This window comes from Mchenga conophoros, linkage group LG18, assembly GCF_057382185.1.
Source record: "Mchenga conophoros isolate Kocher_MC1m ecotype Shallow Benthic linkage group LG18, M_conophoros_male_GT1.1, whole genome shotgun sequence".
NCBI classification, from domain to species: domain Eukaryota; kingdom Metazoa; phylum Chordata; class Actinopteri; order Cichliformes; family Cichlidae; genus Mchenga; species Mchenga conophoros.
Genome location: NC_140543.1, coordinates 34,346,168 through 34,603,724, shown reverse-complemented (window position 1 = coordinate 34,603,724; position 257,557 = coordinate 34,346,168). Strand labels below are relative to the sequence as shown.

Below are 257,557 nucleotides of genomic sequence, written 5' to 3'. Positions count from 1 at the left end.
TCTAGCTTTGCTACTCTAAGTAGTTGCGCATCCTCACGGTGACACCCCAGGAAGTGAAAGGAAGCTTCTAACGTTGTTTCCTTCCACTTAACACTTTGTTTTGAAACATGATTTAATTTCATTTTCATTGCTCACCCCTGCTGCCAACCCAACCACAACCTGATGTCATTAACGCCACAGGACATAATTTCTTGTATTGTCCTTTTAGTTCGAGTAGTGTAAAAAAACAATGTTCCTTTCCTTCACATTCTCCTAATTCCTGAAATTATAGCCAAGGCTGTCTCAGCAGCTGCCTTTAACTAGCTAGGCTACAGTCCCTGCAGCTTACTCACTTTGACTGATGTTTTTAGTTCTTATGAGTCTTCCATGATGTTTTCTCCATAAATAATTAAACCCTTTGTGGTACAAGCCTGATCAAATGTAATGTAAGAGATGTAAGTCACTGTAAGTTATAGTTTGCTTGTCAATTCATCAGATTTGTTTGAGAAGAAGTTTCACTGTGTGATCAATTTCTAATGTACAGCTATCCTCTATCTACACACACACGTCTATCTTTGTGCTGCTGTCCATGACTGCAACTACAGTGGTCTATCTAATATTCACACACATTCATATTCTGATAGATGCATTGGAGAGTAATGTGGGCATAGCAGGTTGCGTAAAGATGAGCGAGTTCGGTGTGGAAGAACTTGCACAGTGAGAAGAATGAGCGCTCATCTCAACCCGACAGACCACCTTTGGTATGAATGTGGGCCTGGCCTTCTTGTCTGATCTCAGTTAGAAACACTTCTAAAAGAATGGACAAAAATTCCCACACACTCCTAAACCTTGTGGAAAGCTTTCCCAGAAGAGTAGAAACTGTTATAGCAGCAAGGGTGGCCCGCCATCATATTAAACCCTATGGATTAAGAATGGGATGTCACTCAAGTTCATATGTGTGTGAAGGCAGATGAGTGAATACTTTTGTGTTTTATCTGAGATGTTAACAATTTAAACATAACCATATTTTTAAAAAGGGGGTTTTATATACCCATTTGATAAATACTTGTAAGTAGGGCTGGGTATCGTCACTGATTTCTAGAATCGATTTGATTCCGATTCACAAGGTCCCGATTCGATACATTTGTTCAGAAGCCTATTGAGCGGCAGAAATGAGGCTTTCTTGTTGGAAGTAAGTAAAAGGAAAACACAGCGGCCCACAGGCTGTAAACAACGGTAGACTTGTGCGTAACAAGCAAGCGAATAATGCAGAAAACAGATTTGTAGACGGGAAACTGTTCTTGAAGTACAGAGAGAGAGAGAGAGCTCTGTATGAAGTGTGATTTTATCCTGGTGGAAGCAAAACAGGAAAAGTCAGAGGGAATTCATGACGATGTTTGCGTGAAGCGTAGTTTGGATCTTCTTTTGCTGCTGGTTCAGTCAATATTGGAGAGAGATAAAACCTGCAGCTTCAGAATCAGCGCAAAGAGGACGTAAACACAAAGCGCGGAGCCGCCGACGGATCAGAATCAGCTCGCGTTTTGTGTTTACGTCTCAGTGCAGAATCCGTGTTCCTGCTCTCCTTCACTGTTTTAACTGTTTGGTGGTTGTTGAAATTTTCTGAGGTTTAACCTGAGGACAAAATAAATTTATATTAAAAAATCGATTCAGGATTTTAATGAATCGATATCAGGTTATTAGGGGCGGGTTTTTATAATCGATTTATCGATTAAAATCGATTCTGGCCTGGATAACGTAAAATCGATTCATTAAAATCCTGAATCGATTTTTTTATATAAATTTCTTTTGCCCGAAATGCCAGAATCTCTGGTGAAACCTCTCAAAATTTCAACAACCACCAAACAGCTAAGACAGTAAATGAGAGCAGGTACACGGCTATGGCGTTATTTTTGTGCCACTATTCTGAGTGCACGTAAAAAAAAATTGAGCGCACGTAAAAAAAAATTGCAGGTGCAAGTGTTGCATTTTGAGGAGAAATTTATTTTGAGCTTACAAAAGCTGAATTTGAGTGAACAAAATTCATTGCTGCGTGCAAAAAACGTATTTCAGTGTTTGCGCTTATCCATATACACACACAATAGCACCCCCTCTCGCTCAGTTTTTTCATTTGCGCTTGCTCGCAATGTGTTGCTTGCGCTCACAACAACATTCTCTGCTTCGTACGCTCAACTCTCTGTACACCGTTATAAGTGTGCCACAAAACCAACCAATCACAGACTTGGTTTCAAAAATTCTGATTGGCTCTTACGGTCTCCAATCAGCTGGCTAGCTACTGCTTTCCGGAAACACTGTCCGAAATGTAGCTAAATCCAGCTAAAATCTCTTAAACCCCAATTTGCGGATAATATCTTTAATCATTTTATTTTAAAATATATTATTTTTTAAGACTATTGTTGGTGTAGTAGAATGTAGTTGCATCATACAACCATGCCAACTGACTAATTTTTCCAAATTATACTTGAGTAGCTCTCTTTTATGTCGTCGAATACTGAATAGCAGCACGAAAAGAGCATGTCCCGGCCACATGTAAGTAATATAAAATCATTTTGTTAATTATTATTCGCTTGATAACTGACGTTAGCTAATTTGCAAACTATGCAAACTTGAAAAATGATGTACCTCATGTAGTTTGTTTTATGGGTTGTTTATTTTTGTCTGAGATACATCATTTCATTGTACTTGTCCATGTTCCTTGCTGCTTTTAACAGGACATACTGAGACAGCAAATGATGCATAGACTCCTCTCTAAACTGGAAGCTGCTTTAAACCAACAACCACTAAATCTGGATTATTTGGAGTTCTTGACTCGTCATGAGCTTGTTCTGTTTGAATCTTTCTCTCAGCAAATAGGCGGTCTGTCAGAGATTACAGAGGCTCTACAAAACGTTCATCATCTGGTTCAGTGTGAAATTAACATCAGCTCTGTGGCCATTATTGAACTGGAAACAGAAGTTGGTCTGGGACCTGGCCACCCCAAAATCGTACTAGAGAGAGAAAGACTCAAGAATTTGTTGGACATTCAGCTGCCAGTCAGCTGCATTGCTAAATGTCTTGGTGTTTCAAGAAGAACAATCTACAGGAGGATGCAAGAATTTGACTTGTCTGTGAGAGGAACATACAGCACAATGAATGACCAAGAGCTGGACAACATCATATCGGCTATCAAAAATCAGATGCCAAATGCTGGCTATCGAATGGTTCAAGGACATTTGGTTTCTATGGGTCTCCGTGTTCAGTGGTGGAGAATGATGGCCTCCATGCATCGAGTTGATGCTGTAGGGATCTTCAAACGGATCACAGAACTAGGCTGTGTTGTGCGAAGAAGCTACTCGGTGCGAGGCCCTCTCTCCCTGGTCCACATAGACACAAATCACAAGCTAATAAGGTAAAATACCCACTTATATAGCTCTAACACAAGTTGGGCAGAAAGATGCACGTTATACTTTAAATCTGCTTTAATCAACCTTATCTGATAGGTCTTTCAGTGTATTTATAATATTTTAAAAAGCACTTGATAGAGTAATATTAAGTAAAAGGAATACAGGATGTGTAACAAAACCAGCAATATTGTTAATTGTAAATTTTCTTGAGCAATTATTTACACTTTGTATATCGATATTTTCCATGATAACAAGCCTATCAACACATAATATGTTAAGTGCTCCAGAAAACTTAAAAAAAATCATGACAAGAGAACTAAAATATTTAGTCTCATTGAACTTATAAACATATAAAAATGTTGGTATTATTTTCAGCACACCTGACAAGTGTCCAGTTTAAGTCAGTGGCAAGTGTGCATACTGAAAAATTTATTTTCAATGTCTTACATGTTCTGCAAATCAAGCCTTAGTGAGATTGTTTTCCCTCTGAAACAGGTACAATGTTGTGATCTTTGGTGGAGTGGATGGCTACTCAAGGAAGGTAAAAGTGTAACTGTTATGTAGAATATTTGGTAGTTTTGAAATGAGAGCTTTATTAGGTTGTTTTTTTATGAACATCAATTATTCAGCAAGCCAACATAGTGGACGATTTGCAATTATTATTTTTTTAAATTTCTAATCAGTTCTTTACCAAAAAAGGTTAAACTAAAAGGCCATTTTCATTTTTTGATAAGTACTACCAATATTGATGTATAGACTACTCAAGCTTTGAATTATGGTTATGAACATAGAACCGTACAATATTCCTTGAACACTTATTATGAAACTGCATTATTAACTGAAAAACTATACATGATCTGAAACCAGATCTTTAATTTTCCATTTGTTTTTACTGCAGGTCCTGTACTTGGATGCAGCAACTAACAACAGGGCAAAAACTGCATTCTCATTTTTCCTGAGATCAGCCCAGCTTCACGGCTTGCCATCAAGGTTTTATGCCCTGATTTAATTTATATGCTAGCAACAAGTATCATTAAAGAAAACTTTAAAAATTCCTTAAAAATGTATTTTTATCATAGGGTTAGGGCAGATCAAGGAGTAGAAAACCTGGACATTGCACATTTCATGTTTGCCACAAGAGGAACAGGGAGAGCGAGTTTCATATCTGGAAAGAGTGTCCACAATCAGAGGTTAGTCTTTTGATGTTTTTTATATTATTATTGACTGCATGGGTAGATTGTTGTAGCAGTTCTGATATTGATTTGAAGCATGAAATACCTGAAATCCAAATTCAAATGTATTTACAGAGTAGAACGACTTTGGCGTGATGTCTGGATTGCAGTCACTAGCAAGTACCATGATATTCTTCACTCACTCGAGGAGGATGGCCTGCTTGACATTTCAGATGTCATTCATCTTTTTGGTGTCCACTACATCTTTGTCCCTCGACTCCGAGCAGATCTTGTCACCTTTGTTGGAGGATGGAATAATCATCCCCTCAGGACAGAAGGTGGTCTCACTCCTGAACAGCTCTGGTGTATGGGACATCTACAAGAGCTGGACGAGGGCGAGAGACTTGAGGTACCAGCTCATAATCTGATTTTTTTTTATTTTTTTTATTTAAATGTTGAATTTCAAAATTTTAGTTAGCAGTTAACTCTGCTCTTCTGAAATTAACAAATTAAAACACTTGCAGCACATCTGGGAGATGCTTCTGGTGATTTTATACATTCTTGCTTATCAATTACCACTAATCTAAATTACAGTAAGAAGAACATGAAAACAAAGGCATTCTTTTTAAATTGTTGTATTTTAATGGAAAAAACGCTTACACAAAATAACATTCCTCCCAAAAGTACCTATTCTGGAATAATGACCATTATATATGTTTGTGGATTTGAAGGAGCTTCGGGATCCAGGCATTGACTGGGAGAGTGCTGTACTGCAAGAAGAATCTAACAGCACAGTTGTGGTTCCTGAAGTTGAATGCCCACTGGATGAGGAAACCCTGGAGGGGCTTCAGAGAACTATTAATCCCTTGGAACATTCTGAGTCACACGGTCGTGACCTGTACATACAATTCTTGCTACAGGTGTCAAACCAACAGTGACACTTAACATGGACGTGAAAGTCAACGTTCTTTTAAGTTCTCAAATACTGGATTTCTTTGCTAAAACATTCAGATTACAAGTAGACAAGCAAACAAAGCACTTGCTTATTATCTATCAACGTAGGACCCTACACAAAGTTTTGAAGTCTTGTCATTTTCATGAAACGGCTACGAACATCTTAACAGCTAATGTTTACAAACATTTTTACTCATTTAGTTTCCAAATTACAAGACAACAATGTGTTAAACTCTGTGGAATCCACCACCATATTTAACTGCTGCACTCATTATGGTTTTAAACACTGTGTAAGTGTCCAGATGCTGCACTGGAAAAGTCACAGTACAAGTGCATGCACTCACAACTGGGTAACAAATGGAGTGATCTCCCAGCCGCTCCTTACATTCATGGTCAAACTTGCATGTTATTTTGAAATGTCTCTTTTCATCAGGAAGGATGGGAACATGGGACTGGCCGGTCATCCACTGGAGCACATGGTGGACAGCAAGAGACTCTGATTTTTCACCACCTGCACCGCCTGTGTTTCCATCTGTGATGTTTGAAAATGTTTCTGAAGTCTTTTCTAAATAAAAAGCAATCTGGATTACAATGTTTTAAATTAACAACTAAGAATACTTTCTAGTGCCCTGCATGTTAAAGCAAAAATATTTAACAGATGCATACGGTATATATACAATACTATAGGTATATACAGCTAATACTATATAGTACCTGATACTTCAATCTCCTGCAAGAAATCTTGCAAAAAATTTATGATCTTCCTCTCAGTTCTCTCCCTAGATGTCCCTTTTTCACTGAAATGTGGTTGGCAGCTCATCATAATGAAATCAGCATCTGGCTGTAAATAAGGAAATAAAGTAGATTATATTATAGATATATTGTTCATTCAAAACTAATAAATAAATACAGGATAACTACAGTACAGATAAGTGGACTGTGTTTGGATCAGACTGAAGCTGCTATGTTAATACTTACTTTGAGGATTTTCCCAGGAACAAACAAACTGTGGCAAGCTTCAGGATTTACAGCCATCAGGTTCACAAGACCATACAGTTCCATGCCCTTTCGGAGCTGCTGTAGCATTGGAATCAGTCTTGTTGTAGAGTGTAAGACAATAGCACTTAAAAATAAAAATAAAAAAACAAAAAAACAAAATGAAAAACTAGTTGGGGGGGGGGGGGTTAATGATCTCTCTGATTTTTTCTCCCTTACCGGATCATGCTTTCCTTACTATCCATCTTTATCTGGTTTGTGTATCCACAGCTGACAATTTCATCAGCCCACATCATCAGAGACTGTATGTCTGCTGCATCTTCAACCTGGAAATGTATAATGTGAAAGAGGAAATACAGAAGGTTAAAAGTGTTTAAAAACACCATACTCATAATATATCATGTGCCAGAGCTAAACCAGGTGCTCACTTTGCGGATGAGCAGGGAAGATTCCACATCTGCAACATCCTCCTTAGACAGACAGCTGAAATCAACCTCTCCTGAGCAGAGGAAATTGTAGCACCATTCTTTGAAAAAGGCAGGAGATGGGCCTCCTTGGGCGAGGCTGACTGCAATTATTTCACCAACAGTTCTGTGTAGACAAATGATTATAATTCATTTTCAGGTAACATTTACAAAAATATCGGATGCGTATTAAATGTAATACACAAAGCTCGTATGTAACCAACCTGAAGTTTTCATTATCAAGATCGGTCAGAGAATACTTGGGGTTTTTGCCCTTGTTCTCAAGTCCTTCAAAGAATCTGCTTTCAATACCTGAAATCATGTCTTTCATACAAAAAATATCCGCATTTTTAAGTTATCCATTATTTATTCACACTAGGACAAAACAGGTAATAGGCAACTCACCACTCAAAAACTCTTTCCTAAGTGCTCCTGTATCCACGCCTGCCTCTCCAATGAAAACCACCCTAAGAACACTGGTGGGAGATGCAGCTTTTTTTCTCTGCCACTGGAGAATGCCTCTGTCTGGAAGGTCTTCTCTGTCCACACACAACTTAAATTCTGTTGTGGTGTCGACTTGTTGTTCAAGGCAACGCAATACATCTTCCACGCTTAACAAAAACAGGGTAGAAAACATCCTAAGCTCTCAAAGAAAAATAATCATCTTTAGATTAAAAGAGGCTACCACATTAAACGTGATTAGAAATTATTGCAGCATGTTCTGTGCAACAACCTTTAACAATAATTTAAAGTAGTGTGATCATAAAATGTTTTATATGAAATTAAACCCAGGTATTGTGTAAAAGATCTTACACATAATTTTAACAAATGGTTCTGCATAATAGTGTGTATATGAATTATAATAGAGCAAAAAGTACCTGTCTGTTGTGCATACTGAAGTTTGAGCTGGTGTCCCTGTAGTTTGGTCATTTTCTTCAGGCACCATGCATTGAAAGCTGATGACAAAACAAAGTTTAAAAAAAAAAAAAATAAAAATACATATGTTTGCGTGGACTGTTACTGATTAACATTTTTTCATAAACAGCTGAAAAAAGATTACCTATCCCCACACAGACTCGCATGGACTGTGATCTCATCTTCAGGAAAATCCTTAGTGCATATTGGACAAATAACCTACAATTCCAAAAATGGGTACATGTTAGGCATAGTGGGAAAAAGATCATTACCGATACAAAATTCATTGTAGTTACTATGGTTTTTAGTAATGTGCTAGGTTTACCTTGCATTTGCTTTTCACAATGCATAACTCCGATTCCTGCTGAATCAAAAAACAGTAATTGTGATACTATATTATTTAATCAAAATTGCTCATTTTGATTTCATCAAAATTGTCTCACCTCATCATCAGTCTCATCAGGAGAGAATTTTCCTTTGCACGTATTGATGTGTACTGCAAGCATCTGCAGAGGCATAACTTCATTACACTGGTAACATATCTTCTTTGGCATCTTTGAAAAGTGCTGTGAGTCGGGAGGTAGAGGAGATGTGTCTAATGTTTCCTGAAGAGGTACTATGTAAAAAGTGGATTTGCCACCTCCTGACACAGCTTTCAGTGTTTTGACAGAATATCCTTCTGTTTCAGGTGGAATTACAGTGAGCTTTCGTCGACCACTGCCACCTTTATTGACAGAAAAATAGCATAAACAATCAAGCAGCAAAAGTATCAACTACATAATCATAATGCAGTATGAGCACGCAAGAATGCCAAAAAAATACATAAAAACTGAATTAACAACAAACCTGTTGCCTTATGTAAGAGCCATCCTCCACAAAGATATTCCATTTTTGGAAAGGTTTCTTCCAGAAGTCTAGAAATCTTAGTTAAAAACACCGTTAAGCAGAATGGAACACTAAATGGACTGTGGCATATGATTCAGGCTAAATGCGTCTGCCAATGACTGATTTTAATACTGACTACACAAACTTACCTCTGCATGGTCACCATCTTCTGGAAGAGACACTGTTTGTCTCCCCATGCCAGCTTGTAGGAGTTCAAGCTCCTCAGCTGGCAAAGGTGTGTAGGATGTGTTTTTTGACAGCAAATAAAAACTGAGGCCTGTGGTCTTACTGCCTGCCTTAACAAGCTGCTTAGTAGATGTTAAACATCTCTTTTTACCACGGCTCAAGTGTGATTTGAAATATCCTGGAAATGATCTGTGGGATGAAAATGCATGAGTTTAAAAAATGCAGTGTTGCACAACATAAGGGTTATTGTTTAATAAAGTTATTAAATATGACATCAGTCCTTAATAGCACATTTTAATTTAAAAATCAATGTTGATAAATCCACAAACCAAATAACTTTAACAGAAAAGATTGCAAAAAGTTAAAATAAAAAAAACACACAAAAAAAGCAAAAACCTTGTCATCTCTTGCTGGATAGTCAGATTTCTAGGCTCCGGCTGCCCACTCTCTGTTGGCCTCCCTGAAGGATTTGTGGATATGTTGTTAAGCAGCAAAGACACCAGATTTCTTACTGCTGACTCAACTGCACCATTACCCTAAAAAACATGATTAGGATACACTGCCTCAGTAAGACAACTACGCTGGTAATTACCCATAAGGCTAGCTTAAACTCTACAGCTGCATCTGTAACTACAATTTCACAGCATATTAAACAGAAAGGACAGCAAATTACTAAATTCACACAAAAAAAATTAAACTCACCTGATACTGTGGTGTAGTATTATTGGAGCCATTGTTTGATTCTGCCATCTCTTCTTTAGCTGCAGAGTAAATCAAAAATCCCTCTATCTGCAAGAAGCGAGGCTGAGTGGACAGTGTTTCCGGTGTCCGGACAGCAGTAGCTAGCGAGCTGATTGGAGACCGTAAGAGCCAATCAGAATTTTTGAAACCAAGTCTGTGATTGGTTGGTTTTGTGGCACACTTATAACGGTGTACAGAGAGTTGAGCGTACGAAGCAGAGAATGTTGTGAGCGCAAGCAACACATTGCGAGCAAGCGCAAATGAAAAAACTGAGCGAGAGGGGGTGCTATTGTGTGTGTATATGGATAAGCGCAAACACTGAAATACGTTTTTTGCACGCAGCAATGAATTTTGTTCACTCAAATTCAGCTTTTGTAAGCTCAAAATAAATTTCTCCTCAAAATGCAACACTTGCACCTGCAATTTTTTTTTACGTGCGCTCAATTTTTTTTTACGTGCACTCAGAATAGTGGCACAAAAATAACGCCATACACGGCTTCTGCACAAAGACGTAAACACAAAGCGCGACCCGCGGATCAGAATCAGTGAGATGTCGCCTTTCTCACAGTCGGGGCTGAAAGCCGACAGCTCGCTGATTCTGATGCGTCGGCGGCTCCGCGCTTTGTGTTTACGTCCTTTTTGCGCTGATTCTAAAGCTGTTAGTTTGTTCTCTCTCCAAACAATATTGACGAACCAGCAGCAAAAGAAGATCCAAACTACGCTTCACATAAACATCGTCATGAATTCACTCAGACTTTTGCTGTTTTGCTTCCACCGCGATGCACAGCTCTCTCTCTCTCTGTACTTCAACAACAGTTTCCCGTCTAAAAATCTGTTTTCTTCATTATTCGCTTGCTTGTTACGCACAAGTCTACTGTTGTTTACAGCGCTGTGGGGTTTGTTTGTTTTTTCGTTTTACATACTTGCGAAAAGAAAACCTCATTTCTGCTGTTCAATATTGAACAAATTTAAACTTTTTAAAATTATGCAAAATGCAAAACGCCGTGTCTCTAATCAAACCGCTGTAACTTCAGAGGTAATGTTCATATGTTGATTAATGGTTTTCTTTCGTTTTTGATGTACTGCAGAATATTTTTTATAAAATCCCAGAACAGGAAAATCACCTTCATGTTTAAATGTGTTTTATCTTCAGCGACTTTGACACAAAGGCCTCTGCTGTGACGCTCACACCTTTGATAAAGTCTTGCGTGTGTCAGCTTCCTTTTTATAGATACAAAAATATGTAAATGTGCTGATCTGAATTATAATATTTCTGACTGTCAAAATTTCCCAGATTCAAATCGAATTGAATCAAATCGAATCGAATTAAATCGTGGATCGAATCGATTTGGGACCTTGTGAATCGGAATTGAATCGATTCTAGAAATCAGTGACGATAACCAGCCCTACACGTTATCCAAGCTAGAATCGATTTTAATCGATAAATAGATCATCCAAACCCAGCCCTACTTGTAAGTGTTACAGTTGTTTTGTTTTATGTGGATTCAAACACACAATTATGAGTATGTCAAAATTAGATATCTTTTTATTCTCAATCTTAATCTGCTGCTAAAACTATTACAATGCTGTTGTTGTAGCGACTACCAGCTACTAGAAAACTGATGCGTTGCATTAGTGGGTTATTTATCACCAGGAACATTAAATTAGTACAATTAATTTCACTTTGATCTGCCAAAGTCGTCTCCACATCCCGCTCCGCTTTTACATGTGCAAAAACAAAGAGCATTTCTCATCACGTGTCAGCATTTTCACATTCTGTACATCTGGGTAAGTATGTCAGGACATGCCATATACATAGTTACAGTTATGTATATGATATTATAAAAGCCTACTACATACTACTTGCCTAAGGACTGGAGAAACATGTGTCAGTCTTCTGGAGTCTACATTAAGACAGAAATGAGCACTGAGCGCAGAGAGTAAGTGTTGCTGTTTTACCCTCCATCCTTGGGGGTGCTCGCTCGCAGCGTCCTCCGACACTCCACAATAAACCGCATCATTGCTGCAGCAGCAGTGTTACTGGCCGAGCGTCAGCCCAGCCTCCTCACTCCTTGACTGAGCGGTCACTCCTGCGTCAGCAGCAGACACTGACAAGGAAATAAACAGGATTTCCTGTCCGACCTTTCAAAATAAGACCAGGCCGTGACAAACCTGCGCTGGATTTTGGACTCGATAAAACAGCACTGAAGTGTAAAGTTGGCGTTTGGCTGTTATGACTGTCCTCCGCCCACCTGTTGTACTGAGTCCAGTTCATGCTTTCTGACCCTGACCCACAGCTGTGGAGAGAAACGTCTCTCATATGAGAATTTTTCTTTAGTCTTGTTGGGTCCACAGAAGTCTCCACGGTGGTTTAAGCAGTGGCGGAGCGGGGTGGCTTACTGGGCTCAAGCCCAGGTTGTTTTTTCAGTCTTTTGGAGTGTCATTTTTTCAGTTAGATGCCTGGTTGACAGCTGTATAAAACAAAAACTACACACAATATTCGAAGCGCATGTTGTTCAGTATATTTCTACGCAAAACAAGAGGAATTTCAACCCACAGCAGTACATTCACAGTTGAAACCAGATATTTACATACACTTTATGGAAAACACAAGAACATTTTTTTTACTGTACAACATCAATTTAGAGTAAACTTGTTTTGTTTTAGATAAATATTGAAATATCTTTTGAATTAGTTAAATGTCAGAATAAAGAGAGACAGAACTTCTATTTTAATCATCAAATGTAGGAGCACATGTACACTAAGTTTATTGTTAATTAATAAGAAAACTCCAGACGATTCCATTCTGAGCTGAAGAAGCTTCTGATAGGTTAGTAGAGTCCATGTGAGTAAATTGGTGGCACAGCTGTGGATGCATATAAGGCAAAACACAGAGGCTGTTTCTGTGACATGGGAACATCAAGAGATGTCAACAAAACACCAGGAACAGAACTGTGGAGCTTCATAAGTGTGGCTCAGTTTGAATACAATTTGGTGCCGTTTACAATTAAGAAATACAGACAGTTTCTCTCTTTACTCTTAAAGTTAACAAATGTGTTTTTTATATTTATCAATCTAAAAAAATAAACATTTAGTCTGATTTGATGTTACAATTAAAAAAGTGTTTGTGTTTTTATCTGAAGAGTTTGTAAATATCTGGTTTCAACTGTATATTTGATGATGTTGGTGTTTGGCTTGATTGTCAGCACAAAGAGGGAGAGAGATGAGAATGATTCTCCAAAAGTTGATTCTGTTCATCTGGACGCAGCGTTTTGTGGGAGAAACATTTCGTCACTCATCCAGTGACGTCTTCAGTCTCAGCTGACTGCAGGTTTCAATCTTATAAACAGTACATTTGCATAATGACTGAAAGCAGCCCACTGAAGGAGCAATGGGCGGGAGGTCAGTTCCTTAATCTTAATTATCCAAGAGATGAGAAATTGCATAATTATGGGTTGCCTCTGGGTTTAAGAGCAACTTTTGTGTCTCACTGACACAGGATCAACAATGATGTCAAGCGAACTGTCATTTCCATCGCTCTCACACTGCAGGCCTACTTGTTGTTCCTAGAGTATTTAAAAGCAGAATGGGAGGCAGAGCCTTCGGCTTTCAGACCCCTCTTCTGTGGAACCAGCTTCCAGTTTGGATTCAGCAGACGGACACACTCTTCGCTTTTTAGGCTTAAAACTATTCCTTTCCATAAAGCATATAGTTAGGGGTGGATCAGGTGACCCCGAATCCTCCTGTAGTTGCAATAGGTGTAGGCTGCTGGAGGATTCCCATGATGCACTGAGTATTTCTTCTTCACTCACCTGTGTTTATAGACCTCTCTGCATTTAATCATTAGTTATTATCAATCTCTGGCTCTCTTCCACAATGTGTCTTTTGTGCTGTCTTCCTCTCCTCACCCATCTGCCATCTGCCGCAACCAACCGCCCCGCCCCTCCCCGAGTCTGGTGGGGTTTCTTCCTGTTAAAAGGGAGTTTTTCCTTCCCACTGTTGCCAAAGTGCTTGCTCATAGGGGGTCATATGATTGTTGGGTTTTTCTCTGTGTGTATTATTGTAGGGTCTACCTTACAATGTAAAGCACCTTGAGGTGACTGTTGTTGTGATGTGGCGCTGTGTAAATAAAATTGAATTGAATCTAGCAAAATTTATTTTAAAGCTGACATTAAATTTTCTGATACATTTTTCTTCCTCTGGCTCACCTACACCACAGTTGTGCATAGTTGTGTGGGGCGATCGTGGCTCAAGAGTTGGGAGTTCGCCTTGTAATCGGAAGGTTGCCGGTTTGAGCCCCGGCTTGGACAGTCTCGGTCGTTGTGTCCTTGGGCAAGACACTTCACCTGTTGCCTACTGGTGGTGGTCAGAGGGCCTGGTGGCGCCAGTGTCCGGCAGCCTCGCCTCTGTCAATGTAGCTGCCATCACCTGTGTGTGAATGTGTGTGTGAATGGGTGGATGACTGGATGTGTAAAGTGCTTTGGGGTCCTTAGGGACTAGTAAAGCACTATATAAATACAGGCCATTTACCATAGTTTAAAATCAAATGAGCAAAATTGTCCTTTATTCCACAGAAAATGATGGACAATTTTTCTCAAATTGAATGCAGCAAAAGTATAAACTCAGTAAAAATAATCCTTGATAGTTGATGTGAAATTGTGTGTCTGTTTGTCTTAGTTACCAATTTATTTTGATGGTATTGAGTTTAATTTGCGCGTCTTGATAATCCCGATTTGTCCCATTGTGTGTTCCTCGGTGTCCCAGTCTCACCTTCCCCTGTCTGAGGAATTGGCTCGGTTTGATCCCAGTATACCTTTTTTGCTTTCTTCTGACCACTACTCATGCTAGGGTCTTCATCTGGGTTGGATTTTCTCCAGGGCAGGGCCAGACTGACTACTTACTTATCTATTGCTATTACGCACTGCGTCATCTCGCAGCATGACTATTATGTAATTGCTTCTTTGTCTTCTTCTCTTTTACTGGCAGTTGGCAACCCATTTAATTAGAGCAAGTAGTCGTCGTCCCCTAGTGGAGGAGGATGTAATTGTTCTCCCTGGTGGAACCAGATAATCTTCCACGGTTGGGAAACACTGTTAGGTCACTCAGAGTGGCTCTTGGGTGGTTGCACTGCCTTATTCACCTTTCACATCTTTTCTGTTCTCCTTCTGCACTCAGCGTTATGTGTGCTCTGCCTTCAGTGCTGCATTTTACCACATAAACATACATCCATCCCAAACACACATACACACACCAATATACAGCCATACAAGATACACACACACAAAACTTTAGTGAACATTCAACACTTCACCAGTCAGTTTAAACATGAACATACTGAGGTTTGTCACATGGAATATATGTGTGGATGGTTGCAGGGAATAGAATCTTAAAATTACTAATCGATTTAATAACTTACAGGCAGATGTTGCTTTTCTGCAGTGCACTAATGTCCAAAACATCTGTACACACAAGTCTCACGTTCTCAGCTGGTTACAACTCAAAACAAAGAGGCGTAGCCATATTAATTAACAGAAAAAGAGTCACACCAACAATTAGAACAAGAATTAAAGAACAAGAGTTAAAAAAAAATGAATGGGCACTGTATTTAGATAACAATGACCATGTGTTCTATAGGAAACAGGAAAGGCAAAATAAAATCTTGCTCTTCACGTAAGAGAAAAAAGGAAAAAATGGTTTAGAAAATCTATTGGAAATAGAACAAAAAATGTAATCAAAGTCCTTGTCATAAGACAACAAAAATAAAAATCACTCCATTTATAACACATCCTGATAAGACAGGTTTTAGATACTCAGCTAATAATATAGACTAATAAATATAACAGACTTTTGCTCTATCAGCAAATTAGAAACCACAGTTGTCTCTTTAGATGCGGGCATTTGACCAAGTAAATTGAAAGTCTTCATAAGCAGTTCAACATTAATTTGTATTTGGTTCATTTATCAGACTGGATCAACACTAAACCTGCAGGTGGTTTAGTGTTGTCTTAGAGTTTCATGTAGAAACTGCATTTTGTGTTTACTCATGTTATCTTTTTGTATTATTTTAATTTGTTTGATGATCTGAAACCTTTAAGTCATACAAAAAAAAAAAAAAAAAGAAATCAGGAAGATGTGAACACTTTGTCACAAACTGTAAAGTCTCAGTTTTCTCAGACAGCACCTTCTTCCTGTATTTCCTTTTGTTGCTCCTGCCTCGGACACATTTGGCTAATGAGTGGACTAAACAGTCTCACGTGCTTTGTAGTGAAGCAGTTTGGTTTGCTGGGAGTTTACTTGGATTTTTCTCTGTGTGAAAACAAACTGAACCATGGGACAAATTTGGAAAAATCAATCGGAGAAGGACTCTGTAGAATAATAAATGGTATTGAAAGTAGTTGTACATAATGTTATGTCTGTGAGATGGATATGAGCAATTTTTTCTGTAATGGTTAAAATTTTATTTGTGAAGAAATTCAGGAAGTCTTTACTAGTTAAATTTAAAGTAATGCTTCACTCAACAGTGCTATGAGCTGTTGGAAGTCTGGCTACAGTGCTGAAGAATCAGTGATAATAATAAAATGTTCTAGCTGTAAGAGGGCTTTTAAGAGAACAACAAATTATTTTTCCAGGCTAAATGATGATCTTTGAAATCATCAAGATGCCATTTCCAATCCAGCTTATGCATCATCTGCTTTAAGTCTGAATTTGAGGATTACACAGAATTTCTTTAGAGGAGCTACAGTCTCCAGCGTCATACACAGTGAAGATTATTAACAAGATAATTGATCTCAATAATCGAGGTGCCTTCAGGTAGCTGCTCTGCACTATGATGGCCTATGGCAGTGAAAAAGACAACAGTGGATGAACTATATTCTTAAATTTAGTGACAGCACTTTCAGAAAGACACGTACTGTAATGAAATCTATTCCCCACTGTTGTGTAATCCATTATTGTGATTTTAAATGTTGTTAGGAAATGAGAGGGGATTTCAGGGAATGTTGTCAAACGTTCAGTTTCTATGCTATGTGTCAAACCAAGATCTCCAGCGATATTAAAGTGGTGGGTGGCTTTTTCACATTTTGATAGAAGCCAGTTGAGTCTGATAATAGATTAACATTGAAGCTGCCATTTTCATTATCTACATGGATGTCACAATTATCCAGAATAATTATTTTATCTGAGGTGGGCATTAAATCAGATAAAAAGTCTGAGAAATTTAGACAGAAAGAGTAAGGCCCAGATGGATGAAGAACAAACAAACTGTTTGAGTTTTCAGTTGACGAGGTTCAGAATTATTATCAAACAATTGTGTTTGCTTTTTAAATCATAATGCAACATGAACTTCTCAAAAACCAGTTGATCTTCAAAAGATACCTCACCACTGGTTCAAAAATATAAACCAAAAGATAAATATACATACATACCACTCACTTTTTGTGGGCTCCTTGGTCATATGACCAAGGAGTGCTGCTCCACTCTTACCAGCAGAGGGAGCTCATCGATTGGCTATAATAGACTCACAGAATGAAGAACTGCTGTTACTTGGTAAACATTTGTAAAAGGATACAAAGTTCATGCTAGAGTGAGCTTTTTCAATATACTACTGTGCAGTATGCAGGGTTTTTTTTTTAATGAAAAAAACGAAGTCTTTAAATATAGAAGCTGTATAGTAATCAGTAACAGAAAAAGAAACCTCCATCAAAAACAAAACAAAGAAAGTTGTTAGCTTTATTTTCATTACATATTTAGTTTTTGGTCGTTTTGCAATTTAAACAGTATTTGTTTTTGACCGCTGGTTGGAGAATAAATATTAACAATATATAATGTATATCCTCATTATGAAACAAGGTACATTAAAGGTAAATTTGAATTTTGATTTTAAGTTTGAGACAACACAAATACATACTTTATTAATTAACATCTTCTTTGCATTTAATAGTTTATTACATATAGCAGTATAGGTCCAGCATTTTATGTTCACTCTAACTTTTAACTTGCCCTTCTTAGATCATAAAAACGTCATATTAGGAAGTTTTGTCGTTAGTAACATTTTAACTGTGTAATGGAAGTGTGTACAAATGTTTCTCTCTGTCTCCCTCTCACACACAGACACCTCCTCCCCTCCCAGACACACACACACACACACACACACACACACACACACACACAGACCTCCTCCCCTCCCGCAGCTCAGAGTTGTCTGTTGATATGTGTCATTGATCCTCCATTCATTCCTAGACCAGCCCAGCTGTCACTCACTTCCACGTCAGTGCATCTCCAACGGCTGCGCAGTGTCACAGCAAGTGATGATTTAAGCTCAGTTATGCACTTTGCACACTCACTGATACAAATGATCCAGGATAAAAACTACTGACCCTGAATCTGCTCCTGTTGGGACACTTGGTTGCAGAAAAGGAGGTAGACAGGACAACAAGGGTGAAAGAAGGTACGGGTGTGAGTTGAGGAAGGAGCAATGAAGTGGTGGTGAGGGTCGGGGCCAAAGGGGGAAAAAGATAGCAGTGTGGATTTGCAGGATTAAAAAGCGAGATAGAAAAAGAAACAAACACGGGGTGAGGTGGTTAATGATAAAGAAGGAAAGAACCAGAGGAAGAAGGGAGAAAGAAGAAGGTAAGAAATCAATGTAGAAAAGCTAACAGAATGTGTGAGAATCATCATCCGTCAGACGGTGCAGCTCTGTTCTCAGACACACAGATTTAGGTTCTGATTAATTAAAAAATGAAAAAAAAAATAGGAGCATATTGTTTAGCCCCCAGGGCAGACTCATACAGTAGAGAAGCTACGCCAGAGGACGCGGGGGTGGGGTCACATCTCCAGCCACCAACAGAGACATCCAATAGAGACTCGAGGGGCTGGGATTATGTAGCTCAATCAGACTCTGGCAGATTATGTCTCAGCAAAACAGACTCCACTGTGGAGGGAGATTAATAACTATTTCCAAATAGTTTTGTTGGGTGAAAACAATCAGCTTTGTGATGAGGTACAGGCATTAAATGGCACACAGATGTAAAAGCGACGGTACTGGAAGATAAATCTGCCCTGTAAATCCCCTTAGATCCATTGGTTTCAATATGTTTTGGAGGTTAGATTGTAATTGGCTTGACTTTACTAATCCAAAAAATATTAACAGAAAGCTTTCAGCACCCAATTAGAATGGCTGAAAATATGTCTGTGGGGTATAATTAGAAGTCCTAACACTATCATGAACCTTAATCCAAGCTGAACTGACCAAATGATGAGATTATTCCTAATGCATAGATTAAAAAAAACATTGTATGGCATTAATAAAATAATTGCTGAATTAATAACAATACTGTATTGTTGCCACTTTGACAGTATCAGCTGTGAAGTTCATTATATGAAGAAAAGAAAAAATTTTTAACTGATTTTTTTTTAAATTTTGAAATGAATGAGCTATCAAGAAAATAATCCAAAAATAGCCGGTGAATTACCATTAACTAATTAATGACTAATAAAGCATGTAACTGACAGAAAAATATGAATTTAAAATTTTGTATTAGGAAAATGTTTTTGGACTTAAAAAGCTTGTAAAAATCAAAATTAACATAACAAATACAATGTTCATTTAAAAGATAAAACTTGATGCACTGAGTAAAAAAAGACACAAAAATGACAGGAAAAAATAGACTGCAATTTTAAGGGGATTTGTTATGAAAGTGTTCCCTACTAAAATGGTGAAAAATGGTGTATATATAAATAAATAAATATTAATTTTTGTATATAACATTATACTTATTATATAACAAGTATTAGTAAACTGTTAAAAGGTATAAGGACAATGGTGTTTCATATGTTTATTACATTTCTTTTAAAATTATTGACCAAAATTGGTAAAATTACAAAAATGTAAAAATAAATTTAAAAAAATGCACATTATATACATATCCACAAGTTATTTAATAAGTCTGAAAAACAAATGTTAAATATCTCTATAATTATAGTATTTTCAATCAAATACAATCCTTATCATTCAAAATCGTTTAAATATAAATCCTTTGTAAATGAAGCTTGTAACACCTTGTAACACCTTAAGTCCTTATTATTTTATTAGGTTTTATAATATGAAAAGATCAATAAGAAGTGAAAGAGTCAAATCAGGAACCATTCTTCAACCTCTAAAATTTTGCATGTTTCCTTTTTTAAAAAGAAACAAAGTTTAACTCTGAAATCAACAAAGATGTGGAAAGGAAACCGACTTTACACAGAAAAACCATTGTGGATTATGGGACACTTCCACGGGTTGGGGTTAGAGTTTTAGATCTTTTGGAAAAGACTTATCAACAAGTCAGCAAGAAGCTAAAAATGTGGGGAGAAATAGTTTGACTCAGGTAAAGAGAACACATAGACATAACATGACCAAACCCATTTGAGCCTAAATAGTAACACATGAAAGCCCGGCCTGTTTGCTGTATTAATCACCAGGTGATGTCGCATAATAAGAGATGTGGTGTCGATAAGTTGCGGTCTTCATACTTCGGCATCTAGCCAGTGATACAGAAGAAGAGCGAACATGAAGGGAGTAACATTTTGCGGCAGGTAATTTTAAATTCAGTGTTCTTAGTAGTGTTTAGTAGTGCAGTGTTTCCTCTAAACTGCGCGCGTGCGCAATTGCGCACTGCTTGCATGGTCTCTGCTCACAGAAAATCTGCGTTGCATGCAAAAAAAAAACAACCTCACCTGCATTGAAATTAAAATTAATACTTTGGGGTTAGAACGATGCCACCTTATCCTGTAGTCCAGCCAATGATGCGATTCACATTCGCATATACGCAGCTAATCAACGTCGTTGACAGGCTACACAGCGTCCTTATGTGCCCACACCGGTGTTTTAGCGAGCAAAGCTGCGTGGCTGATGTGGAGGAGTTCCTGCTTTGTGAATTCTTTCATCCTCTCCATGCACCTTGGAAGCAGGTGAAGTTGTGCCAGAAATTTTTTTTTGCTGTGATGTGGAGTGAAGCCACGTTAATGACAACGTGGACAACCATTGGAGATGTGAGCAGGACAGACGGAACAACTGACAGAAAAAGTGTGGACTTTATACCAGTTTTTAAATTGTGTTGATCGGCCACGTAAAACCAGAGTTATGATAAAAATATCTGCAATGTTTGGTTTTCTTCCTGAATACTGTCGTTGTTTATATTTACTGCGGGAAGAAACGGTAAAAACGGCGTTTTATAAGGAAAACGCTCGAAAAAATCCCCAGCCTTTCCTATTGGTCGAAAAATGTACAATGTCGACCAATCAGAAAATGATATGGCAACATGGCATGTAGTTGTTTAGGAAGGGGGGAAGTTTTAGGAGTGACGGCGTGTTTTGAGATGTGAGAGATTTGTGAGGTTTAGCGCAAATCTCGTGTAGTTAGTGTGTAGTTAGTGTGTAGTGTAGTCAATAGTTTTGTTGTGTGTCAGAACAATGAGGCGACTGCTGAGTGTTACAGGTGTTACAGCAGTGATACATCTGCTGCTGTCAGGCCTGCAGGTATCAGGCTGTTGTTCTCCTTCATCTCATAGTGGACAGAAATTATTTTTTGGAGCGGCACAAATAATTTGTGTGGCATCAGATTAGATGCAGAACAGCTGATTGTTCTGTAAATAGTTTGAAATGTTTGTTTAAAAAACGCCTTGGCTGCATTTTTAGGTAAACAGCTGCAAAACTTTGTTGTTTGCATAACTCGTTTACTTTTTTTTGAAGAAGTGACTATATAATTAATTGCCCAACATTGGTCAGTATATCCTGTATTTTGCAGACAGAGAGTTACAGACTCTCTCCCAGACCACAGACTCATAATATAAGTCAGAGCTTTATTTAAAAAAAACAACAACAAAAAAACAAGAAAGTTGTGTTTTCAAAATTGGAGTTCAAGTTATTTTTACTTCCAATAGTGTTAACATGCCACACAGGTCATGATTTGAGGTCAAGATTCTTTTTAATTTTCACTGTACGTGGGCTAAAGCAGGTAATTAAAAGTAGTCTAACAGAAATGTAAACGCTGTAATTTGATTATTTTAATAAACATGTAACTTGGATGCTGGCGTGACCACAGTGCACACGTCTGCTGTTGCTCACAGTGGTCCAAGGGACGCTCAGGGAGTTTGTGTGTTCGCTCAGACACATGAAACATTAGAGGGAACATTGTTTATCAGCTCAGCAAACATCAGCAAACACACAAACTGTGTGCAGTTTGTCGCACAGTGTGTTGCTAGCTAAAGGTCAAGCTGCTGTATTTTACAGGGAGAGAAAAATGCAAGATAACTTCACTCAGAGATGGAGAAAGATAAGAAAGACAGGCCAGGAGAGGAAGAACAGAGTTAAATTCAAAGGTAAGGACTGTTCAGTGACAACTGATAAAAGCTTACATGTTCAAAGCCCTTTTGAATCAAATTTTGGCTTTGAACGTGTGACACTATGTTTTTTTCATATTGTGAAACATTCAGCAAAACAAACAGAGGCAGACTATGTTATTCTAGGTTGCATAAAAATACAGCAAGTTAGTGCAGGATAAACAGGTTAGCTTGCTGTACTGTGATGGATCTAAAGTAAAGAACAGTGTGTGGTAGATTTTTCATGCTGTCTTTGTACTAGACTGAATAAAGTTGGTATGAAGGTGGAATTCAGTGAATGAAGTTTCATCAGTTTCATTTCAAACTTATCTCATCTTGATGTAACCATGAAGCCACAGCCACTGTGCACCTGTCAGTGTAGAGGACGGAAATCAGCCAGGACAATTCATAAATCATCATATCTTATTGAATTCAGTTGTGTAAACCCACAAAGAGCAGTAAACCTCAGTAGCACAGGTCAGCTGATCACAGACTGAATTAAGAAAATCTACTAGGCCACTCAATAGTTATTATCTTTAGTTGTGATTCTTTTTCCCTCGCTGAGCCACTACAACTGATTTCAGGGTTCCTCCACCTGCTGAGTCCCACTTAAACCCCTGACTTTACTTATTTTTGTCTTTAAAATGTAGGCAACAGAAAATAGAGCTATCTTTCCTTCTTTTGTCTCCGGTCATGTTCTAGTTAACTGGTTCAAGCTGAGTATAATTAGAATTAAATATTAGACTACAATAAAGTTTGTATTCCTATCTACTAATATTATTTTGTTATTACTTGAATATAGCACAATGTTCACTTCGTCTTACACAAAAATATCTGGTAGAAACCTTCTTTAAGGACTTATTTTACTTTCTCACTTTGAGTACATTTTAGAGCAGGTACTTTTTATGTTTTACTTGAGTAAAGAAGTTGATTCAGTACTTTAAGGATCCAGGTGAAAATTTGGTTAAAGTTAATGTAGTTGTAATTATAGAGTTTAGGTTATTCCCTCAGCGTTCCACCTGTGGGGCCCTTTAGTGTTGGAAAGTTCTTGCCTGTTGCAAATGATTGTTACTGTTTTATTTTGGTAGTCATTTGTTTCTTGTTTTATTGCATTTAGTGTTGCTTATGTTGTCTCATTGTCTTGAATAGTTTCAGCTGTCTCTGTTCCTCACTTATGTCTATTTCTCCTTGTCTTTTTTTAGCTCATTTGTTAACCTCTAGTTGTGTACTAGAAAGATTTATAGACAGTCATTTCTGCTCAAATTCACACTCTTCCCAAAGCATAGACTGGGGAGGTGGCCAAGACAGAGATAGGGAGAACGTGCAGACTACACACAGAAAAGTCCCAAATGACAAGGAAGTTCAACCCAGGACTTTTATAGTGTTAACTTATATAGAATTGTCCCCTCAAAGGATCTTAGATAAGGTGGTGTCATGCACCAGCTAAGGGTTAAGTTTCTTTTTAGTCAGTTCACACTTTACTGTTTGTTTTCTGCCAAAATACCGACATGTAGAAACTTAACTTTTATGTTTATGTTTGGTGTGGTTACAGAAATATTATGGTCTGTTTTAAAGGGACTGTGGAAATTACTTACTCTATTTCTTTAATCGTCTGTCATCCTTATGTATATGTGTGTATTTATTTTGTATTTTTGGTGTGTATGAATTGTAAATTGTTATCCAGTCTATACTGATTTGAACTAATATTTGTTTCAGTCAGGACTCCAGAAAAAAGTCGGAATCTCAAGAGCCCAATGTTCCTACTATATAAAAGTAAATTGAGGTTCGAATTTAAAACAAATGGAAAGAGGTTACACAGATTTAAGGAACACCATTTTAATGAAACAACAGCACGTCTAACATAGAAATCCACATATAGCCGTTGCTCTCAATTAACTCAAAAACCAGACAGAATAATATGACAAATGAGAAAATTCAGAAAACAAGTAATATGAACTTGTAGTTAACAAGGTTTGATAAAAATGTACTTACCTTGACCTTTTCTATGTGGAAAACTTAAAAAATGATTAGTCTGGGCCCAGCTTAAAAAAATGTAATAATCATAATAATAGATTTGGGAATTAGAGTTTTTGCTGTCCAGAAAAACTGGCTTTTTTTTCAAAGGTCCATTGGATTGGATTACTCTGATTCAGATACAGACTTTTCAAGATTACCAAATCTGAGACAACAAAAGGCCAAATATTACAATCTAAGCTATGTGAGGAATAACTTGTAGAAATGCATGGGGTCAGTTTAAGTTTTCATTTGAAAATATACATCCCTTTTTGTCATTTCCTTTTAAACTGTCATCAAAAGACTAGTTTTTGATTACTGACAGTTGTGTATATGTTTTGAGTCATTATGTGACCCACCATGCTGCTGAGAGTGTTTATGAGTGTTTCTTGTCAGCAGACTGGTGTGGCTGTGAGTTGTGGAATAGAGGTTCAGACTTGGAGCATGAGTGACACCCTGAATGTGCATTCCACTTGATTTGCTCAGAGATTCAATTCACTGATGGTTGTCCTTTCATCCTGTTAGCTTCAGATTCCAATAACTGGCTCTGTAAATGCATGGGCCCCATATCAGGGCTGGCCCCTGCTGGGAGGGCATATGGGTTGCTTTGTTGGCAGGAAGGGAGTGTGTGTGCAGGGTCCACCAATCACTGCCCTCGCCTGGGGAGTTAAACAAATTGATTGGCAGGCTAATGGCAGCCAGTTCCAGACACTGTGGTCCTCATTCATTCCTCATTCATTCAACACAGAGCTCAGAAAATGCTGCAGAGAACAGGGTGAAAGGCTAGGCTTGAGGCGGACTCAGAGAAATCATAATGGGGCATTAGTTCAGTCTTCAAACATACACACCAATAGTTGTTACAAAACACAGCACAGCCTCAAATCTCCAAACGTATTCGCAGTCTGTAGTGGATGTTGGAAAGTAGGAGTCGGCTGGGTTTCTGGAACCTGGAAGTATAGTTTTGTATTTTCCTATTCTTTAGTAGAGGAATTCACTGAGTCCTGTTTAATTTACCTGGCATATTCTTCCTCATAAATGAAAACCTTTACATTTAATATCAATTGCATTTATTACTGCGGGGCATTTTTATTGCTAATCAGTGGTGTATAAACACATGAAGAAAAGACATCATGGGAAACCCCCAGCAGCCTTGACCTATTGCACCATAAGTAAATGAAGCATCTCTAACTATATGCTTGGTCAAAGACATTAAGCCAACTGTTGTTGTGATTTGGCGCTAAACGAATAAAACTGAATTGAACTGAAATAGCAAAGTTTGAAGTCTAATCTTAAAAGATGGTGTCTGTCTCCCATTCTACTTAACTTCACTGAAAGTGGTGACATCAATCCCAGAGCTCCGGTTCAGTGATATCTACATCACTCTGTATCGTGTCGGGAATCCCTCCCCTTACACTGCTGCCAGGATAAAAGCTTATATATATATCTATAGATCTATATATATAGATGCGCACAGATTACCACAGTGGTCCCAGTGTTAATCGGAGCGTTTGGTGCAGTGACCCCCAAGCTACATCAGTGGTCCTAGTATATGCAGCAGTTGTTATCTGCTGAAACCAAGGTTAATGGCTCTGTGCCCACATGGATTAAGCAGGCTGGCAATTAGCCAGGGCCACTGAGCCAGCAAGATGCTAATACATAAGGCAACTACTATAACTGGCTAACCAAGCATAGCGGACAACACAACCACATAGACCCATATGCACCGAAGTCCAGATGCTAAGCACTAATTCCCGAGTGATTGTTTTATATGTTTTGTTGAGGCTGTTTATGATGCCCTGTCTTGTCTCTGACTGTGTGCAGTTACCATTTACACACATAGCTTCATGAAGTGTGACTTCTGACACTGGCTGAACTGAATTTTGCTCCCCTGCCTGTATTTCCTTTTCTTTGAGTTTCACTGTGTCATTTTGCCACCCTGAATGAAAGAAAGTGTTATGAAGGCCTGTGTTGAGTCTGCTTTAATGAAAAGCTCCTGGACTCATTCCAGTAGGGGAAGAAAAGCTCTTTTTCAGTTTTCAAGAAAAGTGGAAACGTCTTCTACTCAGTGTCTTTCAGATTGAATATAAGCAAGCCAAACATAAGCACATTTTCATCACTCCAGAGATTATTGGACAAATGTGACTGTAACAAATTTAATAGGAAGAGGAGCCAAATGCAGGACAGCAGTAGGAAGAATAAAAGTCCAAAATCCAAATCTTTGATCGGAATGACAGGCAGATTGTACATGGAAATGAAACAGTGTAGCAAACAATCTACATGAGGATCAAGCAAAAGCAGTGCCATGTATAAAAGTCCAGTGGTCATAAACAAGGATATAAATATGAACAGCAAAAGAATAACAAGCAGCAGGAGTGTAATAAGTTAATGGCCTCTAGATCACGAGTCTAAAGTGGAAATAAAGAGAAATTCATAACCCTGTGTGTGTGTGCACATGCGTGTGTATTCTCAACTGCCAATACTGGCCTTGACAGCAGGCACCAGTATGAGGCACATTATCCACCCCAACAAACAGGCCCTCTGAATTATACTCATTCTAATGTACTGCCCTGAGCTTTTTATTATTCATATTAGGTGGAGCTGAAGGCAAAAAGTTGTTCTTTTCTTTCTCCCACAATGGAGCTCATATTTGCTACACAGCTGGAGAGTCATGCCTTTTGTGGGCTATATTAAAAGAATAGATGGGGTGCATTTGGGTATAGGTCTTTGTGTGTGCTTGAAGCAAATGCCAGTGTGCCACTTACAGCATCAGCGGTAAACTTTTTAACTTTTTGGAAGGACCAGAAGCATTTGCTGCAAAAAAAAAAAAGTTCCTTGGTGAAGGAGATGAACGAGTAAGTTGAAATTACTACTTACACAAAAGTAAAGTCAGACCCCTCAGAAAATAACAGCCCACACAGACTTTGCCAGCCGTATGTGTGAACAACAGCAAGGACATTAAATTAAAATTCAAAGCATTGTAATGGTTCCGGTCATTTAAGTGACTCAAAGCGCACGGTCAATGATCCCAGACAGGCTGGTCTGAGTTTTTAAGAAAGAGGAAATAGATTCACATGGATGTGCAGCCAAAAATATTCTACTGCGGCTGTGTGATGCTATCACATCAATATGGACCAAGGTCTCTGAGGAATGTTTCCAAAACTTTATTGAATCTGTTTCATGAAGAATTAAGGCAACAGCGGTCCAACCGAATGTGTGTGAGACCTTCATAACAATAGTCCACATAAGAATCACTGTAGGAAGCCATCAACAAGCTTCTAGTAAATAGACTTTTTCTTAGATAGCACTTTCAAAATGCCTCATTCACCAAGAGAGTCGTATACACTGATGGTGGTACATTATTAAGGAGATGATTGACCTCTTTGGGAGTAGAGTTTAGGTTCCTGCTCTGTACTGTGTTGGCACATAGTATTGAAGAGAGTGAATGAATTATATCCTTAAATTTAGTTACAGCACTTTAGAATGATATCTGCTGTAATTAAATCCATCATTTTACTTTTACATTTTTAATTCCTTCTTCACTGAGTTCCTTGTACTTTCTCATGTTGCTGAGTATTGGACAATTCAGTGATGCGCTCTCCTTTTTACGCTGGAAAAGAGAACCTGTCAGCTGCAGTGAGTCAGAGGTGTATAAACACATAGTGAGTGAAAAAGGTAGCTGAAGAAGAAACACAGTGCATCATGAACCCCAGGAGCTTAGAATCAGGGTTGGATCAGGTCCAGCCCTAACTATAAACTTAATCAAAAAGGAAAGTTTAAAGTCTAATTTTAAAATTAGAGATAGTGTCTGTCTTCCAAATCCAAACTGGGTGCTGGTTCCAAGAACAGGGGCCTGAAAACTGAAGGCTCTGCCTCCCACCCTTCTTTTAAATACTCTAGGAACAACAAGTAGGCCTGCAGAGCGAGAGCGAAGTGCTCTAATAGGGTGATATGGTACTACAAGGTCATTAAGATAAGATGGGGCCTGATTATTTAAGACCTTGTATGTGAGGAGCAGGATTTTGAATTCAATTCTGGATTTAACAGGAAGCCAAAACAGGAGAAATCTGCTCTCTTTCTAGTCCCTGTCAGGACTCTTGCTGCAGCATTTTGGATTAACTGAAGGCTTTTCAGGGAGTTTTTAGGACTTCCTGATAATAATGAAAGAAGTAATAATGAACTAGTTTCACTCTGATACAGCATGTTTCTAACTTTAGAGATGTTGCACAAATGGAAGAAAGCAGTCTTACATATTTTTTTAATATGTGCATTGAAGGACATGTCCTGGTCAAAAATGACTCCAAGGTTCCTCACAGTGTTACTGGAGGCCAAGGTAATGCCATCCAGAGGAAGAATCTGCTTAGATACCATATTTCTAAGATTTTCAGGGCCGAGTACAATAACCTCAGTTTTATCTGAATTAAGAAGCAGAAAGTTAGCGGCCATCCAGGTCTTTATGTCTTTAAGACATTCCTGCAGTTTAACTAAAAACATGCATAATGTAAACAGAATTGGTCCTAGCACTGAGCCGTGTCAAATCCTAATTGAGAGAGCAGATCAAACCAGAGTGTCTCTACACCATACAGCTGCCTGTAAATGCAGGACACAGTTCAGTTGCATTTCTATACCAAATCACAATAACAGTCACCTCAAGGTGGTTTATATTGTAAGGTAAAGATCCTACAATCACATGACCTATGAGCAAGGACATGATAGGATAGCAGGAAGACAAATTTCATTTTGAACAGCAGGCAGAACCAGGCTCAGGGAGGGACGGCCATCGGGGACAATGGCAGCAATGTCACTGCTGAGACAAATGGAAGATTTCTAATAAGTTTCAAAAACAGTAATATAGTAACGTTTTAGCATAACGTTTCCAACGGTTGCAGTTCCAAGAAAATGACAATATGGATGAATATATGTGCACGTCACCTGTAATTTTCAAGTATTACATTTTCCATTATTAAATATCAGACATGAATGCTGATATAGGAGGGAAATAGTATACTACTTTAAATTATGCAGTCATGGCATAATTTGAGTTACTCTGAACAATGGCAGTTAAAAGTCTATATTTCAATCACAACTTGACGTCTTTATTAAATGAACTCTCCAAATACTTATGTGCAGAGAGCAGAACATTACAGGAAGGACTACACCTTTATTAATCACATTTAAAAAAAGATTAAAAGTCCCAGGACTGTGTACTTTCTGCAGTGACAGATCAGAACATGAAATGGGTGCAAATGTTTTTTCAAGGGATTCCAATGCTATTTAATTATTTAACTGTTTTTTCTCTAGCTTCATGTAGTGACTGCCTGCTTGTATTTGTATGTTCATGTACAAATACATATTGAGGGAAGCAAAGTACTTGGGGTAGACTTCAAACACCCAGCAGTATTTGGCAACACTTGTATATTTGAACACTGTCAGACAGCGAGTGGGAGCTCTCTGAGAGAAGACAAACAGTATACAGGTGGATTCACAGCTTTCAAGGGCTTCTTTATCTAGCACAAATGTTTGCTACCATTCACCATGCTTATGTAACTTGGATAGCCACCTCAAGGGCTCCAGGCAAAATGCTAATATACATAATATACTGTCGGTGATTGATGTGTTGTTCACTTCAGCGGCAGGGATTAATTTAATTTCAGTTCAATTAAATTGTATTTATATAGTGCCATATCACCGCAACAGTGTGCTTTATATTGTAAGGTAAATACAATAATACATTATCCCCTTTAATGTTTTTTTTCCCAGACTGACCAAGGACGTGTTAGGATAAAAGTTGATGACTGTGTGACATGTATGAATTCATGTCGTTATTCATCCAAATGTTGGGGGATTTGTTAGCAAGTGTGATCAAGTTAAAACTGATGTTTCCACGTTTGTAAAATTATTTCTCAGAGTGAAGCAAATGCAGCCCTGTTGCATGCTGTTAAAACACAATATATGGGAATCATAAGATGACTTAACAAGAAAAAGAGACACGCTGTAGGGACCATGGGGTCTGTAGGTTTTGCCTGATCAAGGAAAAGGAACCAAACCTAACGTGAAATTATAGAAAAGTAACAGAGAGAGAAGACAATGACACATATGGCTTTTTGGCCTAATTTAAACCGTTTGGAGCATCACGTTCCCCATGGGATCTAGCCAAATCTATGGTTTAGCAGTAAGTTCTGGTGCATGACACTCTCGCTAAGGATGTACAGGCAAGATTATTATTATTATTATTACTTCTTTTGTATTGCTCATTGTTGCTGTGGGTAATGCAGCTAAAGTGTAATTACCTTCTAGAATAAAAACGTGGAATGTGCCAACATTGCTGTTCAGTCATTCAACCTTGAAATGCATTGAAGATATTTTGGCTGTCGTGCTTTAATCAAAAAATTAAATTTTCCGGAAATGTTTTCCAGTGTTCTGATGGTGTTCTCTCTCAGCTAGCAGCAGTGATTTGGGAAGTTAGCAGGTTCACTGTGAAATGAAATGCTGTGGTCAGTGTGTTAATTTCATGTAATGTAAAACTTGCTAGCAGATTTGACTGGGCTAAACTTTGTTAGCATTTCATTATAGTTGTCATCAAAGGCATTAAATTCCCAGCTTCAGTGCAGACTCTGTTAGCCTAACTTAGAAGTGCTGGATGCAAATACGCATTTGAACTTTGAACTGAGTGGTCTAAAAGTCAGAACCTGAAGAGCCGTCAGAAATATGAACAGACTTCACAGTTCGAAAGTGGAACATCAAAAAACGAAGTCCCCCTCCCTCTCTCAGATTAACAGGAACAGACTAACATGATTGACAGGAGGATATATAGTCTCCACACTGTGATAACTCATATGGAAAAGATAGATATAAATCTTATAAAGTTTTCTGTCTTGAAACTTGTATGAAAAGCATACAAGAGTGAAAAATTATATAAATGAAACTTGTATGTTTTGGATACTTCCTAAAACAATATATGAAAGTAATGAGAAAGTGGCCACTTTCATGAGTAAATCATATAAGCCTGATATGATTCACTATATGAAGTAGGCCACATCTGATGCAAGTCTTTTATAAGTTTTTTCTATTTCTTTTCCATGTGGGAAACTGCAGTCACAGCAGTACAATCGCTGTGGTAACTAGTGCCAGTTTAGCATACAATTACTGCAGTTTTAAGAGGTTACAATTTTGAATCATTAACATTTTATTGATATTGCAGGTTGTCCTCAGTTTTTGCTATACTGTACCTTGGCTGACAAATAATGGGAAACAAAGACTTCAAGAGCATATGGCAACATTTTACAGTGGCCATACTTTAGATTGGATGGGGTAAACTTGTCTCATTCACTTATATTTGTACAACCTTTCACCAAAGACAATAGATGCCAATAGATCTGAGGTGGTGTGTTACTGTAAACCAACAGGTGAGTTATGGAGACATACTAAATGGCTTTATTGGATGTTATCAGCTTTTCCCAAGGCAATACAAATCCAGTTAATCATTAACACACTTGCAAACTAGGAATGGTTGAAACACATGGTGAGCGGTAGTTTTATGAGTCCCCAGCAAGCCAACATGAAATAATGATAATGAGTTAAAAGTAAGATGATGATGATTCTGCCAGAACTGACATGCAATTTATCTGTTTATTTTTATTTCATTTTCTTTTAAGAATAAGAATGATGTTATAAGAATTATGACAAATCAGGTATATGTATATTTATTTACAACTATGTATGTGTGTCTGCACAGATGCATGCCAGGTGTTAGGTCTGCCTTGTTTTGTTTTCCAGGTGGCGTCCTTCATAGAGCACTCTTTGGTATGGTGTCCACTCTGAGGACGTGCACCAAGTCAATTGCCAATTGCTTTGACTAAATTCTCTGCAACTGCCGTATTTGCATATTTATAACTAAATATGTGCTGCAGTCTAGAGTTTAAAGTTTAGACAACTAAATGGTAAAGGTCAGATTACATTTACATTAGATGAGAGAGTGACTTGTTGGGGACATGTTGAGTATGGTCAAACCCAGGAATGCGTTTCTGGCAAAAACACTGTGGCTACATAGTAAGTGCAGATTTTTGAAGTTGGTGTTTTTGACAGTATTAATATCTTTATTGGTTTGTGTAAACCACAAGTTTTCTGCCCTGCCAGTTAATTCATCCTGGACATTTTATTCTGATTTCTAAGGCCTCTGACTCTGTTACATGAAGAACATTGTCCGAAGTTTAATTAATAACAACTTGAAAATCGTCTTCTTTGAGGTATTAAGGTGTTAAATATGAACTAAATTTAAGGAACACTAGTAATTAGGTTTTAAATTGTTTCACATATTCCTGATCCATGTATATTTGTGGGTGACCGTGGCTCAGGGGGTTGGGAATCGCATCTGTAACCGGAAGGTCGCCGGTTCGATCCCCGGGCTCTTTGTCCTGGTCGTTGTGTCCCTGGGCAAGACACTTTACCCTACTTGCCTGCTGGTGTTGGCCAGAGAGGCCGATGGCGCGATATGGCAGCCTTGCTTCTGTCAGTCTGCCCCAGGGCAGCTGTGGCTACAACTGTAGCTGCCTCCCCCAGTGTGTGAATGTGAGAGTGAATGAATAGTGGTATTGTAAAGCGCTTTGGGTGCCTTGAAAAGCGCTATATAAATCCAATCCATTATTATTATTTTACCCATCCTGTGCACCAGAATTTGCCACTTCAAACTGGAGATAAATAACACAGGTCTGCAAAAAAGCTGCGTGGGATATTTTTGGTAAATGTTATGGTTTTTAGTGTGCTGAAAAAAATGATCTCCATTTCCCTCCATCACGTATAGTTTTTTTTTTCAAAACATGAAGAGTTTTAGATTAAAACAGTGATGAAAAAAAAAAACAATATTTTATTACAACTATGCAAAATTTTTCTGAAATCCCTTACCTTTCGCTGTGAACAAAATAAACCTGCCGGGACACGATCATCTGAGCTCTGTGCACTGCCAAACCCACCATACCCTCCCTCTACTACTGGCCCCCCTCAATTCCTCGCATTTTCTATTTGTATTTCTCTTGAGTCTCACTCTTAGAAATATTAAATTAATTTAAGAAATCATGACTGGATGTGTTTTTTTGACTCAAGTTTAGAATACCAGGAAACCAAAAAAAGGGAAAAAATCCGATGCAGCTTTTTGGCTGCAGACCTGTGTTATCTGAACTTCAGGAGCGGGACCACGCCTCCAAACACGCCTCCTCCGGTGCTCATCTATATATGACCCTCCCATTTCTACAAGATGTTCGTTCTCGTTTTTGTGCTCCACCCTCCCTGCCCTTTTTCAGTTCTTTCACTCCGTCACTTCTCATTAGTGCATGGGGATCTGCCTGGCCCAGGAGCCGCCACCAGCCCCCTCCGAGGCCTTCCCCAAACTGCAGCTCAATTCACGTTTAAGCCATTCGCCTTTATCTACTAAAAACTGCTGCGCTTGAGAAAACCCAGTAATTACAGCTCATCTAGATGAGGATAAACAGAAGAGAATGGATGGATGGTTAATGCAATTCAAAAAAATGTTTTTTTAAAATAATTCAGTTGCATCAATCACTTTTTTCCCATTTCTGTTGAGCAAAAGTTGTTAATTGTTATGTTGGCATTAGTCATAGACATTTGGTAACTGAAATATCTTCAACACCATCTCAGTAAGAATGGTGTTGAATTGCAAAGCTGCAAAAGAATAAAAGAAACCCCCAAACAACTTGCTGATTGATGTTTACTGATAACCAATAATTATAAAAGTCTAAAATAGACCGATTTACAGACTGGTGAGGAGTAAGGCAACATGTGGCCATGTGTACATGTAAGGTGACTTGGGGAGTTGATTTTAAAACATTACCACAGGCTGCGGCTTCAAGTACCTTTGGGGTCATTTTTATCACTTACCTTGTAGGACACGTGTACATTTATTTAATTTCTGCAGAGAAACAAGAAAAAGGCATGTTTTCCTATAGTCAGTGTTGCTAATAGGTCCTCATAGAGGATAATATGATTGTTGGGATTTTCCTTGGATTTTCTAATATCACTTCTCCAGTATGAGAATTTGTATAATTATTTATTTATATGATAAATATAAATATTCCCAAAGCTTAACACCTGGAAGCTTTATGATCCTATTTTGACTGATGTGGAATAATCTGGTACCAGTGTGCTGATTTAATCTTTAATAAAGCAAAACTTTTCATGGTTTCTGCAGTTACTCAAATTGCCTCCTGTTAAGTGTAAACAGGCATTAATTAGTTCCTATGAGATTTTCCCTGTGAGAAATGTTCATCTAACTGTTGTTAATTCTATGAGTGACCGTGTTTGCTGAACTGCTGATTCATAGCACCTCCTCAGAGGCACCTTTAACCTTCCTGCCTTCTTGGGACCTTTTTGTGCCACTGCTATGTGTTAAATGGCTGCCATTTCCACTGTGTTCAGTGGAATATACAACCCGTTCTCACTCCCAAAGCGTAACATTTTACGCTAGGTGACAAATCGTCACCATATTACGTTTTCGGCTACCCACCACGTTCCTAAATGACGACCTCGGAAAAAGAGGAAATATGAGAACCGTCTGGACTGAACCTACACATGTTCGCTCTTTTTCTTCAAATCGCTTAGAAACACGCTATTTAACATCATTAAAGTCCTGGTTAAGGTCAGGAATAAGGTTATGGTCAGGGCTAGGGATAAGGTTAGGTTTAGGGCTGGAATACAGGGCTGGAACGTCTACTACCGCGGGAGCGTCATTGCACTGGATTCCAGCCATAACCCGCCGCGTACCATAAGAACGCCGAAGGTCTCCTTTCGCGTTCCTCAGGAACGCCGTGGGACGTGACAAAACGTCGACATGTTACGCCTCGGGAGTGAGAACGCTCTGGAATATAACCAAACTTGCCACAGGATAGTTTTTACCTGTCAATGTTAATATTCCAGTGTGAATTCCTTAAATCAGCCTAAAATGGCTGAGCAGCAGAAATCCCCACACCCATCACCCTGGGGACCATTTTCTGCCCATTGACTTCCATTATAAACGCTATTTTTCAACCCCAAATTATCATCATATGATTTTATTTTTTCTTCTTTTCTTGGATGTCAATGAAGACTCAGGGCCTTGAAGTTTTAATTTTTAAATTGCAAAAAAAATGCAAAAAAAATAATGGCAGGTCAAAATGTATGTTGGTGCCAATCTTTGGTCCATCTAAAGGCCTACTTATAATGACAATCACATATTACTTCAACTGGTTTTTTGTGGAAATATTTAGTTTCGTTTTTTGGTTTTTGGGGCTTATAACACAGGGCGCTCATGTAATAACACTGGGATTTGAAGGGTTAAAACAACGAAAATATAATTAAAACTTTACATGAATATTTCAGGGAGAAGTAGTTTTACAAGGTTGGCTAATTTAAAGTGGAATAAAATATGGATATATGGTCTTTTTATGGCGTGGCTGAGAATGGTCCCTAGGGTGATGGGTGTGAGTTTTTTAAAGGATGGCAGGAGGGTTAAGAAAACCTGAACAAAAGCAACCTATTTCAGGAGTCTTAGCGTGATTGTGAAACATAAGTGAATATATAAGAGCGAGAACACTTTATAGTCTAAACCTCAGTTAATCTAAGTTGAATTTGGTAGTTGGTATTGAACCAGCACAATACTAAAGCTGGGTCCACATTGGAAGTGACACATGATTTGAGGCCTGATGCTGAGTAGCTTGTGGACATGCCAGGCTTTGGTTGCCGAGATGACCTTCTGACATACAGTTAGGTCAATAAATATTTGAACAGAGATAACTTTTTTCTCATTTTGGTTCTGTACATCATTTTAAATGAAACAGCTCACGTGCTTAAAAGTGCAGACCTCTGCTTTAATTCAGTGGGTTTAACACAAAGCTTGCATTAAATTGTCAGGAACTAAAGCATTTATCTCTCCATTTCAGGGGCTCAAAAGTAATTGGACAAATTAAATAACTAAAAATAAAATGTTCATTTCTAATACTGGGATGAAAACCCTTTGCTGACAATGACAGCCTGAAGTCATGAACTCATGGACATGAGCGGATGCTGAGTTTCCTCCTGACTCTCCCAGGCCTTTACTGCAGCAGCTTTCAGTTGCTGTTTGTTTGTAGGCCTGTCTGTCTTCAACACGTGAAATGCTCAGTTGGGTTAAGATCAGGTGACTGACTTGTCATTCAAGAATATTCCACTTCTTTGCTTTAATAAACTCCTGGGTTGCTTTGGCTGTATGTTTTGGGTCATTGTCCATCTGTATTATGAAACTTTGCCCAATCAGTTTGACTGCATGTAGCTTGATCTGAGCAGACAGTTTGTTTCTGAACACGTCAGAATTCACGGGGCTGCTTCTGTCCTGTGTCTCAGTGCCACTGGCAGCCATGCACATCCAGGCCATTACATTGCCTCCACTGTGTTTTACAGATGATGTGGTCTGTTTTGGATCATGAGCTGTTCCACGCCTTCTCATACTTTTTTCATGCCAGCCTTCTGGTAGAGGTTGATCTTGGTTTCATCTGTCCAAAGAATGTTTTTCCAGAACTGAGCTGGCTTTTATTGATGTGTGTGTTTTTTCTTTTTCTTTTTTTTTTTTAGCAAAGTCCAATCTAGCTTTTCTATTCTTGAACCTTATGAGTGGCTCGTACCTTGCAGTTAACACTCTTTCTTGCAGTCTTCTCTTTACGGTAAAATGGTAAATGGACTGGTTCTTATATAGCGCTTTTCTACTCTGAGACTTTACACAAGCACTTGTTTCTATGCTTTCTATCTAACATTCAAACAAACTGTAGATTTTGCTAATATCTTAACAATTTCTTGGATGTTTGTTTCTGTTTTTGCAGCTTGTTTCACCTGCACAGAGAGCTCCTTTGACTGCATGTTGTCTGGTCACAGCAAAATCCTCCAAATGCAAGCACCACATTTCAAATCCACTCCAGACCTTTTATCTGCTTTATCTCTTATGTGATAACAGAGGAACTGCCCACACCTGCCCATGAAACAGCCTTTGAGTCAACTGTCCAATTACTTTTGGTCCCTTTAAAAAGAGGGTGGCAAATGTTAAGGAGCTCAAACTGCCAAACTCTTCATCCAATTTAAATGTGGATTCCCTCAAATAAAAGCTGAGAGTCTACACATTATGTCCACGTCCATTATAGAACTATAATTGGAATATGTTTCAGCAAACAGGTTAAGAAACTAAACTTGTGTCAGTGTCCTAATATATAGATCTAACTGTATTAACAGGTCATATGTCAGTCGCTTCAGTCACTTGCCTGGAAATTGATAACAGCTTATCTTGGATCCTCCCCTCTTCATGTAACCAGCAATAATGTCACTTGTATTCTCTTGAAGTCACTAAATATGATCTCTAGTCACCATGAATCACTTCCAGTGGGTAAATGGACTGGTTCTTATATAACTCTGTCTGAGCACTCAAAGCGCTATAAACAACTAATTCATTCACCCAATCACTTCTTCTAAGCATCCATCCACACTCCGACGGATGCATCGGAGAGCAACATGGGGTTAGTATCTTGCCCAAGGGTATTTGGCATGCAGACTGGAGCAGCCTGCGATCTAACCACCAACCTTCTGGTTAGTGGCTGACCTGCTCTGCCACCTGAGCTACAGCCACCCCGTGTATGCACATTAACAGGTAATTTACCAACCATGCAGGTTCCTGCTTAGCAGGATCAGCTGGCATCTCTAAAGCAAGAAAAAAATTGTTACTCAGGATTATAAAGGAATTCTGTTATTTCCACATTATTTTTTGGACAATTAGAATTTTTCCTCAGCATGGAATTGTGAAAACACAATGACCTTTCTGTGTATGTATTCAAATTCTTAGATGAGCTGGATTACTGTAGCATGCCTAATATGACATGCGCTCTGCACCTACCTACAGGTATAGCTACTGAGCATTTGTTAGATGTAATGTGTTAATGTGGTGTTCCCAAAGTAGAGCTGACCATAGCAGGTACACAGAGTGCTAGAGTTACCTGTATTAGGTCATTTATTAGGAATGAAATGCAATTTGTTAAAACTAATAATCATAAAGAAGAGCAACAAAAAATACATTGCTGAGATAACGATACAACAACAGGAAGAAAGGTTATAGAAATGTAACAGGTATAGAGTAGCTTGTAAAATAAAATGATCAAAGAAAGCCACTTCCTGTTTTTCACTTGTCACTTGTTTGCCACCATAAAAAAGAACCCCCCCCCCCCCCCCCCCCCCCACCAGTATATTAGATACACAGAACAAAAGAGGGTAGTGTTCAACACGTAGGCTACAAAATAAAAGCCTTGGCTTAACCCTAGACCTAATGAAATTATTTTAATTAATTATTAATTATGAAAATGAAAACATCACACATAGCAAAGTTCCACCTTTCACTAGGTGCAGGAACCTGAGCAGGTGCAGTCTGCTAGTTCTGGTCTAATCTCAGAGCTGTATTTCCACAGAGTATTCTGTTACACTTTTGTGTCCACTCTTAATGATGGGCCTCTCAGACCCTTTGCATGAACAGATACATCTTCAGGCTAGCCACTAAAACTTTTACAAGAATGAACCCTAACCTTTCCTTGAGTTCAAATAGAAACCTCCTTTTTGAATCTCAAGTAGCTCTTTCCTAATGCACAGTCTTAAAGATCTCTGTAATGACCTTCTGAAGAACAATACAGGCTTGGGTCCTAAGAAGTGGTCAATCTGTGCAAGCCTCAAAACACAGCTTTGTGAGAACTGCAGCACACAGCTGGATGTGAATACTGTTTTCTGGCCAATGCTAAAAGAAGATCGGGTACAAGATTGGCATTATGTGTTGCATCTAGTGATAAAGGCAGATCATTTAAATGTGGATGTTAAAATAAAATAATTCAGAAATAAAATACAAGATTACAATGACTTAAGTGAGCTTCAAGTAAAATATGATAAGCTGAGCTTTAAATGTGCTGTTTTAATTGTACAATACTGAGAGACCATGAGAAACAGAAACAGTAGCAAGTAAAAGCTTACGCATCTTTAAGAATGTTCATTTTAACAATGTAACTGCTTGTCATGTGGGTTTCAAAGGACAAACATTTCTGGTGTGGACCTGTCAGTGGGTGAGAGGTAGGGGAAGACCCTGGATAGGCTGTCAGTGTGTCACAACAAATAAAGTGACGCTTTATTTAGAAATATTTGTCGTGTTATAACACACATACAGTTAGCTGATACAATTTTACTCTTACTTTGGTGCAAGAAAATGACTGAAAACCAAACACTAGGACCTCTTGTTGGTCTCTGGACAGTTATCAGCTGTGCTCACTTCATATTTTGCTACTTGCACATGCTAAGATGATATGGTGGAGGAAGCATATTTCCCCTGGTGTATAATCTAGGTACAATGATCAACAGACAAAGTAGATGGGTTGGGATGATTTTGTGTGGGAAGTTTTGTGTCCCACAAAAAAGGCCTATAATACTTCACTCAGAAACAAACAAAATTTGGCTCACAAGTGTTATGAGACCCCTCTTATTTTCTTTTCCCACTTTGTAAACCTATCCTAAACACATTTTGGTGATATTAACAATGGAAAAATTCTGCATTCATAAATAATTCTGAGAGTTTTTGCCCACTGTGTAGTTATTTTTATGGTATGACATTTATGATAATATGGATGTTGAGAAGAATTACATTTAGGAGTTATGTTAGAATAGTATGCTGAATATATTCAGCTTAGCCTAGCCAAGTCTTGGCTAGGCTAAGCTGGTTCTGCTGGAGGTTTCTTCCTGTTAAAAGGGAGTTTTTCCTTCCCACTGTTGCCAAAGTGCTGCTCGTGGGGGGTTTGCACTGTGTGCAAACAAGCATGTTGCCTACATTATTTCATCTGTAAAGACCAGCTGTCTCCTCGTAATTTTGATATGAACTGGGACAGAAATATGTCCATTTCATATAGTTTCTATTAGGAGTATTTCACCTGGACTTTCTTTTATCACTAAAGGGTGCCAAGTTCAGGGTAAAGCAGAGAAATATGTTGAGTCAAGTATTATCGTGTTACCACTGGGGCCCATGACAGGAACGTCTATCAGTCCTTAAATGCTGGATCAACAACACCTTGCAGCTTCTGACCACAGCATGACTGCTATCAGAAGGAGAGGAAACAGACAGGGATTACACACATGCAGCTCCTGCCATGATTGATTTTAGTTAATATGCAACTGCAGGCTCAGCACAGAGTTAACAATAAAGTGCATTCATCAGTGTTTCCAAAGTAACATTCATTTAAAATATCAGCAATGTAGATGTATGCCTGAATATCTTAGAGCCTCAGCACAGCGTTTAAGCACCTGTGGTGGTGCATACACAGTTTTGTACACACATTATTCACTATTACAGTCAGTGCTGATATGCATAAAAAGTGTTTTTATAATTCAAAGGAAGCAACACAGAAGCTGCCATGTAAGAAGAAATAAGGAAATGTACATGACATGAGAAGGTATGTCACCTTTTGTTTGTTGAGATCGTTAACAGAAACATTAACAGGCAGGAACGGAGGCTGCAGCCTGATTTCTCATCAGTTTGTGACCTGTTGAAGTTCGGGGTCTGGCTGCTGGGCATGGGGTCAGCATTACTCAGCTTTCACTCTGGCTTCTTGGCTAGCTTAGCATTAGCATGCTGTCCGTTCAATGAGCCGCAGCGGCATTAGTAGCATAATCCAGCTGTTATGTAAAAAGTAGCGTTCACGCCAGCGTCCTCTCAGTCCAGAAGTGCTTGTCTCTTATGAGACAAGAGATAGTTTGTAGTGTGTTTTTACCTTTTGCCTACCCTTAACAGATTTCGACTATACAATTTTCAATTCAATTCAATTCAATTTTATTTATATAGCGCCAAATCACAACAAAAGTCGCCTCAAGGCGCTTCATAGATACAGAGAAAACCCCAACAATCATATGACCCTCTATGAGCAGCACTTTGGCGACAGTGGGAAGGAAAAACTTCCTTTTAACAGGAAGAAACCTCCGGCAGAACCAGGCTCAGGCAGGGGCGGCCATCTGCTGCAACCGGTTGGGGTGAGAGAAGGAAGACAGGATAAAGACATGCTGTGGAAGAGAGACAGAGACAAGTCTATTAACAGATAGTGAGTGAGAAAGGTGACTGGGTTGGAAAAACTCAATGCATCATGGGAATTCCCGGCAGCCTACTACCAGTATTTAACTTTGTTCTTCATGTATCCTGCCGTTGGATCCTCAGTTTCAGTGTCTATGACATTAGGTAGGTATAATTACAGATGTACAAACGCATACATGCTTAAATGCATGATAGGGTAATCATGTCTGTGTAGGTTCTCAGTCATCCGGATCATGTTAGTCTAAGGAGCTTAGAAAGAAAAGTCGTGAGTTATTATCAGCAGATGTTTTGGGTGAACCTTCAACTTCCATTTCAAAACCTTTCAGCAAACACAATTTCTGATCATAATAGACATTTGTAATATCTGCAAAAACTTGTGGTGTTTTCAAGAGGAAACATGTGAAGCCAACTGTGAACTTGACCTTGTGAATGAAACGTTTGTTTTTTTTGCTCTACCCTAGAGACCATGCATATCCGCAGATGCACTTTGCATTACCAGTTTCTTGTCTACTGCAGTCTGTCAACATGCTGCTCTCACACATATAACAAGACTACAGTTTCATTTTCTACAGAACACATTTGAAATGTTTGTGTGCATTATTATTTAAACAAATAATAATGTGAGCACCTTTAATGGTGCTTTTAAAGGTGCTCTGATCTACAGGGTGAGCCATTTATATGGATACACCGTAATAACATGGGAATGGTTGGTGATATTAAAGTCCTGTTTGTGGCACATTAGTATATGTGAGGGGGCAAACTCCTCAAGATGGGTGGTGACCATGGTGGCCATTTACAAGTCGGCCATCTTGGATACAACTTTTGTTTTTTCAATAGGAAGAGGGCCATGTGACACATCAAACTTATTGGTAATGTCACAAGAAAAACGATGGTGTGCTTGGTTTCAACGTAACTTGAAACAGTTGATGAAGAACAGCTCCACTTTGACTTATTTTTTAACTCTTGTGGACAGTATGATTGTGGTGGGGCGTGGTCTGCGGGGCCGTGCGGACGCACCTGCACGGCATCCGCAATCACGCCCGCCGTGTTAAAACACGGGGACTCAGGGGTTGGTGGTGGTGTGGTGTGACGTGAATCAAATAAAGTTGGCTCTGAACGTCGCTCCGTGGTCCCGCCGTGCCTTATTCATGCCACAATGATCAAATTGTGAGTTTTTATAGTCCCACTCTGAATGAATTAAAGTGTCCACAGCAGGCTCCGAAACGAAAATGTTCAGACCTAATATCTGATTCTTCTCTAGGCCTTGACTCACATGTCAAATCTTTGTCTCGTTCCTGTTTCTTTCATTTGAGGAACTTTTCTAAACTGACATATGGTCTACTTAGCTGAACTGGAAAAATTTTCCTATGCATGTGTGTCATCACATTTAGATTATTGCAATGCCCTGTCAACCAGCTTGGACGAATCATCACTTTCTTGCCTCCAAGCTATACAAAATGCAACAGCCAGACTACTAACATGGTCTAGCTAACGAGCTCACATTACTCCTATTTTATATTCTTTACATTGGCTCCCAATAGAATTTAGAATTTGTTTAAAAATTCTTGTTTTAACAAATGCCCAGGCCCCATATTATTTATCCCAGCTTCTTACAAAATACACTGCTGCTCATTGTCTCTGCTCACAGACTGTTGTTGCAGTTTGAGACTACAACAACTGGTCAAGATCACTAGGATTTGAAGTAATCTGAGACTTTTAATAGATGTACTTATGGTATCAATTTCAAAGACCTAGGTGACTTTCTTCTTGCCCGGTGATCAATCACTGGGCAAGGTCAGAATGATCACCTTATCGTTCTTCACTCAAAATGCGCTCAATGCCGAGTTCACATTTATCATTTTACAGGCAGTATTATATGAAATTGTGATAGATTGTGAACCCACTAAGCAATGTCACTGATGTTTCTCACAAGAGTAATATGGAGCAGTAAATCTTTGATATTGGAGGTCCATGGGTAATTGTCACTTCCTTATAACAAACTTTATGCTTGAAATAATCAGATATAATTGAATCAGTTTTATTCATTTATTTATTTTTTAAATAAAATCTGAAGTAAGAATAACTGAAAATCAATTGAAATGAATGCACAAATTTAAATGTAAGATTTGAGAAGTCCAGTAACCTTTATAATTTAACTAAATATTTATGTTGAAACAACAAGTTATATTTTATAGTGCACAAGTAAGCCCATAGTCTGAGAGCGGCGTGCTCATTAGGGTAACATTATGAGATCTTTAAGACAAGATGGGGCCTGAATATTCAAGACCTTGCATGCAAGGAGAAGGATTTTAAGTTGTTGAACACAAACACCTTCATGGTATTGTTGCATACTCTCATTAGTCAGGTTTCTCTGATTTTGGAGCACATCTGGTTTGTGTCAGGGGAAATGCCTTTAAAACAGTTTGACACAATTGTAACATCTAGATCAGGATCTGTTCTTTTAAATTATTACTTACATGAATTTTAACAGTCCATGGATCAGTATGGATATACTACAGTAATTCTCTTTCTCTTTCTTTTATTAATGGCGATGCCTGAGTCACTGCTTTCCACTTGAATTTCACTACAGTGCTGTAGATGCTTCACTATAGAGTCAGCAGCTAGTGTATAGTGGAGGCTCTGCCGCTGTAGCAGTTGGTGTGCCATTAGCATTTCTCTCCATGAACAGCCTCCACTTGAAGATCTTGTCCTAGTTCCATGACTAATCCACAGCTATTCATAGCACAGATGCTGTGTAGGCAAAGACATCCAGGATATTGTAGGAGACTGGTCAGTTACCATTGAAAGGCTGTTGAATCCTACGTCGCATCAGTTGAAGTGTGAAGAAAGTGCTTAGGCACAGAAAAAAAGAACACTTGTATGAATGTGTGAGTGATTCATAAAAAAAATAAAATTAAAATTAAAAAAAAAAAAAAAAATGCTGTGAGTGCTCAGATGAGTGCGAATGTCAGTGTGTTCTCAGTTTTTGTTTCATGCTTGAACGTCCTGTCCCCCACACCCACACCACCACTTTTGTCCAAGGGAGGGCAGGCAGTCCAATTTTTCTGCTTATGTTTGGTGCTCTGCACACTTCTTCATTACAGAAAAGAAATAACTTGATCAGAAATGCCCCCTTATGGTGTTTCATGGGCTAAGCAGTGGGTTTGTAACTGAATGGGCAGATGATGCTGTTCTATTGTCATTGACAAACACCTACACATGCACTGCCTCTTTAAGCACATCGGGGACAGAGAAGGTCTGTCACTTCATCTTTCCTTTACTTCAACTTCTCTTTTTTGGCCTCTCAAACTGAGACATTCACTCTGATAAGCTTCTCTCAGCCACACCAAATACTTAGCAACAGAAAAACGCCCACTAACACTCCTGACCGTGGCTAATGTGACACTCAAAGCTGCTATTCATTCACTCACTAAGAAACACATACACACACCCACGATCACACTTCCGTGGATGCACAAGTATATACAAATGGAGTCACACACAGTTAAGACCCCAGTGGCAGCCAAAGCCTTTTAAACACATGCTTTCAGTATAATTGAAAAAGGAAGAGGAAGATTATGGGAATCCATCCCATACCCTGACTCTTTACTGGGACATTACTCATTGATGAGTGGATGTTTGATTAGTCGATAGCATGTTGAGACAGTTCTTAGCTCTGTGTATTCACTCCAATTCTATGAATAATAACCTTACTCTCACATAAAGCTTTCATGCAAGTCCCGAAAGCATGATGTGACTATGTATGCATTGATACGTCATGTTCATTGGGTCATTACTGCCAACTTCCCTTTATATCATTTTTTTTAACATTGTTCTTGAAGTAACTCTTTTTTTCTTTTCATACTTTTGCTGTGTAAAAACCACAGGAAAAGAATCTTGTTACAGTCTTTGTACAGTGGCCATCCATAATATTCTCATTCTGCTAACAGTGCTACAGTTCATAAATGGTAAATGGTTCTTTTCTACTATAATCCCAGGGGGCCTGTCATCCAAGTATTAACTAGGCCCAGCCCTGCTTAGTGTCTGAGATCAGACGAGATCATGCTCAGGGTGGTATCAAAACAAATCTAGAACTATAGTTATTCAAAGATGAGTAACACTGCATTATAGAAAGATAATTAAGAGCAGACAAAAATTGTACTGTGCAGTAAAAGCAGTTTGTTCTAGTATATAAAGCAAATAAAAGTACAACAAGCTCTGAGGAGCTCTGGTCCTGAGTCAGCATTCATTACTCCATCTAATAATGCAAATCATTTTATAAACCCGAATCAAAGTGCAGACATAAGTGTACACATTAGTTTTTGACTCCCTCACTGAACTAACACAGCCTCGACATGTTTGTGCTCTCTGTTCATATTGCCTTCATATTAAATACTTTCGGCTTTTTAAAGAACTTATTTTAACATTGCACTCAACAACAAACAAATCCTCCCTAACAGAAAAAGTACCTTGAAGGGCCAAATTACATTACATTTCTTCACGTCCGTATACGGGCCTGAAGTAGGGGAAGAAATCGTTTGTATATATTTATCTGTTTCACAGTGAAATCACTGGATTATCTAGAATACTCCACCTTTGTCCTTGAGTATTCGTCTTTTAACAGTCAAAATCAAAACTATTGATTTGTCATACAATCACATTCACTCTACCACAAGCGACTTCTCAGAACACAGCTGTCAGCTACACACCTGTGAAGCACATATAAACACATAAACCATTACCAAAGGTGCCCATCTGCTAGATCCAGCTGCAAGAAGTTTCTCAGAGACTCCGTTCTCCACGATACCAGACTCATGAGTCACAAGCAAACTGTAATATAATGGGTGCCTTCACTCGTCAGTATGCAAAATAATAATAACCCTCTGCGCCTGTGTGACAGTGCACCAGCTACGCTGGTGGATAGCTTCAGTCCTAATGGTCATTACAGCCCCATCGATGTGACTGCTGGCATATTGAAAGCTGGGTAAATCGGCTGTTCCGGGGTTGACCTCTGCTGCCCTGACCTTCATCTGCTCTTCTGACCACAAGCTTTAAATCAGCCACCACAACCCATTCACAATACTGGCTGAAGGTTCAGAAGAATAGGCAGCAAGCCCATTGGTAATACAGGCCCATGGGGCATCAGAAAGGACAGCACTAGCCAGGTCAACCTTGGCTCTTTGTAGAAGCTGTAGCTAAAAGCACAGCAAGCATTAAAACACAAATGCTGCTATTCTATGGGTGGAGGCTAAGAAAGGCAGAAAACACAATAGATTTAAAGAACATACAGGGTAACGCCTCCTTAATCAGGAAGTAGACTGAACATGTTGTGAATGACGTCTTTACATGGTCAGATGTGATGTATTCACTTAAGTTAAATACTCAGGGATCATTAGGCTTTATTCAAAATCATGTTTGCACTGTTTGACTTTTGAATGACTAAATACTTAAAGGTTATGATAAATAAATTTACACTTCAATGGAAGGCATGCCATTTGGAGGGTTTTTCCCCACAAAGGTTTTGAAAATTCTCTTATGAGGTGCAGGCCAATATCAGTGTTGACAGACACGGACAAAGCTGTGTCCTGCCTATTTGTCAATCCGCTGCACATAGGCACATTTCTACAAATGGACTTGTTAGATGTTTCCACTCCAGTGGGTTGTCTGAAAAAGTTTATTTCTGCAGTGTGCTACAAGCTATGCTGAAAGTGACATGGGATTGGACCTTAGGATCAACATCACCACATTTATTCTCTACAGTGACGCTCACTGTATATTTCCATGTTGCTTCAGATTCTCTTCAAACAAACAAACAAATCGGTCATTGTAATCAGTGCAGTAGCTGCAGCAAAGTAAGCCAAAATAGTAGTGTTGGTATTCACCAAAACAAATACTTCATTAAAAATCTCATCCTTTAGTTTGTAATTGCCTTAAAAAGTAAACGGGAGCTTTTGTTTTTTTATGGCTGCTTTTAGCGGTGCGTGCATCAAATGCTTCCATCTCGTTAGAAACTGCTGCCATCAGCTCAATAAGATCATTTGGAAGAATTTTAACATGATTTATTCGAGATAGAGAAATTTATTTATTTGGCAATTAGACCTCGATGACCCATTGTGGCAGAACACAATGGCATTATTGATAGGATTTAGGTTTGGCCCCTCCAGAAGTGTAGACAGTGGTGTGGGTGAAGATGAAGACCGAGACTTAGATTGAGCTTGGACTGAGGTGTCTGTCTGTGGGAGTCTGAAAGGGAGAATGATGAAGAGCACAGATTTAAACAAGAGGGGGGGGGGGGGGGTGATTGGACTAGACAGTATTGAGATTGACAGCGTGGACACCCAGACCCCCGGTGGTTGTATCCTAATGTAGCCGCCTCATATTGGATAGAGAATGGACTATGTGGAATGAAGCTGTCACATGCCACACTGAAGGATAGTGTTGGGTAAGCTTAATCATGACCAATAATTAATAAACGGGCAAACGGGTCGGTGGATGATGCAGTGAACATGGGGCTGCATTACATCCTGCAACACCTCGACCACCCGGGAACTTATACCAGGGTCCTGTTTGTGGACTTCAGCTTTTAACACCATCGTGCCTGAACTTCTCTCCTCCAAACTCTCCCAGCTCAGTGTGTCACCAGCTACCTGCCAGTGGATCACCAGCTTCCTGACAGACAGGAAGCAGCAAGTGAGGCTGGGGGAGATCACCTCTGAAACCTGGTCCCTCAGTATTGGTGCCCCTCAAGGATGTGTCCTCTCACCACTACTGTTCTCCCTCTACACTAACGACTGCACCTCCAAGAACTCGCCTGTTAAACTCCTAAAGTTTGCAGATGACACCACTGTCATTGGCCTCATTCAGGATGGTGATGAGTCTGCATACCGGCAGGAAGTTGAGCGGCTGGTACTCTGGTGCAGTCAGCACAATCTGGAGCTGAACATGCTTAAGACTGTAGAGATGACAGTGGACTTCAGGAGACATCCCTCAACACTGCTCCCCCTCACCATATCAGACAGCCTGGTATTAACTGTGGAGATCTTCAAGTTCCTGGGTACCACCATCTCCCAGGACCTGAAGTGGGAGACCAACATCTCCTCCATCCTCAAAAAGACCCAGCAGAGGATGTACTTCCTGAGACAACTGTGGAAGTACAGTCTTCCACAGGAGCTGCTGATCCAGTTCTAACCTGCAGTCATTGAGTCTGTCCTGTGCTCCTCCATCACAGTCTGGTGTGGTGCAGCCACTAAACAGGACAGGAGCAGACTGCAGCGGACTGTACGGGCAGCAGAAAGGATCATCAGCGCTCCCCTGCCCTCCATCCAGGACCTGTACCTCCCAAAAACCAGGGAGGTTCAGGGCAGGGAAAACCATCACAGACCCCTCACACCCTGGACACAGACTTTTTGACCTGCTGCCCTCTGGCAGACAGTATAGAAGGCTGCAGACCAGGACCACCCGACATAGGAACAGTTTCTTTCCCCTCGCCAGCTCCCTCCTAAACGGTTGAACTATCACACTGCTCCCACTGCCAGACTGCAACTGCACCTTATGTACATTCTGTAGTATTCATTCACTTATGTCATCATGTATTTTATGTGTATAAGATTTAGATTATTTCAGTTGGTTTATACGTGTGCATGTGTACGTGTATATATATATATATATACATTACACACACACACACACACACACACACACACACATATCAGAATCAGAATCAGAATACTTTATTGATCCCTGGGGGAAATTATTTTTTGTTACAGTGCTCCATTTTAAACCAACATTAAGACAAGACAGACAATACGCTAACTAAGAATAGTACAATATATACATATATATACATACATACATACATAAGTCACTCATAAATAAATAGTTGGAAAAGAAACATGTGTAGTTGTAGCAGCAAACAGTGTGTTAAGTGGATGCGTTGTACAGGGAGATGGCCACAGGCAGGAATGATTTCCTGTGTCGTTCAGTGGTGCTTTTCGGTAATCTCAGTCTCTCACTGAACGAGCTCCTGTGACTGACCAACATGTCATGGAGTGGGTGGGAGGTGTTATCCAACATTGTCTTTATCTTGGACAACATCCGCCTCTCCGACACCACCTTGAGGGAGTCCAGCTCCATCCCCACAACATTGCTGGCCTTACGGATCAGTTTATTAAGTCTGTTGGCATCTGCGACCCTCAGCCTGCTCCCCCAGCATGCAACAGCATAGAGGATCGCACTGGCCACAACAGACTCATAGAAAATCCTCAGCATTTTCTGGCAGATGTTGAAGGACCTCAGTCGCCTCAAAAAATAGAGACGACTCTGGCCCTTCCTGTAAAGTGCTGTGGTGTTTTTAGCCCAGTCCAGATATATATATATGTAGGGAGAGAGAGAGAGAGAGAGAGAGAGAGAGAGACGTGTGTGTGTGTGTGTGTGTGTGTGTGTGTGTGTGTGTGTGTGTGTGTGTGTGTGTGTGTGTGTGTGTGTGTGTGTGTGCATTGTGTTTGTTTACATATTGTTGTGATTTACATTGCTGTGCTTGAGAGTCACCATCTACCGGAACTAAATTCCTTGTATGTGTTTGCGCACATACATGGCCAAGAAATGCGATTCTGATTCTGATTCTGATTCTGATAGACATTCAATTCTCCAGCAGTGGCTGTACTGTACCACACGCATGTCCACACTTCTATGCAAACAGGTTTCTTCCACTTTCTTTTCACTGCAGGACATTTTGATATAAACAGATTTGCCAGGTGCAGGTTCCATTAAGCCCTACTCATCTCATCCAGCTTTTCACTCAGCCAATGAATATTCATACTACCGGCACCACACTGATTCACTTAAGCTTTCATTTGTCTTCTTGGCCACACAGAACAATGCATTCACACTGACTGCATGCAGCCACACAAAACATGTATGCATTGAGATTATTTCTTCTGCCTGGATTTCTCTGCAGTCATTCAGAAAGAGAAACACTGGAATCATGTTCTCTTTTTGTGGACACTTTCTACTCTGGTCCCAGTGCAAGGTTCTCCAACCACAACATTAAACAGTTCCTTATTTCCTGTATACTGGTGTGAAATATTCCAAAGTTGTTGTATTTTATTTCTAAAGGAATGTTCATACAGTTACTATGAGCTCAGATTTCAGACTGCTCTGGCCACAGACAGTTTTTAACACTAAGCATAGCACATTGGATGAGTCATTGCTGCTATGTTTGCTGTGCCAAATTTGATATAGTTGCTGTTATTTTCTGAGTTGGAGGTTTGATTAGACTGTTGTAATAAGGCCTCCTGGAGGTCATTCTGTTGCTCTGGCAGTGCTGATCCTGTTCCTACTTTGCAAAATGAGGACTTTCTACGGCCTTGTCCGGCTCTCCTAGTATTACTGGTTTTCTCCTGGAATCTCTTCCATGTTCTTGAGACACATCAAACCTTGTGGCAATGGCAGGTATTGCTGTGGCATCCCTGGGGGGTTGACCTACCTGTGCAACCTCTGTATGGTCCAAGAATCACCTTATGCTACGATTAGTGACAGTGACCCTAGCCCAAGGGTGTCAAACTGCAGTCCTCATGACCAGATCACTATCCCAGAATTTTAAACATTTTGCTATAATTTTTGAGCAGTGTTTATTTTCTGTTTGTTTCTGTTTGTTTCTGCTTTTCTTGGGCTTGTGAACTGAGAAACAAGCAAAGTTCATCACTATATCCTCCTGATACTCACACTGACTTGTTAACTTAGTTAACTGCAATAATCTGCACGCCTGATATTGACTTAGTGATAATTGGTTTGTGGGCTTAATGAGTTAGCTTACATGACTCAGGCAGATAAATGTTTAAGCCCACCCCCCACCGGTCAATATGGAAGTTAACACCTTAAACCTAGCTATCCGATGCACAGAAGCCAGCTGATTAATTGGAGCAGATTAGATTATTATCTGTTATCAAGACTCTTAAAAATGTCTACAAGAAGATCCTGTGTGAAGAGACAGCCCCAGAGGAAGCCTGGGGAATCATTTTTCCTGTGCAGTGTTGTGGAGCAATTCATTACGACACACCATATATAGGTTTATCCCAAGGGCGTAGATTTGGCATGGACAGAAGGGACATGTCCCCACCAATATCCAGCGATTATTGAATTGTCCCCACCAATAATTTGATCTCTTTGAGTAAAGAAAAACCAACCCAAGTTCAATTACGTTCTCTACTGGAGTCCTACCTCATGTGACAAATATGGCCAATGTGATTGGCTGAGCCTTTCAGGGAGCCCTGTTTAGTTTTAGCAGCAACAAGCCTGCGCTGTGAGGACCAGGGCCCTGTTTCAGGAAGCCGGTTTGGAAAACTCAGAGTGAAAAACGACACTCACGGTTGAGTAACCCCGAACTGTCCAACTCGGAATATTCCGTTTCAGAAAGGCTGATAACAATTAGTTCAGTCAACGCGGAGTTGCTTTAACCCCAAGTGAAGCGCGCGGACGAGGATACATAAAGCCCTGATAAGCGGAGCACAGATTAAGCGAGTCACCATGGAGACGGAGGGAAAGAAGGCGCGGTCAATGTATTTCACAGCGCTTGAGGCCGAAATTCTGATGGCAGCATATGCCGATAACATGCAAATTCCGCGGAAAAAAGTAACACAGCCACAGCTGCAAAAGCATGCATGGCAAAACATAGCCGACAGAGTCAATGCGTGAGTGTTAATATAAACATTGATCGAGGGATTTCCACCCATTTAACACGTTATTTTATCATATGTTATTTTATTTGTTATTTTATACATTTTATTTTGTGATGTGATGTGAGCGCAGGTGCAACCCAACAGGCCCCAAACGTGCCTGGAAGCAAGTAAAAATGAAATATAAAAATATAGTCCAAACAGGTAAGGTGTAATTGTATTATGAGCCATAGTGCTTGGTCTGTTTGTCCGATGTAAATCAATTGCAGTTAGAGGCTACATTAATTTTCTTTCTGTAAGCACTTATTGAAATTATCTGAGCACATTACAAGTACATATTTGCTTACTCTGTATGCTCAAATGTGGCCCGTTATAGCCAACAGAAAAAAAGCGGAGGCCCGAAAAACAGGTGGGGGTCCTCCACCACCACCACTCACAGAGGCTGAGCAGTTGGCCCTCAGCCAAAACAGTGGGCGCCCTGTGGCCGAAGGCATCTCTGCGGGGACATCCTCTGAGTCAATAACCCCGCAAGACACAAGTGCCTACATAAGGGGTAAATTCAAAATAATACATGATGTGCATACATCCTTTCTTCACAGTCACCTTTGCAGTGCTACTCATTCATTTGATAAACTCTTTACCATAATGGATTATTTTGTAGTGAAGTTATTTTCCTACTGATTTTGCCTTCCCTCAGTCTTGGTTGTCTTTGAGAGCATAATGACAATGAAGTGTAAGGTGCTTGGTATGTTTGTTAATTGCCATTTGGTCCCTTGTAAGTTATAAGTGACCTGTATAAACCTCATATTCTATCAGTTGATGGTGATGGTGTACTGCATCTGGTGCAGCCTCCTGTTGAGCCAGACCAACATGCAGTTGTGAGTAATACTCCACAGATTATATGAGTTTACAGTAGAACAGCAATGTTGTTTATTTCTTTACTACAGGAAAATAATGAAGAAACATTGACAGCTGTTACAGAGGAGGAAGCAACAGAGACACTTTATGAGGTTTACATCTTTTAATACTTTGTGTACAGGAAATACAGGTGACCAATAAAGCCAGTTGAACAAAAAATCTGTTTATTCTTCTTTCAACATGTTGAGGTGATGGGTCAAAGGAAATGATTGTGACATATGGTGTCTCTGACTGCGCTTCCATCTTGTATGTCCGTGGGAGGGTCAGGATGTTCATGGTTTGGATCACTGCTGATGTTTGGTTCAGAAGGACAGTGTTCTCCTCTAATTGTGGCAATGTTGTGAAGAATCACACATGCCACAATAATGTCACATGCCCTTTCTGGGGTGACCCTGAGTCTTTGCAGGCACTGGAACCGGGCCTTAAGCATTCCGATAGTCATTTCAATTCTGGCTCTTGTCCTGCAATTAGCCAGATTATATCGCTGCTGTGGGCCCGGTTCAGGGTCAGGGTAAGGGGTAAGCAAATAGGGTAAACATGGATACCCCCTATCACCAAGCAAGTAGCCAGTGAACTCTCCTAAGACAGAAGGGTACACTTCAGTTCAAATGTCCCTGAAGCAATTGGTCTTTATATATTTTAAAGTATTCTCAACTCACCATGTCCAAATTTTGTGCTCAGTGTACATTCACGGAATATTTGTGAGTCATGGACAGAGCCTGGCCACTTGGCTTCCACATTTGTGATAATGTTGGCAGCATCACATATGATCTTCACAGTGCAGAGAACACAAATTAGCATCCATTACTATAATGAAATAATTTGTTAGTTTGACATGCTACAGGGAACTATGTACCTGTACATTAATGCTGTGGAAAGACTTCCTGTTCACATAGTCTCCTTCATTTACTGAAGGAGCAATGATTGGAATGTGAGTGCCATCTGTACAGCCAATCACGCCTGGGAACCCTGAAAATAAATGTACAATTTAAGTAGTAGTTCAAGTATCACCACATCATAAATTAAGTTTTGGTCATCCTGATACCTGCAATTTTGTGGCATCCCTCTTTGATAAATCTTGTGGGTCTATGACCGGGGAACACCACAAACGGGTACAGGAGACGTTTCAGTGCAACTGTAACATTCCTGACTGCCCGACAGACGGTAGCCTTGGAAACGTGCTCAGCGTCACCAATATTATACAGAAAGCTCCCGTTTGCAAAAAACCGAAGTGCAATACAAATAATATGCAATGAACTGAGAGCATGTCCGCGATGTGTCACATGCGTAATATATGGCCTGAGGATGTTATCCAAATAACTTATAGATTGTGCTGAGAAACGGTAACGTTCACACAGAAAATCATCAGGAAATGATAAAATGTCCAAACGCGCTCTGATCACTCTCTCCCGGCGGAGAGCTCTGCGGAGAATTTGGGCTTCACGATCTACTGGCTCTTCAAGGAAGTGGCACGCCATGTCCGACACTTCCTACAGTCAGGTTTCCGACAAAGGGGCGGAGACAGTCAGGGTTAGTTGTAGTAAACCTGCTAGGGGGCAGGTTAGCTTCACGGAGTGTGTCGTCATAGTGACTAACTGAGGCTTCATCTGAACTCGCTTTGTGAAACCGAAAACCCAGAGTTTTCGTTAACTCAGGGTATACTTACTCAGTTTTTCCACTAAACCGGCTTCCTGAAACAGGGCCCTGCAGGGAAGAGAGGAGGATGGCAGCAAAAAGGAAGAACCTGGATATAAGAAGGTATTTTTCAAAGAAGCCTGTAAGTCACTTAAAGCCAAGCTCACTCATAAAATGTGTCCGTCATTACAGGCTATGCCAGGCTTTGACCCACGTCAGTCTAAAATTGTATGCAACCATGAATAACGTGTTTTGGAAACTAACTGCTCAACAGGCAGCACTATTAGTTCTCTCAGTCTCTGAGCATCGTTTCTAATTTTGATTGAAGCTGTCAGAGAAAACGCCAGCCCAAAAAGTGTGTACTCAGACACACAAGACAAGTTGATTTTTTAAATGTATTTATTGAACCAATTTGTGAAAAATGTTTTTGATTTATCTGTCCCACATTACGGATCCTGATCCAGTGATTGTAGGGTCTTAACTTACAATAAAAAGTACCTCGAGGCAACTGTTGTTGTCATTTGGTGCTATTTAAATAAAACTGAATCAAATTGAACTGTTTTGGGGATATTCATGTTGAAGTATTTCTCAGATATCAATGTCTGAAAAAGCGTGCTGGAAGTGGGTCAACAGGCTTTTTTTCCCCCTCGGCTGCTCCCATTAGGGGTTGCCACAGCACATCTTATGCCTGAACCTCACACCAACCCTCAGCATGTCCTCCTTCACTTTATCCATTAATCTTCACTAAGGTCTTCCTCTTCTCCTCCTGCCTGGCAGCACTCTAATGTTCTACATTCATCCTGTCCTCAAAGTGCACCTCTCATCTTCTCAGCAGCTCTGCGGTGCATCTTTTCCAGCTCATTTTCTCTGCCTACTCATATACAAGTCAATAAAAACCAGTCTCTCCTTGCTCAGTGTCCAGCCTTACCTACAACTCATTATAAGCCTTTTTGTTTGGTCACTCATTTTCACACCTAGCCTTTCAGTACTCCTGTCTCCTTTATTCAGCGATCCCACTTTTTCTTGTCATCACTGGAATATTCTCTACTTCCTCGTTCCGCCACCACCCTTGTCATCCTTCCTCTGTCTAGAGTAGGGGTGTCAAACTTATTTTACATTATGGGCCACATACAGCCCACTGTGATCTTGAGTAGCCACTGAAACTCCTCTTTCTGTCAGTGTAAAGAAGTTACATTTTAACTGTTTTTATACATGATTTCTGTAGCAGAAACTGAAAAACAGAAACTTTTCTGCCATTTCATTGTTTATGGCTTAGTTACCTAGTGTTTTATGAACGGCCATAAGGAGGTTTTTATCATTAGGAAAAGCTGTAAAACTTATGAAAATACCGTTAAAAGTCCAAAGTTTCTGCTTGTGCTTATTTGTGGTGAGCAGCAGATCAAACACGTTAACAATTATAAATGGCTTCAAACACACATTCAGGCCTGTGAGGCTCATTTAGACACTGAGCCGTGGCTCTGTGACACATGCAGACATTTCTGCATCACTGACATTATATATAGTTTATTTTATGTAATATTCAATACTGATGTACAATTTAGCCTTTTTCAAGAAAATAATTCTTTATTCAGTGTTTTCATAAAAGTGTTTTTTTTAAGCATTTGCTACTGCTAGGGAGAATAAACACGAGGTTTATAACCTGAACAAGTTTGAAACCTTTTGTCCTTGACGTTGGAACTCTCTCTATTTAGGCATCTGTCACTCAAGCCTGTCCCGCCTGCAACTTGTTCAAAATGCAGCTGCAAGACTGTTGACGGGTACCAGAAAGAGAGAGAGTATTACTCCGATACACATTGGCTACCAGTTAAATATAGAATTGATTTTGAGGTTTTATTATTTGTTTTTAAAGCTCTCTAGATTACATTTCAGATCTCCTTAGCCTGCACTTACCCACTCGAACTCTGCGCTCCTCCAGTCAGATGCTTTTAGTTCCACGCTCCCAGTTCAAATCTAAAGGTGACAGGGCTTTCTCCATTGCCGCCCCGAGACTCTGGAACAGTCTTCCCCTTTTTATAAAATCCTCCTCAACCTTGGAACTCTTCAAATCGAATCTGAAGGCCTTTCAAATTTTCCAAGGCTTTCGGAGCTCTCTGACACCTCTTTTATTCTGTTTTAGCTATTCTGGTCTCATTGGATGATGTTTGCATGTGTATACTTATACACGTATTTTATGTTCACATATGTGTGCTTGTGTGTGAATGTGTACACTTTTGTATATGTATGTGCATGTTTGCATGTACACAGATTTTTTTACAAACATATGGATGTCTTACAATGTTTTCTATAATGTTTTCATCTTATCTATTTTAATTCTTTTTATTATATTATCCCTCTGTTCAGCACTTTGGCCGACACTTGATGTCTTTTAAATGTGCTGTATAAATAAAGATGACTTGACTCCCTGAACTCTGTGCAACAATCTTCCTGCTTTAGTTTCCATCCTTGCCTCTACCTTCACTTGCTACCTCTTTCTGTGTTTTTAGTGTAAGTGTGAAAATGTTTTGCACTAACCCTTGATTCTAGGCACAAGCACAGACATTGAAAAAACAAACTGCTCAGCATATAGCAAGCCATCTATCACTGTATTTGTTCTGCCTGTGAACAAAGCTGTGTGACTCTGCATGTTTGCTCTACTTGCAGGGCTGCAGTCAAGTCGAAGTCAAGAGGAGCATGCTAGAGGGCAATCACCATTGAGAAAGCAACTGGCCTCCAGCTTTTAATGACCTAAAAGATGTGACCCATTGGGCTTGCTGCCCACAACTTTACCCACCCCCTCCACATACACACCACCTCCACCACCAGTTTTAGGTCACCTCTCATTACCCCAGTCCATATACGCAGGGAGTCACACGCTCACCCACAATGACCCAACCATGTGGTCCTAGGCCAGCTCCAGCCAGGTCTCAATCTTTCCTTCCCCCTCCCTTCTCAGCTCATAGATCACTGCTGACACATCAGTAATTGAGCTGGAATAGATAAGAGCCAGCAGACAAGACTCCAAGGTCCTGACACTGCTGAAAAGCTGAAAAGCCAAGAACAAACATTCAAACATTGTATGTATGTTTCCAGAAAAAGGTCCACTTTACTCTGCTGCTGCTTGTCTTCCTGTTCTTCTATCATTCAGTCTGTTTAATCCCTGACAGGACTTTGGTCTGAGCCACGGCTGATATCACTGTAGTACAAGTACAGGCATGTGTAAAAGACATATAGGCCTGGATGTTTCCTACTTCTAAATTCAGGTAAAGCTGATGTTGTTGTAATCTAAACTCATGTTTGCTTTAGTCGGCATCACCTTGGCCTCCAGCAAGACTTTGAGCAACGTTGCTGTCTCAGAGTGATGATTTCAAACATTTATTGCATTATTATCAGATTGCTCCAAACACTCCCTAAAAATCTACCAGCTGACCCAGGAGCATGAGTGACCCTAAACTGCTCGGGGGGGGGGCTTCCACTTTTCATTCCAAGAGCATTTATACACCGCATACTGTATTTAATTAATCAGTCAATCAGTTATTAAACTCCGTCTTTTTTCCATTGTGTTTTCTGTCCTGTCTCTCTTCTCTCTTCTTTTCCCCTCATTCCCAACCAATCACAGCAGATGGCCCCGCCCCTCCCCGAGCCTGGTTCTGCAGGAGGTTTCTTCCTGTTAAAAGGGAGTTTTTCCTTCCCACTGTCACCATAGGTGCTTTTTTTAATGTTAGGGTTCCTCTCTATTATTGTAACGTCTTTAACTTACAATAATAAAGCACCTTGAGGCAACAGGTGTTGTGAATAGGCGCTATATAAATCAAATTAAATTAAATGTAATCATATCTACAGTGGTGGTACTCCAGTGAAACAGCTAAGACACAGCACTTCACTGCTGTGTGATTACAACTTTATTTTGAGGCTCTTTTTTTTAACTTATGACAATCTTGTTTAAGCCAAAATTGATTTCTATTTTTGCATGTAGTCATCAGTTTGGACAGAGGGGCACAGCAGAAAAAGTGCCTTTTATGCCAAATTGTTAAATGAAAGACTCAGACTGCTTAAGAAATGCATCTTTGAACAAGTTGTTTGAGAACAGGTTGTTCAAACCACTCACTAAATTATGTTTAAAAGTTTTGATTTATATGTGGCAAACAATTAAGATGTAAAATGAATAAAAACGGGACCAAGTGCTGAAAATGGTAAGGTTAACATAGTAACACTCAAAAGAGGTAAAGGTCATTCATTTTCAAATCTGCACAGGCCTTCTTCCTCTCGACCACCTTGTTATGATTGCTGTGAAACTTTAGTTTGATATATCAAAGACTTTTCAAATATATCGTTTTCTGAAAACTGATCTGTCCACTCACCTTCAGGACCCACACATTAAAATCTGTAGCAATGTTTGAATATGAATGTCTCAGAAACTAAACTACTAAAATTAAAAGCTTGAGCCTTTGTTAACATCACAATTATTCAGGATCTGTAACTTGGGACATATACATTAATAAAAAAGTTAGTACTGGGGAGGAAATGTATGAAAAGAATTTGAAAACTGTCACCTAAAGTCGGATATTTGAGCACACACTAATAAAAACTTAACATTGCTAAAGATAACTTGTGACAACTTCTCAATGGTTTCTAGTTGAATTTCACAATACTATAAAAGACTATAAAAATCTAATTCTTAGTCACAAAAAATAATTTGTGACAATGTTCATGCTCGATTGAGCAAAGAATAAGAAGTTCTCATATATTCCATTTGTGCATTTTCAAAAAAATTAGACATATCCTGTCTCAGAGTAGTGCTGAAAAACTAACATGGATTTATTACTAATAAATGTATTACTAGGCTCGACTATTGCAATTCATTGCTATCAGCTTGTCCCAAAAACTCCCTGAAAAGCCTTTAGCTTATCTCTTTGAGCCTGGTTCTGCAGTTTCTTCCTGTTAAAAAGTAGTTTTTCATTCCCAGTGTTGCCAAATGCTTGCTCAAAAGGGCTCATTTGATTGTTAGGGTTTTCTCTCCACCTTACAATATGAAGCACCTTGTGATGACTGCTGTTGTGGTTTGGTGCTATATAAATGAAATTGAATTGAAAAATGTTTTTTGTCTAGTTCAAGCTCAAGTAACTCAAACTATAAGTGGAAACACCAAAAATCTGCAATTTCTTTGTTTAACTAGTGATTCGACCACAGAGGCAGCTTGAGCGCACTTCGAACCTGAGATGTTTTTTTCATGTATGACATTTTATTAGCAGATCAGTTAAAGGAAAACTTTGTAACATATTAATACATCTTGAACAAAGTATCCTAGATTTTACCATAGTTATAACCAATATATGTTATCACTGCCATATGAATGTGTTTTCCCATCAGGAGTTTCAGTTTAAAAGCAAGTAAGTCTTAAAGAGAATCAGGATTTAAATAAAAAGAGAGAACACGTTGTTAGCAGGACGTACAAGCGTGATAAATTTCCATTCGTCTTTTGTCAGTGAATACGTCTGGGCCCATATGCTGGACTACAAAGCTATGTGAAAGCAGCGTTTAAAAAGCCAGGCCTACCGCATTAAAGCCCATAACAATCTCTGTTCATGGTAAGTTATCACTCTCAATTAATCACCACCCACAATAGGATTTCTGATGTGTTCAAGCCCCCTGAAAGCTGCAGGTCAAGCTGAGGGCAGACTGGCTCTCAGTTCCCCTTTCTCCATCTCCTTTCACTTTATCACATCTCTGAAGCGCCTATACATTTTTTTTATTCTTCAAGCTCTCTGAAAGAATGACAGATTCAAGCATCACACAATCCAAAACAAACACAGAGGGATAGATGTAGGTGTGTAGATCTGGGAGCAAGAGCCTGTGTAGTCTGACTCACTGACTGACTGACTGACGAACTGGCCGGCTCACTAAGAGCCTTTCTGCCTGATTAAAACCCCTCCCTGGTCATTCTGCTGGGGCTGTGTTAGCCCATGAATGGTATTGCATTGTTAAATCTCTCCCTGTTCCTGCACTGCTGAAAGGGTTTAACCAATGGTTTAGATTCAGTTACACGGTGTTGGTTCAAAGTGTCCTCCTCCCACTGCTTTGGACTATATGGTTTCCTAGGCTGACCTGTTTAGACGCCTCCGTGGAAATGTCATGTTGCCCCTCCCATGGGTTGAACCCAACATTCGCTTTGATAGGTAACAAAAAAATCACTTGTGATGGGGTTGAACCAATGGGTTTTGTTTTTTTTTAAGTAAAACGAATTGTGGTTAAGTGGAACAGCATGGTCTTGGAGTTGTAAGATGAGCACTGATGGGGCATTCACTAAAAAGTTTTGTATTAAGAATAACACTGCACAATAAATCTACAGGGCGTTCACTAGAAGCTACCCTGTGCTGCAAAAACAAGGCCATTTTCTATATATTAACATTGTTTTCTTAGAACAGCAAAAAACTATTTGACCTACGTTTCAAAAATCACAAATGTGGTGGAGTTAAAAGTGGATCTATAGAGATTAACTTTGCAATACAAACAGCAAAATAGATGATGTGACATTTAAGAAGTAAAATGGAGAAACACAAGAATGCAAATTATGTGAAGAAGAGATATTTTATGTTGCACAAGTTGGGAAGTTAGACCAGTTCTTTCAGTCAGACATCAAAGAACTGGCTGTTTGCTGTTTGCTACGAGTACAGCAGAAGGCACTTTTACTCATTCATTGCAATAGATGTTTTCAGCTCAACTGGAGTGGAAAAACAATGTTAATCAACCCGGAAGTCAATGAAAGCTCAATGAATAGTTTAAGGACACAGTGGGAGCCTTGGGACTGCTGAACAGCACAGTGCTTGTTACTCTAGATGATGGTGAAATCAATTTGCTTTGCTTGGTAAAGCTGAGAGAAGATGATGGTGACGTGGTGATGATGAGTTGCCTTTTGCTTCAGAATGTTGTCCATTAGCAGGCCATCATTTTTTTTGGCATCCAAAGAATTTTGGAAAGGATGAACTCTGATTTTTGGAAACCCCTAAAGTGAATATTTGTTTTTTTCTGTTACGTATCATATCATGAACAAAGTGCAGTGAGGATAATGAGAAAGAGTTCTCCCTAGTTTGAAAAGTTTCCAGCATGAGGTTTAAGATAAGGAGTGACATCAAAAGGAAAATTCCATGTTCGCTCACAGCCCTGCACTAGCTGACTGATTGAACGATTTGGAAACAAGCCTAGTAAAACACACGTTTCTCATTTCTAAATAAGTAGTGAAGGTCCCCAGAACTGCAAATACAACTCTACATGGCGCATTGTTTCATGCTAACTAAGACCATTGCATATATGCTCGGTGTGGTGGCCTGTGGGTCATAGCATGCTAAATTCTTCAAGAGAGATAACCAGTGTAAACAAAGCAAATATGTACCTGAAATCTTTATGAATTGCAATAATTTAATAGAAAAAAAGAATTAAAGTGTTTTAAATGTGCGAGACGTTCCTGAAATGTAAATCATAGTCGTTTGTGCGATTGAATGACTATTGTTTGAACATCCTTCCAAAACATTGTGTCACAGTGAGCAAAATATTGCTAAATGGAAAATTGTGTTAATGTCTGTAATGTTTCTTGGCCATCAGTTCGATGTCTGTGACACTGGGCTGGACACTGCCTGAGCTATCTAGCAAAGATCAGCTTGTTAACAATAATTTAGGCTATAAGAAAACAAAAGCACAAGTTAAATGTCACAATCCTTAACATTTTCTTAGGGATTGTCCTCACAGTATTTGAGCTTTATTGTTGTTTAAAGTCTATCAAGTGCAACTAAACTGGTTCAGCTCAGAGGCAGACAACAACAGGCAGTGATGGGCACACTGTGCAGTTACACTCATCTGTACATTCGAACCAGATTAGAATAGAAAAGCTGATCCAGTAAAGCCGAGAGTATTGTGTTTAATACATGGGTTTGTGGGACCCCTACTTAGTATAATTGTTCCTGAAAAGCCTGACGTATACAGTCAGATGTAGCAGAATTTATGCAAATCAATGCTCATACATGCAAACTGATATTTCATTTATTTATTTATTTTTTATCGGTCAGAAGGTTCAGTAAACATCCCAGTTTCAAAGAAACATTTCATGGTTCAGGCTTCACTTGGTTAAAAGTAAATACTTCTATAATTGGATATAAGCTCAATGGGCCTGGAGACCCTCTGCTAAGTGACAGCGCAACTGTCAAGACACACAAATAACTATAAAAAACACCACTTTTGTTATTGTGCCTTAAAGTACGTAGAAATTTCAAGCAGGAACTCACTGTGCGGAAAATATTTCATCAAAACAGAAATCCAAACCTAGACCTAGGCACAAAACGCCTTTCAGGCCAGTTCACATTTTCCATCAGTCACCTCCTGCGCTAGAATAGGACAAGCCTATAATCAATTAGTAGTTTTCTCTTCATGTGTCTGTCAATTAGCCCGGCCAGAGATCAGTGATATGACTGCTTTATTAGCCGAGTCTGCTGTCCTCATCCTTTCCTTACTTACGACTAGTAACCTAATAACAACACTTTAACATGACATTGATTGGACAGATGCAGAAAAAAACCACCTTGTCAACATAATTTAAAAAATATGCCCCCTCATTTTACTGCTACCTGTGGATTCTAATGTCAAGAAAAGCCTTAAATGGAGTGTCATAGAGTTTAGTTCAGCAGTAAAGGAAAATGCTAATCAGCACCAAACAAAGTAGAAATGATCTTTAGTCACACAGTCTGAGAAGTTAACATTTGTAAGACTTCAGTGCACTCAACGTCTTTGGGTGTTTTTCAGAGCAAGTCAGTTGCCAAAAGCAATGTGAACATGTTACCCGGGGCAACCACTGTGGTTGGTTTGTGTTATTTAAGCTATTTGGTTTCCTGTGTTTGTCAGCACTTTGCAGTGTTGGTTGCAGCATTTTCTGTGCGTTTATGAGTCATATAATCACTTGAAATTTTTACACAACAAATAACCATTAGAAAATGATAAAATTATATTTTTATTAATATTAAATTATAATAATGATAAATTAAAGTTAATTGGCTCGAGGTCTTGCATCTGTGAAAATCAGACTGAAACTTACTCGAGTAGCAGTAAAAAAAAAGAACATTTACACTTACACAGCTCAGTGTTAATGGAAGAAGTAGTGCGTCCTTAATGTGTCAAACAATAACTGGATGTGTTTTCTAGATTTTTCTTACACAGTTTGTGTGGAAAAGCGCTTGCGCTTGCATTTCCCTGTTTCTGCAAGATCACCTTCATAGTGAAATGAAGATGAAAATGACTGAGAAGGTTCTGTGAAGTTAACGTGCTGTGACTTTTACAACTGTTTAAATACTTCAATTGATTTTTTTTAAAAAGAAGCTAAAATGCCTGAATTTGTTAAAAGCTGTGATGTCCTGCAACAAGCACATTGTAAAATAAATAAATAAATAAAAACAAGGTGTAAGCAGATTTACATTAAGAACATTTCTTCTGGTAGCTCCGTGAAGGAAATTCGTGGCAACTCCAACACTTTTACTGTTCTGATATCAGAATCTGAATCGTGTATTAATCCCAGGGGAACAGTGTAAAAACGAACTCTGTACAATAACAAGTAAAAGACAAAGAACAGTAAATAGCAGTAGTAATAATATCCACGTGTATCGTCCAGGCGGCTCTCACACACCAAGTAGTCTCCATGGATACTGACTTTAGGTATATTTTACAGCCTGCTGGAGCAGCTCAGGAGGGTTTCCTACTTCATGGCTGGCTCTCTTTTCAAAGCCATACTCTTTTGGTCTGCAAGAACAACACATATAATGTTGGCGCTGGGGCTTTCTGTAAAAGTAATTGGTTTCATTGGAAAGTGGATAAATAGCTGTGGCTGGTTGTGGAGGGCGTCCTGCCGAGTTTGACCGCTCCTGGGTTAATCGCAGTCCTCTGAGGCTGGAAGCTGTCCCAGTCGGCACTGGCCACCAGCCACCGAAGATCTGACTTACATCATAGCTGGGTTCAGCTGCAGGCAAACGAAAAAGAAAATGTCTGATGACTACATTTAAACCCATTGATGATGACAAAGTTTTTTATTGCCTCACATAGGGTTCGGGAAACATATTCTTGGTGCACTTTTACTTTAATATTTCTACTTTTTAACTTGCACAGCGCAGAAGTTCATTTTCCTTTATAACCGGAGAAACTTCTTTCACATTACTCTTTGCAGTTTGAGTCAGTGATTCTTGGAATTGATTACGAGACAATAAAACACAGGATTAGTGCGGTGAATACATATATATATTTCCATAGGTTTTGTGCAGCCTCTGATTACATCAATGTACACTTTGAGATATGAGTCTGGTTTCTGTACTCCGTGAACGGCACAGCGCAGCACAGCACAAGACTGGGGGATTTTGGGGTTGTTGTTGTTGTTGTTGTTGTTGTTTTGTTTTGTTTTTTTTACAAAAAACAACCAAACTGTAACCTAGCTGTTTTGATATAATTTTCTCTTTTTCGCTGATAACTCTGCAGATCATTTAGAGACTAAAAAACTTAGTTACCTCACACTCTCAGTTATGGGTATTTACAGTGTTGATGCTTTTATTTCACCTCTTCAGCTTATCCAAGTATTCAAAAATCACCGGTACTACACTTTCACCCCCACTGCTTCCCCTTTTCATACAGAAAGAAATGCGGAAAGAATATCTGAATGTGTCCGTCGACGCCAGAGCAATGCCACTTGACAAGCTGTGGATGAAACTGATTTTTTTTTAATCACCACTACCAATACTTTACCTCCAGTCTTTCCAATCCGACCAAAAATAAGCTGCCATTTCAGCACCATAAACTCATTATTTTCTGCATGCAGGCTTTTGTTTTTGATTGATTTGACGTTCGCATAATGCTGACTTTCTCCATCCCATCGGCTGACTGAAACGGCCTTTTTGTGCCACTTGACTTTCTCTCTCACACACAGCTGCATTTGTCTTGCAAATCCATCCCCGCTGCGTCGCGTTCAGGCGAGGAAAAGAGAGCAGTCGGACATCAGTGAAGTTCAAGCCAGCGAACAAGCGGAGAGGCTGTTCCATAGCAGCAGCTTTTGTCGATATCAAAACGGAGAGCTGGTGAAAAATGATGCATGCTTTTGCACCTCTGAATCCTGGCAACTGACAGAGTAAGGGATGGGGTGGAGGGTCCGGGGTATAAAAACTAAAAGAAAAAAACCTTCCCTGGAGGCTGAAAGTGAACAAAGAATCTCGGACTAAACGGGTTGAGTGTCCTCTAGCGCGCGACGGGGATCAGCAGCTCAGAATGTAGGAGATGGATGGAGACGCACACGTATAAACGGCCATGACTGAAATTAGCATATTTGTAATTTATCACTTTTTGTTGAGTTATTCGGGGATTTTTTAAGAAAAAAAAATGATAATTTACGATCATTTGTCAGCTCATGTAGGCTGAGCAATTACAGCTTTTCCTCTGGACATCACACAGCCTCCAGCATCCCAACTGAATTCGAAGACTTTTAGATTTCTCCGAAAACGCAAGAAGTTGGTGCCTTCTTGTCCGTTTATAAGTTTCGATTCATCGTCGCCATGACATTTTCTTCCAAGTCAGTCCAGTCTGCTTCATTTCCATATCTTTTCAAAGGAGCTTCCTTGTGAATAGACTGTAATATTTCATGATGGGGCACGCAAAAGCTGTGCACAATGCCGCTCATATCCACTTTGCTTTCAGGAGCAACAAAGATCATAGCAAGACGTCTTTATGGCTAATTCAGTCAAAGGCGCATCTCCCGTCCTCCGGCGCGGAGGTCAGGCCGCCGTGTTCCGTCCACCAGGGGGGTTTTCAGAGGCCAGAGACGGCCAGCTGGCTCCATCACGCGCGCGCGCGCGCGCGCGCACACACACACACACACATTTATTTATTTATTTATTTATTGACTGGACGACAAATGCCCATAAAACCAAACAAGATCGAGTTTTATTGACAGCTGACATTTTGAGTGATATTTCCCCCGAGCAGGAGGTGAAATAGTGATAAGTAAATTAATGAATAAATGTCTCGTTTTCAACAAATGCGTGTATCATATGGAGATACCCACAGCTCCCATCAAAATGCAAAAAAAAAATTAACACGCGCTTTGCTTCAGATTAGACACGTGAGTTTGTAGAACATAAAAATTCAAGCAAAGGGTCACTTTAAAAACTCTTCCTAAAATGTGTACATTGTGTCTCTTCGGTTGGTGACTGCATTCCAAGTACGTTGTGTGATGCATCGTCTTACGAAAGACACCTGAAATCACACCGAGGTCAATATCAGCTGCCTCCACCAGGCGGATCGCTACAGTTTATTATTCAGATACTTCTCGTAAATATTTTCATGGACTTACATGAGCATTGTCCTTTTCGGCTGAGCAGTAAACGCACCATTGCGCAGTAAAACCAAACAGCAAAGGTACCCTTTTACGCACGAACCCGACGAAACCAACTGCAGGGTTAATACCTAAAGTGTGAGTTAAACGGGACGTTCGCAAGGAGGTTTTTGGATTCGAGTTTATTTAGTTACAGCTTCTAACTGGAATTGGCGGCTCATTGTACAGCGCCATCTAATGCACTACTCTGACAAATACAGTTTATCACAGGCGGCTGCTAAAGTGCCATTTCTGTGTGACTCGTCTTATTTGACTCTAGCGCTGTAAGACAGTTGAAATTACTCCGCTCGTTTCAGCTCCAGTCTCTGCGTGTACTGTTAGTAATATTCATGCGCCAAAATAACACTTCGACCCCTTTAAATTCTCCACTCTGCGGTCAAAAATGGAAAATAATTTTTCTTAAATGTACACCAGGCGCCGCCACAAAGAAATACAGTCCAGAGGTAATAATTTATCCACTCGGTCTTCTGTATTTGCCACCCTGCTTTCTCAATTGGGAAAGCTGTTCGTGCGCCCCGGAGCCACTTGTTGCCAGCGCATAAAGTTAGAGCTTTTGAGAAGTTAAATATCCAGGAAGGAACACAAGTTAGTATCTCAAGGGCTTTACGGGGACAAAAGACCAGCGCCTTAGCACCATATGCTTAATGGCTACAGCCGTCTAGCCTTTATTAAAGGCAAAAAGTGGTCCTTTAAAAGTTGGAAAGGCTCCTTTATTTGAGTTAGATGGAGCACTTGCGCACAAAACCAGAAGCGCGCATTGCCATTGACTCGGCCCCTTTCTCTTTCTTTCAGGACTCTGAAGCGGCCACCGTCATCGCCCGTTTCACTCCAACATAAGCTTTTCATCACCAGGCTTTGTTCTCGGTGAAAGTAATGCTGCGAATCAAAGACATGACAATATTTTCCATCAGCTTGGAGACCCTGGACAAGAGCCCTCGAGCTCTGGCAAAAATCAGGGCCGGTTATTCATCCTGTCATTCCGCACCTGTGGTCCTGCATTCAAAGTATACAAACCTGTCCCTATTAACATTAATTATTCACAAACAACACAAAGGCTGAAATAGAGCAGGTTGAAGTCTGTTTATGGCTCCTAGATGTTTTATTCCTCTGAAGATGTGCCCAAAGCTTTTTTCTTCCCCTCTCTTGCAACCAAGTGTCCGTCTCTCTTTCAGTCTTGAGTAGCCCTACAGTTTGGATTTTACAATCGCAGCATCTGCTTAATCTCGGGGGATGAAAATATGACACAAAACATAGCTAATCGAGGATTTGTTACATCCCGGTAATGAGTGATCGAAGCGAGAAACAATGGTGCGGGACTATGACAGCCGCATGATTCAGGCCCACTTGGTTTACTCTCTTGTGGGGAAAGCACCAGGTGATGGTAAGAAAATCGTCGGACGAGTAGAGAACGCAGCTCTTTTCTCTCCATAGAAAAAATAGAAGACATAAATTTAATTGGCTTATCAAGGCGCGGCGACCAGGCCTCGCTGTTAATTGACTGCGGGTGCACAAAACAAACGCAGGGATGTGTTTGGCTCGTCCGGCCCGCGCTGCGCTTTTAGCCCAGTGTCACGTCATTGAACTTGTGCTTTATTATTGCAAAACGTCATGCTTTACAGTGGCCATATTGTATCGTGGACAAAGGGCGATGGAACATTAAAGACGTGGAAAACGGTGCCAACGCCGTCTCGAACAGTGCAAGGGCCTCTCTTTTTGCTTGTTTTAAAGCAGCTGCTGTTCAGGGACTAGCAAGGAGGAAATCAAAAGAGACAAAGTTTCAGCTACCAGGTGCATCCTCGGAGAAAACGGCGCAGACAAGTCTCTGCCAGCGTGACAAAGAAAGCCTCATAAAAGATGCCATTTAGACCGAAAGGTCACGTCTGAAAAGAAGAAGCACCGGAGAACGATCTCAGCTACCTCCCCTCATCTCCGCATTCAGAGCCGAGCCAGCACAAATCCACTGAGCACCTTTGACTTACCTTGCGCGCTGATCGGCCACCTTGGCGAATCTATACCAGTGGAAAAGCTCCACAGCCGGCACTCTGATGCCATGCTGAAAGCACAAAAGCTCATAATCCGGTGTATTAGAATGAGTCCTGGGGCTTCATTCCCCGAGCGAGATAATCTGCAGATCAAGCCGATCTGTGGTTCTTCTTTGGCGCTCACATGCGGGTTCAAACCGGATGTGAAAAAAATACAGCGTATTGGACCCACTACTCTGTGTCGGTCGGTGCTGGTAAACTAAAGCTCCGCACTGGTGTCTTTTTAAAACGGCGCCATAAACTGGCAGCAGACTTCTTTATTAATTGTTAATTCACTTTCAACCTTCGGTGCCATGAAATAAATATTCAAAGTCACCCGTGCGTAACAGTGCAAGTGTCCGATGCATGAAACCATTGCATGATCTTAGCAGACGCAAAGCCAGGAGGATAACGGCTCACTCATAAATGTCCTGGCGAAAACAGTGCTCTGTAGCATTGTGCCATCTATTACAGCAGAGACTGTGTTCATTAGAATTACCCTGCAAACCTTCAACAATCCACTTACAGATGCAAAGAAAACGAGCTATCAAATCATAACTAAAAGTATGAGTTAGCGTACAATAGAAATATGGATCTGTTGTTTATGGCGACCTATCTCAGCAGTGATGAACACGTTCAAAAGTTTTAGTGAACCGTCTTTGCAGCTTTATGGCTTTCGTCCCAGAAAATCAGATTTTTGTGACTGATTTAAATGTTGGAACTCTGGAAAGCATCTGGTTATTTTCTGAATTCTGTGCTATTCTTAGAAATCAGTTTGTCAGACAGCTCGCTTCTACCTCGGACGACTCGCACTCGTTTGTACTGCAGCAGGATGTAAGAGCGCGCCGCGTGCCTGCGCTCAGTCTGCAGATCCTTTCTCAACCAAATCGCTATCTGTGGCTCAGAAAGTTCAGGCCTGCGCAGAACTAAAGGAAATCAAACTTTCCGCGCCAAGCCTGTAGTCGGAATGACAAGATAGCTGGGAGGATTTAAGCCTGGCCGCGACCGCACCAAACGACGCTGAGACGCGCTTTGCGTTGCGACACTAAAAAGCGCGAGTGCGACACTACAACGTCTGAACGGACCTGCAGCTCTTTCCAAGGAGGTGAACTTGCATCAACTCTCTAACATTTGACTTTCTAATGGCTGCAGCAGGATTACATGCTGCTGTCGGAGGCACAGAGGAAGTGGAAAATCGGCTAAACAGAGGCTGAGAGAAACAACGTAACTGTCATTAAAAGAGGAAAAACGAAGGAAAGACGAGTTGTGCAGCTGAAGAAGAAACAAGCATACCTGCTCTGCTGCAGGTGCAGCGGGTCCTCCTCAGCCTGTGTGCGGCAGCTTTTAGCCACTCGTGCTTCATATATACGCCAGCGTGTCGGCAGAGGGGGCGGCCGCAGAGAAGGCCGTGGGGACACATGTTCCTGGGATGCCGCTACCACGGGAAAATCTGTCCCGACAGCACCTGGCAGCACAGAGAGTATTGACTGCTTTCCCACCATACTGTTGCACGCCCGCGTGCGCTTTAAACACCTTCAGCTGTCTGTGGGTGTACAGTGCGCCTCATTAGCATTCATTTGCATATTTATGTCACAGCATTAGAGCGCTTTCTTCTTTCATTCACTCAATCACACTTTCAGGTCAAAGCGCGTCAGCTTCCAGCGGCCACTGCGCAATTCCACGGCAAGGAGGATGCTCCCCTCACCCATTCATCGACTAACACGCATGTGTGTATTTTAAAGATGTGTTATTGTTATCTGAGAGTTCCGAATTCACGGTGATTTTTAAAATCTGACGATAAAAAGTTTGGGCAAACAAGCAATAAAACTGCGACTGGTTGGATTGTTAACTGGTTCAAGAACGGACACATTTGTGCTGCTCTCTACAAAACACATCGTTAGTGTGATAATCCAAAGGCACAGCTCACAGAGCTCACACTTATGCGCAGCAAGCCGTTTTCAGTAAGACTGGCGCTAAACATTTACATTCAATAGTTTCATCTTCTGTGAACACAGAAATGTTTAACGCACACAGCAATAATAATAATAATAATAATAATAATAATAATAATAATAATAATAATAATAATAACAATAATAATAATAACAATAATAATAATAATAATAATAATAATAATAATAATAATAATAATAATAACAATAATAATAATAACAATAATAATAATAATAATAATAATAATAATAGTCTTCTTATCAGTTGGTTCTTTTATTTGAAGAGAGCATATAAATAGAAATCATTGTGGACCGATATAAAAATACATTTTGTCTTACAGTACATTTAAATTAAAACATATATTATCACCTGTGAAACAAAATAAATACATGATTGCCAGCTGCTTGAATTACAAAAATAAAATTATCAACATGATAAAACTATGTACAGCACTGAGGCCAGTATGTAAAACTGTAAAATCAGCTCACATGCTGCTCCTTTTCACATTAACAGACAATAGCGTGATACACTTTACAGTCGTCACATTTCCATGGCGCAAGGCTTGTGCTGCTGTTCAGGCCACCAGGTTGAAGGGAGGCTCGTTTTCGATGTCTGTGAGGCCCGGTTTACTGTGCAGTTTTCGGGGGTCCTCCGGTGTCCAGACTTTTGCTGTACGGATGATGTTCTGCTCCCGGAGCTGCTTTTCATCCGACCAAGACAGCGAGTGACCGGCCAGCGGAGGCAGGCCGTAGTCGGGGTCGCTTGGCGAGGGGGACCCTGGAGGGGGAAAAGCAAAAATTAATAAAATTTTCACAATTGTTTATTTTAATTTCCGCACCACTTTTTTGGCTTTGTTTTATTTTGCTTTTTTCGCACCATGACACCATAAATCTGACTCTGACGATTGTCTGATTCAAATTAGATGCGCCCACGAGTCTCTTATTACGCATAAAGGCAGGCTTGGTTCCATTACGACCACTGTAAAAACAAAGGCGCACTCACTTGTTCCTCTGTGGCAGATGATTACTTTCTTGGGCTGCGCGTGCATGTCGCTGCTGGAGTTTCTAATAGGAAGGTCAGACTGCACGAGCTCAGCCAGGAAGTTGATGTAGCCGATGGCCAGCCGCAGAGTGTCCACTTTAGAGAGTCTCTTCTCGTAGGGCAGAGTGGGGATGTGGGAGCGTAGGCCCTCGAACGCGTCATTGATGGACTGCATCCTCCGCCGCTCCCTGACGTTGGCCGCCTGCCTCAGCTGCTGCATCTCCATCTCAGACCTCATCCGCCTCCTGCGCTTCAGCAACGGCCCGCCGTGATGGCCCATCCGAGGAGACAGCTCCGGCGTGCTGTCTGCGCAGCCGTAGGAGAAGACGGAGGACGAAGAGGAGAAGGACAGGTTGCCGATGTCGTAGTCTCCATCGTGAGGCGGTGCTCTGCCGCTGCCGTCTTTGCTGTAATAGTCTTGAAAATTACCCGAGAGGAAGTCCACTTCGTCATCCAGAAAGTCATCCGTCTCCAAGTGTCCATCTCGAGAGGACTGGTCGGTGAAAAACTCGTCATCGTCGAAATAAGGAGGGGAGGAGAAAGAGTCGAGTCCAGAGAAAGGGTCCAGCACCCCATCCATGTTTGTTTTCTTCCTGCTGTTACTGCGGAAACAATCACACCCGTCTTTCCTTTGACACTGTGCTCGCGCTCTGCACTAGCTGAACTTTTAGCTGAAGAACAGGCACGCGAGGGTTCTTTATAGCGACATCCATAGTCGCGTGCCGTTTGCCAGGCGGGCCAACCAATCACAGCTCGGTCCGTGAGGCGCACCTCGAGATAGTCCCCCAAACCACGCCCCTTGTCCCCGCTGTCCGAGCTTGCTCTGACGTCTTAACTGAGCTCCACCAGCTGGACCGTGCTCAACAGCCCCACGCTGTCACCTGTGCACGACAAAGAACGTTTATACAGTGCAACGAAATCTTTTTTTTGGCACATGTTCCATGAACACTCCATTTGCTACAACATGTTTCATAAAATGCGCAAATTGACATCTTAAACCCGTCACAATTAAGCAGTTACAGAGAGAGGTGTCTCCATTCCTTAATTTGTTTGTTCGTTGTCTAATTAAAGAATCACAATTAGCAAAAATAAAAAATAAAATAAATAAAAACAAGTATTAGAAGATGATGAGCAACAGTCTGTACAATCCAACATTCATGAGCTCCGTGACTGGTTACTGTGCAACAGGCGCGCGCTGTGGTAACGCCACGAATGACAAAAAGATATCTAAATTATTATTATTATTATTATTATTATTATTATTATTATTATTATTATTATTATTATTATCCATCAATCAGTTTTTTTCCACTAACCTTATCAGGGTCGTGGGGAGGGTGGGGGGTAACCCCTGTACAGGTGGCCAGTCTATTGCAAGGCTAACACAGAGAAACAAACAACCTATTGTTGTTGTTGTTGTTGTTGTTGTTACAGTCACAATTTCCTTTTCTTAACAGTCAGTTTCAATTGAATGAATTTCACTTAAATTTCAATTAAAACAGACAGGCAGGCAGCGTATCACAGGCAGCACGCGACAGCGATGATAATCATAATAATATCTTTTTTCCGTCACGCTCCATTTATGGCCCCAGCTGAAAGTCACTTTTAGTCTTCCTTTTTGGACGGAGCTGCAGGGAGACGGTCACACACGCTTGGCTTGTACTTGGTGAGCTTTTTCACAAATGGAACTCTGGCAGGTTTCAGTCGCTTTTCTATTCCCGCTCTAACAATGAGGGGAAACCGTGCGCGCGCGAGTGCGGCTGTGTCATTTATCCAACAGTAAGTGGGCAGCGCTGCCGCAGTAAATAAGTGCACCAGCAGAGCGGTCGATGCGCCACTTGTGCCAGCCAGTGCGGGTTTGACTGGGAGGACTGGTTGACAAATAAAAGCACAGTGGTGGGCCCCGGAGCGCGCGCCTCATTGACACACGCGACAAATGAGCGCACCCCGGTGTACCGAAGAAGACTGCCCGCCGGTCTGTAAATGCGCGTCTATTCACGCCATTCACTGCAAACACTGACTTTGTTCTGCGGACAGAAGGGACCTTCTGCAGGCAGGCTACGTGCGCGCGCACTGCGTGTGTGGACATCGGCGGAGAGATGGAAAGCCGCGGCCGTGGGAAGAAGGCCACTTGCGTCCTCATCGCCTTCAATGCAACACGTCGCGTTGTAAATGAGACTGTGTTGCTGTCTGCGTGATGAAGCTGTGGGCCCGACACTTCCGCACGCGCATCCTCTAAAGTCGTCTGCAGGACGCGCGCGCTCGCTTCTGGACTGAACGTGGGCCTGCTGAGCCGAAAGCCGCACAGCTCCTTTACGCGAAGTCTGTTTGTGAAAATGTGTGAACAAACGAAGACCTGCAACCAGGCATTCCGGCTGTTCTCTAAGCACAACTTTCATCTTTCTTCATTTAGCTGGATCCTGTGTGGAAATCCACGTGACGAGCGTGGATTGACTGCAGTTAGATATGAAATCGAAACGAAATTTCTACTTTGTGCTTTAAGGCTGTTGACGTTGGCGAGTTTCGGCTTCTGGAATTTGCTTGTGTCTCGCTAGCAAAGAAAAAACAGTCCTCCCTCTCGGACACCCCACGATTACCACTTTGTCAGTAAGACAACAGTGCCTGTGTGTTTGCACTGACATACTACAAAAGCGTGTGTGTGCGTGTGTGTTTGTGTGTGTGTGTGTGTGTCACCCCTCCCATTGCTGAAAACCAAATGATGAACCGTGCAGGTTTTTAACGCGCCGTGACCGCGCGCTCCACGCAACGTCATTGATAAACGCAGAGTGGCTCTGAACGGGCCGACCTGCGCGAGCGCAGCAAGTGTTCAAGTTCCCATGCGGTCCCTCGGTCTGCAGCATGCAGCAGACTGGACGGTGCATTAAAAACCGGCCACACCGATCACGATGTGCATGCGAGGAGTAGTGGGTGTACAAAAAAAAAAAAAAAAAAAAAAAAAAACGCGCACCTGCTCGTGACGTAAACCTAACAGAATCTAAAATAGAAACCAAATTAAATATATGACTCGCCTGCTTTTCTAGCGTTTACATCTGATTATTATGAGTCAAACTTCTTTATTATTATTAAACGTCCTTTAAGTCAGCTTAAATAAAAACAGCATTAAAAACGGATTTCTAGCCTTAAAAATATGAAAAATGAATAAACGGTTAACTCTCTATTTATTCATCATTATTATTGTTATATTTGGGGGGGGGGGGGGGTATTGTTGTTTTCTAATTTTATTTTCTAACACTTTTAAGTTTCCAAGACAGACACAATTTAGGACATGACAGGAAATCATTCGTTATTAAGAGGAATCACTTTCAGCTGGATCCATTCATACATCACATGATTTCATCCATTCTGTGAGTATCAGCTGTCAGGAAATAATTTCAATCATTGTTACATTAAAAAAATGACAATCTTAAAATAATTTTGTTTTAAGTAATAAAAAAATTGTAATTATAATTTTAATAATTTTTCAAGTTAAATTATATCAGGCCTAATCAAACTCATCCTCTGAGTCTCTTGTCAGACGGTACATGTGTTGCCCTAGTCTTGGTGCCGCAGTGCCAATGAGCAGCGTTCTGAAGGTGAAAAAGAAATCCAGAAAGTGAGCTGTGGCAGATGAATGTGTGGAGCTAATCCTGCCGCACAATGATTCAGTGCTTAATCCTTGTAATCTCTTCCTACAGGGGATTATCCATCTGGATGACTAAAGCAAATTAATGGGATTTACTGAGCAGTAATTTAACAACTTGATCAGTATCTTCAACCATCAGTGACCTTTGCTTTAGTACCCACTTGAAGGCAACTGCTTTCATCTCTCCCTGGCTTACTCGATTTGGAAATCTATTTTGTTTGGAGTTATTACCTCATCAAAATCATTTGTTTCAAATATAAAACTCAATTAGCTTTCAGAGTATATTAATCTCAATGTGACATTTAGATGTTTTTGAAACATCATTCATGGGACATGGGCGATGTCCTCTGCAACATGTTAGAGGATTTTAGTATTTTTAAAGCGGTTAAGCATTTATACAAGCTGATACTGACAGTAAGTTGTTTGGCTAAATATCTGTTTAACAGAAGATTAAAGTTTGAGTAAAATATTAACCCATGACTTGGCATTTGATCAAGAAATGCAGAGACCACAATGTGTGTGTTCTAATAAACAGAAAGTTTAAGTGAACATTGTCAGTGCACCACTTTTCAAATACAACTATACACCAATTTATAACATTTGTTTTGTATTATTGAAGGTTTTTCTACTGCAAGAATTTGGACTTCTAACCTTTCAAAGCAATGAGAAATGGACTGCTCCTTATAAACACATCCCATCCACACAAGCACCTGTAATATACATCTAAGTGCTTTTTTATTTATTACTGAATGTGAGATCATCAAACAAATTTTAGCCTTCGTCAAAGATAAGCCAAGTATGCACTTTATAAATGATTTTGTTTTTTAAGAGGTAAAAAATAGTTATCCAAACATCTAATTGTGTGTGGAAAAAGTCATTGCCATAAAGACAAAAGTGTGACGAATATGTGAAAAGAAAGAAAAAATATTGTAAGGAAGAGGGCAAATACTTTTTCAGCACTGAGCACTGTGTGGCGTGGATCTAGAAGAACCTTTGCTTCATTCGTCTTTGAAAAATAAATTCAATTTCAGTTGAGATGTACTTATTTGTTCATGCAGTCCTTCTCACACAGGTGAAATCAGCAAGAAACCTGTAGCTATTACAAAGTATGAGAAGTAATTGAATCCAGAGAGTAACTTACTGAAATGATAGGACAGTCAGTCAAAGGTGGGATAGGCTATACACCCCCCCCCCCCCCCCCCCCAACCCTGACAAGAAGAAGTGAGGATGGCTGGAATAGAAAAGTCAGATTTCTTCGTGCTCAATGAGATACTGTATTAATTGGCATTTATGGTAAAATCAGTTTTAAGTCATTTGACCAAACATCTTTCAGAGAGGACAGTGAAAAAGAAAAGCTATGTGAAGCAGCAGCATTCTTACACATCTGCAAACCAAACACATGTTACAGTCTATGATGCATCCTTATTACCGCCATTCTGTCTCTCTTTCCATCCCACAGGCTCAAGCATACATATATGTGCACAGTGATAAAAGCAGGTCACAGGGTATCAGCATGTGAGCTGCTGCATAAGCACCAAGGAGGCCTGAGAGTCTCGCCACATGTAATCAGAATGGAAGTAGTGCATGGACAGACAACTCTAAAATAATAATAACCTAACATTGCCATGTGAGCAGCACTTGGCAAGAGTGGGAAGGAAAATCTCCTTTTTAACAGGAAGAAACCTCCAATACAACCATTCCCAGGGAGAGACAGCCATCTGCTGCAACTGGTTGGGGGTGAGGGGAATAAGCAGACAAAGAGACAAAGGAGAGGAGGGAGGACAAACGATAGGAGAAATTGAATGACATTAGTGGGGTATAAACACATGGGAAAGTATTTTTCCAGGCTAAATGGGGACCTGATGAGGTATTGCAGAGCCGTTTCATCTCCAGTTTATGAGCTTTAAGGCATATGTATATGAGTTACACCAAGAAGTCAAGCATCTCTGGTTTGATGTTTTCTATTTGGATGTCACAGTATTAACAAGACTTCAATGCGTCTGAAGTCACAGATAAAGTGCCAGTGAAAGTTTGCAAACCCTAGAAAGTCATTTTTCCCAGCTCCAGCCATTACACCACTGCCTTTATCTTGGCAGGATCTGCTCACAACTGACCTTTATCCATGATCTATCAGAGGAAAGAGACTGAACATAGAACTAATTTCTTGCCTCTTACATAATTCAAGACTGGGGGGAAGTGGACCTCATGCTCTAAAACAGACCTAAAGAAGAGGATATCATCAAGGTACCCAAACATTCAAAAAAATTCATAAAGTACTTCTCCATCAAGGCCCTTGCAGGCATCACCAGGCTGTACAGATGGCTCGTGGGTAATAGAGCCCCAGGCAGAAAGTCAATGCCACAGTCATAAAAACTGTATGGCTGAAGAGAGAGGGCTAAATCCTTGAATACTTCAGCAAGGTCAGGGACAGAGGTTAGATTAGGCAGCTCAGCAGGGGAGGACTGAGTTATAGCCAATTCTTTTGGCCACAAACTCCAGCCAGATATCCTGCCCTTCAACAAGTCTATGTTGGGATTGTGTGTATTCAACCAAAGGAACCGAAGGACCAGGGGAGTGTTGGGTGCATCGAACAAAAACAGACTATTTTTCCTGGACGCCTGGTGCCATTCAAGGTGGAAACTTGCAGGGATTCTGAGAGGGGGATAAGAGAAATGCTGAGCTCTTTAACCAATGATCGATCATGTTTTGTTCTGAGTCAATAGGTTCTTGACAAGAGTGAGTGTGAGCGCTTACAATGAGTTTAGCTGAACACATAAGTTGTGCTAGGAAGATATTACTTATCTTGCCTACCAATATTCCTCCAGTTACTGGCGGGCAAAAGATCACGCCTGCCAGGTACAGGAGTAAACAAAGTGTCCTTACCACAGGATAGACACTCATCAGAGACCATCCACCTCCTCCTCGCAGTAGGTGAGCGGTGAGCCCGACCAAGCTGCATTGGTTGTTCTTCACAATCCTAAGGCTCATTTCTTCTGGGACTGGAAGAGGTGGACAGACAACGATAGCACTTAAAGAAGGAAGAGTAGGCAGATTACGATACTTTATGTGACTGATTTTAACATAAATTCTATTTCAGCTAGTTGCTGAAAAGTGGAGCTCTGGAGAGAAATGTGACAGTATAAGAGTCAGTTTGAAGCTCAGGTAGGACTGGCTGTACCAAAGGCAGCAATCTAAAGGTGACCTCCATATTTGGAACAATTTGTCTGAGTGGATACCAGTCAGTGTTTTGAATTACATCTCCAGCTTTGTTTGATTCAATCATAACTCAAATGTATCTTTATTGTTTGGGCTTTAATTTTTGGCTTTATGTTTGACTTTATCCTTTTAATGGTCAAACCTAATAAAAGTTATTATGATTATGATTGGGATTATTATTATGTGAGTATTATTAGATCCCTTTTCTTAAACCTAACCAAGTTGCTTTTTAACTGTGATTAACGGTGCCATTTCCACTGCTGCAAATACCTTCCTAGAACACTACATACCTCCTTTACGGTCACTTAGATTAAACAACTTATCATGATTCAAAGTAAAATTTACTTTGGAACTTAATTGAGTAGCATCAAACAAATCTGGGGTGGCCCTGTTTGTTTTGCTTGACCAAATGACTAAACATGACATTGCTTTTGTAATGAAAGTTCAAGTCTGTGTTTAAGTATACACTGTCTCGCTTCCAGACAATATCAAGTGCATGGCAACTTTATTATAATCCAAAAAAGTCCTTCAGGGTGGGGTTGCGGGGGGTGGGGTGGGGTGGGGTATTCATCTACTGTAGCTCTAATTGATTTGGGCATTAATCTGATGTTAGAGGCAGACTAATATGTCAGGAGACTGGAGAGAGAGTACAAGTCTGCCTGGAGGCTGTTGATGACGACAAGAAGGATTGGAGAAGATTAAAAAAGATTTCTGAGTGTTATTCAGAAACAACTGGGCTGAATGGTTTGTGTGTTTGTCTGTCAAAGCAGCCTTCCAGGCTCAGTCCTACTTCTAAATGCACACGTGAAGACATTAAAGATATATTAATGACATTATTTATTTATTTATTTATTGAGAAAATTGCAGGTTTCCAGGGTAATTTCCCTGTAACGCCACATGTTTAAAAATTGTACCATTAAATGCACACATTGCATTTAATGTAAATAGCATACAGAAGGCAAAAGCACACCTTAATCATTTTTCTTTAAATCAATGCTTTAAATGCAGAGAAATGCAAACGATGCATATCTGATTAACTTGATATAACTAATTGTTACAATACATGGATGTCATATTCTTTAATATCTAAACAAATAGATACATTTCGATATCTGCAACATTTAGTGCAGCCTGCACTTTGTACAAATACAGAGCTCAACATATGCGTTTGTATTCTATCATTTCTGTAACCCATGTACTCCCAATGGACACGAGGTGTAGTGTTTGCTGTGTTGTGCTAATCCCTCTGGAGGACAGTCAGGGTAACGCTGCAGCAGAGCGGAGTTATTTAACACTCAGTGGTCTACTGCCATCATGTGGTTACTGGGGAAAACGCAATTCCAGTATGCAGGCTGATGGCTGCATTTTCTCTCCCTTGTCTCACCAAATATGTACTGATGCCCAACAGTGTGACAGTGTGTGGCAATAACATCTCCTATGTTCATGTAAATCTGCAACCAGAAAGTTAGATTATTTTGAAACATGCATAAATGCAGGAAGTAGTTTAAAATTAAAAAATGATCAGGATTATTAACCTGCTACAAATGGTATGACGTTTTGTTTCCAATTGAAACCTGCAGCCAGTGTTCATTTGTTAGAAATATGGCTCTGCTTAGAATCTCAGGGCACCTGGGTGTACATGCCACACGGAGGACTGACCAGCACTGTGACAGTGGTACAGCGAGGCGCATAGCAACAGGAACTAAGTCAAGTCAGATTATTTTTTGGAACATAGAACTTTCTCAATTTAGACATTAATATCAAAACACAAACAGGAAAATCAAAAATGAGCATGCCAGGAGAAAATGGACAGATGAAGCTGAATATGCATCACAGATGAATATTAATCCAACACATGACATCTCTGGTTTCAAATTACTCCTGAACAATAAAGGGTTGAACAACCAAAACTGGTTCACAGGTATCCTTAACGTTCTTATATATATCAGGCATTAGGACATGTTGCCTAGCAACGTCCTACTAACACCTAAAATGAGCTCTTTGTACTTTGCACTTACAATACCTTATAGTTTGTTTTATCATTTTCACTGATGGTGTACAGACCCTGCTTCCAGGTCCAAGCTCTTACTGCATTCATTAATGTGTTGTAATGCGTGATCTGTGGTACCAGCACCCCAATACACACTCAAAAAAAGGAAATTGGGTGGTTGTTACATTTACAAAAGTCTAACTTGTTATTTGAACAAAACACTTTCATGTTTCTATGGTGAACATAATGAACTCATGTGGGATCTGCATGAAATTCAACAACTTCATTTGTTCTTGTTAAGATGACATGATACAATCTAGTAACAGTGGTTACAGTGGCCTGGACAAAACTGACAAGATCACATGAGATTTCAAACCACAGGAAAATCATTGGAGTTCTAAGAGGCAGACAACCACACACACACCGCGTGTCTGCTACTGCTATTAATTGTGGTTTAACATGTCAAGGACAACACGTAAAGAAAATTCTGCATCAAGGCTTACCATATGGAAAAGAAATAGTAAAAACTTATATGTGATCATGAAAGTGGCCACTTTCTCATTACTTTCATACATTGTTTTAGTAAGTATCCAAAACATACAAGTTTCATTATATAATTTTTCAAGGGATCTTATATCTGTTTTCACTCTTGTATGCTTTTCATACAAGTTTCACACAAGACAGATACAAACTTTATTCCATATGGGTTGAAATCATAGCTTTCCTAATTTTGTTCAGGTGGGCTCGACAACTCGGTGGCGCGGCGGTTTGCACTGTTACCTCACACTCAGAAGAGTCTGGGTTCAAATCCACAATGCAGCTAGTTTATAGTAGGTTCTCTCTGGGTATTGTGGTTTCCTTCCACAGTTAAAAGTCATACAGTTGTTAGAGTTAGGTTCATCTGTGATTCAAAACTGCCCATAAGTGTGAATGCAAGTTAAATGGTTGTTTGTCTCTCTGTGATAGACCTGCAACCTGTCCAGGGTGTACCCTGTCTCTTATCACATCTGGCACAGGCCTCCCAACCCCGATAAAGATAAGAAGATGGATGGAGCAGAAGTTTTTGTAAATCCATTAACCTTTTATGCTGACCAGACTCTAGACTTTGTTGAACGTTATGCAATATGAAGATAACATATAATGTTTAAGTGACCAAGTAGTATTGGGGTAAAAGTTACTGAATAGTGTTGGAATAAAATGAAAAGAAATTGTGAAGGACTAAAATATTCCAAGAGCTCAAATTACTTCATTAGTCATGTTTTATCAACAAAAATGCACAGGTTTATTAAATCGTTTAAGTTGCTGCAAAAGCAAAACATCTGTGTGCAACTAATGTCCACTATTGAATTAAATCCAACATGTTTTTTTAGTGCAGGAAATTGGGAATGGCTCCCTGGTTAAAAAATCTATTGAACCTACTCTGAGCTAATGTTGACTTTGTTCTGATCTTTGTGACGCAAAGGATTGAGCACAACCTAATCTGAAGATGCACTTATCCCTGTGTCCCTTGCTGACAATAATAGTCCAACAGGAAAGCAGCATCCCTTGGAAATCCAGTCCCCCAGGAAAACAATGGAAAGCCAAATCCTCTTGAATCTATAAGGTAACACGGCAAAAACCAGGAGAAAAAACAAAATTACAAAGAAAATATTTGCAAATTCACAGTTTGGGCAGTGGTTGATCTTCTCAACTGCTCATCTCACAGAAGACATCCCCCCCCCCCCGCTTCCGAGATAACATCTGGCCTCATAACTCCTGTGATATCAAATCAATGTTGTTTACATTTAGTCACCTGATGTCCAGCCACACCTTACCATCCTCTCTCTATCTACTCAACTTTTCCACAAACATGATTTAAAATGAAGGTTAAACTTCACTACTTCACTTCATTACATTTTCTTCTTTTTTATGTTGTACTTTGTTATGACCTAATCATTCAACCACATATGAAGGTACTTCACTTTGTGCATCATTCAGTTTATGCATTGTCACCTTTAGATTTATCAGTAGGTCAAGTGTCACATGAACAAAGGCCAGACTCTCAGTGAGACAATCGTTAATATATTTTCTTATTCCTTATGTTGATTAAACTCCACCTGATTATATTTAAGAAATTAAGCACGACCAACTATCAGCAAAATCACATGTTGATTATAATTCTGTGTCTAACAAGTACAAAACACAGTTTCTCTCATTCAGAATCATGTACAATGATGGGTTGGTGATACATTTCTTATCTTTCCACCTCTCTTGGCAAATGCTTTGGATCTTGTTTCATTTATTACAACAAAGCCTTAAAAGTAAACAGTGGTCATTGTCAGCCTCTCTGGCTTTTTATTGACACATCTGTAGTGCATCTTTAAGTTCAGTTTTTCAGACCTTACAATATAACTACAGGTCATTGGCTCAGGGTTCACCAGACACCAAATACATGAATGGTTCAGGAAAAACTCACTATCGGGCTAGCAACGACTTCAGTGGGTAGATGAAGCTGAGGATCAGGAATTTTTCATACAAGCCATGCAGTAGCATATTAATGACTAACCTAGCGGCTTCTCTTCATTGGCTCCCTGTTAAATCCAGAATCCTATTTTCCACCCCCATCAAAATCACTTGAATCAGCAGAGTTCAAACATCATAACAAAGAGTGTCGATGAGGTGATGAAAACTCAGCTCCCAGTTTCAGTTCAGGAGACAGACATCCGTTAGGCTGAAAATGTTCCTTTTTGACAGAGTGTATAGTTGGGGCTGGATTGGATGACCTTGAATTGTCCCTTAGTTATGCTGCAAAAGGTGTAGACTGCTGATGATGCATTCAGTGTCTCTTCTTCACTCACCCTTTTTATTCATTATCAAAATCTAAGTCAGCTTTATTGTCAAAGACCATATGTGCAGTCATACACAGGAACTGGAAACCGCAATGCTCCCATGGCCCTCAGTGTACACTAAGACAATATAAAGATAAACAGATAAAAATAAAATAAATCAGGAGATCAGGAGAGATCTTCTGAGATGTGCACACACAGGGAGTTGGTGCGGCTTGCCCTCTCCACAGCAGCACCATTGATGGTTAGTGGAGCATACATGGTGTGAGCTCTCCTGAAGTCTATGATGATCTCCTTAGTCTTCTCCACATACAGGTTGTTGTTGCTGCACCACTCCGCCTGACTTCGCTCCTGTAGTAGGTCTCATCGTTGTTGCTGATGTGACCTACCACAGTTGTGTTGTCTGCAAATTAGATGAAGAGGTTGGAGCTGTGTGATGGTGTGCAGTCGTGGGTTAGCAGGGTGAAGAGAGGTGACCTCAACACACATCCTTGGGGAGCCCCTGTATTCAGTGCTCTTGTGCTGGAGGTGTTGCTGCTGACCCGTACTGCCTGCTGTCTTCCTGTCAGGAAAACCAGCAGCCAGCGAGGTGCTGATCCCCAGCAGATCCAGTTTATGTCTGAGTTGCTGGGGAATGATCATGTTGAATGCTGAGCTGAAGTCTATGAACAGCATTCTAAGGTATGAGCCTCTAGTGTCCAGATGAGGCTGAGTGAAGGGCAGTTGAAATGTCATCATTGGTCGAGCGGTTTGACCGGTATGCAAACTGAAGTGGATCCAGGTTGGGGGCAAGAGATGTTTTGATTTGATGCATGGCTAACCGTTCAAAGCCCTTCATAATGATGGGGGTGAGTGTGACCGGACGTTAGTCAAGAAAGCAGGGGGGAGATGACTTCTTCGGTACAGGAATGATGGTGGAGGCTCTGAGGCATGTGGGGACAACAGTCTGGCTCAGTGATGTATTAAAGATGTCCGTGAAGACATCTGTGAGTTCTGCAGCACAGTCCCTTGGTGCTCATCCAGGGATGTTATCAGGACCTGGGGCTTTGTATGTATTGATCTTGGCAAGGGATCTCCACACACTGTCTGGGGATAGTGTCACCACCCGGTCATTATGGGGAGTCTTCAAAGCGAGTGAAGAATTTGTTTAGCTCATCCGGTAAAGAGGTGGAACTGACAGCGGTCTGCAGTGTGCGCTTGTAGTCTGTGATGGTTCGTATTCCTTGCCACAGCCTCTGAGTATCTCTGCTGTCACTAAAGCTTTGAGAAATCCTCCTGGAGTACTGACAAGAAAAAGACACTATACCACACTGCATACAGTCATTATTTATTATTAATCTCTGGATCTCTTCTACAGAATGTCTTTTTCCCGTCTTCACCTCACCCAGTTATGGCAGATGGCCCCGCCCCTACCTGAGCCTGGTTCTGCCGGAGGCATCTTCCTGTTAAAAGCGAGTTTTTCCTTCCTACCGTTGCCAATGTGCTTGCTCAAAAGGGGTCATGTGACTGGTGGTGCTTTGTCTATTGTGTGGGGTCTTTTCCTTAGAATATAAAGTGCCTTGAGGCAACTCTGTTGTTGTGATTTGGCGCTGTATGAATAAAATTCAATTGAACTGAACAAAATTAAGTTGTATTCACTGTGTGTGTGTGAATTATGTCTTATGTCTTCGCTAATAAAGCAGGCTGGATCACCTGTGGAGATACTTTACTAATAAAGCTCACTGGGCTTGATTTTCCAGTCCTCTGATGTCTACGAAAGATATCAACACAACCATGATGATGATTTGTTGTAAATAGAGATCAGTCATGGAAGAGTCAATAGTTATTTTATTATGGGCTGATCAATAGTTATGGACATATAATCATCTCTCTACAATACAACATAAGATCATAAGAGCATGACAGACCACTTCAACAGAATTTCATATTTTAGAAAATCAATAAATAAGATCATAAATAAACCAAATACATGTTTTCAACTTAGATATAGATTCGTAAGTACTAATATTGTGTCTGCATGCGTTATGAAACACCCTTATCATTTTCTGTACAAACACCAGAAATCGGTTGCAGGGATAAGTAGAGAGTTAATTTACAGAATGACCCAATGAGGCTACCAGACCGTACAGAGGGAAGGCCCAACATAGAAAACAAGAGACTCAGGAAGCACTTTATAGAGACCTTGCATCCAATGTATCTTCGACATGGTTTTATATATATACAAATGATACACATCCAAATTTCGAATGCACACACACACACACACACACACACACACACACACACACACACACACACACACAGACTGTGATTAACAGATCAACATGTCTGGGAGACCCTGATTTTAAAAATGACCTGTTCTTTCCCGTTCCTTCCTGAGGAAAAACGCAGAGAATCAGGGAGCTCAAATCCGCCACTGGTTGGAGTTGCAGAGATGTTCAGCATCAGTATATCTAAAGTTGAATGAATGTCCAGAACTATTAAAAAACTAAAAAGATACATAAAACAGAAATTGCTAAATCTTTATTTCTTTTCCCATTTAATTCTATATTCTGCTACTTGGCCACACTGTATAGAGAAAAAAATTCAATGACAATCAACTCTTTAAACTCTTTTAAAAATAAAGGTATTTTCAATTTCTTTAGTAAAATTCAACTAAATATTTACAGAATAGGAGTCATCAGTCCTATTTGATTCTAATCTGACTTTTCAGGTCACTCGGTCCTGCTCCTACCACCTGAGGAATATCACTTTCTTTACATTTATGATTCATGGGTTTATTTCATTCTTTTAACAAACCAGAATTATTATATCTGAGGGTTTTTTCTAATTAACGTTTATTTCATTCTAACTTAGTTCCCAGTTTGTCTTAATTGCTTGAAAATATTTGGGTTTATTGTTTCTATTTGTCTGGGTCTTAATTTTAGTCTTCCTAATTATTATTGTATGCCAGGCACATATCAGAAACAAGATTTTAGAAAATCAAAATAGGTGTTACAATAAAAACACAGAGAATTTTTAAAGTGGTGACTCACTCTTATAGAGTCTTAGCAAACACATCCATCAAAGTCTCATCAGGCAAGCTGTGATATCATTTGACCAAACTAACAAATATTAATACTTCTGTATTATTTATTCCATTTTAGTTCATTCATTTTTTTGCAGATCTATTTTCAGTTTTTAGTACGTTAAATATAAAACCCTTAACCAGATATCAACCACAAATCAATAAATAGATTCTAAACTGTTCAGAATGTCTGGCTCCACAATGCATTTTGGAACTGCTGTGCATACAAACCAGAGTGCAGCGAGCGCTCCTCACCAGCAACCAGGGAGCTGCTCCCACTTCACGCTTAAAGACAATTTGCTGCACTCCTCAGTTGTAGAATGACCTGCCTGAGCAACTCCAGCACGCTTTCTTTCCTGTTAGAGAATCATTAAAATCATTGGATCTTCTTGTGAATTTTAATATATAGCTTTGACCTGCTAATTTGCACTGCTCTCGAGTGGTTGTCATTATTGAAATTAACTTGTACTGCCAGTGAGTTAGTGCAATGTTAGCAAATCAGTCACAGAACATTCTCCTCTTGTTTGTCATGTCTGTTTGTCACAGATACAACAAAACAGAGATATTTTCTTTACATTTTCTCTGGCAGCCCTGATCTTCCACAGCTCTTTAACATTTTTGTTTTTATCACTTTTAATAATCTTAGTTTAGCTTTTATTTAGCAGTCATTTCTGCATGTCCAACCAACACTTTAATTTGAGAAACGTGCAAATTTTAATACAGGACATTAAAAATGTATGTCTCCCTGCTTCCTGCTCACATTTGTGTCATGTTGTCCGCACTCAACACGTCTCCCCAAACTCACAGACAGTAAGCTTGCTACTGGAATACAAAAGAAATGATTCTGTAAATGCAAAAACCAAAAATCCAAAGCATATTCAATCTGCAGTGGTATGGCCCTTTCATCTTGATAAGAAAGGTGTTTTACGCTGAATATGGCTCACTGTCATTATCATTAAAACACAGAGGTAATCAAATCCTGTACAAAATTACGTTCCTTCACCACACACGCTAACACACACACCTCATCATTACAAAAGAAGAAAATAATACAGAATACTTTCATTAACAACACTTCATCATTATTATCTTAGAATCATCTGCAGAATTCTCTGAATCCTACTGATGATTTCCAGATTGTTGAAGAAATGAATGGCAGTTTGTTAATAGATACATGTTGGTATACATAGCAGTTGTAGTAGTATAAATGTCATTATCACAGTTTAACAACATGAAGTGGCTCAGAGAGAATCAGCTTGGCCCTAAACATTTTCCTTTGTCACTGATGAAGCAGCTTCTTAGCCAAGAAGTCAAATCTAAGACCCAGATGAAATTGGAATGTCTTCTCATTTTAGTACCCAGGTCAAAATGTCTCATTATGTGTAAGCAGTAACAGGCAGCAACTTCACGTCAGTACTGAGTTATTTCTGTTGAAGGAGAAGTCTGCAAAAATGTGATCAGCCCAAACATACTGAACTTAATAAGCTTCAATCTGGTTTTTCTGGGTACTCCAAGACTTTGGCACACTGACATATTTTAATTCCAAAGAGACAAAATCAGAATCAAAGCAACGTGGATTCAAACCTTTACCCATTAGTATCAGACAGTGTCTCTTTGTTAACACCACCAAACGATGTGTTTTTAACGAGCCCAAACTACGATAAACCTGATGACATCATCAGGGTTATGATGCATTTCACCAAACTTTAAGAAAAGTATTCATAAGGTGCAATTACACACAAAGTCTCTGTAATCAGGCAAACTGAAATGCATTTGGCAAAACCCATTAGATGGAATTCAACCGCTGACTGTGAATTCTCTCCCGAAGCTTCCAGACGTAGAAGACAAATTTATTGAGCGCAGCTGGAACCATCTGTTTCAAATATCTGATGTAAAGATAGCAAATTTAAAAAAGGGCATAGAGGGCTTCATGATAAGGTGTGAAAATATGTTTCTTTCTCTTGATTCCAACTATTGTCTGTACTTTTCCTCATCCTGTTGGCTAACAAGGGCTAATATTTGAGTTGCTAATGCAGCTGAATTCACAAGTACTTTCACTTTGCATATGGTGCAAATGCCCCATTGAACTCAACTTGGGGCACCAAAAGGTGAGCAAACAGCTTTTCATGAATGAAGTAGCTGCTAGCTGCTTCTGAGAGTTTCATGACAGAATCAAATGGCTTACCACCTCTCTTCAACCCTCAAATTACAAACTTCTATTTTAGTTTTGCAACTATAATCCAACAAGAATATTTTACATTGTAGATTATTAACCAACCGAATCATAATTTCTGCTTCTGGCATGAATTTGTTGTGTTTTGTAGTCAGAATCACATGCAATAAAGTTTACTTTATGGCCTGGTAACACAAGCTAGAGCGTTAACATCCCACACAAGATCACTGGCTGTCAAATTTTTCTATTAGTCATACACTTGAACTTTGTTTTCACTCACTGTTTGACCAGGCACTAAACCTACTTAGCTACTTGGCTATTTTAGGAAAAGATAATAGTTGTGGTTAAAATAAAATATATATGGCTATCACTGGATGGCTACTGAAAACTAAATTTTGAGCCCCTTCTGTCCAAAAACATATGATACGTTTTTGAACAGCTCAGGTAAGCTTATATCAATGTCATTATTGGTTTTAACCCAAATAAATTTCAGTATTTTACCTCAGTGAATGTAAACAAATGTAAAGGGTGATCAGCTGAACACTTTTAGTGCATAACTACTGTGGCTTTACTTCAGCTTCAAATCATGGCAAGGTCATCTGTTACAGTTGAGGTTAGAAGTTTGCATAAACTCCTCATGGGCATAAATGTAATGGAAATTTTGAGCTTTTCATGATCACAATTCTTTCTTTTTTCTACTGTTCTTTCTTTTCCGGAATTATTTTAGAAAACTAAAAAAAGAATTGAGTGCACAAGTTTGAATTTATTTTGATTTTTTTGTTTTCTCTAATCCAGACAGGGTCATGGTACTGATTGGAAGGTTGGTGGTTCAATCCCTGGCTACTCCAGTCTCATGTCTAAGCATCCTTGGGCAGGATGCTGTCTGATGCTGTCTAATGTGTGTATGAATGTAACATAGAAATCACTTGTATGTAGACGTAGATGATGTGGTAAGTTGTATAAAGTGCTTTAAGTGTTCAAGTAGAGTAGAAAAGTGCTAAGAACCCGTCCACTTACATATCAACTTCTCATTAGTGATCATGTCTGACAGTGGTAGTTGTTCTTTGAAGCATAAACATTATTTTCCAGCACCTACTGGATTGATGAATAGTTAGAGCAATGGTAAAGTCTAAGGAACTCAGTGAAGATCTAAGGAGAATTATAAATTTATACAAGTTGGAAAATCTGTTAAAACTATTTCTAAACCACTACAGTTTCCAAATCATCAGTTCAAACAACTGTACACGAGTACAAGTTATTCAGATGTGTTACCACCTTCACCCTCAAATGAGAGGAAATTACTCAGGATGTTCAGGAACAACCCAGGAACCACTCAGGCTCAAGCCTGGCATGAGCTGTAAACTGCTGGAACACCAGCGTCACTGTCCATGGTAAAGTGTGTTTTAAATAGCTGGGGATCAAAGGCTACTGACCAAGCAAAAAGTCTACTCTCCAAAATTGAAACCTTCAAGCTTGACTGAAATTTGCAGTTGCCCAAATGGAAAACCTTCTGGTGAACGTGGCCAGGGAGACATTAGCTGAGCAATCTGGCCACAATAACGAGAGCTATGCTTGGAGGAGTAAAGGTGATGCTTGCAGCGTTAATAACACTGTACCAGCTGTTAAGCATGGTGGTGGCAGCATCATGCTGCCAGTGGTACATTGCACAAAGTGGATGGAATAATGGAGGACAACCTCCAAACCTCAACTTCAACTCGAACCAACAGCTAGATGGGTGAAAAAAAGACAATGATCCCAAACACAAATCAAAACTTTTTGGAATAGATAAAGCAGGAAAACATTAAGATTCTGGAATGGTCTTCCCAAATCCCTGGACTCGAACCCTACTGTAAATGTGTGGACTAACTGATTAACTCATTTAAATGAACTTTTCCAATTCTGCCAAGAGCAGTACTCAAACATCATCAAACATTGTTTATGAGTACCAAAAGCATCTGGTCGAGGTGCAGCTTGCTAAGGGGACATTTAACCAAATAACACGTAGGAGTACGCGTTTGAGGTTGCATGTATAATTTTGACCCTGTGTGGATGAAAGAAAATCCAAAATAAACTCAAACTTGTTTTTTAAGTCCATTAAAGATGTATGTGGCACGGGCCACCCTGGAAAAAGAACAGTTAAAAGAAATGAGTAAAAGCCCCAAATTACTGTGATATTCATGCCCATGATGAGTGTCAGTAAACGTCTGACCACAACTGTATGTACTGTATCTCTCTCAGCACCATCAATGCACTCTGCCCAACACTGTTTCAGTACCTGGTAAAAGACAAATCACCTTGAAAGCCAACAAGGAGAAACAAACTAAAGTCAAACCAAAGAAAGGGAGGATTTGCAAACCTGTGCACCGGTGGTGATACAAACACTTTTATGACACACTGCTGCCTTTCTGACAGTATGAGCACTTAATAATTCATGTGAAGGCTTTCTGCTTACACAAGAAGCATTAAAATAAATTCTGTTTATTTATAAGTTGGTTTTTTTGTTGTTGTTTTGGTCAGCACAGCATTGAACTGCAGAGACAGAGCAACCATGTCAGACAGGCTTGAAACTACTCAAATATGGAAAAGCTCCAGTGAAGTTGTCTGAAGGCTTGTGTTAGCAGTGTCTCTGTCTCTGTTTGTCCACTGAAGGATGTCCAAACTATAAAATTGTATTGAAATTTGCAAAATAACAGAGATCTTCTTAAACCATTTCAGTCATTTTTAAGAGGGTTCATCTAGAGGAAGGAAATACTAGTTGATAATTATGTGGAGATGGAGAGGAAGATGAACAATCGTGATCACGGCATTCTCCAGAGGGGGGAGTGATACGCTGTTTTATACGACACCAGTCTGCAGTGTTCATTCAGCCACAAGACCAAAGAAATTGCCTGTGAGCACTCATGTGTTCATTATGTATGAGTGGCATGTGAAGTGTTTTCATGTCACACAAGATTATTATTACTTCTGTGTGTTTATGTAAGATTGTCCATCACTTCTGTGCAGTACTCATTTGTACAAGTTAAAAAGGCATTTAAAAGACACCTGTATGATCTGACCAAATCTGTTCAGCTGATAACCCCAAACAATTAAAAGAATGAACGTTTGGATTTCATAGCGTCACCATTCAGCGGTGCAGATTTCAGGGATCTGACCCCATGCCTTCCCGTCTCCTGTGTGGGATCTACAGAGGCTACAAAAACACAAGTAAAAAACATAAAAGGTGCTAGAATGAGTTTTTCTGTCCCTGGTTACTATTGCAATGCAACATGGCAACAAACAGCATAACCACAGTTACTTCACCCACTGGATTTTGGGCTACCCTTATGAAACCAATCACCACCTTTGTTACTTTGGAGTCAGGAGTGATCGTATTTGAGCAAGTGTCTGTGTGAGGCCTAATATGAACTACCTGATTCAGCAAGTCCTTTCAAAAGTGATAAAATTAGCTAATATACCATGATAACTTTTGGAGAAATTTATTTAAGGGATTTAATGAGAGGAGTTGACACATTTTGAACACGAGTCTAGTGGAGCTAAAGATTAGGTTGGCTGATTTCATTTTTGTGACCTGGAAAGCACAGCCACTCATTTATAGACAGTGCATGAACGTGCTATACCCCGTGGAAGAAGACCTGCTTCCTCTGTAGATATGTAAACTTGTTAAGTCAAACTCGTGTTATGGTTCAACACCTGATTATGAGATAGATCCCACCTGTGAAACTCCAGTCAGGAGAGTGTTCCCTACTATACACTCACTCTGTGAAAACTGATGAATATAAACTGAAATTTTAAAACCAATTTTGGGGTGTCTGCCATGTAGCTGCTGTAAAGAATGTTTAAACATGACCGAGTTTGGACCATGTGGACCATGAGTTTGGATCCAGAGGAAGCATGGTTACATTTACAGGTAACTAAATCAGTCAGGAGACAGGTGAGCATTGGGAAAGGGCACATGTTCCATCAATGTTCCAGCTCTATTTATCCTCAGAGTGCATTGTGCATAATGAAATAATATATCCAGATGCGTCTAAACCCTTTTCCTTTGTGTGGACAACCATACATTTGTTGTGTTCTGTGTGAATGGTGTGTACTGCGTGTCAACCCTGTGTGGCTCTGGCAGTGTCCTCATAGCCTTGTCTGAGCCTCAGGGATGTAGATCTCGATGCTGTCAGCGCTCTCTGTAGCTGAGTTTTGTCGTACAGATGCTGCTCTCTTGGCGGCCATCAGGCGCTTCCTGGCCTCCTGCCGCTGTTTCTCTGAGCTTTCCAGTGAGCGGTCTCTGGCCAGAGGGGGGTGATGATGGGGCCCCTTGGGTGGCTTTTTTGGCACTGGAGGTGGGAGCCGCCTCTCCTGGGAGGGGGATGGTAGGAGGGAAGGGCAGAACATTTCAGGAAAAAGACATACTTATTTGTGTGTGCGTGCGTGCGCGTGCGCGCGCGCGCGTGCGTGCGTGCGTGTGTGTGTGTGTGTGCGTGCGCGTGCGTGCGTGCGTTCGTGCGTGCGTGTGTGTGTGTATGCTAATGTATGCCTAGGAATGAGAATGAGTTAAGATGACTTCCATTCTGTAGAATTCTGCATGAGTCACCCACTGATTATCAGAATCTTTCCATTTTCTCTTTCAAATAAGGTTTTTTGGTTGCTGTGTAACAATCTATATGCTTGAAGACAGCTGAAGTCATACCTCTGACAGAGACATGTATTTGTCTGAACAAACAAGGCTTTGGCATGATTGTAAGCTAGATATGTTCAAGTGAGAAAGGGTCCTTTTGTCTGTGTGCATGCATCTTTCCTATCTATCATGTGGCAAGGACTGCTCCTGCACATATGACATTTTCTTTATTTCCTTGCAGGACTGATATAGCTCCAATTTATTCAATATTTAGATTCCACTCTATGGCACCATAAATGTCCTGAAATAATTATTTTATAGCTCTGTGCTTCAGTCTTTTCTCTTCATTTTTACACTTCCTGCTGATCCCAGCTATTAAAATGCGAGTACCGTCTCATTTTAATTGCTAAAAATATGAACTGAAGGCGGGCTTGAAAACAAAAATTTCGACAATTTTGCTAAAATTATTGCTGCTCTTTAAGCTAGCTAAATTACAAAAATCATATAATTGAAATGATACAATTAATGATGGCAAAGGCAAAAAACGTTCCCTTTTTGAACGTGGTCGGGTTGTTGAACTGCATAAGCAGTGAGGTGGGACGCAGTAAGACAGTCATTTGGACTTTCTTAAATGATCCTGGTGGCTAAAAAGTCAAGTGGAAGACCCCAAAAAATGTCTCAGCACTGAGCCAGACAATATAATTGGCTGTCCATCAAGGCATTGGACGATCCTCGACCCAAATTAAGGCCGTTACTGGTGCAGCCCCATAACCATCAGACTGCATTTGAGACTGAAGGGCTTCAAAAACAAAACAAGGCCTCGTCTCCCTGAACGCCACACAACTGACCCTTTGCACCAAACATGGGACACTGAAAGGTGGAGGAAAGTTTTATTCTCTGATGAGAAAAAACGTAACCTTGATGGTCCTGATGGTTTCCAACGTTACTGGGACGACAAGCAGATCCCACCTGAGATGTTTTCTACACGCCACAGTGGACGGGGGTGCCATAATGGTCTGGGGTGCTTTTCCTTCAGTGGAGCAATGGAGTTCAGGGGTGCAGGGGCGTCAAACGGCCACTGGCTATGTCCAGATGTTGCAGAGCATCCCTCATGACTGAGGGCCCTCGTCTGTGTGGTAACAACTGGGTTTTTCAAAAGGACAGTGCTACAGTGCACAATCCCCGCTGGACAAGGGACTTCTTCCAGGAGAATAATATCACCCTGCATGTTCCCCTGATCTAAATCCAATTGAGAACAGTAGATGCCCTTCGTGCGGCCGTCTTCACCACTCACTTCATGGAAAAGCTTGCATCAAGCATGCCGCAACAAATTTCCAAGTGCTCAACAATAACGGTGGAGCTACTCATTACAGAGTTCATGTTTGGAACTTTGATTTCTGTTTGGGGGGGGGGGGCTTACAGGTTTTTTGGAGGTGTGGGCCTAACCTTTTGATCAGCTGTAAAACAGCCTGTTCCAGTTTTAGTGTTGTTTTCAATAAATTGCAGGCTCAAAAAATGTTTTGCTCCCATTTCTTCTTGTTGCATGTTGAAGCTCTACTTGGAACCTTGTTAAGATCCAACCATGCAAAATATGATTTTTGGCCATTTCTTAAGTGGTCTTAAACTTTTGATCGGGACTGTACTAACTAAATGGAAAGATATGCAAATAAAAATCTGCTATTGATTGAAGTAACAGAAGAATGAGAAGACTTGCTGTGTACATTGGAAATAAAATATTTGAATTATACTTCAATCATAAAGGGTTAGCCTGAGCTTCATTTCCTTATAAATGCACCTACTGTGAACTGGTGTGTAGCAGTTTGATGTCCTGTAAAATGTTTTAGCCACACAACAAACAAAGCAAAAAGCCACAGACAGGAAGGTGGCTGTAAGTGAAAGAAGGAAGCAAGAGCAGAGAGCAGCATGGATAGATGGATGGAAAGACAGACATGATGAATCCTAGGAGGCCCACAGGGGTCAAGGCCTTGTGCTGTTGGCATTGCTCTTATGTTGACTGATGTTTGCAAGCACCTTCACTGTCAATACACACACAAAAAAACACACACAAGAAAGAAAAAGACAACAATGAGAGCAAATTAAAAAGCCAGTTAATATTCACAATGATGCTGAACATCTGCAACATTTACAGATCCACTCACACGTATGCACAGGCAACAGTATCTGTATAACCACAGAAACCTCAGCTGTCATTCACATTAATGATAAAAGTTTTTTTCTTGTTCTTTTTTTTCAAGTGGGGAAGGGGGCAAAATTGTCAGATGCTTTTGTTTTTTGTGACTTTTGTTAGGACACCCTGCCAACTTTACATGGATAGAGATTTTAAGCCAAAACATGATTTTTTTTCCTGACATTTTCTCAGTTTTTGTAAACAAGGAAAATCAAAACATGATACCAGAGTGATTGCAAAAATAATTCCACACCTACACTCTTTGGTGAAAGTACAGTAATTATGCTGTTATTGTTATTTAGATAATCTCTACACAGAAAAACCCTTACACAACCTGTGAACCTTAAGGGATGTTCCAAAGTAGGTCACCATCCAAAGTAATGAGTAGACGCTCCTATTTCCCCTACTGCTGCCTTCACTGAGTCTGACACTCAAAGACTGTGTTCATTTTATTCTGCTAACAGTGAAACATTAGTGTAGGCTCACCTTACATCTGAGTTAAAGGTGTGAGAGTGTCAGCATAACTTATAACTTCATGACTGGTATGAATGCAATTTGCAATTTGTACACTGGCTGTTTAATGTGTAGGTTCCAGGTTGGACTCTCTGTTGCCTTCAGAATTGCCTCAATTCTTCATGGCATAGATTCAACAAGTTGCCGGAAACATTCCTCACGATATGTGGGTCCCATTCTACCACATCCTATATTAGATTGAGATCTGGTGACTGAGAAGGCCATTTGAGAATACATTCAAATCACCTTTCGTCCACATTCCGATGCTCAGCAGGACATCTTGACCATGTTGACATGTCTACATGAACTGAGCTGCTCCTATGTGATTATCCGGTTAGATATTTGCAAGGAGTTGAACAAGTATACCTAATAAATTGGTTGGTAAACATATATGAAATAAATGGACTGGTTTCTTTTGTTACTCACGATCAAACATATTAATATGTCATACAATTAACATCAGTGGATGCACGTCTGAGAGGGGCTTAAGAACACACATGAATAAGGACCTTAAAATGAACAGTTTGTGTAATAGTAACTGTTAAAAAAGGCAAAGTGCTTTCAGTTTGCAATCTTGTAAACCCTGGACAGATTAAATCAAGTATAAGAAACAGATCCTGGTTGTCACACTGAATATTTTTTCATTTTTATCTGACTGTGTTTGCTCATGTTCAGTATTTAAGCCTTCCAACAACTTTGCAGGCACATTTATGTCACTAAGCAGTCTGACATCATCACACTCAGACCCCTGTGAGTTCAACAGTTAGATGCTTAAAACAAACAGATCCAGCAACATTTAACTTTTTGGATCTTCAACAATCATCATGACTTTTTTACAGAACATGACAATAACAAGGACTGTACTATCATAGAGCCAGATGGTTTTTTCTGATTACAGTCCTGGGGGAGACAGTTGTTTTAGTGTTGCTTACTTTTCTCTGATGTCAACACAGTGAACCAAGTTTTTATATTATTTTTATTTTTTTAAATCATTAAGTCGGACATGAAGTCTGACAGAGTCACATGAGGTTTGCTTTAGGCTGTAACAGAGCCACGTCACTAGAAGGTTATCTGTAGCTTTCAGTCATTTGAGAGTTATGGAAAACTGCTTGCTCTAAGATTCTGTGCTGTCATGACTCAAACCTTTATTTTCAATATTTACACTTAGCTTAAGGTTAATTATTTTAATTAAATGCAGGTACCATGTCAAGTCTAGTGTATTGTGTATATATCAACTGAACTTGTGTAAAACTGACTTAAATAGTATTTAAATATATAAATAAATATAATAAATGCATTATTATTATTATTATTATTAATATTATAAGTCAAAATCATGATGTGTAGCCACACATATTAGTTTTAGGAATGTTTTGAGCAGGAATCTTTGACCTCTAATGTGTCAGCAGTGAATGCTTAAAAAGGTTTGAAGGAACCGACAGAGGTCATCTTTTGGCAAGTAATGCAGTGAAAGAGCTGGATCAGCAATCATGTAGCCAATGGATGATGGAAGTTGTGAATGTACCTTTCTGTCTGGGGGATCCAAGGGCCGCCAGTTGTTGGCTCTGAGCTGGTGAAGCTCATCAAATTTGAGGCTTATGTTCTCGATTGACAACTGAAGCATATCCCAAAAACCGGCCAGATCTGAGGCTACTGGACGAGGGTGGGCTTTGGGGTTCTATGACAGTAGATAAGCAGGAAGAATAGAAAAAAAACAATAAAATGAATAAAAAGTTGTTATACACACTCTCATGTTAAACTTTGTATATATAGTATCTCAAAAAACTTGTCTGTGAATTCTGTCTGTGTATTGTAAATATTCTCATTCTTTTCTATTCTTACTCTATTTCTATTCAAGTACAACACTCCTGTACTTATTCTTAGTTAATCTTATTTCTGTATGGTTGTTTAAATGTATATTTGAATTTTTTCATTTTCATTTTATTATTTTTACACACATTTGATCCAGGAGGACAATATTTCGTCCCACCGCATACTTGAGCGTATATATTGTTGGGCTGACAATAAAACACTACTTGACTTGACTTGAAATAGTAAAAGATACTGGTATGCAGTTATAGAAATATATGATGACATTTTGTATGATAAGCTTGGCATTAATTACCATTTGCCATTACTAATATTTTATTACATTCAGTTGATCAGTCAATCAAATATTCACTGTATAATCAAAGTAAAGGTTTTTTCTTCAGTAAATGAAACAATTTAAAAGGTTAAACATTAGAAAACACAAGAAAAATATTGGAAAATTTGAAATTAAAAAGCTCATTAAAAGGAAAAGGAAGAAATGAAATTTAAAAAAAAATTTTTTTTAGTTAGGCTTAAGTCTGCTACACAGAAACAAAACGCTTTCCACTGCTTCAGACTCACCAGGTTCTCCTCACACAGCTCCCTGAACTGCTCAAACTTCTGGGACATCAGAAGCTGAGCACTTCCCATAGCACTTCTCATCTTCTCTAGGACTATAAGCACAGACACAGAGCTTAGAAAGAGACTCTTCTACATATTGATCTGTTCTTAACATGCACATACTACAACATCACTGATTGGCAACTAACAAATTTGTTTAAGCCTCAGGAGCTTTTCTGAGAGCTTGACATTTGAACCTACTCTGATTGTGGGTGTAACCCTGTCCCATTAAATGCCATTGCTCTTGATGCTCAATTTTATGACTGTTTGAATTTGTTTTACATACCAGAGCTGACTACCTGGTCACACACAATCCTGAGGACTATATTATTATTTACAGTAGTGTAAAATTAGAATATCTTGGAACCATTCTTATTTTTCTGATTTTAAAGCAGAAAAGTAAACTGTCACATAAACTACATTCATTACACACAAAGTACAATATAGTCATTGCATCAATGGCTAACAATAACTATAATAAATATAATATATATACAATATATTTACACTACCAGTCAAAAGTTTTGGAATACTTTTCCAATTTTTTTCTTGTAAATTATGCAGTTTAGCGTCTAATTGCACTCTGAAATGAAAGCAAATCACAAATAAGCAATTGGAGTTAAAAATAATCATGGAATCAATTTATAGATCAAAGTGTATTCTAAACTTTTGACTCATCAAAGTAGCCTCCTTTAGTAGATATAACAGCTGTACACACCCGTGGCATTCTTTCTACAACAGAAATCAGATATTCTTCAGAAAGTTCTTCCCATATCTGCTGCAGAAGTTCCCATAAATGTGGACCTTGTAGGTTGCTTTGCTTTCACACTTCTGTTCATCCCAAATCAGCTCGATGGGGTTTAAGTCCGGAGACTGAGACACTCCGTGTTTTCAAGCTTACCATCTTCTTTTTTCCTGAGGTAGCTCTGGCATAGCTTGGACTTATGTTTTGGTCCTTATCTTGTTGTAGGATGAACCCCTGACCAACTATAGGTGCATACCAGAGGGTCCTGCATGGGCCTGCAGAATGCTGTGGTAGCTGTTTTGGTTCAGGGAGCCTCTCACTCTGTACAAGCTGCTGACCCTGGATCCAGCAAACAGCCCCAGACCATCCCACTTCCCCCTCCATGTTTGACAGTTGATGCCACACGCTGTTGAACCATCCTTTCACCTCCTTGTAGGCGTACAAAAATCCTGCGTGGTGAACCGAAGATTTCAAATTTTGCTTCATCACTCCGTAATCCAGTCTTCAGTAGTGTAATGGCGGTGTTTCATGGCCCAGGCACGTCTCTTTGTCTTATTCTGATGTCTTAGCGATGGTTTTCTTGCTGCAACTCGTCCTGTTAAACCTGCAGCTCGGATCCTTCTCTTCACAGTTGAAACTGAGACTTGCTTATTACGAACACTATTAAGCTGTTATTAAGCAACCTCAGTCCACCTCTTGTGAATCTCTCTCAAGTAATTGACACTTTTCTTGGCAATCTTCCTAAGGCTGCAGATGTCTCTATTACTTGTGCACCATTTGCTAGCAGACTTTTCCCTTCCATTAGTATGCTTCCATACAGCACTTTGTTAACAACCAATCTTTTCAGCAGTGACCTTCTGCAGCTTTAGGACCCAATATACTCGCTATATTGGTCATGTTACCATTTATCGAGCACTGAGGGCAAAAGTACTTTTCCAGAAAGCCTAATCTTATCAAACTGTTTCACACTCTGTGCGCTATATAAATAAGATTTAATTGAACTGATATATCATCACAATGGAGGTAATACACTGTATTTATAGTATTTCAGTAGCAGTTGACTCAAACGCAACTTATTGAATGAGATTCTAGGAAACAATCAAATTTATATGTTGCCTCCTAAACCTCTGGAAGAGGATTCAAGCATTAGGAAAGCACACACACACGAAGGATGGGGTCTGAGAGAGATTTTTTGACATGAAGAACAACAACAACACACACACACAAAGACGTACTGTCCTCAGGCAGGTCATTCTCCCGCTGGTCGAGTTCCATCTGTCGACACCAGCCTTCCATGCGGTCGGTTTCAGCCTGCAGCAGCTTCAGAAACCACCGTCCGTCTCTCTGGCAAACTGATCTCTGCACCACCTGCCATTTAAATAATGAAACTCACTACAGAAAACTGTATACTGTACTTTCTACAGGGTTGATAAGTTAGTTGTAATTCACGTCACAAGAATTTAGCCTTGGCCATGAGGACACTCCTGAAACCCAAGCTGCCCCCATCTGTATGTGCACGATAGAGAAAGTGCTGTTTTATTGTGCTATGTTAAATAAATATATAACATATAAAATCAGAGAAAGTGCATCTACATACATACACAAATAAATACGCAAACAATAATAATTTCCCACTTGCCCAGTTTGGGGGTCACTCCCTCAAGTGCTAAGATTACCACGGGGACTCCAGTTGCCTTGACCCGCCACATCTTCTCTAGCGTTTCTCTCTGCCCTTAGTATTTGGTAGCGAGCTTCTCAGGATCCTTCTTCCTAATGCTATCACTTAGTATAGATACAACTATCACTATGGCCATCTTCCTCTGCTTGTCCACTACCACTATGTCAGATGGCTAATCCATCACCAGTTTGTCCATCCGTATCTAGAAGTCCCACAGGACTCGGTCATTCTCAACCACCCTGGGGGACGTCTCCCATTTTTGCCTCAGGACTTCCAGGTCATACTCGACACAGATGTTTCTGTATAATATCCAAGCCACGTGGTTATGGTGTTACATGTATGCCTTGCCTGCTAGAATCTTGCCGTTATGTGCTGGATTGTGTCAGGGTCTTTGCACAGCTAGCACCTAGGGTCTTGCCTGGTGTGGCAGACCCCAGCCTCTACACTTATAGGTTGTTGCTGTTTTACCAGGGTGTCTGCTGTCTTTTAGTCCAGCTTTGTCCAGGAATTAGTAGGATATTTTATATCAACCACTTCTACCTGCTGGTGGTACATGCCATGCAGGGACCCATTGATGGATTCTTATCTTAATAAAGGTTATCTTAATTCAATTCAATTTTATTTATAAAGTGCCAAATCACAACAACAGTCGCCTCAATGCGCTTTACATTGTAAGGTAGACCCTACAATAATACATACAGAGAAAAACCCAACAATCATATGACCCCCTATGATCACGCACTTTGGCGACAGTGGGGAGGAAACATTTTATTAACAACAAGAAACATCCAGCAGAACCAGGCACAGGGAGGGGCGGGGCCATCTGCCAATCAAGTTTAAAGTTTCAAAACTCTAATTTGCAGCAGTCTCCTTAGATTGAAACAGCACCACTGTGAGTCAGTCTGAGCCAGAAAATACTGAAGTTTAATAAAAATAATACTTTTATCGATCTGTGTGTTAAATCAACAGATTAAACATGAATAAATTATTCATTCTATTCAATCTAAAAGACTCAAATTAGGCTTAAAACGTTCCTTTTTGATAAAGCATAGAGTTATGGTGCAATAGGTGTAGTCTGCTCAGGGTTTCCCATGATGCACTGAGTATTTCTTATTTGCTCAACTTTTTTCACTCACTATGTGTTTGCACACAATTCTGTGTTTAATCATTAGTTATTATTAATCTCTTGCTCTCTTCCACAGCATGTCTTTGTCCTGTCTTCCTCCCCTGATGCCATAGAGAAAGAAAAAGATTTATCAAAGGAGCTATGGGAGAAGATAACTTGAACTTTATAAAACAGGAAAAGGACGTAAAAAGGTATCCAGACAATTGTAGTGTTCAAACTCTAATTAAGAAGTAGAATTATGGTGAAACCAAGCCACGGACAGGTACACCAACAAAAGCTTCAGCCAAAACTGCCAGAAAATTGCAAAGAAAAACCCACAAATAACCACAGCGGACATACAGGACTCGCTGAAAAAAAAAAAAGAGGGGCACTTGAAGAACAATGGGCTACATGGTCCCCAGATGAAAACCACAACTGCACTAATGCCCCAAAGCAGCCTATTTACAATATGCTAAATAACTCGGAAGCAAGCCTCATTACCGGGATGGATTACTTACATTGGGGATTTGGGGATGTATGAGCTACACAGGCACAGGGAACCTGTCCAAAATTGATTTCAAGATTAATCCAGCATGTTATCAGAAAATACTGGAGGAAAATTTGCACTCCTCAGCCCGCAAGCTGTCAATGGGATGCACATGTACACAGCAAATTCAAAAGTGTTAAATGTTTTGGTGTTAATAGTCTTCTTGCAAAAGTAGAGTTAATTTTACTCTAAGCAGAGTCACATTCTTTTAATGTAACTCTGAGGTGTAAAATGATAGTAGTTAAAATCGAGTGTTAAAAATGAGTGTTTCTCTGTCAAATCTGGAGGTGTTACAATGGAAACATTAACTCTTGACCTCTTAACTCTGAACTCCTACAGGGGCTATGACACCAATAGAGTAAATTCACAGACTCCGCCCCCAGCACGGCTCCAATCGAAGCTGAAGTGAAGCCGTTTCAGAACATTTTGCTCTACATATTTGAGTTGTTTGCCATGCTTGGTAAGTCATTTTTTCAAAGATTGTTTCAATTATTATTATGAGCTTTTACTTCTGTGGCTCTTTGGAGTTGAGACAAAGCTGTGTGAAAGGCATTAGCCATGTTGCTCGGTGATAGCATAATATTCTGTTTTAGCTAGCTGAAAGGTATTGTTTGCGGGCAAATACCACAGCCTTGAAAAAAAGCTTGCATGTGAATTTTCAGTCAAATCTTTGGTCAAATACACCTAAAACAATGTCTAGAATGTGAAATGTTGGTATAATGGTGCTGCTTGAAGCCTGAAAACGATCGCCCATAATAAAAAAAAACGAGCAAACAGCAGTAGCAGACGTCCTGACTGGATTCTACGTTAGCATAGATCCCTCCAGAGTTTTGTGCGCACGGTTTAGGTAAAAATGAAAAAGTTTTACATTTAGTTCAGTATTACCTGGCTCAAAGAGGATTCCTTTTTTTTACTGTGCTGCAATTGTTTACTGGATTATTTGTGCCATTAATTAGTGTCAACTAATTTTTATTCGATCTCCGCACAGGATATGCTTGTGAAGATGGAATATGGGGGAGAGCAGAAGTGCGTTGAAGTTCCACAAAGGGATGAATGAAGGACATGCATATTGTATTGAAGAAATAAGTGTTGAGAATGCTGTTATTTGCATTTACCAGCTCACCTATGTCAGACCTTTTGATAAACAAAATTCTAATGAAAGTGAGAACATGTATACTGTTACATCTTTCAGAAAATGTTTTGAAATTGTGGTGCACAGTTCAGAATAAATGTTTTTCAAAAACCATTGCATCTTTTTAGTAAATGTTTATTTCCAAAAGAAATTTCTAGAAGTTCAGAACAGTAAAATTCCCGCTTTTTAGAATGAATTAGAAGATAACTCTTAAGTAGTTAAACTAAAATACTCTTTGAGAGTTAATATATAAACTCTTAACACCAAGTGTTAAATTATCAACTCCAGACAGATTTGGTGTTTAACACTAAATCAGAGTTAACGTACCAACTCTCCAAAAAGAGTTAAATTAACACTCTCTGGTGTGGACCCATATAGACACTTTAATAGTGTTGAAATCAAATCCGACAGTGTTAATTTGGACATGCTGGATTTGCTGTGTACATTCCAACATGACAATAATCCAAAACACAAGACTAAATCCACCTTAAATTCTTACAGGATAAAAAGTAAATATTCTAGAGTTGCCATCCCAGTCTCCTGATTACAATGTCATTGAGCCACTTTTGGGATATCTCAAACATGTAGGTCATGTAAGACAGCCCAAGGATTTACAGGACCTGGAGGCATTTTGCCAAGAAGAATGGACAGCTTTACCATCTGCGAAAATAAAATGCATCATCCACAACAACCACAAAATACTTCAAGCAGTCATTGAAGTTAAAGGAGGCAATACACACTATTAAGAACTAGGGTATGTAAACTTTTGATCAGGGTCATTGGGGTAGTTGGGTAGTTTTTTTGACAATGGTGTCATCCAACCACTAACCATTAGTGAAAGAAAAGCTTTTGTATTAGCATCCATATTCTCTAGAGGAGGGGTCGGCAACCCTGGGCACGTGTGCCAGCTAAGGGTTAACTGATGGCACGACAATAGCTGGATTGGCCATCGGGCATACCGGTGGCCAGTCCATTGTTCAGTTGTTTGGTGGTGACTATGGCTTCCACAGAGGCAGCAGGTGGATGAGGGAAAGTGGAGGCAGGAGGAGGAGAGACCCGAGGCGGCCGCCGGTCCGAGTGTCAGGTGAACTGACGTTATCGTCTCGTATTCAGAGAAAATATTACGCGTTTCATGTTGAGGTGAAAAAGAACAGTTTGTCCCGGACTTCAGCTACAATGAAAAAGACACCAAGCTGGAGTTACTCTGTGTTTATGCTGCACAGCTGCCTCTTCTTCTCTCATTCTCTCTCCCTCTCTCTCCTGTTGCTACTTTAATCATGAAACTGATCAATGATCAGCTGATCGGCTTTTCTCTCTTGTTTATTTATCGCCCACTTTGCTCCAGAAAGAGGAAACCAGCGGATGTCGCGCTAAACAACAGCAGCACGTTTAAGCTTGATCAGCTGTTGTTAGAATTTATTTAATATTACTTTCTAGTATCAGCTGATGTTTGCTGGAGCCAAAGCTGTAAAGCTGCTGGTCATGATGTCGGTTTGGATATGTGGTGAGAGGGAAACATGAAGATGAAACCAGGAGACGTCCTTACTGAATCATCAGAGCTGAACAGGTGATGGAGAAACAGGTTTACCTTTTAGGTGACATGAATGAGTTGAAGGGAAGTTATAAACTGTTTCTGAGAGACAAATAACACCAGGATCCTTTTCTAAGCAGCTGACAGCTGGTAACTGTGCAGGGGCGGGTCTAGCAAAGTGTTGCCAGGGGGGGCAGGTAGGGCATTAACAGGGAAAGGGGGGCACAAAGAAATACTTTCTTATTTTCATTTAAAATGTCTCGCTTTTATTAAATAATTATCTGAAGCTTACAACCAAAGTTTTTATTAGATGTAAAATGTATAGAAATCATACATAGACCAACAAGACTGTACATCACTGTCACAACAGGGTTTGTTTTCATTCAAAGGGTTCGTGGCTTTTCCTGTAATACCTGGTGGGCCGGTCTCTAGTCAAAATCCCCGGGCCGATGTTTTGTCCCAGTCCAGCCCTCGGCACAACAGGTGTATTAGGTGTATGGACCAATGTTTTCTTTTTTAATCAAATCAAAAAGCTTTAATGAGCAGCTGGATTTGTCTCGCATTAACTGGTTGGACACAGAGGACATCGAAATGCAGCTGATTGAACTGAAAAGCTCGACTCTGTGGGGGCCAAAGTTTGCAGAACTACGAAAGCAGCTGGAATCCACAGCTGTGCGTGTTCATGGAGCTGCATGTTCATCACTACCTGACAAGGTTAACTGTCTTCAGAACATTGCAGAGGCTTTATTGACAGTATTTGGCTCTACATGTCTGTGTGAGCAGATTTTCTCTCACATGAGTCCTCAGGTCGCCGTCTGAATGCTGGACACTCGGAGACCTGTGTCTCTGAGTGGGAGACCAGAGATCACATTAACATGTGTGTCTCTGTATTAACAAACATGCCATATTGGCCCAGTTTATTTTTCTTATCATTGTTGTGAGGAGGCCATAAACATAAAAAAACATAAAAAGTCTTTTTTTTTTCAAAATAGCTGATAACTATTCGCTGATAGCTGCCAACATCTGCCAACAAATATAATTCTATTCTAAGTTTTTCTATATATTGTGTAACTGTTAATATACAGCGTTATTACATCTATTGCTAATGCAATCATATGGCACATTGACTTCTGAGGGAATTTTAGATGGCACTCATCATCAGAAAGGTTGCCGACCCCTGATCTAGAAAATAGGCAAAACTTATGAGCGCAACTGTAAATGTAATGTAAAACTAAAGTTAACCAAATAGTATCACTGAATATTCTCCCACATACCTCCAGTATAGCAGAACTGTTGAAACTGACATCAAGTTGGTCATCTGTTACACTGTCTATCCATGGGTCTGGAGGGGGAAGGATGGATGGGTCAAAGCCCACATCCTCATAGTCATCAGAGGCACAGGCATGGTAGTGGTTCCCTGAGCCCTGGATGCTGACGGTGGAAGTGGTGGCATCGCGGGAATATTGCCGAGGGATGGCACGAGATGACAGTATTTCCATGTCAGTGTCCGGGGAGTTTATAGGTGTGTCTAGTAGGTCTGGCATGTCCAGATCTGCCTGGATGGAATAATGAGTACAGAAATCAGTGGATTTGTGAGCAGTGCAGGTCTGTTATACCTGTTTGCATTTGTTGCTAAATGATGTTCACCCTCATTTAGAGATGAAGTGAAGGGGCCATAAAAAAAAAATCAACTGACTTCCTCAGAAACAGATGATGTTTTTTACAAGTGTAATATGTTTAATGAGTATAACGGAGTAGGCCCAAATTTGGTTATTTTTATTAGTTTTTTGGCTTTTTTTACTTTACTTTTGAGGAAATTTTCAAATGAAAAGACGATTTCTACTCGATTAAAACTGCAACCAAATACCACCGCAATCTCAAGCCAAAATTGATCTTTTTAAAGCTCAACATTTGTTCTTAAGTAGCTTTGAGCATCAATAATCAGTGTAGCATCATGTGCTATGTCATAGTTTCAATACCAAAACTGCACCAACCGAATGTCTGTCATGTCAACTAACAGAAAAAAGCACTGATGCCCTCAATAATTAATTATTTTATGACATTTCATCTTAAAAAAAACCAAAACTGCATTTTGGATAAACTTTTAAAGAACGATATCACCATTTGAGTTCGGTGCCTATATTCTTGTTTTACATTTTGTTGCCAGGCTCATCTTCAAGCTGTGATTGATTGATTGTTTGAAGGTTGAGCGCCTTCAAATATTGCACAAATACAAGAAAGCAGTCCTACATATGTGTTTATTATATGCACTGAAGGGAATGTACTGGTCAAAAATTACTCCGAAATTCCTCACAGTGTTTCTGGAGGGCAAGGTAACGCCATCCTGCGAGTATCCAGAAAGTAAGAAACGAAAGAAAGGGTTTTGTTTGGGTATTCCTCGACTACAAGGACTTCAGTAAAAGACTGTTATCCTTTGAATACTAATAGATAAAAAAAGGCTCTCAGAGTAGGTAATCCAGCACAAAAAATGTAGCATTCATAAAGCTCCATAATTGGCTGCAAGTGAATACTATGCGAATTAAACTGTAAATATATATATTTTCTGATTATAACAGAAATAGTGACAAACAAACAAAAGACATGTGCCTTTTTAAATGTAAATATCTCATAAGCTAAGAGGCATCATTGATCTCAAGCAAACTGCCAACTCTTGGACCATGTTCTTGTTCAGTATAGTATTTCTCATGTTTTTAAAATATGGGTGTTTTGTTAAAATATAGCCAGTGCATTTCTTTTACCTTGCAGCTCTGGTGCAGGTTTTTCTTTAGCACTGCTTTAAACTCAAAGCGACCAGTGTGTCTCAAGGAAGCTGCAAGCATTATTTTGTATGGGTGCAGTCGGTACCAAAACTTACCTGCACAGCTGCTGTCACACTATTGGAGCGCTGGAACCGACGATACCTGAGCATCAGAGGGGGAAAAAAGAATAAATACTAGAATAAAATTTCTGCCCTCTGCTTTCAGAGAACATACGTCTTCACATACACATCTTTAAAATGTTGTAAGTTTACATTTGCACTAGTCTATTCTTTTTCCATCTAACAATTACTACTTTTTTGTTTGGAGATTTGAGGTTCCCTGTGACTCTAGGATGTCAGTTGTGAGAAGAGGTGTAAAATGAATACTACCAGAGGTTATAAAAGATTTTCTAAATGCATTAGTGCCATCTGAGCTTAACTGTTCAGTGCTCCAATAAAAGAAATAAAAAAGTTGCAAGTAGCGCAAAATAAGGATGAAGTAGCTGCTTGTAAATTAGATGCATCATAATCTGGGCTGGCTTACAGTTTGACACTGTCAGTTTTGCTAAATCAACAGTCTTTCTCCACCATCATGACAGAAAAAGTTATGCTTTTCCAAACTGTTTAGATACAGCTGAATGTTTGTATCTTGGTCACATCCAACCTGGAGACCCTGAAGCAGATAACACATGCTTAAATGGTCTTAAGGGGTATCAAACTAGCACATTAAATGGCTACAAATACACAACCCATGTCCACTAGTAGATGGGATGTTAGGATGTTGAAAACCTGGATTATGAAGGATTCTTCCAGACTCAAAAGACAGAGGATGAATGAATGAAATAACTTGTGTAAGTACTGCTTCCCTTGCTTGCACTCTCAGAGGAAAAGCACACAGAAAAAAACATGCTGGAGAAAACAAAAGAGAACATTTAAAACAGTCAACTGTTTGAAATGTGCTTCCCAGTAATAGCTTCAAAGAAATGTATAAATGACAAAAGAAGTAGAAAAGAGGGCTATTGTGTTATTGTGTTTAGATACATTAGGCTAAATCCAACAAAAAAAGTCTCACCCTCTGTCATCTTCCACTTGCACACCTACAGAGGTGAACTTGGAGGGGTCCTCTGGATCCGGAACATCCTCTGGTCCGTCAACCTAGAGGAGGCAAAAAGAGCAAAACTAAAAATAATCACAACAATAAGCTTCATAAAAATGAATATGCATTTCTTTATGTAAAGGAGACCCAAGACAGATTACAGATTAATAGCAGATCTAGAATTTTTAGAAAAATAGTAATAATCATTGTAACAAAGAGGTGAAACAGACCCCTACTTTGTGTGAAGCTTGTTAAATATTCTCTATCCAGCAGGGTAACATGTGGTTCTTAGCAGAAATGAAAACACAGATAAACAAGCTCCACATAATTTATAAGTAACTGAAGCTCAATATTTCGTTGACCGTGATCTCACGTATACCTGGATGCCTATGGAGAGACATTTTCCCTTCCTGAACGCATCTTTCCTATAATCATCCCGGTGGTCTTCAACTACTTGCCCCCTGCTCAGGATTGAGGGGATGGTGGTGTTGACTGTCATGGTGCTATTGTTGACATGCTGACTGGCTGGTCCGTGGACCTATGCAAGAATATTGAGAACACTGTAAATACAATATTCAGTAAGACAATAAAAATACAGTGTATTCTAGCTGAAATTGGAAAATATTTGTGGGTGTTTATTACGACGATGCTTACAGTAAAAACTAAAGCACTAAAGCACTGACCTGAGCATTAGCAGCCTCTATGGCAGCTGTCAAGGCCTTCATACTGTCAATGCTTTCTGTGGAGTTACTGAGCCCTGATTGGATGGTCATGTCACCTCTAGGTCCCTCTTCTTCCATGTAGGCATCCTGGTTAGTTTTAGAATACACAGTCATTTTAAGACAAGTTATATCACACACCTTCATCCATCCATCCATGAATAAAACCATGAATGAGCTGATGAACATTACCTGATGCTGCTGAAGTGAAGCAGAGTAAAGTTACAGAGGTCTTATTAGAGACACAGTTAAGCATTTTGCAATTTGGTAGAATTTGTAAAAGTTTAAATTTCTTCGGTATTGAACAGCAGAAATTAGGCATTCTTGTTGGAGGTCATTTTGGGGGGAAAAAACAGCAGCCAACAGCACCATACACAACAGTAGACTGGTGCTTAATAAGCAGGCGAATAATGCAGAAAACAGAGATTTGAGATGGTCAACTGTTCTTGAAGTACAAGAAGCTGGTGGTGGAAGCGAAACGGCAAAAGTTTTTAAAAGCGCAGTTTTTATATTCTTTTGTGCTGGTCCAGTGAATTTTGGTCAGAGAGTGACAAAACCTGCAAAATCTGTGAGATGTCGCCCTTTAGCACCCGACGTGCCCGTGTACACGCCGTTGGGTGAACGGGGTGACCGTGCTCTGTGTTTACATCTTTTTAGTGGAATCCGTTACCTGCTCGCATTTGCTGTTTTAGCTGTTTGGCAGTTGTTGAAATAGTTTTGTAAGCTTTAGCCTGAGATTCTGGCGTTTCTGGCAAAATACATTTATATTTAAAAAATTATTCAGGATTTAATGAATTGAAATTGCTTTATTCAAACTAAAATCGATTTGAACCAGGAAAATCCATTTTTTATACCCATCCCCAATCCTGGTACCCCATGCACTTATGGACATCCTTATGTTCGAACATGGTCTTCGTTATGGACAAACTGCACAAAAGACCAGTAATAAAACACCACCAAGATTCAGATTAGTTCTCTCAATCACACCACTCCACATCTCGCTGTTGTTGCCCATGTGAGCGTTGAAGTCTCCCAGTAGCACAAGGGAGTCACCATCAGAGGGGATACTCCCAAGAGCATCCCAATGTACCCACAAAGGCCAAGTCCAGTCTGGAACAGAGTCCAGCCCTTGTCCAGGAAACTAGTTTCAGAGCCCAAGCCATGTGTTAAGCTAAACCTGACTATATCTAGCTGGTATCGCTCAACCTCATGCACTAGCACATGCTCCTTTCCCACCAGTGAGGTGACATTCCATGTACCAATAGCCAGCCTTGATTGTTGGGGATTGGACTGCAGGGCCTCCTTCATTACATGAAGTTCATCGATCATCAAATTATTTATCTGTTATTGGGAACAGGTTCTTAGTATTTGTGCCTCTGTGCATCACCACAGTGAATTTTAAACAAGACCCTTAGCTTTAACTCAGGGGATTTACCAAAAGTATTGTATTAACAGATTAGAAACTACATTCCCCTATTTTCAGATACCCGAAAATAATTGGACAAGCATGTTCAAGTGAGACCTACTCCCTCATTAGTTTATAACCAATTCAGAAGATAAGAGATCTGGAAATGATTGCACTCAATAGCAATCATTTATGTGCAGGAACTCTCAACATGAGGTTCATGCACATAAAGGAGGCCATCACTAGGCTGAAAAAACAAAATAAACCTATCAGAGAGATACCACAAAGTTTAGGAATGTATAAATCAGGGGTGTCAGATGGTCTGCTGGAACAAGTAATGCACTGCCCAACTCTGTAACCAGGATGACCAGATTATCCAGAAAACATCTAAAAGTGCAGTTCTGTAAAAATAAAATCTTTAGACAGATGAAACTCATGAACAACTCATTGATTCAGTTCTATTTCTATTGGGTCAATTCACAGCAACAGTCGCCTCAAGTCATAAGCTAAAGAAGATAACATCATATGACATGAAGATGTATGTCTGCCAGTGGAACTGAATAAATAGTGTATATTGATGAATTATGTGACTGCTGAGCAGGGGTATAGTCAGATTTAGACTAATGGTACAAAACGGATTGGATGATTTTTCACAGTGGAAATTAATAATGACCCTCAAAGCAAAGAAACAGAATATTCTTCAGTGACAAATCAGTCATCTGATCTCAACCAAAGAGGACAAAACTGAAGGCAGACGAGACCCACAACAAGCAACAACTGAAGGTCACTGCACAAAGGTCTGGCAGAGCATCTCAAGGAAAAAAATACAGCACATGATGATATCCATGGGATCTAGACTTCAGGGAGTCAATGACCTGAAAGGACTTTCATCCAAATATTAAAATTAATTCCTATGTTTTAAATTGTGTTGAAAATGATGGACTGCGTATAAAAACAGTTAATGCAGGTTTTTTCTTTTTTTTACTAAATTCCAAATTATGGACGAAACTGCACAAGACCTAGTGTGAATGCAAGCACTATTACTCAGGAAACAATGAAAGTACGTATGCTTCCTTTATGTTGCTATGAATGACACCTCCATGGTACACATAAGGATGTAACCACACAAAGAGCAGATTAATATGATGGACAAATTCTTTGTGCAGTACCTGTGCAGACTCTGTGCTGCTCTGGGCTGTAATGGAGATGTATGGCTTGGAGGCTGTGGAGCAGGTTGAAGTTCTGGGTGGCACTGGAGGAGGAGTTTTCTTGTAAGTGGTGATGCAAGATGAAACTAAAGGAACAAGAAAGAAGAAAAGAAAACGGGAAGATGAGGAGACAGGATATGTTATAAATTAGTTTGATATACAAATACTGCACCAGAATGACAAGATTTGAGGTAACTATGCCTACAACCAAAGTTGTATTTTTACATTTGTACCCAGATACAATACCCACAGAAGATAACTGATCACATTTTCGATACCAGAAAACCTACATCATCTTTAAGGACATCTTTTATTTATTTAATTCTAAAAATGGATGTGGATATATCAGAACTATGACACAATATTAAGCCACATTTTCACAAAAGTGAAAGCTATTTTTTATGATGCTGAAAGGTGCAAGTTCAATAATGCAACGAAAAACTATAATCCTATATACTCGGAAGTAAAAATTAAAAGAAAAATGAAAGAACAAAGCCGGTGTAGCCAACTGAAAGTGGCTGGGGTAGATGAATATAAAACCTAAGGACATGTTGTGGACTTGTGGACAGGAACATGTGTCCTTATAACTGTGTGAAACAGATTTGTTTAAGTGATGTATAAATAAGCCTCTGCTTTATTACACGTTCCACACAATGGATTTAATGTCACAGGTTCAATGCTGGGTGACAAAACAACAGACAGGTAGACAGTTTCGCAAGGGTACTGATCTAGAGCTATCAGTTTAGTTTTTAATTAAATATAAATAGTGTGCAGGGAGATATGCATTGTGAATAGGCCTCCAAAATATGTAATTGACCAATAATTATGTAATCACAAGGGATAATTAAATGACCAGTCATCTTAAGTTAGTTTATGTAAGAACAACGTTTCCTTAAAAACATGCAGTGGTAGATATTTATGCTTGACACACACTAGGGGAGCAGTTAGGGTGGGGGCACAACAGTCTAATCCCCAGCTACTGAAACTAGGTTTTAGAACATAGAACACCATTTCATACTGTGTTATACCTATTCTAGTTATAACTGAGAAAATATTGCCTTAGTATATTTTAGCCAGAATTATCAGACTCTTCCATCACAGTAGATGGTAAATGGACTGGTTCTTATATAGGAATTTTCTACTCTATTTGAGCAATCGAAGGGCTTTACACAACTTGCCTCTTTTTTTCTATGCAAGTGCTTTCTATCTAACATTTGCATGGATTCATACTCCAATGGATGCATCAGTGAGCAACTTGGGGTTAGTATCATGCCCAAGGCTATTTGGCATGCATACTGGATTGTCTGTAGAAGACGATCAAATCAACTTCCGGTTAGTAGGTGACTTGCTCTACCACCTGAGCTACAGCCACCCCAATAAGATCTCACACTTGTAAGTTGGTGGAATAGGTCTTGGAAATAAAAATATAATGATAAAATACAATCAGCTGTAAGTTTAACCAATAGAACAAATAAGAAAATATCATGTATAAAATGATTCTTACTCTTACTGATAGTCTGACCATGGAGGCTAGGTATGTGTGTCTGTATGTGTGTGGGTGTGTGTTGTAGTGGCAGATTTCCATACTCTATGCATTGATCACATGTTTGAACAATATCACTTTAGTAATAGTAAAATCACTTTGTCTCAAAGTTATAGATATGTAGGATGTTATCACAAGTGGGCCTTGTGCTGATTACACTTTCACAGTGGGGCCATTGTATGTAGGTTAGAGACATCCAGGTGCCACATGTAAGGGAGGTGACGGGTGGTTGTAAATTTCCCTTTTGGAGGAAGGGTTTGAGGATGAGCTGAACTGGGAGGTATAGAGCTACGTGATGTGCTGTGGAATTTCCTTTGTCTGAGTTTGGTCAGGTCGTATTTAAGAGTTCAGGGCGGTGCCCATCTTTAGAGACCTTTTGGTGTGTTACCTGAGTGTTTTCTCATGTTCATGTGAAAATAAGGTAATGATACATGCAACTGAAGTAAGATTGCATAAACTGAATAAAACAGAAGGATATACACATGTGACTGAAAGTTCAAATGTGATGGAATTACTGAAAAGTCATGCTAAGAATAACATGGAAAAGAAGATGTTATACAGTCATTTTAAAGTTTGTTTTAAATTGTGTATGTAGAAAAGTCAGAAAGAAAGAGGATGATAAGTCGTGATATCTTCTGATGTCATCTCAGAAGATGTTACATCCAGAGAGAGAGGAGAAAGGATGACCTGGTACAAAAGTGTTGCGCAGAAGAAATAAGCTGCTCTTCCCTTAAGTGAAAATACATTGATGTTGGTTTTTTTTTTGCACTAATAAAGTTGTGGAGTTGTAAAGTATTTTGTCTAGTGTCAATTATATCATCAGTTATATCATTATCGCAAATTTTCAAATGTATATCGTGACAAATATTTTTGGTCATATCGCCCTGCTCTAACTGTGACTACTGGAACAAGAAGGCATAGGTGGGCAAGAGATAAAATCAGGGCACTGTCGGAATGTCACTACACAAGTAACACCAGCGGAAGGGGTTACATGAAGAGGACAGGGGACCTGTGGAATCTTTGATACACAGTATCATGTCTGACGACGAAACAACTATTAGCTCAGTGTTCCAAAATTCAGAAGAAGGGACTGCTATCACAGCTGGAGATCGACAAGGTACAAAACAAATACTATGGCAAGGGGGAGGTAGGATGGGGGGGGGGATATCATCACCCCCACCCGAGATTGGGTACCAAAGCGACAAGTACGATGGAAGAAGGAGAATTGAGTGTGAGAGAAACTGACCTGAAAGAGAGGATGATTGCAAAGATGGCAATATGGAGCAGGTTACCAAGACTATGTGAAGTACCCTCTGAAGGTCTACTAGAATGTGTGAATGCAGCACTATGGACAATCCCTACTGTGACCATCACCAAAACCAATCAGCTGATCTATACCACGGCAGCAGTGATCAGTGAGATGCTTGGCTACAAGATAAACCGCCACAAGGAGCAGTACCCTCCATGGAGAAGGAGACTAGAGTACACCACAGCAACCTCCCTAAACAGAAATTATCACAGTGGCAGACATCCAAGAAAGGGTCTCCAGTTTGAAGAGTTGGACAGCACCAGGCCCTGATTCACACCTGCTGGTAAAAGAAGCTGACTGCACTCCATGAGCATCTGACAGCACAAAAGAACCAGCTTTTAATCAACAAGAGACACCCAGAATGTCTGACTGAAGGCCAGACAGTCCTGTTCCCCAAGGATCCCCAGAAGGGACTGGTCCAATCCAACAACTGCCCAATAACCTGCCTCAGGACTGCATGGAAGCTCCTGTCAGGCATCATAGCGGCCAACCACTGCCACTGCCTGGATTGACTACAGGAAGGCCTATGACTCAATGCCCCACACCTGGATCCTGGAATGCCTAGAACTGTACAAGATCAACAGGACCCTAAGAGCCTTCATCAGGAATACAATGGGGATGTGGCGTACAACACTTGAAACCAACGTCAAGTCCATAGCACAAGTCACCATTAAGTGCGGGATCGACCAAGGAGATGCTCTGTCTCCACTGCTGTTCTGCATAAGCCTGAACCCTCTCAGTGACATCATTAATAAGACTGACTATGGATACTGACTACGCAATGGAGCAGTTTTCAGCCACCTCCTGTACATGGATGACATCAAGCTGTATGCCAAGAGTGATTGAGACATTGATTCACTGATCCACACTACCAGCATATCCCTGACATCGGAATATCATTCGGACTGGAGAATTATTTTGAGCAAAAAGTTTAATTTGAGTGAAAAAAATTCATTGAGGTGTGCAAGAAATGTATTTCACTGTTTGCTATTATCCATATACACACACAATAACATGTTGCTCAGTTGTTGGCATTTGCTCTTGCTCAGATCGTAGGCTTCTGTTCTGCTTGTGATCCATTTATTCTGTGCCATTTCTTCTGTTCTTGGTTTAGTTGATAGGTTTGTTTATTTCTTTTGTATTTTCATTCGGTTCCTTCTAATTTGTCTTCTCACTGAGTCTTGACGTCTGTTTGTGTCAAGCATGTGTGTCTTAATCTCGATTTCAATGTTAGTTATTTCCTGTCTTATATCTCTTGTCCTGTGTGCTTTGGGTTTAGTTCCATTTTCCCCAGTTTCATTATCTGTGATAGTTTCAGCTGTGTTCGTGCCTGTTGCCTATTCCCTGATTATCCTGTGTGTGTATAAATTTTCTTCGTTTTTTATTGCTTTTTGTTGTGTTCTCCCTCTTGCTGTGTGCCCTTTGGGTTTTTTGATGACCAGATGAAGCCTCGTAAAACCTTGAAATTTTCTATGACTCCCACCCTGTCACTCATCAAAACCTTTTGTCATTTCAACTATTTGTAACAGCTGCTTTGTTGCGTTGCAATAGTGTCAAGCATGGAAACAATCACTGCCAAGAATAGAGTTAAAAACGCCTTCATTTCATTTTGTGTGGTTCATTCATTGATTTAATCTGTTTTTGATTTCATTTAATTTGGAATAGTTTCAAAATGTCAGAAATTTGCCTTGGTTAAATTGGCAACTCTATTGACATATTTTTTTCAGATAGTCTCAGATGCTTCATACTGTTAGTCCACAGCATGCTAATCAGGTTTATGTCAGAATAAATTTTAACAGCACCAATATACTGGTCTCAGCTGGAGTGCTGTGAGCATGAGCAACAACCTTAAAATAGCAACTTTAATAACAGTGGTCAGGATTATAGCAATACGACTGTCCTCAGTCTGTGTTCTCTTTGAAATTATTGGAAAAGCTTAAAGTATGACCAAGTTAAGTTGTTGCCTTTCTCTGGTTAGTTTTTCATGTTGATCAGTCATTAACTGAAGGCAAAATCTTGAGATTATGCCTTGTAGTTTATAGGTAGTATAAGGAATGTAGTCCTTTTATACATCCTTGTATGTTACTGACAAAATAACCTTAACATTTCCCATTGGAGACTGGTAGATTGGATGGAAAATGCAGCCAATTTAAAGGAACAAGTTTAACTGTGAAGACATTTTATTTATAATTTAAAAAAATTTAAAATCCTCCAAAATGTCAAATCTTCAACTACATGTTCACATGGTAAAAGTTCTCATGGTCACTGAATTGAAATGAAACCCTTATCACTATCTTCTGCACTTCACTACAGTCGACAATATTTGCTCTTAGAAATCTGTGGTCGATCTTGAAAAATACATCTTTTATCTCAGTAAGAATTTAACCTGGATATATAAAGCACATAGAAATTGTGCAAAAATAATATTTAACAATAATATTTGATCCTTGGATCAAAAGGAGGGAATTCTGCAACACTAAGTCAAAGAACTGGCTAATGAAGGACATAATACACATAGATGATGACCTGTGGGTCTGGATATATTGGTCTTGGGCTCAGAAAACAACACTAGCCTACTATTTGTGTACTTAATTCTCTGCCTTAAGACTTATAACTTTGCTGCAAGCATTCAGGGAAAAAAATAAGAAAATTTGAACTTTTGACCTCAATTTAGGGGATCCGGTTGGCTCTGTTAGCCACTTAAGCCCCACGCCCCGGTACCAGGGACAAAAAGGAGGAGATCAAGTTTAATCGGTTATAATGTGGGGTGAGAAATTTAAGTCCCACGTGTGGTATCCACAGAGACCTCTGAATCTCAGCCAAAATCTCATATAAACTATTTCTACAACCACCAAACACAGCGAAAACAAGCCATGATTAAACGAGCAGTTGCGTAAATGCGCACAAGTCCGCTAAACAAACAAAACCAAACAAGAAATTCTTCAAACTTCATGTAACCGGCTAAAGAAAGGCTAGTTATCATGCAGAGCTATTACTGACTCCAAACACCAAGTTTCATCATGCTCTGACCAAAGTTCAGTGAATGAGCCACAACCACAAAAACACATAGCTGCGCAAATGCGCTAAGACAGAAATTGGCTTACCGTACCGATTTTCTGCATTATTTTCGCCGGTAGCCACATGATTATCAGCAGCAATACTCTAAACACAACAGGAAAGCCACAATTTCGGTGACTTGTAAACATAAGTACAAACCAATGTTCCAAGCCTGAAGCCAAAAAGACCCTGGAACTTTTTTACTGTAAAAGATGGACCGGTTCACAGCTATTTGGTCCAGTATAATTCGTACCTATCTTCCTTTTATCCATGTTACTTAGGTGTAAAAACAAAAAAGAACAAAAAACAAACAAACAAATACTGATAGATAGCGCAGTGGTAAGACTACAAGCCTTTTGGGTGGGTCGTGGGTTCAACTCCCAGCTAGCGTCTGCATCCAGTAAGGGTCCCTAGGCCAGATCTTCCATGCTCACCAAACCTACCTTGGACATGAGTGAGAGACAGAAAAATGAAACCATACTCGCTTGGACGTTGCCCAGATTAACAAGGTCCACGTCACGTGTTGAGGAACCAACACGAGTATATATAAGGAGGACATTATGTGCTGCAAGTGGGTAAGTTATGTACATTATATAAATAGAAATAGAACAAAATAAAACAATCTGGAAATTTACAGCTTGTGTACATTGCGTGAGGAGGGTGTTAAAGTGTCTTGTGCTATAGCGAGGCCAGAAGGATTCAGGATGATATGAGAATGTGGTAATGAGTCCTGTCTCAGTCACTTAAGGATGATGGGGGGGCTGATTGAACACACGAATGGCCTGAGGATAAAAACTCCTCTTGAGCCTCTCTGTTCTTGTTCGGATGGTGTCGAACCTTCTGCCTGATTTCAGAAGCTGGAACAGTTCGTTGCTGGGATGGGACGGGTCCTTCAAAATCTGTATCCTTGACACAGCTATTTCCATACCAGGATGTGATGTTCTGTGTGAGGATGCTCTCCACAGCGCCTGTATAGAAAGTCCTGAGGATCACTGGAGAGACTCTGAACTTCCTCAGTTGTCGTAGGTGGTACAGGCGCTGCCTAGCCTTTTTTGTCTGGACCTGAATGTGGGCAGACCATGTCAGATCTGAGATGTGGACACTGAGATACTTGAAGGACTGCACACTCTCCACTGGAGCTCCATTAATTACAATGGGCTTGTAGTCTCTGTGCTGACTACTTCTGAAGTCCACCACCAGCTCCTTGGTCTTCCCGACGTTCAGCTGGAGGTAGTTGTCCCGGCACCACGATGCCGGATTCTTCACTTCATCCATGTAGGCCACCTCATTGTTGTTGGAGATGGCGCCCAACACCAATGTGTCGTCAGCAAATTTCACAATGGTTTTGGAGTCGTGGGTGGCCACACAGTCTGAAGTGTAGAAGGAATAGAGCATTGGCGAGAGGACACACCCCTGTGGCGCTCCCGTGCTGATGGTGATGCTGTTGGAGATGCACCTACCCACCCTCACCACCTGAGTTCTGCCAGTGAGAAAGTCCAACACCCATGCACACAGACAGCTGTTGAGTCCTAGATCCCTCAGCTTTGTGAACAGTCTACCGGGCACTATTGTGTTGAGCTGTAATCAACAAACAGCATTCTCACATAGTTACCCTGTTTCTTGTCCACGTGGCTGAGGGTAGTGTGCAGGACGTGGGCGATGGCGTCCTCCATGGATCTGTTGGGTCAGTAGGCGAACTGGAAGGGATCTGTGGTGTCTGGGATGAAAGAGGAGATGGTTTTCTTCAACAGCCTCTCGAACACCTTCATAACCACCGAGGTCAGTGCAACTGGCCGGTAGTCATTCAGGCATGAGGGCTTGTTGTTCTTGGGGACAGGGATGATAGTAGATCTCTTGAAGCATGTGGGGACCACAGACTTAGCCAGGTACTCGTTGACAATCGAAGTGAACACACCTGCTAGCTGGTTAGCACAGCACCGCAGCAGACAGTGATGCCGTCTGGCCCAGCCGCTTTCCTTGTGCTCACTCTCATGAGCGCTGCTTGAACATCATGCTCTGCAATGCTGATCGCCGGTCCCTCTCTGATGACATCACTGACCTCAGTTGTCAGGCAGTCATTAGAATTAGCCGCCTGGCTAACCTCGAAATGGGCTGAGAAGTGGGCTACTAGAACAGGAAGGCATACGTGGGCAAGAGATGAATATAGGGTGCTGCTGGAATGCTACTACGCAAGTAATCCCAGTGGAAGGGGTTACATGACTAGGATAAGGGACCAATGGAATCTTTGATACCCAGCATCCAGATTGAAGTAGTAGCTCAGTGTTCCAACATTCAGAAAAAAGAACTGCTCTCACTAGAGATTGACGAGGTACAGCACATATGCTATGGTGAGCCAGGACTGCAGGTCAGGGGGGACTCGTCACCATCGTCCCCACCCAAGATTGGGTACCAAGCCCCAAGTGCAATGGAAGAATGATCGTTGAGTGCGAGAGGAACTGACCTGAAAGATAGGATCATGGCAAAGCTTGGAAAGGCCAAAGAGAAAGACAGCCGTAGTGATAGACAAAGCGACTTTTCCAGATTACTTACAACCTCCTCTTTCTGCATAAAAACAGTGTTGGAAAAAACATAGATACCATACCCCCGTAAGCATCAGTAAAGCAGTATTACACTGCAAAAATGGCATAAAAAAGGTAATTAACAATGGAAGAAAGACAGACCATCATACAGTCCCGATCAAAAGTTTAAGACCACTAGAAAAATGGCAAAAAATCATATTTTGCATGGTTGGATCTTAAAAAGGTTCCACATAGAGCTTCAACATGCAACAAGAAGAAATGGGAGTGAGACAAAAGATTTTTTGAGCATGCAATTTATTGAAAACAACGCTTAAACTGAAACAGGCTGTTTTGACAAAATGTTTTGTCTCACTCCTCTTTCTTCTTGTTGCATGTTAAAGCGTGACTTGGAATTTCGAGCTGCAGGTTTGACAAAACAAGTTCCAGCAAGAAAGCCATTGGTAAGATGTCAGAATAAGACAAAGAGGCTTGGCAGGGCCATGAAACACTGCTATTGGACTACTGAAGACTGGAAGAAGGTATTATGGACTGATGAATCAAAGTTTAAAATCTTTGGTTCATCATGCAGGATCTTTGTACACCGTCGAGTAGGCGAAAGGAAGGTTTCACACTGTATGGCATCAACTGTCAAACATGGAGGAAGAAGTGTTATGGTGTGGGGCTGTTTTACTGGATCCAGTGTTGGTGACTTGTACAGAGTGAGAGGCACCCTGAACCAAAACAGCTACCACAGCATTCTGCAACACCATACAGTATCCTCTGGTGTGCACCAGTTGGTCAGGGGTTCAACTTACACCAAGATAATGACCCAAAACACAAGTCCAAGCTATGCCAGAACAACCTCAGGAAAAAAGAACAAGATGGTAAGCTTGAAAACATAGAATGGCCAGCACAGTCTCTAGTAGGGCTGGGTTTAAAAAATCGATTTCTGGATTTTAGTCACCAAACAGCTAAAACAGTAAATGAGGGCAGATAAACGGATTCCACACAAAGAAGTACACACAAAGCACGGATCCCCCCATTTACCTGATGGCATGTACATGGACACACCATTGGGTGCTGAAAGCCAACACCTCACAGATTCTGAAGCTGCAGGTTTCATTGAAGATTGAGCCCCTCCCAAATGACCAAGCTCCTGATTCTCTTTCTAAGGTTGAATCCAGATACAAGAAGCAGAAGAAATTAGTTTCTGCTACTTGTATGTGTAGTCTTATTTGTTTGATCACTACAAAAATGGAACATGTAAATTTACAGAAAGAAAAGCCTCCCTCCTCTTCCCTGACTTTGTTGGGTCAGCTTTTCAGAGCAATGAGCCTGTCTCCGCTCTTCCACTTCTGTTTGGATATAGCGTATTTCAGCACAGATTTTTTGGGTTGCTTTTAGATGGGGTCAGGGCACTTCATCAGATGGTTTTCAATGTATCAGCAGAATGCTAAACGTTCACTGATGTTTGTTTTTAGAAGCATACTCTCATTCTTTCTATTCATACACTCATTCATTTTATTTCTTTTTATTTATTAAGTTACTTGTGTTGTACGTAGTGCCAACGTAGGACAGTTTTCCAATTTCGTTGCACTATTGTACTAGGTGTGACTGTGCAATGACAATAAAGAGTTATCTCTCTTATTTCTTATCTTTAGCCTCTTGCTGTTAGAAGCCAGTTCTTTTGGTTGATCCATGACTTCGGATAATCTGGATTTCTTTCTTCTACATGTTTAGGGATACAACAAACAACGTTGCATATAAAAAAGAAAATGTAGATTAGGGCTAGTAGGGGATAAAATACGTGGATATTTATTTCTCCTCTGCACTTCAAAATATACATAGTGAATGTTGTATTGACAGATCTGGTGTTTTGCGAGGTATTAAAATCTACAGTAGTATACAATGCAATCAATACAATGCAATGCAATCAAATTAAAGGATACCCTAAACAAAATCCTATCTCTGGTACTGGAAATGGGTAATACTGTAAAAGCTCTTTTATAGCTAAGAGCAAAACAAAGCAAAAACATTTGTAACAAAATTTTCTTTTACTAGTACAAAACATCAATTTAGCCATCCTTTTTATTAACCACTTCTAATATAATCTTAGAAATATGTTATTTAACCAGATGTTTACTTTGGATAGTGTTATTTTGCCCTCCAGTAACACTGTGAGGAATCTTAATTTTTGACCAGGATATGTTGTAAGTGTCACAGAGATGGCTTATGTATAAAGACGTTTAATAGATAGTTCCAGCTGTTAAAATGTTCTTGCTTGTACATTTCTGTGGACAATATTGTAAAGGTGCGTCTTCTTGTACAAGCGACATGTTTATCTTGTCACAAAGAACAAGTTTTTGTTACACCGCTATTATCGCGAGGTTTGGGGTGTGATAATATAGGCTGTGAGCCCACGTTTAATAATCATGCTAAGGAGTTCAGCGAGCTATCTGCAAAAGCCTGGCTAGTCTACCAGCTGTTCAAGGTAGTTGATATAATTGTATTGTAATACTGTGAAAATTTGTAATGTATGGTGTTCTAATTATCCTGTACATTCTAATTGAAAACATAAAAATGTTTTCAATTAGAATGCACAGGACTGTAAAGTTATTGTTCCAGGACCTCTGAAGTGGCAGGCGGCCATCTTTCTGTTGTTAAAACACAAGAGTTACTTTTGATAGACTGAAGCGCTTAAAGCCTTTGTGTTTTATGTTTGTAGTTTTCACGGCGTTCAATAAATGCAGCGAAGCACCCGTCTTGAAGAAGCTGTGCCTGTGTTGTCATTTCGGAGTTACATATGTCCTTCAATGTGCATATTAAACAAATATGTAGGACCGCTTTCTTCCATTTGCACAATATCTCTAAAATATGAAACATCCTGTCTCAGAGTGACGCTGAAAAACTAGTTCATGCATTTATTTCTTCTAGGCTGGACTGGGCTTGAAATTCATTGTTATCAAGAAGTCCTAAAACCTCCCGTTCCCATGTTTCATTCCATGTCTCCCCTTTCTGTGTTGTGCGTTCATGTATGTTCTCCCCAGCCCATCATGTCTCTCTCGCCCATGGGTTGAGTGTAATAGTCTGTCATGTCACACGTGTGTCTCTCGCCCCTCTGTGTCTTGTATCCACGTTTGTATCTCTCTGTGTCCCTCTCTCTTGCTCACTCATCCCTGTCAAACCCACGTGTCTTAGGTCTATGTCTCAGGGTTTCCTGTTTTACTTTGACAGTATTTTGTCCTGTGTTCAGTGTGTTCAGTTTTGCTTCCTCCTGGGTCATTATGTTTATTCACCCCAGCTCTGTTCTCCGTGTGTTCCCTCTTTCCTTGTCACCCTTGTGTGTATTTATGGTGTGAGCTGTCATTTGTTCTTCGTCAGCTTGTCTGTTAACATCTGTTAACGTAGCTCTGTTTCCATGGTTCTTCCACGTTTCAGTTGTTATACATTTAGTTTTCCTACTTCAGGTTTTTCAAGAGAGCGCAGTTGCAGTATTGGTAGTGATGGCCAAATGAAGCTTTCTGAAGCATTGAAGCTTGTATTGAAAAACGGTTCATTACATAAAGCTTTCAACACAGTACTTTTTGGGGACATCTGATGGCCAAAAATATGAAGAGCAGCTTAAATCTACAACTTAAAATAAACTGCTTCATTATAATTGCCCACTTTATAGAGCTGAATTATTTACAACTCATGTTTGATATCATGTCACAGTTCTGTCTGATATCAGGCTGATATGGTGCTTTTAACATGTATTATGTGTGTGTGTGTGTGTGTTGCACAAATCCTGCCAATGATTCACTTCCTTATAAACTTCCTTATACATTTACTTCCTTATAAACCATTAAATCAGGTACTGAAGCAGTGACATGCCGAATGAAAATTTGGACGTCACTGGTCACGTGACTCTGTTCAGACAAACCAAGCCACAACACAGTGTTTCTGAAGCAGCTTCAAATGTGCCATCACTAGCTATTGGGCACATGATCCAGAGCATGGAGGGTAAGCTAACACGTAGCAAGAGGCACCTTGCAAACTGACTCGACAGTGGACGTCTAGGCATGGTTTAAGTTGTATGCGTCACTTACTATGAGTACACATTAATTCCTGCCTGGAAAGGACAGTCTTGAACCTTTTGTCATTTAGGGAATCAGCTTGTGTAGAAGTGGAGTGTTTATTAATCTGTTCACTATGTGGCTAGTTCATGCTGCTAAGGCTAGCTGTTATGTTACACACTCCTAAGCTGTAAGCTAAAATGAGTTTGGTGTTCTGCGATGTATTGGGTGTATTTACAAAATATATAAGGCACCGTTTGGTTTGGTGAGTAGACTAGGAAAGTTGTGCACAAAAATGATAAAATAAAATAACAAAAAAATGATACGAAGACTCCATTTAACGAAAAATTCAAGTTACGAAGGCACTTAACGGCAATATTTCTGCCCTGCAAAATGCCCGCGTAACGAAAATGCCCGTACATTAATTAACGTAAATGTAAGTTTTAGTTTTTGTTTTTTTTTTGTCTTTTTTTTTTTTGTAAGTTTTAGTTTTAATGTTTAGAATTAAATTCCTTAATAATATGTACATGTACACGTACGTATGTATACTTTCTTCAGCCTCCACCACCTCCGCCACCTCCTCCTCCACCAAGAACTTCGTCTTCAGCCAGCATCGCCTCAGTCGACTTACGAAAATTTTGACTTACGAAAGACGCTTTGGAACAAATAAATTTCATAACTTGGGGCTCCACTGTACAGGAATTTTCATTTATATTTCTGATTATACTGGAAGAGAGTTAATGAAGCATAATTCATGACTTGAATGTTTATTATAATCAGCACTCTGTATATGTTTTGTTTACAGCCCACACACACACCCACTCCCACACCTACAAGTTTTTGTATGACACACCTGTAAGCCTGTGGTTGCATTACTTGCATTAACACAACATTATCTGTTGTGTTAAAAAATTACAGTAAAGAAGAAATAACCTTATTCCTGTGGTTCTGACGGACACTCTAAGGTGAACACCACTGCTATTCAACCTGTACAGCGTGTGACTCTTGTATGTTCACGTCAAACAGAATTTCTCAGAAATGTTTAACTTCTGAGCTGGACAGTGTTGGACAGATTTTTTTGTTTTTGAACAGGATGTTTATTGTGACTGTGTTTCTGAGTGTGATTATAATTCAATGAATTTTTGTTTTTACAACTTTCTAAGTTTATTTTTGAGTCTGATAATGAAACCAGTGAGGTTATTGCATCTCAGGACTAGATAATTTTCAAGGTGATTGTTATGACCTTGTTAGGCATGAGATTGAGTAACAAGTCTATAAAAACAGAGACGGAGTTCTTAGTCCCCTTAGAGACAAGAGACAATGGGACCTTATCCCCCACGATGAGGTAGCTAATCGGTACCTTATCATCCCAAGGATCGTCCCAAAGATTGTCCCAAGGATCGTCCCAAGGATCCCAGGTTCTTATTGTTATGTTATCTTGGGCCTTTTTGCCCCCTGGTAGGGTCTCCCATGGCAAATTGATCCCGGGTGAGGGACCAGACAAAGAGCGATTCAGAAGACCCCTATGAGAAGACGATCGAGGGAAAAGTTTACCCTGCCCGGGAAAGGGTTACCAGAGCCCGCTCTGGAGCCAGCCCGGGGAGGGTGCCCGAGGGTGAGCATCTGGTGGGGGGGCCTTAGTCCATGGGGCCCGGCCAGGCACAGCCCGAAAAAGGGACATGGGCCCATCTTTCTGCAGGCCCACCACCCACAGGAGGCAACGTAGGGGTCAGGTGCATTGTGGTCCTGGCGGACTGATCCCCAGCCACAGAGACTGGCAATTGGGACATGGAATGTCACCTCTCTGGTGAGGAAGGAGCCTGAGGCAGCACACCTCCGGGTTGGGGAACAGATCCTGACTGTCGTCTGCGCTTAGTGGCAGTTCAGATTACCCAGCCTTCTTCGAGTCCCTGGGTGGGGTACTGGAGGGTGCTCCGCCTGAGGACTCTGTTGTCCTACTGGGAGACTTCAGTGCTCATGTGGGCAACAACAGCGAGACCTGGAGGGGCGTGATTGGGAGGAACGGCATCCGGGATCTGAACCTGAGCTGTGTTTTGTTATTGGACTTCTGTGCAAACCACAGTTTGACCATAACGAACACCATGTTTGAATATAAGTGCATGTGGCACTAGGACACTCTAGGCCACAGGTCGATGATTGATTTTGTAATCGTATCACCAGACCTGAGACCATATGTTTTGGACACTTGGGTAAAGAGAGGGGCTGAGCTGTCAATTGATCATGACCTGGTGGTGAGTTGGATCAGGTGGCGGGGGAGGATGCTGGACACACCTGGCGCGCCTAAAAGTACAGTGAGGGTGTGCAGGGAACGCCTAGCAGGGGCCGCAGGTCCGCAAGATCTTCAGCGCACACCTGCGGCAGAGCTTCAACAGCATTTCGAGGGAGGCTAGGGACATTGAGTCTGAATGGACCATGTTCAGCATCTGCATTGCCACAAGATGGTTGGTGCCTGTCATGGTGGCAACCCCCGAACCAAATGGTGAACACCAGAAGTGAGCTGAAGAAGGAGTCCTATCGGGCTTGGTTAGCCTGTGGGACTTTGGAGGCAGCTGCTAGGTACCGACAGGTGCGGCCAGTGGCTGAAGCAAAAACTTGGGTGGTGGAGATGTTTGGAGAGGCCATGGAAAAAGAATTTCGGACCGCCTCGAAGAGATTCTGGCAAACCGTCAGGCGACTCAGGAGGGGAAAGTGCGCTACCTGCATAGTGTATAGTGGAGGTGGTGGACTGCTGACTTTGACTGAGAAAATTGTTGGGCAGTGGAAGGAATACTTTGAGGACCTCCTTAATTCCACTGGCAAGTCATCCGTGGAGGAAGCAGAGTCTGGGAACGAAGAAGATGACCCGCTGGGGCGAGGTCACTGAGGGAGTTAAACAACTCCTTGATGGCAGACCCCTACGGTGGATGAGGTCCGCCCTGAAGGCTCTGAATGTTGTAGGGCTGTTCTGGTTGACACGCCTCTACAATGTTGCGTGGAGATCACGGGAGGTACCTCTTGGTGATTCCCATCTTTAAGAAAGGGGACCGGAGGGTGTGTTCCAACTATAGGGAAATCACACTCCTGAGCCTCCCTGGGAAAGTCAATGCCAGGATCCTGGAAAGGAGAGTCCGTCCGTTGGCCTCAGGTACAGGAGGAACAATGCGGTTTTCGTCCTGGTCATGGAACACTGGACCAGCTCTTTATCATCTCAGGGATACTTGAGGGTGCATGGGAGTTTGCCTAGTGTGTTAGTCTACATGTGTTTGTGGACTTTGACTGTGTCCCTTGGAGTGTCCTGTGGGGGTGCTCCAGGAGTATGGAGTGTTTGGCCCATTGCTACGGGCCATTCACTTGTTATACAACCGTTGCAAGAGCTTGATCCGCATAGCCGGCAATAAGTCGGACTTGTTCCTGGTGGGTGATGGGCTCTGCCAGGGGTGCCCTTTGTCCCTGATTCTGTTCGTAATTTTTATGGACAGAATTTGTAGGCATAGCCAAGTGGTGAAAGGCTTTCACTTGGGCGACCTTAGAATCTTTTCTCTGCTTTTCACAGATGATGTGGTTCTGTTGGCTTCATCGGGTGATGGCCTCAAGCTCGCACTGGAACAGTTTTGTAACCGATTGTGAAGCGGAGGGAATGAAGCCATGGCTCTCGGAATAAGGGGGATTGCCCACTCGGGGTCAGGGACAAGTTCCTGCTCCAAGTGGAAGAGTTTAAGTATCTTGGTTGATCTACGTCCCTACCCTCACCTATGGTCACAAGCTGTGGCTAGTGTTATGGCCCTGGGCCTTGGAGGGAGTGAGACTGCCTTTTTTTTTTTCATGCAAATCCAAGTGTGCTATGACTCGTGGGTGATTGGTTTCTGGGAGACCCATGCCAGCCCTCTTTTATGCAGAATGAAGTGTGCCAGACCACGCGGACGATTGGCTGCCTGGAGATCCCATGATACTCCAAGAGAAAATGACTGGCTGTTTGTATGCACCTGTGGGTATAAAAGGCTGAAGATCCTTCACACTACGGGGACTGCTGCTCAGAAGTGAACATGCAGTGTCCTCGTCTGCCTCGCGTTTCAACTTTGTTTGTCAAACCTGTTCGCTGTGTTGCACTTTGTCTGTTAAACCTGGTATCAATGTTCCCTCTAAGCTGATACCAATTGTGCACTGCTGGCACGGTCTCTGCGCAGAGAAAATCTGCGTTGCGCACAAAAAACCCCAAAAACCTCACCCGAATTGAAATGAAAATTAATACTTTAACAATTCTGTTTTGCAGTGTTAGTCAGTAAGTGACTGGCTGCTCCTGTATGGGATTAGAATGATGTCACCTTATCCCATAGTCCAGCCAATGATGCGATTCACACTCGTATAAATGCTGCTAATCAACGTCGTTGACAGGCTATGACAACGTCCTTATGTGTCGACACTGTTTTAGCTAGCAAAGCGGCTGATGAGGAGTGAAGCCACGTTAATGACAACGTGTACAACCATTGGAGATGTGAGCAGGACAGACGGAACAATTGACGGAAAAACTGTGGACTTTATACCAGTTTTTAAATTGTGTTGATAGACCACGTAAAACCAGAGTTATGATAAAAATGTTTGTTTTTTTCCTGAATACTATAGTTGTTTATATTTACTGCGGGAAGAAGTGGTAAAAACTGTTTTATGAGGAAAATGCTCAAAAGCTCCGCCTGTGAGCAAAAACAAAACCAAAAAAACCCCAGCCTTTCCTATTGGTCGAAAAATGTACAATGTCGACCAATCAAAAAATGATATGGCAACATGGCATGTACTTGTTTAGGAAGAGAGGAAGTTTTAGGAGTGACGGCGGTGTTTTGAGATGTGGGAGATTTGCGACGTTTAGCGCAAATCTTGTGTAGTTAGTGTGTAGTGTAGTCAATAGTTTTGTTTTGTGTCAGAACAATGAGGCGACTGCTGAATGTTACAGGTGTTACAGTAGTGATACATCTCCTGTTGTCAGGCCTGCAGGTATCAGGCTGTTGTTCTCCTTTATCTCATAGTGGACAGAATTTTTTTTTTTGGAGTGGCACAAATAATTTGTGTGGCATCAAATTTGATGCAGAACAGCTGATTGTTCAGTAAATAGTTTGAAATGTTTATTTAAAAAATGCCTTGGCTGCATTTTTAGGTAAACAGCTGCAAAAAACTTTGTTGTTTGCATAACTCAGTTACTTTTTTGAAGAAGTGACTATATAATTAACTGCCCAACGTTGGTCATTATTTACTATTTATTTACTGAGTTACAGGACTCTCTCCCAGACCACAGACTCATACTCATTATACCAGTCAGAGCTTTATAAAAAAAAAAAAAAAGAAAAAAAAAAAAAAAGAAAGTTGTATTTTCAAAATTGGAGTTCAAGTTATTTTTACTTCCAATAGTGTTAACATACTACACAGGTCATGATTTGAGGTCTTCTTTTTAATTTTCACTGTACGTGGGCTAAAGCAGTTAATTAAAAGTAGTTTAACATAAATGTAAATGCTCCAATTTGATTATTTTATTAAACCATGTAACTTGGATGGATTCGATGCTGGTGTGACCACAGTGCATACGTCTACGTTCACTCAGACACATGAAAAATTAGAGGGAACATTGCCTGGTAAATAGCTGAACTTAGTTTCATTAGAATTTTGTGATGCTGGCTTGCCTTTGTTAACCCTTAGCTTTTACTCTTGACTGTTTTTTTCTTTATGTATTTTGCCCAGTGGTCTGTTAAACAGCCCTGTTGGTTTTCCATTTAAAGTTTGTAATAAAACCTGTTATTTTACTCAGTTTTTGTGTGGGGGTTTGTGTATGTTACTCCACTCACACTAGTGACCAAAAGAATCAGATTGCAGATACAAGCAGCAGAAATGGGCTTCCTCTTAAGGGTGGCTGGGTCTCCCTTAGAGATAGAGTGAGAAGTTCAGCCATCTGGGAACGGCTCAGAGTAGAGCCAATTCTCCTTCACATCGAAAGGAGACAGCTGAGATTTTTCCTTCCCACTGTCGCCAAAGTGCTTGCTCATAGCAGGTCATATGATTGTTGGGTTTTTCTCTGTATCTATTATTGTACGATCTACTGTACAATATAAAGCGCCTTGAGGTGACTGTTGTTGTGATTTGGCGCTATATAAATAAAATTGAATTGAAATTGAATTGAGGTGGTTTGGGCATCTGACAAGGATGCCTCCTGGGCACCTCCTGGGTGAGGTGTTCTGGGCATGTCCCACCAGGAGGAGGCCCCGGGCAGACCCAGGACACGCTGGAGAGATTATATCTCTCGGAGATATAATCTACCCTGCAACCGTACCAGTGCCTCGAGTGAGGGTGGCTGGGACTCAACTGGTCTGGGATCGGGAACAGGGACTCGCACTTGTACCTGTTCCTCAGGTGGGGACAACGGGCACCCAGTCGTCACCTGTGCCAGTCCCAGCTTCCAGGATAAGGGCAGCCATGACCCAGCTTTTCCTTGCACCCTTACCAACTCCTCGGGTGGGAGTGGCTGGTGTCCATGTACTTGTGTCATCTTAGTCTAATACGTAAATGTTTCAGATCATCAAACAAATTTAAGTGTGAGAAACATACAAGGAAGGGGGCAAACACTTTTTTACACCACTGTATCTTTACAAACTCAACCTTCCATCCTTCATGAAGGTGTTTGCATTGTTTTAAAAGAACTTGTCATCCAATTATCACACTTGAATGCAAATGCACTTTTTTCTTAACTTTTTAGGACTGTTCCTTAAAGTGAATAGTTTGATGTTAAGAATGCAAATGCCTGAAGTTCCTAATCTTTGCAATTGTTGTCTATGAATTACTTTGTCAGCTATAAATGTGTTGAAGAGCAAAAGCAGTCAGCTCCATAGTTAGTTCATGGACATCCATGTTCATTTCCAAAAGTTGATTCTGTTCATCTGGACGTAGCGTTTTCAGTGGGAGAAACGTTTCGTCACTCATCCAAGTGACTTCTTCAGTCTCAGCTGACTGCAGGTTTCCCCACTCTTATAATGACTGAAACCAGCCCACTGAAGGAACAATGGGCTTTTTTCTTTCTGAAATAAATATTATATCATTGATGTCATGTGTAACCTCAGTAGCTCAAAAGAGAACACAGAGAAGGCTAATGGGAAAGTTTGGCTATGGGAGGAAGTACAAAGAGAGGAGGTGATTAGCTGGGCTTACACAGCACATCAGCCTCCTCTGCTTAACTCAAACTGACCTCATTTAATTTTTTTCAATCAGGCCTCTCAGTCTTCTGTTCTCATTCATTCAACCACAATGATACTTACTTGAACTTCTTCTTTGTCTTATTTCACTGTCTTATTTACTACAAACATTACCGTGCTTCAGCTGTCATATTGCTCTCTTGCTTAAAAGACAGCATCAGGGAACTACAGCACAAAACCTTTCAAATGTAGACTAGTGACAACTCTAATCATCTGAACTGTCAGCACTGAAGTGATATCATCCGATTTTAAAATGCTATTTGCTTAACATTAGGTTTCAGGAATTTAAAAAAAAAAACACCTGACCTGGTCATTGTATCCCGACATTTTCGCTTTGCTTGAGCTTTCTGCCTAATTATCTAAGCCATGCTGACTAGTAATATATTAGTGATATAACACATCATACATGTGCTGCAGTCCTAAACTTGTCTAGACATTATTCAGTAGAGGCTCTTCCATTTAAACAGTCTCTAAAATTTGAAATGTACCGTCTCAGTGACGCTAAAAAACTAGTTCATGCATTTATTACTTCCAGGCTGGACGACTGTAATTCATTATTATCAGGAAGTCCTAAAAGCTCCCTGAAAAGCCTTCAGTTAATCTAAAATGCTGCAGCAAGAGTCCTGACAGGGACTAGAAAGAGAGAGCAGATTTCTCCTGTTTTGGCTTCCTGTTAAATCCAGAATTCAAAATCAAAAAGATTATGTAGTTTAGTTAGTCGTAGTTTTTCCTTCTAAGTGAAGTATACTCCCGGTTAAGATTATCAATGAACACAGAGCACGAGATGAAAAGGTCCAGAAAAATAAAATCATTAAAGAACTAAACTGTCTAATTAGTTATCTTGGTGTTTTTTTTATCTTGTGGTTACAGATGTATGTGTTAGGTTCTATTGTGTTTTTTTGTTTTTTACTCATTCTAAATAATGTTTTTATTAATCCATGTATGTATTTATTATTTTGTGGTGGTGAGGAGGAGTGCAATGGGTCTGTGTGGTCTAAACCCCTCTCTCCAAAGCAAATTTCTCCCAAGGGAGACAAACAGAGAGACTATGACTTTTGGGTCCTCCTCTTTTTTCCACACGATCTGCCATTGCATATCATGACACTACCTTACAATATAAAATGCCTTGAGGCGACTGTTGTTGTGATCTGGCGGTGTATAAATAAAATTGAATGGAAAAGAGCCCATGTAAGAATGCATGCGTGAGAATTCAATATTACAACAAGAAAGCCCCTAGAGTTTATGAGTTCAAATGCTAGAGTAACTTTTATCATAACCACCCCAGCCATGTGGAAGTGATGCTGATCATCCACTGTACTGAATTTAGAGAAATGCATTAAAATGTACTTTAGGGAAAATATTTACATACACACTTTTGCATGTCTGTGTTTGTGTCCATGCATCCTCTCTGTTAACTATGGGAAATCCCAGAGCAGATTCAAATGTAGGTTAACTCCAGTTAAACATAAAAATAAAACACACATGAACACAGCCTTTTACAGTGTTATCCTTGTGGGATTTCTGGTTCATTGTTTCATTGCTGCAGTTCATAAAAAACTGCAGTTGTGCACATAACTATATCTCAAAGCATTTTCGTGTGTGTGTGTGTGTGTGTGTGTGTGTGTGTGTGTGTGTGTGTGTGTGTATGTGTGTGTGTGTGTGTGTGTGTGTGTGTGTGTGTGTGTGTGTTAGATTGCACTACGGTTTATTAGACTGTGGGTTCTTGTTTTCAGTGGACTGCCTCTGAAAACAGACCAGGACAGCGACTAAACCAGAGCACATGATGGAAACAGCTCCTTAACTGAGCAATTTTAACAATTTATTCCATGACACAATTTGGAGTTTTTCATTTTCTCATTTTCATGATAAAGCATTTATCTTTTTATTTGTTAAATTATACACAACGTTGTTTAATAACAGTGGTAATAAAAAGTTCTTTTCCCTGACTGATCCCTGTTAAACCAATAGCCTACATTGTTTCTAGAGGAACTGTGTGTGTGTGTGTGTTTGTGTCTTAGTTTATTAACTATACCCCCTCTACACAAGCATTATCTACAACAGCTTTTGGACTGATTAATGTGGAAGTGCCTCTGAAACTTAATTTAAGATGGAATTGTCATGTTCAGAATAACATGGCTGTGGTAAATGGAAGCTTGTCCTACAACTCCACAGAAAGTTATGTGAAAATGGAGGTCAGATAACTGTCATGTCTGCAGAGAAGACAGAGGAGCTGATTCATTTTGCTCAGAATTTTATCATACATCTGAACAGTATTCCCATATGAAAGCAGTGTGGCTATTTCTCATAATGTACCAGCCAAGTAATTAACACGTAAACAAAAAGAAACACGCGATGATTAAAGAATGGAGAAAAAAGAAAAGTGAGAAGGTCTAAAATAACAGGGTGTAAGTCCATGAAATGTTATTTTACTTTCATATATCATACCATATTCATGTGTGCCCAATCAGATGCACATTTGTGGTATTTAGTGCACACTAAGTTCTGAACAACTGAACAACTCATCCCTGGCAATTGTTGTTGTTGCAGTCTCTCACCCTCATTTTGAACCATGTTTTATGACAAATGCTCATACACCTGGGGAACCAACCTGGCCTTCACCTTGTCTGCTCCAGCATAATACCCACTCTGATAATAAGGTCGATAATAAAATAAAATAAATAAACAAAACAAAGATTAACAAGAGGAACCTACAGAGTCCCATAATGCTCCTCTTGACAAAGTGAATGTGCTTGGCACAACAGAGCATTCAGATCATGATTCTGCTTGATGAAACTGCCGGGCAGGACAGTTTAAACAAAAGAAAAACATGATCGGCCCAGTAGAGGTAGCTCATCTAAAGCCCATACTCCACAAAATGTATCTCCCCTTCATAAGGCTTTTCAACCGATGAGTGTTTATTTTATGGAACCAAACACAATATGAAACAAAAACCTAAGTAATCAACCAAAAGTTGACGATTGGACTTTATTTCCAGGATAGTCATAACAAGTGTAGACAATGATTGTTAGGTGCACTGCATCTGTAGAAATGTACAGTGGAACCCCGGCCTACGAAGACCCCACTTAACGGCAATATTTCTGCCCGTGGTTCGGCCAAATGTCCGTGTAACGAAATCCGCTGGCTGAGCCCAGAATGCCCAGAATGCCTTCTGAATCATGTGATAACTCCTTGGCTTTCGTACTTGCGTTTCGCTGCTCCACGTGAAAGATGTATTGTTGTTGCAGTGCTATTTTGTGTGCTTTTCGTTTGCAATTAGCCTATCGTTCATTCATAATGGGGCCAAAAAAACTTCATGCAAGTGATTCGAGTGAAAAGAAGAAGCGTAAAGTGCTCTCGATGGAAACAAAGAGAGAAATTATAGATAAATATGAGCGAGGTCCTCCACCAAGAACTTCATCTTCAGCCAGCATCGCCTCATTGTTACCCAAATAACAAGCCGTGGGTGACTAAGGACATCAAAGCCCTCCTCAACAACAAGAAGAGGGCTTTCAGAGGGGGCAACAAAGAGGAGGTGAGGAAGGTCCAGGTGTTACTAAAGGACAAGATCAGAGAGGCTAAGGACAATTACAGGAGGAAGCTGGAGTGGAAACTCCAGCAGAACAGCATGAGAGAGGTGTGGAGGGGCATGAAGACCATCACTGGATTCAGGCCAACCAACAGCAGGGGAGCTGAGGGAGGTTAGAATAGAGCCGACGAGTTGAATCTGTTTTTCAATAGATTCGACACCACAGTGTCTGCTCCCACCCCCACAACCTCACCTGCAGTCAGCCTGGAATCCAGAGCCACACCACTGTGCCAGCCTCTCTCTTCACATGTTGCCTCCTGTGAGAGTCCTGACACCCCTCCCCCACCCATCACCTTCACTCAATACCAGGTTGAGATGCAAATGAGGAGACTTCACTCAGGCAAGTCTGCTGGACCAGACGGAGTGAGTCCCCTTGTCCTCAAGGCCTGTGCCCCCCAGCTGTGTGGAGTCTTTCATAAACTGTTTATGCTGAGTCTGAGTCTGCAGAGGGTCCCGGTGATGTGGAAGACATCATGCCTCGTCCCTGTACCAAAGACGCCTCGTCCCAGTGGCCCCCAGGATTACAGGCCCGTGGCACTGACCTCTCACATCATGAAGACCCTGGAAAGGCTCATCCTGGACCAGCTGCGACCCATAGTAAGACCACACCTGGATCCCCTTCAGTTCGCTTATCAGCCTCGTCTCGGAACAGAGGACGCCATCATCTACCTGCTCAATCGTGTCTACACCCATCTGGACCAGCCGGCGAGCACTGTGAGGGTCATGTTTTTTGACTTTTCCAGTGCTTTCAACACCATCAGGCCGACCCTCCTGGGTGATAAGTTAGCAGCGATGCAGGTGGATGCTTCTCTGGTGTCCTGGATTGTTGATTACCTGACAGGAAGACCACAATATGTACGTCTCCCACAGTGTGTGTCTGACAAGGTGATCAGCAACACAGGGGCACCACAGGGGACTGTCCTCTCCCCCTTCCTCTTCACCCTCTACACCACAGACTTCAGCCACTGCACAGAGACCTCCATCTTCAGAAGTTTTCTGATGACTCTGCGGTGGTTGGATGCATCAGCAGGGATGATGAGACAGAGTACCGGGCTGTGGTCGACTCCTTTGTCACGTGGTGTGAGCAGAATCATCTGCAGCTCAACGTGGCAAAGACCAAGGAACTGATCGTGGACTTCAGGAAGACCAGGAAACACTTGACCCCTGTTTCAATCCAGGGGGTCAGTGTTGACATTGTGGAGGACTATAAATACCTTGGAGTACACATTGACAATAAACTGGACTGGGCTAAAAACACCACAGCACTTTACAGGAAGGGCCAGAGTCGTCTCTATTTTTTGAGGCGACTGAGGTCCTTCAACATCTGCCAGAAAATGCTGAGGATTTTCTATGAGTCTGTGGTGGCCAGTGCGATCCTCTATGCTGTTGCATGCTGGGGGAGCAGGCTGAGGGTCGCAGATGCCAACAGACTTAATAAACTGATCCGTAAGGCCAGCAATGTTGTGGGGATGGAGCTGGACTCCCTCAAGGTGGTGTCGGAGAGGCGGATGCTGTCCAAGATAAAGACAATGTTGGATAACACCTCCCACCCACTCCATGACATGTTGGTCAGTCACAGGAGCTTGTTCAGTGAGAGACTGAGATTACCGAAAAGCACCACTGAACGACACAGGAAATCATTCCTGCCTGTGGCCATCTCCCTGTACAACGCATCCACTTAACACACTGTTTGCTGCTACAACTACACATGTTTCTTTTCCAAATATTTATTTATGAGTGACTTATGTATGTATGTATGTATATATATGTATATATTGTACTATTCTTAGTTAGCGTATTGTCTGTCTTGTCTTAATGTTGGTTTAAAATGGAGCACTGTAACAAAAAATAATTTCCCCCAGGGATCAATAAAGTATTCTGATTCTGATTCTGATTCTGATTCTCACTCAAAAGGCGATGGAAATAGGTGCCTCGACTCATGAACACTTTGACTTACGAAAGACCCTCTGGAACGAATTTATTTTGTAAATTGGGGTTCCACTATTTCTAATCTTCCTAAAATTCTCATTTGTGACTTGTGACAAAGCGTGAATAACTTCTGGGGGGAAAATTAAAAAGAAACAATATATATCCTTCATGAAATCATCTCTGTCAATGAATAGTGATGTCTTTCTGTTTCTGGGGATTTTATGCTATGGCAATCTTTGTCCAGGGGGACCTTTTAAATGCCAACGAGAAACTATGGTTCTCGTGGACCCTTTCTGTCCCTCAGTGTCAGGTTGGTTAAACTTACTGACAACCTTGGTCAGAATATTGAAAGGCTATGTTCATCACAGCACTCTTCAGGTGTGGTTTTGCAATAATATGCCTCTTTTTACAAAAGGTGTGACAAATCTGAAAAGTGAGAAACAGATGCTAACCCATGACCAAAGATTCAAGTGATCCTGAAAATTCCTGTTTGGTTATGATAACATGAAAGATATGGCATTGTCTAACATCTTTATAGTTTTATGACAGAGCCTTTAGTGGTCACAAATGTAGCTTCACTATAGCTTTATTGTAGGCAAAATTTGGTCTTGTTCTGATCCATTTTGACTTTAATATGAATATTTTATAGATATCATAATTGGGCTTCTTAAAGCTTTGTGTGATATTTCACCGTAAGTTCCTTCAGATTTAACTGTACATGGGAGAGGGGCACAAGTGTCACCTACCAGCTGAGATGGTTAAAGCCACCTCCCATAGTTCTAGACTGGACTGGAAGGCAAGATCACTAGTGATGTGCGATACCACTGATTTTCCAAGTAAAATTCAGGGTTGTATCGACGATACTGATCCAATACCGATACTTTGTACAAAACGTATTTTATTTATTGTATCATTTCTTGTATCTCAAATTATAGCTTCATAACGATTACAGGACATCAGATTACTTGTTCTTATCGCTTGACAATGCAGAATTATCATATAGAAATAAGAACCTGAAGTTGTGCTATTTGAACACCTTGCCTGCCTGCAGCACTTAAGGACTCCGTGAGAGACGTCTGTCTCGCCCTAGCAGCACCTGTCTGTCTCCTCCTCTTCAGTTCACCTCAACATACGCTCGTCATATTCTGTGATATGATTTACTGTGAGGTGTTTGATGAGGTTAGTGGTGTTGCCACAACACCTCACTGTCTTGCCACATGTATCGCAAACCATGTCTCGGCTGTTTGTGGAGGTAAAATACGTCCACACATGACTCGGCCTGCGCACTCACAACAATGACTGATCGTAAATCAAGGGGCTTGTTAGGTAATAAATATATGATCTTAAATGCTTATATGCTGATTTATATAAGAGAGGCCCAGACTTCAGTGTAAAACTAGGTTGCAGGCTGACAGGAAATTACATGCTTTTGCAGAGCGTGCTTTTGCAGCTAGAAAGTGAAACCAACTCGGCTGTTTGATTGAAACTTGAAGTGTGACGTAGAGAGCAAGTATATAAATGACTAGGCTTCCGTTTGTGCTTCAGACCTGGGGTTGTGTGTTTTGTGTTCAGGTCTCCATATCCCAGATATGTATAATAAGGATCATTTTTTTAAAGTAAAAAGACCACTTTTGAGCCGTGTCTTTCTTGGCCCTAAAGAATCCAAAAGAACCAAATTTAATACTTGGTGCCAGTGACCCGGATTCTTGTGCGGCTGAGGGGACTAATATGGACCTTAAGGTACGATCTGATATGAGGCGGACAACAGACCGGTCTAAAGGAGTATATGTAAGCGCAAGCCTGTAGAAAATTGTGCACATTGGATGAATTCTAAATTGGTGTGTTATGTGTGTGTTACGTCAGCCAAGAAAAGAGATTAGATTAGGACATTTGGTCAGGGAATTTTATTCCCACATTGATTATAGGGTGCGACCCGAGCATCAGATAATAAACTGGCAGTTAGAGTCCACAGTGATGCTTCCAGAATTATTTAAAGTACTTAGGACGGGAAGTTGGACTTCCTAGGGGTGCAAAATGTTCTAAGTGTTATGACTCCATCTTGCGGCGGACGCGCTGCAATTTCCTGCAGGTGACAGGTTTAATTCAGGTGATACCCGCGACAGGTAGGGTTAATCAGTGGTCAAGCACCACTTTTCTTGCACTGTTTGACCGACAGGGGCGGGGCCCCCGGGCATGACCATTTTAAACGTGGCTCACATGTAAGCTTTACGTAAAGCTTCAGGCACCAGCAGGACGCTGGGCGTTCATGAGGTACATGTCGAGCTGCGGGAAGCGCTTATAGATTAAGATAGGACTTAGTAATCGGGCCGCTGTCCCGGACAGATAACGGCTACAATTGACCAGCAAGGTGGGCGAACCTCTGCTTAGATGCTTTTAAATTAGTCGAAATGGTAGGATGACTAGTACTAGAGGAAGATGAAGCGAAGTTGTGATATGGTAATGGAAATAATTTATCTTGGCAGACAGTGGCAATTTTTGTTCTATATAAATGTGTGAATGTATAAGTGAAGTGTAAAATTGTTATTTGGATGAAAGATTAAAGGTGCACATTGTGTTGAGAGAAAAAGGGCATGGTGTGTGTGTGTGTGAGACAATTTATTTTATTTTATTTTATTTTATTTTTTAAGGAAGTTCAGGGAGGAGTGTAACATGCTGATGAAAGTATTGTGTGGATGATGCTACAAACTGAGCTGAAAGAATGGTCCTGATGTCTGAAAGAGCTCTGCTGAGCACGTTGAAGACTGTGATGTGAATGCTTGCAAAACCAAAGAGTTTAGTATATTTAAGTGTGTGTGCGTGTAATAAGGGTGCATTGTTTTTAGATCAAGACTTAGAGGGTGTGTAGACTGTAAATACAAACAGGAAAATATGAGTCTGCGCGGCTGTGTGTGTGACAGGAAGCTGTGTGTGTGACAGGAACTTTGCATGCCCATAAAAGGAAACTGGCTGGTGTGTGAAGTGTGCACCCAGAGAGAAACAGACGAGTTAAAATCCAGGCAGAGGAAGCTAATGGATGTTTTAAGAAAAGAAATGAAAAGGATATTAATTGAAGGTTTTAGTGTGTCAATACAGGTGGACTCTACTCATCCTGAAAACATGAGTACAGCGGCAAAAAGATTGATTAACAGAATTGGGAGGAAAACAGGCCAGACTTTGGCTTAACATTTGACAGCTTCACCTCTCATTGTCTCCTTATCCTGAGAAGAACATCGTGTACTTGAAGAGTTAACAGCAGGCAAAAAGACAGTGCAACTGAACTATAACACTGACGACTCCAGCAGAGGCATGTAAGAAAACATTTGATGGAACATGCACTCTGAACTCTAAACAACTGTGTGGAAGCACTAGACACTGATTTTAAGATTTGCCATGCTGGGAGTAATCCTCAAAGGAAAGACTGAAAAGATCAAGAGAGAAGGAATGGAGAGAAGAAACAGCTGATTTGGGCCTGTGTTGATCTGCGAGGCCCCACAGGAAACTGTGAGAACAGTGAGAGGTGAACCTGGACGTGATATAGTGAATGTATATGGGAAAATTGGATTGAAGGCTGAACTTATGAAGGTTTAGAAATGTTCACCACATCACAACAATGAGGTTAAAAAGGTAAAAAAAACACATATACAAATGGTTACATTTGAGATTATTTTTGGGGAGAAGCAGAATTGAGATAGTTTGAATCCACAGCTCAGTGCAAAGAGGCATGAGTTAAACCTGATGATAAAATACGTATGCAATGAAGAAGCAGCTTACACTCCATTAACATGACCACATAACATGAACGCAAGGAAGAACACGCTTACATTTATCAAGGTGAATACATGAAATAAATTGGTTTTTTTGCAGGAGAGAGAGAAGTGAGTCGTTTAAGCACTCATGATAATAATGAAAATGTCTCAGTTTGTCATTTTTAGGTGTAAAGCAGACCTGGATCAATTTTCCACATGCAGTGGTCAGAAGAAAGTTATAGGTTAACATCACTGGAAACCTTCAGGCCAAGTTTCTGGTTGAATTGGCTGAAGACAAGGAATGCTGTTATTTAAGGTGGGAAATCAAAATTTGGGTTTGCAAACTTGGGGAAGAGAAAACTGACTGGTTAAGTGGGAAAATTATGAAGGAGTCTGAAACACTGCAAAAAGAAACATACAAAATCACACACACACAGAAGATGCATTAACCTTACAACTACGAGAGAGCTCATGAAGATTAGACGGCATGTTGAGCCTGTGAGTCTGTTTATCAGTGTTAAAATAGTGTGAACACACTTAAACCCTGAAGTTGAGGAATAACTCAGGAAAGTTTCATGACAAGAGAGTGACATTGATGAAAATGAAAAGTGATTAAAAGCTTAAAGTAGTTTTAAAACAGTGAATTGGAAGTGCTCTTGTGTCAAGTGAACAAAACAAGTGATTACTCTAGGAAGGAAATAAAATAATTTAATAATGTGGTAAGATTTAAATCTGTCTTTCTCTTGTCATGGTAACTCCTTGAGATATGACTCAGTATGCAAATTAGCTGAAATGAGTGGTGAGAAAGAAGCTTCCTGTGTGTCTGTGTGACTGAGGCTTTGAATGGAGGAAACAGAGCAGTGACTGAGGAGGATTATTTGGTGAAAGATATAATGGTAAAGTAACAGGATAACTAAATAAGGTGGTCAGGTCTGTTCAGAAGGGCAGATTTGGACAAGAAATGTATAATTTAGTGAGGACACATTGTTATAACGGGTTTACATGTTATGCTAAATCTAAGTATGTTAAAGCGCTTAAAGGGGAACATTACTGTGTGCAAACTGTGGCTTTTAACAAGATTTTTTTGTGTATTTAGCAGGTGAAATTATGTCAGTGACCTCGGACTCTCAGGACGCTGTGGAGTCTGAGGCCGCTGAGATATGATGTGGAGAAAAATGAACAGAGGGAGTGATTTTAAGTCTGATCTCAGACTATGTAAGTATTAATTAAACCAAGAGTAGGGCAAAGCTTTGTGGCCCTGAAGTTCTAATCCCAACAACATATTTATACATTAATAAGCAAAGTTGTTCTGTGTTTAAGATCTTTGGGGTTGTTGTTTGAGTGACGGGGTGATTGTGTCAGTGCGGTTTGGGTTGTTTTCTTATTTTAATAGAGGGAGTTTAAACATGGACATGTCTAGAATTGGGCCCTTTGAAATTGTAACAGTGCACTTGATGAGCTAATAATCAGCTCTCTTTTTTCTCATTTTTTGTAAGCAGGCCTGCAAGATTGAATTAACAGCGCTGAAAAAATTTTCGGGACAGCAAATATAAGGTGAGCTTTTCCAGATTACAACTGGCTGAGGAGAAGCCACACGTGTTTTTCACTTTTCCTTGGAAAACAAATCAAAAACAGTTACTTAAAACCACCATTATCTTCTACTAAGGGTTGCAAAACACAAAGGTTTACTTGAAATTGATTCAAATGTCTTTAACCATTTCCACGTTTAACTTATTACATGTATGTACACCCCTAAGAAGCTTCTGTGCCCCTTCATAACTACCAAGATGATCATAATAAGCTTTTTCAAGAAAAGTTGCTCTAACTATGTAAACAAATCATTATCAAACCATCAGTTTATTCAAGAAAATGAATGCTTGTTAAAATGTTACTTTACTTTTTAATTTTACTGAACAGCACACCGGTAGAAAAACCCAATTTAAAAACACTTGTTTATAAAAAAACAAAACAATGAGAAACAATGAAAACCTCAGCAAACTAAGAAGGTTTTTATTTAAAAAAAACTTTTAAATGTTTATTAACCTAAACTAAAACAAACTTCTAGTAAAGGTTTGTGTAAAAATTGTTGTACTTCTCCAAAACATTAAACACATTTGCTCACATCTATAATGTTAGGCTCAAAATCAAAAAGGGCTGGCACTAAGTCTTTGGCTTCTCTAAACCTAAATATATGAACTTTGGCTGCTCATGGATCTGGGAAAAATCCCTCCAATCCCAGAATTTCTAGGAAAGCTGTTATAAAATGTACTTACCAGAATCTTTTACATAAATGACCATAATAGTGGACAAAACTTTATTTTTCCAAAGAAAAAAAATAAGAATGGCATTTTTGTTTGGGATGGGCAACCTCACAGTCTTCGCAGATTTTGAATTATTTAGTTAAATTTTTTTGAATTATTGCATTAATAACATATTTATCTGTCAGTTCGATAAGCTCTAAAATCATGGTTGGGAGTAGACTACCTGCCTCTTCTCAAGCATTAACATTCCCAGAAGTCTGCAGTTGCTTCTGTGGGTTCAGCGGTCTATACGTGGGGTTTTCAGATGCCCACATTTTCCCCAACTGAAGCCGTGTTTCAGGCCCAAAGATGTCTCCATAAACCCTGTATGCTGAAAATCAGGCTGAAGGTCTGTTACATGGGAGTATCATCGCCCCCCCACCAGCTTTTTAATATTGATCAGCAGCAGCCCCACATAAATGCTTTGTCATTGATCAATGTTATGAACATCCCCTCTTTGAAATGAGAGGACTATTAATTTGTTTGTTTATTTGTGTTTTTGCAAAACACTTAAGAGTTACATGGAACAATGCCTAATAATTATTTAATGAAATTTAGTGACAGTAGGGGAAAGGGCGCTAATGCTGGAAGTGAAACTAAACTCTCCAATCTCTGTCTGCTTTGGACTTTTTCATGTCCAAACAAACACAACAAACACACAGTGTGTAAACTGTTAGGACCTCCTAGACCAGGGGTCTCAAACTTAAATGAACTGTGGGCCACTGCTGGCACTGTCATCTCATGTGAGGGCTACTTCAGTGTTCAAGTAGTACAAAAAACCCAAACAAACAAGAAAACAATCACAAACATTTCCAAAAATGTAGTGTTTTCTTTGTTTGTTTGTTTTTATTTCAAATATTGTATAACAAGACAAAACTGCAAACGTGAACGCATTGTTTTTGCCTTACTCTTAACTAACTGAAGTCTTTCATTGAACTACCAAACTGAAAACACATCGGTCCTCTCTTTCTGCCCACACACGTGGCAGCACTTCTGCTATCATTTTGTTCGTATGTAACAAAATCAAAATGCAGACATAAGTGTACACATTAGTTTTGGACCGTCTCACTCAACTAACACAGACAATCCCTCAGCATGTTTGTACTCTCTGCTCATGTTACCTTCATATTAAATCATGTTTTGCTTTTAAAAGAACTTATTTGAACATTGCAGTTAATTCAGTTCAATTCAATTTTATTTATATAGCACCAAATCACAACAAAAGTCGCCTCAAGGCGCTTCATAGATACAGAGAAAAACCCAACAATCATATGACCCCCTACATTTAGTTAAATTACTTATTGAGTAATTAAGTTACTTTTCAGACACAGTAATTAGATAAGTATTTTAAATACAATATTGATTAAGTAAATAGTAATTAATTACTTTTTTAAAGTAACACCCTTGTACTAGAAGCTACAGTGAGGTTGACAAATAAAAGACCACAATAAAGCTATTAAGTTGTCTGCCTTGCCAGCATGTCACCCCACATAACTAACCACAACAGACTGATTACAAAATAAATCCTATTAGCTATTTTTTCTACCAGTCTTGAAATCAAAATCTTTTATATTTTTGTGATAGCAAAAAAAATAACAATAAGTAAATTGTGTGACACTTCCACAGCAATGCAGAACAATTTTCAACGCTGCACAAAATTCCCTCTAGTTTCCTCCAAGCCAGGATTTTTGTGAAAATGGGAAAATATATTACCTTGGTCAAACAAAGGTCACCTCAGTGATGCACTTCAAAGCTTCACCACAAGACACCACTGACCTTAAAGCAATTCTTCAGCATCCATTTTCCCTTTATGAGTGATATTTACTCTTCAGCAGCATTTGAAGTGATTGAATCATATCACAACAGATTTCAACAAACAGTACAAAGAGATTCACACTTTTTCATTAACATAAAGGCTCAAAGCCAAGGACTGTAGGGTTTTCTCCCAGTGGTCCCTTGTATGGAAAAAAAAAGGTAAAAAATTCCCTACCCGTGCTGCTCTGGATGGTCCTGACGGTGGTTGCAGATGTACGTGGTGGGGAGGACGGTAACAGAAGCAGTGGTCTCCCTCCTTCTCCTTCCTCCTCCCCACAGCCCTGGTCAATCGCTCTTACATAGCTGTGGCTCCGCATCCGGAAGCATCCCGGCATAGGCAGTGTGTCCATGGTGTCCATGCTGTCCATGGCAGCCTCCATGGCCTGAGACTGCATCTCACTGTACACCTGCTCACACACCTGCTCAATCTGCCCATTTACTTCCACCTCACTCAGCTGATGGAAATCAAATGAAGAAAAGGACAAACAGAGGGAATAATTTAGAGTTTAGATTTAGAGGACAATGAGGAAACCTCTATACAAATCAATTTCAAATCACTGAAATTATTAAAGTATCGCATGGTTCAGGGTAGTATTGTTGATCCTGCAGAAAAGTTTATTTGCTGCCACTTTTAAATGGCAGTGCAATCAGTAGAACAGTTGCCATGGGTGCAGCGATTGATTGGATGTTTAACACCATTACTGTTTAACCATGTGAGATCTAAGTCATCACTTGTGATGAACCCAACCATAACCTAGTCTAAAGTCTTAAACTAGTTAATCACAAAAACCAAAATAACCATGTTAACCGATTTACATCAAAACTATAGCAATAAAAAAAATCTGTTTTCCTTTCCTCTAAAGGAAACATCTAACCTCTGGGAGGTTAGGTGTGGGTTTAAGACCTAATGATGACTGTGATCACCATTGCTTGTGGAGCAATGGGTCTTTTACCACATGCTACCACTGGGTAGGGAATCTTCCCACCATATGGTGCATTTGACATCCATGGCAAAAGATACTCCTTCAAGGTTTAACGATGGGGCTCTAAAGAAAATTTAGGGTATTAGATCCTTAACATGATATACAGTTTGTGAACTATGAGCATGACTCTTGGTGGGAAATGGCAGTTTGCTAACTTTCGTGAAGATGTGAACCAGAAGCAGAGGAGAGTTGCAGAAACAGCAGGCTGAAGTATGCTGAAAAGGAAACAATGGAAGCAACATGAAAGACATGTATGTGTGCGCACATGTGTGTGTGCAAGCATGTGTGCATCAACTGCAAGGGGAAATAAAACATGGATCATCTGCAGAATCCCTAGAGCTGTCGGGTACTTTTTCACACTCTCATTTCGAGTACTGCATTTGGGTCCTACTCCTGTCGGCCATGTAGCCAGTCTTGACACCAAGTGCCTAATGATACAAAAACACAGATTCTTTGCTAAGTTTAGACAAAACATCAGTTCATCTCTTGGGTTAGGTGCCTTGTTTTGTTTGAACTATTTGAGTATAAACGAGTGAAAAAGCAGACAATGTCCAATGATAAACATTAAAAGATCTCCAGAAAGCCTGAAGAACTATTGCTCAAGACAACTTTTGAACCTATGAAAAGTCAGCCAGTGGAAAAATATGTCCACGTGTCCGTGATGTTTTTGTAACAGCAACAGTGAGATCCTAGGAAACCGCAATGGTATACAGTAATGGAATTAGGATGTGTCAACCTTCAAAGATGAGTCTTTGAAGGTTTGACATCAAAACTGTTTGATGTGAAATGACTGAATAGGGTATACAGTAAATATAAAGACAGCAGTGATGCCAACCAACCTGACTGATGGTGCTCATGGCTCTCATGTAGCTTTCATTGCGTGAGCGGTATTGGGGTGAGGACAGCAGTGATTTGGGGTCGAGGAGGGTTTTGGGGTCCAGGGTGTCCAGGCTTCTATTGATTGAAACCTCACTCACCGCACGCAGGTAACTGTGGCTCCTGATCTGCAGTTTGGGGGAGTGCTCAGCTGAAATCCTGCAAACACAGGTGTTATATACAATGTCTGACTGTTATAGGTTGACTTGTTTCCTTTCACCAACTACACTAGATACACACACCTATGTACACAGATAACCTCATATAGGTGTAAGCATGCAAACACACAATATAGACACAGGCCTTAGGGAGACGCACACGAGAGACAAGCACATACCAATGGACACATAACAAACTTCTGTCTTTGGACACGTTTAGAGGCTTAAGAAATCTTTCTGTTTTCTGTAAATAGAACTGAGCCTAACGTACACATGTCAAGGTTAGGATAGGGGAGCATGTGAGACATATGTGGACCCTGCGACTTGGAATATTTTTGGAAAGGAGACAGCAGGTCTGAGGGGAGTCGAGGTCAGGAGACCCCCAGCAAGAGGAGGCTCTCTTAAATATAACCATATGTGGCATCAGATGCGGAGAACCAACAGGTATAAATGTAAAGGTAGAGAAGCTGTGTCTTTGTCTGACTCTGTAGCATGGGAAAGAGAAGACGTATGCGTGAATAAATATCTCAAACCACCTTGGAATAATCTTCATTGTCTAAACCACCATCATGCCACTCCCTTTAGACGTGGCTTTGGCAGATGATCTGCCTCCATCTCACCCATCCCCAACATCCTCTTCTGTCAAACCAACGCTCTGCATGTCCTCCTTCACTGCATCCGTCTATCTGTGTAGTCTCTGTCTTTGACTCCTGCCTAGCAGCTCCATTTTCAGCATTTTTATCAACTATCCCTTCTCAGCATACTTTCAAACCATCACAGCCTAACTTTCCCTCCAAGCCAGTCACCCTAAGCTAATATTATGCAATTTATTTGCAATACAAAATGACAGATGATATAAGAAAAATTACACATGATGTAGTAGATTTCTTTAAGAAAGAAATTTCAAAAAGTATCTTAAGCACTGTTATCACCTGTTTCATAATGTCTAATAAGCTTCATACAGTTGAGCATAATCACTACATGACAGAAACACAAGCTTCATCTCTCTCTTAATAAAAATAGTTTACATGTATGCCTGAATAAAAACAAACAGGTGAGATGTTGGAACGCTTTTATTTTTATCTTAATAAACACTCTAAACTTACAATCGACAGCTGGGGTTTACAAGAGAACTGAACTAATATTTAAAATATAATCTGATCAATTTTGGAGCCTTTATGATCTTCATATATCAACATGCTGTTTTTGGATTTGATGGAGAGCATTAACAAGCCGCTAGCTGCAAATAATCATGTGCAGTTTCACATGATTAACAGACAAAGAAGACATATTACTGATGCAGAAACAGTTTTCAACAGGCCATGAGCAAACCATGGTGCTCACTGGATAGTTTCAATTTTGGATCATTCTTTGTAAACTCTATCCCAGTAGTTTCTGAAATACTCAGGCCAGCCCATCTGGCAATAACAGACATGCCACGTTCACTTCACAGCTGTTTGCCAGTAGTGCGAGTTTCAGTCATTATGCAAATATGTTGTTTAAAAGGTTGGGGAAACCTGCAGTCAGCTGAGACAGAAGAAGTCACTTGGATGAGTGACAAGACGTTTCTCCCACTGAAAACGCTACATCCAGATAAACAGAACCAACTTTTGTGGATTTCCTTACTTGGATGGTTGAGCATGCATCAAGACACTTCGTATTTGGAGTTTTGTAAACATTTTATTGAATTAAATGATTGGAACAGGTGTGCCCTTGTAGAGAAACAATTGTCTAGGAAATCACCATCACAAACTATAGACACATCTGGGGTATAAGCTGCTGTCCTTGAGGGGTGCAACCTGAACTCTACTTAAGAAACTCCTAAGCTGCTTAAAAATACTCTTCCCCACTCCTAACATTTTTTGTCTCTTTGTTTGTTTTACCTTTTTCCAGGGGTGTCAAACTCCAGTCCTCGAGGGCAACCCCTAACTCTACTCAAGCGAATTTAAGTAATTGTAAGTGAATGGCTGAATTGCCACCTCAGCATGCAGTCAAGTTCTATAGAGTTTTGCTAATGACCTACTAATTTTATTCAGGTGTGTCGCAGCCGGGACACAGTTAAAAGTTTTAGCACACCGGCCCTCGAGGGCTGGAGTTTGACACCCGTGCTTTCGAAGCAAGATGCTTTATCATTACCACAATTTGTTCTTAATTTTCAGGTGAAATTCGACGATTTCTTGTTCTCACTATGTGCAACTCTTACTAATGGAAGCCTTTGCAAGTACAGGTCCTTCTGTTTCTTATAGTATGTCACCCATAAACCAATGAGGAATGGAGGGGCTTACTGTAGAGTGGTCATCTCAGTCAGTGATGGCTGTGTGGCTTTCAGGTAGCTGGCCCGCCGAGCTTGGATCTTGGGAGAGGGCTTGGGACTTCCATCAGAATCTCCGCTGTCATCCTCAGCCATGGCTTTCACATAGCTGCCGCTTCTCATCCTCCGACAGGGGATGTCATCTTCCTTCCCTAGAGGAGAGAAGCTGCTCCATTCATCCTGAGGTACCTGATGACCACACCAAGAGGACAAAGAACAGTGTTAGGAGGATCTGCTCCACTGCTGTTCAAGTCCCAGCCACTACACTGACTAACTAAACTGTCCTGATGGTACATGAAACCAAGCTAGCATGCAGAACAACATTTAATACAATAAAGAACAAAACATATTGACCAAAAACACAGTTGTACTACACTGATGGATAGCATTTCCTTTTTATATCTCTCTCTAACACACATCATCCATACAGATTTCTCTCACTGCAGTAGTACAGTCTGTTGGGTAATCAACATGGGACAATATGTGTAGAGACTGGTCTGGCATTTCTCTTTGGCCAAACCACGCATCTGTCAACACAGAAGTGTGCTAATGCATAACATAACAGAGTGTATATGTGCCTTTAAGTGCATGTGTGTTTGTATGTGCCTGACCTGAGGGCCTGCTTGCTCACTGAGAAGAAACTGTAACACAAAAAAATAACTGGGCAAAATATGCAAATTTACAAAAAAGAAAGAATCTTTCTGAAATCAAAATATTAACAATGGTTTGTAATATTGTTTTAAAAGTGCTGAGGATGCAGTAGAACTTGACTGCATGCTGAGGTGGCAACCCCTAACCCTGTTCAAGTAAATTTAAATAAATGTAAGTGTTTGGAAAAATGTACCTCTCTAGCACCATGTTCATCACTCATGAGCTGCTGTAACATGAGTAGGTCTTGCTCATGATCTACTAATTTTATTCAGCTGGGACACACGTAAAAGTTTCAGGACACCGGCCCTTGGGGACTGGAGTTTGACACTCCTGGCCTAGCCAGTCGAAACAAGTCCTTTTGTCCTTATTTAATACTCAGTCTCACATACAACTCAACATAAACCATTTTCTTTGCCTTTGTTACCTCTTTCTTTGCCGTACACCTAGCCTTTCAGTACTCCTTTGTACTTTCTTCAGCTTCCTTAATATCCCACGTTTTCTTTGCTAACCTCTTCCTTTGAATACTTTCTTGTACTTCCTCATTCCTCCACTAAATCTCCTTGTCCTCATTCTTCTGTCCAGAGGATGTACGAAACAGACTTCCCCGACCTGTTTAGTTTCTGATAACTCTTCCCTACCACCAACTCCTCCCTGAACTCTGTGAAACATTCTTCTTTCTTTGACTTCCACCATTTCATCCTTGATTCTACCTTTACTTTCTTCCTCTTCGTGATGTCCAAAGTCATCCTAAAGTCTACCATCTGATGTTGCACACCTACATTCTCCCCTGACACGACCTTGCGGTCTCCTAACTCTTGCAGCTGTAATTTACCTTCGTGCACCACCCTCTGTTCATCCCTCTTCTGTAAGTGTTCACCACAGTCATCTCCACAACATTTACAAAATCCAATACCATCTGTCCCTAGCATCTCTCTTATTAACACTATACCTTCCAAACACCTCCTCAGACCTCTATTCATTTCAACTACATTAACTGGGTTACATTTTAACTACTTCATTTTAACAAGTTCATTGGAATCTGCTCCAATTACCACTCTCTCTGCCCTTGGGACTCTCTCTACTACTCTCTACCACTTCATTCATTCAACCTTAGTCTTTAGCCAACAGTAGGACAGTTTCCACCAGCACATTGTTGGCCTACAGCACCGGAGGTGGTCATTATTAACCTGGGCCTGAACTGATAATAACACTATGTTAAGGAAAGATATAGCACCAAAATGTCTCAGGCAAAGTGAATAACATTGATTGTTGCATTAAAATGCGATGACATCTGAAGTAGGGGTGTGCAGACCCAGCATACCTCTGCATTGCACAAGCGCCTGCTGTATCAAGGAAATGTGCACATGACTTAGAGTTCAAAGCACTGACCTGGTGACACCCACCAATGTCCCTGTGCCAGAGGTCAGAGGACATCCAGAATGTGTGCCCCAAATGTTGTCAACAAATCTTTTGGTGGCGCAAGCGGGAGCTACACAATATTAGGTAGGTGGTTTTAATATTATGGCTGGCCAGTGTAGATGTAGTGTGGCGCTGCATGAAACTTGTGTTTACCACCTTCACATTTAAGACCAGAGTGTGAGAATTTGAAAGACAATAACAGAGACAGACAGCAGGAGAAATGTACTGCTACTCTGACTAATTATATATGAATCACACAGGGAAAGAGGCTGAACAGATCTGCTGAGCTAAATATCTCTCTCTCTCTCTGTATGTGTGTGACGTCAAAGACACACAAATGAGCAGTTTGGCTAAAAAAAGAGAATGCGAGGAAAGAACCAGCTGCAGTCAGCAGCAGCAGTGCTTCTCACCCACGCACAGACTTCACTTCCAGTGCAGCTCAACACTCATTCTGCTGTAATGGCTGAGGAATAGTGAATTGCTGCAGTTGATAGTTTAGACTGCGCTTAATGCAGATGCTGCTTGTCAGAAATGTGATGCGTCTCTAAGCATTTACAATGAAATCACTAACATAATAAATGAATAAAGAAGTCCCTGTTCATGTGATTCCGTGACTCAATATGTACTGCGTGTCCTAAGCATCGACTGTGGTGTTTTTTTTACTGCGAAATGTAGACTGTTTCCTTGGCAACACTGTTTTGATAGATTAAGACAGCAGTATTAGAAATAACAGGTACTGTAACAGTGCAAGCAGCACCCAAGCTGAACAGAACATACAGCCAAGAGGAATGGAGACAGCTTTAATGTGCTCTTTTGACACAGCTAACTGAGCAGCTCTGATAAGCTGTTTGTAGCTGATACTTAACAGCAAGACTTTGCATGTAAGACAAACGTAGCTTTTCCTCAGTTTCCCAGTCATGCTAATCTTTTGCCCTTGTCTCTAGTTTGGTTTTGACTTGATTCGGCTTGTCTACGCTCATGAAGCACATTTGTAATCTTCCTTATGTGAAAGTATTGTAGCTATGCACGAATATTAAATTCAAGCTGACTTAGTCCAAAGTTCAAACAGGAGTTCCTGTAAAATCCCACTTATTATCTGTGAAATCTAGCTCAGCAGGAAATGTCACCCGTGTGGACTAGGTCTGGGTATTGCACTACACAAAATTATATTTTTTAAAAAGACACAAGCAGAACTTTCATGAAAACTGCTCCCCTTTCTAACAAACCTATAGGAAGATGGTGCACTGAGGTCATATACTGTTTAAAGTGCATAGCACACAGCACTGGATAGTGGCCCTTTTTATGAATAGAAGAGATGGACAATGAGCTCAGGGAGGCTGACAATAGCCAAGTGATCAGCAGTAGCTCAACAATCAAGGTGATGTTTAGCCCATTTCCACAGGTTAAATTAGTAGCAGCATTTCATTCGGATTCATAATGAATTAAATCTGCCTCTCTAGAATTTCATGTTGTATTTCCACAAATATTGACACTTGCAACAAACACGTGTCTAGCCGTGTACAAGCTTGCACTTTTGTGTTGGATCCATTTGTGGGCATCCATCGTCATTATCAATTTGGAAAATAGGAGAATCTTTCTAATTGTTGTTTTGGGGTTTTTTGTTGTTTTTTTATTAGACCATAATGTGATCATGCTAGGAACATGCTCTTTAGTTCAAATGTGAGGGTGTGGGGAGGGCACAGTGAAGAGTGCAGAACAAACCAGTGAGGCATCTGGACAAGTTGTTAGAACTTAAGGTACAAAAAAATAAAGCACCATAAACATCTTATAATTGAGTACAGTTTTAGCTGTTATTTATCCAGGTATGCTACCTAATTATGGTCAGCTAAGTCTTTCATTGTTGCATGTCGATGAGTAAACTTCATGCTGGAAATGAGAAATAAACTCCCACTGTTTGTGTTCCTCTCTCACATACATGTGCTCGTATTTTATTTATTTCTTTTCTCCACACTCCATAAAGCACAATGTGGCTTTATGGAGTGTGGATAGTGCTACACTAATGGCTACACGTTAACCTCTACAGCAGGGTGTGGTTTGTGGTTCAGCTGCAGGGGAGGGGTGGAACAGCGGGCTCTGGGGACAGTGCCAGGGAAGGCTGGCTGGCACAGCTTTATCCATTACACTAACTATGCCTTCTCTATTTCGGTAGTCGCCAGGGCTCAGAGAAGGGAGCTGTATGGTGTGTGTAAGCTGGAGAGGGCAGCTGCAAAGCTGCGTGTGCTTCATTGTAAATAAAAATCACTGACATCAAACTCCCAAGCATCGGGTCCTTCTTGCTACAGTTGTGCCGAAACCCAGCTCAGTATGATGGATCAGCAGCCAGTCCGGGCAGTGGAGGCATTGGCACAGATGGTGGGAGAGTTGGCAGTGATGCACCAGGAGCTGGAGGTGGTGCTGAATAAACTGCGGGTCCAGGCCGAGTGACAGACATTAGATGCAGCTGCTGTCAGGCGAGGCCCAGGTGGCCACCCTCAGCCTCTCCACCCAGGCAAGGGCCTCGTTTGAGAACATCTGGGGTTGGGAGACAGGCCCCTCACCTACGCCGGGTGGCTGCACGATGCCACACACTGCAGGCTGCAGCCCAACCCCATGCTGAAAGAGGTGTGACTGCTGGATGTGGTAGTGCATGAACAGTTCGTGAAGGGGCTCTCAGCAGAGCGGAGTGGGTCGGCTATCACTGGCCAGCGAGCCTTGAAACTGCCGTGACCCTAGCTGAAGATCACTTGGTGGTGCAGCTGGGGCAGTCCCGAGAGTAGCTGTGGCCAGTGGAAGTCGACCAGTCCCGCCCCTGAGGAAAAGATTTCATGACAGGACACATTTGCCAGGATTGCCCAGTAATGGAGGTGGGACAGATGTTCCTTCTGACACCGTCCTCCGGTCCCAAGAGAGACAGACTGCATACTGGTAAGGTGCCAAGGGAGTATATGCCAGGCCTTGGTGGCCTTGTGGTCCACCAAACCCTAGTTAGTCCAGGGGCATTACTGGAGGCAGAGTGGGTGGTGGTTAGGTGTGTGCATGTGGACATTCATAAATATCCCATGGGACCGGTTGAAATTAATTATGTCAGGCACAACACATAGACTGAAGGCTGTAGTTAGCTCAAGCCTGATGCACCCTTTGAATTTTGGAACAGATTGGATCGAGTTCAGTAGGTTAATGGGGCAGTGCGAATGTGGCCAGTAGGGACATGCAGGGTCTGTTGCTGTGCTCAGCAGTGATGTGAGGTCATCTAACGCTGACTCTGGGGAGGAGGAAACAGTGGGGCCTTCATGGGAGAACCCACCAGTTCTGATAATTCCCTGGAGGATTTTCCAATGGAGCGGTCTTGTGACGCTATTGCGATGACCATGTCAAACCATGCCATGGGCGACCGTGGCTCAGGGGGTTGGGAAGCGTATCTGTAACCGGAAGGTCGCCAGTTCGATCCTCGTGCTCTCTGTCCTGGTCGTTGTGTCCTTGGGCAAGACACTTCACCTACCGCCTACTGGTGTTGGCCAGAGGGGCCGATGGCGCGATATGGCAGCCTCGCTTCTGTCAGTCTGCCCCAGGGCAGCTGTGGCTACAACCGTAGCTGCCTCCACCAGTGTGTGAATGTGAGAGTGAATGAATAGTGGTATTGTAAAGCGCTTTGGGTGCCTTGAAAAGCGTTATATAAATCCAATCCATTATTATTATTATTAAACAATTGCAACAGCATTTTGCAGATGTGTTCTAGCCCCTACAAGTACCAATCTCGTAGAGCACCCTATTAAAGTTTGACGCCTACCCAATGCCCCAGGTCGATGAGCTCCTGGACCAGTTAGCACTGCTCGCCTTTTCACAACACTAGATTTAACTGTGGGATAATGACAGATTTCCTTGCCTCCACAGCCCAAGGAAAAGATGACCTTCTCTACTCTGTATGATTTGTATCAATTCATCACACTTGTTCGGCTTGTTTGGAGCCCCAGCCACTTTCCAGCACTTCATGGACTGGGTGCAGCATCCACACAGTGCATATGCTGGTGCCTATCTGGGTGATTTGATCATCATCAGCCATCTTACTTTTACATTTTTTTTGGGAGGGGGGAGGGTGAGGGTTCATATGGATTTTTAAAGGGACATGCAATTGTGATTTCATTATGTCATATAATGACAATAAAGCTATTCTATTCTATTCATCCACTGTGACACCTGAGTGGAGCATATGCAGTGGGTGGCTGTGGTCCTGGAGTCCCTCAGGCAGATGGGGCTTACAGTCAACCTGAAGACAAGTGCAGTTGGATGGAGGGAGGTACAGCATCTGGGGCACCAGTTGGAGAAAATCCAGTGGATGGCTGACTCCGTTCGTTATTACCTCCTGGTCTGCCCTTTCACCCTCTGAGCAGTGGGTTCACCTGTTATTCATCACACTAACTACACCTTACCTATTTCAGTAGCCGCCGGGCCTGGAGGAGAGAGCTGTGTGGTGTGAGTGAGCTGTAGGGGACAGCTTAAAAGTTGCATGTAGATTAAAGAGCAGAAAGCATTGCAAATAAAAATGACTGTCATCAAACTGCTAAGCATCAGGTCCTTCTTGCTACAGCCTCCTCTGCCACCCAACAATACTGGTTATCTATAGTCCTACCGGGGGATGATAGGACCATCCTGACTACGGAGCTGATTGGCCAGTCCTTATTTAAGGTCTGTTCCTGTTGATAAAAGTGAGCCAGCACACAAAGCTATGTGGAATATCTACATCTAGAAAATTGCATCTAATGTAATAATGCTGAAATACTTCAAAATGCACCTGTTTAGCCTACTGATGTTTCAGTATTTTCTTTACTACTAATCTTCAAGTTGATTAACCAGAAATGAATGGCATGTGTCCACAGTGGGTTTGGCTATGAGCTGACCTCTATCTTTGCATAATGGTTTTAAAACGGTGATTTGTCTCCACATTTGTCTCCTCAGCTTGGGTCACGATTGTTCCTCTAGAGAACTAAGATACATTGTGTTGCCAGGAATTATTCACTGGTTTCTTGAAAAGGTAATGGGCAACCTCACAAAGGATTACAAATCTAGAAAGCTCTAAAAATAAAGTTTGTGATTGTGGGGTTTAGTATTGTATTTAGCAGCGTGAATGCTCACAAAGAGCTTGCATCAACACACACACACACAAACACACTTGCAGATTATACCACATTGCAAAACAGAATAACACATAAACACAAGCAGGTACTGGGGAGGTTATTTAACTAACTATCAGTTACACAGTGGAACTTTGAAGTGGGTCTACTTCTGCATACCTTATTTTTCATATTAAGCAGTGGCAGTCAGACCTTTTACTGATGTTGAGAGGGAATTACTGAGACAGGCATAACACAGTCACCTGAGGTTTTACAGGTCACTCATCTCTGTCCCTTTGAATTACAAAAAGCAGCCCAGTGCCAATCACATCAACATTTTAGATTTTTCGTTGTCAAACAATGTCTATGGTTAGGGTTAGCCTAACCCTAAATTTACTTAGCCATATGCCGGGTAGCTAAATTCAACTCATGTTGCACTCTGACATTTAGTCTGTGCAGATGGAAATTGTAATAGACATATTTCTGTTAACACTGGTGGACACTGTGTCCAGTGTTTTAATGCCAGGTATGAAATGCCTTGCATGCTCAACCATCCAAGTAAGGAAATCCCAAAAAGTTGATTCTGTTCATCTGGACGTAGCGTTTTCACTGGGAGAAACATTTCATCACTCATCCAGGTGACTTCTTCAGTCTCAGCTGACTGCAGGTTTCCAACCTTATAAACTGTACATTTGCACAATGACTAAAAGTGGGTTGGCCAAAGACGTTTTAGATGTTTTAACCCACTTTGGCAAGGACTGCCTAAAGCTTGTACGTCTCTCCCACAAAACGCTACGTCCAGATGAACAGAATCAACTTTTGGAGATTTACTTACCTGGATGATTGAGCATGCATCAAGACTATTCAGTTATCATAGTTTGCTTCTCAAGCTTTTTGTTAGCAATATTCATATGTAACATGTCCTTAAGCCAAATTTTTAAAAACTCGTGGCGTACACTATAAGCTGTGGGCTGTGAGTATTTGAATGCTTCAAAAAAGATTGCTGTCTGGTTAACTAAGATTTTGATGTGCACGTTATGCTTACGATCACAACTTTGGAGGTCCCAGTCATGCAGCAACACGATTAATTAATGACTAGGCTTGTGTTGTGGTTAGATCATCTTTTGTCTGTTTCTGATGTCTTCATCCTGCCATAAGATGTCATTTGTTCTGCTCTTCAACATGAAATGAAATGAAGGCGCAAATAGCTAATGATATCCAACTTGACACTGAACAGCATATAGAAAAGTCATCTGCAACATTGTTCTCTGGCCATTGTGGGTCTTTGATGTAGACGTGTCTGTAGACAGGTACACTGAATGCTATGTTTGTTTATCACTTGAATATCCCAGTTCATACACTTTGGAGAATGACTGCCACCAAGAAATCTGAGTACACAACTAGTATAGTAAAAATGATCGGAAATATGATCGTATATTCGATGCAAATAATAGAAAGTGAAAATTGCACCAAACCAAGTGCTTCTTGGATGGTGTCAGATTTTCCAGCAGCACAAATCCTGCTACATATGTTTTTTTTTTAGAATGTACTGTATATATCAAGTAATTACATTAAAACATTTTCTTGCAGCACCATTAGGTAACTGCCAGACACTTCTACTCCCTGTGTGGCGTTAAATACCTCCCCAACACTTAGTTTAACACGACACTTCAAATAACAGCAAAATTAATTTATTCATCCAACAAAAAATATTGAGAAAGTCAGGGTAACTGGTAGCGAGGCAGGAAGGGAAACACTACTAAATTAAAAATGAACTCTACAAACAGGAAAGGATGTTGTTCTTCATGAGTTCATGTCATTACCTAGCATTCAGAGAGTAAGGCTGCTATTGGCTCTGCACTTACTTCTCTCTTCAACGCAAAAGGAGGATAGAGGAGGAAGAGGAGAAGGAAGAGGGAGGCTCTCCAAACCAAGAGGAAGTAAAGGAAGTAGAGGTGGGTTGGTGGGTGGCAAGAAGGTAGGTGGAAGCGTGGGAGTGGGTTGGGTGAGTGGAGGAAAGGCAGAGAGGGAAGTGGTAGAGAAGAGGAGTAGGTGGCAGTGGGGTTCTTGGGAGACAAGAGTAGTAGACTGGTGGTAGGGAGTAATGTTCCCTCTAAGGGTCTGGACACACTAGAACAAATCCATATCACCTGACTCTGAGTACATACTGCACTGTTACTAGTGAGTGTGGGGTTTTTCTTAATGTTGTTTAACAGATTGTTTTTAAGTGCTCCTATTATGTGCAAAGATAACCAGGCCCAAACCCAAATTAAGACTGCTAATGAAGTACTAAAGCAGTGACCTGCGGTTGATTTGTCTTTGGTGGTGTTCCCTATCTTCCCAATACTCACATACGCATGTGTGCTCTTTTGATTTTCTTTTAATGAACATTTTCCTGATGTAAACTTTCTAAAGAATCGTGTTATGTTGTATATTGCTGTCCCGGTCTGCAACACATGTTTGATAGAATATTGGTTGGGACAAAAAATAAACATCAATGCCAGAGTACTTTTTGTCTTTTTAGCAGTAGATCTTCACAGTTTTCAGTCTGATTTTGAAATCCTTGTTGCTTTTTCATTGGTTTGCTTGTTTATTTACTTTTAAAGCCCAGCATGTAAATGGGTGGTGTTTGGTGTAGCTTTTAGGGGGGGTTTCTAGCTTCCACTTGTTATTGCTTTCAATGTGAAAGAAGCAAGTAACTATAGCTCTTATGTGTCCTGAACTTATCAGTATGACGATGCAGTTATCACCACTACTTGCATTTCTGTGCAAACACTCATGAAGTCAGATTTCTCAATTTACAAATAATATGTTCTAAAACACCTAATCGTATTTGTAAGAAATCAGTTTTAATTCAATAAAATGATTTAATTATTTGTATTTAAGTCATTGATTTAAAAGAAGAAAATACCAGGGTTATCTAAATATAATAGTATAAGTGGTATAAATATGATATTTTTTTACATTGTCAAAAGGTTCTCAGAGTTGTAAGCTGATGAATGTGGCGAAGCCTTCATTATTCTAGTGTGCCATCAGTTATAGTCAGTGATATTCAGTAGTACTTTCCAGTCATGTAAATCTGCAGTTTTCACTCCAACAGAACACCAAACAACATAGGAACATACAAACTCTCAAAGCACCTAAGCAATCGCTTACTAAACCCTGTCTCCTAAACTGAAACATATTTCATCCTGGGTCATGTTTCTTTCAGCTAACCTGCATGAAAGGCCCTTGCTGAAGTCCTCCATCACTGCCGTTTATTCATCATTTTGTGATGACTGGGTTTCCCATGGTAGGAGCATTCTTAAACTGTCCAGAAATATCTGTCATTAAATCTATTTTCCAGTTTATTTAAGTTAGTTTCAGTCTTTGATCACTCTACTGCTCTCCCACTTTTGAATACAAATAATCAGTCATACAGTGCCTGATTGACAGAGCACATATTATGATAATTAATTACATTATTTATTATTAAGTTAGATATCTAAGAGAAGTGTTTATGACTTGTGTGTTAATCTTTTAAGAGTTCATGAAGTCTTTGTAGTGATTTTTCTCAAAAGGGCTGTCAAGTGCCCAGTTGTTTTGGCATTGATAGAGCAAAAACCTGTCACATATCTGCTAAACTAAAAACAAACTTATGGACTCCACTTGGTTTGCCCTCGTCTACCTGGAACTGTAGGACTGGACACCACTGACTTAGAGGAAGCATTGATGGAAAAAAGTAAGTTGTGGAGAAAAGGGAATCAACAGAGGGGGGAGAAGGTGAATTGACTGGATTTGAATGGGGGTTGGGGAGGAATTATTTACCTGTAAGAAATGGCAAGCGCGCTCCTGCTGCTGACTGCCCTTAGATTTGACTAGAGCTCTATCTAGGTTTAGGTTACCGGATCCTGCGCTGGCTCGTGGCTGGTTGTGGCTGCTGTTGTTGGTGTAGACCTCTCGGGCCCTGCTCACCGTTAGGCTTGATGACCATGGCCCTTTCTTCACAAGGGGCCCGTCCACAAGACCCACTGGAAGCAAGGAGCCACTTCCTCCACCGATACCGCCACCGCTGTTATTGCTGCTACCACTAATTGGCACACATGCTGTCGACGCTGCATACTTCACATCGTTGTTGCTCCAGGAGGCTTTGAGTGCAGAATGGTGGTGTGTGTGGCCATGGTGTGCGTGGGTGTGTGTGTGCTCGTTTAGTGTGCCGTAAGGGTCCATCATGAAGTACTGCTGGGACTGCGAGGAGGAGAGACTGGGGAGGGGAGTCTGGGGGAACTTGTCTGGGTTGTTGCCGGGATACCGGCTTATTGTCATGGCAATAGGCGAGGGGGAAATGGAGGGGGAGGGTGAGGGTGGAGGTTGGTGGTGGTGAGGGTGGTAGAGACACAGCTCCCGTTCCAGGTTGTCATCTGAGCTCCAGTATCCAGAGCCTGGAGCAGATGCTGAGCCGTGGAGCTGGTGGTGGTGGTGGTGGTGGCTTCGATGCTTGGGCTCTGCTGATCTACAGCGCTCACGGCTCTTACTGCGTTTCCGATGGCGCACTCCCACTGGTGGAGTTTCACCTTCTGGGCTGGCCCTCGAGCCACCACCACCACCTCCTCCACCGCCACCACCACCACCATTAACACTCCCATTATTGGCCCCCTTGGAGGACTGTGTGTGGTGTGGCCCTTCCAATGAATGTGACTTGGTGAAGAGTTTCTGGACTGAGTGGACAAGATGGCGAATTCTCCCTGGACTGTCATTGTTGTTGTTGGCCCCCATCCCCCCACTGTGGGCCTGCACCCCTCGTTTGTATTGCAATGTATGGTAGCCATCTCTGGAAAATGATGGCTGACGTTCAAACGGGTCCACAAAGTTTGCTGGTACCCGAGTGGGTGTTTTACCCCCATAGCCTCCTCCACCTCCTCCTCCTCCACCACCACCTCCTCCTCCTCCTCCTACATATGGTACCATGGCCATACACTCATCCTTTACCTCAGGATGGTGAGATGAGGAGGTAGAGTGGCACCTCCTGGGGAAGGTTCCATATGGGACGATGCTGTTGCTGTCAGAGGGGTATGAGGTACGCTGAGCATTGTAGTAGGGCAGCTCAGCTGGATGTGGCATGGGAATGGGCACAGGCATGTCCATCTGACTGATCAAATATGGCTTGCGGTCAACATGGTGACCCAGTGGATCATATGATGGTTCATAGGAGACCACATGATGGTGACCCCGGCTACTGGACAGGCCTTTCATAACGGGGAAAGATGGGTGAATGGAAAGAAGAAGGATATGGATGAGAAATGCCAGGTAGGCCTGTGATCACAGAAGGGCTGCAGAAGACTGTCCCTGAGCAGAGAGCTACAGACTCTGAAAGAAAGGGAGAGAAGAAGCAACAAAAGATCAGTTAATAACCAGTTAAGCCACCAGGGGCTTTCTGAGCTTCCTGCTCAAAAAAGACATGCCCAAAATGAGTGGAGTGTTTCTCTGCAATTACAAACTCTGTGTAAACAATCTTGGTATCAAAACAAAGTTAACATTTGTGAGATTTCATCAGAGGTGTAAATACTACAACGGATGTTACTGTGTCAAAGTTACTGAGGCTGGAACACAGAAAAAGTAAGTAGATTTTTTTCCTCAAGTTATTTGTTATTTTTTTTAGCATATAACCACTTTGAAAATATACTTTGGTTCACATTTAAATTCATAAAACCAGTAATCAACATATGAAAAGTGCAAAGATTTATGCTTCTGAAGTGAAACAGTGAAAAATTTTTGCGCTTTTAATAAATAAATAAATGTTCAGACGTTGTCTAGTTTGTCCAATTTTGGCACACTCTGACACCACGTGTGAATTTAAAATTTTGAGGTATTGAACAGCAGACACTATTTAAACTCAATTGCATGTCTAAAAATGCTTGTTTTTTGAATATTTTTGAAGAATTACCCACACACTCACATCCAACGGCCTATTCTGCCGTGCGCCATAGACAGTTTGATTAGGTTTTGGTGCCTTAAATTCTGAGGGGCTGTAACTTCAGCTTCTATTGGCTGATTTGCATGATTGACACCTCTTTTTAATAGTTTGAGCCAATAGAATCACTGTAATTATGCCATGTTCACATCAGTTCCAATCAGAAGTTGCAAGTCGAAAACTCCACATGACCCTAAAAGTAAGACACAATCCAGTAATGTGACTGTAACTTGGCTGAAAATGGGGATTGTTGATGTGGCTCTGATGCATTGTGTTAGCACCGCCATTATCAGTTTCTACAGCTATCGGCTATTGGTGGGGAACAGCGCAGGAAAACGCTCAGCTAAACGGCTTTCTGCTTTAGCACATATGGAAAGTTATGCATATTTGTGGTCTTCTTTGCCACTGGTTCAATGAACTTTGGTCGGAGCGTGGTGAAACTTGCAGATTTCGAATCTGTGAGATCTCTGGTTGCTAACTAGGCAATGTCTATCCGGTTACACGAAGTCGAGTGAGTTCTTACCTCCATTGTTTGTGTTTAGTGAACTTTTGCGAAATTATGTAACTGCTCTTTAGCGTTTGGTCGTTGTAGAAATGGTTTATATGAGCTTTTAGCTGAGATTCTGAGGTTTCTGTGGATACCACACAGGTCGATATCTGCATAAAAGACCTGACGGAGGGTTAAACTGCAGTTCATCCCCTTTGCTCCCCAGTGGCCTTGGGGCTCAAGAAGAAATCCAACATAAATTATTGCTGTTTAAGCCACCAGAACTCATAAGTCCCTGTTGGAAGAACACATTTTAAGGGTTTTCAAAAAGATACTCTGAGCTAAAATTGATCACGTTTAAAGTGAGTCTAATTTTTATAGCAAACTCTCAAAGCTTTATATGTACAGAGTTTGCATATATAGAATTACTGATAGAAAAGGTAAGGGCTGAGTTCACCTTAATACACCTTACTATAGCTTATTAAACCTACCCTTTTTATATACAACATATTGCAAATGTCAGCAGTTTCAGACAGTTCTAAACTTTACCAGCAGACATGACCAAAAAAAAGAAAAAAAAGACAAAACTAATTTTTCATGAACAATGATAATTATACTTTAAGTTTGAAAGAAGATTGTTTTTCTTTGTACATTACCAGTGCAATGTTGAAGACAAGTAAGTTTAAGTTTTGTAGCAAGACGGTGGGCTCATAATAATCCAGTCCATTTATAATTGTTGTAAATTTCCTCTGTACCATTTAAGCTGTATTTGTGGGGGTTTTATGTTTGTTAGTTTCTTGTTAATTTTGTAATTCTGTTTCTCTATAATGCCACAGAGTAGGTTATATATGGGACTAGGGACCAACATTGTATATATAAATAACTATTTAGATCAAACATCTCTTTAGTTTTATATGATATGGTTTTGGACATTTTTGCTTTTACACCTGTTTACATTGAGCCTTCCAACATAATATATATTCAATTAACACACAGAAATTTGGTTTCATACTCTGAATATCATTCATCATAATTTTGACTTTATTTTTTTATTTCCCTGTTACTTTATTTTGCTGTAATGTAGTGATATTTGATTTACATCAAACCATTCAATTCCTGTTCCACTGCATTTAGAAACCATTTGAACCTTTTCCAGAGCAATATACAGTTTAGGGTCCAAAATCCTTGGTGTTTGGAGGAAGAAACACTACGTGCATCATGGGAAATCCCTAGCAGCCTGTGCCTATTGCAGCGCAAATAAAGGAGAATGCAGGGTTACCTGATCCTGCCACTGTTACTTTAGTTCTGTTTTAGAACCTTATAAAGTACATTTTTCTTTTTACATATATCCTCTTTTCAATTGTGATCCATGACTTTTCCACACATGACTGTTTCCTTCTGAGTTTTCTTACTGGACAGATTTTTTCCTCTTTTTTTTTTTTTTAATCTTGAGACATTGTTAATGAGGACAACAAAGCCCCATAGGCTCATCATTAATATAAACAGGTTACAGGTTTATTTCATTAGATCTGTCTTATGGGCAGTGATGGTTTCTGGTGTTCTGTGTCATATGACTGTACAGATACGCTGGGGTAATAATTATTTGATCATCTGCTGAATTTGTAAGGTTGCTCACTTTCAAAGGAATTATATTTTTTTTATGGACAGAGACAAAATATCAACAACACAAAAACACCACATTACATAAAAGCTGTAAACTGATTTATGTTAATCTTGACTGTGAGGATGATGTTCCTTGGGCCATGCTCAGCATTTCTCTTCCTCCAAACAGGTTGAGTTGATGCTGAAAAGCCCCATTTTCTCCCAAGCCTTCTTTGAATCATTTTGATGTTCAGAGATGTTACCAATGGTGTTCTTGGTGACTGTGATCCCAACTGCCATCCTGTGTAGTTTTGGGTTGATGTGCCACCTTCATCCTCACCCCATGAGGCAAAATCTCCCTGGAGCTTCAAAATGAGGGTGATTGATGTCATTTTATATTTCTTCCGTTTCTGAATAATCGGAATTATACCACCAGCATCTCAAACCATTGATACAAAGCAAGGTACATCCATGTTTCCAAGTCGTTTACACTAGATTCTCACTGCATGATCCAAATGTTGCAGAAATCAATAGACACCAGACCAGACAAGATTTGTTTGTTTTTTGTTTTTTTCCTGTCTATACAATCCACATAGATCCACATTTTCAGATGAAAGTATTCCTTTTTTGATGAAAGTATTCCAAGATGTTAAGACAAACAGCCAAGTCATCTATTAATTGGAGGTTTGGTGGTTCTGTCCCCGTCTGATCCAGTCTGCATGCCAAACAGGGCAAGATACTAAGCCTCTGCGATGCATCCATTGGAGTATAAATGTGTGTGAATCTTAGATAGAAAGCACTTACATAGAAAGAGCATAGAAAAAAGTGCTGGTGTGAATGGATGAATGAGGCAAGTTGTGTAAAGTGTTTTGAGTGGTCAGAGAAAAGCACTATATAGGAACCAGTCCTTTTACCATTTGCTATTCTAGTATTTGTAGCTTCTAGGTCACAGATCCTCTCAGTCTCTAGCTTTAGTAGTTGCATAAGTTTGGTGTTAAGCATGCATCATATCACATAAGGTTATCATATCTAGCAGAATAATCTTTTTTAAAGGGTTCTTTAGCTGTTTAATTTCCTGCATAGGCTCATGCTTCATAGCTTTCTGTTTACTTTATTTCGCTCATCTGAGATCAGAGATTTACTCATCTCCTGCATTATTAGCTTTCTCTGTTGGGATCTTAATTTGTTTTTCTGTTGTTTTCAGTATTTTTTCAGTATTTCACTTTGTTTTGCTGGAGTAGCTGCACTTCATAGGGTTTTTGAATTTGTTTGTTTATTTGTTTTATTTAGCCCTGGGAACTGTAGTCCAAAGTAAATTTAGATCAGGCTTTTCCTTATCTAACTTCTCTTACCATAGCATCAGTAATCCTACTAAGCAGTCACATAAACATAGCTATCCCCGTGATAAGTCAGCCGAGGATTTCCAAACTGAGCTACAAGTATGTTCTCATGATAAGGGTGTCATTGACAGTGTATGACCAATTAAAAACATGCACAGCTCTACTAGTAGAAGAGGAGCATGATTTCTGACTGCCAAACTGTCATATGAATTCGATTCATATTTATTTTATTTATATAGCACAAAATTACAACAACAGTTACCTTAAGCTCCTTTTTGTTATAAGGTAAAGATCCTACAATAATTCAAAAACCTTACAATAATACTAAGACATGCACACATAATACAAGCCAAGACGCACTGAATCATCAATGTGTCTTTTAGACAAACCCCTCTGTTCTTTTAAGATTGGTCTTAAAACTTTCTTTTCTGACACAGCATTAGTCATGGCTGGATCAGGTGACCCTAAATCTTCCCTTGTGTATGTTGCATTAAGTCTAGGCTTCTGAGGGTTTCATATGATTCTGAGCATTTCTTCTTTACTCACCTTCTTTCACTTACGTTTATACACCACTCTGCATTTAAACATTAGTTATTATCATTATTATCTGGCTCTCTTTCACAGTGTATCTTTAGTCCTGTCTTCTTTCCCTCACACCAGGCTGGTCGAGGCTAATTGCTGCTTCTCCCTGAGCCCAGTTCTGCCAGAGGTTTCTTCCATTTAAAAGGGAGTTTTTCCTTCCCACTATTGCCAAAGCGCTTGCTCATAGGGGTTTTCTACTGTAGGGTCTTTACCTCATAATATAAAGCAGCTCGAGGCAACTGTTGTTGTGATTTGGTGCTATATAAATACAACTGAAGCGAATTGAAAGCGATATACTGTAGCTGTAGCAGACCACTGTGTGAAAGGCAATGAATGCATATGGATTTGTGTATGCTTTGGTTCATAACTAAAAATGTGCTAAGAAATTAACAAAGTCTGGTTAATTTGAAGCTAAGAAGAAAAGCAGTGTCAACTGTCTCAGCTGTTTGGTCATTTGGAAATTATTGTTTACTCACTGTAAATACATGCACTGTTCTCTAACTTTGAGCGCACCTGTACGTAGAGCTTGACATAGCTTCTGTCTGTAGAGCATGAACATGGCTCTACAACAGGGATTAAAAAACACGATAAGACTGAGTCCGTCCGCTATCACGCTGTGACTGAAAGAGGACAAGGTAAAAATTACATCTGAAATGTTTGTAATAATACAGCAAATTGATTGGGTCTTTTGAACATCCTTTGCCTTATAAATTAGAGGGGTAGTGCCAGAGCTGGGGGCAGACTGGCCACTTGAGATAACTTGAATATTTCCCAATGACCTGAGGGTAACTTGCTTTCCGTGAACAGTCAACTTGATTAGGAAACAGTTTATGACCCACACTGAATGCCCACATCAAACGGGGAAATTTATAATTGATAACCAAACAAAGATGCAGTTCATACATTTCAGCAATGACCAGCATTCTACCAAGAGCGTCGCAAAATTTGCAGCTGAAAAGGGGAATGAGTAATGTGTGTGTAAAACCTGCACTTACACTAGTATTTCTCTCTGAAAGCCAAGTGCTTGTTCATACTGCATACACGAGAGGAGGCTGAAGAAGCTATGTTCATGATGTAAGGGTTAGACAGAAACTGCTAGAACTGTGTGTGGTTCTGAGAAGTGAGGCTTATTTATGCATCTCTCCTTATTAGAGGAGAAATGCATTGTTTAAAAACTATTCCTCCATATAAAAATGATATGTGTGTAACAGCTGACCTGTGCAATACGTAATAGAACAAAAAATATTATTTGCCATCATATCCCAAGCAGTGCATGTGTTAATGAAGATACTGTTATTGTGAGATGTGTTTATTGTTTACTAACCTCTGTGCAGAAATGTGACTAAAAGCGTGAAATACTGGAACCTGTTCTGTTCACTGGAAAAAGGAAATCAAGATGTATCCGTTTGTGCATCTTACGTTGGGATTCTCCTGCTCCCTACTGCTGACGAACTATGTTAAGTTCAGTTCTGCCTTGTTTCAATAACATCCCAGTATTATTTCAGAGCATAAATATGTCTGGATCTGTTCAAGTACTGGCACTTTACAAACAGCTTTTAGACATCCACCACATGTCACTCTTGTTCTGATAACATCTCCACCTCTCATTCTATATACTGCATTTTCTGCAATACAAGGTGAACTTAAAATCCTTTAATTTTCTCAAAAATTGATAGTGCAAATCGTGGCTCAAGAGTTGGCAGTTTGTCTTGTAATTGGAAGGTTGCCGGTTCGAGCCCCGGCTCCGACAGTTTCGGTCGTTGTGTCCTTGGGCGAGACACTTCACCCGTTGCCTACTGGTGGTGGTCAGAGGGCCCGGTGGCGCCAGTGTCCGGCAGCCTCGCCTCTGTCAGTGCGCCCCAGGGTGGCTGTGGCTAAATGTAGCTTCATCACCAGTGTGTGAATGTGTGTGTGAATGGGTGGATGACTGAATGTAGTGTAAAGCGCTTTGGGGTCTATAGGGACTAAGTAAAGTGCTATACAAATACAGGCCATTTACCATAATCTGGTGCACCTTATGTATTAATTCTGGTTGTGCTTACTGACCATGAACAGATTTTATGTGGTACACAGAACTCAAAAATCAGTCAAAAAATGTTTTAGTACGACTTTGGTAAGCTATGACGCCGCACTGCACTGCTTGATGGATTATCGGAGCCTTGTGGCTACCGTAGTCAGGAGCCTCGCGGAGTAATCTGGGTCCAAACTCCGCTTCAGGTCCCAAAGTCTAACGAACACTGCGGCATCACTGAGAGTTAAAAACTGTCTAAATTCTTTCATCTTTAATAAAATGGTCAGTGTTGCTGCTTTACCAGGTGTAACATCCAGGCATCCATGAAAACAAAATTTATTAAGTTTAAAGGAGTTAGAAGTTAACAGGAAGTTAGCTCGCTAGTTTCCACCTGAACCTGATATAGCATGTTCTGAAACAAATTAAAACGTACAGCTCTCCTATCACTTCCCAACATGAATGAAGACACAAAACTAAACAGCAGTGACGTTTGTAGGGTTACTGAAGTTGGGCTAGCTGGTATATAAGGATGTGCTACGTGATCGCTAGCGACACAGCTATGTTAGCATAACATAAACACAGTGAAGCTGGAGGATGAACTTTTTTTCACTCGATAAAAGTTAACGTGAGGGTTCCTGATGGTTAGGGACAAATGCAATCGCGTGGCAGGATGCTGTAAACAGACAAGACCTCAGTCAGGAGAACAACTGAGATAATCCATCCACAATATGAGGTTAGTCATTAATATACTGTAACAACATGGGAATAGAGCAGCTGCAAGAACATTAATGAATCAATGGTAGGGAAGTGGAGGAAGCAAGAAGAATGAGTTGAGTATAGTTTGACTCATCTGACTGTTTTGTTTTGCTTAATGCACCTTATAATCCAGTGCGCCTTGTGATCTGAAAAAAATAAACGGTAAATGAAATAATTTTGCACACCTACCATGAAGAGATGGATACCACAGCATATGCTCATTGGTTCTTTGGACGGTTCTTTGGATTTGACAGTATTTTTGCTTGGAAGCAGATAGTATTGTATGGTGGATCAAAATCTGTTGGAAGTTTTTTGCTTTCCTAATTCCATCGATTTTGCTAAGATCCCCAACAAAGTTGACTAATATGCAGCCCAGAGGATGACAGAGCCTGATGCATAGTTTGATATTTGCTCTCTGCTATAGGTCAGGAGGTAGAGCAGATTATCTACTGATTGGAAGGTTGGTGGTTCGATCCCTGGGTTCCCCTAGTCTGCGTGCCAAATATCCTTGGGCAAGATATTAACCAAGTTGCTCTCCGATGTATCCATCAGAGTATGAATGTGTCTGAATGGTAGTTAGAAAGCACTTCACAGCATAGAAACAGTGCTTGTTTGAATGTGGCACGTTGTATACTGTGGGCTTTGAGTAGTCTGGGGGAGTAGAAAAGCGCTGTATAAGAATCAGTCCATTTACCACTCCAGTTCAGTTCTTGTGTAATATAAGATGCACAGGCTTTTCTTCCTGTTTCCAGGCATTTTGGCATCTTGTCAACAATCAAAAAAACAAGACTCTGAAAACAATGTGATACAAGGACTGGACTACAAATAAGAGAAAAAGCAGCCAATGTCCAAAGAAGAATTTTGAGAGACTTTCAGAAAACTGGAGAACTATGGCTCAAGGCCATTAAAAATATGCAAGAAAGTCCGGCTCATTGAAAATAAAATATAAAGAAATAAGAGGTGGTTTGATACTTTTGCATGGTACTGTATTTGTAGTGTGACATGTTATTCAAAGGAAAACGCTACCAGGCTAATTGGGTTTTTGTGAGTGTGTGTTTTATTTTTTTGGGCAGGCACACAATGTAGCTACTGTATATGAAAGTCAGCTTATATTCCAGATATTTGTTTTTGCAAATCACAGTCAGTCACAATTGAAGTTAACAACATATTAGTAAATTAATTCTCAAAATTTAATTTATTTCTTCACTCATAACATTTGTAATGTGAAAATCTTAAGTTGTTCTCTCATCTTAACAGTAACATATCTAAATTGTTTAACTGACAGACCAATAGTGAAAAAATATTTTCCTTTTGTGACAATGTTGCTGATTCAGTCACTTACACTGGATTAAAAGGTGACTGGTTACAGAAAAGTAATAAACTGTACACACGTTGCGTTTCAAGAAGAGTAGTACTGCAACCAAAGCTAAATAATTATAAGCGATTTCTTGCAGAATCAATTAGAAAATGCATAGCTTGGGTTTTTTGTTGTTTGAGTCAAATGGAGCATAAATCATAGATCAAATGTATAAAGTTACCATACATATAGTATAAACTTTAGCTCATCACATAAACACTCTGTAAGGCTCAGTGGGTAATTAAGAAGAAGCAGTTATCTGGGGTAATATCAGCCACACAAATGTCAAAGGAAGCATAGTTTGCATTTCTATTTAGTGCTACACTATATTAGTACTACACTAACACATCCCTCATTTATCACTTCAGATAACAGTAATTAAAATGTCCCCAATATGATCTTATATAACAGTGGAAAATTCTAAGACTGCTAACCAAGCAGTGCTAATACTGAACAATAGAGAGACACAGTGGTGGCAGCATGCATAGCTGGGTGTATTTGTACTTGTAGTGGAGATGTTGAGGTGCATTAATGTGTGTTTATGCGTGTGTTTGCTCTCTCCTACTTGGCCAGTGACATCACTGCTTAACACAATTTGACAGCTCCACTGGTGGAATGACTGCTAACAAGCTCCCACAACTCCCACTGACCTGTGACTTGTCACACTGACTACTCAAGTAGAAGCCCCTGCTCTAAATCTGCAGTTCAATGAAAATAAATCTTGGTTTTCTAAACCAAATAATGGTCTTAGTAATTATGTTCAATGGTAAATGGCCTGTATTTATATAGCGCTTTTACTAGTCCCTAAGGACCCCAAAGCGCTTTACATATCCAGTCATCCACACATTCACACACTGGTGATGGCAAGCTACATTGTAGCCACAGCCACCCTGGGGCGCACTGACAGAGGCGAGGCTGCCGGACACTGGCGCCACCGGGCCCTCTGACCACCACCAGTAGGCAACGGGTGAAGTGTCTTGCCCAAGGACACAACGACCGAGACTGTCTGAGCCGGGGCTCGAACCGGCAACCTTCCGATTACAAGGCGAACTCCCAACTCTTGAGCCACGATCGCCCCAATAAAACTGAGTTGGTCTGTGTAATGCACCAGTTGAAAGTGTTTCTTTGAATAGATTCTCTGGAGCTTAAATGGAGTGATGAATGCCATTTGCCAAAAACATAATCCCTTAATTTTTGTGTTGATTGTTTATAGCATATTAATAACATTTTTCATATTCACCAAACTATTCAGCAAGTATGGATGGAGTAGATTAATCCTGAAAAGGACCACTCCCATCAGAAAAGAAGTGTTTCATCAGAACAACACTGATTTGCTGTGACCTTTTCCTTTAAAGGAGCAAAAAGATCCAAACCATGCCCCACTTCACAACAGAGCCACCAGATCCACACATTGTAGGACTCTGTATGTTCACATATAAACATATACATACAACACAATGCAACATGGTTATTACCCTTTTTGTAGTGGAGTTGGACTAGATAGTCAAGCATCTCCACTGCCTCTGTGAGACTTTTTCAGCAGCGTTTTGGATTCAAAACAAATTTTAAACCCATCACGGAACAGCTGTAACTCACAAGGTCGAACACGTCATCCACTATTAGGAAGGTCAGTGGTTAACTGTCAATTGGACGCATGCATTGATGTGTGAGTGTATGACAGATAAAGCACTATGTGGATAAAATAAGTTCAATTCAACTGCGTTTTATTTATATAGCACCAAATCAAAATAACAGTTGCTTCAAGGTGTTTTATATTGTAAAGTAAAGACCCTGCAATAATACAGAGCAAACAGAAAAACCCCAAGAATCAGATGACACCCTATGGGCTTTGGAGACAGTGGGAATGAAAAACTCCATTTTAACAGGAAGAAACCAGGCTCTGGAACCGATTGGGGGTGAGGGGAGGAAGACGAGACAGTCACATTGTGGAAGAGAGCCAGACATTAATAATAGTTAATCATTAAATAAAAAGTGGTAAATAATTTGTGAAAAAGGTGAGTGATGAAGAAACTTGTGAGAAACCCTCAGCAACTTTGACTTATTGCACAATGACAACCAAATGACAGTTCAACCCTATAACTATATGCTTAGTAAGTATATGCTATGCAAAAAGGAAAGTTTTAAGCCAAACCTTAATACGAGAGAGGGTGTCTGTCTCCCAAATCCAAACTGAAAGCTGGTATCACAGAAGAGGGGCCTAGAAGCTGAAGGATCTGCCCACCCATTCTATTTTTAAATATCCTTGGAACCACAAGTAAACCTGCAGTCTGAGAGTTAAGCGCTCTATTGGGGTGATATGAGTAGAGCACCATGAGGTCTTTAGGATAAGATGGGACCTGATTATTCAAGATCGTGTAGGTGAGGAAAAGGATTTTACATTTGATTCTGGATTTAACCATTAGCCAATGAAATATCAGAGAAATATGCTCTTTCTTTCTCATCCCTGTCGGATCAACTGAAGGCTTTACAGGGACTGTTTAGGACATCCTGATAATAATGAATTACAGTAGTGAAGCCTACAAGTAATAAATGCATGAACCAGCTATTCAGCATGAAGTGAAATGCCCTCTGAGATAATTTGACCATGTCCTGGTCAAAAATGACTCCAAGGTTCCTCACAGCGTTACTGGAGGCCAAGGTAATGCCATCCAGAGTAAGCATCTGGTTAGATACCATAATTCTATGCTTGTTAGGGCCAAGTGCAATAACCTCAGTTTTATCTGAATTTAGAAGCAGAAAATTAGAGGTCATCCAGGTCTTTATGTCTTTAAGACATTCCTGCAGTTTAACTAATTGGTGAATGAATAAATTGGAATCTATTAGAGTCTATTAGATAGATATGATACAAACCAGATACAGTGCAGTACCTCTAATACCTACAGCATGCTCTAATGGCTCTAATTGAATATTATGGTCAACAGCCTCGAACGCTGCACTGAGGTGTAGCAGGACAAGCACAGAGATGAGTCCACTGTCAGAGGCCACAAGAAAATAACTTGCAATCTTTACTATTAGCCTTGTAATGTGTCAAGCAAGTCTTCCATGTGTGGGACATTGAGTCATAGGCTGTCTGGTTTTAGAATCCTGGTGTACTGGTCTATCAACCAGTAGCAGGTTCTTTGGCCCTCTGGTGTTATTTCCAATGCCCTTCTGAGCTGCATTCACCTATTGACTCGTATACCTGCTCTACTTGGTTGCTATGATGCTTAAGAGGACTTTCCATGTTGTGTAACTAAACCATGGTGTCATAACTTCATGGAAATCCTTCATGATCACAATTTATTGTTTTATTATTAGGAGCCCCCTTATTTTTGCTGCCAGCCTGTCATCGAGTGCCGTTAAGTTCTTCAACCAGTAGGTGTGGATAGCATCAGATCCTGTTGCTGTTCAGTTCTTTATTCTGGAGACTCACTGTTGGTTGTCTTCTATTGTGATGTTGACTGGCTCTTGTTTTCGGTTGGGTTGCTGTCGTCTGCTCAAGCCTAGTGGATGCAAGTATTGAGCTCATGTAGAGCCCAGGTTTAGTGAAGAGAGTTTGACATAACAATATACCAGCCATATTTAAGTTGATCAGCGCTATTTAATTAAATTGGCTAAAATAGTGACTAACCATTGCATCTGCTAGCACACAAAATGACAACTGACTGGAGCACGATAGCACCAAAGAAAGTCTGAAAGGGACAGTAACGGAGAGCACAAATTTAAACTAATGACCAAAGAAGGAGGGCGAGTAATGATGTTAATATTGAGACTGCCAGTGTGGGAACGCGATAATCAAAACCAACAGATAGCCAAACACCCACAATAAACAATAAATATGAACTCTAATAATAATGTGTGTTTTGATAGATAGATAGATAGATAGATAGATAGATAGATAGATAGATAGATAGATAGATAGATAGATAGATAGATAGATAGATAGATAGATAGATAGATAGATAGCTGTATTAAAACTGGTAACTGTGGATTCAGCCGTCAATCTATCATATTTAGATATAAAATATGATAGACTGACAGTTGAATCCCCCCACCAGCAGTCACCTCCTGCTGCATTTTTCAAAGAGCCATATGTGCCAGCCAGGCTGGGTTCTTGCTGTGTGTGTAGGCAGAAGGAGAAATGAAAATAGGGCTGAGATCAAGTTATTTTAGGCTAAATGGAAGCTGGCAAATAAAAAGCCTTTGAGTCACCCTCTGAGGGTGGATACCAGAAGTGGAGGATGACAGGATAATGTAGTCTGATGGGCATATATGTCGATACCAGAGATGGCACAATACCACTTTTTATGTCCGATACCGATATCATAAATTTGGATATCTGCCGATACCAATATGAATCCGATATAGTTTTTTTTAATCAATAAAACTGTTTTTTTTTTAATATCTTGCTGCATTTTGCTGAAGTTCATAATCAAGTTTAAAAAAAAACAACAACACTAAAGCTATTCTGTTATACCTGTATGCAAAAAAATATTTCATAGTTCAGCAATACTGATCAATCTAATAAACTTAAACCTACACCATCCTCCCTATTCTGGTATTTTAAAGAGTACTTAGTGTAAATATTAAGCAACCTAACTAATAGGGTTAGGTTGGTAACAGCAACAACAAAAAAAAAAAAATAGGGAACCACCCCTCACGCTCCACCTCATGATGCTTAATCGACGTAATCAACCTTAATTTGATGCAGTGTGAGAATCAATTATTGCACAGAAATCAATTATTTTTCAAGAAATATTAAATAGATTCAACATCTTTCTTCAACAGAACTGCAGACTGCACAGATGGTACCTTCCCAAAGGAAAAAGTACTATAGCTTACTAGGGTATATATATTAGACTTAACAGTTACTATATACAGTAATGGACTTCTATTCATTTTACATCAAATTAAAACTTTGGGTGTCAGATAATTATTTATTAAAAGCTAGACATTTTAAATGAGAATAAGAAAGAAAAGTATGTCTTTGTGCCCCCTTCTCCCTGTTCATGCCCTATCGTCCCCCCTGGCTAAACTTTGCTAGATCCGCCCCTGCACAGTTACCAGCCGTCAGCTACGTAGAAAAAGATCCTGGTGTAAAAAGTAATATTAAATAAATTCTAACAACAGATTATCAAGCTTAAACGTGCTGCTGTTGTTCAGCCGCTGGTTTTCTCTTTCTGGTGCAAAGTGGGCCAAAAACAAAGAAGAGAGACGAACTCGCCACAAAAAAGCCGATCAGCTGATCATTAAGAAGTTTCATGATTGAAGTAGCAGCAGGAGAGAGAGAGAGAGAGAGAGGCAGTCGCCCCATAAATCACTTGAATGCTTTACAAACATTCAGAGATGAACTTACACACTTGCTTTACTTCTCTCTGGGATAACTTTCTCAGAGATGATAAGGTTGTGCTAAGGTTATGAGGCGAGTTACCGCGTGTCGCAAGTTTTGTGAGGTGCTTTCGTGATATTTCATGGATCGGATTACATTTTTTATATCTTTCCGATATCCGATCCAGTAATTTAGGTCAGTATCGGACCAATACCGATACCTAATATCGGATTGGTCCATCTCTAGTCGATACCCGGGCACAGATATTTTGTCATAGATATGAGACACATGAAGTTGTGTAATGTACCAAATTAAATTTAAATACAAACACTACAACCTTTTATCTAAAACAAAACAAAACAAACAAAAAAAGGTTCGTAAAGACTCTAGACAACCTGCTGAAGTTGAAACTGAGCATCAGAATGGAAAGAAAAGTGATATATGTGACATTGAGCACGGTAAGTTTGTTGGTCCAGAAGCCGCTTAGTACCAGCAAAACAGGGCTTAGTATCAACTGAGCATTGTTTACACACCAGAGCCTACCTTAGTATTTTGCTGACCACGCCCATTTCTTTATGACTACAGTGTAATTTTGACAAAGGTCAAATGATCTGAAAGTGGTTTCTTTAACATATCAATGAGTTCACTGTACTCAAGTGGCCGCCACAGTCGCCTGATCTTATTCCAACAGAGCACCTCTCTGATATTGTAGATTGGGAGATTCACATTATGGATGCGCAGCTGAAAGAACTGCAGCTACTGTGTCATGCTACAGTGGCTTGCAAAAGTGAACTTTCCCACATTTTGTCACATTACAGCCACAAACATGAATCAATGTTATTGGAATTCCACATGAAAGACCAACACAAAGTGGTGCACACGTGAGAAGTGGAACAAAAATCATACATGATTCCAAACATTTTTTACAAATAAATAACTGCAAAGTGGGGTGTGTGTAATTATTCAGCCCCCTTTGGTCTGAGTGCAGTCAGTTGCCCATAGACGTTGCCTGATGAGTGCTAATGACTAAATAGAGTGCACCTGTGTGTAATCTAATGTCAGTACAAATACAGCTGCTCTGTGACGGCCTCAGAGGTTGTCTAAGAGAATATTGGGAGCAACAACACCATGAAGTCCTTGCAGGAAAAGGTGGTTCTACAAAGTACTCAGGGGGCTGAATAATTACGCACACCCCACTTTTCAGTTATTTATTTGTAAAAAATGTTTGGAATCATGTATGATTTTTGTTCCACTTCTCATGTGTACATCACTTTGTGTTGGTCCTTCAGCATCATTCGGAGGGAGATTGGGGGCATTGAGTTCGAATGGATCAAGCTCAGCACCTCCATTGCCGAAGCCGCTGCACTGAGTTGCGGCCGCAAGGTGGTTGGTGCCTGTCGTGGTCGTAACCCATGAACCAAACAATGAACACCAGAGGTCAAGGGAGGCACTAAGCTGATGAAGGAGTCCTATTGGGCTTGGTTAGCCTGTGGGACTTCGGAGGCAGCTGTTAGGTACTGACAGGCCAAGTGGAACATGGCACGGGCAGCGGCTGAAGCAAAAACCGCCTCGAAGAGATTCTGCCAAACCATCAGGTGACTCAGGAGGGGGAAAGTGGGTGCCGGTGGAGTGCTGCTGACTTCGACTGAGAAAATTGCCATACGGTGGAAGGAATACTTCAAGGACCTCGTTAATCCCACTGTCACATCTTCCGTGGTGGAAGCAGAGTCTGGGGATGAAGGAGATGAATCTCCGGGGATGACGTCACTGAGGCAGTTTAACAACTCCTTGGTGGCAGAGCCCCTGGGGTGGATGAGGTCCGCCCTGAGTTCCTGAAGGCTCTGGATGTTGTAGGGCTGTCCTGGTTGACACGCCTCTACAATGTTGTGTGGAGATCACGGGAGGTACCTCTGGATTGGTAAACCCGGGTGGTGGTTCCCAGCTTTAAGAAAGGGGACCAAAGGGTGTGATCCCACTATAGGGGGATCACACTCCTCAGCCTCCCTGGGAAAGTCTATGTCAGGATGCTTGAAAGGAGAGTCCGTCCGCTAGCCTCAGATACAGGAGGAACAATGCGGTTTTCGTCCTGGTCATGGAACACTGGACCAGTTTCTTATCATCTCAAGAATACTTGAGGGTGCATGGGAGTTTGCCCAGCCAGTCTACATGAGTTTGTGGACTTGGCATTCGACCATGTCCCTCGGAGTGTCCTGTGGGGGGTGCTCCGGGAGTATGGGGTGTTTGGCCCAATGCTACGGGCCATTCAATCCTTATACAACCATCGCAAAAACTTGGTCCGCAGAGCCGGCAATAAGTCGGACTTGTTCCTGGTGGGTGATGGGCTCCGCCAGGGATGCCCATTGTCACCAATTCTGTTCATAATTTTTATGGACACAATTTCTAGGCATAGCCAAGTGGCGGAAGGCTTTCACTTGGGTGGTCTTTGCATCTCATCTCTGCTTTTCACAGATGATGTGGTTCTGTTGGCTTCATCAGGTGATGGTATCCAGCTCGCACTGGAACAGTTTTGCAACCGAGTGTGAAGCAGAGGGAATGAGAATCAGCACCTCCAAATCTGACGACATGGTCCTCCGCCGGAAAAGGGTGGAGTGCCCACTCTGGTTTTTGAGCGAGTTCCTGCCCCAAGTAGGGGAGTTTAAGTATCTCGGGGTCTTGTTCACGAGTGATGGGAGAAGGGAGAGGGAGATCAACAGACAGATTGGTACTGCGGCTGCAGTGATGTGGATGCTGCACCGGTCTGTTGTGGTAAAGAAAGAGCTGAGTGTAAAAGAGAAAGATCTCTATTCCCTACCCTCGCCTATGGTCACGAGTTGTGGGTAGTGACTGAAAGAACGAGATCTCGGATACAAGTGGCAGAACTGGGCTTCCTCCAAAGGGTGGCTGGCCTTTCCTTTAGAGATAGGGTGTGAAGTTTAGCCATCCGGGAGGGGCTCAGAGTAGAGTCGCTGCTCCTTCATATCAAAAGGAGCTAGTTGAGATGGTTTGGGCATCTGACTCTGACTCTGTGCATTATTATAAATCCTCAAGTGATAATCCCCCCTTAGACTGTCTTGGTGCAAAACCAAGACATAAATCATGTCTCCTGGAAGGGGGAGGACGTATCACAGGCAGGGCACAGCGAGCTGAAATCTCTGAAACCGACTGGCCTTCACTTCCTACGAGACAGAGAAGCTCTTCTACCCCTGTATACGGGAGGAAACAGGACTGGACAACCGTGAATAGGAAGGTTAACAACAAACCTCCAAAACAACTGAATGTGAAACTGCAGAACAGATTTGCTCCACTATCAAAGGACCCTGGATCTATATCGGACAACCATCCATCTAAAAGCAGCGAAATAAGGTCTGAAAATCTGTTGAAAAGTGAAAGGCCACAGGGAAAGCTAAAGGCTAGGCCTGAAACTCTGATTGTGGGTGACTCTGCCGTAAAGGATGTACAAAGGATGTGCGGTAAGAACACTAAAGTCCTCTGCTTTCCTAACGATATGGTCAACAACCTGAAGGAGAGAATTCTTCAAATTGCAGATGAATATCCAACTGTGACAAACATTGTTCTGCATACAGGGTCAAACGATGTGTCCAAACAACAGTCGGAGGTTCTGAAACGGGACTTTACTGGATTATTAAATACTGTAAACTCTCTGAATGCAGCTGTATTCATCAGTGGACCTGTACCGCCGGTCAGAGGAGGAGACGAGAGATTCAGCAGGTTGTTTACACTGAATAAATGGCTTATATCAGCATGTACTGACCACTCAGTGCACTTTATCGACAACTTTAATATTTTTTGGGAACGCAGGCATCTGTTCAAAGCAAATGGATTTAATTTTAACAAGTCAGGGGTGAAACTGTTCACCTCCAACTTGTTTTATTCCATACGTCATCCATCCGTGCTTGGTGCCAAGGCTGAGATAAACGAGGAGTTATCTCATAAAGAGGAACAAACAGTACTCCAAGAACAGACAAAGCCCAGCAGAAACCTTGAGGAGGAGCTCCATTTGCCCCCACCCGGGAAGAGCCTCAGAAAGGAGAGACATCCATGGCATCTGAGGAAGAGCCTCAGAAAGGAGAGACATCTAAGGCAAGAAGAGGGGTCCCTATTTGCCTCCAACTCTCTCAACAACACCAACGACCAGGACAAGGGACCACGACCTTCCCCAGTCCCCCAAACCCCTGACAGGCCATCACCCTCCTCCCCCTCCCTTTCTCCCTCCTCCCCACACCTGAAATTCACTGAGGAGATGATGGAGCGGGTCAATGCTGGGCTCAGATCTACCCCCCGTCCCAATCCCTTTTTGTCCCCCATAAACCCCCCACCAGAGCGGCCAAAGGTTCGCCATCGAGCCCCACCCTCAACAGAGCAATCGAAGTCACATTGCCCAGCCTCGCCCCCCTTAGTTCCTCTTCATGCTCTGTCTCCGCAGTCTGATGCGTGATGTGTGAAGGGTCCGGGCTGTGAGGATTATGGCAGTGATGACTTTTCCCAGGAGAAGCTGGGACCCTGTTTACTAGAAGGTTTTAAAATTTCTGTACTTTTAGGTGACAGGAGACATGTGGCCTGGTCAAAACACAGAGAGCTGCACTCTAAAAGATCTTTAAACATAGTAAACATACCTTGTGTGCCACAGACTGCTCCCAAACACGAGGGGACAAGTAATACCTCTAAAACACTTAAGTTGGCTTTATTAAACATTAGATCTCTAGCTGGGAAAACATTTTTAATTAATGATTTAATCACTGAGCACAGCCTTGATTTTATGTTTTTAACTGAAACTTGGTTGGACCAAAGTAACAGTGGAGCTGTTCTCATCGAGACGACCCCTCCTAACTACAGTTTTATCAGTGAGGTCAGGGCGAGCAGGAGAGGAGGAGGGGTTGCTGTCTTATTTAATGAATCATTTCAATGTAAGCCGCTATCTCCTGGAAGTTTTCAGTCTTTTGAATATGTGGCTTTACAGCTGAAGGCCCCATCCAAAGTTGTGTTTCTTAATGTTTACAGGCCTCCCAAATACTGCACAGACTTTTTTAATGACCTCAGTGAACTGCTGTCTGTGATCTGTGTTGATTTTGACTGTGTAATTATTGCTGGGGATTTTAACATTCATGTGGACAACCCTCAGGACAAAGGGACTAAAGACCTGAGTAACACTCTGGGCAACTTTGGGCTGACTCAGCATGTAACAGAGGCCACACATAATAGAGGACACACTCTTGACCTACTGATCTCCAAAGGCCTGAGCATTTCAAAGGTTACTGTGTCTGATGTGGGCCTGTCTGATCATTACTGTGTTTTCTTTGAAAGTAAAATCTCAGCCCACACAAATATATCAACAACAGTGATCACAAAACGGTGTATAACTGAACACAGTAGTGCAATTTTTAACCAGGTCTTCCCATTAACACCTGATCTGTCCAGAGGGTCAGTCAATGAGCTCGTCAATAGCTTCAATGCTAACATGTTAAATGTAATGGACACTATTGCTCCCATTAAGGTGAAGGTTATCTCTGGAAGGAAAAAGTCTCCATGGAGAAACTCCACACTGGTGAAAAATGAAAAAAGAGAGTGTAGGAAAGCTGAGCGCAGATGGAGAAAAACAAACCTCCAGGTTCATTATGACATTTATAAAGAGAAACTTCACAATTATAATTTACAACTGAGGAATGCAAGGAGGTCCTACTTCTCTGACATCATCACTAAAAACAGCCATAATGCTCGGGTCTTATTTTCTACAGTTGACAGGCTAACAAACCCTCCTGTGTCAGTGGCAGCTGAACTTCATTCGACCATGGCCTGCAATGACTTTGCCAAATTCTTCACTGAAAAAATCCAAAAAATTAGACAAGCAATTGGTACATCAACAGCAGATCCAGGATATGTACTGTGTCCACCAAAAAACTGTTTAAACACCATGAAACAGTTTCAACCTATTAACAGCAAAGACCTGGAGGACATCTTAGGTCAACTGAACTCCTCCTCCTGCTGTTTAGATGTCCTGCCAACAAGTTTTTTCAAAAAGGTCTCAAAGACTTTAGAGTCAGACCTGTTACAGATCGTCAACTTTTCTTTATTATCAGGTGTGTTTCCAGAATCACTAAAAACTGCTGTAATCAAACCTATACTGAAAAAGGACAATCTTGACAAGACACAAATGAACAACTACAGGCCGATCTCAAATCTCCCGTTTTTAAGTAAGATCATTGAAAAAGCAGTTTCTCAACAGCTCAGTTACTTCTTAAAACAGAATAACTACTACGATGCCTTCCAGTCAGGTTTTAGACAGAACCACAGCACTGAAACCGCTCTGACAAAAGTGTTTAATGACATATGTCTGAATACAGACAGTGGAAAAATGTCAGTCCTAGTTTTACTGGATCTCAGTGCAGCATTTGATACAGTTGACCACAACATATTACTCAAACGACTGGAGAACTGGACAGGTCTTTCAGGAACTGTACTAAACTGGTTCAAAACATACGTAGAAAACAGGAAATACTTTGTATCAATAGGTAACTTCACATCTGAGCAGACAAGTATCACATGTGGAGTTCCCCAAGGTTCCATCTTGGGACCCCTTCTGTTTAACATCTACATGCTCCCACTGGCACAGATTATAAACAACAACAAAATAAACTATCACAGCTATGCAGATGACACACAAATATATATCACAATGTCACCAGGAGACCGAGGCCCTGTACAGGCTCTTGGTAAATGCATTGAGGAAATTAATGACTGGTTGTGCCACAATTTTCTCCAGCTAAACAAAAACAAAACTGAGGTAATAGTCTTTGGTGCCAAAGAAAAACGATTACAGGTCACCAGAGAACTTCAATCTATACATCTAAAAACCACAAACCAGGCGAGAAATGTGGGTGTAGTGATGGATGCAGACCTAAACTTAGAAAAACACATTAAGACAATAACAAAGTCAGCTTACTATCACCTCAAGAATATATCAAGGATAAAAGATCTGATGTCTCAACAGGACCTGGAAAAACTAGTCCATGCATTCATCTTTAGTAGGCTTGATTACTGTAACAGCATCTTTACAGGTCTACCTAAAAAATCAGTCAGACAACTACAGCTCATTCAGAACTCTGCTGCTCGAGTCCTCACTAAGACCAAAAAAGTGGACCACATCAGTCCAGCTCTGAGGTCTTTACACTGGCTGCCTGTCCGTCAGAGGATAGACTTTAAAGTTCTGATGCTGGCCTATAAAGCTCTGAATGGTTTAGGACCAAAATACATCAGTGACCTCCTGACCCAGTATGAACCTTCCAGATCCCTCAGGTCATCTGGATCCGGTCTTTTATCAGTTCCCAGAGTCAGAACCAGACACGGAGAAGCTGCATTCAGCTTTTATGCTCCTTATATCTGGAACAAACTCCCAGAAAGCCTCAGATCAGCTGAAACACTCAGTTTATTTAAATCCAGGTTGAACCTGTTCTCAGCTGCATTTGAATAAAGCACCAAATCCACACTTTAAGCTTAAATTTCAAAACTTACATTTAACTACTGATTTTATATACTGTTGTTTGTTTGTTTGTTTGTTAATTAGTTAGTTAGTTTATTTGCTTGTTTTAATCAATTTTAAATCATGCTTTTTATTTGTTCTTGTTTCTAATGTCTCTGTAAAGCACTTTGAATCACCTTGTTGTTGAATTGTGCTATACAAATAAACTTGCCTTGCCTTGCCTTGCCTTGACAAGGATGCCTCCTGGGAGCCTCCTGGGTGAGGTGTTCTGAGTATGTCCCACCGGGGGGAGGCCCCGGGGCAGAACCAGGACATGCTGGAAAGATTATATCTCTCTGGCCTGGGAACGCCTTGGTGTTCCCCCAGACAAGCTGGAGGAGGTGGCTGGGGAGAGGGAGGTCTGGGATTCTCTGTTTAGGCTGCTGCCCCCACAACCCTGCCCTGGATAAGCGGATTAAGATGGATGGATGGATGTCTTGTGTATTCACCATTGGGAACGGTGTGAATGCGCATTCATTTACAGGCAGACCTTTGTTCAGGGATTCTATAATTATAACAGAATCATAGTGTTGTGCCTTTCTATATAATAGTGATTTAGATATTTGCCTGCAGCAAATAAACTGGATGTTGTGCACATTTAATAAGCAAGACAGAAGACAGAAAGTGATGCTTGCACACTGTGATTATTGCTGACTTGTGTTCCTGAACATGAAAGCATAAAAACATTATTATTAGTAGATCAACTTTACACTCATTTTGTAGCATCAATTTCACTGCTTAATAAAACTCGTCTATGGTGTACAAATGGACAAACAGAAAAGAAAGCAAAAACACTGGAAGTTACTCTCACCTACAGAATGTGGTTATTATAACTGCACTGCCAGTATTCTTATACAAAATGCAAAAACTGAAATTGAAATGCTCTCCAATTATGCAACAATGTTTGTGTATTTTTTACAGAAATATGTGAAACTTTATTTTAAACATTTCAGGTGATTAACAAGGTCAGTGACCCTATTGGTAACCCTCACCATTATTGGCAACATCAGTTATGTCTGCTTATTTAGGTTGTCTGCTGCTAATCTTAGAATATCACTTTTGTGATTTGTTTCAGCACTCTGGAAAAAATTCTGCGCTTTAAAAAGGGACATATATGGACATTCCAACTCGTACATGTCCCACAAATGTCCAATCTACAGTATCTATTTAGTTATTTAGATAGGTGTAAGTACAACAACTCTATGTGCTGACAGGAAAGAGAATTAATAGTTATTAATAAATGACTCTGCAAACAGTAAACTCTTTAATAACACAATTTATTAAATATATTATGTAGCTATCTTAAAATTAAATGTCTTAACAGTAGTTTTACCAGTAATTTATATATTGCATAATTTTAAAATGCAGTAAATTGCCTGCTGTGAATCACCTTGTGGCGGGGCGTGGCCTGCGGTGCCGTGCAGAGGAGGCGGACGCACCTGCACGGCATCCGCAATCACGCCCCGCCGAATTAAATATTGTACTGGGTCCTGTGGTTGTGTTGTTGTGATAGTGTTGAGCGGGCAGCGGGAGAGCTGCAGCTCTGTGAGTATTGTGGACAGCAGCCGTCAAAGCTTTAATAAAAAGCATCAAAATGCCACTGGGTCTGCCGTGTATGTTTACAGTGGTGCCGAAACCCAGGACGGGAGGCACGGCAGATCCAGGAGTGGGCCAGCAGAGGGAGGAGCTGGCGAGAATGGTGGCCGAGCTGGCGGCCACGCAGCAGGAGCAGGCGGCGGTGTGGCGCCGCAGGCGGGAAGAGCTGCAGGACCAGACTGAACGCCATCTGCAGAGAATGGAGAATCTGGCGGCGCTGATCCGGTCCTGCCCGACACCACCACCACCCCCACCGGCGCTCCCCAATGGCGCTGGAGTGGAGGAGATCCAGTCCGTGCAGGCGCCAGTGCCGGCCCCCAGGTTGCGACCAGCTAGCACGCAGCCTGCCACAGCGCCTGTCCCCACACCTCGCGTAGGAGCCGCTGGGGCTCTGCAGGGCCCGGTGCCCGTTCCTGCGCCCCGGAAGAAGGCGGCGGAGCCGGCAGCGGTGGAGGCGGCGCCCGAGGAGCCGCTCCAGCCGGTAGGGGCAGCGGCGATGGCGGCGCCCGAGGAGCCGCTCCAGCCGGTAGGGGCAGCGGCGATGGCGGCGCCCGAGGAGCCGCTCCAGCCGGTAGGGGCAGCGGCGATGGCGGCGCCCGAGGAGCCGCTCCAGCCGGTAGGGGCAGCGGCGATGGCGGCGCCCGAGGAGCCGCTCCAGCCGGTAGGGGCAGCGGCGGAGGCGCAGCGAGGGGAACGTGAGCTGCTCCCACCGGGAGGGGCGGAGAAGCCGCGGGATAAGTCGGTGGTGCCCGTGCTAAGGGAGTCCGCGCCACCGAAGCCCGAGGTTAGTAGGGTGAGCAGAGCGGCCTCACCTCCACCAGAGGCCGGTGCCTGCCGGACATCTGCCCAGCTGCCTGCGAGCCGGGGCGCACGACCGTACCGACCGCGCCGCATCCACCTGCCACGTGGCTGACCTCTGGACCAGCTTCGCCGAAGCTGCTGGGTTCGCGGGCAGCCACTTGAACTCACAACTCCCCGTCGCTTGGCCAGGGCCCGGGGGCGCCGATGGTTCGAGCGGATCCCCTCTCCCGCTCGCGGTGGGGGGAGTACGTTCGGCCGGATGGTTCCCCGGCCTCAGTCGGGCGATGGGGGTATGTAGCGGGGCGTGGCCTGCGGTGCCGTGCAGAGGAGGTGGACGCACCTGCACGGCATCCGCAATCACGCCCCACCGAATTAAATATTGTACTGGGTCCTGTGGTTGTGTTGTTGTGATAGTGTTGAGCGGGCAGCGGGAGAGCTGCAGCTCTGTGTATTGTGGACAGCAACCGTCAAAGCTTTAATAAAAAGCATTAAAATGCCACTGGGTCTGCCGTGTATGTTTACACACCTGTATTTTTTTTTTTTTACTCTGCCCTCTGGACATCTCTGGTAAATCGCTGCAGTAATTTTAAGACCAAAGGTAAGAGTGCACAGACTGTTATTAGCATCACAGGAGATTCTTTTGTCACACATTAGGTGACCATTCAAACAGCTCTCCGATCCCCACAAAAGGGCAGTGACTTCCAAATCCTGGCCCAAATATCCTCAATATGCCTGTGATTTTTACACATCTGTTGACAAGCAGCCCCCCTCATCTCTACCTGTCTCTAAAACGTTCTTATTGAATACCACAAAAGATTTGTCTGATTCTTAAATTACTGTTACAATCCAGTTTTTTAAAGTATGCATTTCAGAGTATGTTATTAAAATTGGTGTTAAGGCATCTGCCAACTTTGTGAGGTGATGTTGAATTTATAACAAAGAGTAACTTAAAAATGCCGCTTGTAGCCGCAATCTCTTTCTTCAGAATCATCATACTTTATTAAACCCTAAGGGAATTATGTGGATTATAGTTGCTATTATGTGGGTTACAATTATATAATAATTCATAGTTTTTTCGGTCACTACCCATAGCTCGTGACCATAGGTGAGGGTAGGGATGTAGCTCGACCGGTAAGTTGAGATGTTTCGCTTTTACAACAGGCCGGTGCAGTGTCTACATCACTGCAGCCACAGCACCAATCTGTCTGTTGATCTCCTGCTCCCTTCTAACGTCACTAGTGAACAACACCCCGAGATACTTGAACTCCTCCACTTGTGTAAGTACTCGAAAACTGTAAGTCATTCTCACAATTCAAATAGAAGTCTGAACATTTTCCATTTTCCACCAGTCTCAGAAATAACATCCACATGTGGAAATTAATACACAAGAATATTTTTTTTCTGTATATTGTATCTATTTATTAGATTGAAATGGATGAATGAAGAACTGTTCACTGTTCATTTATGGTGATTACAGTATAAAATGTATCCATCTATTTTTCACTTTAATGTTTTATATTTTAATGGGTGAAGAGGTTCATGAGTGAAAGCTTTCAAAAGAATGGGATATTCAAGGCATTTCATTTGATCTATATTAATATTTATTAATCACAACAAAAGTGCCCTCAATGCGCTTCATATTATAAGGTAAAGACCCTACAATAACACTGATAAAATCTTCTACAGCTAAGTATCCAAGCCAAAGTTTTTATGACACAGCACTAACTCTTGGTGCCAAGAGAGCGAATCCCCTTTACTTTCTCTTTCCATCTTTGCTCAGTGTAACTTGATTATGACAAACAAATTATGCACACTATGTACACTTATACACTTATTCTTTTTGTGTGACGTGTCAGACTGTATTATTGTAAGCTCTTTACCTCACAATGTAAAGTGTCTCAAGGTGACTATTTGGTAAAATATATAAATAAAAATTAATTGAACTGAACTGAATAGAGATCCTAATCTCTGCCTACCAAGTCACTAAATCAGTTTTCTGTATGTTTACGTGTTTCTTTCTATATAGAAAGCACAGTACAAACTGCTTAAAAAAGCAAAAGTATCAAATACAGGAAATAAAAAGACAATTCAAAGCAAATCAAAATCTTTGTTATCATGAAAGTGTGCTTTAAGATATGACTTGGAGAAAGTCACTGACTCCACCGACCTGATTTCCTTGGGCAGGTCGTTCCAGAGCCTCGGGGCTCTGTCCCTTTTAGTTTTCAGGTGGACCCCTGGAACAGACTAAAAACCTCTACCTGAGGATTTCACGGATATACAGGTGCATACGAGAGCCTATAGGTACTAGTTAATATCAGTAATACAAATTGTGTAATTTAGACATTACTCTAACACAATCCCATTAATAGTTGTGTGACACTGCAAACCCATCGCGCATTGTAAAAACTAATTTGGCTGCTTCTAAAGCAAGACACATACTTGTGTCTGGATGCCTATGTCAGGATTTTCCTCCTTCACTCTGACACTCCAGGTTCAGTTCAGTTCAGTTCTGCAGATTGAAGACTCAGTGTAGTATTACAGGAGTGAGCCTAACACTGTGCTCACAACTTTGAGACATCTACCACTTGTTGTGATAAACCTTCCCCCTTTCATTCCAAATATATTAAAAATCCTGACAAACTACAAGAAATAATGGCATGTCACAAACCATAGAAAATCTGCTCTCTGGGCCTATGTAAGATGGTGGTAGAGGTGGGAATGGTGGAATTTGGCATCACCATCTCTCCACGCTTTTTAGGAGGTTAAGCTGATACCCCCTTTGTGGCTCCTCCCCTGTCTGACTGCACCACTTCATACTCAACATTACCCACTCGCCGTGTGACCACAAAGGGTCCTTGTTAGTTGGTGAGTAACTCTGCACTAGTTTGGTGGACCAGGGTCTGCATACAGCCCAAGTCCACCATAGCCTGACGTGTACCCCCCCAGGCACCTGAACAGAACAAAGCCATCCCTTTTGGACTGAGGGAAGGTATTGGGGGCCCGGCGACGCAGAACACCTGACCCACCTCCAGTAACAGACACTCATGGAGGAGGTGTCCCGTACCATCAACACTCATGCCCTGACATCTGTACAACCATCAGTGAGTCAGGTGCAATGCCCGAAGCCGCCGGGACCTGAGGAGAGGCAGCAGAGAGGAATGGATTAGTATTACATCGCAGGCACTCCTCAGTGGCCGGAGGTGTTGGGAGACTGCTGGGAAGCCTTTTCCTCTGGGCCAGAATTTGGCGTTGCCTCCCACCCCACCCCCATCTATAAAGTGCTCCAGCATGATCAGGTCGAGCAGCTGTGCTTCTCCCGGTGAAAGGCCAGGCTGCAATCACTCCATCCCACAGCAATTGGGGATAAGCAAAGGGTCGGTTTTGCACCACCATATAACCCCCCCCCCCCCCCCCCCCGGCGCTGCTGGACCTCCAGGAACAGACCCGCCTGGTCTGGGATAGCCTTGCAAACACCATTTAAGTCACACCTCAACATCGACGACAGGGTGATTGCAGTTGTGACCTTGAGAACCTCCAGAAAGGATTGTGGATCACCCCCCTTTGGTCATCCTGTGCGAAAACAGCGGAGAAGAGGCACCAGAGCGACCAGGTTTTCGAACACTTGTGTCTGCCGCTCAGCCTAGTCATGCAGCACCTCTAGCTGCTTGCACTGGGCCGCTCCCTGCTCCCGGTGCATAGCCCCCAGCTCTGCCAACAACTGAGCCAGGGCATGCACTGGCTGCACAGTCTGTGGATCAGACATCTTGCGGCACCACTGTGAACAGTTAGGACCCAGAACACACACAGCAGCTGTGAGAACTCTTTTATTGTGTGTTGTGCTTTGCCGCAGCTTTCGAGCTGTCACATCCTACACTTCCCTCTCCTCTTCGGCGTCACTGAAGTAGCATGACCGCAATTACTTAAGTGCTGTCAGCTGCCCTAACAGCCTCCCTGGCACTGTCCCTCAAGCCCGCTGCACCTCCCCTCAGAACACACCTCCACCGCAACTCCATTGTCCATTCATTTCAGACACTGTTTACTGTGGGCAAAATTGGCCTTTTAAACACCAAAATAGGGTTTGATGTTGTTAGTAAATTTGGCCATATTGTTCTTCTATTGGTCTTTCTACTTCTGGTCTGTCTTCCTGTTTTGTTTTACTTAGGAGGTTGTGTGTTTCTTCTACTCTTTTTTTATCTTTATTTTTTATCAGTGATTACAGGTTTGCCTTTATTCATTTAACCTGCCTCCATGACTACTCTCCAGTGGAAGTGGCAAGCTGTAACTAGATGTAGAGCAGTGAGTCCACTTCAGCTGATCTCAGATATTTATATTACTCCATCTCTCAGAAGGTCTGACCATGATCTGTGCATAACTTTATGACTGCATTACAAATGCTTCACATAAGGAATGCAGTCTAATATGAGGCATTTCCAGGGAGAACCCACGGTTGCTTGGTGCTTTCACTGTTAGATATAGCTTGGACTGTTCAGGTTTCAATTTCCTTTAATATAGATAAAGATAAAACCAGCTAACTATAATCAGGATTCTGTAGTTTTCCCTTTGACAATGGGCTGGTGTACAATCCTTATACAAGACGCAATATACAGGGACCACAATATGCATAAAGTATGAATCAATTACACTTAGTCATGCAATGCAAACTTTGCAATAATAATTCAAATGTATATAGGCGTTTAGCATTTTAGAATTCATTTCTATAATGCTAAATCATATAAAAACTTTGTCTGTCTTGTTGCTTTGGATGAAGCAGTGGAATAAATTTCAGAGCACCATAGCATCAGCTTGTTCTTTTATCCAAAAGACATGATGATGACTTTAACTTAGTAATTATGGAAGATAGCTGAATAATTGTAGGAAGTTCAAATTTGGATAGAGAAACAAGGACACCCAGGCCTCCCTCTCCCCAGCTACCTCCTCCGGCTTTTCCAGGGGAACACCAAGGTGTTCCCAGGCAAGTCAAAAGATATAACCTTTCAGTGTGTCCTGAGTCTGCCCCAGGGGTCTCCTCCTTGTGGGACCTGCCAGGAACACCTCTCCCAGGAGCAAGCACTCCACCCTTTTCCAGCTGAGGACCATGGCCTTGAACTTGGAGGTGCTTTGAGTTGTGACAAGTTTCTGAGATCAAATAGACACTTTCTGCCACTTGGCTATGCCTAGAAATTCTGTCCATAAAAATAATAATAATAATAATGGATAGTTTATTGATCCCCATGGGGAAATTACTTGTTTTTCTCTGCATTTGACCCATTCACTCAGTGAAGCAGTGGGCAGCCCACTAAGCAGGCGCCCGGGGAGCAGTGTGTAGGGACGGTACCTTGCTCAGGGGTACCTCAGGGTAGCCGTTAAGTGGATTCGAACCGCCGACCTTCCGATCATGGGGCGACCACTTTACCTACTGAGCTATCCCTGCCCCATGAGCACAATCATGAACACAATCGGTGACAAAGTCCATCTCTGGTGGAGTCCAACACCCACCGGGAATAAGTCCAACTTATTGCCATGGACCAAGCTCTTGCAATGGTTGTAAGGATCAAATGACCCTATACTCACCCTAAAATGAGATCCGATGGCTCTCTGACCTTAGTATTTGTCCCTGAATACAGGTTCTCACGCAAAAAGCCCAGGGACTTCTAACTCTTCGTGACCCACGTCAGGGCTGAGGTATGCAATATGTGACCAGCAGAGAAAATATCTGACAAAGTCTTAATATGTAGCTAATGTATTCCTCCATGGGCTGGAGGGATTTAGTTCTGTACATTGCCACAATGAATAAAAATGACACTGAAGAGCTGTTTCATTGTTTCAGCTTTTTTTGGAAGTGCAGTCTATTCTATCTATGTTTTAGGCTTATGAGTGGCTTGCAACTTTCAGTGAACCTTTTGTATTTCCTTTCCTGCAGTCTTCTTTTTATGGTAGACTTGGATATCCACTATATTCACTTTGTTGGATGTTGTGAAGCAGTTTCTCATCACCATTAGGGCTGGGCTATATCATACCATTCACAGTAATACCGGTATAATGTTGGGCAATAATAAGAAAATGAAATATCGCAATAGAATTTGGGTAAAATGCACATGCGCAGTGCCTTTGTTTTCATACGCACATGGCGGAAAATGCATGGCGGCGACGGAGAATAAGAAGGGCGAAAGCGGATCGTTGAATGAAACAGATGAACCAGAACTGGTTTGTAAAAATGCTGCAACTTCAGTGGTGTGGAACTGGTTTAGCTTTCGTCCGTCAGATACACAACAAAGCACTATTTTTGGTAGCGCATGCTAGCAGGCCGTCGTTATTACCATGTTTTTTGGAAAATACGGCGCACTTAAAATCAATCCTTTGATTTTTCTGAAAGTCGACAGATCCCCTTATAATCCCGTGTGACTTATGTATGAACTCTGGTTGTGTTTACTGACCTCGAAACGATTTTATGTACACGGCGCTCGAAAATCTGTCAAATGTTTTAGTGCGACTTTTTCTAAGCTACGAACCCGCACCGCTTGATCTTCCTGAAGTGCACTGATCATCAGAAACTGATAAACATCAGCCTTAGCCTGAACCCGGACTTTACTTCAAGTTGGATCAACAGTATCCCACCCAAGATTGCGAGACCACTGGGTGCACCATGGGTAATTGTCTGGAACAGCAAGTGACGCAGACGGTGCAGGGAGAAAAAATAAAATGCAGGACTGACTATCGCTTCCAGCTGCGAAAACAAGAACCCGCTTCCATCTATCATCAACACCATATCCCTTGCAAACAAAACAAAGGAGCGACAATCAGAGCTTTACTACAACCTCTTTGTCTAGGAGTGTAACTGAATTCTGGCTAAAAAATAAAAATAAAGGGCTATTCTATTTTATTCTTCGATTCTGTTTTGATCATCCACCAAATCAAATCAAATCAAATCACTTTTATTGTCACATCACATGTGCAGGTACATTGGTACAGCACATGTGAGTGAAATTCTTGTGTGCGAGCTTCACAAGCAACAGAGTTGTGCAAAATACAATAATGTAAACAAGCAAAATACAAGAATGGCTACATCTGAAACTAATAAATATATGTACAATATATAATAGTGTATGCATTTCTGGATGTGTATACTAAATATTTTTCTACGTGTGTGTGTGTGTGTGTGTGTGTGTGTGTGTGTGTGTGTGTGTACACATATTTTACAAATTAAATAGAGTAAACAATAAATAGAATATATAAAATAAATAAAATAAAATATACAGAGTTGAATATGTGCAAAACAAGTGGCATTTATATACAGTGTGGAGTGCATAATGTTAAAGTTCCAGTAGTGAAGCTGAGGTGTCTATGAAGTGTTCAGCAGTCTGATGGCCTGATGGAAGAAGCTGTCTCTCAGTCTGCTGGTACGGGACCGGATGCTGCAGAACCTCCTTCCTGATGGAAGCAGTCTGAACAGTTTATGGCTGGGGTGACTGGAGTCCTTGATGATCCTCCCCGCTTTCCTCAGGCAGCGCTTCCTGTAGATGTCTTGGAGGGAGGGAAGCTCACCTCCAATTATCCGTTCAGAGCACCGCACTACTCGCTGGAGGGCTTTGCAGTTGTAGGCGGTGCTGTTGCCATACCAGGTGGTGATGCATCCAGTGAGGATGCTCTCAATGGCACTGTTATCTTCCGTGGACATTCAGGTCTTTTTGCATTGCTGAGTTTAACATTGCTTGCTTTCTTTCTCAGGATGTACCAAACTATAGATTTTGTCACTCCTAATATTGGAGCGGTATTGCAGTTTCTCAGATGGCTTAAGGACGGCTTGTTTCACCTACATGGAGAGCTTCTTTGACTTCATGATGTCTGTTCACAGCAAAACCATCTAAATGGAAGCACCACATCTCAAATCAGCACCAGGCCTTTTAAGGCCAGTAAGGTTTGCTGTCCCACCTCTAGCTATTCACTGTTTGGTTACTTATACCTGCACAAGCCACATCTGTAGTAGCAAGTAAGGATAAGTAAAAGAAATGCTGTTGCTTCTGAAGTACTGAAGTGGACAAAAACTTCATGCCAATTCATCCAAAGTCTGAAACCCCTGGCTATATATGAAACCACCAAAGAAGTAACCGTACTGTCACAGTATAGCTTATGCATTAAAAAAATAAGTAAATTGGGTGGTTGTTACATTTACAAGAGTCTAACTTGTAATTGGAACAGAAAAATTTCTTGTTTCTAAGGTGAACGTAATTATATCATGTTAGAGCTGCATGAAATTCAGAAATGCAATTTAATCACGTGGAAATCCTTTCCATGATTTTTGTTTATGTTCATTCAAATTGTTATTTTTTTTGAGTGTGGGGATCTAAATAACCAGTTTTGTCTTGTTATTCTTGTTTATTTCTCTTGTTGCTGTATTCAAAAGAAATGTGAGGAGCTCACACACATGCTCACTCTATAGCCTTCCTCCTCCTCTAATAATGTACACAGAATCACAACAGTATGCCCGGTTGCCCCAAGTTGATGTTCTGAGGACCAAATCATTGTGCATTGTCAATGCAACACCATATATATTACACTGTTTAATCCATCTGTGCATCTTTGTTTGACATAATGTGCTGATTATTGTGTTATTAAAGTCCAAATGAAATACTTTACAATCTTTATTTAAAAAAAAAATTGGTCAAAATAGTTGACTAATTGTGGTAGCTAAGTGGTATAAAAGGCAAAAACACATAACACAAAGCCTTCACGTAGCAATAACAGCATTATTAATAAAAAAAAACATTCTGTTGGTTTACTATGAAAATGCACTTGCTGCTTTGCACAGCTAAAATAAAATGTCAGCTAACACATCAGTGTTCATTTACTCTCTGTTTTTGTTTTGGGGGGGTTTTAATCTATAAGAACTACTGTTATTGCCCTGAATATGTTCCACAGTTCTTTACCAGAGTAGAGTCTTTATTGCCAACACTCAGTGTAGACATTTGCTTTAAACAGTTAATTTCTAAGTCATACGTATGTCTAATATGTATGACATATGATGTATGTTTAAGTCAGCTTCTGGAAGAAAGTCACGACAATTTCCCCCAGCTGGACAGATTTTACAAAGAGACAGCCATTAAAATCCAATAGAGAGAGAGAGAGGGAGACACCCAGAGCTGTTGGAAGCTATCAACAACTCCCTCTCCATCACTTTCTCTCTTTCCTATACTGCCATTATCCTACTTCATCACATCATCAGATGACCCCCAGTCAGCTAGAGATGTACGTCAGAATCTGCGTGGAAAGGATTTTTTTCTCTTTCTTTTCGCCCACTTACTGTTATGATTCAATTCACCCTTTAGAGCAAGGTTGAGAAGAGAAGAGCGTGGGCCTACCCTGTTTCTCCCTGAATTTCTCTCTTTATCTCACTACCTGCTTTCCTTCTGCACAGAGCTGTAAAGCTACCCTTTTTTCTTCTGAAATTAAATCCTGGGTTAGTGCCTGCCTATGAAACCTACAATAGACAGACAGAAAGGAACAGCTCAGCAGTGGGATGTGTGAAAGAGGTGGGGACGGAAACAACCAGCTGACTGTAAAAGAAGCATGAATCATATCTTCAACACCTATCTTCTGTCATTTTCCTCATAAACTTTCAATTTTAATGTAGCTTTGAACTTCTGCAGGTTTTCCTGAACACCTCTACATGCCTACATACATTGAGTTGTTACCGTGTGATTGGGTGATTAGATAGAGAAAGGTAAATAGATGCACTTAACAAGGTCACTTCACAATAGAGCAAGTATTAATTGTGCAAAGGGTTTATCAAGGATTACATTTTATTCACACCCTAAAGGAGTGTACATACATTGAAAAGATTCACTGATAATGTGGAAGATGCTATTAAGTGTGCATATAGCATCATCTATACAGTTTCTTTGGTTTTATACTGTAAGAATTACTCTTTGAATTTTTTCGGGGTCATTGTTCAATTTCACACTTAGTAATTTCACTCACATCACTAAGTAATGACAACTACAATATCATCCTTCCGGCACACAAGGGTAGGTGCACGGTTTGTTCTTCACTTGTATTCCAGTCACTGAAGTGACAGGACCACTCTCAGCATCGACCAAGTGTTTGCTTTTGGAACTGTGTCTTATTTCCACCTATTTCACATACAAGGGTCAGTACTACAGGCAGAAACATGGGTGTGCCATGGGCTCCCCAGTTTCACCCATCGTGGCCAACTTGTACATGGAAGAAGTGGAAAAGAGAGCTTTGCTATCCTACCCTGAAACATCACCAAGTCATTGACTCAGGTATGTGGATGACACCTGGTTGAAAATCACATCTCAGGACGTACCACAATTCATAGATCCCATTAACTCAGTGAACCAACACATCAAATTCACCAGGAAGGATATGAAAAGTGGCAGGTTAGCTATCTTAGACTGAGAGATTTCCATCAGTAATGGGGGACATCTAAAAGCTGATGTGTACCATAAACCTACCTACGCATATGGATCCATATAAACTGGGTGTCATCAGGACATTACAACATAGAGTGAACACCATCCCCACAGACACAGCGGCCAGAGAAGCAGAAGAACATCACACCAAGAAGGCCCGGAGTAAATGTGTTTATCCCAGCTGGACATTTGTCAAAGCTGCGAAGGCGCCTAAAGAAAGCTCCAGCTGATCCAGAAGAGAAGAACAACCGCTGCCTAAGTGAAAAGGAGGCCATTTACATGAAAAGGGAAAGACCATCTCTGAATCAAGGAGGGGGCCTAAGGATACATCTGTCACCACCATACTGTGATTGCAGCCATTCTCTCTCTCGCTGTGAATGGTACTCATGGCAAATGATCTGTGATCAGTGGTTGTTGATCAATGGTCATGACAATTGGCATATTCACTAGCTGGGCCCACATCCTCATTTTAGGTTTGACAGCGTTTGCAACAAAACATCTAACACAGGACAGCTTTGATGTAAGAAAGGGAGAAGTTTCTAAAAATCACTGGACCGAAGAATCCAGACCCAGCTTTATCCTGATGGTCTCACTCACTTTCCCCCAGGGTGGATGTAGCTGTCAATAATAATATGGAATCTGGGTCCTGTTGTTAAAAGAAAAAAGCAAATTATATTTCTACACAATATTTTGTTTGCTTGTTTTTAAATCTAACATTTAATATAAAATGTTCTTTTTATATATTATAAAGTGCTCAGTGAATACCTCAGGCAGCAGAAACCCAAGAATGAGGAGGAAGAGGAGGCACTATCATGGAAGGACAGGCCCCTGCACGGTATGTACCACCGGCAGGTGGCTGATATTCATAAATCCTACCAGTGGCTGGACTGAAAGACAGCACAGAGGCACTAATGCATGGTAGCACAGGAGCAAGCTCTGAGCACAAGATCCATAGAGGCCTGGGTCTATCACACCAGGCAAGACCCCAGGTACAGGCTGTGTAAAGATGCCCCAGAGACAATCCAGCACATAACAGCAGAGTGCAAGATGCTAGCAGGCAGGGCATACATGAAACATCATAACCAAGTAGCCGGCATAGTGTACAGGAACATCTGTGCCGAGTATAACCTGGAAGTCCCGAGGTCAAAACTGGAGACGCCCCCAAGGGTGATGGAGAATGACCGAGCTAAGATCCTGTGGGACTTCCAGATACAGAAGGACAAAATGTTGATGGCTAACCAACCGGACATAGTGGTGGTAGACAAACAAAGGAAAACGGCTGTAGTGATCGATGAAGCAGTTCCGAATGACAGCAACATCAGGAAAAAGGAACACGAGAAGCTCGAGAAATACCAAGGGCTCAGAGAAGAGCTTGAGAAAATGTGGAGGGTGAAGGTAACGGTGGTCCCAGTGGTAATCTGAGCACTAGGTGTGGTGACTCCCAAACTAGGCGAGTGGCTCCGGCAAATTCCAGGAACAACATCGGAGATCTCTGTCCAGAAGAGCGCAGTCCTAGGAACAGCTAAGATACTGCGCAGGTGTAGCCCAGTGGCAAACAGATGCAATTAGAGACTGTTTATTGTAATTATTATTAAAGGTGTTTTATTCTGTTCAGTTGAAAACACTCATAATTGGAGAGAGACTCTAAAGAAAAAAAATCCAAATTATTTTGTACGGAATTGCATTATTTGTGTTATTTATTTATTTTTGTTTCTCAAAGGTTATTTTTTGACCTGGATACAAATGCGGTCCAACCAATGGGATTGTTTGTCCCGCCTTGTGCTTTCATGTTTGGTTGCGCTGCTAAGGCTGCCTAGACCACACGCGCCATAGCTGTACCTGTGGGGAAAACGTGGTAGCTGTTGAAACAGCGAAGCTGTTGGTGTCTGCTTGATTAGCCGCCAGATTTGGATAGCCGAAACTAGTTTTATGAATACGAAGTGCTTTGCACTGGTGAGTAACCAAACTGTTATAGCCGCTGATCGGCATCCTGAAATGTTGACGTTGTTCGCTTCAAAAAACAAACGCTAATGGTGACGGTACTATGCAAGTAGCTAGCGGGTACTAGCTAAACGCACACTCCCGTTGTTAAGTGTTAGTTGAGAACTTATTAGCTGTTGTTAGGGGAAAAAAGTATGTCTCTCTGTTGCATTGAAATGTTTTATTGTGTTACTTTTATTCATCACTGTTGTTACTTTCAAGATGGCAGCGCGCACAGACGCAGCGGCTCACTGCTCCTCATGTTCAGTGTTTTGTTTTTTACTTTTTCTAAGTGTATCTGTGTGGATGTGTGTGTTTTTTATTATTATACATCAAGTAGAGTCCACCTACAGTCGTCAGGACCTTCTGAGTTTGTTTCCATAGTTTCTATAACCAACAAAATCGACGAACTGAGATTACAAATTGCAGTCAACAAATGTGTACGGAACAGCAGCATAATATTATAACTCACAGAGACTTGGCTGCAGCCATCAATTCTGGACTCGACTATTGAGCTAGCAGGCCGCACGGTCCACCGTCACAACAGGAATGGCCACTCCGGTAAGATCAAAGGAGGGGGTTTATGCATCTACACCAATGACAGCTGGTGCAAAAACACAAAGACTGTAGACAGCCATTGTTCCCCAGATTTGGAATATTTGACTGTGAAGTGCAGACCCGTCTACATACCTCGCGAGTTTACTGTTGTCATGGTAACGGCTGTGTATGTACCACCAGATGCTAATGCTAACTCGCCCATGGAGGAGCTGCACAAGACAATAAGCAATCAGCAGAACTCCCATCCAAACGCAGTGCACATTATAGCTGGGGACTTCAACCATGCTGATTTAAGGTCAGTATTCCCCAGATTTGAACAGCATATTAAATGTGCAACGAGAGGGAAAAACACATTGGATAAAGCCTACAGCAACATCCAAAAAGGCTACAGAGCAACCCCTCTACCACATCTAGGTTTGTCAGACCACATGTCCATGCTGCTGATCCCTGCATACACTCCCATTAGGAGAAGAGGCCCCCCCCCCCCAGTCACAAAAACTGTGAAAACCTGGCCAGAAGGTGCATCACATCAGCTGCAGGACTGTTTTGAAAACACGGACCGGAGCGTGTTCGAACATCAGGACCTTGAAGAGCACACAACATCAGTGCTCTCATATTTTAACTTCTGTGTCAACAGTGTCACTGTGGACAAACGTCTCCGGGTGTATTCCAACCAGAAACCCTGGATGACTAAAGAGGTCCAGGTCCTGCTGAAGCAACGTGACGCCGCTTTTAGATCCGGTGATGGTATGCAGTACAGTACAGCCAGATCTGAGTTGAAAAGAGGCATCAGAGAGGCCAAGGCAGCGTACAAGAGAAGGATCGAAGACCACTTCACAACGAACAACTCACAACAGGTATGGCAGGGAGTTCAGCATTTAACCAACTACAAACCTTGCAATACCACATTGACTGAGGGTAACGCGGAGCTTGCGGAGGAGCTGAACCACGCTTTGAGGTGAAGGGACCAGAGGCAGCAGCAGCAGCCCAAGCCTCATAGTGCAGGAATATGAGGTGAGGCACACACAGAGGGCAGTGAACCCCAGGAAGGCCGCCGGACCAGATGGGGTAACCGCAAAGGTCCTAAAAGAGTGTGCAGACCAGCTGGCTGGGGTCTTCACCAAGATCTTCAACACTTCACTGTCCCAGTCCTGCATCCCGCCGTGCCTAAAGTCAGCCACAATTGTCCCACTGCCAAAGCGTACTAACATTAGCAGCCTCAACAACTACCGACCAGTTGCTCTAACACCTGTTATAATGAAGTGCTTCGAGAAACTGGTCCGACGTCACATCATGTCCTGCTTGCCACCCACACTCGACCTGCTCCAGTTCACATACAGAGCTAACAGATCAACTGAAGATGCCATTGCTACAACGCTCCACACCACCATCTCTCACCTGGAAGTGCAGGGCCGTTACGCCAGGCTGCTCTTTGTTGACTTTAGCTCTGCTTTCAATACGATAATCCCGGACAGACTAATAGTTAAACTGCTGGAAATTGGACTTCCTTCCACCACCTGCCGCTGGATCAGAGACTTCCTCTCAGACCGTGTACAGAGAGTTAGAGTGGGGCCTCATCTTTCCTCAGCCCTCAGCCTCAACACCGGCTCTCCACAAGGCTGTGTACTGAGTCCCCTACTGTACACTCTGTACACACATGACTGTGTTAGTTCCCACCCAGACAACACAGTCATCAAGTTTGCAGATGATACCACTGTGGTGGGGCTCATCTCAGGGGGAGATGAGACTGTGTACAGAGCTGAAGTTCAGAGGCTGTCAGATTGGTGTGTAGATAACAACCTGGACCTCAATACCACCAAGACAAAAGAACTGGTAGTTAACTTCAGAAGGAGGAAGTCCGAGCTGCAGCCTGTCAGCATCAACGGGGAGTGCGTGGAAAGGGTCTCCAGTTTCAAGTTTCTGGGTGTGCACATAGACACAGACCTCCAATGGAGCTCTAACACCTCTGCGGTCTTAAAGAAGGCCCAACAGCGTCTCCACTTTCTGAGAATCCTCAGAAAAATGGACCTGAAGAAGGAGCTGCTGACCGTCTTCTACCGCTGCTCCATTGAAAGTGTGCTGGCATATTGCATCGGTGTGTGGTTCTCTAGCTGCACCACAGCACACAGAAAGGCACTCCAGAGGGTCATCAATATGGCCCAAAAAAATCATTGGACATCCTCTTCCCTCCCTGAAGGACCTGTACAGCACTCGCTGTCTCAAGAGGGCACACAGCATCGTACGGGACTGCACACACCCAGGACACCAGGTGTTTAAGCTGCTGCCGTCTGGCAGGAGGTTCAGGCTGCTGAGGTCCCGAACAAATAGACTCAAGGACAGCTTTTACAACAGGGCAATAGCCCTGATCAATGTAAATAGCTGACCTGACTGGATACCTCCCTGGACTTTTTTAGGGGGGAGGTAACAATGTTTAAAACAATAACAATAATAATATTTATATTTATAACAAGGTGCAATAATAATTAATGGTAAATGGTAAATGGTAAATGGCCTGTATTTATATAGCGCTTTTCTAGTCCCTAAGGACCCCAAAGCGCTTTACATATCCAGTCATCCACCCATTCACACACACATTCACACACTGGTTTGTCACACAATTAATGTGCAATAATAACAGTGTGCAATACAAATACACTTATTCTTCTTTTTTATACTAAGTTAATATACTGTGTTGTGTTGTGTTGTTTGTTGCGTTGTGATGTGTCATATCGTGTCGTGTTGTGTTATATGTAGTGCCGACGTAGGACAGTTTTCCAATTTCATTGTACTACTGTACTATGTATGACTGTGCAATGACAATAAAGAGTTATCTTATCTTATCTTATCTTATCTTACTTGACAGTGAGCAGAGTATATTGAGTTTGCTGCTTTTAATGAGCAGTGTGAATTGCTTTAATGATTGTTGATAGCTACATTGCCATGTAATGAAAATGTTTAGAATTTGATTAGTTGTACAACATTAGAAATTGAAACATATTTTGTTCATGCTTTATACTTTAAACAGAAGTGTTGTTAGTTAAGTGTGAACAATGTTCATTTGAAGTAATTCTGACCTCACTCTTAGGTCAGGTTTTTTTCAGTTGGAGAATGAGCTGAGACTCCCCGGAGAACATTGGATTACAGACTTTGTGGAAATCCGCAGAAGAGGAATAAATTTCCATTGTAATGGATGGCGAGCCACAGCCCATTTGGAATTTAATCTTGAAGTGTGGTTGCCTGAACTGTGGTAGGACAAAACAGTGCAAACCATACATCGATCGTGGACTGAACTCACACCAATAACTCACCAGATCACCAAACAGGCCTGATCTGGATCCTATTGACACTTTAAAAGACCCGGGTCTAACATTCGTTTCTTTTTTATTTTGGGTATCTGTGCGCGCACACACAATTTTGGTTATTATTGTAAATGCAATACAGTGCAAAAATTTCAAATACAGTTGAACCATTGCTTCATCATTTGCAGTTGTGTTTTCATTGTGGTTACCCATCCTCTGGGCTCCTGTCGTTCCTGAAGTCTTCTGATTTGCCCATTGTTTATATATTTTGTTACATACTGGTTACACAGGACCCTCAAGCTCCTCTGGTAGAGGACCCAAGCTTGGAGGATAGACCGTCCACAGGGGCGAGCAGGGAATGATAATAATAATAATTATTATTTTATATATATATATATATATATATATATATATAGATATAGATAGATATAGATATATATACATATATTTACATACACATATATGTATAATGAAACCAATTACATAATTATAATGTAATAACAATTTGACCTGAACCCATAATTTGTCTTTCTCAACAGAACAGCTGCAGGTTTTGCTGACAGTACATCATATGGTAGTTTAGCCTGTGTACTTTATTTACTCCAGTATTAAAACAAATAAGTGTATTCAGCATAAAGTGTGGACATATAAGATGATGCTGTCACTAGCTCATGCTGAAGTCTGAATTTGAATCAGCTCCTGTGATCACAAAGAGAAAAGAATCATCACAAACTGTCAAACACGTACTCCTCAAAGCTGACAGAATTCAGGTTTGGAAGTTTTCTTAACTTTTTCCAGTCTATAGCTAAGATGTGGCCTGTTTGTTAAGTGAAGAAAAAACTTTATATACCAACAGTAGGGCTGCCACGATTACGTCGACTATTAAAATCGTCGACGACTATTTTAATAGACGACGCATAGTTTAAAACTTTATAAGATCCCAAAAGACGCAGGAATAAGTAGTAGGATTTAAGAGTGTAATAACGGACTGAAACAGAAGATGGCAGCACTGCATGTATAAAGATGCCAGCTGCCGTCAAATCTCGAAGAAGAAGAAGAAGCAGTAACTGTGTCCAAATTCAGGAACCGCATCCTCCTGTGCCCGCATTTGTAGGCCGATTACGTTACAGCGACACGACGATGACTGTCCAAATTCGAAGACTCCGACAAATGCGGCCGACAAATGCGTCCTTCATTTCCCCAGATTTGAAGGATGGGTCGGGTGTATACTTTGTGGCCCATTCTATCCCAGAATTCATAGCGCGGCCATCCTCAGTTTCCAACAATGGCGGGCAGTAGCGGTTTTTGATACGGGCGACACGGGCGGTTGCCGGGGGCGGCATCGTGGTGGGGGGGCGGCATCACGGGCATCGGCAAAAAAATTAATAAAAAATAATAAAAATTGCTCGTATTCATGCTGCCCCGACGTCATGCCAGCGCATACTGGGAATGGTACAGGCACCGATCGGTTTTCTATCGCCCATTTGCTGGGAGTAAGGGAGCCCTCCATTTGCGAGGTACGCCTGCTGCTTGCGGCACAGGGAGGAGAGGGCGGGGCGGTTTTAATATTAATTAGTCTTTGTCAATTGTTGATTTGTCCCGTTCTCATTGTATGACAAATTATGATGGCTGTTTGGTAGCCGTTTGCATACTATGCATACTCTCTCTCTCTTCATAAAATTTGAATTTGAATTTCATATGTGTGTGTTTTTCTGGTGAAATTCAGTATGGTTCCGACAACAGTTTTATGTCAATGGACAATCCTTAATGTGTGTGTGTGTGTGTGTGTGTGTGTGTGTGTGTGTGTGGTGGTGGTGGGGGAGGGGGGGGCACCAGAGGGTGTGTTCGCCCAGGGCGCCAAACAGGCTAGGACCGCCACTGATGGCGGCAGCTGGTTAGTTTTAATATTACTCTTATTATTCTTTCTGGGTCACAAAATAAACTTTTAACATATTTTCAGGTGAGAATGTAGCTGTGTAAACCTCAAATATCTGCTCAGTTTATCAAGACACCGCATATTTTCAAAAGCGCTCCGACATTTTCGGAGACGTCTGTTACCCACCAGCTCGATAGCGAGCCGGGGGCAAGGCTCACTAGAGCCGGTGAGAACTCCAGGCAAATTAAACATGATATATGAGTCACTTAGATAACTTAAAAATGTTATTGTTTGGCTTTTTTCAGTATTTTATTTGTTCCTCAGTAAATCGGTTTGGCTGAGATCAAAGTTATAGTTTTTACACAGCTGAATCAACGTCAAGCAGACAGCTGATCATCAGAAGTGTGAGATGCTCGAGAATATACTCCGGTATCCTGTTATATTTTAGACAGCAAGGAGCAGACGGCTGAGTTTATTAAACTCCACCGAAACAATCTGCAAATTTCATTAAAATTTAATAAACTATCATCTTGTCTTTATTTTTAGTTAGCACAGACCTGAAACACTTAAAGCTGTAAGCTAATGATAGTTATATAAGAGCAGATGCTGCTGGTGCAATAAGCTGTACGTTTTACATCCAGTGGATGATGATCTGATTAGTCGACTAATCGCAAAAATAATCGGTGACTAGTCGACTATCAAAATAATCGTTTGTGGCAGCCCTAACCAACAGTATAATGTTTTTACATTGGAGCTATTGGTGCTTTTTAAAAGGAAAGTTGCAAAGATGACATGAACCAGGAACAGGTTTCTTGTCCTGATTCTGAATTATGGTCACCTGCAGGAAAAAACAGAAAAACATCCTGTTCTTCAATCAAAACAACAATTTTAACCTAACACATCAAATATCATGATTTGGTCTCAGAATATAAATATTATGTTCTATTAGGTATTTTTTATGTCCTTTCAAAAAGAATAGTGTTACTCGTCACTTATTACTCTTCTCGACTCTGCATAAGAGTCCAGCCTATTGCTCTTACAGTATACTAATCATAATAAAAGTACAATAACAATAGCATTAGGTAGTGACTGAGCAGCTGCCTGCTGCAGTCAGAGCAGCAGAGCTAATGTCTGAACTAGAGCACTGACTTTTAATTAGCATTAAATCACTTAGCTCAACAAAGTGATTTCTCTACTCAGTGTAAATTCGTTCGTGTACAAAGCTACCAAACACTGTTGTTTTCCCTTGCTGACTGCTAAAGGCATGAATTTATTGATTAGCTCAAAACACAAATTTAACTTACCAAAATAAAGTCAGGATGCCTTAGGTTCTTCTGTCAGTTACTCCCGTTTATTGTAGAACACCTAACACTGTCAGTTTGAAACAGATAGCTGTGGATATGGTTCTAGCTGCAGTCCCGGAGCAGAGACGTGGAAGTTTGTCGTGACTGCAGCTGACAATCAAAGCTGTCATGATGACGTTGCATCCCAATTTTACAGTTGATAATTAAAATTTAACTGATGAGAACTTAGACCCCTTGAACCCAAATCAGCAAGATGAGAACTACTAATAATGGCAGAATGAATCTTTCAGGAAATGTGATCTGATTAGACCTTTTTGGTCTTAATTTGACAGAAGGTGGGGTTTATAACACCAGAGGGTGATAGAGACGTTTTGGCTTCACTGTTTGATCTTCCATATACTGTCGTTGTGTATAATTAAATGTTATTAATAGTTAGTATTAGACATTGAGTTTTGGTTCATGCCTACTCACCTCCTTTAAATCCCCATCATTGTAGAGTTGATGCTAACATCTCTGTATAAGTGGTCTCACATTAACTCCAGTTGCCTAGGACGATGGAAACAACAGACAAATACCACAAAAACACACCAACATAAACACACCATCACTATACTTACATGTTACATGTGTGCAAAAAATACCTAAGAGACATATAATAGATAAATTCCTCAGAAGTCCTACGAGTCATTTTCAGCTTTGTATCTACCTGTATGTGCCCTTTTTGAAACAACAAAATTGTTTATTCAACATTCAGTATTTTCCATCCATTCATCTTCTTCCGCTTATCTGGGGGCAGCAGTCTAACCAGAAAATCCCCGGCCTCCCCCTCCCCAGCCACGTCCTTCAGCTTGTCTGGGGGAACACCAAGGCCGAGAGATATAATCTCTCCAGTGTGTCCTGGGTCTAGCCTGGGGCCTCCTCCCGGTGGGAAATGCCGGAACACCTCACCCAGGGGGCATCCTTGTCAGATGCCTGAACCACCTCAACTGGCTCCTTCCAATGTGGAGGAACAGCGGCTCTACTCTGAGCCCCTCCCGGATGGCTGAACTTCTCACCCTATCTCTAAGGGAGAGGCTAGCCACCCTTCAAAGGAAGCTCATTTCTGCTGCTTGTATCCGCGATCTCATCCTTTCGGTCACTACCCACAGCTCGTGGCCATAGGTGAGAGTAGGGACGTAGATTGACCAGTAAATCGAAAGCTTCCCTTTTACTCTCAGCTCTCCCTTCACCACGACAGACAGGTACAGCATCCGCATCACTGCAGCCGCAGCATCAGCCTGTCTGTCGATCTCCCTCTCCCTTCTCCCGTCACTCATGAACAAGACCCCGAGGTAATTAAAGTCCTCCACTTGGGGCAGGAAGTCGTCCCTGACCCGGAGTGGGCACTCCACCCTTTTCAGGTTGAGGACCATGGCCTCAGATTTGGAGGTGATGATTCTTGTTCCCACCGCTTTACACTCACTTCTAACCGTTCCAGTGCGAGCTGGAGGCCATCACCTGATGAAGCCAACAGAAACCCATCATCCGCGAAAAGCAGAGATGAGATTCTGAGACCACCCAATATTTTCTAACATGCTTAAGTAACTGTCAAGTGTACACATGCGCAAAATGATGAGGTGCTTGAGTGCTGTGGATGTTTCACAAACATCAACAAACTGCTCATTTTTACAAGTATTTAGCAGTATTCGCATAAGTCTTCTTTAAAAATGTAATAATTATTACAATTTGACTAGAGTTTATGCCTTGCATGGACCATCATGAACAATAACAATAATTGGGCTAAATCTTCATGCCTGAATACTGAGAAAACTGTTACAATGTATTTTACAAGGAACTACAAAAGTGCATTTTCAAATATTTCAGTTGATAGTAGGACTGTTCCATTGTTCACAATAATAATGGTATATGTTTTTACATGATGTAACATTCTCATATCATCACTGTGTATGCAAGTGCTCTCAACACAGCCGTAGCACAAGTCACAACATTTCCACTAGGCCTTCATGGCTTTGGCTTCAACACCATCTGCAACAGTGGTGACAACACTTCTGACACTGACATCAGCATAAAGTGCTTTAGAACTCCAGCATAAATGGAAAGTTATTTGCTGACCGAACATTTCTGTCGAAAAATATGAGCAGTTTACAGTAGTATTCATTTCATGAAAGTAATTCGTTTTGTTTTTTTTAGTAATCATTGTCGCTTACAGTGCACGTCATTGACTATAGGAATATAGGAATTATTAGGCAACAGAAAACTTCTAAGAACTGTTGGGAATCATCATTGAATTTTAATGTCTCTATATTCTCTGTGTTACCATGATCTTCCATGTGATTAGTCAGTTTTCAGAGGCTGTGTTTAGAGCAGTGTGAGGTGAGCAGTCTGACCTGGACAATGCATATTTTTTTCTCTCCCAACATTCATTGGATTCTGCTCAGAAAATTCATTTCCAAGGGCCAGACTATTAAAGTGGAGTTGTGCTGTGATAGCCTCAGGGGTCTGAGTGGGAACATTAAGAGGAACAAATATAGAAACAACCTGTGCTCTTCATCAATGTACTATCTTCCACATGATTTAAAGTTAGATTCGCCTCCATTCAGCTTAGTTCACCTCCCATTGTAGAGGCCCAAATAGAAGAGGACATGGCAGGACTTCTAGTAAGAGATCAGAAATAGCAGCCATGCTGGAAATGTTCTAGAGGTACACAACAATTAATTATCAGCCAATTTTGAATCAAGTTTTGAACTTTATTAACTTGTTCTCATAACAGTTTGAGAATTAGTAATAAATGAAAGCACAAGTGTGCATTATATGTATAAAATAGATGAGTTCAGGTCTTAAGAAAAAGACAAGCTTTACAACAGGGAATGGACAGTGAAGTGGAACAGGTCAGCAGCACATTTTGTTACTACTTCTGGAATAAACATTTATTGTTAGACCAAGTTATTAGATATTGAAGATATTCCCACTAAACACTGGATTTCGGATAGACATGCACATCATGTCTATGTTTGGTTGTTGGTGACCAATTCTGGACATCTATATGATGTCCAAACTAGGCCTGCAGATTGGACGTCCAGCCATGACCCAGCTTGGATTGGATCAATATGTTGTTCAACATTTGACCTTTAGACTGGGTAATCTTTGTTTTTATTGACCTGAGAAGAGAAGTTGTTGAAATTACAAGAAGTTTGTGCAAATGTGCTTGTATGAACTGACTATCTGCTATCTGCTGCAAACTGCCTGTGGCAAGCTGGGGACATTTCTACTTGAAAACCACTGTGCAGCTGCTTACTTTTGTTTTAGCGTCAAGACCCCCCACGCCATCTTGGAGATGTCCACTGATCACTCTGCATCCTTTCACACATAACTGTTTCCCATGTCTCCCTTTGAAAACATGAGACCACAGCAGTATAAAAATGATGTATAAAATGAGTCTAAGTTTGATGTTGAAAGGAAGTCCACAATGACCACAGCATGTGCACGACTGAAGCTCCAGCCCCAGTCCATCTGTCAATTTCCTGCCCCTCACTCATGAACAAGACTCCGTTCTAAAACAGAATGATGTCTGGATTAATATTTGCATGTGTATTTTCATTCTGAGGCTGTAATAACAACTAATGTGGGAAATGTTACGTAGTATTTAGGACTTTATTCTCTATAATTTAGAGCACTGAAGTTCAGTACAAGTATCCAGTCCATCTATCCATTCTCTTCTCTCCTTCGCCTGGCCTCAGCCACCTGTACCCAAACTCCCACCCATGTAACAAGTAAGCTCTTAGTTTCACTAATCCTCCCTTTTCGTTTCACTTACTGTGTTTACGCATCAGCCGTTCACTGACCCTCGTCTCCCTCTCTGTCTGCTTGCTCCCTTGGTTGGATTTGTGTAAATAGATGTGTGACAATAAACTTTTTCACTGTGATTCGTGTGTGTCTGAGTGATCAGCTCCATGAGTGTATTTCTCATTACACATGACACTGAGGCAGTAAAGACGTTTGAAAGCATAAATTCTAATTAATCACAATTTTTCACAAGGCATTTTGTCTTTGGGTTTTTCTCCATTAGACATCAGCCTTAAACGTAGCTGCTTGTGTGCTTATAACACACATGAGCAGCAGTTGCCTAATTGTCTACAAATAAGAAATGTCTTTTTCCCCTGTTTGACTGATTAATTTGTTAACAGCTCAGATTTGTCTCACAGCTGATGATAGAAAATCGCACCCTGAGGGCCTATTAAGCTTTTTTTTTTTTCCCCTCTGGTGGAAACTTGATTAAGATGTTGCCTAGAAACAGGCTCCTCAAAAAATGGCGCTTGCTGAACCAAGAGTTTGAATTGAAGTCCTGTTCAGCCTGTATGTGCTAAATGCTACATGTTGTGAGACGGAAATATCAAAGTGCTACTACTCTTCACTCAGCTAACTGCAAAAAAGATACATCATGCACAACTTATTTATATATAAAACCTGCCTGGTTGTATTGTATGTACAAATACAACCTACAGTGCAAGTTATGATAAACGTAATGACCACCATATAATAAACCAGCAAACGCCTGCTGGCAATCATCATCACACTTCCTGTGTTTTTTATTGCCTGCATGAGTGTTTGGCATTCCCCGATGAGTATCAGTGTGAGATTTCTGGAAATATGTAACAGTTTGTTGTGTGTGTTTTTTCTGCACACACTAATTAATTTCAAAGCAGTTTAATTTATCCGTAGGTATTTGTATAGCACATAGCTGCACATTATCATAAAAAAAATTGATTGCATACTTCATATAGAGCACCTGTTCAGCAAAAACACACTGAAAATAACTTACAAGTCTAAATGATAATGCAATCCTTTTAAAAAATCAAAAGTCCAATTGAAATGAGAGCTCTGACAACTCTAGAAAAACCTAGTTTAAAAAAAAATCCCTGCATAGAGCAGGGCCTTCTTACTACACATCAGTGATCAGGAACAAGAAACTCCGGGTTTCTCTTCAGCACTGTAGCCAGCCTGACAAAGAGTCAGAGCTGTGTTTAGCCTACTGTGTAGTATGACTGTGTACAATAGACATATTTAGCAGTTTTACCAGGTTTTTTAATGTTGTAAGTTTAACACGTTTGTCTGGAACAGGTCTGTCTTGTAAATGAGATATTGGGTCTCAATGGGACAATGTGTGTAAATAAAGGTTAAATAAAATAAATAAATACACTCTTTCTCAAAGATCGAGCCTGATTTTCTTTTCTTCTACAGAAAATGGGATAACACAAACGGAAATTTTAAAATTCATACCATAGGTGCATCTACGAAAAATGTGCGTGTGAAGCATTACATAGAAAGAGCTTTTAAAAAGTACCTGTGTGAAGTTGTGTAAAGCGCTTTGAGTGCTCAGTTAGAGTAGAAAAGCATTATATAAGAACCAGTTCTGCAAGACTAGAGCAACTAGGAATCAAACCACAAACCTTCCAATTAGTAGATGACCAGCTTTACCTCCTGAGCTACAGCCACCCACCCAGAACAAACTCTTACATCTATACTTCTTTAACAATACCACACACAACAAAACCACAGCTCTAGTGATGACAGCCACCCTCTTGTTTTTATGGGTGTAGTTGTTGCCATGTCTCCTGGCTGCTAGTTATTACTTGAAAGGCCCTATAAGGTTTTCAAAGGAATTCAATATTGTGTAGAGCTCTGTAGTCTGATAGTGCCTCTGGAGTGTGTCAGGTGATTCTGAAAACTGAACTGACTTTCACACACTATTTGTAGATTAAACTCACGGGCAACTGGAGCAACGTGAAAACTGGGAAAGATCTTAAAGAAGGAAACACACGAAGCACGTGGAATATCAAACGTGTATTAATGGTATTAAGACTGCAGCTACATGGTGGGATGAAAGGAAAGACTCCTTCGTAGGAAACACTGTGTCTGAAGCACCAGTTCACGTGAAATAATCAAAGTCTGTTTCCAGGGAGATTTCACAGTTATGCATATTAGCTAAAAAAAACTCTCTAGTACCAACACTAAACAAGACGAAAAGGTAAGAGACAGAGAATGCTGTAGTCGTGCTGCAAGTCCTCGCTTTTCTTCCTTCCCCTTTCTTTCACTGCATCGATCACCTGTTTCCCGACGCAGTCATGAACAACAAACTATTTTTACACATCTGCACGGCACAATCAGACACACACGCTCAGCTTTAGCGCATCTATTGCAGCCTCCCAGTGCACACAGACATATAGAACACACACACACAGAAATGTGTACACGCTCGCTTGTATAAATTAATATACACACACTTAATCAGACTTAAAAATGAGTGATGTATTTCCTTTTTCCTCACTCGTTTGTGCATCACACGCATCGTGCAACATTAGCTGTACACACACAGCTATGGGCATGCTAAGGTTTGCCACATGGAATATGAGAGAAGAGGTTAAATGTATTCAACCAGTTTAAAAAACTGATGTTTGTTTTATTACAGTAGACTCATAGACCTAATGTGTTCTCAGTCTTCTAAAACTAGGCAAAGGGGAGTAGCAACTTTAATACATAATCCATTACATTAATTAATACATTAATTTCGCAGTATTCAACGCACTTATAGATCCAGAGGGTAGATTTGTAATTATTAAATTGTTAATACTTAACAAAAAGTTATGTATTTAAAGTATATATGGCCCAAATGTTGATGACCCCTCCATGTTTTTTTGGTGCACCTCTGAACACCTAGGTTGCTCACTTGTTCTTGGGGGCGACCTCAACTTTGGACTAAATGAAGAAATGGATAGGCTCAACACAGCAGGAACTCAGCAGTCCACAAATATACTTAAACAGTGCATGAGTGATTTCGGACTTTGCAACACATGGCGCTCCCGTCACTCCAACTGTAAGCATAACCATCAAATCCTTAGAAGAAGCCTATGTGTCCTGCCAGGAACAGGAAATACTGAACGAAATATGTAAAACTAAATTAAATGAAATTATTAATTTAAAAGATGCAATTCTTAGTACAAAGACTTTGCTTGAAAAACTTTGAACATGGTAACAAACCCGGTCAATTTCTAGCTAGCTATTTAAAAAGAAAGAAAGAAAAAATGGGGCGGCACGGCGGCACGGTGGTTAGCACTGTTGCCGCACAGCAAGAAGGTCCTGAGTTCAATTCCACCATCAGGCCGGGGTCTTTCTGTGTTTGCATGTTCTCCCCGTGTTTGTGTGGGTTCCCTCCGGGTACTCCGGCTTCCTCCCACCGTCCAAAGACATGCAGCTTGTGGGGATAGGTTAATTGGATAATCCAAATTGCCACTAGGTGTGAATGTACGAGTGAATGTGAGTGTGAATGGTTGTCTGTCCCTGTGTGTTGGCCCTGCGACAGACTGGCGACCTGTCCAGGGTGTACCCTGCCTCTCGCCCTATGACAGCTGGGATAGGCTCCAGCACCCCCCGCGACCCTGAAAAGGATAAGTGGACGCGAATGGATGGATGGATGAAAGAAAAAATGCCTATATGTGACATTAAAGACTTATCTGGGAACACGGTATATGACCCTGAAAGAATAAACACCACTTTTAGGGACTTATATAAAACTTTATATTCACTACAGATAAACCCAACTAAAAACTACCATGATAAGTTTCTTGACAACGTAACCCTTTAGAAATTACCAGACAGTCAAGCAAAGGCACTGGATTCACCACTGACATCAGGTGAACCCCAGGAGGCCCTAAAAACTATACCCAATAATAAGGCTCCAGGTCCAGACGGCTTTCCATCAGAATTCTACAAAGAATTCTGGACAAATCTGGCTACCACCAAGTATGAATTCATATTTACATTAGTCTCCTGCTACGACCAGGCAAAGACCCTGTATTTCCCACCAGCTATTGTCCAACATCCCTCATTAATGTTGACCATAAAATTATCTGAAAGCTCTCTAAAAACAGATTAGAGAAGAGAAACCCCCTCATAAAACATCCTGACCAAACCGGTTTCATAAAAGGCAATCAGTCATCAACAAATATATGTAGATTACTTAATTTAATAGACTATTCATGTAGTAAAAAAATTGAAACCACACTATTCTCTAGATGCCGAAAAAGTGTTTGACAGGGTTAACTGGAAATTTTTATTTGCAACTTTCCATAAATTTGGTTTTGGAAACTCTTTCACAAACTGGTTAAAATCTTATATTAATATTATAATTCCCCAAAAGCATGTGTTAGAACAAATGACCAAACATCCTCCAGCGTCTGTCTCCAGAGGGGCACCAGGCAGGGACGCCCACGCTCCCCTTTACTGTTTGCAATTTTTATTGAACCACCAGGAGCAGCAATTAAACAGGCTAAAGTGATGAAGGATATGAAATGCAAGAATGTAGAACATAACATCAGTCTTTATGCAAATGATGTGTTACTATTCTCCAGTACTCACAAACCACTCTCTCTGAGGTAATTATATTAATAAACTCTTCCCCATTATTCAATAAACTGGTTGAAATCTACAGTTATTGCGATTAATTGCTCCTTTCCATTATTCTTCTTCTACCCCACTGCAATATGGAAATATCAAATATTTAGGTGTTAATGTCTCTCGTAAGCTTGCAGATTAAACCACATCCGACTTTAAAAGAAAATAGAAGACGATCTTTCTAGATGGAAATCTCTACTCATATCACTCATTGGAAGGGTCGCTTCCACTAGGGGTGGGTTTAAAAAAAAATCAGTTTCCCAATTCAAACTGATTTTAGTTTGAATAATGTGATATCGATTCATTAAATCCTGAATCGGTTTTTAAATATAAATTTATTTTGCCAGAAACGCCAGCATCTCAGGTTAAAGCTCACAAAACTATTTCAACAACCACCAAACAGCTAAAACAGTAAATGATTAAAGAGCAGGTAAACGAATTCCACAAAAACCATGAAAACAAAGAGCGCGGTTCGTTCACCTGACAGCACGTCTGCAGACATGCCGTCGGGTGCTGAAAGCAGACATCTCACAGATTCTGAAGCTGCAGGTTTCATTACTCCTTCATGTTTTTCTGTGTTTTATCCTCAGTTACTTTGACACAAAGGCAGCTGCTGTGATGCTCACACCTCTGATGAAGTCTCACAAGTGACAGCTTTGTTTTTATACATATATATGGATAAGTACTGATAAATGATCAGAATTATAATATTTCTGACTGTCTGAGTTAAAACTGAATCAGAATTGAATACTCAGCCCTAGCTTCTTGCCAAGAATCAGTAATTTATTTTCAATGATCCCAAGTTAACCATCACCAGGCTGGTTTAGATTTCTGGAATTGTCTATTTCTTTATTCCTTTGGAAAGATAAACCCCCATGTATTAGCTTCGAAATGCTACAAAGGACTAAGGATAAAGGATGACTAGCTCTGCATAACTTTCAACTTCTTAGCCAACAGGCTACAATTCATTTCAAGGTGGTTAAAACACCCTTTTAGATGAGCCCTGGATAGACAGCGATCAGGCACTATGCAGTAATATAGAGATTTCAGACTTACCATTCATTAGCTCAAACATTAAATGACATGTATGCTTCAAAAGCATCAACATCAGCTACGCTCTGGCAGCATGTTGGGATTTTCTAAAAATGACAGAGTCTTCACACCCAATTGGAACAACCCTGATATACTACAGAATAATAATATGATTAACTTCCAAGATTGGAGTTGTAGAGGAATTAAATACTTGGAACATGTATTCAAAGGAACAGACTTTATTACGTTTAACAGACTAGCTGTACAGTATGGTATTAACAAGAATCGATTTTTAGAGTATCAACAAATTAAATCTATAATTAAAAAGAAATTTAAACCTAATCAAGTAGAATTACGAACTCCATTGAGTGTGGTGCAATTCCTTAATCTCAAAACCCCAAATTACTGTCTAAAATATACAGGACAAAATAGATGAATCAATGTCTCTTCTTACTGCAAAACAGGAGGCGGCTCTATCAGTCAGCTTAGATCAGACCTTCCCAAAGTGTGGGGCCCATGGCAGGTGGGGCGCGGGATGAAAAGGGGGGAAAAAAACAAAACACTTGGACACTGCCAGCACAGGGCGCCTACAGAAACGCAAAGCAGGAGATGAAGCATCGCTGAATATGTTTCCAAACCAACTTCATTCTAAGCCAAAGACTAGAAAATATGGTGAAGCAAATCTGCCCTTTGGCTTCACCTGCACAGGTGCCGAGGTCCCTGCAGGATTGGTTTTCCCTTCGTCGGGAGCAGCGCTGGGCTGTTCAAATCACGGACAAACAGTATCCCACATTCTTGATTTTTAGTTCACAAACACATCTCATAATGACTAACTACTCCTGACATTTTGGAGATGTTAGCTCTTTATACAGTAAAGTTACAGCGAGATACAAATAACATCAGGCTGATCCTGCCACGATTTGTTCCCCCGGTTCAAATCACAGACAGACAGGATCCTACAGCTGTTTATGTTTTTGAACCCATTTTGCACAGAGAGGCATTTTTTGAAAAATGTATTGAGATCAATGTTGAATATTATTACACAGAAAAAAACAACTACAGTAAAATAATGACACCGTGACGCCTCTGCCTTTGTAAATGGAGGGACAGTAACTATATGTATGTAAGTGTGTAAAAACTGCAGACAGTCAGATTAACAGTATTTTGTCTCTATCTGCCATTCTGCTATTCATCTCATGTAAACAATAATGTGGTGCACAGCGTGACATGAAAAAAGGCACATACCTTTGACGGTGCGTGACGAACTCTGTATTCCTCGTCCACACGTAAAGGCAAAAAAGGAGTTTTAAAAAAATCTCAGTTTTCGGTGATTCGAAACACCGTTTACGTGTGGACGAAACAGCTGCGTTTTCACAAATACCCCTGTAGGTGAGGACCCAGCGTAACAGAGTTAGTAGTTTATTTTCTTACTACCTGTAATTTATTGCAGATTACTTCTATTTGCTTAATTGTTCACTAAATGTTTGAGGTGTGAAATAAACCGCAGTGGAGCAAAATATGGGCGTGTGTGGTTGGAGGATGTGTGCGTGCACGCGGGGGGCGCGAACATTTTTCTTGTAAAACAAAGGGGGGGCCAGCAAAGAAAGTTTGGGAACCACTGGCTTAGACCAACAATTCTGGTCTCAGATATGCTTAAAAACCTTTAAATGGATTAGAAACCCCAGTCTACAATTAACACAACATAAAATACTACACAGAGTGCACTATACAGGTCAACAGATGTCAGGATGGGTTTTACATCTTCTAACAACTGCTCACACTTTCATTGATCGGCTCCATCACCTAGTGGGGGCTTGGTGGTCATGGTTTTGTCTCGCCTTTGTTATTGTAGTTCATGTGGGGGTGGGTACAGGCTCGGGGTATTGGGGATTCCCTAGGGACGGGTTTCTTGGGGGTCTCAATCTGAGGGCTGTGGTCATGACCTGGACGGGACTCTGGTGGCACTTGGGTGGTGTTCTTTTGGTGGCTGCATAGAGCAGGGGTGGGGGAGGGTATGTGCCGGTTGACATACATTACCTTGGTAGCTGCACTGCTCTTGGGTGGGTCCAGGGTGGGCTTGGGGTTCAGGCTGGTGTATCCCTGTGGTTGTGGGTGGGTGCATGCACGGGGATGTGTAATGCGTTCATTTCATTACTTGTATATGTGTGCATGAGGTTGGGAAGTAATGTTTGTGTCTGTGTGCCTGTTTAGGGTTAGGGTTAGGCTTAGTAAAATTCAATATTTATTATATTACTTTTACTAATGCTTATGCTGGTCGTTGCTGTGGTTTCCCTACTGTGTTGTTCTCTTTTTGCTTGTTTTTTTTCAGCAGGTGATCAAACTGATTTTTATTGTCTTTTCTCTCTTCTCCTCCGTTTTTCCTTCCCTTTCCTTCTGTTGAGTCTCTTCCCAACTTCTCTTTACTTCATCCTTCTCTTTCCCATCCTGTGCGTTTTGATTGCAGACAATAGTTCAGATTGCTACAGTGTCAGACAAAGGTTTGCTTTTTTAACAAAAGACTTTTATATCAGATTATATTCTTGTGTAGAAATGAGGTAGTGACTTATGTAGTTTTGTCTGAGTTTCACACCTTTATTTGTAGACATATGTTTTAAATAGGATCAAAAGCCCACTTGCTCAAATTATCCAACCTGCGCTCATGCAGCTAACAGCACTGTTCCCTCTAAGCTGCACGTGTGCAGACTGCTGACGGGGTCTCCGCACACAGACAATCTGCGCTGCGCACAAAAAAAAAAGTCCAACATGAATTGAAAATAAAATAAACACGTTCTGTGCTATTTTGCAATGTGAGCCAGTGAGTGACCGGTGACTGGCTGTTCCAGCCAATGATGCGATTCACAAACGCTTTTATGCAGCTAATCAACGTCCTTATGCTAGTCATCATCCTTATTCGCCGCCATCCGTATTTTAGCTAGCAAAACGGTGTGGCAGATGAGGAGTGAACAAGCATTAGAGATGGGAAAAGGACACACAGGAAAAATAAGTTGAAATATAGGTTCTCAATCAGATTTGTGCTCATCTAGCGTATTTTATAATTTTCATTAAATTGATCATTAAATACTGTCATTAAATACATTTCTACTACTGTACATTGCAGTTACAAGACTCTTTCCCAGACCACAGTATGACAGTCTCACCCAGTACCAGGAGCTTCGCACACTGGCTAATACTCATAATACAAGTCAGAGCTTTATAATAAAATGTCAAGTGTGTTTTCAAAATTGGAGTTTATAGTTGGCTTTGTTTGGTTGGCAGTTCATGTTTTGCCATAGTTAAAATTAAATATTTATACTTCCAATAGTGTTAACATTTTACAGAGGTTATGAACAAGATTGTTGTCATTTTTACTGTAAGTGGGACAAAGCACTTAATTAAAAGTATTCTAACAGTAATGTAAATGCTGTAATTTGGTTCTTTTAATTAACCGTGTAACTTGGATGGATGCGATGCTGGCGTGACCATGGTGCTCACGTCTGATGTTGCTCACAGCGGTCACCGAGGGACCGCTCAGGGAGTTTGTGTGTTTGCTCAGACACATGAAAAATTAGAGGGAACAAAGCTAACAGTCTGTGTTGTAGCCATTCCTTTTGAAACTCCTTGCTCTCATTATCTGACCACACAGCAGTCATGCAGAGCCAAATGTGTTACAATGCAAGCAGACAGACAATCTTCAGGACGTACACGTGGTAAACTGTGAAAACTATTCTTTCCAGGGATAAATGTTCAGGTCTTCTTCAATTTCCTATCACAAAAAATGCTAGAAGGTTTCTGAATGCAACCGATTTTGTATTGTTACATACTGTAAGAAACTGTGACATTCCGATGTGTTTCTCAGTGTTCCAGAGAGTTTACCGTCAATCCAACATGTCCTCTGGGAGGTGTTTGTATGCTGTGTGCTGAGAGGGCAAAATCTTCCCATGCTGTCAGCGTTCTGACTCCTGCTCAAGAAATTAACATTTCTTCAGCATCCTGACAAAGACCAAGCAGGAGTCTGTCTTCCTATGTTACCAGTACTCTTTCTTTCGCCATAGTTAAATCTCATCACCATAGTTGGAAAACCTGTTTCACAGATTACTGCCGAAATTAAACCTGACATGCTGAGCAGTGTACCGAAAGAGCTAGTCGTGATGTTGATGCTTAAACTTATTGAACTTATCATTGTGAAATAATATGGATTGTACACTATTTGCTTTCACTCACCCATCCAGTTCGTTGAATTCAGGTGTTCTAATCACTTCCATGGCCACAGGTGTATAAAATCAAGCACCTAGGCATGTAGACAGTTTCTACAAACATTTGTGAAAGAATGGGTTGCTCTCAGGAGCTCAGTAATTTCCAGCATAGTACAGTGATAGGTCCTGTCCAGTCCAGTCGTTAAATTATTACATATCAGCTGTTAGTGGTATTATAACAAAGTGAAAGTGATTGGGATCTACATTTCCAATCCCAAACTGCTGTGAGATTAGTGAGACCATATGCTCCTTGTCTACCAGTGTTATTCTTATAGCCCTATGGGCTTCCCTCCAACATGTTCCAACAATCATCAGCATTTTCTCTGTTTGCATGTATGTAGTTACTTACATAGAAAAATTGGGGCATAACTGTATGTAGATTGCAAATAGGGGCCTGAGAGCCTGATTCAGTAACATATGCAACCTTTGTTAACAAAATATTCCTGTGTGCACATTTCTTGAATCCCAGGGATATTTTGAGTGTGGATTTATTTTTGCAGTTGCTATATTACAGTCATAATGTACTCTATATTTTCAACATAGTGTTCAATATCTGCCATCACAGGCATGTGAACTTGAGTGACATCCCATTCTTAGTCCACAGGGTTTAATATGATGTCAACCACTGTTTGCAGCTCTGACAGCTTTAACTCTTCTGTGAAGGTTGAGGTGTGTGTTTACCAGTGATGGGAATAACAGCGTTACAAGTAACGGCATTACTTTTTTCAGTTACGAGTAATCTAACTAATTACTATTTCTATCATTACAACGTTACTGACAAGAAAATGTGGTCGCGTTACTATTTTTCAACAAACAGACGATTGAAGCTGTGTTCAGCTTACCGCATCTTATATCAGTTTCTGGCAGACGATCACTTTTTGGCCAGTGTTGCCAACTTAGCAACAAAGTCACTATATTTAGTGAGTTTTCAGATCCCCTTAGCGACTTTTTTTCTAAAAAGTGACTTTTTTCTAAAAAGTCACTTTTTAGAAAAAAGTGACTAGCGACAAATCTGGTGACTTTTGTTGGTGTTATTGTGTGTGAATGGGTGAATGACTGAATGTAGTGAAAAGCGCTTTGGGGTCCTTAGGGACTAAGTAAAGCGCTATACAAATGCAGGCCATTTACCATTTATTGAAGACTTATGACGGCTTTTTGACGTGAAAGCATGTATTGCTTTCACTTTCAACAAGCAGCGGGTTCTGCCGTGGGCACCTCACCCGTGCAAAGCGCTCACAGGCTGCGGATAGTCCTCACGTAGCAGTCGCCTCCAGCTGCTGTCAGAACAGGAGATGTTTCCACCTATGCATCCAAACTGCAAATAAATCGCGCATGAGCGAAGCCGTTGCTCCTGCACTGACTGTAATGCAGTCAGTTTTTCTTTTACTGTTACTTTTTGTGGATGACAAGGCTTAAAACTACTTAAAAGCACGCACACACATACTATGCCACTATGCCAGAGTGCCTATTTTGGGTCAATTTTGTTGATCGCAAGCCCGAATAAAGGCGAGGGGTTGGAATTGTGACATTAAAAAAACATAATTGCTAGAAGAAATTTAATTTGTAGTTATAAATATATTCTAAATGCATTTAGGGTGTTTTTTACTCACTTTGTGTCTCTTCCACGATGTTATTTCTCTCTCCTACAGCGTCGGTTACAATAACATAAGCATTACCAATTATGCAAATTAGGTGATGACTTCATTTAGCGACTTCTAGCGACTTTTAGGACATCCAGTAGCGATTTTCCTTACTGAGGAGTTGGCAACACTGTTTTTGGCACAACCCCTGGAGCTCGGGGGCAAAACATTGCATGAGTGCTGCTGTTTGACTGAGGAACACTAAAGTAGTCGTGGTACGCCAATCACATGACCACTTCAAGACAAAGCAACAAAAAAAACAAAGCAACTGGTGAGATATACCAGCTTTTAAATTGTGCTGATAGGCCACGTAAAACCAGAGTCATGATAAACAATATATACGCAGTGTTTTTTCCTGAATAGTTTTGTCACATTTACTGTCTAAGTACAGCGCTAGCAAGCACTCTCTGCTTATGACCAAAAAACAAAACAAAAAACAGGCCTTTTGTGTTGGTGGAAAAATGTACCATGTTGACCAATGAAAAAATGATATCGCAACATGACATTTGGTTGTTTAGGGAAAGGGGGAAGTTTTAGGAGTGACGGCGAGAGAGCGAGAGAGAGAGAGAAAGAAAGACTGCAGAAAAAGACAGCGACATCGAGTTTTGAGATGTTTAGCATGTTTAGAGTGTGTAGTTAATGTGGTGTCTTGTGTAGTTAGTGTGTAGTGTTGTGGATAGTTTTGTGTTGTGTGTCAAAAAAATGCTGAATGAAAACAGGAGCAGTGATACACCTGCTGTCAGACCTGCAGGTATCAGGCTGTGATGTTCTCCTTTATAGTGGACAGAAAATGCTTTTTTGGAGTGGGACAAATAATTTGTGTGACATCAAGGGTGTAGATTTGGTTGTGGCATTGGTGGGTATGGATGATTCAACCATCGAACCCGGTCCCGTTTCTTATTTTTTCCTTTTTGTTTTTGCTTCTTGATAAAAGTAGAACTATACTTGCCTACATATGCTATTCTACCTGCTTTTAAACCATTTAAAATTACAATTCATAGTTTTATATGTGAATTATATAATGTTAAATTACTATTAAACCAATGACTGACTAAGTATTTTAGACTTCAGCCATATTCCATATAAATCAGGTATCATACAAAAATAAAAATAGCTTCAAATACAGTCATGACAATAAAAGAATATGACTTTAAGGACTTAACATCATTACTTCAGTTACACCAACATCTCTGACACATTAGCACTAAGGCAACACTGAATGACCTGGTGGTTTTTGTCCATAAAACTACTCATCTAAGATTACCACAAAGTAAAAGATCTCTCAGCAACATTATGCAACATTTTAGGCACTACTGCCCTCTATCAGATCAGTGAGCTGGGATGTTTTATTCTAAACATGAACTACAGCAACAGACATGGACTACATGCCCCACACAACAAACACATGCCTGCTCCTCTCGTTAGCTGAAATGACATGTACATATATATACAAAAAACTTGAATCTTACAGTGTTTATTTATCGGATAAAATAAGTTAAATGTCACCGTTATTATTGTCCGACCGGAAACAGGCCGCGGGTGTCCAAATTCAGAAGCTGCGTCCACCTGAGGATCCGCCCTTTGTGGTCTAAGTGGGCCGGTACTCCAAAAGCCGGGTAGACCGGAAATGACTGTGAAAAAACGGTGAAATCGGACTAGTCTAGCCTTCAGAATTACGTCACCTGCCGTCTGCTCCTTGCTGTCTAAAATATAACCGGACGCTGGCGTAGATGGTCGAATAAAGTGCTGTTTTCACACAGCAGTTTATTCAGCTGTGTGAGAACCCCAGAGGAATCCTCCCGAGGGATTAATAAAGTTTTATTTAATCTAATTTAATCGAATAACTTTAATCTCAGCCAAAACGATTTACTCACCAACAAATAAAATACAGAAAAAGGCCAAACAATAACATGTTTAAGTTATTTGACGTTTACACAGCTACATTCTTGCCTGAAAATGTGTTAAAAGTTTATTTTGCAACCCAGAAAGAGTAATAAGAGTAATATTAAAACTAAGTAGCTGCAGTAATGGTAGCCATCGTTGGAAACTGGAATTGGCTGGGCCAGTCTGGGATATGGTTTTCAGTTTTGTTGTCCGGGTGGAAAATCGGGAAAAATTGGGGAGAATGGTCGCCACGGGAGATTTTCGGGAGGGGCGCTGAAATTCGGGATTCCCCGGGAAAATCGGGAGTGTTGGCATGTATGTCCTAGCATAGCCTGTAACGTTATTGTGACGGACACACTTGACTTTAAGTGACTTACAGGTTTCTTTGAAAAATACTTTCTTATATCCAGGTTCTTCCTTTGCGCTGCCATCCTCCTCTCAGCGCAGGTTTGCCGCTGCTGAAACTAAACAGAGCTCCCTGAAAGGCACAGCCAATCACATTGGTCATATTTGTCACATGACATTGGACTCCAGTAGAGAACAAATTTAACTCTTTCTGCACCGCTCGCTGAATGAGACGCTGACAGATCGTTTTTTTCTTTCTATCGGGTTGTTTTTCTTTACTTGAAGAGATCAAATTATTGGTGGGGACAATTCAATAATCGCTGGATATTGGTGGGGACATGTCCCCTCCGTCCATGCCAAATCTACGCCCTTGTGTGACATCTTATTAAACGCAAAACACCTGAATGTTAAGTAAACAGTTTGAAATGGTTATAAAAAAAGAGTAAAAGGTAAATGGCTGCAAATAACTTTGTTGTAGGGCTGGGCCATATTATACTGTTCACGGTAATACCAGGATAATGTTAGGCAACAATAAGAAAATTATATATCACGATAGAATATGGGTAAAACACGCATGCGCAGTGCCTTTGTTTTCATACGCACATGGCCGAAAAAGTATGGCGGCAACGAAGAATGAGAAGGGGGAAAGCGCATCGATGAGTGAAACGGATGAACCAGAATTGGTTTGTAAAAATGGTGCAACTTCAGTGATGTGGAACTGGTTTGGTGTTTGTCCGTCAAATACCCACCAAAAGACATTTTTTTGTAGAACATGCAAGCGGGCCGTCGTTATTACCATATTTGTCGGACTAAGGTGCTGGTATATCTGGGAGTAATCTGGGTCCAAAACTCCATCCATTTCAGGTCCCAAAGTCAAACAAACACTGCGGCATCACTGAGAGTTAAAAACTGTCTAAATTATTTCACCTTTAATAAAAATGATCAGCATTGCTGCTTTACCAGGTGTAACAATTAAGTTTAACATCCAGGCATCCATGAAAACAGAATTTGTTGCATTTAACGGAGTTAGAAGTTAGCAGGAAGTTAGCAGAAGTTAGCTCGCTAGTTTCGCTAGCTACCTAAGCATAACATAGCATGTTCTGACTGAGAAATTTCTGAAAAAATTCAAACGTACAGCTCTGCTAGCACTTCCAAGGTAAATGAAGACAGAAAACTAAACAGCAGTGACATTTGTAGGGTTACTGAAGTTGGGCTAGCTGGCATATAATGATGTGCTACGAGATTGCTAGCGACACAGCTATGTTAGCATAACATAAACAGTGAAGCTGCAGGGTGAACGCTAACACTTTTCCACTCGATAAAAGTTAACGTGAGGGTTCCTGATGGTTAGGGAGAAATACAATCACATGGCAGGATGTTGTAAACAGACCAAACTTCAGTCTGGAGAATCTGAGATAATCCATCCACAATATGAGGTTAGTCATTAATATACTGCAACAACATGGGAATAGAGCAGCTGTAATAGAATACAGCATTAATGAATCAATGATACAGAAATAGAGGAAGCAAGACGTATGAGTTGAATAAAGTTTGATTTATCTGACTGCTTTGTTTTGTTTAATGTGATTTATAATCCCGAGCACCTTATGGACCGAAAAATACGTATTTGGCTTTTTTATTTGGCACACTGCAGTTTAATGTTGCAAATTTTCAAATATATATCATGATAAATATTTTTGGCCATATCGCCCTGCTCTATTTTGTTAACATGTTTGTGGTTGTTACAGTAAAAAATGTAACTTTATGTACTCGGATTGTATGGTTTTTGTCTGATTTTAAATCAATTGTGTTAATACAGTATGTCAAAATGAAAACATAACTAAATTCAGACACGTGAGGTTGTGCTGAAAAGGATGATACCAAACAAGGCAAAGTAAATCGTTTTTAAAGGTAAAATGTAGAGGAAACATCAAAAGGCCAATTATACCCTGGACCACATGGTTAAACATTTTTTAAAAGTAACGCAATAGTTATTTTTAAAGTAATTAATTACTTTTAGAATCTTGTAACTCAGTTACTAACTCAGTTACTTTTTTGAAGAAGTAACTAGTAACTATAATTAATTAATTTTTCAAAGTAACTTGCCAAAAACTGGTGTTTACGAAAATCTTTTAACATTCTTCCAGAAATGTACTTGTGTTGGACAAGGAGACATGGCTCTAATTGACCCCAAAGGTGTCCTATCATGTTGAGGTCATGATTCTGTGCAGGCCAGTCAAGTTGTTCACTCCATGGACCTTGTTTTGTGCATGGGTCAGTCTTGTTGAAACAGGAAGGGGGCATCCCCAAACTGTTCCCACAAAGTTGGGAGCATGTAATTGTCCAAAATATGCTGGTATGCTGAAGCATTGAGAATTCCTTTCACTGGAACTAAGAGGCAGAGCCCAACTCAATTTAATTTTCTTTCTATAGCACCAAATTACAACAAAAGTTGCCTCAAAACACTGTACTGTAAGGTAAAGAACCTACAATAACACACAGAAAACCACTTCCTGGGTCTCTTTTCAGGGGCTCATAAGTATTTTTGTCACTGAGCAGTGACAAAATTTTCTCATGATGGTCTTTCTAGTTTAGCAAAGCCGTGCACCATCTCAGATTCCTATCTGCAATCTGCATACAGTTATGCCCTCATTTTTCTAAGTACCTACATACATGGAGAAAGTGCTAATGACATTGGAAGAGGAAAACCCATAGGGTCATAAGAACACAGGTACACAGGGAGCACATGATCTCACAAATCTCACAGCAGTTATTAAAAGCATCCAGCTTTTCCATTATCTGTGGGATAGTGCCAAGAAATTAGATTGTAAGTGATGACAGGTAATGAAATATTATTGTCATGTATTTAACTGCAATTCTGTGTATATTCGACTTTCAGGCTTTTGGAAAACTAAATAGTGACCAAAAAGAAATAAAAAATAATAATAACATCAACAACATTAGTAGAGGTAGGAGCACTGAGTAAATTTTCTAAAAAAGCCAGGCCTTCATCATTAGGTTTGAGTAAGCAAATATTGATAAATCCCAGATTGTTTGTATGCATAATTTATGCACAGATTGTTTTTTTTTAATGCAGTGCTTGGAAAGGAGGCCCAATAAATGTTCCCAACAACTTCTCATCAACTAAGAAATTAGCATAACCTTTTCCTGGTTTTGTTTGGCCATTTTAGTTCTGATAGTTTACTCCATTACTGTTGCACACTGGAGTTTTATTTTCAGCCTCCCTGTCAGAGGACAAAGTCTGAAGTGTGGATTATATAAGAGTACTGAGGGAGTCTTGATCAAACATGGTCACCCTGTCTGCAGAATATAAAGAAAGAACATCACTTTCCAACCATCACCCACTACTTTATTTATTGTTTCCTCAGTACATCATGTAGGGATCTCATGGTGTCAATGTATTGTAAATACTGCTTGCCATCCAATCAAAATATGTGAGTCATTAAAAGAAATAGCTGTTGTTGATTTGGTTTTAAGTGTTCAGCCAGAGAAAAACCGTAGACTACATGGAAGACTCCTTATTATGTATTCTAAAAACTTATTCATGAAATTGTGCATGATGCCATTGAATATACTGTAAGTTACTGCAACACTGATAAACGTGTGTGTTGTTTTACGTACAAAACCTAGTATCATACACACTAGTTATTAAACAGAATGCAAAACCCTATCATACATATCTGTGTGAGTACAATTTAGATGTCAATTTTCTTTCATTCAATAAAAATTATTTGAATTGGTGCATGAACACTTGACATTTTCAGAGATAACCCTGATCATTTTGGTCACTAATCATCCCACCCAGTATGGGATTCATTGTTTTAGAGAAGTGAGCTACTGCACTTCAAAATAATCAGGAACTACTAAAGCTGTTTTAACTGAATGCTGCGCACACACATACCCACACACAAAGCCCTCAGAATGTATCTCTGAGGAAAAACTTGAACCTCACTCCATCTTCTGTCTCCTGCTGGCTCAGCCCTCCCTGTGGGACAGTCACTTCTCTCTGGTGCAGTGGAGCTCATTTCCACACAAATAGTGTGATACTTCACTTTCGTAAAAATAATTTTCTTGTTTATTCACATACATGTATATCGGTTAGAGGAACATGTATGCTATTTCCATTAGTTCATGAAGGTGGTGGAAGTGTTTGTAAATATTCAATGAGATTACTGTGCACACACAATGTGAGCGCCTGTTATAGACTGCTCTTCAGATGGAATATTCCTCTCTACTACATGGTCTTTGTGCAGCACAGATATTATCTGACTAGTAGGGAATCCTCTGTCTCTCACAACATGAGCGTATCTATGATTTCAAAGAACATAACACTGACTTGCATTCATTTTCTACACAGTAACTCTACTTGCCTAGCGCTAACCCTTACGCAAACTTTCAATACAAGCTTTCATCTCAAACGTTTATTGACTTAGATATGGTACAAGTAAGAGATGTTCCACTAAGTAACCAGGTAAAGATAAAAAGGTCTGCACAACATGAGTAAAATTGCTCTAGCAGTCACCTTCCCATTATAGGATTTGAAGTAGGATTAACTCATTGTTTACACTACACATACAATACACACACACACGCACACATTAGTTAATTAAGTAATTGCATTCGACTAAGACTTTACAGAACACTACCAACACTACCAGTTTGCCACCCTGTGCAAACTACTCTCACAGACATCTCAAAGCCACTACTTTAGGGAAAAAATGTCTGCAGGCCCACAACTCGCAGGAGGCACTAAAGGGGTCAGGTCCATTGTGTGTCAGGTAGCAGTCTAGTGTGGAGGCCCTGGCAGACTGATCCCCAGTTATCAAGGCTGGCTGTTGGGACATGGAACGTCACCTCTCTGGTGGGAAAGGAGTCTGAACTAATTTGTGAGGTTGAGAAATACCAGCTAGAGATAGCCAGGCTCACCTCAATGCACAGCTTGGGTTCTTGAACCAGTGTCTTGGAGAGGGGCTGTACTTTGTTTCAGTTTGGAGTTGTCCTTGGTGAGAGATTGCGGGCCCTGTTGGGTATTTTTATATCTCCTCAGTTTCAGGCTGCACATGGCTGTGTTTTGAGGTTTAGGCCAGTGGACGAGAGGGTTGTTTCCATGCGCCTTGGGGTTGGGGTCCTTATTGTTTTTTGTGAAGGGGGCATACTTGGGAGGAACGTCCTGCCTTATCTGGTGTTCTGTTATTGGACTTCTGGGCAAATAGCAGTTTTCCCACAACGAACGACAGACTCGAACATAAGGATGTCCAAAAGTGCATGTGGCACAAGGACAACCTAGGTTGCAGGTTGATGATTGATTTTGTAATCGTATCATCGGATATATGGTGAGTTCTGGATGTATCTTCTGAACACTCAGGTGAAGACAGGAACTAAGCTGTCAACTGATCACCACATAGTGGTGAGATGTATCAGATGATAGGGGAGGATGCCAGACAGACCTGGCACACCTAAATGTATTGTGAGGGTGTGTTGGGAATGCTGTGGAGAAGCCCGGGTCCATGAGATTTTCAACTCCCATCACTGGCAAAACTTCAACGACATTCCAAAGTAGGCTGGGTACAGTGAGTCCAAATGGACTATGTTCTGCATCTCAATTGCCAAGGCTGCTGCAAGGAGCTGCGGCTACAGGGTGGTTGGTGCCTGTTTGGTGATAATCCAAATACTAGAGAGTGGACACTGGAGGTAAAACGAGCCAAAGCTGAAGAAGGAGTCCTATGAGAGATGGTTAACCTGTGGGTCTTCAGAAGCAGCTGATGAGTGCTGGCAGGCCAAGTGGAATGTTGCCCAGGCAGTAGCTCTAGCAAAACCTCATGGGATGATTTATGTGAGGCCATGGAAAAGTTTACCTCAGTGAGATTCTGTTAAATTCTCAGGTAACTGTGGATGAGAAATTAGTGCCCTAGACACACTGTTTATAATGGGGGTGGGGTGTTGCTGACTTCAACTGATAACACACTCATCACTGAAAACTCAGTTAAACAGTTCTAGTGAGCCTCGACCTCCCGGTCAGCTATCGACCTAGTAGGGCAACAGGCAACTCCGAAAACATCAGAACTCTTTTGCAAATATGTGATGTCTTGATAAAAGAGCAGATATTTGGACAGCCTTTGTCGCGTCGCTGTGATGTAATTGCCTACAAATGCGGCCTCCGAAACATGCTGCCCCTGAATTTGGACACAGCCAGGGACTATCAAAATAAAACAGGAAACAGGAGACAGGCAAGGACTTGAAAAGGAGGCTGACTGGTGAGACACAGGAGATGAACAAACACAGACTGATATAAACACTAACACGAACACTGTGGCATCACTGAGAGTTAAAAACTGTCTAAATTCTTTCATCTTTAATAAAATGATCAGCGTCCAGACATCCATGAAAACAAAATTTATTCAATTTAACGGAGTTAGAAGTTAGCAGGAAGTTAGCTCGCTAGTTTCCACCTACACATGATATACCATGTTCTGTCTGAGAGATTTCTGAAACAAATTAAAACGTACAGCTCTGCTATCACTTCCAACATAAATGAAGACAGAAAACTAAACAGTAGTGACTTTTTTAGCATAACATAAACACAGTGAAGCTGGAGGATGAACGCTAACTTTTTTTCACTCGATAAAAGTTAACGTGAGGGTTCCTGATGGTTAGGGAGAAATGCAATCGCATTGCAGGATGTTGTAAACGGACCAAACTTCAGTCAGGAGAACAACTGAGATAATCCATCCACAATAGAGCAGGGCGATATGGGCAAAAATATTTATCACGATATATAGGAATACGATATATGAACATTTGCGATAATGATATAACTGACAAAAAATGCAAGACAAAATACAGCTCCACAACGTTTTTTGGGTTTTTTTGCCTGTCCCGTTTGGATCTTTAGCCATCAGAATTGTTGTCTAAGGGAAAAGAAAGATGCCCAACAGATTTACTTTACCAAATGGACCATCCCAGCCTCGCCGTAATGGTCTATTTGATTCACCTTTGCTTTTATTATTTATTTTATTTTCATTTGCTGAACACGGGATAGACTTGACTGGGGAAAAGAAAAGGGAGAAAGAAAGAGGGAAAGAAAAAGAGCGGGGAAGAGGGACGGTGATAAAGGGCAAAAAACAACAAAACAAACAGACAAAAAATACATCTATCAATCACCTGGATCACCTGTTGAGAAAGAAAAAAGAGAAGACAAGCAAAGAAAAAGAGAGTAATATAATAAACAACATCATTACGATGATCTATGGGAATAACTGTAAATACTAAATATTAAACATTATTGTGTAGGATCGACAGCGCACAGTGTGCTTTGAGGTAGGAGCCAAAAAGGGTGTAGTTTGTGGGTGTGATCACCCGTGTGTACACCTGTAAGCATGGACGCGCTTGTTTTTAAAAGGTTCCTTCATGTAATGATCTGCTAGAGGGTGTGGGGGGGCCACAGCCCCGTCCTCCAGGGCATGAAGCAGGTATGGAGGAGATCAAAACTCCAGACATCCAGAGGCCCCAAGAGCAAAGTAGACCAAGGAAGACCAACAGAGGGGCAGCCGTGACACTATCCCAGAAAGAGCTGAGGAGAGTCCCAGATGAGGGGTCGCTCAGCAGCCGCGGAGCAGAAGCCAGGGGGGGTTGCAGTGACGTGCCCGTGAGCTCCGCCGGCAGCCAGCTGCGCCTGAGTGACCGAGCCCCAGGCCGAGAGGCCGGGGGTACCCCACCTCCGAAGTGGCCCGAGCGAGCCCCAGGCTCCAGGCCCCGACAAGCAGCCACCAGGAGTGAGCCGGTGTGTACCTGGACGCCCATCCCCGGACACAAAGAACCACCAATGCACCGATGTCTGAGGGCATCTGCCACCGGCAGGGGAGTGGTGGTGGGGGGAGATAGGCCTCCATACCTTGGAGGGCCTGAGATATCCCAAATTTTTAACAGCCTTCTCCAGTAAACAGACGTGGATACCAGCAGAGGTCAACAGCAGACAGACTAAACTCACTACAGATAAAGAGCACCCAGACCTGTTTGTCCTGCAGCAGCCACCACAGCCAATTACGCAGTAAAGATTACTGAATAAAATAGGATAGTAGGAGAATGGCTTGAAAAATGAGAAAAACCCACAAAGAACAATGCTGGAAATTATCTATTCTTCTGTAATTTTTATGAATATCATTGTGACCATTATTATCGCTGTTGCAACTTTTTACTACTTTTAACTCAACTCAGCTTTATTTAAAAAGCTGTATGCACTCATTCAGCTGAAACTAGAGCAAAACGTTAAGCTCTACAAATCCTATTGTTAAGCCTGGATTATACTCCGTTGCAGACATAGGCACAGACAGCTGGAAAATCGATGGCCAAGTAGTCATTGTAGTTATACTACATCATCTGTGTCCATCTCACCCTAACCCTAGCACCCTCTTCTGTCACACTAACCCTCGGCATGTGTCCTCCTTCACTTCATCCATCCTCTCTGAGGTCTTCCTCCTACCCTCCTCCCTGGCAGCTCGAGCTTCATCCTCCACTCTCCCTCCCTGCACATGTTCAAACCATCTCAGCCGTGCCTCTCTAACATTTTGTCAAACCTAACCTGTCCCTCTGATGTACTCTAATCCTGTTTATTCAGCTCCCTCCCAATCAACAGCTTCAGCTGCCTCCTGTCTTTTTTGTCAGTGCCACCATCTTCAAACCATACATTATAGATGGTCTCACTATAATCTTATAAGTCCCCCCTTTCACTTTTGCTGCTATCCTTCTGTCACAATAACCCCAAATAACTCATCTTCAACACCTCCACCCTTCCATGCACTCTCTTCTTCACCTTGCTTGTCCACTGTTTGTTGTTTTGGGTGGCTGACCTGAGGTGTTTAAACTCGTCCACCCTCACTCCCAGCACTGTCACACCTGTCTCCCTCTCATTCATACACTTGCTTCTTACATTCCTGTTCCCTCCAGAGCATGCCTCCGCCTCTCCAGACTCTCCTTCAGCTCCTCCCTACTCTCACAATAGATCACAGTGTCATATGCGAACATCGTAGTCTACAGAGACTCCAGCCTGACATCACCTGTCAGCCTGTCCATCAGCACTGCAAACAACAAGGGGCTCAGAGCAGGGAAAATCCATCCCCACTCCTACCACACATCTCACCACTGTCTCTCTGTCCTCATACATGTCCTGCACTAAAATTAAAATGAAGTATTCCTTTTATAAGACACTACAAATGGTTTCTTTTTGAATGTCATAATACCCAATGAAGATAAGAAACCACAAAATGTACCTGCGTGCCAATTTTGGTTGGTCATCTCCTGATCATGTAGTACGAGCTGGTCAGTAAACAAGCAGATTTGATGTACTGATGTAGAAACAAAAAAACAAAAGAAGATATATGTTTATGCTTAAGCAGGCAGCTTCCTCTGAGGAATGTATGTAGTCAAAGGATGCTAGAGATAAGGTGATATGGAGGAAGATGGAAGATGATCCACTTTGGTGATCCTTAAAGGGAGCAGCCAAAAGAAGAAAATATGATTAAGCATGTGTTCTTTTTCCCCATGGTGTCAATGCATGTAATTTTCTTTCCTCCTTAAAGGTGCATAAAGTCAACAAATGACCGATGTACAGATTGGAAACACTAAAGAACATTACCCAACATATTAGTCCGAGTGCTCAAGAATAAGCAACTGTATAGGTCGGGTTGTCCAATTCCAGGCCTCAAAGAGAATTGAAGAATTAACCACATATTTACATGGCAATGGCCCTTTTCTGCCATGTGTTTAATTGGCCTCTGGCCCTTTAAACTCTGAGGGGCCGTAACTTTGGTTTCTTTTAGTCAATTTGCATGATTGACACCTCATTTTAATCGTTTGAGCCAATAGGATCACAGTAACGATGCTACGTCTTTTTGCCCCCGGTACCCAGGGCGTGGGGCTTAAGTGGTTAAACCTGCAGGACACCGGCCCTTGAGGCCTGGACTTGGACACCGCTGGTATAGGTGAACCTTTATTATTTCTTAAACAGCAGAACAAAATGGTTTTGGTTTTTGCTGAATGTGGAAGCAGAAACCAGCAACAACAGGAATTTCTTTTAAATAAAATCCCAGTGAATAACTCACTGAAAGTAAATTTAGGTCTGTGGCTCATTAACTGTTAAACTCTGAAAATGCATTTTCAGTATTCCAAATTTCCACAATAGATGGCAGCCATGCATAAAATCAGCCAAACGTGACACATTGGAAGAACAAAAAGAAACATTATTATTAAATCTACTGAGGACAATGAACATTGCACATTGAGTAGAAATAACAGAGGATGAGTAACAAGCCATTCAGATAGAACATGTTGCATCACATTTTAAGTGTCAAGCCACTCATTGTGTTCACATGACATGTGTCGTCTAGGCAGCACACCAAAACCAAGTGCTCTAAACTACCCACAGGAATTCTCTCTGACACCATGAATCACTTTTGCCCAAATATGTTTGTTGTTTTTCAGTTTTACAAGAAAAGGAGAAACCTACAAACAAACACTTTTAAACAAGGACACCAGAAACAAAATTCAATGGTTCGGTTTCTTAAATAGAACTTGTCATTGGACCCAGCTCCTTGAGTTAACTGCGTTTTTCTGGTTCCTTGAGCAGTAATGATTTAGTTTCTATAATTTATTATTGAATTTAGCCCTTTTACTGTAACTGATTTTATTGGTAAATTCTGGTTCATGTTCTCTTGTCTATTAGGTCCCTTTTGTGCCTTTGTCTTTGTCTCCATGTCTGTTCGTCCGTGTTTACGTTTCTGTGCATATCACTCCCTCGCCCTCGGTGTGTCTTAGACTACGTCCACGTGTGCACGGGTATTTTTCTGAAATTTTCCGTTTTTGTTTAAAAAAAAAAAACCATTCACATGTAAACGCAAAAAACAAAGTGAAACGCTATTAAGAACATGCCAAAGCAACAGGTGGCGATATAATCCATACTGTGTAGGAATGTTGACCAATCAGAAATCTAGAAGCCTGGGAGGGAAAAGGTAAACAAAGATGGTGCATGGAAGCAGAAATGAGTCCTAATATGGACAGACAGTGGAATTATTCCTCAATATCACACTGGAATATAAAACACAAGAAAACGTGAAAAAGTGCAGACAGTAGATTGACAGTAACAGTATTTTGTTTCTATCTGCCATTGTAGAAATTCATCTCATGTAAACAATAAGGTGGCGCACAGCATGATGTCAAAAAAGGCTTTGAAATCTCGGTTTTCCTCGTCCACACATAAACACAAAAACACAGTTTTCGAAAATCATCTTTTTAAAATTCTCATTTACAAGTGGACGGAAGGCCCAAAGCCACAGAAACAGCTGTGTGTACATGTGGACCGTAGCCTTAGTTGTGTCGTTATATTTCATCTCCCTTTTCTGTTCCCATGTTCCCCTCCTTGTGTTTCATTCCGTGTTCCCCTTGTCATACATTCATGTATGTCCTCTCTGTGTTAAATGTTTCTGTGATTTGTTACTTCCTGTTTTATTTGCTAACTATTTGTATTTGTTTATATATGTAACCTTTATCTCTCTTCAGACTTTGTCAGGTTGTCTGTTTGTAATACCCATGTTTGTTCCCTTGTGTGTTTTATGCTTCTGTTTTGAATTTCCACAGCACCTGTGAGTCCTCCGTTTGGGTCCTTCTTGCCTAACCTTGACAAAAATGTACTAGTTTGTACATGTACTAATTATTTTAGTTCAAAAGGGTGACTCTACAACTTTTTAGATTTTAAATGCAACTGTTTAACTGTTTCTGTTTTACTATTGTACAACACTTGTGCTTTTTTTAACCTTCTCCAAAGATGTATGTATGTATAGGTTTCTGTCAAATAATGCAACACAGACTAATTGGTGGCTGAAAGTGCTTAGTTCCATGCCTAGGCACCAGTAATGCGACACAGTGACCCAGGACAAATTCTGCCTTCCAGCTCACTGTAGTGCAGTGCTTCTCAATTATTTTCTGTTATGCCCCCTCTTAGGAAGAGGAAAACGCCCACCACTCTCCCCCGTGACTACAAATAGTATCATTTGTTTATAAAATTGTTATTATAACTACATCTCCGTATAACATTGTATCCTTATAAACATAAAAAAAAGAGAGAGAAAGAAATTTGGATCAGCTTAAAACAAAGAATAACTTTATTAACATTGTTTTTTAGTCTGTAACAGTAAAGATTTGAAGTGCATGTAGTACTGCAACTCTCTAAACTGCTACTACATTTAATAATGTATATGTGTTAGTCCCCGTAGGGAAATTACTCATATGGAAAAGATATATAAATCTTATAAAGTTTGTATCTGTCTTGTGTGAAACTTGTACGTTTTGGATACTTACTAAAACAATATATGAAAGTGGCCACTTTCATGAGTAAATCATATAAGCCTTATATGATTCACTATATGAAGTAAGCCACATCTTATGCAAGTCTTTTATAAGTTTTTACTATTTCTTTTCCATATGGGTATTCCTCTGCATTTAACCCATTCACCCAGTGAAGCAGTGGGCAGCCACCAGTGCAGCGCCCGGGGTGCAGTATGTGGGGATGGTATCTTGCTCAGGGGTACTTAAGGGTAGCCGTTCAGTGGATTCGAACCCCTGACTTTGTGATCATGGGGCAACAACTTTAACTACTGAGCTATCCCTGCCCCAACTGAGATATGCTCCAATTTGCATCAATTTGCCTGAAATAACAAAGAAAAAACCTAAATCCTTATTCAAACTTTAAACATTTTTTGAAACCGCGGTCTTTCCTCGTCTCGCACTGTAGTCACAGTGAAGCCAAGCTCTACATATGCTTCGTCATAGTTCCTTTTCTCATTTGTCTCATTATCTCTGCCTTTCTTTTCTTCACTGTTAAATATCTTTCCTTTTTGCTTGATGGTTTGTTTACTATTCTTCTATTCTTGGTGCAAAAAACACTGCCACCTACTGTGGTGGATGTGCAATTACACTTTATTCTAGTATGGCAAAAAAGCATGTTCCACCGGGTTACGCGCACCCCGCCTGACATCGCACCGCCCCACTATTTGAGAACGCTGCTGTAGTGTGAGGCCCTTTTTTCACTGAACTGGCTTAAATTATAGTCTATATGACAAGTACTTAAATGGACTCTTTTGGGGAAATATTGTAAAATTAACTTATCGACGTCATATTTCACAAGGATTTTCATCAATTTTAAATAGCCCAATAAAAAGACTATTTGTCGGGGGGCACGTTAGGAGACCCAGGGTCCTGTGGAGTCGTGGAGTTAAGCCCAGACTGACAGGTGTTTTTGAAAGTAAAGCCCATGTCACAAGGCACAAATTGGTCTCTATCAGCCTGCAGTCTCCATCATAGGATGTCTGTGATGGTAGAAAGGCACAATGAGAAGCTCAGGCTGTAGTGGAGTCACGTGACTCAGGAGACCTCTACAGCAGCCACAGCGATGTGAGGCCGACAGCTCTCGCTACCCGTGTGTTGATTTGCTGTCAGCAACTATCAGCTGCAGCCGTTAACGATCTTTGCACAGGTTCCCGGATCAGAAACTTTTACACCTTGTACTTGCCTTTCCTTCCTTTTTGTGGCCAAAGGCTTTCTGGTATAGTTATTCTGAAATCTACATTATCTTTCAGTTTTGGGTAACCTTACCTTTCTTTTTTAACCTCTGGCAGTTCACACCTTACCTTTGTACCATTTCAAGCTATTCATTGGACTTGAACGACTTGAACTGCAATAAATAATTGGAAAAATGAAGGTGTTCTAAAACTTTTGACTGGTAATGTATGTATTCCCCGACATATCAGGGGGTGAGCTGTAGTTTAGATTGAACTTTTGATTGAGCTTGACTTCACGGATCGACTCCGTGAAGTCAAGTCTTTTGGCATGCGTGTTATCCACAGAAACCTCTGAATCTCCACTAAAAGCTCATATAAACCTTTTCTACAAAACAACCAACCAAACACAGTGAAAACAACAAACAATTAAAAGAGCAGTTGCATAATTTCACAAAATATGCCTAAACACAAACAACCAAGCCATGAACTCACTCAGCTTCATTTAACCAAGCAAACGCCACATTGTCTAAAAGCAGAGATCGCACCGATTACAAGACTGCAAGTTTCGTCATACCCGACCAAAATTCCAGCCGCAAAAGAAGACTACAAATATATTTCAAATTCGAAAAACAATAACATGGAAACTTGCACATGCTATTTTTCTCTGTTTCTCTCGCCAATAGCCGCTGTAGCTCCTTTACTGGACACAATCTAGTTGTTAAGTGATGACATATGAACCCTGCTTGTGGCTCCAACCTACTCTGCGTTTATTAATGCTGTTGTGTTTTTAACATGTTTTAATGCTTTGTATCTTGTTCTACTTAATCTGAATAAGCCCCTAAAAAGAAAAGTCAGTGATCACTGTCGGCCCCTCTCGGTTTTTATTATCACTGTTCATTGGCAGAACATTTTAAAGCTCTGTTTTTAAAACCTCATTTTTCACTGTTTCATTTCAGCAGCATCAGTCTTTGCACAAATAATATCCATGTTCATTCCTGGTTTTCTGGAGTTTATTGTCTTCTGATGCATATTTTCAAAGTGGGTATATGCAATAACATCCTAAATTAAATTAGGCAAAGAAAAAAATGTTAAAGCATTTCTATGTTCCAGCCTCAGTCACTTAACATCTGCTGTAATATTTACACTCTGATGAAAGTGTTAGCTTTATTTTGATACCAATATTGTTTACACAGAGTTTGTAATTGCAGAGGAATACTTTATTCATTTTGGAGCAGGAAGCTCAGAAAGCCCAGTGGTGCTTCAGATGTTAAATCATGTCCAAAAACAAATGTTATTTTCAAACATATAGTGGCTAAAATAGCACTGGTATACTCATTCAAATCAACTATTCAACATTTTCTTGTTTATAAAATTATAAAATAAAAAATGTGATGAACTCAAATTGCAGAAACAAAAGCCTAGACAGTGACAAAAAATACGACTGACCAAGAACAGTCACAGGTATCACAGCTGGTTTATTTAACGTTTTCTTTAGTGTGTGGGGAGACACCGACATGCAGAGTTTAAAACATTCTTCATTTTGCAATGGATGACTTTTCATCTGGTGGAATAATTTCACAGCAGGAATTTCAGGCTGTTGCCATATTTGGTCGCATTTAAACAAGCATGCTCGCCGCAGTGTGCCGGGTAGAAAGTTTTTCGGGTGCGGGGGAGGATTTATTATGAATTCGCACCGTGTGAGAAAAAAAAAAAACTCACAGTGAATTACATGCAGATAGCTTAATATTTCCATGGCAACCTATACTCAATGGTTACAATAAAGCCATTTTAACCATTGTACGTGGAAACTGTAAAGGAGGAAGTCTTGATGCATGTTCGATCATCCAGGTGAGTAAAACCCAGGTTGATTCTGTTCATCACTGGGAGGAACCTTTCGTCACTCATCCAGTGACTTCTTCAGTCTCAGCTGACTGCAGGTTTGCAACCTTATAAACAGGGCATTTGCACAATGACTGAAACTAGCACCACTGAATGAACAATGGGCTGTGCAAATATGCAAAAAGCTGACGTGTACCGTAAACCTACGCATACGGATCAGTATTTAAGGTTTGACTCTCATCATCCACTGGAGCATAAACTGGGTGTCATTAGGACGCTACAACACAGAGCGAACACCATCCCCACAGACACAGCGGCCAGGGAGGCAGAAGAACACCAAGAAGGCCCTGAGTAAATGTGGTTATCCCAGCTGGACTTTTGTCAAAGCTGGGAAGGCGCCTAAAGAAAGGTCCAGCCGATCCAGGAGAGAAGGACAACCGCCACCTAAGCAAAAACCTGTAGTGATCCCGTATATGTCAGGAGTATCCGAACAGTTGAGACACATTTTTTCTAAACATCGCATCTCTGTGGCTTTCAAACCCCAAAACACGCTGTGCCAAAAAACTGGTCCACCCAAGGATCGGGTCCCCCGACACAAACAGAGTAATATACTGTACGCTGTTACGTGCCAGGAGGACTGCCATGATTTATACATCGTGGAAACCAAACAACCTCTGGCGAAGAGGATGGCATAACACAGAAGAGCCACCTCGTCAGGCCAGGACTCTACAGTCTATTCACACCTACAGGCCAGTGGACACTCTTTCAATGATAGACAGGGAGGAACGCTGGTTTGAGGGCGGAGTCAAGGAGGCCATTTACGTGAAAAGGGAAAGACCATCTCTGAATCGAGGAGGGGGCCTAAGGGTACATCTTTCGCCATCTTACAATGCTGTGATTGCAGCCATTCCCCAACTCTCTGTAAATGGTACTCATGGATAGGGATGGGTATCGAAAACCGGTTCTTGTTGAGAACCGGTTCCCACTCTTTCAATTCCTTGGAATCGTTTGCCACTTTTAAAAACGATTCCCTTATTGATTCCAGTCGCCCCGAATGACGTCATCACGTTGAGTAGCGTCTTTTACCCAGTAGGAAACACGGCGCCTGAGCGGCACAAACGCTCAAAAGTTTGGTTACACTTTATGAGAAAGGATGACAACAGGGCAACTTGCAATACTTGCAAAGTAGAGATTTCATCAAAGGGAGGAAACACTACGAATATGCAAAAGCATTTGCTCAAAAAACCACGCGATTGCTTTCAACGAATGTCGTGTTTTTGATCCGCTCCGGACTAGCGAAGCTCAACCCAGCAGCAGCGGTAGCGTTTCCACGTCCTCTCCCGTTAATACTGCAGGTAACTAATCAATTAGCATTGCATATTATGTTAGCGCGATTTACCTTATTACAAAACCTGCTATTACTGTGCGTTGCATTTAGATAACCATGATGAGAGAGACAGAGTCTGGCTCAGATGCTGGCAGTTCTCGCTGCAGTCTACCGGTAGCGTCTCCTTTCAGGCCAGGATAGACGAATGTCACCCAGCAGTGTCTAAGTTTGTGGTCAAAGGCTTGCACCCATTTGCCACAGCAGATGCCCCCGATTTCACTTTGGTAAGTGAGTGTGTTTAATTGTAGGCAGGACATTACTGGATATTCTTGTGTAATTGCTACAGAATAATTTATGTTAAACTTTGTTATTGCTACAGGAGAATATTTATTTTATTATTTTACATATACATTTTTTTTCCTGGGGACCCTGTGACACCCCATTGAAGAGCCGTAGGCTGGATCTCTTAAGATCTCACTGTTGGGTTTGTAAGGCCATGTTACTCCTAAATTTCTATCTTGTTCAAAGAGAAGATATAAAACACAGTTCTAAGCTAATCGACTTTAGTGTTCTCCTTTTTTAAAAAAAAGAATCGATAAGAGAATCGATAAGGAATCGAATCGTTAAAATCTTATCAATACCCATCCCTACTCATGGCCATTGATCAGTGGCCATGACAGTTTGCATATTAATGATCCAGGAACTGACCTCCCAGCCCATTGTTCATTCAGTGGGCTGGTTTCAGTCATTATGCAAATGTACTGTTTATAAGATTGGGGAAACCTGCAGTCAGCTGAGACTGAAGAAGTCACCTGGATGATTGACGAAAGGTTTTTCCCACTGAAAACGCTTCGTCCAGATGAACAGAATCAACCTTTTGGGATGTACAGGAGAAAAAAAAATAATTTTGTTCCGGTCGCAGAACAATGGACTGGCTCTTCACCGTTCTGAGGATTGTTGCATAATTTGCAACAATCCTCTGTATAACATTCAGGTATACAAAGGAGACTGTTCATGGAGGAGCTTGGGCAACAACTGGTGATACCTCACATCAAGCGACATTAAGCTACATTTCTTTTGCTCTTCCTTCTATAGTGATCTCAGAATTTGAACTACTGTATTTGCACTGTGATTTGTTATAATAAAGTTTGACTTGACAGGCTATTCCCCGCACACCAGCAGCAGCCAGACTGGTTATGGAGAACCAGTCCTTCCTTGCCTAGCTGCCCCTCCTGGCTCATCACCCAAAAGCAGAGGGTGCAAATTCTGCCCTCGCCAGAGTGATCTCAAAACATCAAAAATGTGCCAAAAATGCAATGCATACATCTCATAAGTCAGGTAACAAGCTGGAATAAAGTTGAACAAAAAATTGAAACACAGAGGTGGGTGATAATACTTTATGCCTTATACAAAGCGAAACCAGACGGGGTCATTTTTAACCCAGGAGGACAACAGGTGTGATAATGTGCAGCCGTTAAAAAAAATTGAAGTGGTTTAAAACCAGCATCCTATCTCAACATCTACTTATATCAGTCTGTGATGATCTATCAAAGCAAGTCACTCTGATTGTTAACTATAATAAGAATACTTGATGATTTTATTTATTTTTACTCAAAAAAGGTCATGTGAATGAGGTCTTATTGGCAAATTTCAGATGGCATAAAGAAATTGTGTTAATGTGTCTGAACAAGCTGTAATTGGAAGTGTAACAAAATTGGGTGAAGTATCACCTTTCTATTCTCTAAATAACAATTAAACCACATGGGGCCAATTTTGACCCTAGAGGACGAGGTGTGATATACTTTAATGGAAACGAGTTCTATTGGCCCTAAATTCACTGATTGAAGAAAATAAGAACAACCCCAGGTTTCTCTTCAGCACTGTAGCCAGGCTGACAAAAAGTCAGAGCTCTTTTGAGCCAACCATCCCTTTAACATTAACTAGTAATGACTTCATGAACTTCTTCACAAATAAAATTTTTATCATTAGAGAATAAATTACCAATAATCATCCCACAGATGTAATATTATCTACAGCTACTCTTAGTACCATTGATGTTAAGTTAGACTCTTTTTCTCTAATTGATCTTTCTGAGTTGACTTCAATAATTACTTCCTCCAAACCATCAACGTGTCTTTTAGACCCCATTCCTACAAAACTGCTCAAAGAAGTCCTGCCATTAATTAATGCTTCGATCTTAAATATGATCAACCTATCTCTAATGATCGGCTATGTACCACAGGCCTTCAAGCTGGCTGTAGTTAAACCTTTACTCAAAAAGCATCTCTAGACCCAGCAGTCTTAGCTAATTATAGGCCAATCTCCAACCTTCCTTTCATATCAAACATCCTTGAAAGAGTAGTTGTCAAACAGCTAACAGATCATCTGCAGAGGTTTATTTGAAGAGTTTCAGTCAGGTTTCAGAGCTCATCACAGCACAGAAACAGCTTTAGTGAAGGTTACAAATGATCTTCTTATGGCCTCTGACAGTGGACTCATCTCTGTGCTTGTCCTGCTAGACCTCAGTGCAGCATTCGATACTGTCGACCATAATATCCTATTAGAGCGATTAGAACATGCTGTAGGTATTACAGGTACTGTGCTGCAGTGGTTTGTATCATATCTATCTAATAGACTCCAGTTTGTGCATGTAAATGGAGAGTCCTCTTCACACACTGAGGTTAATTATGGAGTTCCACAGGGTTCAGTGCTAGGACCAATTCTGTTTACATTATACATGCTTCCCTTAGGCAGCATCATTAGAAAACATAGCATACTTTTTCACTGCTATGCAGATGACACCCAGCTCTATCTGTCCATGAAGCCAGATAACACACACCAATGAGTTAAACTGCAGGAATGTCTTAAAGACATAAAGACCTGGATGGCCGCTAACTTTCTGCTTCTTAATTCAGATCAAACTGAGGTTATTGTACTCGGCCCTGAAAATCTTAGAAATATGGTATCTAACCAGATTCTTACTCTGGATGGCATTACCTTGGCCTCCAGTAACACTGTGAGGAACCTTGGAGTCATTTTTGACCAGGACATGTCCTTCAACGCACATATTAAACAAATATGTAAGACTGCGTTCTTCCATTTGTGCAACATTTCTAAAATTAGAAATATCCTGTCTCAGAGTGACGCTGAAAAACTAGTTCATGCATTTATTACTTCCAGGCTGGACTACTGTAATTCATTATTATCAGGATGTCCAAAAACCTCCCTGAAAAGCCTTCAGCTAATCCAAAATGCTGCAGCAAGAGTCCTGACAGGGACTAGAAAGAGAGAGCAGATTTCTCCTGTTTTGTCTTCCCTTCATTGGCTTCCTGTTAAATCCAGAATTGAATTCAAAATCCTGCTCCTCACATACAAGGTCTTAAATAATCAGGCCCCATCTTATCTTAATGACCTTGTAGTACCATATCACCCCATTAGAGCACTTCGCTCTCACACTGCAGGCCTACTTGTTGTTCCTAGAGTATTTAAAAGTAGAATGGGAGGGAGAGCCTTCAGTTTTCAGGCCCCTCTTCTGTGGAACCAGCTTCCAGTTTGGATTCAGGAGACAGACACTATCTCTACTTTCAAGATTAGGCTTCAAACTTTCCTTTTTGCTAAAGCATATAGTTAGGGCTGGACCAGGTGACCCTGAATCCTCCCTTAGTTATGCTGCAATAGACGTAGGCTGCCGGGGGATTCCCATGATGCATTGAGTTTTTCCTTTCCAGTCACCTTTCTCACTTACTATGTGTTAACAGACCTCTCTGCATTGAATCATATCTGTTATTAACCTCTGTCTCTCTTCCACAGCATGTGTTTAGCCTGTCTTCCTTCTCTCACCCCAACCGGTCGCAGCAGATGGCCCCGCCCCTCCCTGAGCCTGGTTCTGCCGGAGGTTTCTTCCTGTTAAAAGGGAGTTTTTCCTTCCCACTGTCGCCAAAGTGCTTGCTCATAGGGGGTCATATGATTGTTGGGTTTTTCTCTGTATCTATGAAGCGCCTTGAGGCGACTTTTGTTGTGATTTGGCGCTATATAAATAAAATTGAATTGAATTGAATTGAATTGAATTCCAAAATGAAGAGAAGATTTTGTGGTAATGAATTGAACTAAGACTAAAGATGTAACACAGAACTATATACACTATAGGCTTTAAATAACAGTCAAATAACATGGGGTCATTTTTGAGTGTGAAACTTCTTTGAGCAGTCTCAACTGATCTCTAACTCTTTGTCAGCTTTGCTACAGTGTTGTATCACATTTCTTTTCTTTTACTTATTAAACTGGCCACTGAACATCCAAACTTCATCTGAGGTTTCTTTAACAGTCACAGAAAAGAGAAATGAATCTGAACGTGAGTCACAGGAAGTACTTGGAAAAAACAGAGAAGCTTGATAATGCTCAGAAAAAGTTCTGCATTACTACACACTTTACTGCCTCTAACACATTGTGTCGAATGAGTGCTGCATTGACTGCAAGGATAAATATGAGAGACATACCAAATAACATGGGAACAGGCTAGGACTTTGAAATGATGACCAAAAACATGGTTAGACCAAATGATTCTGACATTTACGTCCATTTGTGCATTAGTGGGAAAGAGAGAGGCGCAGAGAGTGCAAGAGGGGAAAAAAGGATGATGACTATATAAGAAAAAGAATTTCAAGGCTGTGCTTCTTCCACTTTACCCTGTGTGACAGATTCTGACCGTGAGCTTTGAGTTCACCAGACCCAAATCAAACCTGCATTAGTAAGAATCCACACTGTAAATCATTCTTTACAAAACAGATCATGTGTCCAGAGCAAGGATAGATTAAGAGAATACAGCGTCAATCTCAGCTAGCATATTATAGTTTATGACAGCAGTATGTATTTGATTTCTCCCCACAGCAACTTGTCTTGCATTTGTGTGACTGGTCAATGCACAATGCTCGCAGGTAATCAACACAAGAAAGACTGTTAATTTTAGCTATTTTTAAGCTCTTAATACGCAGCAGTAAGAGCTTAAGGACACTGCAATGTAATGTGTCACTGTGATTTGTTGACTGCATCCACAAACACAGCTGAGTGAGTTAGGTTAGCGGGAACTGGAAAAAGATTTTCTGTCACCATCCCTGTCCAAAAACAAAAGTTTTAGTTCATCTCCAAAACACAAATGAATATGGGGTTTTTCTTTCAAACTACTCATCACACAATTTTGTTTCTGTGTGATGTTTTGAGATTAATGATGTGCACCAGAAGGCATTCTTCAACAGCCCTGTTGGCAACAGGTATTCCTTGACCTTTAACAGTAAACAATGTTTAAATCATACTACCCGAAAACACACTTTGCTTGTTTTCCATTTGTCTGAAAAGATTTAGACCAATTTATATAATTTTTAATCACAAAATATTGTGCATAGATAACAGTCTTAGAATTCCTTTATTGTTCGAGCTCTAGCTGCCAATGGACTGATTCTTATAGCGCTTTTCTACTCTCCTGGAGCACTCTATACATGCTGCATTCACCCAAGCACTTTGTTCTCTTAAGCTAATATTCACACACATTCATACTCCAATGGAGTTAGTATCTTGCCCAAGGACACTTGGCTACTTGAATACTGGGAACCACCCAACCTTCCAATCAGTAGATGACCTGCTCTACCTCCTGAGTTACAGCCACCCCATAGATGTAGCCTGAGTTTCGATCATGGAGGCACTTAAGTCAGCACAAGGCCCCGTTGGCTTGCATGACTGTCATGCAGTCATGCATGCAGATTTCAACTGTGATCATGGCACTTAAAAGAATCATTTGAGTCATTTGTTTTTTGGTTTTCTGTTTTTTGAGGGGGGTTTTGCCATGTGTGATAACTTCACTCTTAGAGATGGAGAAAAAAATGAGTAAGAGAAGACAGGAGAGGAAGATGAGAGGTTATTTTTAAAGCAAGACCTGCCGATAAACTGGAAATGTAAAGCTTAAATGTGAATTTGTGTGAAGTATGTTAGATTTTGACAGTAAATCTACATGATAGGTTGCTCAAGTTATCTTGCCATTTTATATAGAGAAATATCTTTAATATCAAATTAAATGGTAAATGGACTGGTTCTTGTAAAGCACTTTTCTACTCTACCTGAGCACACATGCTTCGTATGCCTCATTCACCAATTTAAACACATTCATACAAATTCATACTCTAGCAGACACGTCAGAGATAAACCTGGCCCACATAGCAAAATTGGTATGGCCTGGATCTGGCCCACACAATGTGCTTACACATGGCCCACATATCGCAAAGAATGACGGCCCTTTGGTGGCCCACATTTGGTTTGCCAGATGTGGCCCACACATGGGCCAGCACAAGGCCAGTTGCAGGCACACTGGTGGTCCTGTGCTGGTCCATGTGTGGGCCACATCTGGCAAACCAAATGTGGGCCACCAAAGGGCCGTCATTCTTTGCGGTATGTGGGCCTATGTAAGTTTTGTGCACCCACGGGCCAGTTGCAGACACACTGCTGGCCCTGTGCTGGCCCAGAACAGTTTCAGCTCTGGCATCAGATGTCAGTCTAATGTGTACCTTAATCAAGCCATGTAATAACAACATGCGCCAGAACATGCAAAACAGTGCAAAAGTAACGTGAAAAAACTCTGTTCAGACAGTGAATTGACTGACTCTTATATAGCGCTTTTCTAGTCTCCCAGATTACTCCAAGTGCTCTATTCAACATGCCACATTCACACACTTTCTCTAAACTGAGTGCTTCCTAACTACATTCACACACATTCACGCAGACTAGAGGACCCAGGGATCAAACCACTAACCTTTCGATCAGTGGGTGACCTGCTCTACCTCCTGAGCTACAGCCAACCAGTGGTACACATGAGTAAACCCTCACTAGGTTTTGGATAAAGTGTACACTCACAAACCTGTCAAACCTGCATTAGAAACGTTGGCTACCATAGCAGTATAGTATTGCAACATGGCATTTTGGTCTTCTACCTAAAATAGGAAAATAGGAACATAAATATCATTGCCAGACCTGGCCCACATCTGGTTGACATACACCCTGCCATGACACCAGCCAATCAGAAGTGCCAGCTTGATGCTGGATCCGGGCCAGACCTGTTTTCTATGAGCCTGGGCCACATAAACCAAAGCACAATCAAGCCAGATGTGGCATGCCATCACATAAACAGTGCCATCTATGCCAGGCCTAGCCCATATCTGGATGGCATACGTCTTATCATGTCAGAAGTCAGCCAGCAGTGCCGGCTTGATACCACATCCGGGCCAGACCTCCTTACTATGTGGGGGGGTTTGCATGTCGGCATGCAGACTGGGATCCAAACACTAAACTTCTGATTAGTAGATGGCCTGCATGACATTCCACGTTATTCAACATTGGTACAGTTTCAACACAATATCACAGCAAAGCATGTCATGTCAGACGCGCCAGTCCACTGTGTCCATTTCACACTTTGCCTCTCCAAAGCGTGAAATGTACTCACACACAGAAGTTGCAGTACCAACAGGGGAGATCATTTATTTAAAGCTAAGAAGTTACTATTGTGCAAGGAAGGTATGACGTACATTTCAGGGTCCTTCTATGCCAGAAATGATTAAGCTAGGTGGCTAATATGTATTTATATGTAAATGTGTTCGTAATGTCTGCCTGATTATTTTCATGTTTACTTGAAATAAAATATCTCTCTGCAGGTCCTGCAGCTTACTGCAACTTCTGCATGTGTGTCCATTGAATGCTGTGGACTGTTATGTCTGTTACAGGGCCAAGTGTATCCAAGCCACTGCTAGAGGAGCAGGTCCTGGGTAGCAGCAGAGATGTTATCAGAGTGGCATGTCACTCAAAGAAATCTGAATTGAGATTAGAATTCTAAAACGAAAGCATCGATCATATTTTGCTGGATGTTCTGTATATGCAGTTTTTATGTCTCCTTGACCACTGAAATAAAAGTTAATTCAGATGTTGCTTCCAAATATGAGCAAAGATGTATTTCAACATGGCTGCTTAGTAACAGGACTTGCTTGTATTTGTCTTGGTGCTGGTGACATCTGGCTCTCAGAGTAATAGTTAATCACGAAGGGTAGCAGAGGGCATCTTTTAGTGTTAAAGTTCAGTTTCTTTAGCTTCAATATGTTGACAACCGGTCAAGAGAACAAGATCGGGGACAGCCAATAAATATGCATTTACATGTGTTTTAACTTAAAAAAAGAGCAGTCTTCACTTTGTATATTATTATTTTTAAAGGCTCAAGATGTGATTAAACTAATGAAGTTGATAAAGAAAATATTGTCCAAGCACACACATCTTTTAACTGTGGGAGGAAGCTGGAATACCTGAAAAGCAACCCCCCCCCCCCCCAGGAGATTTGAACCAGGAACCATCTTCCTGTGAGGCAACACTGCTAACCACTGCAGCTACTCTATGTTTAAAAGAAATGCTTTTTATTCTGGTGCAAAATCAACCTTTCTAATGGACTTGGACGCTATAAAACCCTAACGTTTAATGTACAATGGCATAAAGCTGGAGCACATCCTCATACTGTGTTGAGTTTTGCAAAAACGCCTTGAACTGAAATCATTACACAATTACAAACACTGTCACAGGATTCTTGTTAATAATGCCAATGAATAGCAAATGCTGCTTCCACCCTCCCTATCAGATAATTATGCATTTACAATGTGTTATTGTGTGGAATATCAACGCTTTCTTCTTATGCTGAATGTATAAATAGAGAGAGGGTAAACTAAATTTTGTGTCTGATGTTTTGTCTAAGTCACTTCTGTAAGAAATGACTGTACTGCATAACTGAGATTTCCACATTGTGTGGGAGAATAATCACGATAAAATAATCCTTTCAGAGCTGACACTCACACTGCCCACACTGTTATCATTAGCCTACCAGTTGGTCTTCTTGAATTAGAAACATGCTGGATCTGCATGTCCTCTCATCCTCAGCCACAGGCGACAACTGACATAGCTCCTCTGAGCTCACAACTCCTCACTGGAGCGGAAGATACAGTGCGTACATCCCCGCATGAGACTGCAACATACAACATACAGCACGTCTGACATCTCATCAACCTTTGCATTTAATGTCGAGATAAGCTCATTTTCGGCCAACGTAACCTTGACTGCTTTTCTCCACAAAAACCTCCATCCAGCTGTGCCAGTGCGGTCTGCACAGGCACATCCAGTCCAACAGCATCGAGGTATTCCTTCATCAGTTATGTCTGACTGGCACGGAGCGAAAGCCACATTACATGTCCAGTCATTCGTTATGTGTCTTTTGAAGCCCACAGCCCCCCCGCAATACCCTAGCTTATTATTCACAATCTCTTTGGGGAAATCCTTCAAATTTCGACACACCTTCTCTTTAGCTCCACTGGCTTCTTGTCAGCACTATTTTCTTTGCTAGCGGCTCGGCGCCGATCACATCCACAAACTTTGACTTGCACTGATATTGATGACGCGTTGCGTGGAGACATTTAACCGATTTCTGCTGAACACATCGAAGATTTTCGTCAAAATATGTTAAGGATTTGACAGCTTAAGAACAGAGCAATACCACCTCAAATCAGCCGACAATTTGAAAGGCGACAGCAGCATACATTCCCACGCGCGAGCCTGGCACGTTCTCAGGGCTGCCGCTGGATCTTCCATTAACGCCGCTGCAGCTCAGGGCAAAATAAATGTGAAGCATACGGCTGTTAATGACAGCTGTCACATTACGAAGCGCGTCTAAAGGTATCACCGGGTATCGTTCTGTTACCGGTGTGACTCATTCCAAAACAGGTAGCGGATGTATTGATAAACTGTTGTATCCTGTCACGCGCTCCAACCTGAATCTATCAATTAAAGCACATCTTACCTCTGGCAGCTCCTTACACCATCGCTGAAAGGACGCACCGGCTGCTAAATCCAAAAGCACGTCGGTATCTGGAAGCAAAGCGATGACTACAGAGTCACCGGTGGAATGTGTGTGTATGTGTGTGACTCGCTTGGATGTGCGTTTTTGCGTGAGCGTGGATGTGGGGGCACGGGTGGCGCAAGACAGCCGTCCGCAAACGATAAATTACCAACAGGCAGCCAGAATGACACCGGAAGACCGGCGGGTTACAGCAAGTTTTAATGAATTAATATGGCTTACCTACCAAAATTAGACTGGGGTCTTTCTGGAATTTGTACTATCCTCAGGTCATCCTTTGACAGAGGTGTCGTTATATACGAGCCTCCAGGCAGACATGTGTTCGAACTGTTTCATATATACCTAATGCAGATCTGCTTTTTTTTAACGTGTAAATGCCCTAAACAGCATATCTAGCCTTTGGCAACCATGTGACACCAACAGTGACTACTGCAATCAATAATTCAAAATCAGTCCAAAATATTTGAGTCTTTTTCTGATACTGATACAGCATACATTTATGTAAATACAATCAAGTGTATTTTATTTTGAAACAGAAAGGAAGTGCAATTTTGTTACTGCAACAAACTTAACTCCGGGGGAAAAGGGACTTGGAGAATTGAGGGTTAAGATAAAGGAAAACAGGAATCTTAGTGTGTTGATAAGGTTTTTATTCAATGTAATTTTGAGCAGAGACTCCATTTCCAGCCTTCTACTAAACTATATGCAGCAATTTCTCATTTTGCTGTATCAGTTTATCATAGAAATGTCTTTATGTATAAATTTGGAGGTACACAAAAATTATGCGTGAGGTATATCATTTTCATGTATTGAGTATAATGCAATGGAGCTCTTGTTCATTACTGTAAACACACAGACATATAACCAATTTAAATGAAGTTGTTCACCTGCTCTTTTAAGTGATAAACTAAATGGTTGTCTGTCTTTCTTTGCCAAAACCGCTAATGGTGAGCTATAATTGTTTATAGTCTGCTGGCGATATTCACATGTTGGTGAAATCTTAAACGCAGACAAGCTTGGTTTTGGCTTCATTTTTAGCCCTTAAATGGATGTGGGCACAAATTATTTCATCATTTCCATATAAAACATCAGGTTATACTGGCAATGGAAAAACACAGGAAAAAAAGTAACACTAGCACAGTAAACACATATTAACATGTAAATCAACACCACCAGTGCTAACTTATGTGATGAATGCTAATGACACAAAGACACCTTTGCCAAGTAACCTTAAGCGTTTTGAATTAAACCCATAGTCAATAAACTTTAAAGAAATATTGCGTAACTGCATAATCAACATCTAATTAATTTTTACTATTAACCAAGTTTATCACATGTTATGGCATGCAATAGAACGGTTTAATTTACCTACAGCAGCACTGTTGTCTGTGTTCAGTCATGTTATATATGTAAGATGGGATAAAAATGTCCAATATTATATTTCCTAACTCATCTTAAATTCAATCGTTCCATCTGCTTGTGTACAACAGTGTACATGTGAATGTTTGATTATGATTTGTAAATGGTTTCTATGCAGATACTCATTTGTTCGAGATGTTTAATGTTTGTGAAAGAGTTATACTTCATGCTCTGGAGTCTGCTGTCCTTATGCAGAATCAGATGGGGCTTTCTGAGGTATTTGCAGTATTTGCTCCATAAGCCTTGTCTCAGAAAAGTATCTGTGTGTCTTTCCTGCATCATATAAAGGATAGAACAAAAATCACAAGAGTCATAGACTGAATTTTACAAAACATATTTATTTTTCTAAAAACAAACCAAAAGAATAAAACAATTAATAAATATACCTGAAAGAGGTAAGCTAAATAGGGCAGGTTCTCCTAAAACGTGTTAATTCTAACATCGTTAGGGATGGGAATCGTTCTTGTAGAGAACCAGTTCCCAATAATCAAATTCCTTGGAATTGTTACTCTGCTTGTCTGGAACCCGCTTATCGCTTCCAGTCGCACTTGCTCTACAGTTAGCTGAATTCAGTTTGTGTGGATAATAGTGGCACAGTCTACAGCATGGATATGGACATAGCTTTATTTTTCACTTTTTTGCACAAGAGGACAAAAGCACAGTGGTATAGTAGAAACTGCATCCTGGATGAAAACAGCTGCATTATGCATAATTTTCGCTCTTAGCAAGGACCAATGACTGTAGAAAAGACGGACGACCTGGCTGCACCTGGCTCCTATTGTACAAAAAAGGAAGCCTAAAATTTCTTGCTTGTGGGAGCTGCCATGTTATAATTTTAGAGGCAGTTTCTGCAGTAGTGACTTGAGGTGGACTGGCTGTGTCACGCTCCTGCCCACAAACCTGCTGGACATGTCCACGAACATGCCCCCCTACACTTTTATTTACACTCCATTTTATCTGCAGATGGGTTTACTTCATCTGACGACTCGTTAAATTATGCTATTATGAAAAAGAAACACTGCTAATCATCTTATAGTTCTACAACATCTAACATCACTCTGTTGTTAATTTGTTTGCTATTAGTCGTTACTATACTGTATTAGAGGCTTGTTGCTAGCTAGTTAGCAATGATGCACAGTGAGTGTGCAGTTGGATGGAGGGAGGTACAGTATCTGGGGTACCACTTGTGGGGTGGGCAGAGAAAACAGCAGCGATCGCATCCTGCCTGCGCCCCAAGACCAAAAAGGAAGTGAGACGGCCCTTGGGGTTGGTCAGGTCTGCAAACCCAGGCACCAACAGGCGGAAGTACTCCGCCAGCCCCGAGAACCCTGGGTCTGCCTGGTCCTGCCAGATTTGGCCAGTAATGCTGCACTAATGAATAAGACTAACTAGTCACCAACTATTCACTTAGCTAGCTAAAGTTATTAAGTTAGCTAAAGAGTTGGGATGCTGCGTAAGACATAAATAAACCTGAAATACAATGGTTTTGGACATTCTTTTGCATATTTCCCTACTGTAGGGGTCTCTGCAAGCATACGGGGCTCTGAGAGGGTACAGGATGACAATTTTGGAATTCTATTGGAAACAATCGATCATATTTTTAGCTAACAGCTACAATAAGCATAACAGTTACTGTTAGGTTATTTGTTTACATGATGCTTTTTCTTACACAGATAATACATTTATTAGACGGAGGTTCTGAAATGGGACTTTACTGGATTATTAAATACTGTAAACTCTCTGAATGCAGCTGTATTCATCAGTGGACCTGTACCGCCCGTCAGAGGAGGAGACGAGGTTGTTTGCACTGAATAAATGGCTTATATCAGCATGTACTGACCACTCAGTGCATTTTATCAACAATTTTAATATTTTTTGGGAATGCAGGCATCTGTTTAAAGCAAATGGATTTAATTTTAACAAGTCAGGGGTGAAACTGTTTTCCTCCAACTTGTTTTATTCCATACGTCATCCATCTGTGCTTGGTGCCAAGGCTGAGATAAATGAGGAGTTATCTCATAAAGAGGAACAAACAGTACTCCAAGAACAGACAAAGCCCAGCAGAAACCTTGAGGAGGAGCCTCATCTGCCCCCACCTGGGATGAGCTTCAGAAAGATGAGACATCTGAGGCAAGAAGAGGGGTCCCTATTTGTCTCCACCTCTCTCAACAACAACAACGACCAGGACCAGGGACCACGACCTTCCCCAGTCCCCCAAACCCCTGACAGGTCATCACCCTCCTCCCCCTCCCTTTCTCCCTCAGATCTACTCCCCGGCCCAGTCCCTTTTTGTCCCCCATAAACCCCCCACCAGAGCAGCCAAAGGTTCGCCATCGAGCCAAAACGTATGACGCCTTTTGTATGGCCTGTTTGAACAACGTGCTAACCTTATTTACAATCAATATTGTATGGATGTAATAATGATACTAAATGTACCTCCTGACCCAGTATGAACCTTCCAGATCCCTCAGGTCATCTGAACCCGGTTTTTTATCAGTTCCCAGAGTCAGAACCAGACACGGAGAAGCTGCATTCAGCTTTTATGCTCCTTATATCTGGAACAAACTCCCAGAAAGCCTCAGATCAGCTGAAACACTCAGTTTATTTAAATCCAGGTTGAAGACTCACCTGTTCTCAGCTGCATTTGAATAAAGCACCAAATCCACACTTTTAAGCTTAAATTTCAAAACTTATATTTTAACTACTGATTTTATCTACTGTTTTTTAATCTATTTTAAATCTTGCTTTTTATTGTTTTTGTTTTTTAATGTCTCTGTAAAGCACTTTGAATCACCTTGTTGTTGAATTGTGCTATACAGGGAGTGCAGAATTATTAGGCAAATGAGTATTTTGTCCACATCATCCTCTTCATGCATGCTGTCTTACTCCAAGCTGTATAGGCCCAAAAGCCTACTACCAATTAAGCATATTAGGTGATGTGCATCTCTGTAATGAGAAGGGGTGTGGTCTAATGACATCAACACCCTATATCAGGTGTGCATAATTATTAGGCAACGTCCTTTCCTTTGGCAAAATGGGTCAAAAGAAGGACTTGACAGGCTCAGAAAAGTCAAAAATAGTGAGATATCTTGCAGAGGGATGCAGCAGTCTCAAAATTGCAAAGCTTCTGAAGCGTGATCATCGAACAATCAAGCGTTTCATTCAAAATAGCCAACAGGGTCGCAAGAAGCGTGTGGAAAAACCAAGGCGCAAAATAACTGCCCATGAACTGAGAAAAGTCAAGCGTGCAGCTGCCAAGATGCCACTTGCCACCAGTTTGGCCATATTTCAGAGCTGCAACATCACTGGAGTGCCCAAAAGCACAAGGTGTGCAATACTCAGAGACATGGCCAAGGTAAGAAAGGCTGAAAGACGACCACCACTGAACAAGACACACAAGCTGAAACGTCAAGACTGGGCCAAGAAATATCTCAAGACTGGTTTTTCTAAGGTTTTATGGACTGATGAAATGAGAGTGAGTCTTGATGGGCCAGATGGATGGGCCCGTGGCTGGATTGGTAAAGGGCAGAGAGCTCCAGTCCCACTCAGACGCCAGCAAGGTGGAGGTGGAGTACTGGTTTGGGCTGGTATCATCAAAGATGAGCTTGTGGGGCCTTTTCGGGTTGAGGATGGAGTCAAGCTCAACTCCCAGTCCTACTGCCAGTTTCTGGAAGACACCTTCTTCAAGCAGTGGTACAGGAAGAAGTCTGCATCCTTCAAGAAAAACATGATTTTCATGCAGGACAATGCTCCATCACACGCGTCCAAGTACTCCACAGCGTGGCTGCAAGAAAGGGTATAAAAGAAGAAAAACTAATGACATGGCCTCCTTGTTCACCTGATCTGAACCCCATTGAGAACCTGTGGTCCATCATCAAATGTGAGATTTACAAGGAGGGAAAACAGTACACCTCTCTGAACAGTGTCTGGGAGGCTGTGGTTGCTGCTGCACGCAATGTTGATGGTGAACAGATCAAAACACTGACAGAATCCATGGATGGCAGGCTTTTGAGTGTCCTTGCAAAGAAAGGTGGCTATATTGGTCGCTGATTTGTTTTTGTTTTGTTTTTGAATGTCAGAAATGTATATTTGTGAATGTGAAGATGTTATATTGGTTTCACTGGTAAAAATAAATATTTGAAATGGGTATATATTTGTTTTTGTTAAGTTGCCTAATAATTATGCACAGTAATAGTCACCTGCACACACAGATATCCCCCTAAAATAGCTAAAACTAAAAACAAACTAAAAACTACTTCCAGAAACATTCAGCTTTGATATTAATGAGTTTTTTGGGTTCATTGAGAACATGGTTGTTGTTCAATAATAAAATTATTCCTCAAAAATACAACTTGCCTAATAATTCTGCACTCCCTGTATAAATAAACTTGCCTTGCCTTACCAACCTAAGACTTTATCTGCTGGTCATTTGACATGACGAATGACTTCTGAATAGGGATGGGTACCGGTGTCCGGTGCCATCATGGCACCGGTTCTGACATAAACGGTAGTAACCAGACCGAAAAGCAGCGCACATTTCGGTGCTTTATTTCGGTGCTTTTTTTTCCTGAGCTGTGATACACTTCTAGCCAATCATTTTACGTTTCCGAGGATAGTAGGCGGGCCCACGTACGTACGTTCTTTTAGAGCACAGCTACAGATTAAAAATGCCCAAGGCGAAGCGGTCAAAAGTCTGGCTGTACTTCACAGCAAAAATGCAAACTCAGCAGCAACAAGTGCTTTAAGCTGATACTGTGATACTGTCAAAGGAGGTAACACCTCAAATCCGATGAAACACCTGGCGACGCATACCGTTTTTTTTTTAAAAGCCAAGAAATGCGCCGTATTTGAGAGCTTGCTGCGAGACCTCACACCGAGCACATCTACTGCGGGTGTGGTGCCTGTTATCGGACCCGGAGTTAGCAACATCCCCAAAAACAGGAAGAGGAGAGTCCTGGCCCCTAGCCCTGCCAGTGTAGCAGAAATGATGACGGATGATGATGCAACAGCAGCCATTCTTCTCTGCGTGAGTAGCTTAATGTTGTTCGTGTGTAATTTACGTTGAGTAGGCTAACCACGTTATTACATTAATGCATGTAAGGTGAACTAGCAAACATCATCATAGTTACATGCGGCTGTCTTGTTTGATGGCAGATGCTCCCTTCACCCTGGCCAAAAAGGCTAAAATGACCAAAGAAAAAGAGGGAAACAGCTGAACATGAGAGGTTTTGGACAAAGTTTGTGTTTTTTCCATCGTTTAAGCACTGCTTCCAGCCAAGAGTGATACCATATATGCCCCATAGCTGCAGAAAAGGCTAACATTGTTATCTTTTTACAAAAACCAGCTGAACATGAGAGGTTTTTGGACCAATTTTGTGTTCTCCATTCTTTAAGCACCGGTTTGAGCACCGGCACCGTTTCAAAAGTACCGATTTGGCACCGGTACCAGATAAAACCTAAACGATACCCATCCCTACTTCTGAATACTTAATCTGTGCACTTCAAGATGCTGTAGGTCCGCTCACTAACACTGGGTGCGCAGGTACAACATAGCACTATTAACCGGCACTCGATTACTCTGCGGCTTTCAAGATGGACCCGGATGTATAACCCCAAAAACTGAAGTCAGAACTGAAGTTGAATGGTGTGAAATGAAACTGTAGGCATTCAAGAGCTAAATATAAATAATGATGGAATACAATTTGAAATTGAATTAATTAATTTTCAAAATATAAAATTCAGTTTAAATTTAGTGATGATCAATTTCAAACCAATACATTTGATTGCAAATTAGGCCTATTCAAATTCAGCTTTAGAAGCTTTTATTCAATCTGAGCAATTCAAATTTGAATTTAACTTATTCAAATTCAGTTTCTGATGGCACAAAGTTCTGCCCATACATAACACCACACATTTATTTTAGGTTTATTGTCCATTCATTTAGAAACCTGTTGCTGGCAAACTGTTCTGAATACTTTGTTTATGCATCCAAACATTACCCAGTGTTGCAGAGTGATATGCACAGAACAATTTGCTCCTTGAGGCACTATTGCTGCGAATTGGCTGTCACTTTTAAGAGGACCCAAACACAGACCACAGGAGACAA

General features: G+C 40.9%; 4 protein-coding genes and 1 long non-coding RNA gene across 8 annotated transcripts; 1 reads left to right on the top strand and 4 right to left on the bottom strand.

Annotated features, from left to right (window-relative positions):
* Positions 1 to 1,918: 1,918 nt before the first annotated feature.
* On the top strand, positions 1,919 to 5,566 carry LOC146554253 (uncharacterized). Its single transcript, XM_085254880.1, has 7 exons — positions 1,919 to 2,526; positions 2,709 to 3,385; positions 3,876 to 3,921; positions 4,279 to 4,370; positions 4,460 to 4,570; positions 4,688 to 4,961; positions 5,284 to 5,566. The coding sequence occupies exons 1-7, from the start codon at positions 2,512 to 2,514 to the stop codon at positions 5,488 to 5,490; spliced, it is 1,422 nt and encodes a 473-aa protein (XP_085111006.1). The 5' UTR covers positions 1,919 to 2,511; the 3' UTR covers positions 5,491 to 5,566.
* Positions 5,567 to 5,733: 167 nt separating this feature from the next.
* Positions 5,734 to 10,130, bottom strand: LOC146554252 (uncharacterized). The gene is made up of 15 exons (XM_085254878.1): positions 9,655 to 10,130; positions 9,349 to 9,488; positions 8,916 to 9,141; positions 8,728 to 8,803; positions 8,325 to 8,605; positions 8,207 to 8,245; positions 8,027 to 8,100; positions 7,845 to 7,922; positions 7,372 to 7,577; positions 7,191 to 7,290; positions 6,931 to 7,093; positions 6,722 to 6,828; positions 6,485 to 6,629; positions 6,221 to 6,347; positions 5,734 to 6,071 (listed from the first exon to the last, which is right to left on the bottom strand). Exons 1-15 carry the CDS (start codon positions 9,700 to 9,702, stop codon positions 5,734 to 5,736), a joined length of 2,148 nt encoding a protein of 715 aa, XP_085111004.1. The 5' UTR covers positions 9,703 to 10,130.
* Positions 10,131 to 63,374: 53,244 nt separating this feature from the next.
* On the bottom strand, positions 63,375 to 70,143 carry LOC146554251 (uncharacterized). The gene is made up of 2 exons (XR_014889529.1): positions 70,113 to 70,143; positions 63,375 to 64,386 (listed from the first exon to the last, which is right to left on the bottom strand). It is a non-coding gene; the product is annotated as an uncharacterized LOC146554251 (long non-coding RNA).
* A 911-nt stretch (positions 70,144 to 71,054) lies between these two features.
* Positions 71,055 to 72,467, bottom strand: ptf1a (pancreas associated transcription factor 1a). Its single transcript, XM_085254714.1, has 2 exons — positions 71,775 to 72,467; positions 71,055 to 71,549 (listed from the first exon to the last, which is right to left on the bottom strand). Exons 1-2 carry the CDS (start codon positions 72,391 to 72,393, stop codon positions 71,347 to 71,349), a joined length of 822 nt encoding a protein of 273 aa, XP_085110840.1. The 5' UTR covers positions 72,394 to 72,467; the 3' UTR covers positions 71,055 to 71,346.
* A 12,830-nt stretch (positions 72,468 to 85,297) lies between these two features.
* On the bottom strand, positions 85,298 to 250,115 carry LOC146554249 (disks large-associated protein 1-like). 4 transcript variants are annotated; one of them, XM_085253284.1, is made up of 16 exons: positions 249,976 to 250,115; positions 206,246 to 206,320; positions 160,790 to 162,328; positions 149,779 to 149,993; positions 147,299 to 147,494; positions 145,652 to 145,931; positions 112,353 to 112,477; positions 109,743 to 109,868; positions 109,439 to 109,597; positions 109,036 to 109,118; positions 108,081 to 108,126; positions 106,480 to 106,761; positions 100,448 to 100,580; positions 98,429 to 98,520; positions 97,563 to 97,715; positions 85,298 to 93,077 (listed from the first exon to the last, which is right to left on the bottom strand). In XM_085253284.1, exons 3-16 carry the CDS (start codon positions 162,212 to 162,214, stop codon positions 92,853 to 92,855), a joined length of 3,540 nt encoding a protein of 1,179 aa, XP_085109410.1. In that variant the 5' UTR covers positions 162,215 to 162,328; positions 206,246 to 206,320; positions 249,976 to 250,115; the 3' UTR covers positions 85,298 to 92,852. The 4 variants fall into 4 exon arrangements, with proteins under 4 accessions (XP_085109410.1, XP_085109411.1, XP_085109412.1 ...); XM_085253285.1 differs by lacking the exon at positions 206,246 to 206,320; XM_085253286.1 differs by lacking the exons at positions 206,246 to 206,320; positions 249,976 to 250,115 and having other exon boundaries at positions 147,437 to 147,494; positions 160,790 to 161,847.
* Positions 250,116 to 257,557: the final 7,442 nt, after the last annotated feature.

Coding starts and splice junctions, on each gene's coding strand:
- ptf1a (XM_085254714.1), bottom strand. CDS start 72,393: ATGGATGGGGTGCTGGACCCTTTCTCTGGACTCGACTCTTTCTCCTCC. Junction 71,550..71,774: donor CATCTGCCACAGAGGAACAA/GTGAGTGCGCCT, acceptor TTCCCCCTCCAG/GGTCCCCCTCGCCAAGCGAC.
- LOC146554252 (XM_085254878.1), bottom strand. CDS start 9,702: ATGGCAGAATCAAACAATGGCTCCAATAATACTACACCACAGTATCAG. Junction 9,489..9,654: donor ATACTACACCACAGTATCAG/GTGAGTTTAATT, acceptor CATGTTTTTTAG/GGTAATGGTGCAGTTGAGTC. Junction 8,804..8,915: donor AAGATGGTGACCATGCAGAG/GTAAGTTTGTGT, acceptor TTTTTAACTAAG/ATTTCTAGACTTCTGGAAGA.
- LOC146554253 (XM_085254880.1), top strand. Junction 3,386..3,875: donor ACAAATCACAAGCTAATAAG/GTAAAATACCCA, acceptor CCTCTGAAACAG/GTACAATGTTGTGATCTTTG. Junction 4,571..4,687: donor AAGAGTGTCCACAATCAGAG/GTTAGTCTTTTG, acceptor ATGTATTTACAG/AGTAGAACGACTTTGGCGTG.
- LOC146554249 (XM_085253284.1), bottom strand. CDS start 162,214: ATGAAAGGCCTGTCCAGTAGCCGGGGTCACCATCATGTGGTCTCCTAT. Junction 109,869..112,352: donor GCAGCACAGAGTCTGCACAG/GTACTGCACAAA, acceptor AAAACTAACCAG/GATGCCTACATGGAAGAAGA. Junction 98,521..100,447: donor GAATGACCTGCCTGAGGACA/GTACGTCTTTGT, acceptor CTGTGCTTATAG/TCCTAGAGAAGATGAGAAGT.